Below are 288358 nucleotides of genomic sequence, written 5' to 3'. Positions count from 1 at the left end.
AAGAAAAGCAATGATTTCCATGGAATAAATCACACTGAAATAGATGTGTATCCATTAAAATTCAAAATATTCATCAGTGTATTTTGAAACAGGGCCATGCCTGCTGCATTTGAAAACACACACCCTGCCTCTTTCTGCATAACCCAGGGGGCTGGTCCTGAAACCCTCTGCCCAAGGTTCAGAATCCTCTGCACCTCACAGTCTGTATTCTCAGTTCTCCTCCACTCAGCCTCCTGCTCACAAATCATTCTGCTCTTTCATGGGACAGTTCTCATTAGGAGAAAGCCAGAAAGAAACCTTTTAAACACACACACACACACACTCACACACACACACACACACACACACACACACACACACACATCCCGCATGGGAAATTCGGGTGAGCCTATGAACACTTTAACTCCCCAGATGAAAGCAAAATCAGGATACAGGGGTAGGGAGAGAGACATTAATTGAAAATTTGAGGTTGTCAAGCCATACTGAGGAAAATCTCTCCGAGTTAAAGATCGGGGACATATTTAAAAAAATAAAAAAAAAAAAATATATATATATATATATATAAAGTGGCTTCTATCAAAGCTTGATTGGTTGGTCAAAATCTCTAGTCATCCCAAAAATAATTGCCTGGAAGAAAGCACTGAATGACCTGTCTGCTTGGAAAGGAGCAGCTCGCGCCAACAGTGGAAGGCGCCCCTCCAACCATCCTCCCCTTCTGCCCATTGGGGCCCCGGCCAGGATGCACTGAATCTGCTTAAGGAAGCATATTGCCTCATTATTTTCTGCTCCGACATGCATGCATATTTCTCATGGACGTTAACTCTCAACAACATAGAGGACGTGTTTGTGCTCTTTGTTTCTGCAGCTTTTTCATCTCAATGTCAGTGTTTTATAAATATTCAGCCTATACTCCTCTTGGTGCAGATGAGGAACAAGGAAGAGGGCCATGGGCCTGCTGAGGGCGAAGCTGCTGCAAACAGGCCTGTGCCTGGATGCTCCCCTCAGTCCCCAGAGAGTCTTCCTTTGCCTGCACCCACTCCCATCCCAACTCCTTCCTGGCACCACAGTGCCATCAAAAATGCAGATATGACCACAGCTCCTTTTGGAAGAAAAGTCTTCAACATTTTCTACCACCAATGTAAGAAAACTCATCTTCCTTGATGTGATGTGTGAGGCCTCTCACACCCTAGCCCTGGCCTCCCTCCTCTTCTCAAAAATCATTCCCGTATCAGCTAGAAGCACTTCCTGGTCCCTCAGACCTCTGGGCCTGCCCATGTTGTCCTTACAAGGCTGCCTCCAAGGCCCACTTACCTCCTCTCCTCACATCCTTTGTCCACCTTGGAAACTCCTTTACCTCCTGTAAGACTCTGCTCTGTGAAGCCTTCTCTCGCCAAACCCCTGCCCAAGTCAACTGACTCAAGGAAGAGAAATGCCCAGAGCCTTAGAGAAATGTCTCCTCATTAGGCTTCAGCCCTGTGTCCAAGACCGGCTCATACTCCATCAGTTCACACAGATCTCCAACTTCCCTGAGTTTTTATGTTATTTAAATCTGTGACACACATCTGACACTTCTTTTCCACCACAAATTTGAAATAACGCCAAAAATTCTGACCAAGTCATTCTCTTCCAGGAATCTGTCCTGAGGAAATAATCAAAAAGCTGATTAAAGATTTATGAACACAGACTCTCATTGCATCATTTTTTATAATTACAAAATAAAAAAAGGGAACAACCTAAGTGTGTAACAGTGGGAGATGGTTATATAAAATATATCCATACGGCCATTAAAAATATTTTGAAGAAGGAGTGCCTGGGTGGCTCAGTCGGTTAAGCATCCAATGTCAGCTCAGGTCATGATCTAATGATTTCTGAGTTCGAGCCACACAACAGGCTCTGTGCTGACAGTTCAAACTTGCATCCTGCTTTGGATTCTGTGTCTCCCTCTTTCTCTCTGCCCCTTTCCTTCTCATGTTCTCTCTCTCTCAAAAAATTTTTTTTTAATTTAAAAAAATGTTTTGAAGAATATATAAGGACATGGAAAAATGCCTATGAAACTTAAAAAGTAGAATCTAAAATTGCATGTAAAATATGATCCCAGGTGTGTATTTGTGTGTGTGTATATATATGTGTATGTGTATACACTTTTATTTATTTTACTTTTATTTTATTTATGCTTATATAAACATATATATATATACTTTTTAATACAGAGGTGGGATATCAAAATGATGAGTACATGGACTATGATATTGGCAACATTACTTAACCATTCTTTACTTTTCCTTATCCATAACATGAGATAATAATAGAAACTTTCATGTGGGGATATCATGATTAAATTAGTAAAGAGTTCCCCAGGAGAACACAACCCCTTAGTCTCTGGGCAAAAAGGTTGGCTATAGAATCTAGCTGCTAAGAATAAGAGCACTGGGGACCAAAGAGAAAATGGTACTGCATCACCTGAGCAAGTTGCAAACTTAATTCTCAGATTTAAGTCTCAGATTTCTTATCTGCAAAATGGGGAAAAATAATTCTTGCTTCATAAGGTAGCTGGAGAAGCACATAAAATTGAATAGGGCCTGGCACATACTAGGGACTCTGGAAATGTTAGCCATCATAGTCATGACCAAAACTCAGAATAGAGTTACCCAGTTGACACAAGTGTAGTGGAAGGAACAGATTTAGGGACAGACTAACTTGGGCCTGAATCAAGGTTTTAGTCCCTACTTGAATTGTGCGTTCAAGATCAAGATCAAAGTCAAGGTTTCTTTCACTCTGCACCCTTAAGTATGCTCTATATTAACACACTATTTGAACCCTTTGGAGCACTTACCACCATTATTTCCCACTGACTTATTCTTTGTTTAGTTATATTTTATCTGTGCTCCCAATTAGATTGCAAGCCCCATAAAGGCAGGGATCAAATGTATCACATTCAGCATACCATCCCCAGGACCTAGAACAATGCCTAGAACAGGACTGTACTCATTAAATAATTCTGTGGTAAAAGAATAAAGGGTCAAATGAATGAATCAACTTTGACAAGTTACTTTAGTTGCCTTTGCCACTATGACTACCACATAATAGAAGGCAAATGTGGTGCCTGACATATACTAGGTGCTCTTCCAATATAAATTTCTTCTTTCTGGGTATTCATAAGGTTAACTTTTATCGGACTCACACATTTTCTAAAATTACTTTGACTGTCTGGACAAATTCTGTTCAGATACATCTTAAACTATTATCCCTTGTGCCTGAACAATTGCTATCTGATAAAGGGAATTTTTTGCCACAGAACAGAGCAAAAGAAGCTTTGAAACTAGAATTTTTATAGTTCACACCCCATGCATGCCAGACGCAAAAATCACTTTGAGGTGCTAATTGGTGACGTAAAAAAATGAAAAATAAAAATGTAAAAATGCAACAGTGGGTTTTGGCAGCAAGGAGAAGAGGTTCTTTTCCATCTAAAAATGGTTGTCGCCTCAATTTTTACTGCCTTAATTCATTTCTTAAGCAGAGGGCAAAAAAAAAAATTGATGATTAAGATGTGTAATGGAAAATTTTCAGAGCAGAGTAAGGAGGTGACTAGAGACCATATGTTGCCCAAGAACAGAGCCTTCAGCAAACGCTGGAGAAGAACGAATGTGCTGATTTGCATACTATTAGCGATTATGTCCCGATGAAAGAATACATCCCATTAGTACTAATGGGCATTATATACACATACGATTAAAACACCATATAACCTTTCCTGAGACCAAAAGCAAAGGAAAAGCTGATAATACATTGCTAGGGGAAAAAAAAGAAAAACAAAATGAACTGCTGGATAAGAATATTTCACACATGTCAACGTTAGAAAAAACCAGTCTTAATGTTAGCAAAGCAATGAGTCTCCGAGAATCCTATGTGAAATCATCCCCCTCTCTCAAGAATACAGAATATGTTGTGGTGGTAGCAATGAACAAACCTACAAAATAAGGTATAATGGGTCTTGTCATTTACCTTGATTCATGAAGGTCAACTCAAACAGTAAAACTTACAGTTATCATGCAGTAAACATAAGCACAACACTCACTAGAGTATTTAGCTAACAATACTGGCACAAACTGCCAAGCAAAGTTCAATACAATTCACCCAAGAGTGGTTTGGGCAAAATCTTCCATATCAGAAATAAAACATGGCCCTATGCTTCCATCAACCAGTGGTATAGACTCAAAGAGTCCTGAACCATAAATTCCACTAAAGCCAATGTTCAAAGTCCTTGGCATTCAGAAGTTCAGAAGTCAAACCCAGAGTGGGTCAGGTCAAGGGTTATAGGGAGGGTACCAGTTATTGGAGCTTGCCATAAACTCCACATGGAGACTTTTAGCACCACACAGACTTAAATTTTCATACCACACAGATATTGGGTCTGTCAAGTCTTATGGTGCGAATGGCAGGAATATTTGCACTATAGACTAGATCTGCTACAGAACCCTTTCCTGCTGGTGGCCCACTCAAAGCTGGCTGCATTCTATGTCACATAGTAAAGACACTGAAGCAGTATTCCCAAGTGTGGAACGTGCTGCCCCAGAACCCAAACATGGCTCTTCTTAGTGGTGGGAGAAGACATAATTTGTTCTTTTCTTTAGAGGTGATGCCTTGGTGTGATCTAGACTATCTGACCTTGAAAAACATCACCAATTTAGTGTTTTGCCTTCATAAAGTTTATCTCTCATCCTCTGGAGCACATATAATTTATCCAAATCTCCACTTATTTGCTGCTTTTGCTTATCCGATCCAATAAATATGATGCCATCAATGTAAAGGACCAATAAGAAGTTCTATAGTACATACAGATAGTCCAGATCCCTTCATATTTTATGGTGACAGTGAGAAGGAGAAATAACAAAACCCTGGGGCAAAAATGTCCATTCTCCATAAATGTGAAACATTTCTAATCTTTCTTATTGATGGGGATGGAAAAAAATACATTCATCAGGCCAATGACCACAGACTGGTCTACACATCTGAGGCCATGCTAACCTGTACTAACAATGATATCATATACAGCATCACAACTGCAACTGAGACCACTACTTACTTGTGACCGTGTGGTCCACTCTTGACCACCAGAATCCATCCAGTTATTATTGGGCTCAGACTGGTAAATTAAGTGGGTGGGGATACACCAACAATCCTGTATCCTTTAGTTATTTAAGAGTAGCCCCTAATCTCTGTCATTCCTCCAGCATGCAATATTTTGAAGGGGAGTAGGAAGGCAGTTCCAAAGTCTTCCATTAGAACTTATGATCCTTAGATCACAATATCTCACAGACAAAAACCAAAAACCAAAAAAATAAAAAATAAAAACCCCAATGTGATGGTTCTGCCTACCACCAAGTATATCTGTTTCAATTATATATTTGAGGTCCAGGGAAATGACCACTGGGTGGAACTAGCGGACCCACTATGGGCAAGACAAAAATTCCATTTATTAACTGTGCCCTAAACTCAGGCTAATCCATGAAGCTACTCTTTTCTTTTGAGCCTAGATAAGAGACTTAGAATCTTTCTCAACAAAGTGTTCTGGGAAATCACTAGTAATTAATTAATGTTGATATTGAACATGAAACCTACAGACCACCTTTGGATTAAAAGTTCGCTTCTTGTGGCCACAAGCTATGATTGCTTGCTCAGGGCCATGTATGGAGAATCACAAGTCAACACAGCCCCAAAGACTCTTAGTTTAGACGTCCTAGAAGCACATGGCTAATGCCATGCACCTAATACAGGATGATAAGGGCAACTGCTGAGGCAGAAGTCACAGACCATGTCTCACTATTTCCAATGCCCTCCATCTTCTCTGCCTCTTGGTAGGGTTAGGGCTAGGGTCCCCTGCATAAACTTACGCTTTAGCCTCATTTATACCTAACCTGGCCCAGTAAGGAACTCTTCAGTAGAAGTGGCCCTAGGGCATGTCAAACAATCACACAGAATAAAGCTATCACGTAGAAAACCAATTTTAGCACGAGTCATCACTTCAGTGCAAATTAGCTCTGATCTTTACTTGTCCTTACTAGGCCTTTTGTTTTACTGGAATTAAACCTTTTATTTCCACAAGCAACGTAAAGACCAACCACCCCAACCTCTCTTACCCTCATAATTTCATGATCACTTTCCTCTCTTCCAAACAAACACATGCTACTAAGAAATCAACTGACCTATTAAGAGCAAGAGAAATAGTCCCCTTGCCCAGCCCATTTGAGCCCAGTCCCTCCAAGAGCTGTCTGCTCCTAACCCTTCCCCCCTCATACCATCACCTTCTGTCTTTAAGTGGTTCATTCTACATAATGAGAGTTTTGCAAGATAAACCCTGTGGTTCTTAAAATAATCCACTGTCCTCATTAGGGTCCATCTTTTAAGGCCCTTTAACTATTTTGAAATTCTTAACACTGTCCTTGTTCCCTGATTTGTCAGTAATGCTGCCAGATACAATGTATCATTCAATAAATCCAATTGCTTGTCAAAAATAGCAACTGAATTCCCCATATTGCCAACTCAAAGCTTGATCTCCTGAAGCCCAGATACAAAAATACATTAAGCTCCACTGGGTTCAAATTGCATTTGGAGATCTTTTGCTGATAGCTGCCAGCTCTCAGGACCCTAAGGCCTAAAATCAAGCATTAGGTGAAAAGTATGGCAGAATATAGAACGTCAGGGCTAGAGGGGACTTCAAAGATCATGTAGTCCAACCCCCTTGTTTTACAAACAGAGAAAATATGCCTAGGAAGGTTAAATGATTTACTCAGTGTCACCCAGCAACTAACTTAGTGACAAGGCAAGAATTGGAACCCTCGCCTAATGGGCACCCTACACACGTACACTTGCACATGCCCGTCAACTCTTGTTATTCCAGATATTAACAACTTATCATCTTTTGGGGGCCTAGGGAAGAAATGGAGACAAATTTCCAGTACTAACTCTCCTCTGGCAATGTTATAGGTTATATTTTAATATCCCACCCGATAGCCATTTCCACTCCACCTTATTTTCCCTTATCCTGAGAGAACAAGAAAATCCAGAGGGGTAAATTATTATTATTTTCTATATATAAGTATCAAGTTCCGTCAAGGTCATAAGCAGTGTAGAACTTACAAGAAGAAGGTAAAGGCGGCTGAATTAATGTGGCTCGGGGCACCTACTGAAAAGTCTCTTTGGCTCAAAATGCTTCCATTCGCTGCCTGTGGTCTAATGGGTGCTAAGAGAGGACCTCACTGACAAAGTGATAGTTGAACAGAGACGCAAAGGAGGTGAGGGAGCAAGTCAGGTGGGAATCTGGAGGAAGCATGTTTGTTCTTGACAGAAGGAACAAAAGGGAGTGGCAGGTAAGGAAGTGGGTGGGGTTGGGAAGTGTAGGGAGAAAATCACATAGGGCCTAAAAAACCATTGGAGGGAGTTTGGATTTTATTATGATTGGTGAGCCTTCAGGGTACTTAGAAAAGGGGGGGTGGTGGTGACACGATTTGACTTACAAGTCTAAGGAACATCTAAATAATGAGAGATAACTTCACACTCACTAGGATGGCTATCAGCAAAAAGTCAGATAAAAACAAATGTTGGCAAAGATGTGGAGGAATCGTAATCCTCATTCATCGCTGGTAGAAATGTGAAACAATGCAGTCACTTTAGAAAACAATCTGGCAGTTTCTCGAAAGGTTAAGCATGGAGTTATCATATGACCCAGCAATTCCACTGCTAGTTATATACCTAAGAAAGGTAAACATATGTCCATGAAAACACTTGTACATAAATATCCATAGCAGCGTTATTCATATTGGCCCAAAGTGGAAACAACAAAAATGTCCATTAACCAATAAACAGATGAATAAAATGTAATATATCTATATAATAGAATATTACTTGGTAATTTAAAAAATAAAATACTGGGGGCGCCTGGGTGGCTTAGTCGGTTAAGCGTGCGACTTTCGCTTGGGTCATGATCTCGCGGTTCGTGGGTTCGAGCCCCGCGTCGGTCTCTGTGCTGACTGCCAGCTCGGAGCCTGGAGCCTGTTTCAGTCTGTGACTCCCTCTCTCTCTGACCCTCCCCTGCTCACGCTGTGTGTGTCTCTCTCTCTCTCCTAGAAATAATTAAAAAATATTTAAAAAAATGTTTAAAAAATAAAATAAAATAAAATAAATAAAATACTGATACATGCTATAACATCGGTGAACCTCAAACACATTATGCTAAGTGAAGAAAGCCAGTCACAAAGGATTATATACTGTATGATTCTGTTTATATGAGATGTTTAAAATAGGCAAGTGTATAAGAACAGAGCTAGATTCATAGCTGCCTGAGGATGGGAGGTGCGGGGGTGGCAGGGGAGTTTAGAATGAAATAGGAATTGACTACTGAATGGGTATGGGATTTCTTTGGGGGGCAATGAAAATGTTTTAAAATTTATTGTGCCGACAGCAACACAACTCTGTAAATATACTAAAAACCATAAAATTGTACATTTTAATAGGTGAATTATATACAGTAGTGAACAATATCTCAATTAGGCTGTTATAAAAAGTCAAGTCAGTCTATGATCGGAGCTGCTGGGTAAAACAGAGTGTCAAGGGCAGAAGCACAGAAAACAATTAGGAAGCCATTGCCAAAACAAGGTATGAGATGCTGGTGGCTGGGACCAGGGTGAGAGGCAAAGGTGAGAGAAATAATACTTAGTGAAGTATTATATACCTTTTGAAAGATGAGTCAATATCCTTCATTCTGATCTATTAAATATGAAATAGGAGTTAGAGGTAAATGTCATTTTGGGGGGTCTAGGCACCTGTACTGTGTACTGTGAAGGTGCCACTGGTGGAGGAAAACCTGAAAAGGAGCTTATGTTGGACTATGTTTACCTTGAGATCTTATTGGACATCTAAGCGCAAGTGTTGAGTGGGCACCTGAATCTGGCATCCAGGGGAGAAGTAAAAAGTAAATAATAAAATAGGGACTATATTTTGAACCATGAGATGGAATATCACCTAGAAAATAGGATAGATACAGAAGATTCTAAGGACTGAGTCCTGGCATGTGCCAAAATTTAGAGGTTGGGAAATGAGGAGAAAGCATCTAAGGATGTGGAGAAGGAGTGACTATTGAGACAGAAGGAAAAAACAGGTAAATAAGGAGTTTTGGAGACCAAGAAAGAGAATATTTCAATGAGGAGGAATTGATTATTATGTCAAGTACTCTGATAAGTCAACAAAGTTGAGGACTGAGAACTGACTAATGAACGTAGTGGTAGAAGATCATTGGTGTGACCTTCACAGGATTATTTTGGTGGCATTAATCTGGAAGCCAAGGATGGAGTGGAATGACTTCAAAAGAGGGTGAAAGGGGAGAAATTGGAGAAAAGCAGAGACAATTTGTTCACCTAGTGTTTTTGTGGAGAAGTTCCGAGAAATGGAGTGGCAGCTGGAAGATGTGTGTGTCAGGAAAGGGTCTTTTTTTTAAATGTGAAAACTCACAGCGTGTGCATATGCTGATGGGAAGTGTCCAGTGGTTGAGTAAACAGGGAATGTTGGTAGTGCAGGAGAGAAATGGCAATGACATTGGCAATGACAAGGGAGAAGAGCTGATGTCTACACCCAGGAGCATGGGCAGCCCATTCACAGTGACAGCACAGATTCAGGTAGACGGGGAAATTGGAGCGTGTAGATATCTTCTTTTGATTGCTTCTCCTTGAAACAGGCAACAAGGTAATTAGTTGAGAGTGAAGAAGGAAGTGAGGAGGCAGGAATGCCACAATTTTGAGGAGGGAGATGAGATAAAATAATCCTCCATAAAGGTAGAGAATGACCAGACCAGGTAGTTCAGGAAAATGGGTATTAATTAAAGAGCTACTGTTCATTATGTGTGTTTTCTCCAGGCACATTTAGTATGGGTACAGGCAGATAGTGGAATTTAATCAAGGCTGAGGTTTTCCAGAAGAGAACAACGAAGAGAGAGCGGGTGTAGTAGCTGATGGAATGTAAAAAATGAATATAATGTTGGCCCAGGGAGTCTAAGTTGATAGAGTGAACTGAGGACATGGAGAAGAGTGAGGGACAGTGAAAGGGTGATGGGAAAAATGGAGCAAAAGGTCCCAGTGGGGAAGAAGAGATTTGGAAGCTCGAGGAAGGAGCACATTAAGCCAATATCAGATATCACCACCTCTGCTTGAATTCATTTACAGGCACTTGTTAAATTGAATTAAATTTTAATGCATTAATACCATCAGCAAAGTTATATGGTGTATGAGTTTCCTGGGGCTGCTGTAACTGGGTGGTGGAAACAACGGAAATTTATCGTCTCGCAGATCTGGAGGCTATAAGTTCTAAATCAAGGTGTTGTCAGAGTTGATTTTTTCTTAGGGTTGTAAGGGAGAATCTGTTCTGTGCGCTTCTTCTGGCTTCTGGTAGCCTCAGGCATTCTTTGACTTAGAGATGGTGTTCTCCCCATGTCTTCAATACTCTTCCCTTTGTGCACCTCTGTCTCTGTGTCCAAACATCCTCTTTGTATCAGTCTTATTGGATTAGAGCCCATCTTAATGACCTCATTTTAACCATAGGAGCTCTGTAAAGACCCCAACTCCAAATAAGATCACATTCTGAGATACATGGAAGTTAGGACTTCAATATATTTGTTTTTGAAGGACATAATTCAACCCATAATACAGGTATCCTAATAGTAATACACATGCCGAGGAAATACACAAACAGGCATACCTGCAGGATATTTTAATCTGAGAATGTCAAACTTGAATTCAAAAAAAGTATATCTTCAGTTGTTGGATGTTCATGTGGATAGGAACCAAGTCATCCATTAGCCTTTACTCTACTCGGGGCAATAGGAAGGTGGGGGGACAAAAGTGAGGAGTGAGGAGATGGGGAAGCCAGAAAAAGTACCTAGATGATGGTCCAAGCAGAGGCACTGGAGAAAAGTCACAAAGGGGCTTTCAGTCAGGCTGCCCCAGCTATGCATCCAGAAAAACATTTCTCCACCAGGATCTGAAGCTCCCTTTCCTTCCTCAGCACCATAACTATGTAATAGGTTGGCCATTCTGTGCTATTGGCCCATGAAAGGACTGATATTCTCCCAGCCTTAGGAAGTGTGGTGCTAACCTCTCGGTCAGGGCAAACCATGCAAGCTCTGGATGCAACACACTTCTCTCTCAGTACTCAAACATCTGGCCCAAGGAATACATTCTCAGAAGTGATCAATAGATCCCCAAAGACCTTTCTGAAACTATGTTACCCAGTGCCTGGGCCCTCAGTTGTGAGGTATTTGCCGCTAGTCTAACTAAATTAGGGCCTAATTAGAAAAAGTCAGGCAAGCTGGTTCCCCAGACTTCTAGAACAGTGACTAACAAACTAAGACCCACCCATTGATGAGCTGCCATCTCAATGGATGAAAACTGATCCCGATTTAACTCATAGACATGATGATTATTTACTACTCTGTGGGCAATTAGAGGTCACTAAAATTTAGTCTTCATAAATTAAAGGTAGCACATTTCAAGTTGATTAAGGATGCTAATTCATTGTTCTGCTAACAAGTCTGGCCACAATGCTTGGCAACGTTGTAAGCTCCAGTGTAAGCTCACGTGCACAGAGCTGGAATTCGTACAGGGTTCAGGAAGGATCCTTTGTTGTCAGTGTATTAACAGTTTTGTCCTGGGTTGGTTGGTTGTGGTTCTGAAATTACTGCCCTTCTTCTATTCTTTACTATTGATTACTGTGGTTTTATTATATTATTTTTTTTATTTTTTAAAAATATTTTTATTTATTTCTAGGAGAGAGAGAGAGAGAGAGTGTGAGCAGGGAAGGGTCAGAGAGAGAGGGAGATACAGACTCTGAAATAGGCTCCAGGCTCTGAGCTGAGAGTCAGCACAGAGCCCGACGCAGGGCTCGAACCCACGAACCGCGAGATCATGACTTAAGCGAAAGTCGGACGCTTAACCGACTAAGCCACCCAGGCGCCCCTATTATATTATTATTAATCGTGTTTGTTTTCAGTTGTTTGGTAAACCCTACTGTGTACAATGCTGCTTATTTGCACGAAGAATGTTTTGGGTCCGTAATTATATATGTGTTTGTGTGTGTGTGTGTGTATGTATGTAAATACATACACATATATACACATATATATAGCAGTTCAAATATGAATCATCCAGACCATTATTTCTAAGCAGATTTTATATATTACACTACATACTATATATTATATATAATATATTCATATATAAATATGTATATATGTGTGTGTACAAAATATGTAATTTTTATAAGCATACATATATAGTATTTTTATATATTAAATATTTCCCCCAAATTTGCTTGTGCAGTGGCATTTTGTTGGCACTAAGTATTTGTGCTTTTTATTTATATAACTTTCAGCTTACTATCAAGTTGGTAGTTTAATACAATTATTGGGTTATTTTTGTAGGTGTGGGGCATTATTTTATAATAAGAAATCATGTGTTTATGACTCCTATCTTCTCTTATATGATAAATAATGTCTTTTTTTTTTTTTTAGTTATAAGCAACAGATTAGGTATACTTTCTTACCGTGTTCCCCAGATAATGAGAGATCATGCCTTGCTTGTATAGGTTTGCCGCTAAAAGGATCCATACCCAAAGGATCTGAGATTCTGAAGCCTTGGCACTTGTGTGGGATGACAGCTTGACACAATTACTGGGATGGGGGGATGTACGATAAAGTGAAGCAATTGAAGAGCAAGGACCAGTTCAAATCCTGACCATACAGTCTAGTGACGTGACCACAAAAAATTTTTCCAGGGGCGCCTGGGTAGCTCAGTCAGTTAAGTGTCCAACTTTGACTCAGGTCTTGATCTCACATTCCATGGGTTCAAGCTCTGCATCCGGCTCTGTGCTGACAGCTCAGAGCCTGGAACCTGCTTCTAATTCTGTGTCTCCCTTTCTTTCTGTCCCTGCCCCACTTGCTCTCTCTCTCTCTCAAAATAATAATTAAATGCTAAAAAAATTGTTTTCAACCTGTTTGAGCTTCAACTTCCTCATCTGCAAACTGAGGAAATAATTGTTACCAAATTAAAAGAGATGGGTCATGAAAAATCCTTAGTACAGGGTATGTGCTCCCTCAAATGGCAATATTCTTATTGCTAAAGTTGTTATCATTACTAATTATCAACCAGGATGGCTAAATTATATGGCCCCAGCAAATAGCACCCAGATTAAAACTCGTTTGTTTATAGCAACAAAGATTTATCTCTTGAATTCACTGCATATCCATTGCAGGTTTGCGGCAGCTTTGCTCCAAGTCATCTGTGCTCGGGGACCCTAGCTGGAACATTACTAGCTATTGTGGCAGAGGAAAGAGAGAGAAAAACATTGCTGGCTCTTAAAGCTTTTGCCCAGGAGCCATGCATCACTTTGCCTCATATTTCATTGGCTAAAGCAAATCATATGGCCACTTGTACACTTAACAAGGTGGAAATGTGTAACTGCCCTGAAGAAAAGGTACCACAAGGAAAATGGAATATTTGGTGAGCAGAGATACCATCAACCATGCTATTACTAACTCAGAGACAAGGGGAGGCATTTAACTTACAAAATAATTCATCCAAGGTTTATTTTATTAAACAGAACCATAAGTGAAAAGGAATGACGTCGAGGCTTGCTTACTGAGGGTATGATCCTTAGCCACTCTGTCTTTAGACTGAGAGTTGACCCAGCTTACCTAATAGGGTCAAATCCCCTGCCAATGCAATGCAAGCTATATTTAAGAATAGTCTGAAAACAAATCTTACAATTATGACACCTATCCAAATTTCTCTCTTCTCTACAGATCAAAGTAGGAGACAGCTTCCGCTACCATTTCGCAAATGTTCAGGGCAGTGAGTTCAGGCTGTCCTCACTATGACTTCATTTGCAGCCAGATTCTCTCCGTGTCAGAGCTACTCCAACATCTTAACAAATGCAGAGTTCTCTGCAGTACGCACATTGTTCTTGCTCCCTCAGTTTCTTCCCTTGATTCCTGAAGTGGCAGGTCCTGCTGAACCATAAACGTCCCCAAGGAATAAGTAACTAAATTGTTTGTTTGGAAGAGGAGGGAGACATCTAAAAAGGTAATATGATTTTCTGAAAGCTGAACTTACATAAGCAATATAATGTCCACTCTCAGGGGCTTTGTTTCTACACCCATTATGGGCCTACCAACAAGCCAGACTGAGAGCTAGACTCTGGTCATGCTCACATCTCTGTCAGTTCACAATCTCAGAGTGAGTGGCCAGTAACTCAAAGGAAGAATTTTAGATGGGAGAGCCAGAGGATGCCGTACTGAGCCAGGAAACAAACCCATATCTAGCCCTAATCAAAATTTGAGCTTAAATCATTTTGCATTTTGCAAATGCAAAAACACACCCAACCATGATGGCCCCTTCTCCAAAGGCCACTCAGATGCAGACCCATATTTATAGACTGACACTTGGGGATCTGACAATTCCCAGACGTGGCTGAATGATGAGGATGAATAGATAAAGTTCCCCCAAATTTATAAGCAGTCTTGGCATGGATGGCAAACTGACTGAAGGGTTACCTGGACGCCATAAGAAGTCTAGTCTAGATCCTGGCTTCAGGCAGTCAAGATAGTATTGTTTACTCCTTTAAAGTATGAGGTTGAGGTCCATTGAGATAAAGATACAAAGGTAATGAATGAAGCTCTGGCCCCCTGCCTTTATGCAGGAACTTTCTAAAACTCTAACCATTCCTCTGCTACCCTTAGAAACCATGCCATAGCTATCTGCCACCTGCTGTATTACTTACTTAATTCTTTTAATGCTGAGTTATTATTTTTAAACTAAACTTAAACTTAACCTTTTCCTAAACAGTAGGTGCTGTGAACTCACAGCTTTGACGTGCTAATTATTTTGTCTGATATGCTTTAAAATAAATAACTATTAAAAAATTTTTTAAATGTGTTCATAAACCCCTAAAATCACTTGGGCCCCACTAATGATGCACACACTGAGGTTAGAAGATGAATGCTGCATCCTACTGAGTTGGGACAGCTCACACAGTCCAGCTTTCCTGAGTCTCCATCAGGATGGCCATTCCTCTGTTCTTTCTCCTACTCTTCCTTTACACATAATGCATACCCAAGCCAAGGACATTTTTTTCTTTACTCTGAAGTGTTTTGGGGAATGATTTGACAACTTTGCCCTCTCTGGTGGACTCCTGAATTTCTTTTTGAATGTTTGGCTCACCCGAACCCCAACATGTACTTTCGGAGATTCCTCATCTTGTTGAACCATCACACCAGAGCTGATACCAGACTCACCTTACCATGCTTCCTTGAAATAAGGACACAATTGGGGCGCCTGGGTGGCTTAGTCGGTTAAGCGTCCGACTTTCGCTTAGGTCATGATCTCACAGTTCGTGGGTTCGAGCCCCACGTCGGGCTCTGTGCTGACTGCCAGCTCAGAGCTTGGAGCCTGTTTCAGTCTGTGACTCCCTCTCTCTCTGACCCTCCCCTGCTCACGCTGTCTCTCTCTCTCCTAGAAATAAATAAAACATTAAAAAAATTAAAAAAAAAAAGAAATAAGGACACAATTATTTAGTTCAGACTCAGCCCATCTGGTAATCCCATGTGAGAATTTGAATTCAAAATTTGGTTATAAAAACAAGTGCCACCAAGAGCCCATCTACAGAAGGTAGCAGATATATCCATCCCTCTTCTCATCAAGTTCATGATCTAGTGTGTTTCAAATAGATGTTAACAGATAAGTGCAATATAATGAAATAACTATTCTAATTAGGGTATACACAAAACGTTCAATGTAGAGGTTCCAGGAAAAATCATCAGGGAGGTGATATTTGTGTTGGCTCATGAAGGATGGGTTTTCCCAAGAGGATAAGGAAAAAGGCAGCTCAATTAATCTTAACTATTATTATTATCATTCTTACCAGATTTGAGTCAGATAGGTGAATTCAAGTCCAAGCTCCACTTGGTAGGTCAATTTCCTCATCTGTAATCTTGCCCTATTTGGCTCTGCAAAGAATAAATAAGATGATTTAAGCAAGGCACAAAATAAAATACTTGACACAGAGTTAGTTTCTTCATAACTGATATTTCTCTTCTCAGCTCTAGGTTTGTTTTATTTTTTAATTAGAATGCCCTTCCCCTCTCTATTTCCATTCTAGAAAAAATATATATATACCTAGTATTCAAATTGTACTTGAAATACTGCCTCTTTTGTGAAGCTATTATTTACTCGAAAGACACAATCTTCACTCCTTTGAAAATCCATTGAAGTTCATCTTGACCTCCATAATGCATGGCTTGTAGCTGGTACATGTTTGCTGAAAAAAATTAAATTGCTCCCCCCACAATTCTGACTTCTGTTCATAGTCTTAATGTCTGCTTGCTGTTTCTTGTTGTTGTTGTTAATTCTTTCTATGTGTCTAGCTAGCGTTGTGACCATACCAAGGCACAGCTCTTATTTTTTTTTTAAAGGTTTGTCCAATGGTCAGGATAACTAAACTACAAAATGTCTTTGATCCCAAGGTTCTGCATGTTCCTCCACTCTTGGTCAGTCTTGTTCCAAACTTGTCTTCCTTTCTCCATGTGGTACATAGCTACTGAGCTCCTTCTATATACCAGACAGAGCCACAGGCTCTGGGATGTGTCAGTGAAAAACATAGACCTTGTTCCATGTCTGTTCTCTCAAGGAACTTATACTCCATTCTGGGTGGGTAGGTGGTCAGTAAGCAAACAATACAAACAATTACAATTACAATAATGCTACAATGGAAAAATACAGACAGACTTGTCCTAAGCCCAGTCTGCCACTTGTCTTGTTTCACCTATACTCTCTCCCCACCTTTTCTTCCTCTACACTCTCATCCCAGTGTCTGTAGGTCTGAAGTCTTATCTTCAAGGCCCAGTTCTAATGTTATTTTCTTCATGAACATAAAGAAAGAAGTATGCACCATGTAAGCATACAGATAGATATGTATGTGCAGCTTCTCGCCCATTAATAAGCTCCTGAAGGCTCCTTCACATACTAGATCTGGGTGCCAAGGGCTCCCAACAAAAAGCCAGGAAAGAAGCACTCAGTAGCTCTTTGCTCTGTGCAAAGGTTCCTCTCCCTTGTCCTGCCACATAGCACCTAAGGAACCCACATCCATGTTCTCCAGAGGAAATTCTGTTCTGTCACTGTCTCCATTCAGGATTGTATTCTTCACAAAAGGTAAATAAGTAATTTCAATCCAGAGATGCCAAGAACTTAGAACATTCTACATCATGATTTCCATGGTAACTGAGGTTGCACACGAACTCTGCCATGATAGTATCTTAATCCAGAAAGGCTGAGCATTTTTCAAATTGTTGATTCTGTTATTTTGGCCATAATAAATGGTTACCTGGATTGCAAAAAGCTGAATGATACGCTGCATTTCTAAGCCTACCATTCCACTGTACAGCTAACATGAATTTAAAGTACAATTTATTGACCAACAGAACATCTGAGATTGTTTATGGGAGCCCTGGATCAAGTCAACACTTACTACCATCAGTAAATAAGCAGAAACTTACAGAACATTAGGCTGGGTGTACACACACTATTCCTCTTTTCATACAGAGCTCGATACTTTCCACCATGTATTAGATTTTTATCTTAGGTGCCATACATAAACAAAGCCATGGGCGCTGCTGTGAGGGCTGGTGAATGTGCACGCCTCTGTTTATTTGGGGAATGTAAGAGCTGTGGGGTTTTAATTACCCTGAGCTGGTAGAGATCAATTTGAAAAACAAACATATTAGTTAAAATCCAAGCGCTCTTTTGCTGCCGGAGGATTATAACTTGAAATCATATCATCCTAGAGCTTTATGGCTAGAAGAAGCAGCAGAGATTAGAGGAGACAAGCCCCTCATTTTACAGATTGGAAAACTGAGCCCCCAAAGATGAAATAGCATGAAGTATGTTTAAGAGCTTGAGTTCTGCTGTGAGACAGATCATGCTCAAATCCCAGGTCCATGACTTACCAAATGACCTGGAAAGTCACTTGACTTTTCTGGGCCTCAGTGATCTCATCTGAAAAATGGGGACAGTGATCGAGTTGAGAGGATTAAATGGAGGAATGGATGTAAAGTTCTCAGCATGATACCTGACATAGTAAATAATCAGTCATATGAACTTTAATCATTATAATTATCATCACATCATTGTCTAAGGTAACATGGCTTATTAGTAACATTGCCTTTGCCTAAACTAATACCTCCTTACACATACCTGGGTTTGTGTCTATAGATAGTAAGAAATAAATATTTTTATGTCTTGTCTCATTACTCATACAGTCCAAATTAGTTTCCAAATCAAATTTTACAGTAATTCAGGGTTCTCCAGTGCTCATTGACTCTTCCAGTAATTGTACTTTCTACATTGTTGCAGTTCGGGAAATACAGTTCACTTAGCATGAAGATATTCTTGTCCTGAATGTGTAGCCATCAAGAACTAGTAATGATTTACCAAGATGTATTCCTTTGAAGCATACAGAAATCTCAGTATATTTGGCAAGAATTCTTTTACCCTTTCCAAAGGCCCCAGCTTAACAAAACACGATGCTCTTTGTGGCTTGATCTAAATGGATAATCTGTGACTCAGAAAAAGATGATTTCAGAGCATGACATGCAAATGCAGAATTCATGGTTGTTTGTTTAAAATCTGGGCCCTTTTCCCTGACTGTATTTACTATAATTAGAAGACCGGTCATTCTCACAAGGGGTCACAAACACATCATTGGCAATGTTATATGTGTAATGCCAGAAAAAAAGATTCATACTTTTTTCTTTTTCTTTTATTTAAAAGATTCATACTTTTATGCTGAAGCTGTCAGCCCCCAACACAACTTGTTATCTAAAACAACAGAGAGAGAGGGAGAGAGAGAGATTCCAGAGAAGGAAAACACTGGGAATTTGGATGACGATTCATAGCCAGCCGAGAGAAGAGAAGTTTCTACTAGATTCCCCGTGCGATGGTGGGAGATAAGATTGGAAGGACTGGACTATGTGATGATCCAGTCTGGAATAATAAGGTACCTTCAGTGGTATAAAGCTTCTATAATTGAGGAGAGCTTCTTTGAGTTAAAGAATGCAAAGTTGTAAATAAAAACTACTGGGACCTTTCCCAGAGTCTTACAAAGAACCCTGGCAAGTGGGGGTCCCTAAAACTTAAGCTTCATCAGCTTAATAATAAACTTGGTTTTGGTATTTTATACTTTATACCATTTTCACATAGGTCAGATTTACTAAATTGATTAAATACCTTAGAAGGTGGGGATGACGGTGTGACTCCTGGCTTGACCATTTATAGCTGTTTCTGTCAGCTTAGGCAAGTGTCTTTTTTTTTTTAATGTTTATTTATTTTTGAGAGAGAAAGAGAGAAAGAGTGTGAGTAAGAGAGGGGGAGAGAGAGAGGGAGACACAGAATCTGAATCAGGCTCCAGGCTCTGAGCTGTCAGCACAGAGCCCGATGCGAGACTCAAATTCATGAATCATGAGATCATGACCTGAGCTGAAGTCGGATGCTTAACCTACTGAGCCACACAGGTGTGTCATCATAGGCAAGTGCCTTAACTTCTCTGATCTTCATTTCCCCCAAATATGAAAGAGAAAAAGATAATATCAATTTTTATGGTTATGCAAGCTTTTATTTTTTAATGTTTATTTTTATTTATTTTGAGAGAGAGAGTGAAAACATGATCAGGAGAGGCGCACAGAGAGAGGTAAAGATAGAGAATCCCAAGTAGTCTCTGTGCTGTCAGCACAGAGCCCAATGCAGGGCTCAATCTCACAGACTGTGAGATCATAACCTGAACCAAAATCAAGAGTTAGACACCTAAGCCTAACTGACTGGGCCACTTAGGTGCCCATGGTTATGCAATACTTTTTACTCATGTAAAGCACTTAAATAAGCATCTAGTATCTAGAAAGAGTTGCATAAATAGTAGGTAGTATTATTTTTATTTCCTATACTTCTCATTCAGTTTGCATCCTAGTCCTCACAATATCATTTAGAAAATAAGGTTTCCCCCTTCAGAGTCAACCTTTGATATTTGGGAATCATGATTCTCTAAGTCCATATCTCCCACTTCTCTTTTCTGATGCCTACCTTGTCCTCTTGACTATTTTACCGAGAAAGGAGTATGGGGCAAGATGAGAAATGGAATCCAAATCAGCTACTTAATATCCCTGGAAAAAGAAAAAAGAAAAAGATACTAGTGTTGCAAGCATTTAATCCCTTTCACCCAGCCCAGCTGTTCTGTATCACATGTTGCCTCCCTGTAATGGCCACAGACATCAGGGAACGAGGATGGGAGGCAGGTACACACACTTGTTTTGGCATCTTGTTTGATTAAGAAGATGGGACATAATATTGAGGGTTTGCCCAACCTTATCCTTTCTCCTGAATATACAGATGATGCCTTTAAGTTTAGAAATAAGGGGGTGATATTTTCATCGAAAAGAACAGCCTGACTTCTGGGGAATGACGGTCTCACATTTCAGTCTCTGCAGGCAGGGACAAGCTTCAGCTCTGGGATCAGACACATGGTGTAGATTTGAAGTCAGGGTCCACTACTTACTGCTGGTCAAGCTCAGGCAAGTTGGTTTCAGGAGATGTAATAGTGGCACCCACCTCACTTTACAGGATTACCGTGAGGATTAGATAAAATATGTATGTAAAAGACATAGTATATTTCAGGGGCAGAGGGGGGTGGGGAGAGGAAGTGGTGGTTGGGGGCGTGGAGAGGAGGAGGAGAGAGAGAGAGAGGGGAAGAGAGGGAGAGGGGGAGAGAGAGAGAGAGAGAGAGAGAGAGAGAGAGAGAGAGAGAACAGGAAAAAGTCCAAAAGAAGCTCAAAGCACTTAGGCGTTTCTCACAGTTTGAAGAGCTGGGGCATGTCCCAAGGGTTAAAGGGACGTTAGAGGCAAAAAGACTTCATCCTTATGTGCCAAGACAAGCCCTGTACACTTAACATACTAAAATAAGAAGGATCTTGAGGCCACATCTGGGTATAGCTGTGATCTCTTAATAATGTCTGCCATAGACAGAGGACAGAGGGTGTTGTAACACACAGTACCACCCTGCTCTCTCTGCTTTCTCTTCTCCTGGGGATTCAGATAATTTCCCCAGGCTCTGCTACTGGATCAATATATAAAGTCACTATTTTAGGTACAACTTCAATCTTCAGAACTAAGAAAACCCATCATTTGTGTAAAATTAGTTATTCACAATAAATACACCACAAATTAGACTAAGCAAAATGGATTTCCTTTTTTTCTTCCTATTGCTTTATTATATATCTACTTGGACCCTCTAACTCCATTTAATCTCTGCCAGTGCTCAGCAAAGTCTGTTAATTCTCTGTTGAGACAGGGAAAAAAAAAACCTAAACACCTCCCGATTTACAGATTTCTAAACATTTCAAAACAGTGGGTATTGATTTTAGATCTGGACTATATATCTCAACTGACACTTTCTTTGGTATATAATAGGTGTTCAATAAATACTTTTAATGAATTAATAAGATTTCTTTTATGCCAGCTCCCTCATTACAGGCTTCCAAAAGACAGATATGATGTATTTCTCATTATTTACTCCCTTGCCTCCATTCCCTCAAGTGACTGACATAGTATCTAGTACATGGTAAGGGCTCTATAAATATTTGTTAAATGAATGAAGTATTAATGGCAGAACTGCCAACCTTCATAGCTCCAAATTTCTTCTGCTATCTGTTCAGGCCTCTTGCTACGTAAATCTTTCACATCAGCCCATTACAGTATTTGAGGATTTTCCATTTGAAGAGCTCACCAGAGAATATTCCCCATAAAGAGGAATAGGCCCCTATATTATCTTATTACTCACTAATTTCCTAAGAACTGCTGTTTGTTGTATTTCCCCAACCTTCTTCCTTTCTGTTCGTTATGTGCTCTTGCCACTATCTGCATGGCTCCTTGCTTCTGTGGGTGCCACCAGAGCCAACACCCCTTTTGGTCCCTCCTGTGGCAAACTACCTGAGCTTCCATGCTGCACCTTTGGACTAAAGGAATTTCCTATCTGGTAGGCACCTTTATAGATCAAGCAACTAACTTTTAACACTCAGTCAATACATGCTATGTTTCCATCATGTGTTGGGTAAATTTAGCACAAAGAGATTTCTTCACACTCTTATTCCATTTGGCTTCAGTTTCCAAGGCTATTTTTGTTTATGCAGAAACCAAATGTGCTTCCTGCAAGGAAGTGGATGCTGCTGTTTTATTCGACAGGTGTCTACCTACTACCTGCCTACCTATCTTTACATCTTTCATCTTATTTTTTCTCTCTGCAGAAACCTGTTTTTATTTCATTTAAATTTGTTTCATCTTATTTTATTGCATTTGTCGTTGTAAGCTACTTAAATCCCTTTGAAATAATGTAGTTTATATAACCTAGTGAATGTATATATATGAATGTACACACACATGCACACACACATAGACTCACTAGAGGAATAATGGAAGAGAGTCAGTGGCATACAGCAGCAAGTATGCAACAGGTTTCTTGAAGGTTAATTTGAAGGGACATTTGAAATCGTCACGCTGAGGTTCTGGGACTTGCCTGAAGTCACATGAGTATTTCACTAGAGTTGAAACAAGTTCTCAGATCTTCTAACACCACACCCTGTGCTTGTTCTAGGTCCTCAGTACCTTACCCAGTGTTTGGCGTTAAAGTAAATATATGTAGTAATCCATTTAGGCAGGTCATTCAGCAGATGTGAAATAATTTGTCATCATAGAGCAAACACTATATCATTTAAGAGTTATACAAGCAAATGTCTGCTCTTAGTCATAAAGTCTTTTCAATATTTTTTTAAGTCTAATGGAACTTAGGTTAATATTTGATTGGCTGAAAAACTCACTACTTGAATTCATAATCAATTCAATTTAAATTTATTTTTTTAAACACTCATTTCTCTTCAAGAAATATTCAAAGCAGCTTAGAGTAGGAAAAAGAAAATTAATAACATAGGAGCAAAATGGAATATTCAGCCTTGTAAAATGTTTGTTAGTAAGTGACACCAGTTGTTACTTTTGCACTTTTTTTAATTGGAAAGGTTTCCATTTTTTAAATGTTTTCTTTATTTCTGAGAGAGAGAGAGTGTGAGCAGGGGAGGGTCAGAGAGAGAGGGAGATACAGAATCTGAAACAGGCTCCAGGCTCTGAGCTAGCCATCAACACAGAGCCCAACATGGGACTCAAACCCACAAACCATGAGATCATGACCTGAGCAGAAGTCGGTCGCTTAACTGACTGAGCCACCCAGGCGCCCCTGTTTTTGCACTTTAAACATGGCTCTGAGCTTCCTGGAAGCCCAATCAAAAAGGGAAACAAAATCTCTTTAGTAGAAAGAAGCAGAATAATTTTCTCACAGGGAGCAATGTATAGGGGAATGAGGAATGTAATTAAGTGGTGTTTTCAGTAACAACTCTGAGCTGAATCAGGAGTGAAATCCATACAACTTTTCTGTAACAATTCCAGCAAAGAGACCAAGGTGATGCCTTAATTACATGAGAAAGATTCTGTGAGGAACCCAGCAGTCAACTTGATCAAAGGAAAAAATGTAGGTAATCTACAGAAAAGGGCAAATTACATGAACCTTAAATTATTTTTCCTCAGTTTTTCTCTCTTCCAGGCTCTGGACAGGTTTTAGATCTTGCACAATTTCAAGACCTCCCTCTCTAGCAGGAACACATAGTGAGGTTACCCCGAAGACTGCTAATTGAGGGCAAAGTTAAAAGTTTGAAAACATGTAAGCAGATGTTAAACTTGACATTGCCTCAGGCAAACTATCAAGCCCAGGCAATGTTCCTTTCCTGCCCAGTGGAAGACCTCCACCCAGAGAGTGGCTAAACTTCAGAGTCAGGAAGAAAGTTAACAACTCCATGTTGCCTTATTGAGGGTTTCCTCAGCTTCCTCAGCTGTAAAATGGGAATGAGTGGGCCAACTCACCAAACTGCCAGTGCAGAGTGACCGTAATAACATGGGAACATACTTGGCACCTAGTAGATTCCCAGTAAAATGCTACATGCATGAATAAGTAAGTTTCAATTGATACTATAGATTTCCACTGAATATGGAACATTCATCTTTCCAGAAGACATTCTCAAAATTAGCTTTAAGGGACATGTATGTTCTCTCTCCTTTTAACGTAAGGTTATATCACAACTCCAATTATCTAGAGCAGAAGTCAGCAAACTACAGCCCTTCAACCAAATCCAGCCTGCTGCTTGTTTTTATAAATACTCTTATTGAAGTACAGCCACACCCATTTGCTTACATATTGCCTATGGCTGCTTTTGAGCAGTTGAGTGGGTACAAAAAAGACCATTTGGCCCACAAAGCCCAACATATTTGTTACCTGGCCCTTTAAAAAACAACAACAATAACAATGTGCTGACATCTGAATAGAGCACACATCCTCAAGCACAAAACATTCCAAACTAAGATTTTCATCTGAGCATGCACATTCATGCACACAACGTGCACACGAGGCACCCATATTCCCGATTTGCCCTTCTCAACATTACTGTAGATTCTGGTTCCTGCCATTAATGCTCCCATCTTCTGAATCCAGTTGCTGAATCAAATCCTACTGTCTTCTTTTCCCTTTAAAAACTCTCATAGCCTTTCCATATCACTATCCCAGGTGCGATCAGCCCCTTGCCTCTTCTGACATACTCTGCAATTCATCCTCCACACACCTGCCCCAACCACTGGCCTAAAATGCCATTTTTACACTATTACAATCTAGCTCAAGAGTCTGCAGTGGCTCCCACCTGCCTTTTACAGAGTCTTACTTTACTCTGCTGGCTTTTAAAACAGTTTACAGCCTGGCTGCTCAGTATGTATAAAAGTCTAGGCCTCATTTCTACCTGGACCACACGGAGCGCTGCAATCTGGCCCATCTCCCTCAGTACCCACCTTGCGAAATCTCACCTCTGTTTTCATTCCCACCGTGGTCTCTGTTCTGGATTGAATTGAGTCATCCAAAAATTCAAATGTTGAAGTCTGGACCCCTTATACCTCAGAATATGACCTTATTTGGAAATAGGGTCATTGCAGATATAATTAGTTAATACTGGAATAGGGTGGGCCATATAAATGTTTTTATAGAAAAAACAAAGAAGAAATTGAGGACCAAAAACACAGGTAAAACACCATATGCATATAAAGGCATAGATCAGGGGGATGTATCTGTAAGCCAAGAAATGTCAGAGGTAGCCGGCAAGCCACCAGAAGCTAGGAGAGAGGCCTGGAACAGATTTTCCCTCCTGGCTCTCAAAAGGATCTGTGAACACCTTGCTTCTGGACTTCTGGCCTCCAGAAGCACGGGAAATAAATATCTACTCTTTAAGCACCCAGTCTCTGGTACTTTGTGAGGGCAGCCCTGGCAAGCTAAGACAGCCTACTACCTGCTCTAGGCTCAGACGCTTTCTGGAATAAGATGGCCCTGAGGGCCCTGTGAGATGTGGACATACAGAAGTGACAGGTAGAAACAGCTGGCAATAGCAAGAGAGCGCTTAGAGGACCCAGTCCTCCCTTCCAAAAGGAAGCCACCTTGCTTCCTTATAAGCTGGCAAGCTCTCTGTGACTTCACCCCATCCCTGCTGGGTCAGAAGGAAAGCAAGACTGAGAAAAGCCCAGACACCAAAATGCACTCCAGGGATCTGCCTTCCTTGTTTTGCTTCTAAATGTCTACCCCTCCCTTCCCTTCCTTCCCTCGCTGAGGACTTAAGCCACAACTTTTGTAAAAAGCAAGTTCTGAGCCAAGCAAATCCACTTTACGAGTCCAGTGCCCACTCTCCCCCTGCTTCTGTCCTGGAAGTCTGGACATCTATCTGGAGAGGCCACAGTCTTTGAACAAAGGCTCGCTGCGCAAGGCTGCCAAGGCTCGAGCATTGTCCAGGAACTTCAAGGAGCTAAATTGGGACCTATCAGATCATTAAGGAGACTTCTTGCAGGGAATGTAACCCCAGGGAATCTAGAAAGGCAGAGTGGAGCTCTGCGGCCCTGGTTTGTACTTATATGCAAGCCTGCATGACTCTGGCTGGTTGTCAGGGAGAAAACGAAACCCCCTCCAAGTCACTCGACGCCAGGAGGCCAAAGGCCAAACCAGCCCTTCAGCCACCAAGTCATCACAGACTGTGTCTGTAAGTATATGCCTCTTCCCCAGAGACATCTGGAGTTACCAGATGTCTTGGTAGACTTCTTACCTCAAATGATGTAGAATGAATAATCAGATTTTCTTTGTCCCAGAGAAGAGTGAAGTGAGGACATGGCTGATTCGGTGGCAGAAGAAGCAGGGCCAGCTTCATGTGTGTGCAGTGTGTGCACAAGGACCTTGCATGTAACCAGCTCTAGAGAGAAGTGTGTACATATGCACTTATGCACACACCTGTGTGCATATGTGTGTGTGTGTTTAGCCAAGGGGTGGAATTTGATGATGAGTGATGAGTAGAGAAAAAATGGCCCAGTTTCAACCTGAGAGTAAAGAAAAATGAGAAGCACAACCTTTTTTTTGGTATTTGTAGCACTTCGGTTCAATAAAGTTGCCACAAACAATTTATTTGTGAACGCTGAACCATTGCTCCTAGGGGGAAATACAGGGTTAGGTTCCTATGAGCCTCTGGTCCCAACATTTTCATCAGCTTATCAACACACAACCTACTTGTATATGTGTTTCTGTTTATTTATTTTAAGTTTGTTTGAAGTTTGTTTATTTACCTTGAGAGAGAGAGAGAAAGAGAGAGAATGAGCAGGACAGGGGAAGAGAGAGGGAGACAGAGAATCCTAAGCAGGCTCCACACTGTCAGCCCAAACCAAGAGCTGGACACTTAACTGACAAAGCCACCCAGTCGCCCCTATATTTGTTTCTGTTTAAAGACACCTTATTAAACATCAGTTGTTGATTCATTAACATCAAACTTATAGCCAACATCAGTATAGCTCAAGTGAGAACAAAGCTTATCTAACACATTTTCTCCATATAGCACATCACAGCCTTTTGCACTTTGGAACACCAGACAGCACGTCAGCACTATGCGTGGGGGCCATTTTAAACAGAGAAATCACCAGCAAAAAGCAAAAAATGTGAAAAACGTGACACTAAACACACCGTGAAAGGGACACATGTTTATAGTAGGAGAGAGGAAACAAGAAGGCAGATGTCACCTTGTTTGACCTCTGATGGAAATATGCTTGTCCAGTGACAGAATTCACCACTCTGTACAGGTCCACAAATAACGGCAAAAATGTCCCAAGTTTTGGTTCAGAGTTACAAATAACTCCCAAATATGGAATCCACAAATAAGGAGTACTGAAGGTATATTCACCTAGGATAAGGAGCCTACAATACAACACCCTGTTCCCATTCAAAACAACGTTCCCCAATCTCGCCTTCCCTTTGGTGCTGGTGAGTACTAATCTGCTTTTTGTCTCTATGAGTTTACCTCTTCTGGACATTTCATATAAATTAAATCATATAATATGTGGCCTTTGTGTGAGGCTTCTTTGACTTCATTTCAAAACATGATGTTTTGGGGTTCCATCCATGTTGTAACATATATCCGTACTTTATTCCTTTTTATGGCTGAATAATATTCCATTGTGTGGATATACCACATTTGTTTATTTCATTCATCAATTGATGGGTACTTAGGTTATTTCTACTTTTGGCTTTTTTGAAGAGTCCACCATATATTTTAATAACATGATTCACCATAGAACTGTTAGTGACAATTAATATTTTTGTTACACAAAGGACTGTCCGTTTACCAGTCCCCTGCTCCATCCCCACTAGACTATAAGATCCTAAGGGCAGGGATTTTATCCTGTTCTTTGTGGATTTCCTAGGGCCTTTACTAGTCTGGCACAGAGTACATGCCTTAATAAATCTGTTGTCTTATGAATGATTTCTGCTTAGAGGACAGACTGCCCTATCACAATAGATATGAGACATAGCAAAAGTCACACTCATAAAATCATAGAATACTGCACCTTGAAGAAGAAACCATCTGGTCCAAAACTCATTTAATATTCTTGGCACATCACTTTGTAGCTGTGTGACCTTGTGTAAGTTTTTAAATCTGTTATTCAGATTCCTTATTTATAAAATAGGGGTAATAATTTGATCTACCTCATAAAGCTGTTTTGATGATTCAGTGACTTAATACATATTCAATGCTGATTATTAGGAATGAGGAATGAAGATCCAAAAAGGGTAAGCAAATTACCCAAGATGATACTGCTAGTTAGAGGTGGATCTGGGACTAGACCACATATCTCTTAGCTTTCCCATCTTCTCTGTGGCTCTCTCAGGCTCCTACTTAGAGCCTGACCAGGAACAGAGCTTTTCCCTATAATGACATCAGTATTGCTGCCATAGTCACATTCTGGGACAAATGCCTCCCTCCTTGAGCAGGTAGCCTCCAAGTCCTGTTGGATTTTTTTGGTTTCTTTTATTTAGGGGGTTGGGTTTTGTTTTGTTTGCATCTCCACATTCCAAATCTAAGTATGTGAACCTCAGGAAAATAGGACATCTCTTGGAAAGGGATAATGCAAATGAGCACATAGAGGCTACTAAGATGTTCTAGATCCCTGCTCACCCAGCAGTTCCGGAGCATAAGGAAATATGAAATTTTTTCCCAGCAGAGAATCCTTGTCACCATACTTGGAATACCATGAAACAGTGTTTTGACAAACACTGGCCTCAGTTATTACCCTTGACATCCAATGAAAGGGTTTTGTCTAGTTTTTCACTGCTAGAACAGTACCTGGCAACAAATGATTATTTGTTGAAGAAATGAATACGTCCTTTTTTTAATGTTTATTTATTTTGAGAGAGAGAAAGCACACACAAGCGAGGAAGGGCTGGAGAGAGAAGAATAAACAGACTCTGTGCTGTCAACACAGAGCCCAACATGAGGCTCAATCTTATGAACCGTGGGATCATGACCTGAGCTGAAGTCAAGAGCCAGATACTTAACCAAATGAGCCGCCCAAGTACTCTGAAGAGATGAATAAATCTTAATGAAAATAGCTACTTGGAATTTGAGGTATCAACCACTGTTAGAGAAGAAGCCAACACATCAGTTGCTGGGTCTTCATTCTAATTGTCCCCAAGCAGATCTCCCCACTGAGTTGGCTTTCCCACAAGACGAAAGTTCCCATCCACCCAGTACTGGCTTCTTGCTTTCGAAGATAGAGAGCCCTTGTAAGAGTAGACCAAGAATGTAAATCCTAGTCCTGCTGTCTGATTCACTAGCCTACTCCTCTGACACACCAGTGTTTCCAGGAGTGCCTGTCTTCATGAATTCCACACAGAAATCAGGTTCCCTTACATGTCTGATATGAGTCAATGGGCTCTAACCTGAACACTCATCAAAGAATGAACTCCCTTCCTCTGGACCCTGCCAGTCCTTCTGGGCTTATCTAGGCATTAGCCAAGAACAGTAGGGAAAGGGAAGACTGCTTCAATTTTTCCTGGCAAAGTGGCCTTCCTTTTCAGAAACTTTAGCTCAGCTAAGTGGAGACACCTGGTGTTTGCTGTTGCAACTTCAAGACAATACCTCAAAGCCTCCAGGCAGAAAGTCAGGCTCCTTGTAAAAATTGCATCATCTCAAAGACAAAAAGAGGAAATGCAAATGGTAGGCCATCTCATGCCTAGGAGACTTTGTTTCCTCTTGTATTTTCGACTGCCTATACTTTTTCCATACTCTTGCCTTTAGAACATGGGGGAAAATACATGACAAAGCACCCAAAATTTGTGAGTAGCCAGGAAGAGTGAGAAATCCTCCTTCCTGATTGCTGCATTTTATCAGGTGTTCAGAGTACTAACTTCTGAGCTACAACATTTGGTAATACTTAATAAGTAGCTGGTGTACCATGGTCCACCCCCCCCCACCGCCCCAGCGCGCCCGCGCGCGCGCGCGCGCACATACACACACACACACGCACATTTTAAGTCTATACAAGGCCAAAGGAATATTAAAGTTTCACTGCAGAAGAAATATGGCCACTGCCAAGAACTGATTAGTCATAAAATCCACAGATTATCATCATCCATCATTGCCTTCCTTTTAATGACTGAATAAAAAGACAGACATCAAAGTTTTCAAAATAAGGTTATAAAAACTCTGTACGCAGATGAGGCCTCCAAATATTTTGATAGAACCTGAACAAAAAAAAATATAGAAAAATCATTGAAACAAATCACAAAACATATGTTGTTATGTTTTGCTCTAAAAACCATGAAGTTTATCCAGAACCCTATTATGGTAACTGCTTAGCTTTTCATGCATTCCTAAATTACCATGTAATCTAAAACCTTGTTTTCAGCTGCCCTATATTGGAAAGTCCCTTAAAATAATCAGGATGATTACAGGCTAGTACTCAGAAAGAAACTTGCTTGTATTATAGTAAATGAAAGTGTTATTTATCAGGCAGTCTCCTTTAAAAAAAAAAAAAAAAAAGCTACCTCAGAAACACAATGTATTCAGGAAATACCGAAACCAAGAATTGCATTTTGGGCTCTCTACATTTTCAAACACATGGATAGTTGGTGTAAAAATATGTTCTTTTCCTGCAGGGACTTGACTGTAATTAGTGTATGCCAAAACTCTCTCACAGAGATTTCATTGTCTTATCTACTTACATCATCTTAATGCGATTTTATTTTACTTTGTCAAAGTCATATTAATGTAAATGTGTTCTTGATAGCAAACAGAGTTCTTTTTTATGCAAAACAGGATTCAGCTGACTCTAATAAAACAGCTTGCAGTCTATTAGACTATAACAGTAATGTGCTTATTTTGTTTCTCAAATCAAGACTGTGTCAGAAAGCTATAGACAGAGATTTGTCTTGTTTTTCACAATAATTGCTAGGGTGGGGTTACATTATGATCTTTAAATGAATAGTATCGCTTTGAACAAACACTTCATATATCTTTTATCTTTGCCTGCATACAGTTCTGAGTTTTCTTTGAAAATGCTGCGCTACTTTTCCACATAAGTCATCAGAATGTTTCCAAAGAATTTTAACTGCCAGATTAATTATATCTTGCAAACAAAGATAGATTGCTTACATTCTTTATTCAGAATTCCTGCCAGTATGGAGCAACTGGCAACAAATTAATTTCTTTTGCAACCATGCAAAATGTTTTGCTATGAAAAGCTCTGGAAGGTAAATGGATCCTTTTTAAAAAAAAAAAAATCAGGTTGCTCATTCTGAAAGGCTAATCTGTAAGCAAAGAACAGAGGATTAAATGAACTTCATGCTCCTCCCCCCCATCCTTTTTTAGCATCTATGTTATAGCCTTCCGTTAATGTATTCAGTTAATTAAGTATTGCTGTGACCTGGTGGCAATTTTTGAAATCCGGGGAATTTTTCCCCCTCTAAATTCTGCCTCCCCCACAGAGCAGAATATAATCTGTTTCCAGTCAGTCTGTTTATGTCAGCTGTGCCTCTACTACAAGACTCTAAAATGTTTTAATAAATTTATCAACCAAAAAATATTACAAACATTTCATTTCCTTTGACTCAGCCACACACACACACACACACACACACACAGGCCTCTGCCTTCATTGCAAATTCTTGCTGGTATGAATCATTCTAAGTAATATTTGCTTTAACTTTCGTGTGGTTCTACAAACAACCTTTATATGGCTGGACTTCAAAGCGAGGAGAAATAAAGGTTAGAAATGTGATAGGAGTAATCTATTATTAGGCATGAAACATTAAACCACTTTTAGCTATAAGTCTTAAAACCTGAATAATCTAAGTTTTTAATGTAGTGCATATTTATTGTGCTTTCACTAACACAGGCATTTATCACAGAGAAGTGTTTGGAAGAGAAATATTTTCCATTGCACTCTGCGCCACAATTTGGTTTAATTTTTCCTAATATTTAATTTAGAAAAATGGTAATATTATAACAGGGTTCTCATGTTTCCTGGCCAAAATGCTTGGTGTTCCTCACAGAGTAAAATTAATCTGTTACCAGGCTGCTGACCTGTAAGTCAGGTTTCAGTAAAGTAGGCACGGGGTGGGGAGGGTAGGGGAAGGGAGTGAGTTAGGGTGGGTAGGGAGATAAGATCTCTTTCTTTGACTAGAAGGGGGAAAAAAGGCTTAGAGGAATGTCTCAACCCACCCATGCCATCAGATGACAGAAAATAAGCTGAACGCCTATTTGAGCTGAGGAGTGTTTGAAAACATTTATTAGCTCCATCCAGAACGACTTCCACTGCAGGAATGTTAATTGTTAAAATCTGTACTGAGTTATTTCTTTAAGCTGGGGGCTGCATTGGGTGGAAATTCGGCTCCTTGTTTCTCTTTCTTCTCCACATATATTTGCACTTAAAAAAAACAACAAAAAAAAAACTAATGTTATGAAATAAGTCAGATGTCAGATGGAGAGCTTCCTAGCACAGGGGAATGCAAAAACAGTGTTAAGGATATATGCATAAGCAGGAACAAAAAAACAACACTGGTAACATTTTGTTCTTGATTCAATTTGTGCTCCTAATACAGTAGATTAAAAATAAGTCCAACTGTTAAACACATTAGTGTTCAGCCACTGCCCATGTGCCAGGAAAGCAGCTATCACTCCAGACCTGGCCTGAATCTTTCTGTAGTCTTGAGGAGACAGAGGAAATCTAACCCCTGGGAAATCTGAGTCCCCCAAGTCCATCAATGACCCTACAGTTTGAAAAGTCCTCATTTTCATCTGCTGATTAAATCCCAGAATGTTCTTAATATCTTCTCACAGTGTCAAAAACTAGTGTCTCTCAACAAAGCTGAAAGAGAATATTGACTTGGAAAGATGGAGAAAAAAATTGCTAATGGCCAGCCACAAGCAAGACACACTTTGAAAAAAATTCAAGCAAAGCTGTAGTCTACTGGGCGATGATTTGTGAGACTGGGGTCCTTTAAGAAGATTGGTGTGAGCCCCACCTTCCACACTCCTGGAATTTTATGACTGGGGCTAAAGACAGGTTTGAATCCCCATATACCTGAACTGGAACACATTCCAGAGATCATAGCACTCTCTTATTCCACAGGCGATGCCCAGTGAGGTTATAGACAGTGTGTGGCCAGTGTCCCACCATGAAGCCTCCTCTCACTGGGCAGGAAACCCAAGCTTTGGTTCCCCTAACCCTGTCTGTTGTGTGATACCACACTGACCTTTTGGTTTGTGGAAAGAAAAAGAAAGGAGGGAAGGAAGGAAGGAAGGAAGGAAGGAAGGAAGGAAGGAAGGAAGGAAGGAAGGAAGGAAGGAAGGAAGGAAGGAAAGAAAAAAAGAAACAGATTAAACCCATGGGTAAGAAAAATAATATATTTCTTCAGGTAGTTATAGTAATGGCTCTTTACGTAATCTATGTGGGTTGTTTTTTGTTTTTTTTTTTAGAATATGTGTATTTTTTTAAACAAAAATACCAAGTCGTCAATTCTTACTCCCTCCTTCCCTCACACAAATCCTCCCAGCTTCCCCTGCTCCCTCTCCAGTGTACTTTTTTGTGGTCTTTGGTCAATCTGGTTTAATAGGTTACCTGTTGCTGACACTCTCACTTCACACAGAAGTGAAGCTCTCTGCTGTGACATGCTTTCTGGAAGCAGAAGGGCATGAGGTTGTGATATTTGTAAATCTAGGAAGTAATAGCTCCCCAAAAGCAAAGCAGGGAGCTGCAGATATTGCCAGGAAAGGAGAGCAGTTAATTGAAACTATTTGGGGCATGCAGTATTGAACAAGGAGATGGTTTCTGAGCAACACCTATCTAAACGTGGCTTGCCAAAGACCTGCACACTTTTAATTTACTCTACAAATTTGGTTAGCCCAATAAAGTGTAAATATCAAACACTGGTCATGGGGAGCATTAAACATTAACCAACTGAGACCTAAAAGACTTGAGTAGAACATTAAAATTCGAGGAGAAAGACCAGGCAACTCTGGGAAATTAGGTTAAAATTCCAGAAAAGAATGTTTGTTGGCTGAGTAAAAATAAAGTAAAAACTATTTTGAGATTGGTAACCATTTGTCTCTGTAGACAGGCCATTTCCCCCTCTGAGATTATATTTTTAAAATTAAGTAAACTTAACAAAGTCAATTTGATTTTCTGATTATTCTTCAATATGCAATGTCTTACCACCCAAAAAAACCCTGGAAAGGGACGTTTCAATTGCTGTTCCCAGCCCATAAACCCTTACCTAGAACTGTGCCTTTTATCCATTTTGTGTGTTTGTGTGTATTCTGCATTGCTTAGTCAGGGGTTCAAACCCCAAGAAGGTTCAATAAACTTCTGTTGCGCAGCTGTGTAAAAATGCCCTCTAAGGCACTTAGGATGGCTACCAGGTTCACTCATTCAGACTTATCCGATAAAACCCAGCACAAAAAACTGCTTGAGTCCAGGATGTACTACCTTCTCAAAGAGGGCAATAAGCACTTCCTTTGAAATAGTAGGATTCAGAAAAAGGAGAATAATACCACGTTCAAGTACATTGTTCTCTGAGTATCCTTTGCCCCAGCAGGCCTCATAAAGTAAATTCCTATAAGGTAAGAACAGTTTTGTCTCAGGAGAAAGTTTGGTACATTGTTTCTTTGATATCTACTAAGAGTCTAGATATAGAAGGTGAAGTAAAAATAAGTGAAATAAGACATGGAGAGGCTGAAGTAAAAATAAGTTAAATCACTACTAGACCAAGAATGAACTCTTAAGACAATTTAAATATGGCTGCTTATCTTCATAAGATTTAAAATATCTACCCATGATAGAACAAAAGAACCCTTAGAAGCCCTGCCTTAATTTGGGTGGCCTCAAAAGTAGACTCTGAGACAAGGATTTGAGTGAAGAAATTAATTTTAGAGGCAAAAGAAAAACCATTCAAGGAGAAGAAAAATGAAACTGGATAGGGAGGGCAGCCAGAATGAGACATACTGATATGCAGACTACTACTCTGGACAATGGGAGCTTCATCTTAGTGGAAAAACTCCAAGAGCCAGTGTAGAATACACACTTCAATGTTATCCCACAAGAGAGATGGGAGCTCGAGTATTTATATACCAGCTGCCATCAGTCTTCAGAAGATGTTATTCCTGAGAGGCATAATTCATTCTGGGGCACTTAGAGCTGGCCACACAGGCAGACAAAGCAGGTTTTGGTGACAAAAGGAAGCTCTCAAGCAAAGAAATCCTTGAGATTGCAAGGAGATGGCAATTATTAAGCAAGCCAGAATGTTCTAAAGCCACCAGGGTGAGAGACTATGGGCAGGGCCCAGCAGGCCCCTTTGGTGGAGTCTAAATATCAGCAGTAACTTCCAAGAAGTTCAAGAGCAATCCTTTGTTGTATCTAGTATAGTGGCTAACACATCGCAGGGGCCTAATCAATATTTGTCAAATAAAGGAAGGACAGAATAAAGTTATCAGTTAATGCTTTTTTTTTAATGCTTCACATATATGCTTTATTCTCTGTTCAACATTGAATAGTTTTTTTTCTTAGGTAGCTATATATTATGAGCCCAGGCTTAAACCTCATTTCCATCACTTTCTGGCCATGAGAACTTGAATAAACTACTTCCCTTCTCATAGTCTGGGTTATTCCATTTGTAAGATGCCTATTTCATAGTATTAAGTGATAAAAGACTGGAAAAGTAAGTGTAGGATTGGTATAGTAACCAACACATAAAAAATACTCAATGCTACTATAACAACCCAAGAGTCAGTTCTCTGACTTCAAATCCCACTTCTGCCACCAACTATCTGTATATCTTCAAGCAAGTCATTTAGCCTTCTGGTGCAAACTTCCCCATATCAAAAGTGGAGACAAAAGTTGCCTCCTACTCATTCCCCAGAGAGTGAGGCTCTAAGTGGATATCTTGAGAGGGATAAGTCACACTGATTAAGCACTTTACAGGTTACACAATCCTTACATATGTGTCATCTCATTCTTCCAATGTAGGGGAGTGTGTCTCCATTCCTCCAAATGCTCCCAAGGCTGATTTGTGCCTGAATTATGTTGCAGACCATGAAATGATCCAGAGATCTGTAAGAAATGCACATAGGAACCCTGAGGAAATGGGGTTTGACTCATCAGTGTTTGGTGGGGCAGTCAGGGTGGGCATGAGAATCAGTGTCCAGCAGGGGCATGCCCAAGTGGATCTTACCAGCTTATGTCAGGAAGGAGCGTTAGTAAAGATCCCAAATGAGCCAAGAATAGAATTGATACCAAAACCCATTGAATCAGTGAAGTCATGTAGCCAGGGATCTGAGCTGGCCTGTCTGAAAAGGGCAGGAAAAGTAGGCTTCATGCACACCAAACCAGGAAACAGAAGGTTAAAACTTAGCCCAAAGATTATTCCATCAGAAGGTCTGAGCACTGATTTTGTGTCAGACATGGTAAAGGACACAAAGATGAATCTCCTTTTACCATCCCTATTTCCCAGTTGATAAAACTGAGGCTTAGAAAAGAGAAGTTATTTCTCCAGGTTATGCAAAACTATAGCCCAGCTTGACCTCATGCTAAAGAGAGAGGGTTTTTTTTCTCTTAAGTTTATTTATTTTGAGGAGAGGGCAGAGAGAGACAGAGAGAGATTCCCAAACTGACAGCACAGAGCCTGATGTGGGGCTCAGTTACACAGTGAGATCATGACCTGAGCTGAAATCAAGAGTCAGACACTTAACCGACTCAGCCACCCAGATGATACCAAAGAAAGGGTTTTAAACCACTACACAACACTGGTTTTCTACAACGCCATAACATTTTGAAACCATTCAAAATGAAACTATAATAGACACACTCAAAATAAAGAAAATCTCATTGATAATGTATATATTTTTAACTCTCAACATCCTGAGGGAAAAGTATTTTACAACAAGGTATTGGCCCCCACTGTAATGAGCATTTGAATCATGAATAAACTCTGTAAGGGAAAGCAAAGTCTTGGCCACAGCTCTCCAAATGCCCTTATTCTAAGGTGTTGCTAAGCTTTTCACAAGAATTCAGCCAGGTTAACATGAATAAATTTAAGTAATTAGTCATGTTTGTGATCAGTTTCCTGAGCTCACTTTAATTTAAGGGATCGAAGAATCAAACAATAATGGCTAACTTACTCTTCATTTACTGAGCGCTTACTCCGTGTCAGGCACTAGCTCAATGCCCTACCTAGGTTGCCTCCTGTGATCCTCACCACATCCTTCTGGGTTAGGTGCCATGAGTTCCCCCTTTTATAGATGTGAAACTAAAGCTCAGAGAGATTAAAGAACTTCTCCAAGGTCCAGTTAAACCTAACAAATGGAAGAAACGAGATCCAAATCCTGACTCCCAGTTACAGGACTCATGCATTCATCCACAGTGCTTTGCTATCTCTGGAGCCTTGAGTCCCGGTGATGGAAAAGTACCCATTTTTATTTAGGCATTTTTTATTACATGGGACAAATGTGGGCTTTTAAGTATTATAAACAATTTTTTTTTCCAATGTACTTGAGCAAACTCAGTTCCTAGGAATTCTTGAGAACAGTGTTTAAGTTCCAAAACAAAACAAAGCTTCTAAAATCAGCCTGTTCATGACATAATTGCATAAAAAATAGAATATACAATTATATACAATATATGATCCTAATTTCATACACATTTTTAGATTCTTAATAAACATATGTTTATAAAAATATACCTTCAGAAAACACCATATTTTTTTTTATCTGCAAGTATATAATCCTGACACTCAGCTTTACTTTGAGTATACCATCTCCATAATATTCAGCATGGAAAAAGCTCTAGAAAGAAAAGTGAAAACATGATCTCCATTTTTTCTTATCTACAAGAACAAATGTTATATTATTATCAGGAAAAAAATGAACACTGATATTTTCTCATTCGCCAAATATTGATAAAGATGAGCTTTTTACATCTATTATCTCAACTAATATCCACAAGAATTTCAACTCTTTCTTATTCCAGGCTGAGAGTTCTTTCGTTTGTATAATACAGCCCAATATACAAATTATTTATGTTGACATCTGTACATGTTTCTGTGAGAAGATTATTTCCTGAGATATTAACTTATGGTATGTTCCTGACTTTACAGGAGACTGGAAGAAAATAGGCATTTTCCCCACCCTCAATGCAAACTGGAGTGACACATTCCCAAGATAGGAGAGATTCATAGGGCAGAGATGACCTACACGTGGAAAGGTATGGATGGGCGCTGGGTTTGCTGAAGATATGGATGGGGTTCTGGTTTCCCAGGAAGACTGCCCACGAGGCCACCAACCCAGGCATTTTGCCCAAAGATCCCTGTGCTTCAGCTTAGCACATGGTAAGTAAGGCTGCCCACCTTTGAAATAAGAAATCCTAGCATTGTTCAGAGTATAACTTGGAAACCTCCAACCTGAAGAATTCCATGAATGGAACTTTCTTCTTCTAAGTCAGGGCTCAGACTTAGTAGCAAGGAGGTTACTCCAACATAAGCACAAATCCCATTTTGCCAAGACTTCTGAGAGGTTGGGCCCATTGGCACCATGCCAGGGAATTCATCCTCGTTGGTAGGGACAGAACGAGCAGCAAAATGTGGTGGGCGTTCCAACAGCCCCGTGCTTGTGTTTCTTTCAAAAGCTTTTCCCTGGGCAATCTGGCTGTCCTTTGGAATGGCAAGAGTTGACTACCCACCACAGAGGAGCCGGATTCTAAGCAGCCTGCGGGCCACATTGGACATGCCCTCCCCTCTCCTAACAGAAGGCGTGTTTCAGCCCATCAGCCACTCCTCTAGTTGCAGCCTCTATCGTGGGCACCACCTCAATCATCAGCAATAAATAGAAAATGCATGAAAACTGCCCCCACCCCACGGAGTCTCCTTTTCATTTAAAACATTGAGATTTCATTGCTTGTGCTGTGGCTAATATCAGGCCACAAAGGGGCAAGGTAGTTCCCCAAGTTCGCTCTGCTTGCAGCCTCATTAGTTTGGAGTGGGGTTTGTCCGCTGTGCGTGCATGTGTTTTCAGGCTGTTTTACGACACATTGTCAGGAACTCAGGTGCTGGGCCTCCTTAACTCCAGCTTTCAGCAGCTGCCTTTGCACTTCCCTTTCACATAATTAAACACCCGATGGTACTTAACAGAGTAATAAGTAGCATATCAATAAAGCAATAAATAATTGTATTCAGGAAAACTCCAGAGCCATCATTCATTAACCAGCAGCTGTGAGCAATAGTTTTGATTAATCAATAAAGTTATATAATAGGAAAGCAAAAGTCAGTCGAGGCCCGGGGAAGAATCAGTCAGACTTCGCAGCCATGAAGGAGTCTTATCTCTGAGGTAACTTGCAGGCAGAATATCAATTGGAAGCACTAGCCCAGGGAGTAACTGCAGCAGCAGGAAGCCCCACCTCCAGAAACTAGTTAAAAATACTACTTAAAAACAAAGAAGCGGGACCATTCAGCTCTAAGGCAGGAGGGCTGCCTACTGAGAATATGGAGTGAGGGCCCCATAAAAGCAAAATGTTTCAACTTCAGAAACAAATAGCGGCAGCTGAGCTGAGAAACAAGGAGGAGGATCTTGACGAGCCTGCATCTCCATCAACGTGTCCACAGTGAACTTGCTCAGGTACATGTGAGAAGGTGATCAGCCTCCCGACAACAGGGAGATACTGTAGGCATGTTATTAGACCACGGCTCTATGAGCCAAGGCCAGGACACAGCTGACGAAGTCATTTGGATAACTGCTTCTGGCCCCCAGAATTACCCGTGGAGTTCTGTGTTACAACAGCTTGCCTGAGCCCCATGCCTAAACATGGTCTGAGTCTCTGCAGGCGGGGCCCAGGCAACTGTATTTTTAACACACTCCCAGGTGGTTCTGCTGCACAGTGGATGTGGAGCCCCTCCGGTTTAGAGACCTCCAAGGGCCTAGTGGGCTGGGTTGGCTTTGCTACAAGGGCCACAAGGCTGTCAAAGTCCTTCCCTTGCAAAGCAAAACAGATTTCTGACATTCCAGTTTTGTGGATGAGCCATTCTCTTATTTGTTTCACACCAATAGTCCAGGGCCCATGGTGCGCAAAGACCCAGCAGCTTGTGTCCAAGAGTCTGTGATGTAAGATGTTCTCCCAGTGATTCTGATGAAACTAGCCCAATATCACTCATGTTGGGAAGCATACATTGATTGCACAAAATATCGAAGACCGGCTACGTGCCAGGCACTGTTCTAAACACTGGGAATTCTTTGGGGATGAAAAGTAACCAGAACCCCTCTCTCGGAGAGCTTCGTTCTAGAGGTGCCCCAGAGCTTGTCCAAGTAGCTCAGTGCATGAGAGGGTGGGGACTGAGCCCCTGGAGCCTTGCACACCCCAAACTCCATTTTAGCAAGACAGCCATGCTTTCATTACAGAAATGTTACAGCACATGTAAAAGTAGATGGAGTGGTATAGGGAACCCCCATATACCTCCTACCTGTTTCCACAACTATTAGCTCATGGACAGTCTTCTTCCACACTCCCTGCCACCAGGTGTTTCTGAAGCAATCCCAGATAACATATCATTTCATCTCTAAATAATTGTCAGCATGTATCTCTAAGACACAGATAACCTTTTAAAAAATAATGACTTATTATCTTACCTAAAAAGTTAACATTAATTTTGTAACATCATTAAATTTACAGTCAGTATTACCATTCCCCCAACCATCTCATATTTTTTAAGTGTATATATACAAACCAGGATGAAAATTAGGTCCATGCTTGAAAATTAGTTGAAATGTCTCATAAGTCTCTTTTGCTCTAAAACATTCTTTTGTCTCTCTCCCTCTCTCTCCTCACTTCCTTGAAATTTCCTGAAGTAACCATGCCCTCTATTCTGTACAGTCTGGATTCTGCTGATTATATCCCATAGTCCTATTTTACATATTCCTCCCCTGTCTTGTGAATTTCCTATAAGTTAATGCAGCTAATATTCTTCTGAGCCTGACATTTTCACATCCTTGTCCAGTGGAGCGGACTTAGATTGGCTTCTGTCTCCTTGCTGTGTGACTCTTACCATTTTTGATAACTTCTTGTCTGTATGTCTACAGACCTTTCCTGCCTCAGGTCTGGAATTAGACATGTTTCCAAAGAGCCATTTTATTTTTAATAAGCAATGGTATTTATTTTTTAAATTTTTTTAACGTTGATTTATTTTTGAGGGAGAGTGAGTGACAGAGTGTGAGCGGGGGAGGGGCAGAGAGAGAGAGCGAGGGAGACACAGGCTCCCTGAAGCAGGCTCCAGGCTCTGAGCTGTCAGCACAGAGCCTGACTCGGGGCTGGAACCCACAAGCTGTGAGGTTATGACCTGAGATGAAGTTGGATGCTCAACCAACTGAGCCACTCAGGCACCCTAATGAGCAACGGTATTTAAAGACCATATGCTGCAGCCCCACTTTTGTCAATTGTATTTACTGAGCTTCGGCATGAGATCCCACAAGGTTTTGCTACTTATGCATTTCTTCTATGGTCACTTGTCTTGGGTGAAAAAATTAATAAAAAGGTTAATATGGAATATATCATGAGTTCCTAAAACTTAAAATACAAATAACTCAGTAGAAGTACAGGCAAAATATTTCAATAGGCAATTAAGAAAAAAGAAGATTCAGGGGTGCCTGGGTAGCTCAGTCAGTTGAGCGTCTGACTCTAGATTTTGGCTTAGGTAATGATCCAACAATTGTGAGATCTAGCCCTGCATTGGGCTCTATGCTGAGTGGGGAGATTCTCTCTCTCTCTGTTGCTCTCTCCCTTTGCCCCTCCCCCACTCATGTGCACATGTGCTCTCTCACCCTCTCTCAAGTTAAAAAAATATATACTTAAAGAAAAAGTAAAATATAAATGTAAACACAGAAAAATGTTCAAGCTTCTAGCTGTCAGGGAATTACAAACTAAATCACTAATGAGGCACTAGATTTCAACCTTCCATTTGGAAAAATTTAAGAGTTACACTTTAAGTAGAGCTAGAGGAAACAGACATAGACACTCTCATACACCAATGTTAGGAATATTAATTGACCCAACTTCTTCTGGAGAGTAAAATTTTTAATATGTATAGCCTTTGACCTTGTAATCAAGCCTACAGAAATGAAATCACACGTATAATATATGTGGATCTTGTTGCAGCATTGTTTGCAATAAAATTGAAAGAAAAAAATACATAAAAATCCACTAGGAGGGCAATGGTTGAAATTATGACATATGCTATAGGAAGTTATGCAGCTATTTTTTTAATGTTATACATTTATATTTATCCATATTTAAACATATCCACAATATATCAATAGTTCCAGAGTAATATGTATATAATGATCCTGTCTATGTATATTTGCATGTGTGTATATATATGTACACATATGTACATATCATAGATAGATGATAGATACAAAAACATAAAAATGACTCAGAAAAGGTGGTAAAAATGGCTCAGAAAAGATGCACAGTAAAATGTTGAGTGGTTACCTTTGGCAGGTAGAATGGGATGAGAATGTTATTTTTAATTTTTGATGCTTAATTTGATATTATTGTTAAAAATTGGTTGGCAATATTAGTAGTTTTAACTCTTTTTTTTTTTGGTTTTCAATATAACACCCCTAACAAAAAACAAACAAAACACCACACCATGTTAGCATCAGTTAAGATAATATCATTTATCAAAGAGCTCGACATGGACCAATCAAATTGCTTCTTCAGAAATCCATGACAGATACTTATGGAAAAGCATGGTGCTCAAGGGTAATCACTTCAACCTTCCTATTTGCATCACTATTTCTATGCCCTCAAAACTTCTGTGATCATGGTAAAATACGATGTTCTTCAAGGCACCCCTTTTTTTGTACTGAAGTAGCTTTCTGTGCTAGTGCTTCTTTCCGTTCAGGTGTTGGGGAAACTGTTTCCAATAAAACTGTTGCCTCTCACAACTGTGGGAGCTCCAAAGGGTGGGATGCTCTTGCTAAACTGAAAATCTATAAATCGTTACTGGTTACCTGGGACTCTCCCCACAACACATTGCCACTAATCCCCATGGACTAGTCCAATGAGGTTTTTACCAAGGTATTGCAGAAATTAAGAAGAATATAAAATGTAATCAAAAGCATTAAAAAGGCTAGTGGCTGGCATTAAGTTTAATGCTCTCCACTGGGTGCATGATAGCCTGTCCTGACTTCCTCCCTAAGTCCCTTAAATTTTCTGCAGGACAATGTGGATATGTAGCTCATCATCTTGCTTGAATGTTTACAGAGCCCTTGATCATCATATGTGAGGTTAATCTAACCCGACAGCCCAAGGACATAGACACGGCCACAATCTCAATATAGAAACCTAAACATTATATTGCAGGTTAATATATTGCAGGACTTCCTTGAGTCCCACAACATTCCCAAGTGTAGATACTCCTATCAATATTTGATCTCTTCTTGACATCTCCAGGTCAGCAAGTCCTTAGACACTTCTCTTTTGCCTTATCTTTAGGGTCATAATCCCATTACCAGTCACCTCTCTATGAGTTCCAACTCAAAGAGATTTACATTTACAAAAGACCATTTACAAATTGCCAACCACTTGCAAAACCAGACACCAGCCCAATGCCATTCCAATTCCTATTTCATAGGACACCACAAGTTGCCTCTAGCTCTTAAAGGGAAAGGCCATGAATTTATCCCTTTGAATTCCCACAGTGTTCCAGGTGTTATCTATGTCCAAGCTCCCTACTCATGAAGGATGTTGGGGCATTTTGGATATAGAAGGAAACTTGATTGCAAGATGTTCAGCCCCTTATTAAGTAGTTAGATAGCCATGACTTACAACCTATCATAAAGATCATATAGCAGTCAGGGCTAGCAACCCACAAAAATGTGGTTCTCCTGGCTTTGTCTAAGTGTGTATTTTCCTCCATGATGTAAATTCAATGGCTTCTCTAGCCTTTCCTTTCATTTAAATGCTTTCAGGTTTTCTCCATCCTTTGAATTCAGACTTAGCTCCAATATTTCCTTCCTTCCTACAAGCATTCTCAAAATCCAATTTTCTTCCCAGCAAAACCCTTTTTGGGTTCATCATTTCTCCTATGATGAGATGACTAGGATGTTTCTAAATAATACAAAAGTGACTTCTCAGGATGCCTTTCCTTTTTCATATCTGGAAAATAGCGAATTTCTATTTACCCTTCAATACCTTACCCAAGTAGTATGCTTCTTCTTAGCTTTCTCTGCCACATCCTTTATCCTTTGCTGGGAAGAAGTATTTTCCACCATTTGTGCTAGAGTGATTTACAACCTGTTGGTCTCTCTGCTAGACTATGAACTCCCTGAGCAAGTGACCACATTCCTTCAATACTCCTGGGGCCCAGTACAGCGTCTGGCACATGAAAATACTTGGTAAATGCTTGTAGAAACAAAATAAAAAGGATATCTACCATCTCTCCTAATGGTAGATAGGAGATGGAATTCTTCATTCCTTCCAAATATTTATTTTTTTAATCTATTTAATTTATAGGTCTCTATAGCCTATAGTTTCTTCTTTAATACTACATGCCACCTTAATGTTGTTGGGGTTGAAAACATTTATAATTATGCAATATTATCAAAGAATGGGGTGTTTCACCTATAAAACTTTTGGTCTTTTCAGGTTCAATATTTCCTTATTTTAATTAATTAATTAATGACAACCTCTGTGAAATTATTATAAACTTCTCTGCCTTCTTATACAGAGTGCAATGATTATAACATTGCTTTCCTGATGAGTCAAGCAAGTTTAGGTACACAAATTATTGTACTCTGATATCATGTAATGAAGCCCTTGGGGGCTATTAAAGAAAGTGAATTTGTTTTCCCCCACCCCAAAAGACCCTAAGGTTCTGTGTTATTAGTGCTTGAGTCTCATTTCAGGGCTTTATGTTTCCTTATTCAGAGTGTAATTGTCACTGCTAGCATCAAAAGTGAGACTTGCCTCTCCTTAGTCATATTGTGTTTTCAATAAGTCATTGTTGAATATGATGAATTGGTTAAAAAGCAAGGACTTTTTGACAGCTACTCAGTGCTTGTTCCTGCTCTTCAAGTAAGAGGGGCATTACTGATGTGAGAACAGCCAGTCAGCAGCAGAACTGGAAAAGTATTATGTAAGTATTGGGTACAGGGCTCATGCGATGAGAAGAATTAGGAACACATGAGAAAACAGCAGCATTCTTTAGAGTTCTAAGGGAAAAATAGGCAGAAATAGCAAATGAACTGCACAAATGTTTTCATTCACTGAATTCATATGCCCCCTCCTCCAGTTTCCCAATTCTTACACCATGGCAGACATCACTAAGTCACCTGTCTTTCTTTCCTATTGGAGAAGGCCTTACAATGTTTCTGAGCATTGGTCTCCAGAAAGCACTGGCAGTCAGTCTTCAACTCTAGAAGGGAACATTTTCTAAAAGTCAATCTAGTAAGTAATTCAAAAAGTGAAAGAACTACCATGTGCCAAGCAATGTCACAATCATTTTATACCTCATTTTAAGTCCACAATCCCTCTATGACATAAGCAACGTTATTTTCCCCCTTCACAGATAAGGTAACTAAGGCCCATAAAAGTTATACAAGTCCCAAAAAAAACACAGAGCTTGTAGGTAGTGGCACTGGGATTTGAACCTAGGTTCTGGCTTACCCAAAGTCCATGGTCTCAAACCTTATTCTATACCTCTTTTCCAGGGTGTATTTCCTATCACTGAAGATATTCAAATACATACTGGATGCCCATTTGGCAAGGATATTATAGAAGAGAATTAAGTATCATATGAGGTTAAACCAAATGACCATTTAAGTCCCTTCTAATTCTGACAGCCTTACATTCCCATTTATTCCTTGATAATAGAATTACTTACATGAGACAAGTCTCATAAATCCCAAATATCAGATAATTTCAAAGTTTTCTGTGTTTGCAGTTTTAAGATAATACATAGGAGGTCATTTATTAATGACATTTATCTCAGAGAAGCCCATATTTATTGGATTCTTTTACCAGTGAAATATGATGAGTTAAAATAGGTAATTAACTGAGAGCTAGAGGTGAATATTCTCTAAAGCTGGCTGGGTTGGAGTAGATTCATAGAAATGTAAGGTTGGTCTGCAAAAGACCTTAGAATCATTGAGTGGCTGACCAGCATCCTTTTCTCTCCTTTATGAGACAAATACTTATTCAATGCCTATTATGACTGGGCTCAGTGCTGGACCCTGGGTGGATAATAGAGGTTCAGAGAGCAGCAGTCAACTGGATGCGGCCTACTCTGTATCAAGACAGCTCAGGTAAGTTATGAGTCCTGGCCTCCCCTTTGAAGGAGCCCTAAGGATACTTCTGCTGTCTCGTCTGCGTGGTCCACATCATCTACTAGAAGTCATCTGTAATGTCTCCTTCAGGTCTTATTTTGGAGGACTAAACATTCTCAATGTGTCAATCATCTCTTATCCAATGTGGTTTCTGGCCTGCCTACCATCCAGAAGGCCTTGCTTTAGATCCATGTTAATAAATGGATTTATTACTATCATATTGCAATTGTGCTTTGATTAATAAAAAGGATGATAGGCTTGCCTTCTCCCCCATTAGTTATCCTATTTTTCTTATTGACCCAAGAAGAAAACAGTCAAGATAACCAGTAACATTCTAGTAATAAAAACTGCTGTCTGCTAAGTACCTATCATGTGCCAGGCACTATGTTAAGAATTATCCTTGCAATACTACATGGCAATGAGAAACAATGAAATCTGGCCATGTGTAGCAACATGGATGGACCCTGAGGGTGTTATGCTGAGCGAAATAAGTCAGGCAGAGAAGGACAAATATCATATGTTTGTACGTATAGGAGGATTAGGAGGAACTTGACGGAGGATCAAGGGGGAGAAGAAGGGCGGAAATGGTGGGGGAAAGGGAGAGAGGCAAACCATGAGAGACTCTTGAATGCTGACAAAAACTGAGGACTGATGAATGTGGGGGGGAGGGGGGGATGGGCATGGAGGAGGACACTTGTGGGGATGAGCACTGAGTGTTATGTGGAAACTAATTTGACAATAAACTATTTGTAAAAAAAAAGAATTATCCTTGCATTAACTCATTCATTCTCAATTAATTTTCCCCTTTAAACATGAAGAAACTGAGGTTCTGAGAGATTGTAACTTGTTCAAAGTTACATTGCTAGTAAATACTGAAACTGGGATTCAGAACAGAAAATCAAATTTGCTATCTACCAAGGTCAAGACCTTATTGTGTGCACCAAAGTCATCAATCAGAGATCACACCTTCTCTGTCCTGATATTTGGAAGGTGGAAAACTTCCGTGAATAACTGTTAAGGGGGTAGTGCCCCAAACTCTCTGCAATACACAGTTTCCTTTCCCAAACCTCCATTTACCCAAGCAGCAAATGGGCGCTTATTCTCTCACTAATTTATTTCCCAAATATTTACTGAGTGAATACTATGGAGCAGGTACCATTCTAAGTTCTGGGCCATCAAAGGATTAACAGGACAGGCTACATTCCTACTCTCAAGGACATACATACATACATACATGCATATATACACACATGATAAACATATAGTAAGGCTTTTGGGTAGTGATAAATATTCTAAAGAAAAGTAAAGCAAAGTAAGGAAATAAAGGACAAAGCTTGGTGTTTTAAAATATACTCAGGACTGTGGTTTTATTCAGATATGGCAAGGCCAACACTTCAAAAGACAGTTGCCATTGAAAATATAGTTACCCACAGTTCCCATTTGGAAGGGGCCCATGGTGCCCTGTAGGGCTACATAGGGAAGCACCAGGATCAGTCAGAAGGCACCAGGAAAAAGGGGAAAAGTGGGCAAAAGCCTCTGTTGTGGTTTTAGTGGAAGGAAATGGGAGAGGCAGAGGAAACAGTTGAGCCGTAGGGTCTGGGCTCCAGGGGTGGACCCTGGTACCTGGCCCTGGGTGATTTAGTGCAGGCAAACAGTGTCTGGGACTACAGGAGCTTGATAAATAGAGATGAGTGGGAGTGTGGCTCAGGATTGGTTGGTTCACATACCAAAGTCAGCCTTATACCCCAAATCAAATTGTTTGCTTTCTCTAGGAATTAGCCAACTCCTGAAGGGGCAACCTCTCCCCAGTCCTGAGTTGTCAAAGCCTCTTAAAGCATAGGGGAAAAAAAACCCATAATTAGTACACTGAGAGGTTGGGGAAAGACATCACTTTGTAGACAAGTCAGGGAAGGAGCTGGAGTGGAGGCAGAAGCCAACAGGAGGAGAGGTCTGGGGAGCAACCTCAGACAAAGAGCAGAGCAAACCCCAAAGCCCTAGGGAGAGCAGGGCTGGTACTTGAAGAGCAGCAAGAGGGCCAGTGTGAGGGGAGCGGAATGCAGTAGGAGATGATGGAAGGAGCCAGACCTCTCAGTGCTCTGGAGGCAATACTCCAGAACTATCTCCTGAGTGAGAAGTAAAGGGAAGACATTAGAAGGAATCTGGGGCTTGTTTGTTTACAAGTTGACTTAGAGAAAATTTCAAACCTTTACCAAACTAGAGAAAAATAGTATAACAAAACCCCATATTCTCATCACCCTGCCACAGTTGTCAATTTGGATGGCCTCATTCCATCTAAACCCACAATATTATATAGAAAGAGATGCTAGGCCTCAATGGCATTCTATTTTTTGGCATATATCTATAAAAATAACTGTTTTTTTTTAAAATCATGACCAAAATATCATAATCAGACCTAAAAAAATAACTAATAAAAATAATTCCTTGATATCATTAAACATTCAGTGTTGTTTCCCCACATGCATATAATTTTTAAGTAAGATCCAAATAAAGTCCAAATGTCTGTGTCTTAAGACCCTTTTCATATGTGGGATCCTCCTCCCTACCCACCCCCTGTGCCTTCCACCACTACTGAGAATGACCATAATCCAGGTCTTTGCCTGGGACTGAGGGGGTTTCCAGGATGCTGGACCTTCAGTACTGAAACCAAGAACCTACAAGTTGGTTCCCCTCTTTGCTCTACCCCCTTGATACTTATTTGTTGAAGTGGCTGTAGAGTTGGCTTTTAGGCAAGCAGACTTGAGCAATGGGATATAGAAAGGGCCCACAGTGACTCCCTGGCTGAACGCAGTCAGGCTCATCAGGCCACCCACTTCAAAATATCCTTAGACCCTAACTGACCAATGGGCTACTTACAACCAGGCACAGTTACCAAAAAAGGGGAAATTCCATATGTCACCATACCTCCTCATCTTCCCCCTTTAAAAACAGCCCCCACCCACCACCTCATTGCAGACAGCCTTCCCTCTGCTGTCCTGCCTGCTGCTCCCTTGAGATGTTTTCAATAAACTTCTACCTCCTTTGTTCTGCTTCAAGTGAATCCTTTCACCATGCAGGATACTAGCTTCCACCCTATTATCACCCCACGTTTGAAGGCCCCCATCAGATCGGGACAGACACCGCATTTAAACACCACACTGGCCAAGTTATTTGTCATGTAGCATTCCCTGCATTCTGGATTTTGTTAAGTGCATTCCCATTGTGTCATTTATTATATACATCTATCCCCTGTACTGCCTATAAGTTGACAATTAGATGTAGAAGCTAGGCCAGATTTGGGTTTAATATTTTAGCAAGAAAACTTTGTAGATGGTAGTATGTACATCCACACATTATGTCAGGTTCTCTGTCTCTCTGTTTCTCTCTCTCAGTCTAACCTTAGCAGCCATTACTGGTATCTGGGTACATTTTTTTTCACTAGAGAATTTTCAAATGGTATTTTTCTAATTCTAACATTGTTCCTTTATTTATTAGCAGAAAAATTTTTATAAAGAGAAATTTTTTGTCATCTATTCTTGGTTACCCTGAGATACAGTCACTGAAGGATTCTGAGAGGGTAATGGCAAACATCTCTGGATGTTTTCCTAAACATCATTATGCTGCTGTGTGAACAACAGATAGTGGGAGCTTAAGGAACGAATCAAGGAAACTCTATGGAGGCTAACCCAATGCTCTATGAAAAAGATGATAATGGTTTGAACTTGGGTAGATCCAGTGGAGATGAGAAGTGGTCAGATTTGGGTTAGAGACCCAGTGCTGGTGGATTGGAGATGAAGTGTAAAAGAAGATAAAGGAGACAAGAATGACTCCAAGGTTCTGAGTAACTGAGTAGGCAATGAGATATTTACTGAGAAGGAAAGAAGATTGGGGAGAAACAGATTTGAGCTTAGGGGAGATAAAAAATGGTACAGTGAAACAAAATCATGATGCTGAATTGCATGAAGAGATTTGAAACCGTTCCAAAAGATCTTAATAATATCACATTCAAGAGATTCCTAGTCCACTAAAAATGAGGCTTTTAAAAAAACTGTGGTTTCTGCATCAAATAAGTGTACTCTTCTAAATATTTATAAGTTACTCTATTTCCAGTCTAGCACTAAGGATATACCACCAATGCCATTTATCAGAGCTATTATGCCCATGTAACTCCATGAGAGTAAGACATGAAGTCCAAATTATTGCAAGCGTCACATTCACACATCTACATAAAGCAGCCAAAACTATTAGAACAAATCAACTTAGCCTAAAGTCTAAATATTTTATGAAAGCCAAGAGTAGCCACTTTTCTCCCGGCTGATGTAGCCTTCCTTTCCAGGGCCACTGTGGATGTTTACACAGGTACAACTCTAGGTAATGCCCTTTTCACTGCAATCTTTGTTCTTTCTTGATGAAATCTCACTTCCTCAGGAAAATCCTGAAAAGAAAGTGAAAGGCAACTCACGTTGGTGGAGATGGTGGCTGTGCTCTAGGTTGCCAGAGAAGACCTGAGCAACTACCCTTCCTACAGATCACTCTGCCTGCATCACCTACCTTTAGTCATGCCTTCAGGGCATGATTTTAAAAAGGAAATACCACCACTCATATATTAATACACTTTAAAAATGCCATTCACCCAGAGGTGTCACTCATTCAACATTTTGAACATCATGTGACATTTTGAATTTTATAATCTCTGGTGCATTAAACTCAATGTGAGGTATAATCCAGCAGATATCACTGGGGGAAAGGAGAAAAAGCAAACACACTTTTCTATGTCTCTCAGTAGGAATATGTGACACACAACCGATGGTGTAGGGAGTGAAGGAGGGATGTGAATGAATACATGCATAAATTTGTTAGTAATCATATTCACACTGAATAAGCCTTCAAGTTTCCCACCATGAGGTGGGAGGCCATCTTGGGGAGCGGAAGTGGCACTGAGCTATGAACCATTACAAGAGAAAGGTCATAATTTTATCCATAGGAAGCCCATTCACATCATCTCATGAATCCTGCATCAACATCATGAGTCAGGCAAGGCATGTAGGATTCACCCCATTCTAGAAATAAGAAAAATTAGGTCTTGGGGAGATAGGCAAATTGCCTATGATCTCATTGCTTATAAAACACAGGGCAAATCTTCACATTCACATTCTGACTTTAGGGCCTTTGGGTATGGGGTAGCCTCTGGCTTAACCAAGAGCAAGTAGGGGACTTGAAGCTTCAGTGAAGTAGATACTTCAAATATTAATCTTTCCCAGAGCTCCTCTTCAAAAGCCATGGCATGAAAGGACACTCTTACCCACTAATGCATTAGGCCAAAGTGGATACTCCTTCCCCAAGCTCTAGACTTACACCCCAAACCCAGTTGCCCTTCTTCACTGGAACCTTTTTCCTGGAAGGTCAACATCTATCAAAAATGGCCATTTTGGTTTCATTATGTATCATTTATTTTCTTCTAATTTTAAGCAGTACTACAAGTTCATTGTTTTTTAAAGTGGAAAAAAAAAGCTCCCTCACGACGGAGATAAAAGTAATTAACATTATGCTGTAAGTCAACTGGAATTATATAATACAGATGGTTCTCTGACTATATGCACTGAAGTCATAATGCTATTCTATTTTATAGCCTGATTTTTTTCTATTTCTATATCATGGGCATATTTCCAACCATTAAATATTTTACTAAAATATTATTCTTTATTTCTGCAGAGTAATTTAAAATTTTTTAATGTTTATTCATTTGACAGAGCATGAGTGGGATAGGGGCAGAGAGTGGGAGACACAGAATCTGAAGTAGGCTTCAGGCTCTGAGCTGTCAGCACAGAGCCCGACATGGGGCTGGAAATTAAGAACCACGAGATCATGACCTGAGCCAAAGTTGGACGCTTAACAGACTGAGACACTCAGACGCCCCATGCAGAGTAATTTTAGCCTACCCTATGAAAGTACCATTATGTATTCAACTATTTCTTTTTTTGGTGGACTTGTTTGTCCATTTCAGTTTTCTTGTCCTTTTACTTGTCATGCACTTGACTCCTCTCTATCCCTAATTTCATACATCTGACCAGTCCCTGGATCCTGCTGCCTTAACGCTTCTATTCTTTCCCTCTGTCTTTCCTCTTCCATGTTACTAATGGTGCTCCAGTCCAGGCCCTCCCACATCTCTCTCCTGGACTGGGCTCCCTAAAGTCCATCGGGGCCCACGCCTTTCCATTCACCCACTCCAGGCTGAAGAGTCTAAAATATCCAGCTGGACTATATTGGTCTCCTCTGATAAGCCATTCATTGGTCTCCCATAAGCTAAAGTCAATGCCCAGTGTCCATTACATGGAATATAGCACCCTTGATGGTCAGACCCTAGAAGGTGTTTTCAGTATTATCTGCCACTCTCAGCCTCCTACTCCCTACTCCAGATATAGCAAATGGTCCAGCAACCACTACTGCTCTCTCAGGAGTCACACTGTGTATTTTCTAGCTCTGCTATCTCTGCCCATGCCATTCTGCCACTCCTGAAAAACTTTCTCCCCATTCATTTCTTCACCTGGATAGCTCTTTTTAGTTGTTTATAACTCTGATCAGGAACTTTTCCTTAGAAAAGAAGTTCCCTCTTCATGTCTCTCCTCATCACTGCACCTCCCCTTATGTCTGTGCTAGGGGCCCCTCTCTGTAAGGGCTCCCACAGGCCCTGTGCACATATCCATCAAACACTGCACATTGTTTGAAATGACATGCACGCCTGTACCTCTTGCTAGACCATAAAATAATCCAGTGCTGAACCAACTCTTTTTTAAAATTTCAATACCTGTAGGCCTATACACAGCATTTGGCACAGTACAAATGCTGAAGAAATGTTTAGTGGATTCAATCAATTTATTCCAAATCAGTGAGGCTCCTTGTGTGCTTAATTTAAAACTCGTCCTACCTACTTTGCTTCTGAGTCTCATTTCTTGAGATTGACCTAATCCGATTGTCTACTTTTGGTCATTTACTGATTGTCTACATGCTGTGCATTTTCACATACATGACCTAAATTTAATCTAGCCACAAACTGGCCTAGGTAGACAGCTGGTATTTCTGCCTCCTTCTAGCGTTCACTTTTTTTCACCTTATAAACTTACTCCAAATTTTCTCAGCAGAACAATCCAGAAGCAAGTGATTTTGGTGGAGCGGGGGATGCTAACAGCACACAGCGGCAAATGGGCAGATGGCCAAGACTAAATAAAGCCAAATAGCACAGCATATTGTGCTGGCCATAGCAATTGTTTCAGGGATGAGCACATGACCAAATGAGCCAATGAGAGGCAAGAAATGCAGTTGGGCAGCTGAGACAAATATACATTCTCTTTCCCAGAAATGGTACCAGAACCGCTATGGCCATCTTGCCCCACCTGAGCCTCCAAATGACACTAACGAAGAGAAACGGACAGCCAAGAAAAGGGAGACATAGTTGTGATGCTTTTGGATAAGCCCTAGACTGAAGTGGGCTTAAAGCCACTCCTATGATCTGGACTTGTCACTTGCATGAGCAAATTAACTCCTCTTATCTATGTAAGTCAACTGGAATTAAATTTTCTATCATTTACAAACCAAGAGTCTTAATCCATATGCCTAAAAAGGAAGCATTATTGGATATAATTATTATAAATAAATTAAGACTCCAGAACATCACTATAGGCAAATTATAGCTAACAAACAGCACAGCTAAGATTTGAATCTGGGATTTTGTAACTCTGTACTTTGCTGTTCTTAATCATGTGATTAAAAACCTGGCACAATGTGGATAAGGGAAAGCACACACATATACTCACACACACACACAATCTCTATACCTCACCATGAGATTTTCAATGACCTCTGTGGGTCATTCTGCTTTTCTTTTCATTTAAGACATATTAGTACATGAAACATCTCTGAAGGTCGGCCTCACACAATACAGAAGAGTATTCCTAAAAATGTGAGTACACATGAATTTTTATTTGTCAAATTTTATTGTATAGAAATATCCTTTATTTAAAGGGATCTTATAAGGAGAGCCTAGGTGGCTCAGTCATTTAAGTGTCTGACTCTTGATCTCAGCTCAGATCATGATCTCACATCAGGTCATGTGATTAGTGAGTTGGAGCCCCTTGTCAGGCTCCCCATGTCAAGCAGAGCCCACCTGTGATTCTCTCTCTCCTTCTCCCTGCCCCTTCCCTGCTTGTTCACTCTCTTTCTCCTTCTCTCTCTCTCTCAAAATAAATAAACTTAAAAATTTTAAAACATAAAAGGGGTTTTATGAAATCCTTCCGCAAAGTGAAGTACCATAATGTTGAGAAGAAAGTGAGTACCTTAATTTAAATCTGGGCATCGATTAATTGGGGTTACTTAAAAAGAAGTCTGATTTACAATTTTGAAAAAAGGGAATCCTGACAGCAGGTAGGTCACATGTAAAAGACGGAGCATGTTCTACCCTCTGTTTCAAAAGTTTGAACAAAGAGATCATTCAAAATGTCCAAAATACTTCCAAAGATCTTCCAGGGTAAAGATCTTCAATTATGTAAGGAAACTTTGATAAAAACAAACAAAATCCCTCCTTTTTAAAAAAAAAATTTATTTATTTATTTTGAGAGAGAGAAAGAGAGCACATGCACACAAACAGAGGAGGGGAAGAGAGATAGGAAGAGAGAGAATCCTAAGCAGGCCCTATGCTGTCAGTGCAGAGCCTGACTTGGATCTCGAACACACAAACCATGAGATCATGACCTGAGCCAAAATCAAGAGTTGGACTTTTAACCGACTGAGCCACCCAGGCCCCTCACAAACAAAATCCTTCTATTGGAGCAGTTGGGTTATCTGGTAGACATAATTATTTAAAAAATATGTTTTGAGCACCTCCTAAATTCCAAGAACTGTGCTAGGTATCTGGGATATGATATTAAACAAAAACAAGAGAATCCGTTTTCTTGGAGGTTATAGTATAAAAAGTGCTTTCTGTGTGCTGTGCTAGAAACCAGGCATACAGAGGTAAATAAAAGTTGCATCAGCCCTACCCTCACAGAGCTTCATCAAGTACAATATCTCTAAACTATTTTGATTGTTTCACCCCATTTTTACAGACTCTTGAGCAAGCATCCCTCACAAATGTATACTTACTTGTTTATAAATGTTATCCTTGATCTACTTTTAAATATGTGTAGTATAATGTATACACATAGAAAACAACCAACAAACAGCAAAAAAGATGAGACCAAAATTTAATACAAATAGTCCTAATATTTCCTTCCCACACCCCTCATTGGAGACCATTGGGATAGTGGACTGGGCTTCCAATGGCCAAGCATTGCCCTAACTGAAGTACAGCCCCTTTCAGGCATAATCAATGATTGACTTCCATTCTGGGGATAGCACTGAGCTGAGTAGTTATTATTTTCTAGAAAGCCACCAGTCGATGCCTGGCCACTGTCAGTGATCCTGTCTGGGATTCGCTCTTGAAATCAGGGCAATCACAGTCAAATCGACTGAGCTGCCTTTGCCTTTGGCTTTGGGGAGACATGATGCTTGAATGAATATTCCTCACAAAATAGCTCACATACACACCAAAACAAGCTGGTTTATTGGCCAATGCTAGAAAACTCAAGAACTACAAAAATCTTCAGTGCATTCTCTCCAGAAAGACATTACCTGGACACAGCTGGCTGCACACTCCAGCCAGGCTTTTAGTTATGTAGTACCAGTATTCTTGGCATCCTCTATTTCTAAGGCCAAATTGTACAGCCCAGTGTTTCCTTACACCAATTTCTACTCATATTCCCGCAAATTAAATCAATCAGCATTTACGGAGTGCCTACCTTGAACAAGACACAACAAATAAAAACTTATTTTTGCCAAATGATTTGAGCTGACATAGATAGATGGGTTAAGAGACTCAGTTATATGCAGAGCTCCCACTTTAAGAAAATTATTTCTCAGAAAATGATTGCTAAGTAGAGTTTGCATGCCCATCCCCTGGCATCATTGTGAGCATACATTAGCAACCAACAGCATGCTTCCTTCCTGCATACGCTAATGAAAAATGATTGCTTGTCTTTCTAAAACCAAACCAATTATTCTTGTTTTTGTTGAATGGAAATTTAGCTTGTGTTTAGTGACAGAAATAACTAAATCAGTCTTATTTGGAACCCAAGCATCAACGTGGATCCTGTCACTTTGCTGACAGGAAATGTAACCCAGATAGCTTATTTGATAAAACAGGGCTATTTTGGCTTTGAAACAAAAAACTCCACTCTTTTGACTTCAGAATGAATGAACCATATGCCCTCACCTCCATCTCTTTCTTTCCCTGGCGCCTGTCCTCTCATAGCACATAACGAGGCAACACATTTTACATAACCAGAAATATCTGCTCCGAGCTGGTATACAAATACCTACCTGATTGAATATCACCATTTCAGAAGTGCTGCCTAATCACATTTTTTCAGGCTGTGTGAACAAAATAATGTTTCTTTAATTACGTGAACTCTTTATTTTTGATATTTTAATGACATTTTAGAAGATGGAACAGCCACTTCTCTTAGATCGGGTGGTATTAATCAGGTATGACAGCTAGTTATTTGATACATTTTTAAATCCCACTTGTATTTTCACACAAGTAATCTGGGACTTGATTTCTCAGTCTTGAGCCTGTAATGGCAACTTGTGTTTCTGCCCATAACGAGCAAAATAATTGAACCAAATTAGCACTATGTATAATTCAGTGGTAGCTTAGAGGCCTTACTTTGTTTTACTTTTTAAATGAAATTAAAAAGCATTCTTCTCCCCCAGGATAAATGTTAATAAATAAAGGTCTGTGAGATCTACACTCTTCACTGTGTCGGTCCAACATATGTTTTCCCCTAGGGCTCCACCCAGCCGCTGGCCAATCATCATGGCAGGCCCATTTCTTTGCTGAGCATGTTTTGTGCTAGCGAGATGCTCAGACACACGTAGGGGCTCCTTTACCTGGGTCAGGAGGCTGGGGACGATTTAGTGCATCCTAGATGCTATTTGGGGATCACAGAGTATTAGCATGAGGGACAACCTGGGCACATGCTTGTCCTAGTGCAGTAATTGTTAATTTGTTTGTCTCTCTGGTATACTGAATTGGGGGCCCCCAGAGGGTGGGCACGAGTTGCCTATTGGACTGTGTAGCCTCAGCACCCAGAACGGTGTTAGGAGCCCTTGCCTAAAGGCTATCCTCTTAGTAAGTGTTTTCGTAGAATGCAAAGTATAAATATTGCTTGGTCCTCTCATTTTACAGAGAAACATGATGAGGCCCAGAGTAGACTTGGTCAAAGTCACGAAGCTCATATACTTGAATTACATTCTCAAGTCCTAGGCCAGTCTCCCAATTACTCTACTGTCCTACTCCATAAAGCTGAGTGTCTAAATGTCCAATTAATAATAAAAGCAATGGAACAGTGTTTCTCAAATTCTAATGGGCACGTGAATCATCTAGGGAGCTTGGTACAATGAAGACTGATTTAGTAGGCCCAGGGCAGGACCTGAAGTTCTGCCTAACTGGGACCGCCGGTCTGTGGACCACACTTTGAGTAGTGAGGCCAGAGACTAGAGTGACAAATCCTCTGGTTCTGGAGTCAGACTGGCAGGTACTTTCTGCACGTTACTCTATGCCAAACACAATGCTGCTACTGTGTGCCAGACTCTCCACTGCAAGGTCTAAAGAAGCCAGATAAACAAAGAAGACAGTAGGGAGTGCAGGGGACTAAGGCAAACTGGAACATACGTGCTCTTTCTGAGGCAACAACTGGTGTGTACCTTGATTTGATTGTTACATCATGGGAACCAAGGTCCTTTGCTGCCAGATCTTCTGATTTTTAGAGAAAATCTGCATCATGGATTTCATACTTGAGGAAGAAAAAGATGAAGATAGATGATTGATAGATAGATAGATAGATAGGTAGGTAGATAGATAGATACTTCAGTGATGTCTCATAATTTCTAAAAGTTGGAAACTACTTAAAACATTTCAAAGCAACTTGCAAGCCACCCATGGGCTGGATCTTGCCTCTATCTTGTTACTTCTATACAAACAAACATGTTCTCATTTAATCTTCAAAACAACCCCACAAGGTAAACATTATTATGATTACCATTTTTCATAAAGGAAACTGGCCTAGAACCATTTGGAAGCTTCCTCCCTGTGTGCGGTTAGACAGAGGTGATGCTAGGGCTCAATCTGGGAATGAAGATTCCCAAGCCCGGTCACTACCCATCAGTGGGGATTGTCACCAAGTCCTGCCCACATCTGTGTTTCTCAAATGTCCCCTGGACCATGGCTGATGTGCTATGTTCTAGCAAAGGGAAAAAAACACCAATAACTATTAACAGGAATTTTCAGGTGTGCCTGGGTGGCTCCAGCTCTTGATTTCAGCTCAGGCCATAATCTAAATGGTTCATGAGCTTAAACCCCACATGGGGCTCTGGGCTGACAGTGCAGAGCTTGCTTGGGATTCTCTCTCACCCTCCCTCTGCCCCCCTCTCTCCCCTCTCTCAAAATGAGGAAAGAGGGGCACCTGGGTGGCTCAGTCAGTTAAGTGGCCAACTTTGGCTCAGGTCATGATCTCACAGTTCATGGGTTCAAGCCCCTCATCAGGCTCTGTGCTGACAGCCAGCTCAGAACCTGTTTCGAATTCTGTGTCTTCCTCTCTCTCTGACCCACCCCTGCTCACGCTTGCGCGCTCTCTCTCTCTTTCTCTCTCTCTCTCTCAGAAATAAATAAAAACATTAAAAAATTTTTTAAATGAGGAAATAAACATTAAAAAGAAAAAAAGGAGTTTGCAAATCCAATTGGCCCAAAATATCAAACTTGTGACAAAGGCCTCCTGAGCACTGTGCTGTCTCTTTCCCTCCACAGCCTCTATCGTACATTGGTTGAAGGTATCAGAACAAAATGACTAAAACACCACCCTGAGTCCTGGCACTGCAAGCTCCCTAATGCCTGTAAGCCTCGATTTGATATGATGCCCACCTCCCACGTTGGGCTAGTGGGAGAGTTAAGTGGGAGCTGTACTCATAAAGCATCTAAACCAGGCATGTAGTGGTGCTCAGTAAACAGCTACCACCCCTCCCCCCCCCGTGTACACAGTCCCTGCAATTTCCAGGGCATCCACCCCTAAACCTGATCAGGGAATCTGAATGTTCCTTGTATGTCAAGGGATCTGACTCATGATGTGCCTTTCTTGGGAGCTAATCAAGAGAAAATCTCATGCCACTTCAGCAGTGCTTGATGTCTCAGGGTAATGACTTCTAGTGTCCCTCTAATGTCTCCTCTACCTACCACAAGCACCACCACCCTACCACTGCAGCTAATCCACTGTAGGTAACAAAGCCTGCGCTCCGGAGACAGGACCACCTGGTCTGGAACCTATCGAGTCCTTGGCTGTGCCACCTTGGTTATATCACATGAGCTGATGGAGGCTCAATATCCCTAACTGAAAGTGAGAACAATAATCTCTGTCTCCTAAATTTTCTTTTTGTTTTTGTAGGAATTAGATGAGATGCTGTACATAAAATGCCCGATACATAGTAAGCATTTTGCACATGTTAAGTTCCTACATCACCTCTGGCCAACCTTGTCCCAGAATATCACTGGGTAAGGAATGAGTTTATACCAAACCTATACACATTCCTACACATCCACGCTGTGAAAAAAGCTTGTAAAGAAGGCAAAAATTATACCACATTGAGCCCTGGACTGGGAATGGAGAACTTAGATGTTTGTTTATAAACAAACATGAAAATGCAAACTGTCATTAACCCCATTTTAAAGATGGGAGACAGGGGTTTAGAGAGACTAGGTCATTCCCTCATGATTATTCTGCTATTGACAAGGACCCAGCGTCTCACTCCTCAGTAGGTACACACCAAGACAATCATTTTACTTCATTCATCAAATAAAGATCTCGGTAATACCCAACCATATAAGAAATTCATATTTTTGCCCTGGGTCTTGGTGGGGTGGGGGATCTTCCCCATGAAATTCTTTACTGAGACTAGACCAGGACGCAGCCACTGTTGGAAAGGAGCCTAAGGGCAGAGGCTCGCCCTTAAACACGCTGTTCTCAGGCCATAGTATTAAAGACAAGTCCTGTTTGGTCATCTGCCCCAGTCTCCTTTCAAGCTGGCCTGTGTGGACAGTTGGGTAGTCTCTCTCTTGGATCTAAACTATTTTCAAGTGGCTCAGATGTCCAGGATGGAAAAGATCCTTTTGATAAAGATCAAGTTCAGCTTTGATCATTAAACCATTCCCTACTTCCCTGTGAATTTTCACCAAAGCAGGAAACTGAGCCAATACATGCACATCAGCTCCAAGGGNCCTTCCAAGGGGGGGGGGGGGGGGGGGGGGGGGGGGGGGGGGGGGGGGAGGAGAGTGCTATGGATCAAGGCCAGAGAGAGGCAGGGGCACAACTGTCTCCTCTAAGCCACATGAAGACACTCCATTAGGACCAAAATCCAGGACAAAAAGAGGTACTTTAAATAGAAATCAAATACTGCTACCCTCTCTTTCTCCCTCTCTACTCCCTTGCAAATAAACACATAAGGTTTATGATTGGATAAAGATTTGGTTTCATTCCAAGCATAGAAATGGGTTTAGAAGACTTCAGTTTCCTGTCTCCTAACTTTCCTGACCACAAATATTTTTTATTGTAAGCCATTAAAGCAAAGGGTTATTTAATAAATTAACACTTCAAATGCCTTTGGTTCAACCCTCAGTTATTCCTAAACTCAATTATTGGCCTTCTATTCATTTAGCTCAGGCACTTAGTCTTGCCTCGCCTGTCTCTTAATTCCTTCACCTAGAAAGCTTTAGTTCCTATCCTTGCTAGATTTTACGGTTTTTATAATACTTTATTGAATTGCTATATTGTAATATTTCTGCCCTCCGCCCCCACCCCAAATAATCCTTTATGAGGAAGCATAGACACAGCCTGGAATGCTGTGAGGGAAGCACAGTGGTCTTTACAGCATTTCATAAATTTCTCTTGGCTTCAGAAATCACAAAATAATCACATTAAAAAAAAAAAACCTAGCCCTTTGCCTGCAGGACAATGCATGGTTTTTTATTAAAAGAGGAATTTAAATTCCTTCTGTGCACAGACTGTTTTAACTATAAAGACTTAGAAAATTAATTTTTGCCTATAATCTCTTATAGATAATGCTATAAAAATAGTTCCTCTTTAAGAAGCATATTTCATGCAAATATCAAAAAGCCTTTTATCTGTGTTCAAGATTTCTTGTTCTATTTCTGTCCCTTGTTTCCTTCTCTTCATAGAAGATCAGACTTCAGGGGCCCTGGAGCCCAGAACTGACTGCTGGGAGTCAAAGCCCGAGGGCAGGCCACAGGTTGGCCTGTTTGCTATCTCAGGGCCCAGAAACTAAGTATCCCTGCTGAGCTTCCTACCCTGTGCTGGGCACTGCTCCATGCACTGGGGCCGAGAAGGGGTGCATTCGAAGGGTGAGAGAGGCAGAGTCCCAGTCGTAAAGATCATGAAGGCCTGGTACTGCTGTAACAGACGGGGCAGCAGTGCAGAAAGAGAGGCAAGGGCAAGAAATAGCATCTTCCAAGCAGTGTTGCCCAAACCTCCCTTGCTCACAAACCACCTTCAAGATTTCTGCACATCCTAATACCACCTGTCTTATTATTGATATCATATGTTCTTGAGATGATTCAATTTTTTCCTTTAATTCAGCCTCACCCCCAAGCAAATGCTTTGGTGAAAGTCACTGTTTATTGAGCTGCTATACATTTGTTTCTAATATACACTAAAATAAGTGCATAATGATTAAAATAAAATGTTTATCTGGTGGCCCTAAAAATTATCTCAAGTGTACCACCAGGGATCCCCACAACCCACTTTAGGAAACCCTATCTGCTATGGACTGAATGTTTGTGTCGTCCCTCACCCGACCCGAAATCCATATGTTGAAATCCTACCCTCTAATGTGATGGTATTAGGAGGTGAGGGCTTTGGGAAATAATTAGTTATTGAGGATGGAATCCTTATGAATGAGATTAGTGTCTTTAATAAAAAGAGACACAAAATCTGGCTCTGAGTCTCTGCCCCCCACTCCACTATGTGATGGCACAGTGAGAAGGGGGCTGTCTGTGAACCAGGAATCAGGCCCTCACCAGGCCTGATTGAATCTTCTGGCAACTTGATCTTGGACTTCTTAGCTTCTAGAACTGTTTATATACATATCTTAAACCACCCAGTCCCCAGTCCATGGTATTTTTATTGTAATAGCCTGAACAAATGAAGACACCATTCTTAAGATATAGAAGACACCAGGAAAGGACAAGAATGAGAGAAAAAATAGCTATGACTCAGCATTTGCAGAAAAAGGGTTTCCAAACTATGTCAGGTGGTGGGGGTGGGGGACTCCCCATCTGTGTACATACTCCCCAAACGAAGCACTGAAGTTGAATGCTCAAGATGCCTTTAGCCCCATCTGATGTCCTTCTGTTCCAGAGCCCCAGGAGACATAAGTCCCCAACCCTGCAAACTCATGCTGTTTGATAGATAGTCGGACCTGGATAAATCTGCCAGAAGCTATCCTGATCACCAGAACGCCCAGTGAGGCTCACCTCCCAGCATGTGGTCCACACCACAAACTCTCATTGGGCAGAGACTGTGTTCATTCACCTGCCATCAACCCAGTACATTTATGGCCCAGAAAGGGTATGATACTTATCCATGCCCCAAGTGTTGGGCCTTGTGGTTTACTATGTCTCTGAAGGCTATGGGAGACTGGAAAGAGTGAGGTTATGGAATCAAGTCTTTCCTGGCATTTCTTCCTAGACATTGACCAGATGTGAAATCTTGGGTCAGTTACATAAATCCTGTGACTCCCAACCTCCACATCTCTAAAATGGAGATAATGATCCATACATGTAACAATTTTTTTTAAGCAGGGAGGTGAGGGTGGGGCTGGACAAAATGCCTAGCATATACTAAAAATGCCCTGAACATAATTTGAAAGCACATAGTAAATATATTTTTAATATGAACTATGCAGCCATTAGAAACAACCAAATCACAGGGGCTTCTGGGTGGCTCAGTTGAGAATCCAACTCTCGACTTCAGCTCAGGTCATATTCTTGAGGTCATGTAACTGAGCCCTACATCAGTCTCTCTGTACTGAGTGTGGAGCCGGTGTAAGATCTTCTCTCTCTCCCTCTGCCCCTTCCCCCCACTCTCTAGGTCTCAAAAAAAAAAAAAAAGATAAAAATCATAATAGTGAAGACTGTAAAGGTAATATCAAAAACTTTTAAGATAATTTTTTAAACATCCCAAATATTCCAATTTTAATATATTATAGTCTGTGTGTATTCACTCCAATTTTACATGGAAAAAACTGTGCATATTTATAGACAAAGACAAAAACACAGTAAAATAAATAAACACAAAATAATAAAACTTGTGCATGAGGACTGAGAGATAGTTGGCATAGCAGTGAAGTCCTGAGTCCACTAAACCAAGCTTTAATCCCAGTTAGGCCTCTTCCTGAATGTTATCTTCGCTAAATTACATAGTCTCCCTAAACCTTGGATTCCATTTCAGAAAAACAGGAATATTAATAATAATCTAGTTGGCTTAGCTGGTATTAGTAAATTCTGGTATCGAGTAAATTTACAATAAATAGTTCTGATATTCAGGTCATAGGATTATGGGTGATACTTTTACCTTTTAAGAAAAGATCTTCATTCGCTATAGAAAATATAAGTAGCCAAATTACAACTACAGTCACTGTGTTTCTATTGTTCAACCCCAAAGCTGTATGGTGGGAAAGAGCTAGAAGAACAAAGGCCCCACCAACACTAGGCTGCCTGATCAATGCTAAACCTCACCTGGGCAGTCTGTGACCAAACCAGAGGGGCAAAGGTTCACTTCCCACCTGGCACAGTCAAATAGGACGTAAAGACCCAAGTGCTTTTTTGTCACACACAACAAATGCATCTGAACTGCCCCTGGGTTGTGTGTCTACCACTGTCACTTCCAATTTTATTTCACAGCTCCATTGGAAAATTTTAAACCCTCTTCAATTTAAGCTGCTTTTATTTGTATTCAGACTAAGAGAGAGGGTGGGTGCCAGGGGATAACTTGACCGTTAAAAAAAATTCCATTTGACTATATATATTTTTATCAATTTGGGAAAGCTATCAAAGCAAGCATTTCCACTTAAAAGCTTGGAAATAAAGCTGATATTATCTAGCTGGGGGAGGGCTGGGGAAATCACTACAGAAAAAAAAAAAAGACCCTTTTGTGTATCCAATTTCACATTGCTGTTGTCATGTACAGGATGTATATTCAAATGTGTTTGCATATTTCTAAACTGATCATACATCAAAATTAGAGCCATATTGTTCCTTTTACAGTGAAACTGTTTATATAGGAAATATTGTACCAAACATTCCCTGCCTCCACCCTGGGTTGTGACTGATTGCAGGGTGAGATAAAAGCACTTATGCCCACAAACAGGAGAAAAGCCTATATGCATGCAAGAAATCAAAAGAAGGTGTGATTTTAACACAAACACTATTATCAACCAAGAAAAAAAAGATTACCGGAGTTTATGCAAATTCAGAGAAAGCAAAAAGCATATACTTACATACTGACAGTCTGAAAATTAGGGGTTGGGTTAGATTACGGAATTCAGTTTGGTGCAGTTCAAAATAGCTCCTGGATGTCACTTTATTTCCACGTGACCAACTGAATTAGAGTGATTTACAAGAGACAGATATGGCCCAGTAAGGGGAATCCATTTCCTACTACACTATGGGAAACAGTGACATAAAGCTGGCCACTTGACTCTTTAGCGTATCCTCCAGAAGAGCTGAGTTGGTATCAGTAAGTTCAGGTAAACTTCCCCTCCTCCACACTCAGCGATTTTTTCCTTCTTCTTGCTCAAAAGCTTGCTCCAACCACAAAGGGAAGTGGGAAGTTGGCAATTATCCTATAAATCCAGGTTACATTGTTTAGTCAACAGAATTACAGATTTGATGGAGCTTAAAGGAATTTTAGAAATTATCCTATCTTGCAGCTTTCAGACTTTAAATATTTTGTTAATGAAGTCATATATAGAATCCCAACATATAAATTAGATTTTAACAGTATTTCACCATAAATTTATTTAAAGAGCAAACAAGAAAAAGTCTTGATTTTAACATTTAACCTCTTTTTTTTTTTTAACGTTCATTTATTTATTTTGGGGAGGGGCCAAGAGAGAATCCCAAGCAGTCTCCATGCTCTTAGTGCAGAGCCTGTTAGAGATCATGACCTGAGCCAAAATCAAGAGTCAGATGCTGAAATGACTGAGCCACCCAGAGCTCCTTAATGTTTAGCCTCTTATACAATTGACAATTAAGATGATAAGACTGATTTGATAAATATAAAATATTGATATTTGGAATTATGAATGACAATAGTCTCACATTTGCCTCAGCATCTAGTTCATTGTTTTTGAGAACACTATCTCTCACACAAATAAGTAGTATAAAATAGTAACAGTTTTATATTTTAAAAACATAAACTGAAAACTTTATTTAAAGATTTTCAAATATCAGAGGACACTGTATTCCAAGGCCTCCACAAAAACAAGGCTATGTGGCTATACAAATAAAAGGATTGATAAGCTCTAATATGTAGAATTGAGGGGAATATTGTCTTGTTCTTATAATTCTTAAAATTGAATAGACATCTACTTTAAAATAAAATTCCAACTGGCTACAAAACTCCTAAATATGGTTTGAAAACTACTGATCTACTTCAATATCCAGGGAAGCCAAGACCCATGATTGAAACGGCTCGCTCCAGGATGCAGTGTAACGCAAGTGACAAAACTGCTTCAGTCACCCCTCTTCTTGCATCTCTCATTTCTATCTCTCTATAGATCACTCCCTGAGCACAAAGTATATTTTATTATCTCCCATTTAAAAACCAATGAAATAAAGAAACGAAAGTCTCAATGACCCAACACCCCAACATCTTCATCATCTTATCACCTGTCTTTCTACTCCCACTTTTTAAGTTCCTTGAAGAATAACTACCAAGGCCATCTGCTCTGCAGTCAGTTCCAAGGTGACCACCCCTCCTTCCCTCCCACCAATTCCCAGCGTCTACTATCTTTTTGCTAAACTTTATTGTCTGTCACCTACATCAGACCACAAACTTTACTATGACAGAAATTTTTGCATGTTTTGTTCATTGACACACCTGATTACCTAGTACAACACCTCACTCACAGTAGGTGCTTAATCAATATTTGTTGAATAAATCTGTAAGTCATGTTAGGGTCCCTATCATTTGTGGATAAAATTGTTATCAAAAATCTCTAAAGACAGAGTTCTATTTTAAAATAACACTTGATATGGGTGCCTGGTTAAGTGTCCAACTCTTGATCTGACTCAGGTCATGATCTCATAGTTCATGAGTTCGAGCCTTGAGTTGGGATATGCATGGACAGTGTGGAGCCTGATTGGAGTTCTCTCTCTCTCTTTCCCACTCCCTACCCAACTCGTGCTCTTTCTCTCTCTCAAAATAAATAAATAAACTTTGAAAATTTTTAATAAAATAAAGTAACACTTGATAAAGGATTAAAAAGGAAGCAATTGCCCAGGAAGAGTCATTACATTACAAATGGCTCTAGAAACACTTGTGTTGTTATAAGAGACCAAGTTTTTTCTTTCCTTTCTCAGAGAGAGAGTGCAAGCAGGGGAGGGACAGCGGGAGAGGGAGACGGAGAAGGAGAGGGAAAGAGACAATCCCAAGCAGGCTTCATGCCCAGTGGGGAGCCTGACTCAGGGCTCAGTCTCACAACTGTGAAATCATGACTTGAGCTGAAATCAAAAGTCAGATGCTTAACTGACTGAGCCACTCAGGCATGAGACCAAGTTTTAACTCCACTGTGACAATCAAAGGCTTTCTCAGTTTTGTGATTTATCAGACGTGTTTTATATTTATAACAAATGCTTCCATTTTCTTAAGGCCTGCAATTTTGAGCTTATATATGCCTTTTTAATTTTACCTGTCAATCTGCCAGTTCATTTTCAAGTTCATCCCAATGCAGCCAGCAGAACCAAAGCACACTAGTAATGTTCTGTTTCCCAAAGTCCTGCATTTCCAAGTAATTGCAAATGGCATTTCTTACCTCTGTATACTGTGTAACCTCACCTCCTATAACATGGGTTGCCACCTTTCCATTCTCCGGGAACAATTACTTGCTCACTACCTAGCCCCAAATAGCACATAGTCTGACTCTGCTTCAATAAGAAATGACCAATCAACAGCTTCTGATGATAAAGGTTTATTTCCCACTCATCTTTCACACCAGCTGTAGGACAGCTGCAGCTCTGCCCCACGAGTCTTCTTTATCCTAGGATCTATGCTCCGGGATCAGCCCCTCTTTGAGACATTTCATTCTCATAGTAGAAGAAAAGAAAGCAAAGGTTCCTAAAGCTTATGCTCAGACAGAGAATGTAACACACTTCTGCTCGTATTTCATTGGCCAAAGCAATTCACATGGCAAAGCCTAATGCCGATAGTTGGAATATATTCTTGCCATGGAGAGGAAGGACCTGTAGAGGAAGAAATCCTGTAAAGATGGGAGCAGTGAAATGGGTAATGAATACTTTGGGAAAGAAAAAGTAATAACACTGTCCTCTACAGTTACAGTTTGGGTATTGGGAATGAGAGAAAAACTCAAGTCTGAAGGGACTTCCCTATTTATACCTGGGGATTAGAGCAGATGATGATGCCATTCTTCCAAGTTTGGAAATATAGGTGGAAGAACAAGTGGTGAAGACAAAGATTATGGGTTACATTTTGAATGTGTCGAGATGTTGATGGCCATGCAATTCCTGAATAGAAACAGTGGTTTGACACCTGGTTACACTACACTAACTTGGATTTGAAACACAGTGACTGTGCCAAAATATGGTTCTAGAGTCATCCACATGTAGCTTGTGGATGGAGGCACATGAGTGAATGAGATCGGCCAGAGACTGTGAAAGATGGAAGAGGTGAAGACTGAGAAAAGTACATTCTTGGAACTCCAATTCAGTTGTCAGCAGTTCAATGAGAACCTACAAAAGAGACTAAGAAGAAGAAGAAAAGATCCACAAGAGGCCCAGAAATCAAGGGAAGGAAGATTTCAGGTACTTGTAGATAGCATCAAAATACTAAAAATGATAACTAGTGAATGCCTACTGGGTACCAATTGCCATTTTAAGCCCTTCACACATATTATCTCAGTGTCCACACACCCTAGGAAGTAGATTCTATTTTATAGATAGAGAAACTGAGATAGAGAGAAGCTAAATGATCTGCCCATGGTCACACAGTAAGTAAAGGAAGAATGATGTGGAACCAAATTGTATAGTTCCAGAAATCACTCTATACTTTAAAGTTGATGAAGGGAAGAAAAAGGGTGCGAGCTTGATCATCAAAAGCTGTTAAGTGAAGGAAGGTGAGGAATGGAGTAGTATGGGAATCCAAAAGAGGAAACAATTACCGGTGGCTGAGCTGGCCAGAAGAAACTTCATAATATTTTTACTAAAGGATAAACATAATTTGGACACTCTTTCTTCCCTCCCTTGTCTCCCCTCACCCTTCCTTGACAAACCTATAGTTCAGAATTGTTATCTTCTAAGAACTCCATCTAAAGGGCAGATACGCAGGAATATTTTCAACTTGAGTAGGTTGTCAATTTCCTGTAATGACCACCCTGCCAGTGGATATTGTGGCAGAGGATGTTGACAGGTCATCAGTGTTTCTTCTTTTCCTTGTAAACAGAACTACATTTCCCAGTGTCCTTTGCATCTTACATGGTCATGTAACTAAGTTCAAACAATTATATGTGGAAATTAATGCTGTGTTCCAGGCTTCGCCCATAAATAACACCTCCATGCAATCCCTCCCAGCCTTCTCTCTCCTTTGCCTGCTTCTTCTGATCCCCAACATGACCTGTGCTGAGAAGTCACATGTTGAGGATGGCAGAGACTCCATTCACCCTGATATCTGAATGACTGCAAGAAGCAAACACCTCAGTGTTACCAATGATGAACATCTGGATAAGACTGTTAAATGAGAAATTTTCATGGTGTTAAACCTCTAATATTTTAGAATTTGTTACAGCAGCTATTGTACCCCTGACCAATACAGATATCTTTATTTCAGGCACCTTGCATTTCCATTTCTTGAATGCCTTTATGTTTCCCTGGGCACTTTTTGTACATTTATAAGCTTTTTTAAAAAAGTTTGTTTATTTTGTGAGGGGAAGGGAGGGTAGAGAGAGAAAGAAAGAGTGAGAGAATACCAAGCAGGCTCTGCATTGTCAGCATGGAGCCCAATGCAGGGCTCAATCCCAGAAACCAAGAGGGAGAGGGAGAGAGACAAGTTCAAGCAGTCTTTATGCCCAGTTGGGAGCCTGACTCAGGGCTCAGTCTCATGACTGTGAAATCATGACCTGAGCCGAAACCAAGAGTCAGGCGCTTAACTGACTGAGCCACCCAGGTGTCCCCAGCTCTAACTTTAATACACCATAAATTGTATGGTCTCTGGAGAGCAGATAACAAGAAGATAAAATTCCAGTCTCTTTGGAGGACAAGATCATAAGTCCATATCAGTGTTTGACTTTAAACTCCCCTGGGCACTCTTGTTCTTTATAGACAAAGAAGAGCATGGAATAGACATGGCCTAAACCTGTTTGTAGAATAAAAAGTCTGTTCCTGTGATGTAGTGACAAGGGTGTCAGCAAGAACATACAGTGGTACAATGATAAGGTGTCAATGAGAACAGACACTGCTGTAATGGAAAGGTCACCAGATTCAGAGTCAGATAACCTTATTCCAGTTGTATGACCTTGGGCATATCACCTAATCTCTTAGTTCCCTCCTTTCTATAAAAGAGATAAAAATACCTACTCTGCAGACAATTTTGTTTATTCAACCAACATTGGTGAGGTTGCACTGCCATGTGAAATGAGCAGGTACACATATCTGGAGGTGCTTTGTAAGCATAAAGCACTCAACAACTGTTGATGACTATGTTTCCATACCTCTCTAATGAACTAGGTTCCTCTTAAAGTGTGTCTGTGCTCAAAACCAGTAAGAGAGATAAGCATATGCAATAGCATTATATCCAAAGGATTATAATCTGTCTTGGAGATTGCAAAAAAGGGTTTTATAAAATTGGCCCCCATGTCCCTCTGGCCACTTTGCTATTTCCTCAACTCAGAAACACAGGTTTAATTCCTGCTTTCTCTGTGTGTCCTAGCATCACCAACACTAGGTATCTTCTTCTTTTATGGACTCCACCAGTCCCTGTGTATATCTGATAGTCAAAAAACAGGATTTCAGCCAATCTTGAACAGGAGTAAAGCCCATCAGGCTACAGTGCCATGTCAATTCACCTTTGGGGTCAGTGCTTTACTGGCCACTGCAGCTCCACCAGCATCAGGCAGGCAGATCTCATTTCTAATTCCCACTAGATGTCAAGGTCCTTTAGGAATCTGAAACCAAAGAGACTTACTCTCTCATGACCACCTGCCATTGCTACCATGTTCATTGTCAAAGAAGGCTGCCTCAGATTAGGAATCCCTGACTATCAAGATAGGACAGGGGAGTGAGGTTGATAGACTATTCTCTGATTCTTTTCTCTTTTTTCTCTTCCAGAAAACATTTCAGATTCTGAAAGAGTATTGCAACTAAATAACTACCTAAAGGTTTGCAAACCAGTGAGGGAAATGTCATGAGGTGAGTGACTGACTCTTCAACCCTCAAGGTTCTCAACTGTAAAATCTGAGAAATAGCATGTGTTTTGTTACAAAAAAAGGATTTTTGTAAAGCACAAATGAAATCATTCCCACAGATGTAGGAGGTATTATTATTATTATGTATCACTATCTAACTGAAGACCAATACCAAGTCCTATGCCTCAAAATCATGTCACTGACAGGACATATTCTAGATCAACCATACTGGATATAAGACTACATTATTTCATATTCTACATAGGCAGGACCTCTCTGAGATTAAGGCCTTGAATAATAGTAAAGTTTCAGGAATCCAGACACTGCAAATTCAGAATGTATCACTCCACAGACACAGTTAAACTGAACGCGCTTTTGCACCAACTACAAAATATGGGCTTAATGTGTAGACAAGGCTTCAAGAGGAGTATTGACCCTACTCTTGAGTTGATCTTCAAAGCATTTTGCTCAGAACTTTAAGAAATATTTTCAAAGTGATGTCTTCCTATAAATAAGTAATACAGTAATTCAGAAATATTTTTACTTCTTTGTTATGGCAAGTCCCATAAGGGCCTACTCATGAAGATTCTGTTCACTAAGATTTCTTAATCAAAAATGTATTTGTTGAAAATATTCTATAATTTATACTTTATAACAAGAATAAAAATTACCTTTTATTATGTGCCCACTGAGGTATATTTAACCCTTAGGACAACGTGACAACTTCAAGATATATTGTAGAAGCCATTCTTTTCTTTGTACCAGCAGGAAAGCTTGGTTCGAAGAGTCTAAGTAACTCATCCAGTATTCTACAGCTAGAAAAAAATAAACCAGAGATACAAACCAAGGATTATAATGATTCTAAAGCCTTTTCTCTTAACCATTTTTCTATTTTGCCTCTTAATTAAGATTGTCTTTAATCCAGTTAAGCCAACTTAGTAGGGACTTTGCTGCAATGAAATATGCTAAAAGGGTCAGCATGTTTCTAGATAACGGTAGCCACACTTGATCAGATCTTGATTAAGTCCATTCAGCCAGGGTGAATGTCTTCATCTGTGGATGCCACAGGAGGCTTCACAATCATTGATCATGACTTCCAAGTTCCCCTCATTGTCGGGAACTGATAAGTTTAAGAAATGACCTATGTAAGGTCACAAAATTACCTAGCAAATGGGAAGTGGGCATCTCTGGCTAACTTAGGGGCTACCAGTCTTATCTACCTTCTTCTCTTTGACCAATGGCTGACATTGCTCCCTGCAGCAGCCCTGGCACTTAGAGGGAAGATGAAGGACAAGAAACATTAGTCTTTCCTGATCCCTCCCAAGAAAGAAAAGAGAACCAGCTGGAAAGGGCAGTGCAGTTATTTCACGGTAATGCAGGCTTTAGAGGGAGCTGGCCCCAACATAAGGAATGTGCAACTCTATCTGCTGCTGGTTTTCTCCCTGAAGAGAGACCCTGTGGAACATAAACCTCAACCAAGAATTGGATTTTTCTTACAATGTCAACAATTACTTTGTTATTAAAGAAAAAATCTGGGAGGGAGACAGCAGATGGGCACATCTGACAAGAGGCAGGGAGGAGGGAGGAGTGTTCCAGGTAGTGGAGAAATTGTTCAAGGACAATTTGTGTGTGAAAATATAACCCCTATAAATCTGCCAGAGCCAACAGGGCTGAAGACGAATCACTTACAGAAACGTGTCATCTCTACCCAGCAAAGCTGACCACGGGCTTAATTTAGGTGCACGCCCTGTTTGTACTGGGTTTCAGGTATTTTTTTTAAGTGAGGCATGGGCAACAAAGAAGTAAATTGATATCAGTACCCTTGCCTTGTCCCATTAATAGCATCTTTTGCATCCTGGTATTTTTAGAGCTTTGATTCAAAATATAAAAGTCTATGCCATAATCCAGACCAGAGAGCATCTCATTGCCTTGGCAAAAGAATATTGGCCTAAGAGCAAGAGAGCCAACTTTTTGTTCCCAATGCCATCATCAACTTTCTTGTTCTTGTCGGCATGACTAAAATGGATGGAAGAGCTGATCCATTATTTAGCCAATTGAAAATTGCCTAAGCAGTTCATTCAACCTATTAGGATATAAGTCACATTAGGGCAGGGATTCTTTTCTTTCCCTTGCTCATGTTGCATCCCCAGTGTCTGAACCATAACTAGTTCATAGCAAGAGGTCAGTCATTTGTCACATTAATAAATGAATCATCCATTCATTTATCCATCCTTAAAGACTAATGCAAAGTATGTATTGGTTTTCTTTCCATGGAATTGCAAATGACACTCATTATGTCACTCAACTTTCTGAGACAATGGGTAAACATATTTCCACATTACTTTAGCTGATAGAAACTCACCTCTGGGACTGTCTTGCACCAACAAATACTTCCACTTAATTTTCAAACCACCCCTACTAACTCTTCACTAGTGGCCTACTTTCTTAACTTCATTGTGTTCAACAGCTCGGATAAAATGGGTTATAGACAATTAAACAAAGAATGATACTCAGAATTATTGCTCTGTAGATTACCAGATTACTGTTTTATTTCATCATAATGTTTAAAATGATCTATCAGCTTGTCATAGGAGGGTTTAGAAGAAATACTTCTGATATGCCCTTGGCTAAGTCATTCTTTCTGGGCCTCTATCTTCTCATTTGGGTACAAACACATGGCCTAAATCAGATGCACCAAGATGACAATACTCAGAGTGGATGAAAACCATGGATACTTGCTATTTGACCCACACAGAAGTTTTGTTGTGTGTGTGTGTGTGTGTATGTGTGTAGCAGAGGTGAGGGTTGGGGGTAGGAGAAGAAGTAGGGGAGTTTAGTTGCTTAGTTGCCAAGAGATAAAGACATCTTCACATAAAAACCCAAAAGCCCAAAAGTCCAAATACCTGTCTTCTCTTTAGAAGTCAGATGTGGCAACATTGGGTCCAAAGTCTTGCATAGGAACAGTTAGGATGGATTTCCTTTCTAGTTTGATCCCATTGGTTCTCACGGTGCCCCCTGAGCCATATCACTCCTTAATGCTGACCCCTGAATTAGGTGATCTCTGAAATTCCTTCCATATTGAGCATTCACTTATTATAGAGTTGTACACAATGCTGTCAATTGGTAATAGGCATTTAATGAGAATCTGCAATGGGTAAAATTCTGTTGCTACCATATATGACTTATTTATTTTTTAAGAACATGTGGACACTTGATGCTCTGAATCTGTTTCCTCATCATTCATGAGGGGAACAACTGCTAAACAAAGAGCTTTGAGGCCCACATGTCCACCCATGGCCTCACTTTGAATGTAAAGCTAAAGGATTAAAATGCTACCTTATTGCTGCTTATCAAATATGCCCAGATATTAACTTTGAATGACTATAAACTAACAATTTGCTCATTGACTTTTTTCTTGTCAATGAGGCAGATAGTACATGTTGTAAGCCAGTACATTTTTCCTGGGGGACTCAATAAAGCTATATTTGTTTTGAATGTAAAATAAAAACAGCCCATAAATTGTGTTTATTTTTTTCATAGTAATCTCTTCCATGTCTTAAATTCTATGATTCTGTGTTGTGTGTGTGTGTGTGTGTGTGTGTGTGTGTGTATTTAATGTCTTTCTCCACCCAGAACAAAATACTCCAAAACCGGAGATATTCTACAAATACTATATTGGTAGAAAGAAATAAAATTGAAGTTGCCTAAATATGCTCTACATACTTTTTAATATGTTACCTTCTGGCCTCACAAGAGCCCTGTGAAGTGGATATTATCATCCTACTTTTACTGTGAGAGAGCAGTAAGAGCTAGAACTCAGTGTGGTCTGATTAGAAATCTCAAGCTTTTCCCACCATCCATAATGGCTCCTTAGAAAAGTTTGTCTTCCAAACTGTAGACAGTTACATGATTTTATTTATTTATTTATTTTTTTAATATTTTTTATTTATTTCTAGGAGAGAGAGAGAGACAGCGTGAGCAGGGGAGGGTCAGAGAGAGAGGGAGTCACAGACTCTGAAACAGGCTCCAGGCTCTGAGCTGGCAGTCAGCACAGAGCCCGACACGGGGCTCGAACCCACGAACTGCGAGATCATGACCTAAGCGAAAGTCAGAAGCCCAACCGACCAAGCCACCCAGGCGCCCCGACAGTTACATGATTTTAGATTGAACTAGGCTGAATATCCCTCCATTACTGACTATTAATAAATAGATACATTCTTCTCAATGAGGAACTTGCTTTAGAAAATTGTAAATCAGGTTTAGAGATAATTACATTTCATCACTGAGTTTTATTTTTAAAAATTTTAAACGTTTTCGTTTCCATTGTACTTATTTATTATCTATCTGTTTATTTAGTTTTGGTTATCTTCTATTTACCACTAGTGACACAGATTTTTCTTTGAGTCATAAAAAGTTGTAAAAGTGAGTCAGTACAAATAAATAGTAATGAAGGGGAAACAATACAGGTGGCAAATTGATAAAGCAAACATCAGAAAGAAAACATGTCAGTGTCTGAAACTGGAGAAAGACCAGTCTGAAGGAGGAGGTGACTTATTCTAGCTACAAGTTAATGAAAGTCCCTCCCCAGGGAGCACCAATCTTATTGGCTTAAGGTGGAAAAGGACCAGAAATAATGAAGGGGCAAAAAAGGAGAGATGTTAATCAAAGAAGAGATCTCTTTTTGTCTTCTTAGTGTTTCTTATTTCCTCCTCTGTACATCACTGTCCTGTCCCTTAACCCACGGCCTATTATTTTTCTATTAGGAAGTGCATAAATTTTTTAAAATATATAATTTATTGTCAAGTTAGCTAACATACAGTGTATACAGTGTGCACTTGGCTTCCAGGGTAGATTCCCATGATTCATCACTTACATACAACACCCAGTGCTCATCCCAACAAGTGTCCTCCTCAATTCCCATCACACATTTTCTCCACCACTCCCACCCCCATCAACCTTCAGTTTGTTCTCTGTATTTAAGAGTCGCTTATGGTTTCCCTCCCTCTCTGTTTAAGCTATCTTTTTCCCTTCCCTTCCCCTATCGTCTTCTATTAAGTGCATGCATTTTTAAAATCCCACTTAGCTGGTCATTGACAAATCTGACTCTTCTCTTGAATACTGAAGTTACTCAACTCAAGTAAAAATTTTCTTCTCTCCTCAGTAGAACAAATGGAAATTATCTGCATAAAGATAATAAAATGGATAAATAAAAATTCTTTCTGCAAGAAAGAACATTAACAAGAACACAAAGGAAAAAACTCCAAGTGTTTAGAAAGACATTAGCTTCATTTTGTTTAAGTACTCCACTGTTTGTAAAGAAAACTCTTAATAGTTTGCAAATCCAATTTTTCCACTACCAATTTTACCCTTGGCCACTTGGCAAACATTGGCTTTTTTTCTTTTCTGCTTCTGTTACCCCTGTGCAGAATTTGGAGATTTGGGTATGTGAGTCCTGAATTATGAACCATTGCAATGAAAATATCATCTCTGTGCTGGGAATACCATGAAGAAGCATCAGGACCTACACTGTTACAAATTACTGGGACTGCCCTATCCCTCCACTCTACTCCACAACAGAGATTCGGAACACACAGCGAATAGAGACATAAAGTCTCTAAGGGCAGTTGATCTATATTGAAACCCTTTTATAATTTAGGAGACACAATTGCATCTAACTTTTATATGAACCACATATTACTCATTGCGTAATTATTGCAGGATTGAAAATGTATGACAAATGTGCCATAATTCCCCCCACCCACACCATGGCAGACATTACTAATCAATCATGGGACTATTTCCTATTAGAATGGGGCTGATGAAGGAGGGCCAGAATGGGTGTGCCTGATTAACCCTTTCCTTCATAATAGAGTCCAGCTTTCCAAGGGCTAATACTCCCATGACTGCCAAAACGGAAGCCTCCCCTTTCTTAATGCTGGATAAACATCATTCAAATCTTCCTCTTTTGATTCTTGTTTCAGAAACCCCAAACAATTCACAAACACATTCTTTCTTCTGTCAGATCCTAAGGCAATGGGTTGAGTTTCAGCTTTAGCCAGGTTACTGCCCTGGAGAAAATTAAATCTCCTTGACTATGTTCCTCTTACTGAGTCATGTCTGCATTATAAAAGTTGTGGGTAAAAATCCTAACTCAAACTTAGTTGACTCATTTTTCTTCCTGAAAAATCCATTTCACAGATAAGACTTAGGCAGTTACTTTAGAGAAACTAGCCGGAGTACTATTTTTCAGCATATTAACATTCCCCCTTGGTTGGGTACGAGCTGCCCTCATCTCCCTATGACCGCTTCAGCCACTCGGGCTCTTCCTTAGTGGACGTCAGTTCCAGGTAGTTGGTCTCATTGATCATACTTTAATTCTAGGTATTGATCATCCATTCTTAAAACAGCAATCTCCTCTGACATAGGATTTAGCTTATGGTTTAAAATAATGCCCAATAATGCCTTGGCTAAAGCTCTTCCATATCTCTTATCTTACCTTGTTCTCACAATAGTTCTGTTAGGTATGACCTCTTCATGTCATTTGTCCCATTGGCAGATGAGGCAACTGAGGCTCCAGGAAGTAACTGAGAATATATCTTAGTAATGACCAAAGTCTATAACGTATCTCCGACCTCTCAGTCTTGAGCTAGAAGCAAATTAATTCCTTTCACAGAATAGGTTCTCAACACACTGGACTTTTAAAACATTTGAAGCCTCATGCATTGAAGGCTTAGTCTAGTAGATTGTGTCTAACTTTAAATCACAAGGTTTCTCTCTACTGAAATAAATAGGTTTGCAATACCTTAGTCATTGCTGTTATTTTCCCGTTGTTGTTATTTAGTAGAGTTCCTGTCTCTCAAGGGAAGAGCAATATAACTATACAACTTATTCAAAGAGTCACAGCCAAGGAAAGCAATACACACTGCCTATGGAGTTCCAGGAATGTTGAGATAATTCTCAGCTGATAGCATCAGAGAATTTTCCATAGAAAGGGGCCCTTGGGTTGGATTTCAATGAATGATAGGGAAGGGAATGATGAGTAGAGGCATTCCTCAGAATTATATTCCATGGAACATAAATGTCATGAACAAAACTACATGACAATCATGAAAGTTGTACTGTCTTTTCAAGATTCTGTTTCCCACTATTTGAGATAGAATATTAAGGATCATCAATGGCAATAGTGAAAATAATTCCTCTGTGTCTGAAGGCACCTTGAGGCTAGACAGAGACCCAAGGGCACGACGCACATTTACTTTGCAGCTGGTCGTTGATTCATTACTTGTCCTTAGGACTAAGTCACTTATCAGTGGCCCATTCTTTGATGTACACAATTAATGTTTTCTCATTCTCATGCTAAGTGCTATGCAAACACAACCTGAAAGAGTTCCAGGTCACCTCCTTCCAACAGTACTGCTACCCTTAGGGCCCTACTATTTAGAAGTTCTAAAGTTACTATAACATTTAGTACTTATGTATTTCCCAGCTGGTAGTTAGGTGGGAGAAACAGTAAGATATCAAAGGAGGAGACTCTTGAGGATGTAGAGGAGAACATCAGATGTTCATAGAGAGGAACTGGGAAAGAGGGATAGGTATTAAGTCAAGCAAAATCCCCATTTTACCAAAATGGTAATTGACTTGCTCTAGGCTCCTCCTCAGATCATATACCCTATGTATCACATCCAATTAAAAAAAAAAATTCTACCAGCAAACCACTTTCTATTTGGTGGAAAAGTTAACTATCCCATCAAAAAAATCACACAATATAGTTACTTACCGATCCTGGATTCCCTCAGGTCTCAATTTCTAATAATGGATGGTTTAATTTTTAACCAGATAAACTTATCTTCTTTTGGAAGTTAACTACCTAATGTCCCATTCCCCAGGAGATGATTCCTTAACACCAAAGGGTCAACTTTATTTTTTTTTATTTCTGAATCCTACAAATTATTCACATCTGCTTTAGAAGCTTCTTCCTTAGTGAATTTGAGCAAGTTATTTAATCTCTCCATGCTTCAGCTGTTAAAAAGGACTGCTGAGAGAGCTTCGTATCATACAATTTGTAAAGATTAAAGGAAATAATTCATTCAAAGTATTTAGTATAGCTCCTAGCCCATAATGAGTGCTCAATAAATGTTAGCTGTTAATTTCACTTTGAACCTTCTCTGGTTACAGTCACTGACTGTTTTGCACATCTGAGCAAGGTTTTCCAGTGGCAAGGAAGGTTGAGCACTTTCTAGTGTATATATATGAGATGTATAAAAATACATATATAAATATATATATTACATTGTAGAAATTTTAAAATCACCAAAAAATACAAAGAAACATAATTGCCTTAAAGCTTTTATTGACATAAACTTGTATGTTTTAAGTTAAAGAGATTTCCTTTTTAAAACAACAGTATTTTTAATATCTTCCCATGTCAATAAACATGTTTCTATTACATTTTTAATGCGTGCATATTTTTCCTTCCTGGGATTATGCCATGATTTTTATAGCCAATCTGCTATTTCAATTACTCATGCTGCTTCCAAATTTTTGTTATTTTAAATAATGTTCTGGTGTAAATTTTTTATTCTTTTTTGTGAACTTGTACAAACTTTTCTTTAGCATAAATTCATAGATGGGGAATTTCTGAGTTTGAGGGTAGGCTGTATCTAAAGGATGTATTATATACTGCCACATCGTCTTTCAGAAGGACTATACAAATTGGCACTCCCCTCTGTGAGGCAAATTCTGTTCTCTTACTTCCAACTGAACATTGGCTACTCGTTAAAATCTTTGCCAGGTTGATAGGTTGTAAATCTAATTTCATTTTATAATTTAATTTTTTATCAAAAGTAATGAATACAATTGTTTAATACATTCATCAAATATTTGCATTTTTTCTTCTATGACATCCCTGACAGTGTCATCAGAGAGATGGTAGAATGTGTATTAAGAGCTCAAACTCTGGACTGATTACCTGAGTTTGAGTCCATCCTCTGTGTCTTTCTAGCTGTTTGAAATTAGGCAAGTTATTTATCCTCATCAGGCATGTCAGTGCCTTCATCTAAAATGTGGATAATACCAGGGTGCCTGGATGGCTCAGTCAGTCGAACATCTGACTTTGGCTCAGGTCATGATCTCATGGTTCTTGGGTTCAAACCCTGCATCCAGCTCCATAATGACCGCTCAGAGCCTGGAGCCTGCTTCAGACTAGGTGTCTCCCTGCCTCTCTCTCTCTCTCTCTCTCTCTCTGCCCCTCCCCCACTTGTGTTTGCTCTCTTTCTCAAAAATAAATAAATAAACTTAAAAAAATAAAATGTGCATAATACTAGTACTTACTGAGTACACACACACATTTAGGATATTGTTTGCTGATTTTTCAATTGTTGTGTTGGACTTCTTTCAGTAGACTGACTAAAGAAGAAGACAGGTGAAGGAAATCCCAAACAAATAACAGCATAAACAATGCATAAAAGAATGTGAAGTGTCATACTAGCTCCTACATTTGAACTTTTCCAATATTTTCATATGATTTAAAGGATGAAAAACAAACATGTTTTCATGCATTGTTTTTTACTTCATGAAACCCAATGTAAACCAAATGTGGGGGGGGGGAAGCTTGACAAGTCATTAACATGAAATTTTCTTGGTCTATGCATGACACTGTCCCTCTGGGTCTAGCAGCTCTGTGCTGCCTTTTACCTATAATGGCCCTTGCTGAGCAGACGTGGTAAAGTAGGGCTACTCTTGCTTTAGAATTCTATGGGCCCCAGGCTCTGGGTATCAGAGTGGAAATTCTGGGACTCCCTTCCTTGTCCTTGTTGTGCAGCACAAAGGGGGATACTTAGAACTCAACTTTGTGTTTTAATATTGTCCTCATGTTTGGGTAACCCTACTTAGAAATGTAGTACCAAAAATTTCATGAAGGGTCAAAAGAAACCTCAGACTTTATCTGGTTCAACTTTTCATGCACAGTGAAGGTTCTAGACCACTATAGTCACAACAGACCTAAGAATGGGGGAGCAGAGAGCTTGGGGAACTTTCTAGTTTTTGGAGTTTAGGGGTATTCTATGTAATTTATCTAAAAATTGTGTTTCTTCTTTTTTTGTTTTTTGTTTTTGTTTTTGCATTCACAGAGTGTATTTTTATTATTTATTTATTTATTTATTTATCTAAAAATGTTTAAATTCAGGGGCTTCTCAGTGGCTCAGTCAGTTAATAGTCAGACTCTTGATTTTGGCTCAAGTCATGATCCCAGGGTCTTGAGATCAAGCCCTGTGTCAGGTTCCATGCTGGGTGTGGAGCCTGCCTAAGATTCTCTCTCTCCATCTTCCTCTGCCCTTCCTCCATGCGTGCTCCCCCTCTCCCTTCAAAAAAATATTTTAACCCAGCATCAATGTTGACAGGATCGGCTAAACATGGAAGGACCACAATTACCTCACTCCTTTCTGCCCAGACATCCCATCCCAGAAAGGCTTGAGGCATTTTATGAAGGTGGAATTCCACAACACATATTTGAGAACCATTTGTCTAATGTGCCAAACTTTCCTTTCCAGAGCATTGCCTTACAGAAGTCGTCCAACACCACTTAACATCTCTGGGTCTGTTTCCCTCACATGTAAAACAAGGGTTCAGTTCTAAAACGCCTTCCAGAACAAATATTTCATGATTCCATTTACAGGCCTCTATATTGGCTCAAAGAATAGACTTTCCCATGATTCAGTACTTTATGACAACAGAAAATCACCACCCTCAAAATTACTGTTATTGAAAAACAGCACAAGGGATCAGCATAAATTATCAGCCAGGCACAGGATAAATCTCAGAACTCCTCAATTTTAGACCATGAGAAGCCAGGTATACTCAAAATGGGTACTGGTTCCCCCATCCCCTCCCCCCAAAAAACTTAAGCAAGAAGACATTTTAAAGATCATCTTATTCAACTTCACAAACAGGACTTCTCAATACTTCCAAGGAAAAATTTCAAAGCTCCTTTTAATATCATCTTCTCCATGGTATTTTCTCAAGCTGCAGCCCCTGAGTTTTCTCTGCAAATCCACAGTCTGGGATTTGCACCTCTGGTTGCACATTAGAATTCCCTGCTTGGGGGAAAAGGGTAAAAAATCTCTATGAGTTGTGTACTTATGCTCAGAGATTCTGATTTAATTGACCTGGGGGTGAGACACCAGCATCATATCTTAAAAATCCTCCACATGACCCTCGTGTGCAGCCAAAGTGGACTGCCAACTAAATTTGACTATGCACCAAAGTAAGGTGCATAATTCATTAGCATGCTGAATGAAATTTTAGAATGTCTTTTTATATGTATTTTATCTCATTCCTTTAAATTTCTGTATAATTTAAATCTTTGGCTATGTTAGTATATTTTATTACATCTGTAACATATAGGGTAATGGCAAATATATCATTTATAAACAAATACACATTTATCTGGTGTGCATTCCAAAACAAAGGCTTTCTGATAAAAGTATGTCCTCTAAACGTTTGAATCTAAATAATTCATTGTGTAAGTAGCGATTTCTAGTAAGTGGGCATTTCTTTAATTATAGTTTCCAAAGTCTGTTTTTAGCTAACTTGTATATTGTTATTTGCCTTTCATTTGTGCATTATGTCTTGTCTCCCAAAGTAGATTGTAAATGCCCTTTAAGGCAGAGACTCTTTCTTGCTTTTTACTACCCTCCATATTTCTTGGCATAGTGGCACGTGGATGTTCAACTTTAGGCAAGCCTTAGTTTCCTCACTCAAAAAACATTGATAATAATAGTACCAACTTCACAGCATTTTTATGAGGATTAAATTTGAGACATGGTTCCTAACTTATATTGTGGACTTAATGAGTGGGAATGATTTTATGACTTGTTTGTTGAGTTGAACTCTTACAACCCATACATATGGACTACCAGGTATCATTCTAGAAAATGCATGAGACATGGTTCCCTTTTAAGGAACTCATAGTCTAACAACAACAACAGCAGCAACAACAACAACAACAACTCCAGACATCTAAACAAACATAAGGACACATAATAGATGCCCAGGTTGGCACATATATTAAGTGCTATGAGAATAGAGCTAAGGGAACAATTTTTCCTAGGGCCTTGAAGCAAAGAAGTTTTCCTACAGATGAAGAAAACATATGTGCTTGGAAAAATAGCATAAGGAAATATACAGAGCACTGGTTCTCAAAGTACCATGGGACACCCGCAGACCATTTTGGGTCATCCACAGGGTTAAGATAATGATCATAATAATACTAAGATATTATTTGCTTTACTTCACTCACATTCTTTCACAAAATAGGGTGGCATTTTCTGGAAGCTACATGACTTGAGATACTCAACAGATTGAATGTAGAAGCAACTATGAGAATCCAGCTGTCTTCCATTAAAGAGATTTGTAAAATGTAAAACAATGCTTCTCTTTTCTCTAAGTTTCTTTGTTTTGGGAAATATAGTTATTATTTATTAAAAAACGTGTTATGCCATGAGTTTATTATTTTTATTTTAAAATTAATATTTAATGAATATTTAGTTTTTTAACTATTTCAATTATAAGTTATAATATGATAAATATCAAGATGTATATTTTTTATTTATATATATCTACCATTAAAAAAAGCTTTTTGAGGTCCTCAACAATTTTTAAAAGTGAAAAGGATCCTGAGACCACTAGTATAAGGGCATAAAATTGCATGGTTTGTCCAAGGAATAAATGAATAAATGAATACATGCAGTTAGCTGCCTCCAGTTCTTTTTGGAAGTAGACAGAGTATAAATTATAAATATATACATCACACATTCATGCACAATGAATCTGATTATCATATCTTCCCAGCCCATGAATAACAGATAAAATATGCCAGAATGCTGAAAGAGTTAACCTGAATTTATTGGTGATTTTTGGAAAGGAGGGAGGAGCAGATTTAGTTAATCCAGTGAAAGTCATCGCATATAAATTTGCAAACTAAAATACTCCTTAGGCTGAGGTCATGTGTTTAATTTTAGCAAGCAGGGTGAATATGTTTGGGTAGGTATTTATACTAAGTGGTGGACTGAGCTGGAGATAGGTTTGGCAGTGGAAACAGTGATACAATCTTTATTATTTTCAATGCAAAAAAATGAACTATTAATGTGATGTTCTGGTTGAGAATTTAAACTCTCAAAAAATCTGGAAATTCAAAGTCATGGTACCCATAGCAACCATAACTCTGCCCCCTTGCATGCCCAGTGTGGAGTATTTTGTATTGCAGTACATGCTGTGAAATCTATGCCTAAATGTGCTATATAGCAGAGTTACAGTTGCTGTGGGAACTGTAACTTTGAATTGCCTGCCTTTCGTGTCATTAAACTTTCAGCTGAAGTATTGCATTAAAGGAATTTTTTTTTCCTCCACTGCGTTCCCTCATTTAAAAAAAAAAATTGATTGGGTATTTTTTTTTAAAAGGATGTAAATGATGTTAGACTCAAATGGAAGGATGATGCATTCTTGTTTCCCAGATATATGCACTGATATAGCATTAGTGAATTACCACATTTACATATTTCAACCTGCAATAACGAGTCATAAAATAATCCTCTATTTATATGGCACCTTTAATCCTGAAGGGTCCCATCACACACATAGAAACACAGTAACTGAACCACATTGGATGAGAAAATTCAATAAATATTTAACAGCACCCAACAAAATTATACAGTGCTTTAGGACAAGTGAAAAGGAAGAAAGGCACTGTCATCCAGTGGTTGGAACACAAGCCAACGAGTGGGAATCTCAGGCTTCAGTCTTAGTTTTGCGATGGCATTGGCTTTCTCCTTGAGGCAATGATTTGAACCCCTCACAATGCTGGGTGTTCCATTTTCCCTGTTTACTGAGGAAGGATTTCTAGGACCAATGGCAAGGAAAGACTTCAGAAGGTCATCTGGTTGTGTCTACTACTCCCAGCCAAGGAAGGTACCTACATATTCTAGAACAGACAACTTCTACTACAGAATTCTGCTACAAAGGCCAAAACAGTAAATATTTTAGGTTTTGAGAGCCATACGATCCCTGTCACAACCACTCAACTCCGCTATTTTAGCGTAGTAGAAGCCATAGACAATACATAAATGAATGAGCATGGCTGAGTTCCAATAAAACGTATTTATGGACACTGAAATTTGAATTTCATGTAATTTTTATATGTCACAAAATATTATTCTTCTGGTAATTTTTTCCCAACCATTTAAAAATGTAAAGCACATTCTTTGCTCGTGTACAAAACAGGTGGTAGGCTATAATTTGCCAATCCTTGCTCTAGAAGTTTGGGTTGCATGTCAGACTCAAGGCTACCTTTAGACAGAGATGTGCTTCTAAATATTTAACTAGCTTTACATGCTTTAAAAAAAAAGTATGTGTATGTCTGTTTATATCTAGATCTAGATGTATACATATGTATATATCTAGATTTGAATATATACAAATATGTGGGTGTATAAGTTCATTATACATTTTGCTGATATACAGGAAGTGTAGCACAAATAATCATAAAATATACAACACTTTTGGGGCGCCTGGGTGGCTTAGTCGGTTAAGCGTCCGACTTTCGCTTAGGTCATGATCTCGCGGTTCGTGGGTTCGAGCCCCGCATCGGGCTCTGTGTTGACTGCCAGCTCAGAGCCTGGAGCCTATTTCAGTCTGTGACTCCCTCTCTCTTTGACCCTCCCCTGCTCACGCTGTCTCTCTCTCTCTCCCTCCTAGACATAAAAATAAAACATTAAAAAAAAAAAATTTAAAAAAATATACAACACTTTTCACTGTCAATTCCATATAGCCAATCTATTTGCAAAGAATGATTTTGTTAATTATTTGCTGAACTCTTGTATCAATAGCTTACCTATAATTGCATTAACAAATGAGTATAGTTCCAACATGAATGTCGATTGATCTTTTCATTTATTTGAAGGAGTAAGACAGAAGTGAAAAAACAAAGATATATCTCAGAACTCCAATCTTTCATAAATGAAATTAGCAACTTCTTTGCTGAATCAGATAGTAACTTTCAAGTATTTCCTCAATTTTTTTTGCACTATTCAGAATATAAGTGGTACAGACTTGACACACTTCTAATTTGTGTATCAGTCAGGGTTCTCTAAAGAAGCAGAACCAATAGAATGTCTGTATGTATATTGGCTCATGTGGTTGGAGGCTTGGAAATCTCAAGATCTGCAGATGGCAACGTAGAAACCCAGGAGAGCTGATGTGAGAAACAGGAGAGCCAATGGCGAAAATTCCAGTCCAAAAGTCAACAGACTTGAGATCCATGAAGAGCCGGTGTTTCAGTCTGAGTTCACAAGCTGGAAAAGACCTATGTTCCATCTCCAGAAGCCAGGCAAGAGTCTCCTCTTACTCAGACTTTTTCTTTTATTCAGGCCTTCAACTGATTGGATAAAGCCCACCCACACTGAGGGAAGGGGGCAATCCCCTTTATTTAGTTCACTGATTCAAATGTTAATCTCATCCAAAAAAATCTTCACAGACACATTTGGAATAACATTTGACCAGGTATCTGAGCACCCCATGACCCAGACTGATATATAAACACAACTATCACAATCTGCAATATAAACATTCTCTCCATCATTTTCTTAAGTCTAAACAACCAACAAAACACTAAATCAAGCCCTGATTTGTCATGTTTGTTGAGTTCCATGGTTTAAATACTCCCACCACAACCAATTTCAAGCTACCAACATACCAATGGTCATGCACTGGGAAGAGATGTTCACTAGCACACCATCTTACAGTATTGCAACCATAAAAACACAAAAGGTAAAAATAGCCTCAAGAGTATAGATAACAGGAAAATCTAGGAAAATAATTAGAAAGTGATAAGTTTTGAGTATGTACTACTTTTGTTTTTAACACAATATTTAATTGTAAGTTTATATAATTTAATGTTTAATAATAGATACGTTTAATAGCTAGCTTGCAAAATTCCTGAAAATCATAACAATCAGATCTAGAGAGCCTGTAATAGTTGGTTTTAGCACACCTTGAGATTGGAATTGTGTAAGTCCTAAGCAAGGTTCGTCGGGCTCCCTACCTTCTTTGTGAAACGACTGAGCAGTTTCATTTTGGCCAAAGCTTCCTGAAGATGAGAACAAGAACAATCTCACTACTCTTCTTGGTATTATTTTTCCTTTGAAGTACTCAGATCTCTTTACACCCTTAGTAGGAATTACTACATTTACATATTTCAACCTGTAATAACAAGTCATAAAATTATCAGTCTGTGGCATGGCAAAATGTAGGTGGAGGCAGCCAAGGGACTTGGTGGCGCTTCCGCGGGTTTGGTTGATGGCCTAGCACAGAGGGCTGCAACTACATAGATGACCAGTCTGGATAATTCTGCCCTAATTATCCGAGAAATCCTGACAAAGCCAGAATTAGGGTTTGAGTCCTGCAGATAATTATAGCCATGGACAGGGAGACATAGAAAATCAGTGAAGAATGGTCTCCTTGACTTTCAGTGTAGTGATTTACCTACCATGCCCACTCTGCTTCTAAGTAATGACTTACTTAATGCCTGTCAAGTAATTTTAAGTCATAAATCACCAAATACAAGGCATCATTAACGTTCATTTGAAATGGCCCAGAGAAATTTTTAGTAGGCACTATATGAGTTCCCCAGTAGAGCAAAGGCTCCATGTTTGTACATTTTCCTGTCTTCTTCTTCTTTTTTTTTAAAGTCAAGTATGGCAAGATGTTTTAATGACCTCAGATGGCTGGGACCTCTGTTTTTAGAACAAGCTAAGACAGCTGTCCCCTGCAATACCAGGCTGAGGGGCGAGTTGATCAAATTCTTTATTAATATGTGGGTCACAAATGAGTCCGAAGAATAAAGAGCCTGTATGTTACCACCACCCATCCCCCCAGCAGTTTACCACCTGAGATGAAATGGTGTGTCATTCCAAGAGAGGAACAAGGTCACAATTTAGTCAAACGTCATTTGGGCACCACTGCAGTGTGTGCAATCTTAAAAAGAAGAAGAAATGAAGCTTATTTGCTTCTAAACTGAATAACCCATAAATATGGAGGCATTTGAAGGCAATGAGGGCATTGTTCAGATGAAGGGGGTTTGTGTGTATTTGTGATCTGGGGAGAGGAGTAGGACTTGGCTTTCTTTTACAAGCAAATCTTTAAAAACTGATTCGACATTGTTACTATAACTGGAAATGGCTTGGGCAAATTTCATCCAACTTCCCTGAGAATACCTAACCAATCTCAGACCTGGAAGGAAAATCAAGATAAGATAGGAAGTCGCCATCTGCACCAAGGGCAGAGGAACTTGGGGCCTCTGTGTCCACAAAGGGCATCACATGACCCCTCCCTGGGGGATCTTCTCAGAATTCCCTGCTTCTCTCTCGGCTTTGGTCCCAAGTGCAGGACAAATCGGTACCAAGCTACCAACCTTATTGCCTGACCGGAGTTGGCGACCCAGCCCAGGGGACAGGCGACAAACACGAGCCCCATATTTAAGATGTAGCTCAACCTTTGACCACTAGAGGTCTCCTGGAAAGCAATGACCCGTATAACCCGGTTTATCTTCCTTCAAACCAATAGACTTGTTGCACTAAGACTTGGCGAGCCTGCTCTGCTGGAGGCCGCCTTATTAATAACGCCGCCCACCCCCACCGCCGACTACGGCGCCAGGCTTGGAAGGGGGAGGAGACTAGGCTGTGGCTGACCCTCAGATAGTGCTAGTTTTTCAGTCCATGAATCAGTCTGCGGACTCCGGGGCTACCCCCTCGAACCCCACTTCCTAACCAAGCAAGACCGGAGAGAGCCCCTAACTCGAGGTCCCCAGGTGGCAGCGCGGAGTCCCATGGACTTCCAATCAGCGATGGACTAGCCAGCGGACCAGTGTGCAGAAACACCTAAGCATCAGGTCCACCAACAGGCCAGGATCCACCCTCCCCTGGCTTCGCCCCACTCCTTCCTCCCCGCCCCCCTTCGTCTCCTCCCCTTGCCTCCCGATAGCCAAAGTGGCCCGAGTTTAGCCTGTGGAAGGAGATTAGGGAACCATTCACCGTCCCTGTTCTGATCCATGCGGTATTTTATGCAAAAATTAGCGGCTTCTAGCTGGAAGAGGAAAGAAAAAAAAGGGGGGGAGGGCAGGGGGAGCAAGAAAGGAAACAGCCAGGTTGAATTCCTAGTCTTTATCAAGCAATTCGCTCACCAATGAAAGCAAGCTGCAGTGGCAGATTCGAGCCACATGCGGTAGTGTGTAGCAATTAGTAGATAAAATGCTGACTAAAGTGCTAAAACATGAAGTATTATTGTAGCCAAGGTCAAAAATGCTTCAGTTGTCTTTTGCAATTTGGGGGAGGGGGAGGCCCAGAGGTGCGCAGAGAGGTTTGCATTTTCGAAATGGTTGCCTTCTTTCTTCAAACTACTTTTTTTTTTTATGATCCTGTTTATTATAGCCCAAGCTGCCTAATTATGTCACTGCTGGTTTTTGCAACTAACTTAATCCTCCTGATCCTTTATGAAACGATTCACAGACACTGAAAAAATGTGTCTACTGCTCCCCACCCCCCTTGAGGGGTGGGAATGATTTTTTAAAAATATTTTACCGTTTAAATAAACCAAATAAAACAGGGAGTTGGATTTTGGGCTAGCAAAGCAGCAGGAATATACATGTGTGTGTTAGGTTTCCTGTGTTTCAGTGTAAGAAAGAGCCCAGAAATAGTGGGTCATATAAACATATACTGCTTTCTTTCCCACTTCTCTTTTATACACAGTGAGTCCCAGCCACAAGCTTTTTATAGATAAATAAAGCAGTTGCTTTCATGATTATAACTGTCCTGAATGGATTGTCTTCTTACAACATTCAATCTGTTTATGAGTATTTACTTTACATTAGCCCAAGGACCCTGCACTGCAGGAGTTTGCCTCTATTCCCCTGGGTGTCGGTGTCTCAAGTCTTACATCTGCTCTGTGATTGATGGAGCCTTGAATCCACGTTATTACTCTCTCACAAGCAGAAATCAAACAGGCTATTAACTACATTACTTCAAAGAACTGTTTCAATACAATCTCCTTATCTTAATTGAAACTTTCTTTGTATGGATATTTGCTACACAGATAATTTACAGGTGCCTATCAGCATTGTATTAAAGAGGTAAAATAGAGGATGTTTTTTTGTTTTTTGTTTTTGTTTTGATTTTTTTTTGTAAACACACACCATTGTGATCTGCGATTTTAAAAGCCATTTATAGGATTGGACCAAGGGCTTGATTTATTAGAGTCTATTATTTTCATGGGGGTGGTAGTGGGTGGTGCTGTAAAAAGAGAGGGAAGATACCCCTGTGATTCCGTTTTGAAATTTAGCATTCATCTGATTACGAGACTGCAGATATTCAAAAATATTCAGACCTAGATCCCTGCAATTGTTAACATCTGAAAAACCTTATCGGGAGTTTACGAGAAGAGAGATTACGCGGCATGCAGCCTAGTTCAGCGTCTACCTTGAAGAGACAAGGAAACAGGGTTTCTAATTAGATGAAGTCCCTTACAGACACTTAAAGACTTACAGCACCAAAACCAGCAGAAGTTACTCAGATGCTCTAAAGAGCTGTGTATTTTTTAAGAGAGAGATTTAATATACAATCCAGGGATACCCTCAGGCATTCTGTTGAGGTTTCCTGCATAAATGCTGCTGCATTGGTCATACAGGAAACTGACTCAGAGTCGATCTCAAACATGATCTTGTCAAAATACTGCAACTCAAGTTTTTAAATATAGGGTGTCTTGAACTAGATGTATATATTTACGCTAACAGGACAGAGACTAACTGAAGCCTTAGGCATCTCTCCTGTATTTAAAAAAAATACGTAAAATGCCCTTCAGTCAAGTCCATTCATATGTAAAAAAATGAACAAAATGGGTTATTCTAATCAAACGTCTGCAGTATGCATCATAAAGTTAAAAAGAGAGAAAACGTGAGAGAGCTGTAATTTCTCTTTGTAACCCATGTTTATAAAATAGAAAGATCAGATGAAATTTCAAGGAAGATAATTAAAGAGTGATGTACAAGTCATAATTTGGCTAATGCAAAGATGGGAGGCTAAGAATTGTTACATTGTCCTCCTTCATGGTGCAGAGTTGTGATATTACTTTAAATTATTAAAATAGTTTTCATCTTTAAGGATACCGGCTCTCTGGCATGGGCTTTTATTACTTATTGTAATTGGAGGATCTGCCATTTTCTTTCGTTTATCTCTGTGTGTATAGAAACGAGATAGATCTTGCCTTTTATTACTTCCCCATGTTCTGAATCAAAAATGTGGTTTAGATAATGTTAAGTGCCCTAATTCTTACTGCAGAGGACGCAGACGTTATGAAAAGGCATAAAAATACACACAGAGGGTCTTTCCACCTCAAGTCACTGAATATGAGGCATTTGTGTTCTGCCGGGTGTATTAACTTCAGCCATGTGAATATAATTTTCATTAAAGTAATCCTGTTTCAACTAGATGCTGTGACTAGAGGTGAAACGTTGCGAAAGCGTTAAAAATAGCTTACTAGTAATTTCAACATCCTGTAATTTTATCACAGATCAAGTTTCAACTGTCATACTATACAGACCTTATTCCCCATATAGTACATGTTTACTTTTTTAGCTTGCCAGACCCACTTTAGAAAGATTGGTGCCAATATAATAAAATCGGGGGGGGGGGGCTGGAGGCGCTGGAAGGAGTGGGAGGAGAGCGGGGAAGGGGGTGGGGAGCATGGGGGAAGCGAGTACACCATTTTACATCAACACTGCGAAAATGCAATCTAGCCTGGCGGAGGACGGGCAGCTGGGTCGGAGCGAGCGAGGGCTTTGCAGTCTCTGCCTGTTCCTTGTTCTGTCGCTCTTAAGTTTCTCTGTGTTTGCATAATAGCCGTGCATGCAAACCTCGCAATGCTCCAGGGCTCCAGAACAATAAATATACACATTTAAAACCTTTATTGTCTTACGGTTCATGCCCCCGGTTTTCAACAGCTTAATTTCTGGTTGTATTTAACTAGTTTGCAAATGGATTTTTTCAGTTTCAAACTATTATTGAGGAAGCTCCCCTCCCTTTTTGGCGGGGGAGGGGATGGGGGTGGGGTAGGAGTCGGTATATTATTCCTGTAGCGCTGGGTTATATAAACACATTATCATTTGAGAGCGCCCTTGGCGTCCATCAGCATTGTAAACACGTACTAGTGTATATACTTCAAAATTAAAGAATGCACACGCAGAACCGGGAGCCTGAATTCATATTCCGAGCAGACTCGCTGCTCGCGTTTATTGATTTATCATGCATCGTTTATTGTTCCAGTCCCTAAATGCAGTCGCTGTCCGTTCAATATTGTTTGCAAAATCCTGAGATGTGTATGCATTGCTCACTTGTCTTTCTGGTTTTTTTTTTCGCTGAGTATTTTTTTGCGAAGCGAACAAATGCATTAATATTTATATGTTTATATAATCGATAACCCACTTTTCCCTTCCATGTAAATAGGCATCAAAAGATAATTTAACAGATTAGTTCTCGAAAACATGGCAGTGAGGAAGCGTAATTTAACTATCAAACAAATCTACATGTCTAATAACAGCAAATCTGCTAAGGAGCATTAGAAAGAGGAGCAGCGCCCCGGAATCTCTGCAGGAAATGTTCTTTATATTAGACATATACAAGCAGGTCCTGTCAGATGCAAAGCGGAGCTCGCTAGCTCTCGTCTTCTCCAAAAATCTCATTAGACGACACCTCTAGACAAGGGAGATTGGGAAGAGGTAGATCTCATCTTCACACAGTTTTAGGGTGGATTTTATTTTTACAAACCTTCCTATATGCTTTTTGCCTTGATCCATCCGCTTCCCGCCGAGATCGGACAGAACCTTTCTTCCGATTATGAATTTGATCATACCACATTTGGAAGGAAACCTACACAGTTTTGACAGGAGCTGAAAATTGAGTCGTCAGAGAAATATTAGGACATATTTTCAATCATTTTGGTGCCGAAGGGGAGGCAAGAGCTCAGTTTTATATTGAGACATTACGCCAGCTGAAGGCAGAGAATGTTTTTCCCTGCCAGGACCTGATGCAATCCATTCAAGCCAACAAGTTTGGAGAGAATGTTGAGTTCAATCAATTCAGAACGTCGAGATGGAGCCCAACTCACTCCAGGTATTTCGCTCTCCTCCGCTCCTCCGATCCCGGCACCCCCCGGCACCCCCCAGCCCCCCAACTCACCCACACCTCTGCACCCACCCACACCCCCCACAAACTTTTCACCAAACTTTTACCCTCTGCATCCCCCCAAATCATTTTTATTGTTTAAAAAAATCCCTGCACTGATCATACATACATAATGTAATTTTACCGCCTCAGATGGAGAAGTAGGGAGAGGTGGCGGTGGGGGTGCCCGGAGTTTTTCTTTTTTTTTTTTTTTTAAGGGAGGCAGAAAATTTGTGGGCTCTATTATTTTTCCACCCAGCTTTATATCTGTTGGCTCTTCTGTATTAAGAGTGTGGATGTCTGTGTGTAAATGTGTCTGGGAATAGATGTTTGTGCTCTGATGGCTACGTTATTTATTTGGTGCTTTTTTTCCCCTGCAGTGGGTCGGCTCACCGTGTGGCTTGCACGGACCTTACATTTTCTACAAGGCTTTTCAATTCCACCTTGAAGGCAAACCAAGAATTTTGTCCCTTGGCGACTTTTTCTTTGTAAGATGTACGCCAAAGGATCCGATTTGCATAGCGGAGCTCCAGCTGTTGTGGGAAGAGAGGACCAGCCGGCAACTTTTATCCAGCTCTAAACTTTATTTCCTCCCAGAAGACACTCCCCAGGGCAGAAATAGCGACCATGGCGAGGTGGTAAACTTATATCTCCCTCTCTTCTTTCTTTATTATCCGCCCCCCCCCTCCCCTAGTATTGCTTATTACAGGGTAAGCTTGAAAATACTGTATTCACTTCTGCAGGCGAGCAGGATCGACTCCTTTTTTAAAGGGGTAGCGCCACTAGCTGGGGCTCGAGTATTTTGCCATTGTCAGAGTTTGGCTGTCAGCTTTACAAAGAGGATCCAACTGCTGATTTTAGTCAAGATCAAATAACTTGTTCGAGAAGGGTTTTGTTCAAGGGTGTGTGTGTGTGTGTGTGTGTGTGTGTGTGTGTGTGTGTGATCGTTCTCTCTCTTGCTACTGCCTCTTGAACATCACATGCTTTTTTTTATATTTTTTGCCTTTTGAAAAATTTACCTTCGCGTCTGGCTCGGTCGGGGCTGGGTGGATTTCTTTCGGTGGGTTTCGATATTGTTCACTTTTTTTTTTAAGTAAGTATTTGATATGTTTAAGAGGGCGGAAATTACGAAATGGAGGCAGAGTGAGATCAAAAGCTATTGAGTTGGCAAAGACGTGTTGAATAAAGTGATAAATGACAGGTACTGGAATAATACATTCAAATAACTTGCAGATCTGCCCGGGCGGATTTCAAAGCGGTCGTGTAACCGGCACAAACACGTTAAGCATTAACAACTATCTCTCGCCCCCACCCCCTCCCCCTCGGACAAGCCATTAGATGTTCTAGTTTTCAATTACTCCACGCAAAGGGGAGGTCGTTCAGCGCGATCTTTGGGGACGTGTGGGACCAGGACGGGGCAGGGAAGGGCCGAGGGGTGTGTGCTCGCCCCCCGGCCCCGCGAGTCCCGCGGCCTCCGTGCCCAGACGGCGCTCCCGGGAAGGGTGGGGAGGGACTGGGCTTCGCCGGCACGTTTCGGGGCGGCCGCGGGGGCGCTAGCCGCGCTCCCAGGAGGACGCCCGAGGTGAGCCGCTGTCACCGGGCGCCGGGGCGGCCGCCTCCCCTCGGCTCTGTCATCTCGTGTGTGACCGCAGTTCTGCGGGCTCCCCTCGTCAGCTGACCGACCTCAGCGCCGCGATACCCACCGGGGGAACTATTTTGGGGAGGCAGTGCCCTCGGTGCGGTGGGGAGGGAGGGTGAGCGGCCGCCTGGCAAGGCTTTTGTTCCCCAAGCGAGAGCAGGGTGATCAGACTGAGACTTTTGAGGGCAGCTAGCTCTGTGCCAGGCCCTCGAGCTTTCGAGGTAGGTGTAGGATCTTTTTGTTAAATGAATGGTTCCGCGCTTAACTCATCCCGGAGTGTGGAGCTGCCTGCCAGTCCTTCCAGAATCCCTTGGTCTGATGGAGTTGATTGTACTTTTGGCATCCCCAGTTCACTCCCTCTCCCAGGATCGAATTACCCATCAGTGGTCTATGCCGGTTAATTACTGGAGTTCGTCAAAACCTTCGCCCTCGGATCTGCCTCTTCGGAAATAAGCCCCGCCCTCCTCTCCGAATTGCACCCCACCCCCTCCACCGCCAGCTTTGGGTTTTAAATGTTCATACTTCCCGACGTCTGCCTGCAATTTTACAAAGCTGTTGTTTGGAAATACTGTGAAAAATCCTGCAGCCTACCAACAGGTTGAGCTCTTTCCCCCTCCCAAGGTCTAGCTCAGCCCCCTCCCCCGACCCAACTTTCCTGCGCAGCTGTCTTCCTCCCCTCCCCCTCCTGATTTCTTATTATTTGCTTTTCAAATTTATTACTTCAACATGGCCTGTGATCTGGAAAAGGGAAGGATTAAATATCCAGAAAAGAGCTGGTGCCTAATAGACTTCTGACTAAACCCAGAAGGAAATTATTCTGTGTTTTATGAGATATTTTGCGGTCACACACACTCTCTCTCTTTTTTTAATTGAAATTGAAATACTTTTAAAGACCCCAAGTTGACCCCTCTTGGTCCAGTTTTAATTTCTGTTGGTGTAATTAAATGGTGAATTCTGATTTAAGAATAAAAACAATAATAGCCCAAGGTTGCGTCTGTTAGAACTGCTGGTAATGAATAGATATACAGTGCTTTTAAATACACAATTTTTTAAAAATTGCTCATTGAAGGGAAATGAAAGCAAACTGTTGTAATGATCTGTACATTTCGTCACTGCTATATGAGCCATACCTAAGAAAATTAATCTTGCCATTTAAAAGTAAACTCTAGGGGGTTTGGGGGAGGGAGATGGCTCTATTTATAATCCTCAGCTGCTTATACATCGTCTAATATTATGCATGATTTGTTTTTTAATGCTAATACGGCTGGTAATTAGCTGTATGATTATACTTGTATATTTCATTAGGACTTTGGCTGATGTCATTGTGAATTATTCAGCCATATTAAAACAATTTTCAATTGAGATAATGACACGCCTCAAAATTATGCAAATGCAGGCTGCATTGTGCAAAATAATTATGACAAATGTAAAGCAGGTAGAAAGTTTCCCAATGCAGATCGGTTTTCCACCCTGGTGATGTCATTTCCCCCCTGGCCTAAGTTAGTCATTCATTAGCTGAATAGCAGCAGCCGGCTCCTCTGGAGGAGAGCCTACAGAAACCAGCATTTACTGCAGGCACCTAGAGGGGGCAACAGGGTCCTCTCATTAAGAAATTTGCTTTGTTTTCACTTACTCCATTAACTTGTTTATATACAGTGAAATGATTTTTGTTATTGATTTTAAATAGTTTTGAATGATGCATTTGCCATTTGCAAAGTGTAACTGAAAGAAAAAGGTTTCTTGGTGATGTGCACGGTTACTTGGAGAAAATGTTCAGCACATTTAATCAGCCAGTACAGTTTATTTTAAGTAACCAAATGGAGGTTAATAATTTCTTGATTGCGCTGACATCAGCATCCATTTCAAAAGGACAGCCAGGACTCAGTATGCTTTTTTGGTTTAAGAGAACCAGTCTGTCTATTTATGATTTCTTGAAATGTAAAGACGTCAGTTCTAAAAGCAGGAAAATTATCATTGTGCGAGATTAGAAATAGCGTCCCTGTGTGGTTTGCTGTGATCTGCAGAGGGCCTTTTTGGGGAATATTTTATTGATCCTTGCAATAATTGGAAGAGGCAGGACTTTGTATGCCATTTTACAGTTGGAGACAGAGGCTTAGAGAAATTACATGGTTTGTCAAAGGTCACCAGACTGGGACCTAGGCCTTCTTAAGTTTTAGGATTGGTTTATTTTCCCACTGAACCTCACCCCGGACACCAGAGTTTTAACGCATCATATTATATTCTAGAAGTATGCACTAGCGTGGGCAGGTGCTTGTTCATTTTAGAATCATGACTAGTCAATCAGTTTTGCCAAAGGTCAGTAGATTTTAGGTAGAAGAACCATTCTTATTTTATAAAGTTCAGCTAATTCTAGCTAGTGGTATCTAACAAGGACAGTTGCGTTTCAGTACCATTATTCATAACCATTGACAATTTATTGCTAGTTGTACTGATTATGATAATGACTTGCAAACTTATATGCACTGCTGCCTTCATTCACATACTTCCAGCGCTGGCCACTGGTGTTGAGGAAGGGCAGTCCGGAGTCACGTCTTGATTCTGCAGCTTATTATTTGTTTGACCTTGAGCCATCATAAACACTCTGAGCCTTAGTTTCTTCAGCAGTGAAATGGGAACAATAATAAGGCTCACTGTCTATGGATTGTTGTGAATATGTATGAGCAAAAGTACTTCATAACTGTATAGTCCTTATATAAATAGAAAAGAGTAATCATTGTGGTGGCCTTTATGCTAGATATTCATAATTTATAAACAATAAGCAGAATAACGTTTATGTCTGTGTGGAGGTTCCCAGGCCTAATCATGATACTGTCTTAAATTACCATGAAAGTGAATAGCAGGGCCATATACAAGGAGTTAAATGTCTTCAGTAATTATCCACAATTGCCACATTCAGCCAGTATCTCTTCAGAGGAGGAAAATGGCAAAGTAGGTGGGTAATTGGTTCTGTTACTGGGTAACTTCTGATTACATTCATTTTCAAAGTGCCAAGTGCTTAATCTATTGGCAATATACCCTCTTAAAATAGGTGGATGTGCAAGCATGGATTCCAGCCTGACCATGGGCTAGATTCTACAAGAAGCTTTACTGGTCACCTGCAACTGTGAGTGTGCATGAGTAAGCCAATTCTGTCAGGAAGTCAGGATCCAGCACATCTGGGCGTTACAGAGGCTAGCATGTAGGCAGGATTTCTAAAAGTGCTTATGTTGTTAAAAATTGTCAATATTTTATATTCTAAAACCCCTGTTGAAATTAATGCAGTTAGAATCTCTGGAATGGGGGTCCAGGATCCTGCATTTTAAACAGTCTTGCTTTAACTGTGGGATCTTGGGCAAGTTTTAAACTCTCTGTGCCTCAGTTTTCTCATCTATAAAATGGAAACATAGTGCCTACTTCTGAGGATTATTTTAGGGATTAAGCGAGTTATTACATGCAAAGTGCTTACAGTTGGCACTGAAGATTCTTCAATAATGGGTGACTCATTATTATTATCATTAATATTCATATTACTGTTCTCTTTGAAGTTTGAGATAACTACACTGGACCTTCCTAAAGAAAGGTTTTCTCTATGAGAAGACAGCTTGTAGGTTAGTTTACTAGGACAAAGAGCCAGCACAGGTCTCCTCACATCAGGTTGGCTTTCATCCATGTGATGGGTTTACCTGTGTCACCAAGATAAAAACCTCCTTGAAGATTTACATTTTAGTATTGAAGTATGCTGTCTGTCATCTGGATCAGCAGGATTTGTTTCGAAGATTGCCTGATTGTAGCATATCTCAGCTTGGTCAGACACATTCTGAAATCTCAGTCTCTGGTGTATATTCATGAGCTGGTTTTTAAAAATTTCTGACATCTCTTCAGTGACCTCACTGGCCTTGGACAATTTCTTTAACTTTTCTGAGCCTTAGTTTCTCCATCTGTAAAATGGACTTCATGATCTCTACTTTGCCAAGAGAATTAGAAATAATAATGAGAAAGGCCTGCAAACTAACATAGTACTTAATACACAAGAGCTCAGCAAAGGATAGATGCAGTTATATTAGTTATTATTATTTTTAGAAATGATCTTAAACTATGAGAAAGACTAACTTTACTCGACTGGCTGGCCCTTTAGAACTAGGGTGAGAACTAATGAATTATACGGAGAGAATTTATTGGACTGTGACAAGTATCAGCAAACTAAGGCTGGAGGGGAAATCTGGACCACTGTCTGGTTTTGTAAATAAAGTTTTATTGGAACATAGACTCATTTATTTAATGCATTGTTTATAGCTGCTCTCAGGTTACAGTGGAGGAGTCGACTAATTGTGACAGTGATCATATGGCCCTCACAGTGGAAATTATTTACTATTTGGCCCTTTACAAAAATGTCTGCTAATCTCTGGCCTGTGGAGTTGATGTGAAATAGGGAATGTGACTGTTTGCTTTTTTCTTCTTCTTACTTGGGTTGGAGCAAGATCCAGTAATATTCAGAAATACTTTAACACTAATATGTCAAAAATATTTACGTAAACAAATCTGTTTCAGCATTGAGTCTAATGTTAAAATTTGAGAATCAGCAGAATATATAGTGAATTATATTTTGTATGGTTAAGATCCTAATTCCAGCAAATGTTGGTATCATCTATCTTGAGCTCATCAAAAACTACTTGTTGAATGCTGGCCATGTACTTAGAGCTCAGCTAGGTACAGAGATGGATGCAAACAGTTTATGGTGTGACCCTGTTTCTCAAGAAGCTTATCAATCTTGATAGATGAGATCAACACATTTTTAAAAGGTAAAAACAGCACAAGACATTATGTAACAGGGCGAATTGTGCTGACAATAAATGCAACATGTAGTGAAGGGAAGGCTTGCTATCTACATGATTTTGGAACAAGAATCTATTCAGTTCCTCAAATGCTGATTGAAGGTTTACTATGTGCTGGACGACGGGATACAGAGATGAAGGAGAGTGGCCTCAGCCCTGAAAGAGCTCACAGTTTACCCTCACGGACAGACATGGGTCACAGAAAAGCTGTTAGAGTCTCTCTGTGCTCCTTAGTTAAAGTGGAGATTAACTAAAGTCACTATAGCCTTTCATGATCTTTCTCGAAACTAGAAAGTATTGTCTTTATCTTTGAAGTCTCATTCACTCAGTGCTTATTTATAGAGCACCTACTTGGTGCCAGAGCCTGTTCTAGGCCCTTGGGGATACAGCCGTGAACAAGACAGACGAGAATCCCTGCCCTCAGGGTTCTTACTGGGCTGTGGTTGGTTTGAGCCTCCTCTGTACTTTGCACATGTGCCTCTGTGATGCTTATCTGTGTTCTTTCCCTTTGCCTCTCACTCCCCCTCCTCTTCCCCACCCCAGGGCTGTTCTCAGGAACTGAGAGTTAGGCCTTATTCACCTCTGGGTCTCCACACAGTATTCAGCGCTATTTACTAAGTATTTATCGAATGACTGAATGACAGAAGTCATTTAAAATGTCCTTTCCCACAGCCTGCTTTCTTTAGGCTTGGCCTAGTGTCTTCTGGCAGAGGATCTACGATGATGGGCCATTCATATGTGGGCTAGCTGCAGCACCCCATCTCACACTTTTTCTTTCTCTTCTAAAGTCCATAGTTGGTTTGCACCGAGGGTGTGAAACAGCGTAAAGGATTTTCTTCAGGCTTACTCACTACAGAAATCTATCTGGGACTGGATGATGAGGCTAAGAGCCAGCATCTCCATCCATTTGAATACTTTTCCAATCTTCGGTCCTCAGCCCATAAAAAGTCAGGGCTGTAGGGAGACAATCTGAGCGCAAAGTGGACTTGAGGGAAACAGTCATTCCTCACCTGAGTGTGGTTTCCAGCTACTCTCAGCCAGCATGTTTTTCAGACTGATGGTCTTAACTAGGCCAGTGTTTGATAGTGAGTCAAAATTGTAAGCAATTAAAACCTCCCTTGACATTTAGAGTGTCAGGCACATACTAAGGAAATGTTATTTTTATGAAGTACACGAGTCCATACATGTAAATACTTGGTTATTAATTATTAATCAAGCATATCATTGTTCCTAGCGGCATCTAGTGATACGTAACACAAGCCCATTTATCAAAGTCTGGTTTTAACCGATATCCAGAATATAATTGCTCGAATCAAATGTATTTACGTGTCATTTTTTATAGCCAGGGTAGTTGGATATTTGCCATCTTCCACTCAGAATAATATTGTAGCCCGTGATTACCCTTTGGTTTGGCTTTTAAAGAAATTTCAAACAAATTTATTGGTTGTTGGCTGAAAGATTCATTGGCCTTTCAGAGATGCGATCATGGGTTTCCTGCATTTCTCAAAAAATTTGCTCTCGTGCTCCTTATCCAGGCACATACACTGATGGCTCTGTCCAGCCACATCGTGATCTTTGCCGGCTTGCTGGAGATTAGAACCCAGGCCTTGGCCTTCAGAGCACGGCTTGCATCCTGGCCTGTGAGCATCCGTATCCACAACACTGTCAAACATGCAGATGATGATTATTACTGAAAGGGTGCTTTAGAATCATGCTAATGGCATCAATCTCCAGCACACACTTGCGTAAATTAATTCTGCTTTTAAAATCAGATGCGCTGTTAGCAGCGTCAAAGATGGATATTTGACATTTATCACACAGACGAGGACGTGTGGTTTAATTACATGAATTTTCTATAGAATCTCTGTGGCTGTATAAAAAATGACACACAGCAGTGTATGTCCTTGCACATGTGACCATTGAGTTCACAGCCCTACCTCCATTCTTGTGCCGCAGTGAGGAAAACGGGGGAGAGGCCACACATTACTAGTCAAGCCCGTGGCCCCATGGACATCTTTCCGCCTCACCTTACCTTTCCTTTCTCGTGACTCCGAGCACACCCAGGCTGTGGAACACACCCCCTCCTCCCCAGCGTTGAGTTCCAAGCGTGATCAGTGGCACTAAACATTAAACTCTTGTCTTTGAGAATAATAGGCTTTGCTTTCTACACCCTCAAGCATGTTGAGCTACTGTGCAGGCTGGAAAATAAAAATGTTCTAATTGTGTCTTTTAAATAAGCATAGGAGTGAATTAATTAGACCATATTTTGTCTTTAGTTGCTTAGTTACACAATAGTATTCCTGAGCACGAGGAAGATAAATTGGCTCTTTTTGTGCTGCCTGTCCCTTAATCATAATTACTGTATTGCTTAGGAGAGTAAAGCATACATAGATTTTGAATTTTTTATTAATAGTCAAAAATATGCATATGATATATAAAGTATATGCTGTTCAACCTGTTTTATATGCTTTTATGTGGGAAGAAGTTTTATTGTGGTGGTAACATTTGCATTAGTTGCTCAAAGATGTAGTTCTGGGAAATACATAATTGAAATGTTTTTGAATTGCTTTTTCTGGCCTTTTCAATCTTATTCAAAATAATAGTGCCTCCAGTCTTGGAGCAGTCATTCTCATTTGATTTAACATCTTTCTTTACAACTGCATGTGCGGTGCCCAGCTTTAACCCTGCAGAGCCTACGTGAGGCTGTGATTCGTAGGCCTCAGACATCGTGCCTTACATTTTGGGCCTCACGCTGTCAGGGGTTGGAGGCAGTGGGGCAATGGAGCACCTGTATCCTGCAGCCATGAAATGCCCCTTGCCCTTGGCATGCTTCCACATTCCTCGCCAAAGGCCCCAGGGTTAGAGATCATAGGAGTTTGTTTTAGCTTGGGCTGGACAACGCTCTGTGCTTGCCTTCTGAGGTCTTGGAAAATGCGATGTTCCTACTGGAACTTGGCTTTGTGGCCCCCTACCCCCACCCTCCACCAAGGAAGCAGCAAGAGTTGGACAGCTTGATATAGTTATTGAACAATGGAAGAGTCTGGCTTAAGACCCAGGATGCATGCTGGGTAAATGTATGTGAAAATTGACCCCATTGTTCTGCTGTATTTGAAAAGCAAGTAAATTATTTACAGATATTTGCTAATTAAAGCACATGTTGTTTTACCAACACAAAAGAACACAGTATAACTGGAGACAAAGAACTAAGCGCAAATAATTTAAACTTGCTAATTCAGTGTATTCTTCTTAAGGGAGGAATATGTTTTAAAAATATGTATATATACATACACATTAAAGTGTTTGTGTATGTACATACAATATGGACGTGTGGTTTTTGTTTTGTTTTAACCCCCATACGGGAAGCCTTCCATGCTACAGAGATAACAGGCCAAGTTATCACCAATTACTTGTCTCCAGGCATGCCCCAAACTCCCTGTGGAACATGGGAGTTGGAAATCATTTTGACAGAATGCTGTTTTCTCTTTAGTCCAAGCTTTGCTTGCCGTCATCTGGTGTGAGCTCAGCTTAGGGTACCACTGGACAAAAACTATCCAGATAGTATACCTGAGAATAAAAATTGTTCTTCATTACCTTCTTGTCTGACTTTCCCCAATGACAGGCTCAGGTTTAGTTGTTTTTCCTCTGTGACTACCCAACTTTGGGGACATTCTGGATGGAAATTTGCATTGTGGAATGAAGGCCTCTGACATGGGGTGAAGGGTTCAAAGACAGAGAAGATTGCTAAGAACATTCTCAGATTCTCTTCTGGCTGCAATGTTGGTGGATCCATAGGCACAGCTGGTCTCTCTGGCTCTGTCCTCTGCACAGACATGTTTGGTTTTAGGCACATCTGGCTGGACGTCCCTTGTCTTTGTTGATAAAGAGGATCAAGAAGACTTGCCATGGTCATCTAAGAAAAAGGCTCACATCTGATTTGTCACGGACATCTTAATGGACTCACAGAATGTTCAAGAGAGCAAGTCTAGCCCCCTTTATTCAGTGGACACAGAAAGGCCCAGAAAAATCTTGGGCGCGTGCTCAGAGTTTGTGAGTGACCAGTAGAACTAGAAGCCCGTGCCCTTGGGTACAGTGGCTCTGCTGCTTTGAGGAAGTGCTGCTCTCTGAGGTTGTACTCTGAGAAAAGTAGGCAAATGTTCCCATGGGTGTATTCAGGGCAGGTCATTCCAGCAGCCTGTCTTCTACCAGGAGATGGTGCCTCTGTGGTATATCAGCCATAAAATCACTAATGATGGTATGGACTCTAATGCCAAGATACTTACTCAAGGGTTGATGATGACACAGAAATCAGGCTGGATATTCACACTCCACTCTGGACCTTACCTTCATTTCTGTATTCTTCCCTGAAGCTTGGAGGGCCCACTGATGGTAACATTTATAATGGCTTAATAAAAGCTTTGCCAAGATGGCACCCCTGGTGATAAATGGAATTGGTATTCCTGTTACATCTGATAGTCATGAATGGTTTCTTTCATTCAGAAATAGTTATTGCATGCCTACTATGTGTCATGTCTCTACAGTGGGGATATAAGAGTTGATTAATACACATATATAAATTTCTGTTCTCATAGAGCTTACTTATTCTCTCATAGGAAGAAGGGAAAAGCAACTTGACTAATTCATCCAAAATGGAGGGAACCATCTCCATCATCTTAGAACCCCATTCCAACATTTTAATTTTAGTTTTCTTTTCTGCACATTTCAGAGAAGATGCCTCAACTTCCTATTTTTCAAAACCATCTGCAAACATTTTACCCATGGTGTTTTCAATGAAGTGACACCACTTTCTGTTTATTGACTAGCTACTTTGTGTCAGGCATTGCATATATATTGGTATATATATTAAATGCCCATTTAATTATGAAATTCTCTAAGGTTGGTTGTATTGTGACATTTCTTACTTTATAGATGAGGCAACTGAGGCCAGGGAGGTGAAGTGGCTTGCCTAAGATCACATATAGTTAAGACTCAGAGCCAGGACTGAAACTTGGATTTCCTCAGGGTACCTGGGTGGCTCAGTCGGTTAAGCGTCCGACTTCAGCTCAGGTCATGATCTCACTATTCATGGGTTCGAGCCCCGCGTCAGGCTCTGTGCTGACAGCCAGCTCGGAGCCTGGAGCCTGTTTCAGATTCTGTGTCTCCCTCTCTCTCTGACCCTCCCCTGCTCATGCCCTCTCTCTCTCTCTCTCTCAGAAATAAATAAAATATTTTAAAAAATTAAAAAAGAAAAGAAAAAAAATTGGATTTCCTCGATTCTGCCAGGACTCTGACCTTCCTGTCCCCTGTCACTTAAGAATATACTGAGGGACTGATATTAGACTTTCATCATATACTGACCTATTCTCCAGTTGAGCCTTCATGAATATTGTTTATTTTAGTACTTCGTTTACTTGTTCAGCACAAGGCTCTTGAAAGCTTCTATCCTGCTCTCTAAGAAGTTGCAAATTGGTGGCTGACTGATACACAGATGACTTGTAATAATTCTGTGCACTTGAGGGGAATCCAGTAAACAAGTTAGAGACAGCCACTGATGCCACTGGAGGCACCTATTTTACTATTCTAGATATCACTGAGACACCTATATGGCATCTTCAAAGCTGATTTACACTGGTTGACTGTGCGGAGGTCAAAAACAGGGGTCTCTATACTAAGGCCTATAGGTCAAATCTGGCCAGCTGCCTGTTTTGTAAATAAAGTTTTATTGGCACAAAACCACACCCAGTTATTTACAAATCATCTTTGGCAGCTTTCACATTGTAGTGGCAGAATTGAGTAGTTGTGACAGAGACCATGTGATGCCCAGAGCCAAACATATTTACTATCTGGCCCTTTTGCAGAAAATGTTTGCCTGACCCCTGGTCTAAAATTATATATATATTTAATGTTTTTGTTTATTTTTGAAAGAGAGTGCAAGCAGGGGAGGAGGGAGAGAGGGGGACAGAGGATCCAAAGCAGGTTCTGTGCTGATAGCAGCAAGCCCAACATGGGGCTCGAACTCATAATCCATGAGATCATGACCTGAGACAAAGTCAGACTCTCAACGACAGGGCCACTCAAGTGCCGCTAAAATGATATTAGTAAAGGTAATAGTAAAACTGTATGCATACGACTCCATATGTGACCTTTTATTTATTCCTTGCAATGATAATATTATGAGGTAGGGTGTAATGTCATCTCTATTTTCCAGAAGGGCAAACTGAGACATTAGGTGACTTATGGAGGTTTCTAAATTCTTTCATCAGGTAAGTGACAGAGATTGAATGGGAACTTGAGGTGTCTTGATTCCAAAACACAGATGGCAAACAACGCACTGTGCTGCTGACAAGTGGAGGAACGGCATTGGAAGCTAACTACTAACACAGGCAGTCTTAGAAAAAGTGTGTAGAAGTCATTGAGGCATTCCTTAGTGAAGTAAAACTTCACAACAGTTGTATACGTCTTTCAAGGCCCTGTTCAAAAGCCACCTCCTCCATGATGTCTTCCACTGTGTAGGGGAGAAAGGGACCTAGACAGATGCACCTGTGTAAGTGCCCACAGGCCAGGCAGGTGAGATGAGGTGGAATGAGCCAGATCTGGAAGAAAATATGGGCTTGAGGGAATCAGAGAGCACGTGGCTCATTTGAATGGTGCTCTTCTCATCCTGCCGATCACTGCTGGACAGGAAAGTCATTTCATATTGCCAGGTTTTTTCGTTTTTCAAGAGAAGTGTCAGAAATCCAGATTTTTGTGTAAGTTTAGCTGGCAGTTTGGTCCAACTTTCAAAAACATTGTGGGCCAAACAAAACATATCTTCAGTCTAGACGTGTCCCCCGTGTTCCCCAGACTGCCACCTTGCATTCTCTAGAGCAAAGCTTCAGACTGTTACAGTTTTTGAACCTTTCTTATATTTGGACCATTTTCTATAAACAAAGCAAAAGGAACCTATTGGTCTTAAAGGCGCAGCAAAGAAAAGAGGAGGGGAAAGCCAGAAGACAAAGCCCTCACCATTCTCTCTAGCCAGAGTTCCAGGGTCTGGGGGGACGGAAGGACTGGCTGTCCCAGGACACCAGGGCTCTGTTTGGGGACCCACAGTGAGGCCTAAGGGCACAGGCTTTGACTGTGGAAAGAAGTGTGAGTGGGAACATGGCTGCCAGTAGCCATACTGAAGGTACTCTAGAGAAAGGAAGCTTGTGAGCAGGCTTGAAAGTAACTAAGGCTTTCATGGAAGGAGATTTTTGAGGAGTGGGAGGGTCAGAAAGGGACATCCCTGACAGAAGAAGCTGTAGGCAGATAGGAAGGGAGGACATAGTAATATCAGATGTGTCTGTGCTGGGCAAGAGGGCAGGGGTTTAGTGGAAAATAGACTGAGACCACACGTCAGGGGGTCTGGCAGGTCAGACTTGACTGGAATCTGAAGGCAGTGCTGATTAATAATTTCACAAGTGCATTTTATTTTTCTGGTTAGAATATAACCTCATAGTCTGGAAGCGTGAGAGAACCAAATGTGAATACTTACTTTGCCAGTTAGGAGCTGGGTGTCTTGTTGGCCTACTTAGTTAATCTCTCTGGATCTCTGTTTCTTTATCTGTAAACTGGGTTCAGCTTGCTGGCCTTTGAATCTTGAATGAAATTTATGTGGGCACAGAGCACCAAACCATGGCCTGGCTTCTCCTAGGGCCTTTAGCAGATGCTAGCTATCGACCCTGCCCTTTCTGGCCAAGGGCCAAATCCTAACATTTTTGTCTCAGTAAAGACTATCATGGCGCTAGACTGTTAATAGCTTATTAATAAGTAATTTATTGGTTGAGCTGTTGGACTACTAACTATTGTATGAAAAATGATCATTTAAAGAACCATAGATTTGAATAGAGTTAAACTTCCTGCCTTCCCATCTATTCTGAGACTTTTCTGTTCAGGTGCAGAGTTTTTGATCCATGTTTGAGGTTTCCAGTCAGGTCTCCATTCGGTTCTGTACCATTTAGGTCTTAAAGGACCTTGAGGGGGCATTTATTCCATGAGTCACAACAAAATAGAATGAGATGGGAGAATGATGGTGTCAAGAGACAAAGTCTGCATTCCAGATGTTCCATATTGGTATGCCAATGAAAGTTCAAACCTGCTGCTTCTCAGGTCCCCCACCCCCTTCACCATGCAACCTCCCAAAGACTAGTGTTGATCTGCTGAATGTGCACAACATTGAATTTATTTTTAAGTACTCTCACTTTCCCTCCATTAAAGTAAAAAGCCTCTCCTACTTCCTGTTCTTAACCACCTCCCTCCCAATTTAAAAATGTGTTTCACCCCCTAGACACCTCCTCTCCCTCCTCCTCTTGTGGTGGTGGTGATAGGGAGTGTATTCTCACACACATCTTTAAAATGTGCAAGGCCAGGCTCTGTGAAAAAACGAAAAAGCATGGGCAAAAGGACACGAAGGGAAGGGAAGAGGGTTCCAGCCAAAATGGCTGGGGAATCTCAGATGAAGGATCTTCAAAATAGAGACTGCCTGCTGGGCCATTAAATCCTTTTGCTTTGGGTTAATCCCACAGTGTATATCAGATTACTAGAATTCGGAGGGAACCCTGCTGTACTACTCTGTCTCCTCACCAAATTATTCCAAAATCGAGTGTACACGGGTTATAAATACAGAAAATAATTGAATTCTGTGTGTCTTAAGTGAAATAATCTGTTCCATTCTGTTTCTTGTGAATATTCTCCATAATAGTCTAATTGTGTTTTGTGCTCCTGGGAGCTGAATGTGTGTTCAGCAACAATGCGTTGGGTTGTAAAATACACATCCCCAACTATCTGAGCAGGCAAAAAGAAGGACTGAGTAAAAAGGCTGAAGATGTTTTTCCTAATGCAAATTGTCTGAATCACATAAATGGTAGTGTCTTTTAAAATTATCAACAGGCTCTGGGTTTTTTTTTTTTTCTTTACAGTTATAGATCCTGTTTCTCACTCTACATTTTTGATGTTATAGATCAGTAATTCAATAGACAGCCAAGCAGGTGTTCAAATCACTCCTGACCCCCCGAATTCCTTAAATGACCCCTCGAAGCAGCAGAGCGAAAACATTCTCAGCATGTCAGAATATTGAGATTCTCAGTTGCCTTAATTCTTTTTTTGGCCTTAATTTTTTCTGCCCTTTGTTTGTTTGTTTGTTTCTCTTTTTAAGCAAAGAGAAACCACGTCCTGGCCATGAGGAATGGAGGATTGTATGTCTACAAGACCTGCTGATTGTGTTTATCGGCAACAGAATTCTAACTGGTCAGCTATGTCAAGGGCCTTTAAAAGATGAATTTTGAAAAGGTGGGAGAAGGAAAAGAGAGACAAAGCTTGGGCTTCTTCTCTGGAAGCTAAGGATGTAATACAATACCGCTCTTGAAAAACAGTTCTATTTTTAAACGGAGGCCTTTTGACTGCAAATTTTTATTCGATTCAGTTCAACCAATATTTATTATTATACTCAGGGTACCATGGGGGTGCTAACAAGACAAGTAATATTGGCCCTTCTCCCTGTGGTTGCTTAGAGAAGATAAAACAAAGTGAGCCTTACTTAATAAGATTGTCTTTTGCTTTGCCCCTTCCATCCAGAAAGGTATGCTCATATTGTTAGTTAGTATTCTTAGAAATTTCTGTGGGTTCCCCCAAAAAGAAAAGATCTCTCGTATAGGCAATTGTTTCAAGATTTAGGTGGTTGCATGAAGTTTTCAGCAGAAGTTAGTTTAATTTTCAGGCATAGTAAAAATTGGTACTTAGCACTTTGTTTCAGACTGCATTTCATGATCACACAAAAATGAATAAATGTATCCCATATTAAAGATTAGGGTATTAATTATCCATTGCTGTATAACAAGTTACCCCAAATGTTGTGCCTTTGAACATCATTTGTTATTTAGCATTTCTGTGGATCAGGAGTCTGGGTGAGGCTCATTTGGGTGCCTCTGACTAGGGGGAGCGACAGAGGGGGTGGGGAGTTCTCAAAGCTGCAGTTGCAGATCCCGCTTGGGCTATGTTCATCTCGAGGCTCATTGGGGTAAGACCTACCTCTGAGCTCACTCATTTGCTTGTTGAGGCCACAGATCCTTGAGGGCTGCTGTCCTGAGGGCCTCATTCCTTGCTGACAGTTGGCTGGGCCCCCTTCATGTTCTTGCTGTGCCACAAGGGCTCCTCCATGGACCAGTTCCCAACATGGCAGCTGACCTTCCTCACAGCGGGTGAGTGAGACAGAGGCCACAGTCCTTTTGTAACCTAATCGCAGAAATGATATGCGTCACCTTTCCTTAATTCTGGTTGTCAGCTGATACGCAACCCACACTCAGAGGGGAAAGGATTACCCAAGGGCATAAATCTGGGAGGTGGGCATCATTGAGAGCCAAATTAGCCATCAACGATGGAACCAGTCACTTTAGCATGAGGCTAGCCTAATAAGGGTTGAAGGATATTCTTCTTACTCTGTCTAGTTCTTATTGTGTATTCTCCCTGGGTGGTTCCTTCCAAACACCTCTTCGCTCTTCTGGGCATTTAATTATAGAAGGCATATATGGTAGACAGCAGATTGCTTTAATCTTTCAAAGATTTGTAAGTCTTAGAGCATGTCAACAAGCCATATTGGGTCTTTCTTAAACCTAACATCTTGATCAGTGAATTTGGAGAGTTTTGCTGGAAAGGGCATTGTGTCTGGTGTGGTGATAAGTCTGCAGAGAGAAGGGGAAGGAGGCCCCTGTAGCTGGTGTCATTAAACAGGCTCCTTAATGCCTAAGAAAATAGGTGTGTTTCATGCACAGTGGCTGGGGGGGGGGGGGGGGCATTAAATTAGGTTGGTATATGTCCATGTAAACACCCAAATGAGAGGGATTGTTGTCCCAGTTTGTGCCTCTAACGTGTGTCATATGTCAGAGAGCAGCTGGATTTTCGTCTTGTAAATCCTGTGGAAATCAGATATTTCATGGGAAAACTTACCTATTTGTCTTTCATGGAGGATGCAACTTGGTTTTCAACAAAGTGTTCAAAACATATATGTAGGGGCTCCTGGATGGCTTAGTCGGTTAAGCATCCAACTCTTGATCTCAGCTCAGGTCTTGATCTCAGGATTATGAGTTCAAGCCCAGCATTGGGCTCCACACTGAGCGAGAAGCCTACTTAAAATAAAGCAATACAAAACAAAACAGGGGCACCTGGGTGGCTTAGTCAGTTGATCGTCAGACTCTTGATTTCTGCTCAGGTTATGATCTCACAGTGTGTGAGATTGAGCCCCAAGTCACGCTTTGCACTGATAGCCCAAAGCCTGCTTGGGATTCTCTCTCTCTCTCTCTCTCTCTCTCTCTCTCCCTCTCTCCCTCTGTCTCTGCCCTTTTCCCCACTCTCTGTCTCTCAAAATAAGTACATATTTTTTAAGAAACAAGAAAGCTCATACATATGTAGGCATTAAAGTTTTGAAAAGGTGGCATTAAGCAAATTTTGGTCCATTTTTAACAATGGAAATTGATTTATGAGGTAGCTTCCATGCTAAACCTACTGGAAACTTAGAGAAAAAGAGTCTGGATTCAAATTTAGAAACATGCATCAGCTATAAGACATATGTGTGCAACCATGCTGTGTGTGTGTGTGTGTGTGTGTGTGTTTAACCTTGAGTTTGACATTGTACCATGTTCCTCTCAGTGCCTGTGTATCCTGTTTTCTCTGCATGCAATGTCCTGTGTTCTCTCTCCTCCCGTCTCCTCCTAACCTTGCTAGCTCCTTCTATTCTTTAGGTCTCAGCAGAGAGATCTCCCTAACCACTCAATTTGAAATCATTCACACTTCCATCACTGTCTCCCATTATTGCCTCTTCTAGGTCTTTTTACCTCCAATTTTATTTTCTAGCTCTTCTCCCCACTCCTTTCTCCCCCTAACACACATGCGCGTGCACACACACACACACACACACCACGCACACACCACGCCATACACTACATACCATATTTAATGACTGTAGGCTCCAGAAAAGTGTGGGGGTTTGTTTTATTTTGGACTGTAATCCCAATGCCTGACACATAGTTGGTGCTCATTAAATATTTGTTGAATGAATGAAAACAAATGAAATAACTTATGACAATTTCTCAAATAAACACATTTAGTTGAGGGCTATAGTTTACTGTCCCTCCCCCCCCCCCCCCCGCTCTACCATCCACGAGTTAGAGGCTTCTGCCCCAGCTGTTTCTAGTACCCAGCACAGCTCAGCATAGATGCTCAGAACACCAAGAGTGAAAGAATACATGGACTTTCTGGCAAAAAAACTGAAAAGGGAGTAACCTTCATTTCTTAGACGAGAACAGGAGGCCCTGGGCACTGTGTGTTTCTGAAGGGCAGCACCAGTGTCTTCTTCATCGTCTTTCTGTGGCAGGTACTCAGCCCAGTGCTTGGTACAGAGCAGAGTCAATACAGGTTAATTGGATCAGATTGAGTTGAGTTAGGGAAAAGCTCAAACGAAATCTCTCCTAACAATAACAAAGGAAGCTCAGCTTGTGAATGCTCCCATGAAGGTGGCAAGGATGGTTCCTTCTGTATTGCCTTCTGCAACTGTTTTGTCAGAATGCCTAGAAGCATTCATCCATCCATCCATTCATTCATGCATTCATTCACTTACTCATTCTTTAAACTGTACTTGGGAGTGCGCTGGGTACTGGAAGTCATAGAGGCTATGCAGGTTTCAGAAAATTTACCTTGAAGAAAACTCAGGCTTTCTTCTCCAGTTTATACAACCTGCCTGACTTGGAATCAGGCCGTTGTAGTTGCTTGGCTCTGTCCTCTGTGCCGGCCTCCACACCACCGTCTTTGAACAGGAGTAGAAAGGTCACCCACTGTGGTTGCAAATTGGCTCTTGCATTAATCCTGGCTTATTCAAAAACACTCAATATTTTTCCAAACTGAGTTTAGAGCTTTTGATTGAAGCCTGAATCATTTACCACGGCAGAGCATATCACCAGTATAGGAAAAACTAGAACTTAAAAATACAAAGCCCCTTTAAGTAATCCAATATAGGATAATTACATTATTAAATAAAGCTGTAGGTCTCAAATTATTCCACTGCCATTGGACATGTAAGGATAATAATGTGAACTGCACTAAGTGAACAGAGAGAAAAAAATGTTTAACAAGAGGGAACATGCCTAAATCATATGTTTATGTTTAAATAGAGGCTACACAAAACAGGAAGATTTACTTGGTTTCTACATTAAAGCATTCTAAATAGGCATAAGGCTCTTGGTACTTCTCTGTGAAGACTGCTCTTCTCATTAGTGACAGCAGTATATCAAGACTCCATGCCAGATCACCAAAAACTCTGAATAATTCAGACAACTTTCGCTGTGGTTTTCATCTACCAACAGGGGCAAAGAGTTTTCTTCCTACTTTTAGGGTCTTTTTGGAATATAGGCCCTGCTGAACTGTCCACTTGGGCAGGAGATAATGTGCCTGTAAAACTAGGTGGAAAAAAAACAGGAGATGTCAAAGGGATGGTCTGGAGTCATTCGGTTTATTAGATCACCTGTGTTGGGTGGTGGTTGGGTTTGGGTTTTATTGCTATTGTTTTTTGCTTTTATAGAATATTCTTCTAGGTAACTTACCTGAACTTTAACACTGGAATTGGGCTCATTTATCTTCTTTTGCTTATGTTTTAATAAGGCCAGGACTAAGAATATTAGTACCAAGCTGGTTTTTATTATGGCACCCTGAAAGTAGTTAAAAAAGTAGACTGTGGAGTAAACACCCTAAACATTTGGCCAAAGGAAAGGTGGCAGGCTCCACCCCTGACTTCACACATCTTCGGTATATATCAGATACTTGCTTGTTTAGAGATGAAATATCTGGGACACTGGGATGCATCTTCATGCTGTCGTGTAAATGGTTTTTAATCATCGGGAGGAAAGAAAGGCACATATGTAGCAAATCCAAAAGGAAAGAAGTTGGAAACTAGGAATTAATGAGAGGATGTTTCTGGTGCTTTCTTTAGAGATGGGCTTCTGGTCAGGGGAGCAGGCTGCAGCCTAACAGGTTTTAGATTAGCGTGTATTAAAAATGTATTTAGGAACATAAAATATTTAGGATTTTTGAATTACTTGTTTGATACGCAAATGCCTTTGGCTATACCATGAAGGATGGTGGCATTATATCTGACAAATTACACCTCAGAGCAGTCTTCTGTTTGCTTACTCCCTCTAATTGTGCCAGGATGGATTCCCAAAGTTCATTGAGCCACAGGCTTTACCCAAATGTCTGGTGGGAGGGAGGGAGGAGGTTGGAAGAGAAGGGGCTGGCTTGGGAAATTGGAACCCAATACACTAATGAGCCTCCATGGCGAATCCATTTCATCATGTTTAGGGAGTCAAATGAAACCTTAGCACATACTTGAGAGGATATCTTCATCACTTGGACAACAGAAAATTCTTCACATTTTAAAATAACATATGAATGGCAATGTATGCCATCTTACTTTGGGGACAAAAACACAATACAAATCAAAAATTAAAATCCCTTTTGTTGCAAAATGACTTTAAATCCCACCCTTTGAACCCCCCAGGATGCTATTAGGGTGAGTTCCTTTGTCCCAGGGTAGGAGTAGCATGGATGGAGTGTTGCTACTGAAAGGGCTGTCGAGACCAATTTGCCAGGGAGACTGGAGTGCTCCCAAATCTAGTTTCTGGTTCCACATTAGCTTTCTCATCTCTGAAATGGGCCTGGGAACATCTACCTCAGAGTCCTTGCAGAGATTAGAAAGAGAGTATGTCTGCTAAATTTCATGGATTACTGTCTGGGTAAAGTAAAGCATTTGAGAATGTTCCATTTCTCCAGGACTGAGTAGAATGACTTAGAAGCCCAGACATTAGTAACTGCTTTTTACCCTAACTTCCCCTTGAAGGTAGCCAGCAGTAGCCACAGGGGTATCATTGTTCCCAAAGAAATAAGAAGAGTTAAGAACACACAGGTGACATCTGAATACTGCTCACTCTCACTCCCTCGTTTTTAGTTACAGTGACATGATGTAATAATAGTAATAGCCATTATTTCTTGGATGCCTACTCTGGGTGGACCATTGTACTGTGGTAACTTCAACATCCTTACTACCCAATGAGATGAGGGTTTTTTAAAAATCTTATTTTCCCCTCTTTTTTTGTTTTTTTAGTTTTTTCTTTTTTAAAGTAATTTCTATAACCAACATGGACTCAAACTCAACACCCTAGATCAAGGGTCACATGCTTCACTGACTGAGGCAGCCAGGCACCCCACCCAGTTTTTCAGATGAGACCTTGGCAAGATGATGTCATGTCTCAATGTGGACATTTAACTGAGTAGAACTGCTTTGGAATCTGGGTCAGTCGGACTCAGAAGCTTGTGCTTTCTAAGTATCCCTTAGTTCCTCCCAACATGGAACATCCAGAGATGGTTGCCATTAAAATTAGTATTTTTTGTCTGCTTTAAGCACAGCACAGTCTTTGGCTCCTTGGGAAGTACAAGAGAAGGAAAATTAAGCAAGGGTACCTGACACTAGTTTCTGCGATGCAGTTTACCATAGAGCATAGAATTCTGCAATTCAGCATCAAATACTGGTGCCTAATAAAGATTTAACATTATGTCCCAGGTAATAAGAGCAATAATTCCCACTTCAGAGACCAACTTAGTGTTGATATCATTTTATTTTGTCTACTCAGGACATTAAAAAACAACTACTACCACCTATTGCCATCCTCATTTCTGAGGAAAAATGGATATTCTAACACTGGATGAAAGGAGGAGGGATACGGTATTAAGTGGAAAGAGTGTGCAAGGGCGCCTCTAGATCAGCACTGTTTCCTTTTCTCTGATGTCTGCCCTGTGTGTTTCTCTGGTGTGACTCCATTAACAGGGCCCCTGGGCCCTCTGGCTTCCAGTGGGTTCAGCCTTAGAGGTGCCCCCCCCCCCCCAGGACAGGGACAGGAAGGAGACGGAAGACATGTATTTATTCCCTGTTCTTTCCTGTGAGCTTCCTCCAGGCTGTAGTTGTCCCTTTAAGGACAAGTCGCTGCCACTGGTAGAAGGATCTGCTCTGATTTTGGTAATCACTCACCCCCTCTTTGACCCTTTGGCCAAAATGTGATGATAACTGACCTGCCCTAAGCCCAAGTTCCTGTACAATCTCTCTCTTGCAGTTCCTTTACATCCCACCAACGCCTTTGTCATTAGTCCCTTCCTAAAATCTTCCTTGGATTGTCATTATACAAGTGTTCCATCGATTTCCCGCTGGGACCCTAACTAGTACAAAGATAGTTCTTGAAATCTAGCAAATTGAGCTTCATAAAACACTGGCTGCACTGTCTTCATTTTTCTCATTTCATGGCTGGCCAGTGAAAACTTCATCTTGTCGACCCACATTACCATTCTGTCCTGCCTGACTTTCTCGGACCTCTGACTGGCAACCATGTGCCTGTAGAGTGAAACCGTTTTACTCACCCTGTAGGTGTCCTGTTCATGGAGTGCACTAACGCCTAACTGGGAGAGTGATCAGCCAAATGAGTAGGTGCCTAGAATTGCAGTTATCTGAGCGGGGTTTGAAAGCATGAGAGTGACCAACCCAGCCAGGCCCAATGGTGGCACCTTCTGCCCCTTGCACATCATGGGCACGCAGGCCTAGCACAATGGTTAGAGCACAAGCTGAATGTGCTTGCACTAGTCTTTCTAAATGTTAACATTTAACAGTTTTTCTTCATTTTTAGTTTCTATCTAGATGAAAACATCCCACTCTTGGGGAACCAACTGGACAATTATTTTGGTTTCACAATTTATTTAGCTAACATCATCCATTGGTAGGCTTGCATTCCCAGTGTTTATCACATTTCAATTGCTACAATGAATATTTTAAAAATCTAGGATGTTTGGGGAAGAGTGAGTTGAATATGCCAGGTTTTCTTGTTCTCATTCCATCCTCCCCCTGCCAGCCCCTTTATATTACAGTTATGTGTTCATAATCCTTTGAGCTTTATTAACATAGCTGAATATAGTTCTCCTAAGCAATGATTGGTTATTGGTTACTTCATGGTGTTATAGGGAAGGTTGCATACATTTTCTTTCTTCTGAGGAATGACATACTCAAAGATAGAGGTTTATCTGTGCATAAGAGAGACCTAGAATTAGGTAAGTGGCTTAGATAAGTTGGGAGTTCAAATCTCTCTCATGTCACAGCCTACAAGTAAATGGCTCAGGGCTAGTATGGTAGCTGTGCTCCATGAGGTTGCCCAGAGACCCAACTCTGGGCAACTCCTGTCTTTTTCCCCTGAGAGATTTTTCTTCATGTGTATGGTCCAAAGGCATACCCATTCCCTTTTAAGGGGATGACCTGGAAGTTGCACACATCACTAATACTCAAATATTTTTGGTCAGAACTTGGTCATATGGCTGCTATAAGGGAAGCAGGGGAATGATGTCTTTATTATGTGCCTAGCAAATTAGCGGTTTATTACAAAAGAATAAAAGAAGAATAGATATTGGGGGAAGACTAGCCACAGTTGGGCGATGTTAAATTTCCCTTGTGTCAGCAAAGATCTTTTCTTACAATAAGCCAAGTGGGCTTTGGAGTTCCAATGAGCTTAAGTTGATTCTGAGATATCTAAATTGACAACACAGGACTGGAGTCTGGATGAATTTTTGAAACCAAACTGGAAAGTAGTCATAGGATTAAAGGGAAATATTGGACTTCCCATGGAGAATGATTTCCTCAAAGAACAATACGCAGAGAAAGAAGATCTGGACCCAGACGGCATCTAATGTTTCCTACATTTTCCCAGTAGGGAGATGGAAAAAGGAAGAAGAAAAATTGAACAAAGCAAAGAAATGTATAGATGGTAGGTGCTGGGTAGGTGTTCTTCATGGATCCAGTGAGTATTTGCACATCTCATGAGCAGAGCCACTGACTGTCCTTTCAAGGATGCTTATATAATGTATAGCCTTGGAAGACAGAGCTAGTGTCTTTCTCCAGAACAGAGAGCAGGCATAATTACTGCCCAGTATTAAAGATTTGGGAATCCCTGCAATCAGAATCCTACTCCTATAATGCACCCCACTGCCTGTGCAGGTATCATCTAGCCCTCTTTACATCTCATTTTGGGAATTAGGTGTGGAAGAAGCAACACAGACATAATACTTTCACTGCAGCTATTGCTGTGAGCAATAAACCATTCTTTGTCTCTGATCAGGAGTCTTGTGTCCTCTGCCAGCATCTATGGAACTGTATAAGGATAACTTGTAAGATTGAAAACAGAGTAAAATCTCAGACTCTTCACAGTTCTTAATAAGAGAATGAGTTTCATCAAAGGTAGGGCTGTTCATTATCAAATGCCACTAAGAGGTCAAAAAAACCAAAGAATAAGAAAAGGCCTTGGTTTTGTGATACAACCCAATGGTTCTCAGTTTTTGGACTCAAGACCCTTTGCACCCAAACTATTGAGGGCACTGAAGAGCTTTTGTTTATGTGGCTTATATCTATTGATATTTGCTGAATTATAAGTCTAAGAAATAACTTAAAATACTTGGCAATTCATTTAAAAATAATAATATGACCTCCATATGTAAAAACAACTGAATGTCAAACTGAATCTCAAACTTTATACAAGATTAAGTCAAAATGGATCATACTTCTACACAACTTTGGGAAGCAAACATAGAAGCTTTTTGTGAGCTGGGATTGGGCAAAGAGTTCATAGATGAAGCAGCAAAGCCACAATTCAAATAAAAAAGCTGATTTATTGGACTTGATCAAAATTTAAAACTTTTGTTTTGTTGAAGACACCACTAGAAGAATGGAAAGTCAGCTACCGAATAGGAGAAAATATTTTCAAAACACATATCAGACAAAAGATCTGTATTCAGTAGATACAAGAATTCTCAAAACTCAATGGTCAGAAGACAAACAACCCAATTTGAGAAATGAGCCTGAAGACCTCAACCCACACTTAACTGAAAAGGATATACGGATGAAAAATTAACACCTGAAAAGATGTTCAACATCATTAGTCATTAGGGAAATGAAAATTTAAAACATGATGAGAAGCCACTACATATATTAGAATAGCAATAATAAGTTAACTAACAAACACAGTATCAAGTGCTGGCAAGGATGAGAAGCAACTGGAAGTCTCATCCATTGGTGGTGGGAATGCAAAATGGTACAGCCACTCTGGAAAATGGTTTCTACAAAATTGGATATACACTTACCCAGCAGTCCCTTTCCTGAGTATGCTAGAGAATTGAAAATGTATGTTCACACACATGCGCGCGCGCACGCACACACACACACACACACACACACACAAACCTATCTAGTTATAGTGGCTCTATTTGTAATACACAAAGTTGAAAACAACCCAGTGTCTCTCAATGGGCGAATGGATAAACAATTTTGTGACACATCCATATCATGGGATACTACTCAGCAGTGAAAAGGAGCAAGCTATTGATACATATAGCAACATGGAAGGATCTCACAGGAATTATCCTGAGTGAAAGAAGTAGTCTCAAAAGATTTCAGATGGTATGATTCAATTTATATGACATTTGGAAAAGAGAAAAAAGATAGCAAGAACAGATCAGTGGTTGCCATGTGTTAAAAGTCATAGAACTATATACCAAAACAGGAAATTTTACTGTAAGCTAATTTCAAAAATAAGAACAGCAATATAAACCCGTTATATATTTGCCACATTTTAATGAAAATTAATCATATTTTCAAAAACAAAAAGTAAAAACAATGGCATTGCTTTACATTTTTGTAAGCTCTTTACTGTCTAGCTTAATAGAGACAGCTGGATTCTCATATCTTCTTCTGCATTTACTCTCTTGCCTTACCGTATGTCATATAGTCTCTGGAAAACCCCACTATACACTTGAAAGAGAATAAGACTGAAAAAAGCAAATAATGTCTTAGTATTATTATGATCTTTGTTTTGATTCTATGGACCACCTGAAGTAGTCTGGGGGATTCCCCAGGGTTCCTGGACTACACTTTGAGAACCACTGACATAATACACTGTCCCAAATTTAAGTAATTATCATAGCATCTTAACTCTTTTTTTTTTTTCCCATACCCACATGTCCTGGGTTTACTTAATGGTTTTGTTCAAATTGACCTATTTTTTAACTTAAATTTATTTAAAGAGGAAACTTTCTAAGTCTCCTATAAATGGAAAACCAGTACCACTTTCCCATAAATGGAAAGTAACCACAAAAATAAATAAGCAATGAGTAATATGTGTGTGTGTGTGTGTGTGTGAAGTTTACCCGTGAACCATCTAAACTCATCTCTGCATGTCACGCTTTGAAAAACACCAATGCAGAGGACACAGGACAATTAAAAATGGTAGCTGGCTCTGACATACCACTTCATTATGTTAGTTCATTTAATCCTCATATTTACCATAAGAGGTAGATGGTATTATCCTTTGTTTCTACATACATACAAAATATTGAAGCACGGGAGGTTAAAGAAGTTTCCCAGTGCTCCATGGTGAATAATTACAATCCTGGGATTTGAACCCAGGCAGAAGACTCCAGAGTCAGGAATGATTACTATGTGGGCAGATAGGAAACCCGGATTCTTGTCTAAGTTCTATTGGAAGTTGGTATGAGGATATGTAGTGACACTGAACCTTATTGTCCTCATCAATAAAATGAAGGAGGTGGAATATATCAGGGTGTGCAGGTTTAAATGTTGTTTGGCTGCCCGGGGTGGGGGTGGGGGCAGGCAGGTAAGGGAACAGGGAGGGATAGCGTCAATGGTCGATTGGAAATCTTGCATCTTATCTAAAGAAAGCGCCCACTTTCAACTGTTTTGGGGGGACGTTGTTTTTGTTTGTTTGTTGGCAGATATCTCTATTTTACTATTTCATTCCATCTCATTTTATGAAAACATGGAAGTCTGGATACCTTGTGCAAAGTTTTCCAATTTTTAGACCATGTCCAAAGACCAGCAATACACAGTCAGGCTAGCTTGTGACTTTATCACTAGATCCTTTCCTTCGACATAGAAGATTTCTATGATTGAAAAAGCTGTTTTTTATACAGTGGTAGACACAAAATCCAAATTACAGACACAGCCATTTAAAACAATGATGAAAGGGGATATGGGCTTCGATAGCATCTCAACACTACATAAATATTGATCAGGAACTGGGTTAATTGAAAAGCCAAGGTACATTAATAGAATAACAAAGTGTATTTCTTTGTGTTCCTTTTGTGTTGTATTAGAGTAAATCAGCAATATTTATCCAGTGCTAACTCTCGGTTTGCAGCGAGCTAATGTAATCATGAGATGAGCTTATTGAAATTCTTTTCTTAGACATAGAGGCTTGACTGAGAACGGTGAGTATTAGGAACTTCAGTCAAAGCTTGCTCAGAATAGTAAATATGAACATGTGATTTATGCCATTGTGTGTACAAAGCAATGTTTCCTGAGACATTTTCTATATATATGTTAGCTGTTTTGTTTTTTGGGTTGGTCTGCTGCTTCCCCCTCCTCCGCTTATCAGATTTCCTTCTAAATCCTGGCATTTGACAGTGTTGCAGGGCCAGTTTCTCTGTGAATCCACAGTAAAACATACTGGTGGTTTCACAATTAATCCAAACTTGGGTTTATGGCTTATGCGTGTTTATGTGAATTCCTGCATTTGTTTTTATATATGTGTGTATGTTCATAAAGTCTGTTTCTGAGAGAGAAAAAAGAAGGGAGAACAAAATCTATAGACTGAATCTTGAAAGATGGGTTTATTCTTCAGTGACATCATAAGGATTGTATTTTCTCTTGGTTAATAAACTGTTTGTTTGGCGGGCGTTGTAAGCCAGCCAGCACTAGTCATGCCATTTCTTGGAAAAGATCTGAAGCAACTGGTAATTGACATGATAATCATTTGATCATAGCGCTATTTGAAAATAACACTCATCTCCAAACTTGTCTCTTCTAAGGAACCATATTTGGTAACATTGTTGCCAAATTCCATCTTTGCTAATGTTGAGACTTCTATACCATGATACTTAATTATTTTCAGTATATTCTAAACTTGATTTCTGGTGTGTCCTGTGCAGAAGCTGTTCCCATATGCTTTGAAACAATACCCAGCCTGAATTTTCATTCTGACATTTAATAATCAGCATGTAATAGCTATAAAATGCGTGACAACTACAGATCTTTTATTTCAAGAAGATGGTGTAGTGAATCTGAGTGAAATCATCCATTGAAATGGTACTGTGTAATAGGCCCCATTGTTTGTAAAGTATTGAATTTTTTTTTCAGGAGCAGAGGATAAAAACAGTTTCCACTTTGGGTCCCATTCAGGGGAAGTTCATATTTAATCATGATAAGAGAAAGGACTCCATTACGAAAGTTTTACTTTTCATTTTTGATAGAGTATTTATTTTGCTGCTGCCTGACAAACTTTGTTCTCAGAAGCAGCTTGGAACTAGATGAGGAAAAGTGAAATTTTAGATCCTACCTTAAAACATTTTTAAAAATGAAATCCAGGATTTCTCATTGTGTGAAGCTTATCTTAATAAACCCTTTTTTGTTTGCTTTGGAGTAACGTGTGCAGTACTGTGTGTGTGTGTGTGTGTGTGTGTGTGTGTGTGTGTGTGTAGAGGTGGCAGAGGAGGAAAGAGTCATGTTTAACAGCAAAATTAGCCAAAATCACTTATGAATTCCTTTTGTTTAATAGCTTAGAGATATCTTCCTGTTGTTGTTTGTCAAAAATATTTTTAAGATTTTGTAAGCCTGGGGGTTTTCACAGCTAAGCTTTTCTTTAGAAATGTGAAGTAAAAGAAATGAAAGAAGTCGGTTCAAGTTGAAATGTCAAATGCTTCAAATAATTTAACTTAAAACCCAGTGAGATGATCTTCTTAAGCCTTTTCCAAAGAATCTTTGGGTAGGAGAGCCCCTCCTTTACTCCATGGATGGATATCTGTTAAATATCTTGCTCGATTAATTCTGAGTCAGAAAAGTTGGTTCTTTCCTGGAAGCAATTAGAAATACTTAAAATTCAAATTTATGATCCATAGGAGAAACTTAAGTTTCAGCTACTTTTCTTTAGATTCAAAGGCTTTCTCCTCACTCACCCTCTCTCCTCTTACCCCATATGTATTAAAAGAAAAAAAATCAGTTCATTTCTCAACTTACAAAGTTTTTAAGAAACATGAGAATGTGTAAGTTTCTTTCAGTGGGAAGCACATAACATTTATGAAGTATTTCTTTTGGGATTACATCACAGTTTTATTTAATTTTTAGGACAAAAGTTAAATTCAATATTTGTGTATAAGCCAAGGGAAAATGTACCATAAACATAGGAATTTGGGGGTGAGTCAGAGTTCCAAGAATCCCAGATTTACTTAGATCATTTATATAGAGGCAGGCTAACCATTAGTCACCTAGTTCTTGCTTTTTACATTTGCAATTAACTGCACCTAAAAATTAGCTTTCACCCAAGTGGTCCGATAGGCAGCATGGGCTTTGGCAACTGGCATTAAAAATGGCTATTAGAATTACTGCTCTAATCATATAACAAATATACCTTATAAATTATTTTTCAACTAGACAGCTAGCAGTGAAAAGCCACTGAAGTGAAGTGAGCTATTAGAGATGTTGTGTCACCAAAAAACATATTGTTTGCTCGCTTAAGGCTAAACCACTCAAATGATATTTCAGATGGGCTTTGTTGAGAATTTATCATTTGCCTCTCAACCACCAATAATATTTTTGTTCTTCCCTGACCACCTCTTGTAGGATGAAGTCATTGCTGTTTCCGAAAAGGTAATCGTGAAGCTTGAAGACCTGGTCAAGTGGGTACATTCCGATTTTTCCAAGTGGAGGTGTGGCCTCCAGGCTGGGTCGGTGAAAACCGAGGCGTTGGGAAGGAATGGACAGAAGGAAGCCCTGCTGAAGTACAGGCAGTCAACCCTCAACAGTGGGCTCAACTTCAAAGACGTTCTCAAGGAAAAGGCCGACCTTGGTAAATAGAATTTGTACTTCCAAATCTAACATGTGGGCGGATACAGTAACCTACTTTTTTTGTTCATAGACTTTTCTGGAAACCTGCCGTATATATAATTTTACATATACATAAGATTCCTTTAACCTCAAAGGGTCCTAGGAACACGTATGGACAGGTAGCCTGGGTGTGTAAGGGATGGATGTTACCTGCCGGATCGCAGGGCCTTCTCTTTGTGGAACCCTGTGCCAGAACCTGGGGAATAGCACACGTGACCTCAGGAAGCTTCCAGTTGGTGTGGAGGCATGAGACTTAATTAGGGCACCTGAAATTGAACTAATGAAGAGTTTAAATATTTGTTCTAAGTAGAAAATATGACATCTGTTAATACTGTGCCAGCATTTCATGTTTTTATGTTGGGTGGAAAGTGAAGTGAGGAAGAGAGGTGAGTTACTTTGTGTGGAGCAGGAGAGCAGTGTCAGTGTGGAGAAGCCACTGGTTAGCAACTCATGGCATAGATTTCCCTGGGCTTTTAGCACTTGGTGATCACCATGAATGTATTTTTTTTTCTTTCCTTCTTTCCCTTATTCCACTGTAAGTTTAAAGGAGACCTTAAGAGTTGTAGTAGTTTTTCTAATCAGTGTTTGGATCCTGACTCTCCTGCTTGTGAACTGTTTTCTGGGCAATTTGTTTAACCTCTTAGCCTCAGTTTCCCCATCTGAAAAATGTGGGAACTTTACAGGGTCACTGAAAAGTAAGATATGAAGGGTTTTGCACAGTGATGGTTGGTGTATAGGAGGGGCTCCATAATTAATTCTATTGCTTTTTCTTGACATTTTCTTCTCCAGTGCCTTTTTGTTTCCTTTTCTTTTTTTCCCCTTCCTTCTGGTTGTATGTTCCTGTGGCATTCAGTGACTTACTCTCCTAACATTGCTCAAGACCAAAGTTGTTGACCTCTGATTTAGACTAGTTATTTCCTCTTTAGGCAAAGAGGAACTTTACTTTTAACATATTAAGGCATCTTTTTCTTTCATTCTGGCACAATGCTGATTTTCATAGCCCTATTTTATGCTTTAATGTGACAACTTCCTGTTTTTTTAACCTAGGATTTAACTATTACGACAAACCTAGACAATTTATTTAATTGGCATAAAAAGACTACATAACACCAGTAACTGTCTTTCATGAGATTTTGATTTGTGATGAGCTGTACTGTGCTTTGGGAATCATATTAATATTTTCTTGCAGTTTGAGTCAATGACTAACAGTTTCCTGTCATCTTTTGGTAGATGTCAGGCGGTAGTATTTTGGACATGGCAGCCTGTCATGTGTACATTTAGAGAAAATTATTTAATCTGGTGGTTTTATTTTAAAGCCAATAAATTGATTTCTTACTTAAATTTCCTGTATATCCTAGCACACTTCCCAATTTTATGAACACAAATGACCAGTCTTCTGACCTTTGATAATGCTGAATAATATATCTGTTGTATTATTTTCCTAATGTATGATCTAAGTTTCATGGCTATTGTCTTATGTTTTCCTTAACATTAAAACATTTCTTTTGTTTGTTCGATTTTTTTTTTTTAGTTATGGAATATACTGTTACTAATAAAAACCTAAACAGGAAACCCACAGGGGACAAAAGGATGTGTAGATGGTTAAGCTTGATGTCGCACATATAAACAAGAGTATTTATAGCGGAGTTGTTTTCTGTTTAAAATTGATAGTTTATTAATGAATATGAAAAGAAACTCAATCTCTTAATCTTAGCAAAAGATTTAGAGGGTTTGATCTTACTGAATTCTAAAAAATGTCCATGATCTATTTGTTAATAACTGATTGCAGAAGAAATTGATTTATCGCGAATATTCAAACTACTCTGTGGTTTTCAACTTACTTGTTCATTAGACTCACCAGGGGAATTTGGAAAATAATACTGAGTGCTACGTCTAGCTTCCCCAAATTCTTCATTCACTGAGGTTGAGACAAGGCCAAGGAATGTGTACTGATAAAAGACTTTCTAGGTGATTCTAAGTTTTTTTTTTGTTTTTTTTTTTTTTTGGTCTCACTTGGGAAACAGCACTACAATTAGCGCTGAGGAAGGGAAAATAATCAACAGGAGATTTGATTGGGAGGCTCTCCTCTGGTGAACAAGAAACACCATGTACTTTTCCTTTTTTGTTTTTTAATGTAAAATACCCCTTTAAGGATAGAATTTGGGGCCTTGAAATTCTACTCAGTTGGTATGAACTGTGGGGAATTTGAGACAAATAGCTTTTGTAATTGGAATGCACACTGTGTTGTAATAATGTGGAAAGAGAAACAAAAACTTTCCTTAATGTAATGAGTTTCCATTATCTGCCTGATCTAAGGTTTACAAGTCTACATTGTTAGGATTTATATTGGGGAGATAGGGGGTGTCATTTGCTGTACGCATTCCTGTCCCAGCAACTTTCTCTTCAACCTCTTCCTTTCTCTGTCTGCAACATCAAAATATTTGTTGTCTGTACTTTTCTTTCTGCACAGTGGTTTTCTTATCTCTCTTTCTCTTGGCCACACTGAAACCACTTCCAATACCACATTGTTAATGGAAGTTCACACACTTATTAGGTTTTTCCTCCACTTCCAACTCCTCATTGTTCTTACCAAAGAAAGAAGATGAACTCTGAGATTACTTAAGACCCCCCCTTTTTTTTCTGGTGGAAGTAAGCAAAGAATGGAAAGATCTCACCTTTCTGTGGCTAAAATAAAACTCCCGTACGTTATTTTTTTAACTGAAGTATTTCATCACATTAAAACATCAATAACAACAAACTAATTAGGTTGACTCTTAAAGAAGGGATTCTAACTTCTAAAAGCTAATTAAGGAACTCTTCTTGCTCAACGTTTAGGTAGAATAAGCTCCCTTTAATCCCAGTTTGTGTCACTTCCTGTCCCTCTCTGAATAGTAAAAAAAACAAGAACGTTCTCACAAATGTGTGCCTGCCAACAAATTAATACTCTGCAAAGAGAAACTCTGCCCCAAATGGCAGCTTCCAATAACTGCTCTGATTCAAATCACAGCTCTTATTTTTTTATCCCCTTCCCCTTCAAGGACAATATTTGCGGATATCATGTTTGCTTTTTATAAAATCTCTGCAGTTTTCGTTTAAGATTCTAAATGACTGGTGATAACATGACACATCTAGGTAGTGGGAAAGCCAACAATCTTCAAAAACACTCCTGAGATGTGTTGGAGCGCCTTCATCCCCTTCCCTCCTCTTTGTCCTTTTCAAAGAAAGAAAGTTCAGTATGAAACCGATTCAAATTATGACTTTACTCAGTGAGATGTTTTACCTTCTGTCAGACAGTTTCATACTGAAGTTTATAGAAAAAGGAAAATAAGAAGAAAGAACTGTGTTAAAATAGAGGGGTTATGGAATGTATTATTCATAAGCATAACGAACACAGGAACCTGTTTTTCCAGAAGAATCGGGTTGATTAAATCATTCACTACACAAGCTTCTAGTTATTTATTTTTGTCTTTAGAATTACAGTACTTAGCTTTTGTAATAAAGTGGACTTGATATCCATATTTGGTATGGCAGTTGGAAGTAGTCAAATGAAGAATTATTTCATTTTATGAAATTTTTAGCAACTAAGGAATATAAACACTATCGGTTAAACATAGCAGACTTGCATTTTTTATTCCTTGGGCTATAGTTTGAAAAAAATCAAATTATTTTATATAACACTGCTTCTTACAGAGTTCCTTTAAGTGAAGTATGAAAGCTGCAGAGTAAGCTTTATTGGCCTATAAATATGTCATTATAGTTGGACTACATTTATATGCTTTGGATTGTTGTTTAAGCCAAGAAAATATGTCTCTACAGGTTGACTTTTTATTGAAACCCTTTGAGGCATACAACAGAATGTATTTTAGGCCAAGGTTATTAAAACAGCATTTTTATTTTTTTGCAGCAGACTCATTGTCAATTATGCTGCCACAAACTGTCTGTGGATGGGCAGTTATGAATGGTTTCATCTCCAAATGTGTCTCTAGAAAAAGAAAGAAAAGATAGAAGTGTCTGAGCTGAAATTGAGAAAAGAGACCAAAGGATGTGGGTGTGGGTACAGCTGAATTTAATGATGGGGGTTCCCTCAATTCAATTTCTGCTTCTAAAGGCCCATCAGACTGAGAAAGTGTGGCTTCCCCTGTCCCTTCTGGTGCTCGGATTTTACTGTACTTTGGGGAATAGACAGCATGAGGGTTGAAAGAGCAGTGGATGGGAGGGCAGGAGACTCTTGGTTCTACCTGCCTTGCAGATCTGTCACTCCCTGGAATAATCAGCAGGTGTTTGTACCTTCAGGTTGCTTGGATGTAAAATCAGTGTAATAGTGTGTACCTTGCTTTATCTCCCTGGATTTTTTAGAAGATCAACTGGGAAATAATTAGCTAGTGTCAATGGCAGCATTTGTGATACTGAAGTCCTAGTGTTTTCACCATGTTACTGAGAGAAGGAGTTTCTATATGATAGGGAGCTGTGTGGTATGATATTAGTTTATTTGTCCCTTTTGAACTTCCTGAGTCAAATGGTCTAGTTTAGGGCAGGGTTTATTCTGATTACTACCTGCCTCAATAGAAGATGGTTATTAAAATCCTTCTGTTTGTTTGTTTGTTTGTTTGTTTTTACAAATAGTTTATTGTCAAGTTGGTTTCCATACAACACCCAGTGCTCATCCCCACAAGTGCCCTCCTTCATGCCCATCACCCCAGTTCCCCCCCACACCCATCAGTCCTCAGTTTGTTCTCAGCATTCAAGAGTCTCTCATGGTTTGCCTCTCTCCCCCTCTCCCACTATTTCCCCCCTTCTTCTCCCCCGCGGTCCTCCATTAAGTTCCTCCTAATCCTCCTGTAAGTGAAAACACATGGTATCTGTCNTATTTCACTCAGCAGAACACCCTCAAGTTCCATCCATGTTGCTACACATGGCCAGATTTCCTTCTTTCTCATTGCCATGTAGTATTCCATTGTATAGATAAACCACATCTTCTTGATCCATTCATCCGTTGATGGACACTTAGGCTCTTTCCATGTTTTGGTTATTGTTGGTTTTTGCTTTAATATATCTATTACATATTGTGTGTATATATACATAAAATATATGCATATATTATATATTAAATATGTAACATATATTAAATATATTACAAATATGTATATATAAATTATGCATATAGAATATGCATATATAATATATCAAATATATATTCTATATGTGTATATGTTGTGTATATATAATGTGTATATATTATATAAAACATGGTATGTATTATATTTTAAAATATATTATAAATATATTATGTGTATATATTATATATACATGTATATATGCATATACATATATACAAATTATGTATATATTAAATATAAAATATATTTATGTTTTGTAAGTGTCTTTACATATAGATATTTTTTTATGTTGTATAACTTTTTTCCTCTTGAAAATTTTGTCAAAATAAACTGGGCTATAAGTGCCCAGTAGTGTAAATGACTTCTCAAGTATGTTTAGTCAGAAATTAACTATAATCTTTGCTTGGAAATCTTGGAGACCTTGTGTTTCAGATGGTTATTTCAGATCTCTTTTGAGTTTGATATGTCAAGCTGCTTTCTGGGGTGTGGATGGGGTCAGGGTTCTTGCTCTGCTTTGAAGAAAACAGTTTAAATGTCTCCATTATGAAGCATGCTAAGGTGCTGATGGTTTATCATAATGAGGAATTTTCACCTAACACATCTAATGAACTTACTAGGGTTGAAGACACGCTGATTATTATGACAGTCCTTTCCTTCCTGCCTCCTTCCTTCCTTCCTAGATGTAAACTTTGTATGTATACCAAGCAGTCTTATATTGTATTTGCTGTTTATATTTTGACTTCCATTGCTGGGTTAGCTGTGCTATTTTCCTTAAGGTAGAAACTTGTGAAGTTATATTGCTTGATATATTGCTGAATTATTCTAGTCATGAATATCATGAGGAATCCCTACAGATGGGCCCTTCACTGAAACAGATCTGGCCTTTACAGTATCCTTGAGTTCAAAATAGAAATCAATTACATATGGATTCTATCAGAAATTTGTAAAGGTACTCTCTAAAGGATTTTCTTGCAGGTCCCTCTGACAGTATTGTTGTGTGAACCACACATTCTTTAAAGAAGCCCATCATGGTACAGTTAACACTGGACAAGCATGCTGTCCAAGGGCCAACATGACTGTTTCCTCACAAGGTTGCTTCATGTCACTGTAAAGTGAAAGCCCAAAGGACCTTTGGCAGGAGTGAGTTCACACTTCCAAGAGTCTGTATCCAAGATATTCTAAAGATTTGAACAGGACATTTTCCTTCTCCTTAATGACAGATCCCTCACCATCCTGGTTACTCATCTTAGGATCCACTTTGAGTGTTCCTTTATACCTGCTTACCCATTTATATTTTATGAGCTCATCTGTGCTGAGAAACCTAGACCCAAACAAGACGTGGCTTCCAGTGGAAGAGAGACTGCGATACACATCCTTTGGGCTTGGCAAGCTACAGGTAGAACATAACACTGACTAAAGTATAAGACTCTCTGTCTAATACCAGCTGTATGGTCTGGACTTCTACTTCTCAGAGCAAGAAGGAGGGAAAATATGTTATTCAGCCACTACTCCTGAATTTTAGTCACCTGGGGTTTTTTTGGTTTTTTTTTAAACAATAGTGTTAAAGTAGACTTTAGTAGATATATATATCTATAGTAGATATATATATATATCAAACAGGAGGTGGCTTCCAGTGGATACACACACACACACACGTGTATCTCACCTTTAGTTTCTGGTTACATACCTGGGGACTACTAGAGAAAGTCTTTTAGGGAGCCTTGGCTTTTTGCAAACCCATTAATTTCTGGTATCATAGATGGATTGATGAACTTGGAGCAATAAATCTTTTTGCATTTGGGGATAGGAGTGCAACATTGACTCCGTGCCTCTAATATGCTTTAAAATGAGGTTCGATTCAACAGTTCCCCTTCCAACGGGAGATACATAATGCTTCCCTCCTCTTGTAACTCTAAAATGTTTCTGTTTGCTTTCCACCTCTCATCTCTTGAGCCGCTGCATGGTTACTGACTGCAGGCCGTTATTATAGCTGCTATCACGATGGCATCACCTCGGAGCACAAAGCACATACATCCTACATGTGATTTGATGTGACTTTTCCAGGGGGTTTTGTGAGCAGATATTTGATTGGGGCATTTAGGTTTAATTCTCTTTAGTGTTGACGCTGATTCTTCCAAACAGCTCGTTTATCTTTTAGAGTACTTCAAATGTGAGGTTTTATTGCAAAACATTAATTTTCCTAAATGTCAAAGATGCACGCCCCTTCTCTCCTCCAGCATTATGTGTTTAAGTCTGTAGTTTGTACAGGTCACTGCAGAGAAAAGCTGAGGTTTGGACTTTTACCCCGTTTTAATAAATATATTTATTTAGGACAGACTGGAATAATGGTGGGTTTCCAAAGCCTTTACGATGTGCTTCATGCACTGTAGGGGCTGAGCAAACAGTGCTGCCATTTTTGGGTTTCCTGATTGCCTCACCTTGTGTGTTTCCACCTAGTGTGCTGGGCTGAAGTGGCCTTACTTCTTTCTTCCCTGAAATCCCAGAGTCGTGCCTTGCCGCAAAATTTCTTCCTTTGTACCTCTCCACTTGCTTTCTAAATTTTCAGTAATTTCTAACATGTTTATACTTCTGACCCTTTTAAAATATTGGCTTTCAGCCTGTAGCCCTCCTTTCTTCAAAACCCTCATGCCTACTGGATCAAGTACAATGTGGTCGGCAAGCATCCAATGAACTGTTTACCCCAGTCTCCATTTCTTTACTTATTAAATAACTTTCATTGCTGTTGTTTTTATTATTCTCCATGCTATCCATGTTCATATTGAAAATGCAGGCATTGCAAACAAAAAGGAGACAAACGTAAGCTGCTTCTCTTCCTCGCACCCAGAAATAACTGCTGTTAGCACTTTGATATATCTGTATGCCAGTGTATATCATATATGCAGAGACAATTCATATGCATATACCTTTTCTCCATAAAAACAAAATCTAACGTTTTGCCTTCTTGATTTAAAGTCGTGCAGATGTATTGCAACAGTGTCTCCGTGTCCTAAAAGGTTCTACACTGTTTCATCTTGCCTGCATTATGTTTTATCATAGAGGTGTTTCTATGGTTGGACATTTTGGTTACTTCTGTTTTGCCAAAACTGTATGAAATTCTTGTTGCTCTGCACATACCCATGACTGTCTCCTTATATATTTGTAGAGGCAGAATTGCCAGCTCAAAGTGCACATGGACTGTTAAGACAGCCTATCTCACTCCCTTATCTCCTATCCTTTATGTAAACCTCCTGCCTTAGTCTAACTCGTCTAACTGCTTGGTCTTCTCTCTCTTTAACAGCAAGGATCTACCCTCCTGCCCCCCTCCCCCCCCCCTGCTCCGCCCCCAATCTCTGCAGTACACTTTGAGTGGCTCATGCCTTCACTCATTCTTGAAATGCCCCTTCCGGGACTCTTTCCTATAGAAATTCTCTCTTCTTTAAGACTCAGTGTAAGTCCCGGAAACCCTTGTTCGCCATCCAGCTCATAGGATTTTCCCTGCTTACAGAGCTCTTATCACACTGTGTCTCTACCACCTACTAAGCTCCTTACTCTGTAACTAGCAATAGAATGCAGTATCTTTTTCTTATCTTTCTCGTAACAGTCTTAGGTCTATTGTGTAGGCGCTCTAACTTCAAAGCTATGCCTCCTCCGTTGAGTAAACATGCGACTTTTATGATCAGTCTCTGAAATCTCTGGAGTTCTCTGCTCTGAGTTGAATTGGGATCCCTGTGTGGGTACAGTGGTCGCCTTGTTTTCCAGCACTTCCCAGGATGACATCCTCTAGAGGAGGGGCTGCCTCATTGGTACCTGGGAGGAGAAGCAATATGCTGGGGGAGGGTAGGTCGCTTTTAACTATTTTGGCTTAATTTGTAGTCCGCCATCTATAGACTTATTGTAGGACACTTATTAAGAGAGCTTTTGAACATGCTTGAAGCTAGCTGCTAGCCTGAGGATTTTTGGTGCGGTTGTAGAGATTTGTTGTGTGTAGACATTTTATGTATTAATGCTGGCACTTATTAATTCGTCTCTTCCTCAAGGGAATCTTTTACATGTTTCAGGATTATAGCAGTCACAAAAATATGTGGGAAAATAAACAGATCCAGACTGGACTTGCTCTGCCTTATCTTTTTATTTTATTTTATTTATTATCGGCTTGTTTGTAATCTGTCTTTTTTTTTTTTAGGTGACAAGTTATTAATAATGGAGATGGTTTTAGCATGGCATCTAATATTTTGTATTCTGGACAATTGCACTGCTTTAATTCTCATCTCCCTTAAAATGGTTACTTGCTAATCATGATGGAAGATATTCTTCACCTTCCAACTACCCATTAGACTTTTTTGGTTCACAAAGAAAGTACTCTATTATGCCCTACAAAAACAATGCTTCATGCTTGGTCTATTCACTCAATAAGAAATAAAACATTGTTTTCATAGCAGTGCTGATAATAAGGCAGATTTCAAAGCATGATGAAACATATACTTTTCCAGCAGAGAAAAACCTATAGTTACCTGGCTAATTACCTATCATGTGATGGTTGTGTGTAAATATAGGCTTCTCACATTTGCAGCCTCTGTATGGTGTCTTTTTTCTCATTCTTTCCTTTTTTTTTTAAATTGAGAACACTTACTTAGTTGACATTGTTTTGTATTAATGTTTTCAATCAAAAATTTAGAATGAGCAAACAGAAGCTGTCACATTAGGTTGGCTTCTTTTTGACCACTGTACTAAGCCATTGTAGAGTGGACTTTAAAATATGAAAGATCTAGATTCAAATTAAAATTTTTGCTCCAGAAGCTATATGACCTTAAAAATTGTAATTCTGCTTTGATTGCTTATCTGTGAAACAGAGTTAACAATACTTGTCTCACGGGACTGCGGGAGATTAGAGTAGATCACATATGAGGAATTACCAAGCATACAGTGGGAGCACTTGATCAAGAACATGGGTTTCCCTTTCTCTCCCCTTTAGAAGAATAAACCTTACAAAATGCTGTTTTCTCTCCCAGAAAGTAAAGTAGACAATTGCAACATAAAAGAATACCAAGATATGGATAATAGTAGTATGCGACTTCACTCCGGTTAACTCCTAAACGTTGGAGTATCTATTATAAGGCACAGAAGTTAATTCAGGGTTAAGTAAGTCATGATCCCAGTTTTCTAGGGATCCAAAAAACCTTGAGGGTTGTTTTGAAGTGCTTTTAAGGTGATCTTTTAAAATTTAATTCTTTTGGTCAGTATTTAACTAAGTGTGTATTGTGCCACAAACCATCTGCTTTTATTTTCTCTGATCATTCTTAGGTCATAATGAACAGCTGATTCTAGTTGGTTAGAAAATTTGACGCCAGGAATCCACATGTTCTTTGGGATCTCACAAGTGAAACATGTGAATAACTGGCTTCATCTGATGCTCCTCTGTCTGCGAACTGGCTGTTCTTGTGGTATATTGGGTTTGTATAGATATATGGTACTTGTGTGTTTGTGGAATGGTCAGACTGGAAATCTGTTTGTCCTTGAGGTACCTAATTATTCCAAAAGAAACCAAACCATGCTGTTAAGGCCATGGTTTTGTGTATTTCCTCTTGAAGGTCATAAGCAAGAATTTTCAGTATTCATCAGGACAGCCTTCATTATGCTACAGTAACAAACATCTCCCAAATATCAGTGACTTAACACAACAAATGTTTATTTCTTGTTTAAGCACAGTTCATTGTAGTGTACAGGACTCTACAAAACAAATTTTACCTCTTGTGATGGCTCCACACTGGTGTTTCATGCTTATAGGAAGGAGAACAGAGGGGTGTAGAACTATGCGCTATAGTTTAAATGTTCACGTAAACTCAGTAGTGACATGAAGTAACACACATCACCTCTACTCACATTTCACTATTTATTCAGATTGATTTCATGGTCATGTCTTACTTCAAGGAGGTGAGGATATATAACCCTACAGCATTCTTGGAAGGAAAGGAAAATTGGATGTTGGGTAAACATTTATAATATCTCATACCTGCTCTTGGGATAATGATCAATTTCAGAGAATAATAAAATCTCAGGGTTGATAATTTAGTTACAATATTCTACTTATGACATCTTTCCTGTACTTACTAGTTTAAATGTCTTCTGCTGAGATTTTGATTAGTTGACCTTTTACTGTTTTCAGTGGTTGGCAACTCATAACCTTATGAGGCAATTCCAGTCCATCTGTGATCATCTCTGTGTTAGAAATTATTACTTTTGATGACTTACGTTTGAAATATGTGGTTTATAGTACAAACTATTATATTAATGGTATACTGTTGTTACTAATTCTATTCTTGTAAAAACAGAGGACAAATCAAATTTTAGTTTCCTTGATAGTGTTTCCAATATTTGAAAAGAGCTGCCCCTGCCCCACTTTTTCATTCTACTGGTCCAACAGCAACAGCCTCAATCCCACATTCCTTATGTAGTATGGTATGGCTTCTAATTCTTTCCCCTTGCTGGTAGTCCTCATCTAAAGGAATCTCAGCTGTCCCTGCCACTCTCAGAGTGTAACTATATTTGTCGTTACTTAAAGAAAAGATGGGGGGCGCCTGGGTGGCTTAGTCGGTTAAGCGTCCGACTTTCGCTTAGGTCATGATCTCGCGGTTCGTGGGTTCGAGCCCCGCGTCAGGCTCTGTGCTGACTGCCAGCTCAGAGCCTGGAGCCTGTTTCAGTCTGTGACTCCCTCTCTCTCTGACCCTCCCCTGGTCATGCTGTCTCTCTCTCTCTCTCTTTCCTAGAAATAAATAAAAAAAAAAAATTAAAAAAAAAAAAAAAAGATGGGACTGCAACCCCTTAATTGTTTGTGTGTACTACATGTAAAAATTTAAATCATTTTCCCCATAATTTTACTATTTATATAATACATGTAAAAATTCAAAAGTAAGAGTCCTTCTTCACCTCCTTTCCCATTTTACTCCTTCTATTAGAATTCACATGTGACTAACAGTTGGTGCTTACTGCTCCAGTTATCATGTGTGTGTGCGTGTGTAAATTGTTTTGCTTTAAAAATAAGATCTTACTGTGGACGCTCACTATCTGGCAACTTGCTTTTATCAGCTACTTAAATAGCCTACAACTGTTCTGTCCAGTATGGTAGACACTAACTGCGCACGGCTATGGAGCACTTGAAACATGGCTCCTGTAAAAGAGAAACTGAGTTTTTAATTTTAATTATTTTTAATGAATTACGGTTTAAATGTAAAAATTGAAACAATTAAAATATTTTTGGTTAAACATAAAATAACTTTATTGTTTTGATAAGGCATCTTATCATTTCGCTGCATACTTAGCATGCAAATTACATGTACTGTAAGTGTAAAATACACATGATTTCAAAAACATAGCATAAATATATATCTTATTAATTTTGATATTAGTCACATGTTGAAATAATATTTTTGATATGTTAGGTTAATTAAAATATATTATTGCAATTGATATTACCTTTTCCTTTAAATTTTTTAATATGGCTACCGGAAAATTTTAAGTCATATACGTGGCTCACATTATATTTATATTGGACAGTGTTGATCCTGTGAGATTTGAATAGCTATGATGGTTAGCCAAAGTTCTTATTTTGAAGTAGGATCGCTGTTGTAAGCACTGAGTGCTTAAGAAGGCAAGGACACTAGATTTGCTGTGGAAGGAAGATGAAAATGAGAGTGGCCCAGTGTCAGGAACTCATAGTGTAGTGGGGCAGACAGATGCAGCTAGATTGTGACATAGAGTTTACCAGGGTGTGGAATAAGGTGTAAGCAAAGTGCACTGGAAACATGGAAGAAGTTGCCTAACTACATGTCTCCTCGTAATGTGAGTAAACATAAATGCTTAAAGAGCAAGGATTATGATTGTTGAATAAATGAGGAGATTCCCATCCCATGTGATTTCTCTGCCCCACCACGATATTACTGGCAGTGAAGAATCTTGTGATCAATCATGTCTGATGTAGATCTTCTTTCTGAATGGCCTACTCCTCTCACTGGGAATTTGGACTTTGTTCAAATTTGGCTTCCAGATAGAATCCCTGTGTTTGATGTTAAATGCCGACCTTTCATTGTCTCTGATAAACACATTGTGGTTTATACCAAGCTTGTCTAGTTAGCAGAAGAAATATATATATTATATATTCCTCATTGAAATTCCTAATATTTTGTCAAAGCTTTAGCACTTCTACCCAGAAAATATTATGAGATGTTGAAGGGAAGATAATTAAGCTGAAGGCTCCTTCTTGATTTATTTGAGCTTATAGATTTCCATTTGTCTCATAACTATGAAGACTTTTTAGGCCTACTAATGCATTCTCTGATGATAAAAGGATATTAGTTGAAACTCAGAATGTTGTCTTTATCCTCTCATTGAGTGGCCTTGATTCATCAAAGTAATATTTTCATATCGTATTCTCTGCTTGTATTACCTAGAAGCTAAGAAAAAAATTGGCAATTTTAGATTGCAAATGATAGAACTTTTGCATGAAAATGTCAACTTTCCGTCTGGTTACATTATTCATAGTTGCAAATAGGGCGAGTGTGGTTAATGAAATCAATTCACATAAAACAATTTCTCCAGAAGGCAGTGTTAGTGGTGGATCTCACAAAATCAGAGAATTTACCTTGGGCAGAGCTTTCTGACTGAATAAAACTTCTGTCAAACCTGTTCTAGGAGTGAAGATAGGGATGGTGTATAGATCTATACTACAGGTAGCAGGTTCAGGGTTTGGTAGGCAGTGCACTGATAATCATCATTTTTCTCCTACCTGACCCCACCCCCGCAAAAAAAACCTTTATAACTTAAGATAGGCTTTAAGTCAAGTGCCTGAATGTTCTGCTGAAGAATCATCTGAGTCATGGGTTCTTCATCAAGAACCAATGAAAAAATTTTGTGAGGATGCCTAACTGCCCACAACCAATGCCACATCTTCATGCCAAACTCTATATGTAAATACATATTTTCTTGGAGACCATTCAGAGCATTAATCTGATTCTGAAAGGAGTCTGTGATGATACAAACCTATGAAATCCTTTTTTATTGTCTGATTATTAGTAGCCCTACTCTCCAAAAAACACCCCTCTGGCATTCTGGCCAAATTTTATGTACTGCATTTTCCTGCTAGTCCATACATATGTGATCGGGAGGAAAGGTAGTTGGAGTCTCCTGGTCTGATGGTGCTTACCTTTTGTGGGGGTGCCAGAGATGGCTTTGAGAATCTAAAGAACACTCTGGACTCCCTACTCAGAAGACACTTACATACACAAAGTTGGAATGACATTTGAGCACATTTGTGGATTCTGTCCTGAAATTGGCTTTTGAACTCATGGTTCAAGACTGCTGATTGATTCCCTTTAAGAGTACAAAATTATCATGCTCTGAGGAAGAAAAACAAGGATGATGTGTGTCCACCCACAATGTTGGTGAGAATCCACTTTTTTAAAATGTTTTATTTATTTCTGAGAGAGAGAGAGAGAGAGAGAGAGAGAGAAAGACAGCGTGAGCAAGGGAGGGTCAGAGAGAGAGAAAGGGAGATATAGAATCCAAAGCAGGCTCCAGGCTCTGAGCAAGCTATCAGCACAGAGCCTGAAGCAGGGCTCGAACCCACGAACCATGAGATCATGACCTGAGCCGAAGCTGGACACTGAACCACCACCCAGGCGCCCCGAGAATCCGCTTTCAGATTTCTGGTTTTCAGGCATGTGTGGCTCTCTCATCTCATGTATTTTTCTTCTATATTTTTCAAATTAGAAATCTGACAACAAGAATAGACCATAGGCAGTTCTTATTTTCTACTGTCTGGATAATCTGGATATGCTGTGTGGACATTATATCTTTATTAGTTACTTCCTCCATAGGGTGCTGTAAAAAGCTTGTTACAGTGGGAAACCCTCCGCAGACTCCTTTTGATGAAGTTAGAGTGCCCTTTTGTGATGTAAATACAATTCCTATGGCTTAATTTTTATATATCAGATTTTCATAAAATTAGGCCTAAGGATTCTTTTGAAAGCCTTTTTGTCAAATCAACCCAGTGGCCACTTCTAACAGCAATCTATTTATTATGTGAATCAGTCTCATGTTCAATATTCTTAATATTTATAAAATAATGACTTTTGTCTTTTACTTAGGTAGGTCTGTATATTGTTCATGGGTCTAATTTTAGTCTGTTTCCTGGGAATAGGAGTTGAAACCCAAAATGAGAAACCTTTTTTTTTTTAAATTTTGATCAAGACTCTTATCTGCCATTTACTAAACAACTTACCCCCCCACCCCTCCCCCACCCCTACTTTTAATCTAAGATATTGTCCAGCTATGGAGTAGGTGTTCAAAACGTACATTGGATAAATGGTTGGATGACTAGGCTTCCGATCTTAAATCTGGAGACAGCATAATGTAATGGTAGAAATCTTACAGACTTGGACTTGAACCCTGGATCCCCAGTAAAAAAAATCTATAATAATTCCAACCTCACAAAGATATTGTAGGATTTAATAATATACTCAGTTTCAGACTTTTAAGACAATGTCTGGCATAATAAAGTATTTGGTAAATGGTAGCATTATTAGGGTGCCTGGGTGGCTCAGTTGGTTGAGCATCCGACTTTGGCTTGGGTTATGATCTCATGGTTCATGGGTTTGAGCCCCACATTGGGTTCTGTGCTGACAGCTCAGAATCTGGAGTCTGCTTCAGATTCTGTGTCTCCCTCTCTCTCTGCCCCTCCCCTGCTCATGCTCTGTCTCTCTCTGTCTCTGTCTCTGTCTCTCTCTCTCTCTCTCTGTCTCTCAAAAACAAATAAATATTTAAAGAATTTAAATGGTAGCATTAGTAAAGTCATAGGCTTTAAATTAAGATATCCTAGACTTTAGTTATTTATAAACCAGCATCACAATTTTTGTCATATTGAAACTCCCTATTTATTATTTACTTAATATTTTTCTTTAAATTAACTGCCTTTTTTTTTTGCCTAATTTGATTTAATAGAAATTTTTATTTCACTACTATAAATGGAAAACCTGTATCACTTGCTATAAATAACAGTGAAGATAAATACATAATTCTTAAAATAAAAAAATTTGTTTATTCACGTACCACCTAAAATTGACTTGGGTACCACTAGTGTATACCACACTTAAGTCATTTCCTTTGAGGCTTTTCTCTTGAGCAACAGCCCAGCCTAGCTTATTGATAGCAAAGAGACCTGCTCAGGCTGTGGCAAGCCTCGTGTCAACAGCAGGCTAGGAGGGGTTGGGACCAGTTACACTGAATTCATCTATAGGCTTAGAAGTGTAACTGCCACACAGATGTGAAGTCTGAAAATAACCCACCACGCACCTGCCCTTTTCGTGTGTCCGTTACAGAGTTAATTGAGCACCAATAGATCAGATGCTGTAGGAATGGTAGCATAAGAACATGAAGCTTACCTTTAAGATGCCTGGACTCTTGTGAATGGTTTAATCCTCAGCCCCTGGCTGGGGTTGCAGACTTAAGAATTTCAACTCTGGGCAGTTTCTACACACAGATCCCAGTGGGTGAGGGAAAGGATAATCGTTGTTACCCTCAACCTGGCCTCAAACAGTGATTGTGAAACCTTGTAAAACTGAGTCCTGGGTAAAATTAGTTTCTTTAGAAATTTGTCAAGACAAAGGTGATTTGCTGAGACTGTATCCTTCAAGGTGTCTAGATTAGAACAACTCCCTTGCCCAGATGTTGGGCTCAAGCTAAGCAGAAGAAAACAAACCCTGCTCTAAAAGGGAGTGTACTTAGTGGCCCATGTAAAACAAAGGTGAAGGCTCACATCTGTGTTGTGTTGCATAATTGATAAAAGCTGAAGAAGCACAGGCTCATCGCCCATATACTCTCCTAATCATTTAAATATGGACAGCACGTTTTAGGATGCAAGTTAATGACTCTGCAGGCACGTTAGTAGTCGGAGCATTGCATGTGGTTTGAGAAATGGGTCTGGATGTGTTTGCCAGACGATTTGATTCCAACAGTGTACTGAAGACCATCCTCAATTTGACTGTGCTCTACTCTGTTATGCTGTGAAAGAAAAAGATAATTCAGCCGAGCATTGCGCCGCTGACTAGAAACACCACAGTTCTGAATACAAATATTACTTAAGGTAAATGAATCATTAAAAGAAGAGTAGCATAAAATATCTGACAAATGAACTCCTGAAGTTTGGACCAGAATAAATTCTACCATCCATGAGTAGTACCTTAATTCATCAACCAAAATATTAGTTGTCCATTTAAGTCGCCAAAGAACATTTATAGTCTTAGAGTAAATGACTGGTAATTAGGACTTACAAGCTATAAATACATAGCAGGGATTTGGTGATATCATAATAAACCACGAGAGAAGCTAGAGTGGTTTCTAATGTTAGTAGGACCTTGAGAAATATTTAGATCCATGTTCTCAGCGCCACAGTTAGGTTTTTTATGAGGGGTGTGGGGTTTAATCTAAAAATGTGCACCTCTCTTCCATCAGAGGCAGTGAGAATATACTGACTGTCGGGAGGAGGTGAGGCCCTTGGTTTGTATAATGCATGAATTTTTAAATAAACAATATATACTTAAAGACAAACAAAATTATTCCCTCCTGCTTCCCTCACTTCAGAACGCTTTCCTTAAAATGAGTTTTGTATAAATGAAAAAAGACAACAATGGAAAGTTCCTGGGCCTCTCAGCTTCACGTCCCCAGTTTGGCTGGTTTATCCCGCGTTTCAGATTGTAAGAAGTAAAGCATTTATCATTCTGGCTCTGGACTTTGTTTCCCTACCTTTTTCCCTGCCGGTCTGCTAACACAGGAGACCCTGACCGGGTGCCGACCCACACCTGCCTCCTGGCTTCACTCAGAGAGCAGAAAGGTGGACTGTCGGTGGGAGGGCAAGAGCTAGGCCAGGTCCAGAAACAAAGTCTGGTGACATCAGGGCAGCGGCTCACTGGAAGATTCAGCCCAGCAGCTGATCTACAGGCCAGTGTTGCTGCCTACAGGACCAGCCCAGGAGAGCATCTTTTATTTGAGTAAGGAGCAAGACCATTCTTTGTAAAGTCCATTAGTCCCATAGGAAGCCCCAGGGAAAACGATGCAGGCCAAGTGTTGGGGTAGTGTAGACCATTGCTTGACACGTGAAAACTGCACTCTTCATTTCTGTGCCAGTAGCCCATTTCAGAAGATTCCAGTCATCCCCAGCAATGCATTTCTTGAGCTCCTTCTGTGTGCACTCACTATAATTGTATCCAGCACGTGCAAGGCACTGAGAAAGAAATGGGCTGTGCAGCCAACACACCTACATTGGGGTCATTAGCAATAGTTGCTTAACGGAGCTTACACGCAGGGACAGATGTGCCTGGTGTGAAAAACAGTGCCTGAATCTGCCCCCAGAGGCATTTGATTTTTGTACATATCTGTGGGCCTCAAATCCCTTTTGGATTTAGACACCTGTGTGGCTCAGACTGTTGAACATCCCACTCTCGGTTGTGGCTCAGGTCATGATCTCAGGGTCTTAGAATTGAGCCCCTTGTCGGCCTCTTCAGCATGGAGCCTGCTTAGGATTCTCTCTCTCTCTCTCTCTCTCTCTCTGCCACTCCCCCTGCTCCTCTAAAATAAAAGATTTGTACTTTTCTTAATTTTGAAGTCTGGAATCAAATCCAGAGTCCAGCTTACTGGATTGTCAGAGTCACAGGTGAAAATCAGCACAGAAACAACTATAGGGCACCAGTCAGCAACCGGGGGCCCCTGCTGTGGCCAAGGTTAACCCACAGTGCCTGGACTGAGGGGGGTGTCTTGGATCTCCTAAGGGAGGATCCAGGGATGTGGAGGAGAAGACAGGGCTGGGGACACTGGCTGTTCACTAACCTGCAAGAAGTCCTTGGGCCTTATAAACTGGTGAGGCCCCAGTGGTGCGTACCAGCAGAGGGACAGCCCTGTGTCCGTGTGTTAACACAGGGGTAAGAATCCATCTAGGTTCTGTTTGTAGCTTGCTGAAAGCCCACCCTACAATGCTTAACTGAATAGTGCTCTTCAAAATGCACTGACTAAAAATAGTTTCATCTGCAGTGTGAACATAGTTTCATATTTATACTAGCATCTGGCCTAAGGAATTGAATACTCCATTCTTTAAATAGCTTCACTCCAGCTCTTGAATACTCTGAGAAGAAAATCTATCCCAGTCAAACACCTTGTTTACACAGCCATGTTTAAATGCAAACAAGCTCCCTTTTTAAAATGCAGAAGAATATTAATTTGAGAGCGATGGTGCTTTGGGGTAGCCTTTCTGGGGTGAGGGGAGAAGGCTGATTGGAGAATGAATTTAAAAATCTGCCCATTTCATAAAAAATTGCTGAAACAGCTACTATGTTTACATTTTTGTATTTTTCTAAATTTGATTCACAAGCAGGTAAAGAGTATGTGTAAATTTGGGGTGCCTCCTTTACTGTCATCTATGAACCCGCCAGAATGAAGGTCTTGGGAAGACAAATTTATGCTTCTGCCAATGCCCAACAATAATAGAAATATAAGCCTAGATATACTTTAACTTTTTCTCCCAGCAAATGCTCTGGGGCCGGAAATCATTTGCCAGCAGGCAATGAATGTACTTTTGTTAGTCTTAGGGGGATACTAATGGTTAGTCCCCATGAAGAAAAATGTGAAAATAACACACTAAAAGTAAACATTACGAATGGATGGCTAATGATTAGCTGTTATAGTCCAAAGGGGCAGAGGTTTTTTTTTTTTTTATAGTTTTATGACCCTTGTCCAGCCTTTATTGAAAGAACAGTGTATATTCAGATTTATATATTTCAAACTGACACCTCCTTTGAACATCTCCTTCAAGATCATAGCACCTAGTCACTGCATTCATTTGTAGGGTATGGGGGGAGGAGGATTTTAAATGCATACTGTTTTTTTTTTTTTTTTTTTGTAGGATGGTTATTATGTTATACTTTTTGGCTTTGATAATTTTTTTTTTTTTTACAAATAGTTTATTGTCATATTAGTTTCCACATAACACCCAGTGCTCATCCCCACAAGTGTCCTCCTCCATGCCCATCCCCCCTCCCCCCTACATCCATCAGTTCTCAGTTTTTGTCAGCATTCAAGAGTCTCTCATGGTTTGCCTCTCTCCCTTTCCCCCACCATTTCCCCCCTTCTTCTCCCCCTTGGTCCTCTGTTAAGTTCCTCCTAATCCTCCTATACGTGCAAACATATGATATTTGTCCTCTGCCTGACTCATTTCGCTCAGCATTACACCCTCAAGGTCCATCCATGTTGCTACACATGGCCAAATTTCATTGTTTCTCATTGCCATGTAGTATTCCATGGTATAGATAAACCACATCTTCTTGATCCATTCGTCCGTTGATGGACACTTAGGCTCTTTCCATGTTTTGGCTGTTGTGGAGAGTGCTGCTATGAACATTGGGGTACATGTGCTCCTAAAATGCATACTGGTTTTAACATTATATTAAAGAAGAGAAAGTTATTTTTTTAAAAATTCAGTCCATGAACCCACAGAGTGGGATATAATAATAAGTTTTCACCGGTCCTGAAAATTAAGTGAGGGCAGTATAATGGCTCCGTTAGGTAGAAGAGTTAGTCCATGATCGCTACAGTATAATCAAGATCAATCACGTCCCAGGTGAAGGGTTTTTGTGGACATAGGCCAGTTCAGAGAAATAAAAATGTTAACAGGTTGCATTTTTTTCCCCTTATTTAAAACAAAAATCGCTTTTTTTGGAGTCCCTGGGGGCTCTAGTTTTACAACTTAGATTAACTACTTTAGTAAATAAAAGAATGTCGGTAGAATATTGCCCACTAAAATGTTAACATGTGGGTATTTGGAGAGTAGTAACATAAAGGCAACTTTTCAGTCATTGATGTTGAAATTAGATTTGAGGCCACAGGTCGTTCTTCACGGTCTATGAAAGAAAGTGCTCTGGCTGAATGAAAACTGTGTATACTCTTTTCTCTGGGAAACATTGAAATGTCATAACTTAAGCACCACTTTCATTTTTCACCAGTGGGACTTTTCTAGATAAAAATCTAATCTAATTCTAAATCATCCTTTTAAAATGTTTTTTCCCTCTTACAAATGTAATATGCTTTTTATTGCAGAAAGTAAAGATATGCAAGAAGAAAAAATAAAAATCATTCATAGTCCCACTCCCCAGAGGGTACTACCACTGTTAACAGTTTAATTCCTATATGCTATATTTCTTGGTCCTAAGATGCCACTGATTGTAAACATGCATCATTGATTTCACAACAGCTTTTGGGAAACAAGAAGCAATTTCATTCCAGTTTTAGATACATACTGAAAATTAGTAAGTTCTGAAGGGGGTCAGGGAGTACATTTTAGAATTGATCATAAAAGGGCCAGCTCTGGCCCTCCTTTCCCCGATAAGCTGTATTACTTCCAGGATTCCCAGCTCACAGTGAATCTTGCCGTAGTCTAAAACTCTTAGAATTGTAATGAACCTCAATAATTCGATCTAATCTCATTTTACATCCATAACAGTAATCCTTTGTTCTTTCAGTGATCCTGACTTTACTTCCCTTATACAACAATAGTGACTTTTTTTAAATTACATGCTCTGAATTTTAGAAAGTGCTTTCTTTTTATATTGGACCAAATGGTATGTCCCACTACGTTTTTCCATTGGGACTGGTTTCCTTAAGAAATCCCACAAGAGAAGGGCATAAATTCTTTTTCCACCTTAAAGTCCTTTTTCCACCTTTGGCTACTTTAAAGGCAGCTGTCTTGTTGCTTTCAAGAACTCCTGAAGTTTTACTGGTTCTTCTGACGTCTTCTGATTTCTAGGCTAAACATCCCTTTCAACCCAGAATAATTCTTTATTCTCCTTTTCTGTTGATGTGCCTTAGTTAATCAGTGTGTATTTAAAAATAGAATCTGCAAACTATATATGTTTTCTAACATATGTGGCATATAATAAGACCATTACATGCGATATTCTGGGTCTATATTTCCATGAATTCTGCCCATGGTTTATTGTTTCTTCCTAGCACTGTTTTCTTTTGACTCATAAAGAAATTATGTTTAGCTAAGAAAACTAGGTCTTTTTCATATGAAATGTTAAGATGGGCCACGACCATCCTGTTCTTCTACAGTAAATTTTTTTTATTTTTAAAAACTAAGTGCAAGACAGCATTCTCTCTTATTATATTCAGCATTATTTCATTTCAGCCAATTTTCAGCCCTTTAAGAGCTGAATATGTATTTGGATCACATCTTTGGATCTCATATATTTGGATCATATCTTCCCCACTGTGTCATCTGCAAGTTTGACAAATCTTCTGTATCTTTACTCAAGTAGTTGATTAAAACAAGCAACCAGCAAGTAAACACAGCCATCCTTATTGTTTAGATGTGACCATATTCCTAGTTGAATTTCTAAGATATATCTTCCTTAACTGACTCCAGTGTCTTACAGGAAGAAACTTGTTTTAGTGGTCAATATTTGGATCTTCCAGAGCTCCTAGCTCAGCATAAACTTTTGATGGATCTGTTACCTCTTATATGTGTTTGCCTCACCTTACCATCAGCCAGCACCACAATTCTTTGTATGTGAACAAAAGGGAAATTAAGTGGTGTGAGCCCACACAGTGGACCTAGGTAGAGATGGTTCATAGAGTGGCATGTATCCTAACACAAAAGAGCCCTTTTTTTCATCCATATGTTTTCTTATAGAATGATAAACAGAGCTGGTTGATGGATAAAGGCTCATCTTTCAGCTAGATGATTCATAGTGTATAGACAAACTGCCCGAACATTTAACTCAAGTTTTTCTTTTTCCAAGCAAATGTTTTGCTAGAATGTAGACACAGCTTCCACAGATACCTCTCTGGCCTGTGAATGTTAATGTCTCTGTTAATATAGGTGCCATTTACAACAGAAGAGTGATGCTGGCATTTTATTTTGACAAAGTGTTGACATAATAAAGGGAGCAGTCTGGTCCTGTGGAGTAGTTCATGTAATCTTCTGGTTTGGATACACTTCTGTATTCATGCAGATAAGCATTTGTTTGTACATTCTTATATTGACTTATTCATTAAACACTTAAGGGTCTATTGTGCTCACGCTCTATTAGACTTTAGCCTTTTGGAAATATTCTCAAAAATATTAATTTCCTCATTGTATAGCAGCAGTGGGAATTGATGATTTGATAAAAATTACTTAGGTTAGAATTTGTATGGATACAAATACACCTAATCTAATAATATTTGATAATATTAATAATAGTATAATAATAATAAATTTAACATGGTAAGCCAGTATACACACAAATATTTCTATTATATTTATATTAAATGAATGTATATGTGTGTATACATACATATATATGTGTTCAAATCTATATTTTCACCATACCCTACTTAACACTACTGCTAATGATGTAATCTAGCATTTTCTTTTGTGTTATAGTCCATTTCATTTTTTTAAATGATGGTTGCAGCCCACATACTAGGTTTTATAATCCTACTAATGGCTGCAAGCCTCAGTTTAAATCACACTGACCCAGAAGTAATCATTTTGCACGTCTCCTTTCTAGTTAAGACACTATTTCTGAACTGAACTGCTCATGGATCTGAGTTTGGCCAACTGTTATCCAGGTTCTCTCCCAACAGAACTGTGTTTTCTTCTCCACAGTCTAGAAATGAACCCTTTCAATGTATCCAACTTCTAGAGCACCATTACTGGTATAGTTCTGTGTTCTTACTGGTAATCTAATATACAATATTGCCATAAATAATTAAGCTGCCTATGTCTGTAATAAAAAGAAAATACTACATTGTAGTCTTTCATAACACAATGTCCTTGATTTTTCAAAACATATGGATAGGTTTGCTGTTCTTCACATATACAGTGTGTTTAGAGAATCTATCTTTTAGGCATTGTCTGAATTGGTATGTGACTCCTTGGTGGGGAAAAAGCAATAATTTCCTGCTTCTTTGCCTTGGACCTAGGAGAAACTGCTTTCAACATCCCAAAGACAAAGAAAAGCTTCTATTTATAGGCTTCATGTGGTTTCTAAAGTTTTAACCAAAGTGAATAGAACAATAATAAATTGCTTTCACATTTCTGTCCATAGAATTGTTTATTTAGCATTTTCTATAAAACAAGAGACCTTCCATCCTCATGAAAAGACTGTATTTTGATTGCCTGGGAGATTTGAAATGATTTCTAATCTTGCCACAACTGTCTTCTGCTGTATAAATGAAATGTTTCATTTTCAAAGAGACTGGCAGGATATTCTGAAGACAGTTCCTTTGCTACTCTGCATAGCACCCCCTGCCCCCCTCACTGCACCTCTCCTCCAGCCAAATAAAGTGCCTTGCTTTGGATTTTTTAAAAGAACAATAGCATTATCTCATATATTGGAAGATACGATTCTTTGCAGGTCCTAAAATGCTTATTTTCTGCCAGGTTTTTGTTATTGTTGTTTCATGAAATTGCTCATAAGATTCTCTTTTTTGATTCACTAACTACCAAGAGTTACCAGTTTTATGGGATGGTCAAACAGGATTGAACCTAAAGTAGCCTATGTGTGCAAACCATTATCCCTTTAGGCGGGGGGAGGATCAAGGCAATAAATATCTACAGCAAAACTCCTTTCCTTTGTTAAAATTGGCAGTCCTTTTCTTGATAGCTGGACAAACCATATCAAGGGACCGGCCATTTTATCAGGCTGTTGAAGAGGACTGAGCTGAGCTTATCAATCAGCCTTCCTGACCTTGAAGCTTAGCATATTCAAGTTATTTATATTCTTATATACCTTAGATTGCTGATCTCTAGACCTGCCCTGAGTGTGAAAGAGACTCAGTTTTGTAATGACACTTGACCCAACCAGTTTTCACTCCAGAATCATCATGTTCTATTTTCTCACCATCAGAATAAATTGACATATTCAATTTACTAAGTGCTTTAATTTTGTTTAGAAATAGCCCATGAGGCTATTCTTTTAAATTTTTTCTTTTGCCCTAATGTTCTTGATTTCCACGCTAAATTGTCTGACTGATACATTTAATAAGGGGAGTTTTTCACAATTACAGTTAAAGAACTGGAAAAAGCCAAGTTTAAAGCCTATGTTAGTAATGCCATTACCACTTTCTGGTAATGGCAAGCCTATGCCATTACCAGAAAAGTGACTAACATCTAAGTAAAGAAAAAATAGTTAGCCAGCCCACAATTATGCTAATATATAAACAGGTCTCCAAGCTGCACTTAATCAATACATTCTTCCTTGATTAGCCATATTGAAATACTTGAAACCTGAATTGTAATATGAAATTCAGATATACTTATAAATGGCAATAGCTTGTATTTACTTAGAGTCAACAGTTGATGAAAAAGCTCTTACTTAAATAAATTGACTTTGAGAACAGGGATACAAAGAGAAACATAATTCATTCATTTTATAATTGTTCCTTTCTGCTGTGGACATTAGCCTTTGGCATCTGGTCTTTAACTATAATCTATGGCTAGATATAGCCAGGGCACTGGAAGAATGCTAAGGTAAATTAAAATTGGATAATGCTGGAGAATTCCAGTTCAAACAAGTTGACTGAAATTTAAAACACACTGTAATATAGACAAAGGAATTGTTATTATAGATTAAATGTATGTCGAAGATACAGAAGGATTATTGTGTCTGTTTCAGATGTAATTTCATGCCTGAGAATTTACATTGAAGGAAAAATGGTCTGGATCCCATTAGCGAAAGGCCCTGTTTCGCTGTCAGTTTAATTAAATGGAAACCGCTGGCAAGAGTGTTCAGGAGGTTGATAGAAGCAATACTATTTTGTATGTTGGAACAGGAAACTGTTAGGTCTTCCAGTTTGAAAAGGATACAATAATAAAACCTGTGATTCATTTTTGTTTACAAACTCCCTCCTAGTTTACAATGACCTAAGTGATAAATTAACTACAATAAGTTATACATAGTGTGCAGGACAATGGCTTGATCCCAAGATATGAAATACTAATCTATGATGAAGAAGGTAGAACTTATTTTAATGTGACTTTCCCCTAAACAATGCATTCTTCAACAAAAGTAATTGTTTCCTTGGTTTATTTTTCTGTAAATAGATTGAGAAGGGAGGAGGCGTGTTCAGTTTGCTTTTAAAGTGTGTGTGTGTGTGTGTGTGTGTGTGTGTGTGTAGCAAAAGAGAGAAGAAAAACAAAAGAAGAAAGGGAGAAAGAGTAAAAAAGAGACCCTGGAACAGTGATTTATCTGTTAAGTGTGTTTGGCATCCTGCCTTTTGGCTGGAATTTTTGAGAGAAACATATTTGGTTTACTTTAATGGGCAAAAGCTCTGAACCTCATTTGTAGAAAAAAAGAGCATGTTTTCTTTTCCCTTTTTCAGTTCAGTTTATTATATCTTGACATTCTGTCTTGTAATTGAATAGTAATTCTGAATTTAGAGCTGGAGAAGAAGGAAATTTAAGTGGATCCTCCTCCTCCTCACCCCCTCCTCCTTCCATTTCAGAGAAAAGGACTTAGCTGATACCAAAGTTTTATCTCTTTTCACAGCCACCCTTAGAACTGGCACCAAAAATGATTAATTTCGCTGAGACTGTATAGCTGTCTTTGTACCTTGGACTGTGCTGAGTTGTTGACATGTTTGTGTCTATCTAATAATACCAAGTCAGTATATGTTATTAGAAGGAAATTTTCAATCTCATTAAAAAAAAAAAAAAAAAGATAGCCAGTGAACACATTCTATATGATACTGTCATGGTGGATACATAGCATTATGCATTTGGCCAAACTCTTGTACAATACACAGAATGAATCCTAATGTAATCTATGGATGTGATTAATAATAATGTATCAATATTGGTTCATCAGTTTTAACAAATATACCACACTAATGCAAGTTGTTTTAAAAATATGTTTTGCGTGAAGATACTAGCAGCAAAAAAAAAAAAAAAGTATGTAAGAAGTATGCCAACCAAAATCCAATTCTTCCCGCTTAGTAAGAGGGGGGAAGTATGTTGAGGGTAAGTTATCAGAGTTATAAACACATAAGTTGGGTATATTATTTCCAAAAGGTTTGAGCAAATGTTTGGACCTCCCAACACTGGAGAATTTGTGTGGGGCCACCTTCTCTCTCTATGCCCATATTTATTTCCCTCATCTCTTTTAATTGTGCTTATTTTCTTATAATAAAAGTAATGCATGCTTATCAACTTAAGATGATATAAAGAAATAGAAAGAAAAAAATGTAATTACCCATAATACCACCATGCAGAAATAACTACTGGAGATATTTGTTATCTATCATTTGAGCCTTTTTTTCTCTGTCCATATGTGAGTTTTAACCTTTTTAAATTTATACTGTATCTTCACTTTCATATCTCTTTTCTTATTTAATGTGATCATTTATACACAAAAGATATTCATCTGCAGTATCATTTTTAGTAACTGACTCCACTATTTTCCATTATCCGTAAGTATGGTAATTTATCTGTCTATTCTCCTATTGTTGGACTTTGGGATTTTTTCCTTGCTTTTCACTATTATAAACAGTGCTCTCAGGAACACTGTTATATCCTTGAAGTTATATCATTCTTTGTATTCTTAATTATTTCCTTCGCATAAATTCCTAGAAGTGGAGCTTGTGAGGTCAAAGTTTAAAGCAGAGGCTTTTACTTTTACTGGATATTGGTTAAACTGTAAAGAACATCTTCAGTAGAATTAGGATATCACGTATACTGAAAATCCCTCCCTCAATGCTTGGAATTGCTGAAGCCAATGTAAAGTGAAAAATATGTTACCAGGTTTCAAGAGAAGTTGGGCAAATTTAGATATAGCCAATCTTGGGCAAATTTGTACTTTGTGTGTAGAACATGTTTCTATACCCTAAATCCTATCTCTAGTTCTCACGCTGTGATTAGGAAAAATATCTCCTAACCACTCCTTTCTCCACCTACCAGAACTTCCTACAGGGTCCCTTTGGGAGCTTATATTTATGCCAAGCTTTCTAGTGGAAGGGACATACCCCCGCTATTTACAATATTCTAGCTCCATGCGGTGTGTGTGTGTGTGTTTAGGGAAGAAGTGTTCTTCCCCATTCTCTCTGTGCTCTCCTATTCACAGGTGAATATAGGGGGTTCACATTAGCGAACTAGCCAGTGATAGGCTGGGACATCTGTGAAAGGGTTAACCTGAGAGACTGTTAGAGCCAATGAGCATTTATCCTGATGATGTCACAATGGTGATATCAGAGGCTCCAGGGAGCTTATTATGAAATTACTCAGAACTGTAAACATTCATTCCGCTCTTAGTAGCTTTTCTGAGTGTGAAAAAAACCAGGATAAATTGAAGTTTTAATAAAACAGGGCTATGTGTGTTGCTCCAGGTTCATGAAGATCATTATTCTGAGTACAGTTAAATTAACACACAGGCACACACACGAAAAACTCTCTCTGTCTCTCTCTCTCTCTCTCTCTCTCTCTCACACACACACACACACACGCACACACCAGATGCCAGTGTAAAAAGGGGAGGGGGAAGCTTTTAATCTTTGTTATTGATTTTCTGTGTGTACAGTTTTATCTAAAGAGTATGGTTTACCAGCTATTGTGGGATTGGGCTTTGGTCCTTAGAAAATAAAATGAGATGTTCAGGCAGCTAGTTTATTTTCTTTTTTTTTTTTCCTCTTCTACTTCATGACAGTATTTCAAATAATTAGGTTGATGTATGATTACAGATAGTTTTAAGATGTAGGATGCTTTAACAATGCAGTGCCAGTTTATTGTATCTGGCTTTATCCAATTACAAAATTGAGTTTAGTCATGTAATGATTCCTTAACTAAAATATCAATCACAGTGCATGGACTTTTCCAATGTGTATACTGAGAGGCTATTTTGAGTTTCTCTCTTCAAGGCGCCCTCACATCTGAATATGCTTACTTGGCTTTACTCTTGAACATGTAACAACACATGAAACTTTGGCTACATTTAGCCTCCCGAGTCTAATGCACATGCGTGGTGACAGGAAAGGGGCGGTTTTGACGACGAGCAGAATATGATAGACTAGAGTAATTATTTCCACAAGAAAATGAGCATCCTACGTTATTTGTACAAATAACACGAAGTGATTATTTGGCTGTGCCATTGTAATGAAACAATAAAGATCATATTTAATTTAAAACAGTACCCTCCAGGGTCTTCTTTTTTATTCAGAGCATTTTTGGCTACTAAAACAAACACGATTTGCTGCTATGGTTAACAACAGCAATTTTAAAGGAGACGGGATGGGGGGGGGGTAGAAAAAGGAAGGGAGGGGAGGAGAGAGAGAGAGGCACATCTTTTCCTTTCTCTCCTTTAACTCTAACATTCCAGAAATCATGATAAGGGCATATGGAACAAGAATGTTGAAATAAGTCACTTATTGAAATAAGTCACTTATTGCACTATTCTTTCCATATTGTTCATATAACCATTTATTTACAATAATTTGAGTAATCTCAGAGTTCCTCCTAAAGGCTTTTTTTGGCCTGGATAAAAAGTGCAGCTTTAAGATATTTCTCCTAAAATAAATTTGAGACGGTCTCATTTATAGTCAGCAGTGCCTTGATTACTTGCAGACACACTGGAAATTTACATGCGCTTTTCTCCTTTATAAAACACTGATCTGTTCATATCATTAGTTCCCTCATGACTAGCGCTTGGCTGCTTGCCAAGCGGTCTAAATCTGTAGTTGTAAATCGTGAGTTGAAATAGCAGAAAGTGGATTTGTAACTTAAAAAGTGTAAACAGTTTGGAAAATGAAGTAATTTTGGAGTATGATTGATTGCCTTGTGATTGTACTTTAAATTAGCCTGGGGTCTTGGGGGCAGATATGTGCTCTAACTGCTTATTATACATTTTCAGATTTCGAAGGAATAATAGCATTGTTGGTAGGCTTTTAAACAATGTATGCATCTCCTGGAGTGACCTTTTAGGAAATGAATAGTTTTATTGTGTGTCCATTACTTTGCCTGAAACAACATTTTTGAGTTATTAATTTGACTTGTTCTATAAATAAAGAATTCAAAATGCAAAGCAGCTGTGTAACCCAGAGCACCGTATATCATGCTTGTGCTTCAGAACCACTGTTTGAGATTGATAATCCACAGAACAAATGGTTCCTTGGGTGATAAATTAATAATGCTTTCTGGAGCCTATGGTTACCAAAGATTGGCCCTTCGATATTGCAGAAGCCAAAAATTATTATTAAGGAAGACAGTCGATTAGTTGGCCTTCTGGAGCACTGGAAATGTAGGTCTGCCTTTGTGAAGGGATCTCAATTCAGTTAATGGCATAGATAGAACACCGGAATAGCCAAGTGGGTAAAAGAGAGCAGCTGTGATAGGCAGGAAGCCCTGGGAGTCAGGAAGTCTGAGCTTTCTGATAGACCAACTCTCTTACCCTGATAGACCAACTGAGTCATTAGGCAAGACAGTGAGTCCCCAATCCTCTGTTTTTCCCCACCAGTAAAATGGGTATAAGAATTTCAACCTCACAAAATCCTTGTAAGATGCAAATGAGGCAAGCTGTGAAAGGACTTTATAAATATTAGAATGCCTTGTATTTCACAAGTATCGTCATCACCAACATCGTCATTATTTTTACTGGTATCGTTTTAGTGTTCCGTAGGCTTTGATAACTTTGCCTGTCTGTTAACGTTGTGAATGGCTCATGGGTACAAATTTTGAGCAACAGTCTTGTTCACTCTCTGCTTCCATAGAGAGAGGTCTACGAATAATTGTTTTGTGCTAACACTGAAATTCTAGTTTTTGTTTATGTAAACAATTTTCCCAATATAGCCCTTTCCTTGTATTTTTTTTACTTCTTCCTCCCCCAACCCAACATTTCTTGGGGACCACATTGCCTTCCCGTGTTTAGAGATGAAGAATCCTGCTTCCCTAAACAATTATTAGAGCTTTTACTCCATGTCAGGGAGAGCCTGTGGTAGGCATCACAGACACAGAGGTGAAAGGAAGATACACTTTACCTTTGCAAGTGTGCACCAGCCTCAGGGAGCGCTTTCCAATAGAACTTTCTGTGGTGAAGGACCTGTTCTGTATGTGTGCCTTCCAGTAAGAGACTGCCTGTGACATGTGGCTGGTGACCACTTGAAATATGACCAGTGTGACTGAAAAATTTTTAATTTTATTTGATTTTAATTCATCCAACGTTAGCCACCTGTGGCTAGCAACTACTGTATTGGAGAGCCCAGCTCCAGAGTAAAGGTTTGCTAGTTTAGCTGCCTGTTTGGGAAGTAAAACTAAATATTCTGGAAGCACATGGAGACTAAATCACCCATGTCTCTATTCTTTTTAATGAGACCCAGTGCCTAACTCAAAACATTGGCATTTGGATAATGCCATTGGACAAAATGGATGAACGGCTTTTTAGTCTGTGTTGTCCAAACAGGAATTGGTATGTATGGACAGGGAGAGTGAACCAAATACTCAAACAGGGCCTAAACCCTGAACAGCTTTATGGGGTGTTGCTGAAGCAGGGTGCTGGCCAGAAAGAAGCCCCAGCCAAGCCAGGTAGGGGAGTTTGTTCGGCTGCCCTGGTGAGCTAAGGCTATTTGGGGGCATCCGTGCCTACCAGTCATTAGTGTAAGATTCATGACCATTGAACTACAGCATAGAACCCCCTGCACCACACAGAAAATACAGCACTTCACATCTTCATTTTAAATTCATTCATATCCATGGAGCAGAAACGTCCAAGGGTATTGGTTTGAAATGCAGCCGTCCAAGATGGGAACACACAAATCACTGGGGGAACATCCTGTGTGGCCAGAGCTGCAGGGGCCACTCCTGGGGGGTCCCAGCTTCCAGACCTCTGCAGCCCTGGACCGCGATGCATCTTTGCAAGTGATTTGGGTCCCTCAAAGTCCTTTCTTGGTTCCTACATTAGTGAGTTTCCTCTGGGAGAGGAAGCAGCTCTTGGCATTGTGAAGCAGTATGTAAATACTGCTGGTGAAAAATCTAATTAGAGTGGGAACAGGGGCGTCTGGGTGGCTCAGCTGGTTGAGCATCCGACTCTTGATCCCGGCTCAGGTCATGATCCCAGGATGGTGGGATGGAGCCCCATGGTGGGCTCCACACTGAGCATGGAGGCAGCTTGAGATTCTCTCTTTCCCTCTGCCCCTCTCCCCCACTTGTGCTTTCTCTCTCTCCCTCTCTCTCTCTCAAATTAGATAAATAAATTTTTAAAAAATAGAGTGGGAACGGAGAGACTTTAGACATCCTGGAATCCAATCTGATTTTGCTTTTATTTTTTGAACTCAGTGTTCCTGGTTGAGGAGTGGCCATCTTGCCCAGGAGTGCACAGGGGGCATGGCGGAGTGGCGGAGGGTTTGGCTTACATCCCGCATGCAGTCACAGCTCCAGCGTCCTTTCACCTGCCCCTGCTCCTCTCCTCCTGCCTCAGCCACCAGTGCCCTGAGGGGAGGTCTCCTCGCCACCCTTCTCCCACTAGAAATGTTTTTTGCTGAGCAACACTGCTCAGGCCCCGCGGCTCCAAACTTGCCTTCCCTCTCTAGGCCCTCAGAAAACAGGGGCTTGCCCTTTGTCCAGTCGGCCCAGCAGACATAGCGCCCGGGGCCCAGGGCGCCTTTCTAGTCAACCACAAAAGTCTCCAGAGGAGAATACAACTTTTCAGTCAAAGAAAATGTTTTAATGTGTAATATTTCTATATTTCCCTTTATACCAATGCAGTCCTACAATATAATTGTTAATATTTTCCTATGGAGGAAGAGGCCCAAGAAGGTAACTAAATGTGTCAAGGAGTCTTTGGAAGTCATAATGCGGTGCTACCTTCACCCAGTCCCACCTTCCTTAGAAGGCGTGACCTCATCATCATACAGGGAAGGCATCTGAAGTCCAGGGAAGGGTAGGACTTGCCGGAGATCCAAAGCCAGGGCTTGGTGCACCACTCCTTTCTGAAGCTGCTTCTTTATAGGACATCAAGGAGATTTCTTCTTAAAACGATTCATTCTGGGGCTGGTTTTTCCCAACCATAATCTAACTGTACTTTATTTGATAAAAAAAATTCCCTGTGGAACAACCGGGAGGGTAGGGAGGAGAGAAGCCAGGCAAAAGTGAACTGTTGTTTGTCTCTCACAAACCACGTTTCACGTTGAAGCAGCTGCAAATGAAATGAATTGTATTGTAACCATCTTAGTAAAATAGCTGCTGATCTCATAAATTCATCGAGCTTCCTGGTTCCTAAGGCCTCTCTTAAAATAATAATAAGTGTCGCACACTCAGTAAATACCTGCCTCCACTTAGCGGGCAGTGAAGGAATTGTAATTGGGAAACCAGAACAGGGCCGTCCCTCCTCCTCTGAGGTGGCAGCCTCTGTGCAGACCATGAACAGAAAAGGGAGGGAAGGATCATGGCTTCCTGGTACTGTCTCCTGTCCCTTGGATTATAAGCCGCCTGGATCCCAAATATCATTACTCAGCTAATAGTCCACTCCTCTGGGCATCTCTCTGGGCGGCACACGGCTCACGACTCTGTTCTCGGTGCTGTGTCATAGCTTTATCTGGGCATAGGCGTCTCTCTGAAGTCCTAAGTGGTGGTTGTGACCAGGGACTATGGAATCAGACAGACCTGGGTTCCACAGTGACCTTAACCAAGATGCTTAATCTCTCTAAGCCTCAATTTCCTCATCTATAAAATGGAAGCAGTAAACATATCCCTCAGGATTGCTGCGGTGATTAAATACACATTAAGGGCTTAGCGCTTGCCTGTCAATAGTGTATGTTCGACAAAAGGCAGCTGTACTCGAGCAGGACAGTGCTGGATAACTGAACATTCTGACAGGTAGCCCGAAGGTTTTTATTTGTGTTTTTCTTTTGTTTGGCATCCAGCTTTGTGATGACATCAGTATGGATAAACATCAGAAAGTGTGCTTGGCATTTTACAAACTGGACTGTATCTTACCTGTCCAGGTGTGTGAGATGTTTGCAGAAAATGGTTCCAAGTTAGTTGTACTTGAATGTTGCCAGAGATGAAGCCAGATCGTCAGGTTTAAGATCTTTTCAAAGCCTATGATATGCATTTCTCAATGCAGAACTCTTCACACCTTTCTGTTACCTTATGCTAGCCATCAGAGGATGTGTTCAGCAGAAAAGAAGCACCTGACTTGGGTGTAACTAAACTCCATTACCTCCTGTCAGACGTTCATGGCAGAAGAGATGACTTCAGTCCCCGCCAACTGAGTGTCTGAAGGGTTTCACTGTCTTTATAGAGTCTTCTTTGACACAAATGGCATGGCGTTTTAAAATTTTTTTTTGCAGGTCTAGAAATCTTATTTAAATCAATGTAATGAGACACTTTGAACAAAATGTAATCATTCTCACTTCTCAGGGGTTGGAAGAAGCGGTGTTACAGCTACAGAGCTGGGCTGAGCTGGTGGTGTTGACACAGGCTAGCGTCCATGCCATGTACTCTGAGTCATCACGGTGTATCATATAAGTAGGATTGTGCCTGTGTCTGATTCAGCCGATTGTACTCTAGAAGAATTAAGAGGGCTATTATTTCACTGTGATTTTTTAAAGAGTGGGAAACCTCAGACCCAAGCAAAATCTCTGGGCTAAACCTCTCTCTGTTTTAGGCCCCCTTCGTGTCTTAAGAAGACCAGTTCTCCAGTTTTCTAGAAGGCTCTACTGAAGTGGAGGCATAAGGTTTCCTTAAAGTTTGAGGGTTTGTGAAGTCAAAAGAGTCTTCACTTTATCTTTTACAAGAATATATTTATATATTAGTTCTTAAATTAAAAAATATTTTTTTGAGGACCCCTGGAATAAGCATCTGACTCTTGATCTCACAGTTTGTAAGTTTGAGTCTCAGGTCGAGCTCTGAGCTGTGTCAGTGTGGAGCCTGTTTGGAAGTCTCTCTCCCTCTCTCTCTGCCCCTATCCTCCCCACCCAAATAAGTAAATAAACTTAAAATTGTGTTTGTGTGTGTGTGTGTGTGTGTGTGTGTGTGTGTGTATTTAAGAATGCATGAGCAAAGATAAAAGAATTATCTCCTTTCTTCTGGCTGAAGAAGTCCTCTGTTTCCTCATGGTTACCTGTGAAGGAGCAATTCATTGATTGATACTTACAAAGAGCATTTTAACTCAAGATATCATCTGACGGGAAACTGTTGGAAGACTCTCTTCCACTAATCTATGCCCAAGAACATTTGTCACAGCTCTGAAGACCAGCTCTGTTAGCAAAAGGTGAGAGGAGATTCTGCCAGAAAGAAAATGGCGGAAACCCCTTGCGTTGGCTCTCCTTATTGTGCATGTGAAGATGCAATTCTCATTCTAGATTTCAAACCATGAGCATACTTATAACAAGAAGTACCACCCAAGGTGGAAAATTGTGTTGCTTTTTAATCTAGAAATAGGCATCCTAAACGAAAAGAACAGAGATGACTTTAAGTAACTGGCTTGATTTGAAGGCTAGGGGAAGGTAGAGGGATCTGATGGGTCTTAGGGCATCTTTTTTGGCTGCTTAAGACCTCCTTCAGTCACTGTTCATGTGTGCCTCTGACTAAATCCTTAGAATAACTGGTGCTGGAAGTCCTCTAAGCTTCAAGATTTGTTGCTGGAGCAAGGAAAGGGTGTTTGAGGTGTCCCACTCGACTTGAAGGACCTGAAAGCTTAACAGCCAATAAAAAGAATGTAGATGGAAGATGCATGCTAATTTCAGGCAAGGGCAGACTGTTTCCTCATGGAAGCTCTTCCCCTCCTACTTCCATTAAGCACTGAAGAGCTGCAATGGCTTTGTCTTAAGGTAGGATGAGAGAGAGGTGATTTTCTTAAGCCAGTGAAGGAGACAAACATGAGAGTTTTATAACATGTAATGTTTGCTAGTATTTAAGTATGCTTTGGTGGCATCTTGGCTGGTATTCAGAGATTTGAAATCATCTTGATTGTGAAGAGTCACTAAAAGGAGCTGTTAAATTGTGCTTCTTGAATTACATTTAGCTACAAAGCACTGGTTCTGTCTTGGCCTTGTAAATGATAACACCTATTATCTAGATGTTCTCTGTCCACATCCCACCTGAGAAAAACAATCGAATTGGGTTTGGATTTCAGTGAGGCAAAATATATTAATAATATGCTTCATTATCAGAAGAGATCTCAACCGCTTACTTGCATTGAATGTGAAGCACTTGCCCTGTTGAAGGTGTTGGCTATTTGTAAGCCAAGTGCTAGAAATAAAAATGAAAAAGGAAGCATTTAAATTATAGGTGACATAGTTGATGTATTCATTTTTCTTCTCCAGGAACCTGGTCATAATCCAAATTGCATTTTTAAACCCCCTTTTGTTCAAATTACTTCACTGGCCACGACTTTTGAAATTTTGAAATTTCAGACTTGAACAGGGTCACATAAGAAACATCATTGCCAGAGATGGGGCATAAATACCCCCAACATGTGGAACTCTGTGGTGTGCTCTGCATTTTACTTCTTCGTCCCTTGGGCTCTGACGTTCCATTTGGAGTCACAATTCCTCCTTCACCTGGGGCCTTACCTCCTGTCTTCTCCACTAGAACACAAGACTGGGAGCTCCAGAAGGGTGAGCCTTGTCATGTTCACCAGTGAAAACTCACTGATGAGCAGTGTCGGGCTCTGAGTAGGAACGAAATATGCACTTGTTGAATGAATGACTAAATCACAAGGCATTATTCTTGGATATCTAGTTGATCAAATATATGATACCTTCCTAGTATCTTGGCTTTGAACACTGGCCACCATGGCCTCTTTTTCCTTTAAAGAGACCCAGTCAGGACACTGAATGTTGTCTCCTCTGAGCCAGGGTCAGTGGGGCTTTGCTCTGGCTATGGGAGCAGATAGGAGGCTCTACTCAAGTCACCTGTGATGAAAGGAGGAAAATGAAAGGCAGGGTTCAGATTGGGTTTCCTTGAATGCATCGTCAGCTCTTACTTGAATGAATCAAGTACCATGCTTGAAAGGTACTTCCAGTGACTTCTGGATTTAATCTGAACCCTGTCACATGGCTCCTGAGGTCCTTTGCCTCCTCGTAGAGCACCAAGCCTGCACTTCAGCCATGGCAGTTTAATCCCATAATCTCCATGGGTCCAAACCTGTTAGAGCCTGAGGGACTGAACATGTGCCTCTTTCTTTCTGAGACGCCAACAGCAGGCAGCCCTCGGCTCTGAACTTAGGTCCTTTCTTCAAGCCTCCTTGGCATCATGACTTTGGCAAGTCACTTAATCTTTTTTATGTGTAAGTCTCCTCATCTGGAAATTGGGAATAATAACTTCCTATAAAGAAGGAGAGAGATGTGTTCATGGTTGACACAGAGAAGGGTCTCAGTGAGTGATGGTGTTTTTATCGGCCTTGGGGGTGTCTGTGTATCCTTCAAAACCCAGCTCAAGCTTTGACTTCCTGAAGACTTTCTTGCTGCTGTTTTGGTACTGGGGACCTGCCTCTGCTGTGACTTTGTGAGAACACTTATTTATTTGTTCACGTGCCCAGCACTTCTCCCAGGCTGTACTTCCCTGAGGAGGGGGACACCGGCTCTTTGATCTTTGTCCTCCTGACATCAGTGTTTGACCAAGTCAATGGATGGATGGTAATCTTGACATCAAATGCTATCTTTCTCGTGATGCAGAGGGTGTAGTTGTGTTAACTGTGTGCGTTGATGAAAGTTGGATGGTTTGTGGGTTTTGCCCTGTGATCCAAAGAGGGGGAGGTAATAGAAATAACACAATGGGCTTCACTGAGCCTAAAATTTGCTTCCTGAAGGGTTAAAAGTGGAGAAGTGTGCAGATGAAGGATGTTTTATACAATGGCAGTCTCTTTCTGAGATTATCTTCCAAATAAGGTAAAATCAAGTTTCACTTTAAGGATTGTTTTGACCATGAGACTGGAAGGGATACTTTAATAGCACAACCTGAAACAAGAAGTTTGCTTCTCTTTAGTTCATAAAATCACGAGGATTTTCAAGGCCACCGGCCCACTGGAGAGGCTCCGAGTGTCTCTCAGATTCTCATGAATCTGCCAGAGGCCCTCTCAGAAGTTAGGGGCCAAACAGAAGGCAGCTGGGTGAAATGGGGATAGTATGATATTTCGTGCCAGATGACCTGTCCCTGTCATTAGCTAGGTGACCCTGAGTAAGTCATTCACCTTGTTGAGCTTTTTATGTCCTCTTGTATAAAATGGGGGAAATTCATAATAGACTTGAAAGGTGATTCTGGGAAGATTACGTGGATCTAAGTATGTGAAAGGGCTTTATAAATTGTGAAGTGTTATACAGATGAGTGACTATACTATGCATAATAACCTATTTGTAATTTTACAGTGTTAAGCAGGGTATATATGCAGGGAGCTGGGGAGTACTATAATCAACATATGGGTGAGTAGGTGAGTAGTCCCCAAAATGTGATCAGAAATACTAACCTCTTAAGGTGAGCCATGAATGACCAAAAAAAAAAAAAAAAAAGAAAAGGTGTGGGGAGAAAAGAGGGGAGGAGGGTGAGAGAGGATCCCATGGTAAAATAAATTCAGGAAACACAGCATATTCCTTCCTGTAGATCGAAATGCTCGTTAGCATGTTGAAGGCTCCAGGGCAAGGAAATTGCCTGTATAACTTGGTTAAACTCAGTGCTTTCCTTACTGTGGTACCCTTTCCCACGTAACACTTGGGTGTATGCTCCTTTCTCTCCCCAAGAACTGGAGCATTTCCTTGGAATACTTTGGGAAACAACCTGCAAAGCAGAAATAAGATTGAATATGTTTAGTGTCTCCTATCCCCTACACTAGCCTCAGTACTTTTCATCTTTTAACTCATGTATGCTCCCAGGAAGGTGCTGTTTTTTATGTCCATTTTAGAGATGAGGATCCCGAAGTTCTGAGGTTGTCATTCCCCAGATCACGTGGTTAGTAGTTGGCAATCATGTGCCATGCGGCTCATTCACACATGCTACCTTGTTGAATCCTACAAGTGATTGAACAATAGGGCTCATGCCTCCCAGATTCTCAAAGCAATTGAACTTAATACTCACCACTATAATGGTGCTGACAATAGATAGACTACTGAAGCCAATATTGTGGGATATGTGATTTTTAAATGTGTAGCCTACTTTAAAGAGTATATCTGTATTACTAAGCGAAAAGAGTAATAATTTCCATTTTTAGCTACAGCGCCACCTGTGGTCTTGTGGTAGCGAGCACTGACCCCCTTTTTACTCTAGGATCTTTTGAACACTCTGCAGTACTTCAAACTGGTTTTCTGTTTCTTCTTTTCATCCTGCCCCCAAACCTGAATTTCACCGTCTGTTTCAATAGGTGCTTTAACACCTGGGATACTTGTTACCAAGCGTTAATCCGGAGACCCAGCTCAGACATTCTCATTTAGCCTAGCAGCAAGGTGGTCCAGGAAACTTTATTTAGACAAGCCCCTCAGCAGTTCTGCTATGACTGGTCCACAGAATGTATGTTATCTCTTGGTTTTCATTTAAGCTCTGAGTGTGAGGACATCCTACTGAGTTAGCACTTGCCAAATGAGAACCCTGGCCGAGTATCAATCATAGTTGAGGCAATAACAGACTTCTACTCAGTGAGTTCAACCGAAGAGATGTTAACAGAGGGAAGACTTACAGAGATGTGGTTAGGGTAAAGAGAATCCAGAAGGATGGTTGAGGCACCCAGAGTCTAGTAATAGCAGGAATCAAGGGGAAGAAATATTGCTACCTGGTGAAAGCTGGAGCCCTGGAGGAAGGGCAGTGGTGTAGGGGTGCAACCACAGGCAGAACTGTGGAACCAAAGCTGAGAGGGAGCAAGGAAGAAATACCCCAGCCTCTCTCTCTTTCCACCATCTGATATCCTGTTGGTGTCTTCCATTTGCTGAACTAAAAAAAGGCCAGAATGTGAGGAAGCACAGTAATAAAACCTTAGGGATCACACAGAAAGGCAGAGAGGCTAGATAATGAGTAGAGGACACCAAATAGTGAACAACCAGAAAAAGTTAATTTGAATTATTAATTGAACGTTAATTGAAATTAACATCACTTGAAAGCCTACCATGTGCTTCACTTGTATCTGCACTGTTGGGGATTCAGACATGGTAGAGACCCTTTTCCTGCCTTTCAGAGAACCCACAGTCTAGAAAGGGGGACCGAACATGAACAATAAACTTCAGGGAAGTACCACAGAGTAACTGCATCTTGGGAGTTAAATTGATTTCAGTGATCCAAAATAACATTTCTAGAAGGAATAATCTGTTCTCGAGGACAAGGCTCAGCAGACAGGGACCAAATAGATCAGATTTACTGATCCATAAGCCTCTGTCACAAGAACATGACTCTGGAACCATGCAACTCTGCTGCTGTAGCACAAAAGCAGCTGGTGTCGGGGCGCCTGGGTGGCTTAGTCGGTTAAGCGTCCGACTTTCGCTTAGGTCATGATCTCACGGTTCGTGGGTTCGAGCCCCGCGTTGGGCTCTGTGCTGACTGCCAGCTCAGAGCCTGGAACCTGTTTCAGCCTGTGACTCCCTCTCTCTCTGACCCTCCCCTGCTCACACTGTCTCTTTCTCCTAAAAATAAATAAAACATTTAAAAAAATTAAAAAAAAAATAATTATGCTTCCTCTACCCACAACACTTCATGAAGCATTAAAGTCAACCATTTTTCCAAGGTTTTTTTTTTCCCCTTTCAGACAAATTTTTGCAAAAGAAANGTGCTGACTGCCAGCTCAGAGCCTGGAGCCTGTTTCAGTCTGTGACTCCCTCTCTCTCTGACTCTCCCCTGCTCATGCTGTCTCTCTCTCTCTCTCTCTCTCTCCCCTATAAATAAATAAAAAATATTAAAAAAAAAAAAACAGCTGGTGTCAATGAATGGGCATGGCTGTGTTGTGATAAAACTTTATAAAAACAGGCTACAGGCTGGATTTGGCCCAGAGTTTGCCAATCCTTGCTTAACATAAGCCATCTCACAGAAATATCTAGAATGGGGATCTGTAGCACTGGTAACTTGTGATATGAAACCACAGAATTATAACTGGAATTAATATATTAGTCACCAGCAATTTGTTTATTGTGTCTTTCATGAGAAAAGGGAAGTAGGTGTGGGTATTAGAGATTGGGGAAAGGAGGAATTTTGCAGTGGAAATGATTTTCAGCAGAGGATAGGTATTATGGGAAATGTGAATAAACCAGATTCTTCCTCCTCTTGTCTTGCATCAGCTTACTCACCACTAACACTGTACAAAAGGAAGTAAGACAGAGCATATCCATATCATCAGCTTTCAATGATGTTCTTCCACGGTGCACTGTGAGAGCCCATTAGAAGGTGCCGGAGTTTTTATATGACTGCATTGCCGTGAGATTGAATAGCAGTTTCAGTTTCCAGTAGGTTTTATAAGTATCTCTTTCCTTCAGATGTTAAACTAATTTTCATATTGCACACACTAGAAAAAAAATAAAAGAAAGAAAAATACCCATTCTGAACAACTGATGTTCTCCTTGGCGCTGTGGTAGAAAACATAGTAGATGGTTTGTGGAAATGCACCTGGTGAACTTGTGGTTAGTTAGAGCAGGATAATAGAGCCTAGAGAGAGGGCTCTTCCCAGGTTTAATAGCTCAAGCTTTTTTGTTAAATTTAACTTAATCAATCAATTAATTAATTAACTTTTATTATTCACCAGAAACCAAGATGGCAAGCAAGGATCTCTGTTAAGATAACAGCACAGGATTGCTCGTTACCTTTTGGCCTTGCTTGAGGTTTTAGTTATCAGAACAGTGAAATAACAGCCACTCAAGGCTTTTCCTCTAGTTTTATTCTCTTTTTCCAGTTGTGTTTCTGAACCTCTGTTCTTAAGATTGTAGGGTCCTGGAGTCCAGGACAGAAAGGCATCATGGGGACTATGCTAAATACTCAGAACTGCCCCTCCCTTCCAGCTGCCTCTTCAGGGCCAGGCTACCCAACACAGTTTCTTTCCTGGTGGATTCTCCAAAGCTGTGCCATCCAATTTGGTAGACACCATGCACATGTGACTATGAAGCCCTTGAAATATGGCCTGTCCAAATTAAGAGATGCTGTAAATGTAAATCATGTACCAGATTTCAAAAACTCAATATGGAAAAAAAAATGTGAAATATCTCATTAGTAATTCTTTACATTGCCCATGTGTTGAAATAATATGGGTATATTGGGTCAAGATAAAATAGCTTTTTTTAAAAAAAGGGGTACACCCTAGAGAAATACTTGTACTTATCCCAAGAAGTAGGACAAAATATTTTCTTAGTTTACACATATATCAAATCACTGTGTTGTGCACCTGAAATTAATAGTGTTATATGTCATTTATATTTCAATAAAACTGGAGGGATAAAGACAAAATTGAATTTTGCTTGTAATAATAAAAATTAGAGCTAACATAGATAAATGGGTCATTAAAGTTATTTCATAGTTTTTTGGGTTTTGTTTATTTTTTAATTTTTAGATTTTATTTACATATTTGGCTCCTATTATGTTTCCATGGAATAGTGCTGCTTTAGATTTCTGAAACACTGTATGTGGGCCTTTGCCCAGTTTTCAGAGGACATCTAAATTTTTTTATCATCGGCTTAACTGAAATTTTTTGTTAGTAGGAGGTAGAAAAAATTAAACATGATGTATATGGTACTTGGCTATAATTAAGAAGAGCACATATGATTTGATAAAATCTTAAGTTTTAAAATCTGTATTTATTAAAGTAAGACAGTTCTGAATAAATTATGTGAAATGTTTATTCTTAAGTTTTATCTAATTTACTTCAAAAGATCTGGTGGCCATGTAGAGCACTCCACCTATCTTTAAAGGGATCAGCATCATTAACCTTTATTGCTCTGATTTTTCTGAATTCAGAGCATCTTAACACAGGCAAAAGTACTCTATTTCTATTGTCAAGCTTCTCCTTTAACAGAAATATGTGGAAGAAGGGAAAGATCAGAAACCTATGGTTTAAAGTGCCTTGACAGAGAAATAAAGGAAGTTTCTTCAGAACCAGTATTTTGACCAGTCTCTTTCATGATCCTAAAACCAGGGATGGGTGATGGCTAAAGAAGGAGATTGGCCATATTGAATGCGGCCTCATGGATAGAAGAGGGAGTGATGCAGATTTGAGGATCTGTCCCATTGCTATGTAGGTGGGTTCTTCTTGGAAAGTTCTCTTATTCCCATTGGGTGGGAGTTTACCTCTTTGAAGTCCACTGATTTAAGATGAGTCACTGATACAAGATAGAGGCCTTTGCCCTCTTTTCCTTGGTAAACCACTCCAGAAGGCCTATGATAATAAGAAAGATAACAATGCAATCTATACAACTCTTCTCACCTCAGAATGTGAGCTCTCAGAGGACAGTGCAGGAGTTTGGAGGTGGTCCAGCACTTTGAGGGTAGTTCACACACTCCTCAAGTGGTGAGATTATTCCCAAAATAAGTCCCCCTAAACTCATGACCCTTCATCTAAAAGGACTGTCAGCCAGTGACTGCCGCGCTGTTTGCTCAACAACTTTCTCTAGATTCTTTCAGCCTTTTAGGAAGAGCTGCTGGCCCAGAGCCTCTGGTGAACTAATGGCCCAACTGCTCTCACTGCTGGATGGAAGGTTTGGGTGCTTAGTGCAGTACCGTCTGCAGGCAACTACACTTGTGAGCACACTTGCAGGGTTCTCTGGGGGTGGTGGGGTAACCAGAAATGAGGACAGCAATTCTGTGACCTCCAGGAGTTCATAGATAGTTGCTGACTGGAGAGACACCTCTTCTCCCAAGAACAACTAAGAGCGCCTTCAGAGAGCATAACCCCTGCCCCACATTCTCCTCTTGTTTTCCTGTGTAAAATATACATAACATTTATCATTCAATTATGTTTTAATGTACAGCAGCATTAAATACATTCACAATATTGTATAACCATCCTCACTATCTATTTCCTGAACCTTGTCATCATCCCAGACAGAAATTCTGTACCGGTTAAGCAACAACTCCCCATTCCCTGTCCCCTCCCCCCACGACCAGCCCCTGGCAACTTCGATTCTACTCTGTCTGTAAGAATTTGCCTGTTCTGGAAGCCACATAGGAATAGAATCACACAGTATTTGTCCTTTGGTGTCTGGCTTATTTCATCTAGCATAATGTTTTCAAAGTTGATCCACATTATAGCACGTGTGAGAACATTCCTTTTTATGGCTGAATAATATTCCATTGTTTGACCATACCACATTTTCTTAATCTGTTCATCTATTGGGTTGTTTCCACTTTCTGACTATTATGAATAATTCTGCTGTCAACATTGATGTGCAAGTATCAGTTTGAGTCCTTGTTTTCAATTCTTTGGGGTATATACCTAAAAGTGGAAGTATTGGGTCATGTAGTAATTCTATATATAACATTGAAAGAACTTCCAGACTGTTTTCCACCACACCTGCACCATCTTACATTCTCATCAGCAGTGAATGAAGGTTTCAATTTCTCCACATCCTCACTAACACTTGGGAGGCTTTTTTTTGGTTTTGTATTTGTTTTTTAAATAATAGCCATCTTAGTGTGTGTGACATTGTTATCTCATTGTAGTATTGATTTGCATTTCCCTGATGATTAATAATGTTGAGCCTTTTTTCATATGTCATTTGTATAACTTTCTTGGAGAAATATCTGTTGAAGTCCTTTTCCTATTTTAAAATTGGATTGTTAGTCTTCTTGTTGTTGTAGATGCTCTTTATATATTCAGGATGTTACTCCCTTGTCAGATATATGATTTGGAAATGTTTTCTCCCATTTTATGGATTGTCTTTTTACTTTTTTGACAGTGTCCTTTGATGCACAAAAATTTTTAATTTTGATGTTATCCATTTTACCTAATTTTTAATTCTTGTTGCCTGTGTTTTTGGTACCATTGTGAAATCCAAAGTCATAAAGATTTTCCACTATGTTTCATAGCTTTGAGTTTTTAATCCATTTTAAGTTAGTTTTTGTATATGGTGTGAGATAAAGGTCCAGTTCATTATTTCTCTATGAATATCTAGTTTCCCCACCTCATTGGTTGGAAAGACTGTCCATTCTCCATTGAATGGTCTTGGCTTCCTTGTCAAAAATCAGTTGGCCATATATATGAAAGTTAATTTCTAGATTCTTTATTCTGTTCAATCACATTTTATCCATGTGCCAGTACCATATTGTTTTTGTTACTATTGCTTTGTAGTAACTTTTTAAATAAGGAACTGTAAGCCCTCCAACTTTGTTTTTTTTTTTCAAGATTGTTTTGACCCTTTGAGATCCCTTGAAATTTCATATAAATTTTCCAGATTTTCCCATCTTTTAAAAGACTACACAATTAAAATGCAGGCAAACTAAGGAGAAAATAATCATAGGTAATCTCACAACGTAGAAGCATCTACTATTAACAATTTTTAAGCATGTATTTACAAAATAACATGGGTGGGATACCACTTCACATCCTCTAGGATGGCTGTCAAAAGACAAATAGTAGCGAATGATGGAGAAGATGTGGAGATACCAGAACCCTCACACACTGTTGAAGAAAATGTAAAATGGCACAGCCACTTGCAAGAATAGTCTGACAGTTCCCAAAAAGGGTAAACGTAGAGTTACCATATGACCCAGCACTTCCATTACTAGGTATAAGCACAAGAGAAATAAAAGCATATGTCTACATAAAAACTTTTACACAAATGTTGATAGCAGTATTATTCATTATAGCCAAAAGGTATAAACAATAATTTCTCATTTATGGAATGGATAAATAAAATGTAATATATCTGTACAATGGAATATTATTAAGTAATAAAAAGAAAAGAAATACTGATACCCTCTACAACATACCTGAGCCTTGAAAACATTTTGCGAAGTGAAAGAAGCCAGTGACAAAGAACTACATAATGTACGATTCCATTTATATTAAATGTTCAGAATAAGCAAATATGTAGAACCAGAGCCAGAAAGTAGATTAAGCTGTTGCTTACCACTGGTTAGGGGAAGGGAGAGGTAGGTGCAAGAGGGTTCAGAGTTTCTTTTGGGAGAATGAAAATGTTCCAAATTTGATCGTAGTGATGGATGCATGTGAATATACTAAAAGGTTGTATACTTTAAATGATTGATACGTGACTTATATCTCAGTAATGCTATTAAACAAGAGACATAGGTTTGAATATATTGTTTCATACCTTACTTTTTTTTAAACTTAATGTAACAGAATCTTTGCATGACCTGAAAGTTATTTAATTTTGTTATGTTTAATGGACACAGAATTTTAATGAAAATAGATGTACCATTCAATAGACATGTGTGTGTCAATATTACTCAGTCCTACACTTGTGGTGTTTAATTCTCTTTACACATGTTGGGTTTTCCTCCCTAATATAAACACTTTGGAATTTATGAGATTGAGCCTGACCAGTGTTGATTAGTTGTGAAATAATCATGTCCATGAAAGTCATGACAAACAGTGATTAGTCATTTTGTTAAGACACACACTTGGATCCTACCCGCTGAGAAGACTGATGTGTGGAACTTAATTATTTTGCTATTGATCTGTCTGGGATGACACCTTAATTAGGTTTATTCGTGAGTGGGGGGAGGGGTTCAGGAGGGTCTCCCAAATATGAAGGGTTTATACAGTTACTGCAGTAATGGCATTGTGGTTCTCACAATGTTGGCAAGTGTAAGGCACAACTTGGAAATAAAAAGCCATATAGATTTATAAGGGGAAAGATGGCAGCATTAATTATAATTATGACTTTTAAAGCCAATTGGGCTAATGAAGTCAGGTTTGCTTCTCTTCTAACAACTTTGTCGTAGTAGTTGTAGTTCCTTGTAAACCAAGAAAGGGTTGAGTTTAACTCCATTCAAAGCCAATCTAATAGCCTCGCCTGGGCTGCTAGTAAATAAACAAATGTATAAATTCATCTCTGAGAAAACTTTTGGCACAGTTTTTAGAGGAGGAGAAATTTTGTCTAAGCCTTGGCTTCCTGGTGTCCTCGTGGGTTCTTTATACCTTCTTCTTCAGATAGTGAAATTCATTTACGCTAGAGGAGAATGACTACCCATAGCTTAACAGTCTGTGAAGTGGAGGCAGGTGAAGGTAGGCTAGGGCTCTTAGAACCACACTCCAAATGTGGTCACTGCCTCACCTATGTGTCAGTCTGGCCACGTGGTCTTAGCAGTGCATGTGCTTATTGCCTAACCACGGTCATGTGGAACTTCCATTTGGCTGAGATGAGCCATGTGGAAAGAAGGTGCAGAATTCTCAGAGTGAAATCTAGAGTGGCTCCTGATTGTGGCTTAGAATTCAGTGACCATTTGGGACAACCTTGGAGGTGGGGCTGGCTTGCTTCCCAGTGGGTTCCTTTGTTACTCAGAGTCATGGCAGCGTTCGGTTTTAGTTGAGCCTGGTATTGTTTTCTTTTTGGAGTGAGGAAGTAACAGTCAGGGCAAAAGCCAATATTACTGTATTAATACGTGTCTTTATGTTTGTGTGCCCATGTACTTGAAGTGGCTTGATTTGGGAAACAGCCAGTTAAAAACCCTGGATTTTGCATTTGAAATATTCTTTGTTCTGTTTACAACCATGCACTGAGATATTTTCCCACATTTTCTTCTTTATAAGTTCCCCAGTGATGTTTTCGTGGCCTATCCTGGGAAGATCTGTCTTTCCATTTATCAAAACAAATGGCAAGCTGGGGACCATTTAAAGTAGTTTTTTTAGTTAATAAAGCCAATCTTCTTGTTCTGTTATGTTAAAAGTACATTATCTTTTTTATTGCCGGTTCTCTATGGCTAGGTCTGTTTTCTGTCTTAGCAACCTCAGGACTGCCCCACTTGCTTACTGTGTAGAGAATTACAAAATCATCAAGGGTGGGGCAGCACCAGCTGACTTACAGTACAAACCATTTCTCAAAATAACCACAACAGTGCAATACTGATGTGTAATTTACGTCACAGTATGTTTTTATGAAATAGTTTGTGGCATTTTCATTTCTATTCCGGATGGAATCTTGTTCTCTCTCCCTTTTAATCAGGCATTTAATTTATTTTTATTATTAATATTTTCCACTCCTTGTCTTGGCATGCCTCCAATTTAACAGCTTTGATGAGGAGGGAAAAAAAGCAACCAACAACTGATCCTCCCCCGACCCCAGCTCCTCCCCAACATCAGTTTAACTGCAAATGTATTTTCCCCTTTGATGTGTGCTTACTCTGGGTTCTGAGTTTACTGCCTTGGGAGAGCTTGAGAAATATGGTGGGACACATTACACATTTACACGGAGTTGTAATCAGGAATTGATAAAGTTGATGTACAACTTTGGAATTTTAAACACTTTCAACCAAGTCAAGCTATTTAGTCTCCTGCTTTGCTGCATTTTGCTTTTACGGATGTCTTTCTGTATAATGTCCTGTAATTAGAACAGGAAATCATTGAGTAACTGTAAGATGAATAAGAGCACTTAGACTGGAAGGAAAATTACCTTCCGAGAAATTATATTCTCTCTTTTTTTTCCTGCATGTTACAATGTTGGTAATGATAGTAACAGCTGTAGCTACTCTTATCTGTAGAATTTTCATGCTTAGGTTTTCTGAAGTAAAAAAAGAAAATTCATTTTCAGTAATAATCAGAAATGAATGGACAGAAAATAGGAAATGCCTAATTATGACAAATATTCAGTGTCACAACAGAGCAGCAATTAAATGGAAACTTCAATATAATTGTCAATAGCAGTAAGAATTGGAACAGTGCCAGGTATATAAAGTTGATGCTTTGCCGGCGGTTGCTAGGAGCACAGTGAAAAGTATAAAGCTTTGAGAAAGGAATGTCTAAAGTAATAAAGTAACAGAAAGAAGCATAAATCATTGTAAGAGCCTCTCATATTGACATTATTTTACTTAAATTGTCTCAAAAATAGACATCAAGTTTTATAACAGGAGCAAATTCATATTTGCTGGGGGGGAAGAAAAGAACACTGTATGTTCTCTTTGAAGGACTGGGGACTTTGTGTCTCAAACGTAGCCTTCATACATATTTGGAATCTTTTAAGTGAAAATCTTTAAATGTTTGTTTCTATTGGCATCCAAATGCATTTGCCCTAATGCGATTAGAGAACTAAAGGGCAAAATACTTGGCAGATTTTTCAGTTGAGGTAATTAGGTGCAGGAAGGAACATGCATACTTTTTCCACCAGGCTCTATAAAATCCTGGTGCAAAGATTTTTTTTAAGTTTTTTTTTTAAGCTTACTGATGTTAGAAGTAGATTATAGTGGTTTTCAGTAAGCATAATAGTGTGATGTTTCCGAAACAAGCCTTCCCCTTCTCCCCCCGGAATGAAAAAGAAAGTTACATTTCTAAATGTTGTGTAAGAGATAAAAGCAAATTTCTCCTCCGGAATTTATGTTTTCAGCCTTCTGTGCATTTGGCCACCATTATCTGTTTAAAAAAATAGCATTATGGATATTTGAAAGTCAATGCTCCATTAATTCATTGTGTTTGCTATTTCATGCATCTCTCTTTGTATAAAGACAACTTGAGCAACGTGCTATTCAGAATGAATGCCTGCTCTTACCCTCTCCCCCCACCCCTTCCCCATTCCCAGCCCAACTCTGAGGATTAAAGTAATGGTATACAGTTACTGTTTGAAAAGCTTGGGTGGAGTCTCACATTATAATTACAGTTTCTCTGTGGAATTCAGTTTTGGACTTTGAAAATATATAAATAAGTGAAAAATTGACATTGAGAGAGGTTAACAAAACGTGTAATTATGATATAAGCACAGGATTAGAGTAATTTTGGTTGAGCATTACAAGCAGTGTACTTTAGGTATTAACTTTTAATAGGCAAAATTTTTTTCACTGAAGTTGAAATGAGGTTTAGTAATTTTGGGTCTTTTATTCCTTTGAATATTTCATTTAAAAATAGACATACTCACTTTTTTTTGGTGGATGGGGAAATTGAGGAATGGGATGGATGACGTTTTAATAGAATATCATAATATGGCTTAAAGTTTCAGTCTTTGGTACCAACAATTTATTGCTGATCATTTTCTGTTGACAGAAATCAAGTAATGCATATATAACCCAACCAACTATAGCTGACTAGAATGTGTTAGAATAGGATTCCTTGGGGTAACACTTTGATTTCTTTTCCTATGTGGGTGTGGTTGAAAGAAAATCTTTGTTCCAGGAACACTCTGTCTTTTGCTAAACAAATGTGCAATTTATCCATTCTTTATTCGTTCTTAGATTTATCTGCTAGACCTATTATGAATTGGAAAGGGGAAAATATCCTATGCAGCATTTATTGGCAGCCTCTGTTTCAGGGGTAACTGCCTAGGAGTGTTTGTTTATATGTACATGAAATGTATAAGGAGGAAAGTAGTAGCTGAGGAATTTAAATAAGAGTTTTTGAAAGGGTTGTTTGGCTTTATTTGTTTCTTAGTGTACTAAGGCAAAATAAAATATGACAGCTGTTAAACAATTTAATAGTTTTGTAGCTGTATGAGGAAGAAGTTAATTTAATGCAAAGGCTTAGGGAGAAGTTATAGGATCATAGAATTTTAGATCTGGAAAGCTCTTCCAAACTCATAATTTTACTCTTTGTTATACATACTGTTCCTGTGAAGGTGACTATACTTTGGAGAAAAAATTCTTCTCCAGTTGACTAAGCATGTCTACCTAAATTCTTCTCGGGCAAGGTTTCTCTGAGGTATCTTCACTTAGAGAAACTTTAGCCTAGATGAGTGGCTGATTCTTTCAGATCACACCTTCACTGTGGATCTTCTCTTTACTCTCACCTAGAAGGCTTTCTTAACTTTCATAGGAATCCTGAGGGTCTTGTGAGCTTTGTCTGTTCTTGTTGTTGTTGTTTGTTTGTTTGTTAGGGTTTCTTTAAAAAATATATATTAAAGACAATTCCTCTGGGGATGTCTAATTTTAAGGTTGAAAATTTGCCTCTGTCCAAACAATGCCAAAATTCTGGTCCAATTGGATGATTCTTTTCATAACGAGCAAAAGTATCATAATTTTTTGTTTTGGTATTATTAAGTAGCACTGGCACATCAAACCAGGTCCCAGCTGGACACCTAGCCCCTAGGTGTGGAAGAGATTAATGAGACACAGGGGTTCTGGGCTTGCACAACCTTAAGTTGGCTTTCATTCCTATCATATGGGTAGAAAGTAGAAAGCTGATATACACAGTCCCCCCCCCCATCCATGGGGGATACAGTCCAAGACCCCCAGTGGATGCCTGAAACTGCAGATAACACCAAACCCTATATATGCTGTTTTTTCCTGTACTTACACACCTGTGAAAAAGTTTAATTTATCAATTAGGCACAGAAGGAGAATAACAACAATAACTAATAATAAAAGTGAACAGTAATAACAATATACTGTAAGAAAAGTTGTATGAAAGTAGTCTCTCTCAAAATACCTTGTTACACTGTACTCACTCTTGTTCTGTGATAATGTGAGATAATATAATGTCCAAGTGATGAGAACAAGTGAGGTGGATGATGTAGGCATTGTGACGTAGCATTAGGCTACCACTGACCTTCTGATGATATGTCAGAAGGCAGATCATCTGCTTTAAGACCAACGTTGACCGCTAACCGCAGAAAACAAAACCGCAGAAATTGAGACCACTGTACATGAAAGATGTGTCAATGCTGCTAAATCATTACAATGCGAATTGCAGTGTTCCCAAATAATAGCAAGCTAACTGAACCGGAGTAGAATCCTGGCTTGTAACTGGCTGAATTCTACAGTTCTTGATGAAACAGAGGTTTGTATTTTACATGACCAAAAGCCATCATCCTCATCCCTAATACTGTAAATTGCTTAAATCTCTGGTAATAATAAGATGTCAAATAAACAAAGATTTTCTTTCAGATGCAGCCACATAGGAAAAGAAATCAAAGTATTACCTTAGTGGTAGTAATTTTGCTTTTATTAGTATTTGTGACATTTTGTCATAATGATAAGCCCATCAAACTTGAATTGAAAGACCAGGTGACATTCTCACCTCTGTCACTTTCTGCTTCCTTGAGATCCCAAACTAGTCTCTTGGGTGTCTGAACCTGTTATCCCACCTCTGAATTGGGGGATGTTAACAAACAGTAAATCCTACTAATGGGGTTGTTGTGAGGAACAGAAGAGATGTTTTGTGAAAGACCTTTATAAATTTTTGCGTTCTATTATCAGTACTGCAAATTGTAGTATTTCTAAACAAACAGTCCCTCTGTCCCTCATATTTTTGGTTAAGAGAAATTCTTTCATTTGGGATCTTCTGTGATACCTACAACAATCCTGGGAAGGTGGAAAGGAGAAGGAAATTTGGTCCCATATTCTTATCTGGATACAGTGGGGGTTTGGATAGAAGCATATACCTGAAAACAAGTTACAAATACATATAATTTGGAACCCCAACTTATGATGTTTCAACTTAACAATATTTTGACTTTACAATGGTATAAAAGCAATATGCATTCAGTAGAAACTGTACTTTGAGTTCGAATGTGGATTTTTCCCCAGGCCAGGCTGGCCATACAGGCATGATACTGTTTGGTGCCTGGCATTAGCTACCAGCCACAACTCAGTCAGTCACACAGTCATGAGGGTGAGCATCCAACACACAACCATTCTGTACCCATGAGCCATTCTGTTTTTCACTTTCAGTAAAATACTCAATAAATTACATGAGATATTCAATACTTTATTATAAAATAGGCTTTGTGTTAGATGATTTTGCCCAATGTAAGTGTTCTGAGCATGTTTAAAGTAGGCAAGGCTAAGCTATGGCATTTGGTAGGTTGGGTGTATTCAATGTATTTTCAATTGAGGGTATTTTCAATTTACAGCCGGTTATTGGGACATAATCCCATTGGAAGTGGAGGAAGATCTGTGTGTGTGTGTGTGTGTGTGTACACACACATACATACAGAGAGAGAAATCAAAACCCAAACTGGATAAATTATTATACATCTGTGCAAAAGCTAAACTCAGACTCCAATGTAGTGGTTTCAAAGTTTAAAGTGCATGAGCTACTTGGGAGCTTGTTAAAAATGTAAATTCTGAGTTAGTGGTTCTTGATAGGCCCCTAGGGCCTGCCTTTTTTACAGTTACCCTATGTGATTCTGATGTGGGCAGTCCTGGGAGCACTGTTAGAGGTACTGTCTCCAAAATGAATGGATATCACAGGACATGTTTCCATGACTTGGACCAGAGGGACCTTGCTGGTTTTTCTTCCAACAGAAAGAGGATTCATGGCTTGACTTGTGTTTCGGGAACTACATGAAGAAAGGATAATTGTTTGGAGCTAGGATGAGGTGAAGAGAAAAAACAAACAAACAAATAAACAAGGTCATTTCTAAGCACCAAAGATAGCCAGGAAGCAGATTCCAGAAAATTAGGAAGAGGTTAGAGATGGTATTATCATGAAAAATGATCAGAGATAAACAGAAAGAATGAAGGGATAAGAAGGAAGTGAAATGGTCCCACGAATCCAGGTGACATCTTCTGCTATAAAAGTAACCCTGAAACATCCATTCTTCTGCTGTCATTCAACTTGAAAAGCATGATGTCCTCCATTTCATTTCAAGACCACTTGGCTAAATGAGTGCAACCATTGCCCCAGTACAGAAGGCCAACAGCACAATCAAGGTAGAATTTTGGAAGCTGTGTATAGATTCGCATAGTATTTACTCTTTATAGACATAGTATTACGCGCTGAGCATGCTGAAATAAGTCCTCAGGGCCCATGGGGTACACCCCCTCTCTCATCCACAATGCCTTAGACAAATAGAGTATAATAATACAGTTGACATGTTGGGGGATGCATCTTCAAATAGAACTTTGGTGCTCTAGAGTTTTGATGATGTTTGGTGAATATTTCCTGTAAAACTCTTTGTGCTTGAACTCTATAGAAAGCACAGATTTGAACCCAAAGTGTGAACGAGGGTCTTGGTCTGCCATAAAAATCTCAAATTGAAATGCCTTGGGACATATATCAGCATCTTAAAACCTGTATCTCATTTGGGGACTTGCCTTTAATGTAAACACACTTCCTTTTAATTTGGTATGGCAGCTGACAAAGTGGCTACCCACAACCAGGCAGGAGTCTAAGAAATGTAAACTGTTAAAAGATGTCATCTTGAAAGCAGCTAACATCTCCATTCTCGAGGAAGCCTCCAGCCTGGGGAACTAAGTGAACATAATTAGAGATACATCTGGGTATTGGCCTCCTATCTGAAAAGGTCACATGCACACCTTCCACTGGTACTGGTTATAGTCTATCATTTGTTCTGTCCTTACTCATTTGTCTCCCACTGGTTACCAGATGGCCACAATAATGTTGGTATCCTTAACAACTGTCTTTTGCAATTCCCTGCAGCATGGTAAGGACTCAAAATATTGAGTGTTTTCCCTTTGGATAAGCCAGTGACATATCTGGGAATTGCTTACAAATGCCCTGATGGGGTGGTTTATAAAGAGTGATGGCAGACTGGGTCATGGAGCCTAAATTCAGCTTGACATTGTGCAGGTGGCATGCTACCAAAGGGGAGTTTTTGCTGTTTCTCAGGCTTAAGCTGAAGACAGGATTCCTCCATGAAGAATCTGGTTTTTATAAATAATCACTTAATATAGCGAGGTGTAGATAAGGATTAAGATCATTGTAAAAGGGAGTTTCATTAAAGTTGCTGAAATGTTCTGAGCTAAGTTGGTTCTGATGGAGCTGTCACAAGGATGGTTGGGGAGTCCTCTCAGCATGGTTCTCTGAAATGTGCCAAGTTACCAGATGGATTTGAGGAACATTAGAAGGTAGGGGGTATGAGAAGGGGGGAGGGCAAAGAAGGTGGATGTATCAATCAAGTTGGGATACATCTTGCTGCAAAAACAAATAACCCCCCAAATCACAGCCTCGCTTATAGCAACAAAGGTCCCTTTTGTGCTTGTGTGCTGTGTCCATTTAGGATCGAGGGGATTCACACTTCTCTGTGTGATTCCTACTCCTGACTGGCAGATCAGCCACTATCTCAATCATTACAGATGCCCCAGACAAAGGGAAAGAGAGTGTTATCAGTCAAACACTGGCCCTTAAAGTAGCCACTCACTTCTGTCACATTTTAATGGCCAAAATAAGTCACATGGTCACTTGACACCAGTGGGCCAGGAAGCACGGTCTTTCTGCAAGACCATAAAGAGAACCAGAAATATTTGTTGGACGGCACTAACCACCACCAGATTTGATGATGATGCTATTTGAACTTATGGACATCTCTCTGGGGCCAGATGACCTTTTCAGAGACTTCCAGCACTGAAAGATTATACAATCCAAAAAAGGAGCAATACCAAACTCTGGAAGTATGTATAAAGAAGCTCAGAAAAATTCTGATATTTCCTGTGATCATGACTTTAAAGCTTAAAATATATATCAGACTCTTTCAAAACAGTTTTTTGGTTCTGCTGTTTGCTGGTGACCTAAACATTGCTTAATCTGTCTATGAGATCACCCCATCTCTTTCTTTTCTCCACTTTTTCTTTCCCTGCCAGAAACCCGAGGCATTTTAGTGGAATTGGGTTGGTGAGGTGGAGCCAGGAAAATGCCCACATCAACCAGACAGTAATAAACGTGACCTGGTAGAAGAGACTCACTGAAGACACATTTTAATACAAAACCAGAGTTTGTATTAATACAAAAATCATTGAAATTACGCCATGGCCCAGACAGTTCTTTGTTGGAGGGAAGGGAGTAATGGACGTGTTTTCTTGTTTGTCTAGGGGAGGACGAGGAAGAAACCAACGTGATAGTTCTCAGCTACCCTCAGTACTGCCGGTACCGATCGATGCTGAAACGCATCCAGGATAAGCCGTCTTCCATTCTAACAGACCAGTTTGCATTAGCCCTGGGGGGCATTGCGGTGGTCAGCAAGAACCCTCAGATCCTGTACTGTCGAGACACCTTTGACCACCCAACTCTCATTGAAAATGAGAGTATATGCGATGAGTTTGGTGAGTCTTTTTTTTTTTTTCCTACATGAAACTTGCGCGTGTGTGTTTAGTTGTTTTCAGTTCTTGTGAAGAGCGGTGATGGGGAACAAGGCTTATTTTCACCAGTTCGTGTGCCACCCCTCCCCTCCCCTCCACTCCCCCCAAATTATTGTAGCATGAAGTGTCATTGCCTCCTTGGCAGCCTGTTTACCAGGATAAAAGGTAATTATTTAGAATTTGTTGCTCAGTATAGGGTCTGAAGTTGCTTGGTTGACCTTGAAATTGGACTTTCAGACCGGAAGCTTTCATGTTAGTTCTTTCTTCAAAGACTTTGGCTATTTGGATACTGAGTTTTTTTCATTGATCACACCCTTTTCAGTGTTACAAGGAACTGTAAAAATGCACCAATTGTAACAACTTCAGTACTATAAAGGTGAACAGATAGACTGTTGATAGATAGATCTCCATGCCCCATAATTTTTTCATACATATGTATATATACACATATATATCCATCTTTGGTGGGCACCGTGTATAAAAATATAAAGATATTTATTTACATATCTATATTCAGATATCTGTATATATATTTTTATACACTATGCCCACCAAACTTGGATATATGCACACATATCTTTATCTACATCTCTGCCTAGCCGGTCGGTCATGTGTCTCTATAGATAGAAGTGAAGGAGGAGAAGAGATATCATATGTTTGGGAGACCTTGCATGATGCAGTGAATGACTGGAGGCAAGCCAGGGTCACATCTCTCACATCTTCGTTTTCTCATCTGTTTGTTGAAGAGATTGAATCATGTCAGTGGTTCTCAACAGGTTTGGCAGGGATATCAGAATACCCTGGGGGTGCTTTATCAAGCTATCCATGTTCCTGGAAATTCCTGTGCTTACAGAAGCATGAAACTCCCCCATCTACCACTTCTTTGGGAATTGCCACCATGGAGTAACCAGTGTGATGACTGACCCACACTGAATCTCTCATGGGTACTTGGTTGGAGAAGAGGCTGAGACCACTGGCCCAGAGAGAGCACTGATGGGGTCCCCTTGAGTTGGAATACTCCTTGATGCTGCCAGCTAATGCTTTCCCAAGGATCCTTAGTTTATGGATTATTCAGATTATTCTGCTAAATAATCTCAGGCTTAGCATGGTTCAAGAAATCCACTGTAGCCTCTCCGCTCTGATTATTCATGACCCCAGCAGAACTCTACCTGCTGCAAGGGGGTGTTATACATAGGAATGAGGATGAAGGGATGAAATATGATGATCCAGAAGGGAAGGAAGGGAAGAAGGGGATCTAGGTTCATTGGACCTTGCTTTTTTTTTTTCTTACAAACTTTTTTTTGGATGCCTTTCACAGCTCTGGCTTACCGAATGACTGTCATTCTATAAGAGAATTGTAGTGTTTATATAAGTTATTTTCTCATTTTTCCAAGAAGAATTGTCATATTTTTAATACTCCAATAACCTTTTTATTCTAGTAGATGAGTGTATCCAATACATTTTTAAAATACCTTCTCTTGGGGTGCCTGGGTGGCTCAGTCGGTTGAGCACCCAACTTCAGCTCAGGTCATCATCTCACAGTTCATGGGATCGAGCCCCGCGTCGGACTCTGTGCTGACAGCTAGCTCAGAGCCTGCTTCAGATTCTATATCTCCCTCTCTCTCTGACCCTCCCCTACTCACACTGCCTCTCTCTCTCTCAGAAATAAATAAAACATTTTTAAAAAATACCTTCTCTTTTCAGATCAGCATCTACAAATCTTCCATTTTTAGCACTTCTGTTTTGAGGGTTTTTCCCCCCATATCCCTGATTTCCAAACCTCTCTGCCCTGCTTGCTGCACAAGAGGTCTGTAAATTTCTGACACAAAATAAAACTGAAAGAACGCTTTCCCTCACTTAAGAGTATTCAAAGTTAGAGTATCACAATGTAACATAATGAAAAATGTTTTAACCTTTTTGGCTAATTTAAGAGTTATTAGTCATTGAGCTTCAAAGCTGTTGCGTCTGGAATTGGTGATAGAAAGAAGTTCCAATTTAACAGTGATCACAATGGTTGTTAAGAGTTACTAAATTAGTTTTAAAATGTTCTCACAAACACAAGCATCTGACTTTTGAATGTCTTCCTGAACTTTCTTTTGGTAAAGCTAATTTTAATGCTATTTTTCTTCTCCAGCCTCTTAAAGTGGAAGCTTTGTTTTGGAATAAAGGTACATTTAAAGAGCTTTTAGATGGATAGCTTAATAATTAGAATATTAGATTTTTCTTTAATCTTTAATGTAGTTGAGTTTGTACTTCTATAGTATTTCAGTTTCCTAAGTGGACACACTTTCCCCTACCGCCCCCCCCCCCCCAGAAAAGCTTATTTTGACCTTATTTGCATACCTTCGCCGACATCCCTCCCCCACCTTCCACTTTGGGTCACACATCTAAATTTCCAGAAATCACCTTTTTAAACCTCCAACTGGTCGTATTTGAAAGCAACGTGGGTTAAAGAGTTTGTTAAAATGTGGGGTTGGGTTTCTCCAACCCACTAACAGTTGGTAGGAGAACATAAATTTCATTAGCATTAAACAAATGTTCCTAATATTAAACACTGCCAGATGACTGAAGCACGTCTGTCAGATTACCGCTAGAGACAGGGGGCCCACAGATGAATTTTCTACACAGTATATATTCTGTACCACACGTTTGGTGACTTCGGTAATTGGTCAAATGTAATTTAGGTAACAGTATGCCTAGGCTGTAAAAATCAAATTTTATTAGCCATATCACCAGGTGGGTGAATGGTGGAGCTGATGGCAAAGGGTTTATAGCATTTAGCAGCTACACCTTTGACACATGAAATTCATAAATTGCCATAATGTACCTGTAAGGCCCTTCTCAAAAGGACAGTGTCTGCTTTCCTAGATTAAATAATGTTTATTTTATTAACTAATATATTTTTTGCTTTCTTCTCTTAAATGGGATTATGGAGTGGGGGTGAGAGAGGGCATTCAGAAGATAAATAAAACACAGTTCTTGCTTGCTTGGAGGATTTAAAAATCTAATTGGAGAAGACAGGATTAATGCACCTGAAAGGTTAACTAATGTTACAAGAAAGTCAATGATTAAGTATTTGGTGAGTGTTGCAGAAAGCAAGCACAGGAGGAATTTAGCAGTGGGCTGGGGGGACTGGAGGTGATCATGGGAGGGGGTCAAGGGAAAACCTCATGAAAAAGGCAGAACTGGGTCTGGTTTTAAAGGACAGGGAGAGGGGCGCCTGGGTGGCTTAGTCGGTTAAGCGTCCGACTTTCGCTTAGGTCATGATCTCGCGGTTCGTGGGTTCGAGCCCCGTGTCGGGCTCTGTGCTGACTGCCAGCTCAGAGCCTGGAGCCTGTTTCAGTCTGTGACTCCCTCTCTCTCTGACCCTCCCCAGCTCACGCTGTCTCTCTCTCTCTCCTAGAAATAAATTAAAAAAAAAAAAAAAAAACATTAAAAAAAAAAAAAAGGGAGACGGTCACCAGGGTGGCTCAGTCAGTGAAAGCATCTGACTTCTGCTCAGATCATGATCTCACAGCTCGTGGGTTGGAGCCCCGCGTCGGGTTCCACACTGACAGCACAGAGCCTGCTTGGGATTCTGTCTCTCCCACTCTCTCTGTTCCTCCCCCACTCGTGCTTTCTCTCTTGAAAGTAAATAAATAATAAAAAATTAAAAAAAGAAAAGATAGGGAGAAAGGCTAATAGAAAAGTTTGGGAAATCTCTAGATCACTGACAATTCATGTCCTGACTCTCCATGTTAAGAATGGCTGCCTTCATTGTGGGTGAACTGTTGGCTTTCCCTAGGTTAGTTTGCCATAATTAATGGACTGGTACCCTCTCTCTACAAGGGGGACAGGGACAGGAATATGAGTCTGTGGACCCAGACTCAGGCAGTGGCTTTAGCCAGAACTAGGCTTTCTTGGGCAGGGATGACCCCCACCCTCTGTGTGTGTGACAGCCTTTCCCGACTGCTCAGACACCATCCCCTCTCCCCACTGTTTCAATGTTGTCCATTGAATAACAGGTTTAATTGAACAATAAAAGTAAGGCTTTTAAATCTACAATGAATCTCTATAAATAAATTCTCTGTGGAATTTTATGAAGCTGTTTAATGAAAAGTTTGATTAGAAACTATTAAAGAAAAATAGAATAGATGAAATTTCATCATTTAATCCCACATTACAGTGGTGTCATTTTGATTTTTATTTACATTGAGATATTCGGAATAGAGTAAATATATCCTGGTTTTAATTAACTATCCTCCTTACTTGGGAAAGGTTATTTTAGGCTTGAAGGGTTTTGATAGCATACCATCTGCTTTCTTCCCTGTATTTTATTCAAGTCCCTTCCCTGCTTACAGCACTGTGTGATATCTAAACCTATGACATAAGCATAAATTGAATCATATTAATGGCAGGTGATTGAAAAGCTTCAGCCTCAACATCCTGCCTGAATCCTTCCGTCTTGTCAGTTACAATGCTCTTAAAGGCAATGTGCTCTTTTCTCAGCGCAAGAGAATTGCCTATTTTTAAAACTAAAGCAACGGACTCCCCACTAAAGCATTACGAAAACTGGTTGTATTGCACATGTAATTAGGAAATGAGATTATAATAATAATGAGAGGAAAGTGACATTATGAATGACAATTTTTCTCATAAAAATCTCTCCCCTATGCATAATTCCTGCCCCCACTGTCCTGTTAGACTCTCCTAACACGAGGCATTCTTCAGCCTTCCCCCATCTTGCTGTTTCCTCTTTTTATAATTTGATTCTTCTTTTGTAAAACACATACCGTCATTTATATCATATTATTGTCTGAACTGTAGGAAAAACATACATGTGCACACATTTTGCCTGTTTTCCCTGTTAGAACAATAAAATGCCCACCACTTTGTCATGCATGATGTTTACATTACTATCACACAGATTGATTTTACATGTGTGAGGTGTTGACAGCTAAATCCAAACAGAGGCATGCACAGAACAGTAGATACATGGGTAACTGTAAGGTACCAGCTTTTATCAGATGTAAGATGGACTAAATATATATAAATGAGTTGAAATCAGTTCATAAATATGGGCAGAACTAAATGGATTAAGATATGGTTAATTAGGGGCGCCTGGGTGGCTCAGTCGGTTAAGTGTCCTACTTGGCTCAGGTCATGATCTCGTGGTTCGTGAGTTCAAGCTCTGCGTCGGGCTCTGTGCTGACAGCTCAGAGCCTAGAGCCTGTTTCAGATTCTGTGTCTCCCTCTCTCTGTGACCCTCCCCTGCTCATGTTCTGTCTCTCTCTGTCTCAAAAATAAACCACCAAAAAAAATTTTTAAAAGATATGGTTAATTAAAAATATAATAAAAGATATGGTTTATTTTAGTCTGAGTTTTGAATTACAAAGAGACATAAGACATGCATCTAAGTTCTTTGGAGTCGGGGTGTGTATGAGTGAGTGTGTGCGTGTGTGTGTGTATGTGTGTGTGTTCCTTGACCAAGGAATGGAATGGGGTTAAAGGATTGATGTAGTAATTCACCTGAAAAGAACAGAGATGAGATGGACTACTATCATGCATTTGGTTCATGTGTAGGAAACCATGAGGTCTGCCCCTCAGGGAGAAGGTGGCGACATCAGCATTAAAACATACCCTTTGCTGAAGTGCAGGGAGGATGGCGTCCTTTAGGGGAAAGAAGTGCAAGGCTTACAAATAGGCACAGTATTAATCAAGGCTCACCTATTTGATTTGCTATTCCTCTGGGCAAGAGATGTAAGGCCCCTCACTTGTCCGATCTTTAAAACCAGGTAGTAATAGCTCATCACCAGACTCAGACTAAATCTGTATCTGCTTGACTAAAAAGAAATCCTCATGATGAATGAAGATTCTCTTCTGTTTCTATTAGAACCTTGGGACTTGGACAGCTTAGAGTCATCTACACTGATCTTGCTCTGTAAATAATAAAGGAACCATTTCTCTAAGACCCTGGGACTCTTCCTAGAACTTAATGGAAAAGAAAACTTTCCTACTTTTTACAATATGTTTTAAAGAAGCTTTTCCGACTCTGCACTGAACTTTCCATTTCTGTTTTCCTGTTGGGTGAAATAATGACATTATAGACAGAGGAAGAAAAAGCCAAGGGAGGGAGGAAAATGGAAGAGGGGATGAAGCTTTGACTTCTTATGAAAGAAAATTCAGGAGGCATAAATTTATTTTGAAGCAGAGGACAAGCTGGACTGTGCCTCTTCCCCTCTAAACATCACATGTTTTGCTGGAAATGAAAGGAAAGGCAGTTGTTTTGTTAAGGATCATGGGAATTTGTAAGTGAGTAAACATTTTTTTCCTTGCCAAAGTAGGTTTCATGGTCACAGTGGATTTCGATGATCAAATGGCCTTTCTCCTGGCCCCTGTCCACATTCAGGCTTTTGCTGCCTGCCTGCCTGCAGTGCCCACCGATCTCCCAGATGATAACAAGGCAGATGCTTCTCTTTATTTGAAGCTGAGTGGAAAAGGAGCCATGCTTCTTGTATATTGCTATTTATGCAAAAGCCCTTAACCTTCAGAGATCTCTCTCAGAGGACTGTTTTGTCTTGGAAATTTTCTAGATGTTCTGTTTGTCATTAGAGAATGCCCTAACCAGGACCATGCTTGGTATCTTCTGTTTATTGCATATGCTGCCCAAGTAGGGACAGAGGAATGTTTAAGCCCATCATACAACATAGTAAATGTTGTGGTATATTGGATATACTCAATAGTACATGTAATGATTAACATATGGCCTTGGCTTCCGGGACACTGAGACACAAAGAGGGCCAGAGAGCAGGCCTCCTGGGGCAGAGGTGTTGGAAGCTAGGGTACCATCTCTGTGGAGGGTTAATGAACAGAATTTTTATGTTGTTACTGTAAGTTAACTTTCAGAGTCAGGATATATGGAATGGGTAGGATTCACAGATTTCTTTTCTAGTTTTGGAACTTGAAGGGATATTTTAAAATAACTCTGGACTCCTTTTGTAGCTGAGGGGACTCAATGGGTTATTAAAAACTATTTGGACTCATGGGTACAATAAACTCTTGTTCACTCCAGAAGAAAGGATTTGTGTCTATATTGGCTAATATTTCACCTAGCATTTCATTTAGTAAAGCAAGAAAGTTATATCCCATTACATTAGCAAGATCAACATATTCCTCTCTAGGGTGAAACAGATATTTTTATCAGTTAAAACACACACACACACACACACACCCCACAGGAAAGAACCAGGTCATTGAAAAATCATAGGCAAAAGTGCTAGTTAAGGGTAGGGATGGTAGAATGAGGTTCAGAATAAGTCTGTATTCACTTGATTTGTAAACTTCTCTTGATAGCGAAAGATACCCTTTAAACCCCTTCATTCTGCTCAAGGGATTTGGACTGATTAAAGTTCCTTGGACTGTAGGCAAGGCTGTCTGGGGATGCAGAGAGCCCACCACAGTGCCTGACACACAGTACATTCTTGTCTATTTATGCACTGCACCAATATCAATTACACACCTACCATGTGCCAGGTGTTGTTCTGGTCCCTGTGCACACAGTTGTGAATAAAACAGAACAATTTGCACTCCTAATGATCTTACAGTGTGGTATATGGGGAGAAGATTGGGAAAATATGGGATAGCCATGGGCCAAATGTCATGGATATACACCATACCTCACAGAGCTGTGAGGATTAAGACACTTAGATGGTCCATGGCAAGTACTACTTAAGTACTCATCGTTAATTAAATCTTCTTGTACCTCTTGCACCACCCCACACAGCTTTAACCACATGTCAAGTCCATAGTGGTTCCTCAAAAAACATTTACAGAACTATTTCATACTTATACAGACTACTGGGGAAATGAGTATCATTCGCTACTAAAGATCATTCAACATCCACTCATTCCAGAAATACTTGTTTGTCCTGCATGCAGTGTGTTTCCCCAGGTATCATGGGTCTGGCTTCTTCTCATCCTTGCAGCCTCAGCTCAGATGTCTGCTCCCCAGAGAAGTCTTCTCTGACCTTCCCCTTTTCACATGTTCAGCTCCATCCCATCACCCAATGTATACTTATCTTCTTTTAATTTATCTCTATCTGAAATTAACTTTCATATGTGTTTCATTATATGTTTGTCATCTGTCTCCCTCATCCCCACTTGTGTCATAATGTAAGCTCTTTAAGAGTGGGTTCACATGGGGCACCTAGGTGGCTTAGTCAGTTAAGTGTCTGAGTCTTGATTTTGGCTCAGGTCATGACCTCACAGTTTGAGAGTTTGAGCCCTACATGCCTGCTCAGGAGTCTCTCTCTCTGCCTCTCCCCTGCTCATGCTCTCTCTCTCTCTCTGTCTCTCTCTGTCTCTCTCTCTCAAAAGAAAAAACGTTTTAAAAAAATCAGGTTCACACCTGTATCCAGGGACCAGAACAATACTGGGAACACAGTAGGTGTATAATAAATATTGAGTTAAATAAGTGAGTGGATGCATGAATATCCTGTGTCAGTATCATTGCTGTCCCCCATTTGTGAGGTAAGGACATTAACCTATCAAGTGGCAGGACCGGGGTTTGAACCTAGACAGTCTGGCTCAGCATCTGTGCTCTTAAAAATGACACTAGACTGCCTTTCAGCTTGGACCTGGCTCAGAAAGGTCTTTCCAGCTTCCTGAGATCCAGTTGCCTGGAAACAGATAACTGATCACCAGTTCTCTGGATAATGAATATACAATGGGTTCTATAGGATTTAGAGAGACTGGTGTGTGTTGGAGTGGTTAGGAAAGCAATGATCGTGAAGATTCAAAATCTGATCAAGAAACTTTGATGCTGGTCGCCATCCTCACTTGTCTGTATTCTACCAGCCTCCCTGATTCAGCCATCCCTGCCCTGTGGTTGCTTCTACACACCAGCCAGAGTGATGTTTCCCATCTCATCACAGAGGCAGAGATAAATATAGAGTTCTGTGAGAGCTAGAGGTTGAAAAGGGCAGATAGTAAACTGCCCTGTGTTTCTATGGAGTCTTTTTAAGGCACAGGGTTGCAATGCTGACCGGACTTTGATTATACACCTCTCTGTAATTTTCTGCTTAGGAACGCATTGGCTTTCCCAACTTGGCATCCTCCCTTAATGAAAAAATTATAGGTCTAATTTCAAAAAATGAAATGTATGCAAGCTTTCCTGCTTCTGTCACTTCTTTATTCCTGTAGCACATAAATCATTTCCCTTTTTAAAATTAAATTTCGCTTGCCATGATCTGGTAATGGGTTTTCAAAGGAGGCAGATTAGCCAAGCTCTTGGCACCGGAGCAGGCGGCGATGCCTGCTCAGGAAATCTTCTCATCGCTGGCTGGTGTGGGCCTCAACTCCATCATCTGGGCTTTATGCTCCCTTTGGAAGTTACCTAGAAATTCTCTCCCTTAGAGTCCCTTCTCTGAACCCCCTTTTGGCTCTCCAGTTGCCATCGTGGAAGACTGAAGAACAGATGGGATTTAGGCAGAAAAAGACTGGTACATTCTAAGGCTTCTGGGCACTTCCATTCATGCATTGAGCACTGGCTCTGTTGAAGGCAGAGCCCCAGGCATTGTTGGGATATGGGTCTCTGCTCTCAAGACACTTAAAAATCAGGACATAAGACATAGAATAATGGACCACCATAGATATTATTGTGATCTTAACAATTCTGCATTTTACCATGAGCAGCCTTGTAGCATAGTTACTTCAGAGTCAGATCCAGCATGTTGCCCAAGTGAGAGTTTGCACCCGAACCCCAGTCCGCTGACACCAGGGGGCAGACTTCCATCTCCAAGTGACAGAAGCATGGGGATAAGATTCAGGACTTATTTTGATGTTCAGAGGGGATAATATCTGTCAAGCTTTGTAAATGAGACAACTTTGCCATATTATGGACACTGCAAGGCAGTCCACTAAGGGCTAAGTAGAGGAGGTCAAATTGTAGGTCTCCCTGGAGTTAAAAGATGTAAAAGAGGGCCCAGATGTCAGGAGAGGGCTCTGAGAGGAAGTGGATCTTCAATTGAACCTTGAGGGATTAAAAAAAAAAAAAAAAGGAAGTTATTTCAGGTGAGGAGATGGAAAATACTCCAGACTTTGAAGCTCAAAGAGATTGTTTCCTCTGCCATTTTTAGCTTTCGGCATAGACGTTAAAACGCACACGCACGCGCACGCACACACACACACACACAAGAGAACAAAACAACAGAAAAACAGCCTCTGCTAGGAAAACTTTTTTTCTTCCTAGAAGATGTCACCTTCCCCTGAGGGAGTGGGTGCTCCTGAGTCCTTCTCTCAGAGGCCCCATTGTGGTTAGGACCCAGGGGAAGCCACTTGGAGGAAAAGTCAACTTGTCTCTTATTAAATTGGAAATTTCCCCTTGGGCCTATAAGAAGGAGAAGGAGAGATGGCATCAGCAGGGGGTAAAGGACTGAGGTGTCTGCTTGGTTTCCTGGCTGTTTAGGGGCTGCTTCTAGGTTGAAACTGTAGATTCAGAGAAATCTTCTAGAACATTTAACTCCGTGTCCTTCTGTTCCTCAGTACTTTTGTAAAGTTGCGATTTTCTTCTGCTTGGTATTAAAGTTAATGGATTCTATTGCATTTCTTTCCCCTAGATTCTAAGCTCCTAGAGGGGGTAAGAATCATGCCTTACTCACCTCTGTATCAACTTATGTTTGTGGAAATAGTATAAAAATCCTGCCAAATTCCAAAAGGCTTAAAATTATCATTTTATCTTCTTCCTTAGAGTCAAGTTTTCTTGACCTCAATCTTTAGGTTTTAGCTCATTGCCAATTGATTGAATTCTCAAGGAAAAGTATCTAGCTCAAAGGAAATTTCCCTCCCCCCTCAACATTTACTCACCTTTTCAAACCAGGGGGATGTTCTTCATAAATTGGTGAAGATCTTTGGCTGACGATTGTTCATTTGTTATGATGTTTAATAGATCCTGGGGTCTGCACAACCTAGAAGGGTGTTCTCTGAGGAAGTCAAGGAGCATCCATAAGTTAAAGCAAATAGTAACCTGTACACAGAAGTCACCACACTGATCCCTCCAGCCTCTAGCCCACAGATCTCAAAATTCAGTGTGAAAATCAAGGAACAGTGGCAGGGTCATTAGCGTCTAGGACATTGACAAGTTCCAATGAAATGTGGGTTATCTGGATCTGGAACATAATACAGATCACAGTTCACGCTGGGATCAGATCAGAAAGTGTTGGAAGAGAAAAACCTTAGCCAATTTAATATTCATTACGAGGAAGATTACTTGGCTGATGGCACCTACACCCTGAGCATACTTTGTGGAGCATTGACTTGCATCGTGTTCCTTATGGATGAGGACGAGGCCTTGTCTCTCAGGAGAGCTTCAGGGAGGGGAGTTCCATCGTTGAATGAGGCAAGTTCACAACACACAAGCCACACTTTCTTCCTCACCGTTCCAGACATGAACATTAGGTCTTTAAAATAGGAGATAGAGGTGCCTGGGTGCTTCAGCCAGTTAAGTGTCCAACTCTTGGTTTCGTCTCACAATCCATGGGTTTGAGCCCTGCATCAGGCTCTACACTGTCAGTGCAGAGTCTGCTTGGGATTCTCTCTCTCTCTCCTCTCTCTGTCCCTTCCCCACTCCCTTGTTCTCTCTCAAATAAACTTAAAAAATAAATAAATAAAATAATAAAATAAGAGATCAAATATTTTAACAAAGATATCACGCACAGTGCCAGAAGCTATACTCTGTCAGGATACTGACCACTGCCCCACCCCCAGCATAGACACCTTCAGAAAGAGAAAGGATGTTGGTGAAAGTGGATTATTTTGCTGTTTGTCTTTATCATAGGCCAGATGATAGGTCCCATGCTATAAAGAATGCATTCTATCCCATCGTTCTTCAAGAAAGGGAAGTTGAAATGTGTCAGAACTAGAACAAAAGGAGCTATTGGGAGCCCTATTAAATTGTCTTGCTGACCTTGCTGGAGCTGAGGTGAGGAGTTAGCCTCAGAGAGCAGAGAGACTGTGGCCTGACCACTTCCCACCCAGGCAGATGCTCATCCCACCCTCACACTGGCATTCACAACTCAGAAGAGGAATGTCCTTCACATGGAGGAGTGTTGGTCAAACGTTTCAAGTGGACTTCACCCTGTCTTCAATGTCTTGCCTCTGAACAACTTTGTATAACCTCAAGGACTGGATTCCATGACCCCATTGGGCAATTAAAGAACTGATCAGGAAATTCAGTGGCTAAACATGAGTACAGTCGTGGTAAGCCCTCAATGGGACTCGGGCATCAGTTTCTCGATCTAGGCTCTTGAGGCCATCCCCTCAAATGTGGCCCAGTCCTGAAGGGCATAGCATCACAGCTGCAGGATCCTATGCAGCAAACTCTAGTCAGCCAGGATCTTCAGTCAACCAGATGCTCCCCATCCAGAATATCCTTTGTATAATGTTTCAAGGAGGGAAAAAAAATAGTAAAAAACAGCTCGTATGTTTTTCAAAATATTTTTCTCATTATGAAATTATTTCCATTATGGAAAGGACAAGTATAATAATAATAATAATTGCCACTCTTCTGTGAGCATGCACCATATGTCAGGCCTTATGCTAACTCCTTTACATATATGATCTCACTCCTTGGAGGCCCCTGTAAGGAATCCCATATTAGCCGTTCCTTCACTTGGGAGGAAGCAGAGGCTAAGAAAGGTCACATCGGCCCAAAGTCACATGGCTAGTAAGTGGTCAGGCTGGATTCCAGTTCAGGTCTGTCTGGCTTCAAAGCTGGTATGCTTATCCACTCTTTGATATTGCCTCCCTAAGTATCATTGGTAATCTCATCAGGGTTTATCTATTTCCTTCCAGACTTTTTCCATAGCATTTTTATTTACTTGAGAACATTTTATATATGCAATTGTTATACCTTAAAATTTTAGCCCTTATAAAATAAACATTTCCTCATATTCTTAGGAACAGTTTTATTAGCCCCACTTTAATAGTTGCATAATACTGAATCAAATGACTTTATCAGAGTTTACATAATCCCTTTCTATTAGTACTTGCTTTGTTTCTTCCAGGGTTTTGTTTGGTTTTCTTGCTTTAATGTGTAATGTATAATTAACACTGTAATGAACATCTTTATTTATAGAAGCATCAGCATTTTGATGGTTTCTTTCGGATAAATTCCAAGAATCTCTTATTGCCAAAATTATTTTCCTTCTAAGCAATAGCAGAGATATCAGATAATCAGAGCCAGCTCAGTGCTTAGTTACAATCACCCCTATCTACTGAACCTTCTACAGCTATGGTTGAGGACACTGAGAACCCAGTGTTCAGAATGAAGATCCACAGTTTCTGCATGGCTCTAAGGCATGACAGGAAAAAATTTCTTCAATGAATACTAGGGGGCTTAGGCAAGAAAGTGAACTGAGGCAAAGGTCTTTGGTCTCCTGAAGAACTCACTAAAATTGTGATTTTTAGTTTCAGACCTCCTGAATTTGAATGGGCAATGTCCTGTCACCAATATTTTAATCTTACTTTATACTCACTTAAGACTGAGACTCGGTGCTGTAGGAATGCCCAAAGTTGTAGTGGTGGCCATGATGTTGGGGAGTGGAAGTTGACAAGGTAATGATTACCGCCAGCTCCTCCTTACTTAATTGTTTCCATTCAGGTGTGATGGTAGAACCCTTGAGCTGCAATGGTGCTGATGTGCTAGAGTGAGGTGACAAGTGGCAGCAGAAGGTAGGGTATGTTCCCTGGGTAGTCACAGGCTCCTGCAAAAGGCCTTCCTTAAGCAAAAGTGCAGGACTTTGGAGGGATACACTCTAGTGGTATTAATTACTCAGAATAGGAGAATGCACAAGGTACCAGAAAGGGCCCTTAACTGTGAGTCAAGAGAACTGAGTTCAGCATCGGACTCTCTTACCAAATATGGAGCTTCAGCAATTCAGATAATCCTAGGTTTCCAGTATTACCTATGAAATGGAGGGTTGGACTGGATTTTTTAGCTTTTTTGGATATCAGCCCCATTGGAGGATCTGAAGAAAGCTATGAATCTTCTCATGAAAGTGTGCATGCAAACATCATCATTGTCATCATTATCATCATGGCTTTGAACAATGTTAGCAAAAATTAACCTATCAAGCAGATATAGGAAATCTGCATATATTTTTCAGGATTTGTCCACTATGTGAAATCTTAGATTATGAATCCCTAAACCAGGTGATCTTTCAGATCTCTCTCTGTCCTCACATATTTGCATTCTTTCTGTGAAACAAATAATGATTTGGCATGATTCTCTGTAAACTTTACATTTCACTAACTAGGGAAGCTCATTTACTGAGAATTCTGGGTAATTAAAAAATAACAGTAACTTGGGGTGCCTGGGTGGCTTAGTCAGTTAAGCGTCCGACTTTCGCTTAGGTCATGATCTTGCGGTTCGTGGGTTCGGGCCCCGCGTTGGGCTCTGTGCTGACTGCCAGCTCAGAGCCTGGAGCCTGTTTCAGTCTGTGACTCCCTCTCTCTCTGACCCTCCCCTGCTCATACTGTCTTTCTCTCCTAGAAATAAATAAAAATATTTTAAAAAAAATAACAGTAACTCATAACTTTTACTGAGAGTGTACTATGTGTAAGGCACTGTATTAGGTGTCTAAATATAGTCTGTGTCCCTAGATGATATCTATTTAATAAATTACATATATTTTATATGATTAATTACTTTAGTTAAAGATTTAGGAAAGGTTTAAGGTTTAATGTGTATGAGCACTTAATATATACATCACCTCCTTAAATTCTCACAATACTTTGAGGTAGGTAGTGTCCTTGTTTTGCAGACGAAAAAATTGAGGTTAGAACTATTTAAGAGGAAGTCATCCAGCAGCTAGTCAAATGGTGGAGCTGGGATTCAAAACCAGCTTGGTTTTCTACAGCCAGTGCCCCTGTGGGGTGTGCTGCATTGCTGTCCTTGGTAAACTGTTAACTACTCTTATTCACGTGAAGAATAATTACAAGAATCCAACGTGTGTTCAAAATTTTTGACAAAAGGGACCCCAAAAATGTCCCCATAGAAGTTCTTCACATTCATCTGCACAGTCTTTGTTTCTGGCCCCTGGACAATATCCATTTACTGAGGCACGTGACCCTAAGCACAATCGGTCGCCTTAGCCTCGCCTGACATACCCTGGGCACCTGCTGAAGGCAAGGTGTCACACTGGCAAGACCAGGGAGTGAGACAGGTGTGTGCCACCAGGGGGCACTGCGTCAGGCCTAATGTTCCCTCAGTGTGTACCACTGGATCCATTCTCACAGTATGTTAAATAGGGCAGATTTATGACCCACGGACCATACCTGATCCATTGCTGCCTTACACAGGTTTTTGGGGTTTTTGTTGTTTTGTTTTATTTTGTTTTGAGAGAGAGAGAGAGAGAGAGCACAAGTGGGGGAGGGGCAGAGAGAGAGGGAGAGAGAGAATCCCAAGCAGGCTCTGCACTGTCAGTACAGAGCCCAATGAGAGGCTTGATCTCATGAACTCGTGAGATCATGAGCTGAGACAAAACTAAGAGTTGGATACTTAACCAACTGAGCCACCCAGGTGCCCAGTGTCCTACAGAGTTTTACCGAACACTGCCACACCACACTCGTGTGCCTCTGTCCTCTCCACGACTGTTTTTGTGCTGCAACAGTCAAGTTGAGTAGAGTATGCCCAGAAGGCTGAAACACTCCTACCCTTTACAGAAAAATTTGCTGACCCCTGATACAGACCAAACAACTAGGCACTATATTGCATCCAGTCTAAGACAACATCATTTCTAATACACATCATTTTCATACATACCGCCAAGAAATAAAAAGCATTATCATTGTAAGATGCTGTCCATTGGGAAACCACCAGTTCCAGAGACAGTGAAATGTGATAAGAATCGTGTGCCTTACAGTTGAAATTTCGTTCTTTATAGAGAGATATTTTAGAGACATTTTTTAAAAATGTAAATATGAATTGTCATAAAGACTATTTTCCCTTGCCCATAAATCAACCAGGCTGTTGACTCTCCATGAAACCTATAATAACAGACCATGTGATGGGACCCAGTGAATTAGAAAAGTGCTGGCTTTTTGGCATCTGTCTTGCCAAAGACTGTTGCTATTAATGAGTAGAAGAAATATTTTGGCATTGTTCTCTGATACTATTTTCAACTCCTGTTAGTATAAATATTTAGGGTGTTGCAGCACAGTGGCTTGTGTGGCAGTAAAATTGTTAGTTCTTTTATCTTAGGGCTGGAATATTTGAACAGTATGCTTGCTCTTAAAATGTGTCAGGTTGCGTATGAAAGGCTTTGTAGTAGTTTGGAATGGGAAGCTTCTCAGATGCTGCTTATGGTCAGATTCTTACCAGTCTGAAAAATATGCTAATTACATACAGGGCTCTGAGCAAAGAGTGAACTCAATATTACAATTTTAAACTTCCTCAAAACAAAAACAGGACACCACTTAAGGCAAGATGGCGATTAATGCATAAACAGTACAGTATGTCCCCGGTATATGTACACAAATTGATTGTTGTGTGTCACACACATTTGCGTATTCATGTAAACTGCCCAAAGAGCTTCCATATTTGCAAATATAAGTCGTGGTTTTATGTTTTGTTTTTCCTTCAAAAATAGAAATTTAGGAATTCTGAGTCAGGCCACTTATGCTTTGGCTAATTCAGCTGTGGAGTAAGTTATTAATGACCCCCAGATGTTGTTTATAGTGATTGGATATTTTCAGTTGTGAAGTAATATTTTCTTTTTTTGTGTGCAAGTGATATTTCTTAATATGCTCTATGGCATCTGAATAAAAGTTTGATGGTAGAACAGTTTGCATGTCCAATGTAATTGCTTCTAAGTGAGCTCTTCATTCTTCACATTTTTAGCTCTAATTGCTTTTTTTCCCATATGTCTAAAAATAAATATTTGCAAGTTTTGCGTTCTGCTACTCATTTTAATACGTAAAATATTTGTACACTGAGCAAAATTCACTGATAATGTTCGCAATGGGCTATTTAGAGAGAGTAAGGTTTGTGTGGTAAGAGGAGATAAAATATGCTTTTATTAGTGTAAATGCCAAAGAAAGCCATTTGTCATACTTTGAAAGAATATTTTTAAAGGAGTGGCCAGATATTTGACCTCTGGGACTATTTAAATAGATTCAGTTGGACAAAGAGATCCTGAGTCAAAAATAGTCTGTTTTGCTATATAATGGATATTATAAGTGATCTTTGGAAGGTGGCAATTAACTTTTGATTATCAGGGACAAGGGCCCCACTATGTAGATGATCCAGGCCCCTCACTCCCTCAGCAGGCCCCCTTTGCCTTCTCTGCCTTCATTTGAGTTTATTCCAGCTCATTAGCACCTCCACCCGAAGGCTGGCAGAGAAAAAGGGAAGAAGCAAAAATGAAATCATTTGTGCTGCTCTTAATGGCCTTTGGAAAGAATGGATCATGAATGAAATAGAAACTAGTGGGAAAAATAAGCTATTGGATTTTCAGCGTTTTCTTTTATCCTGGCCTTCCTTCGTTGACACGAATAATCAATACTTGGCTTAAAGACTTTTAAATGAACTGTACATTGGAAGGCTTTGCAGCTATAATAGCAATATTATTCCCTTTACACTCCCAAAGACTGGGTGAATTCCAGAGAGGTAAATATTGCCCAGTCTCCGCGTTGGCATGTTTCTGAGCTTGCTGCCTTTTTTTCTTTTTCTTTTTTGGGTAAAAACAAAACAAAACAAAAAACAAAACAAGAAAATCCCCACCTCTCCCAGTTTTTATGCGCAGAATTCCCCTTCCCCGTCCCCATATAAATATAACAATTTGTGTGTGTTCAGATATCTGCTTGGCCGCCATATACTGTGATCATGTCCATGAGACTGACCTGGCGATACTTTGCATTAATGAAAGTTGGCAGGTTTGGTCCTTTCTCATCATATTTGTTTCTTAATGTGTTGCTGTATTTACAGTTCACCCAGAACAATGTGTTACAAAGGTTTGCTTTTATCATAACAGCTGCTGGATTCATGCCACATCTCAAGGTTCTATTAGACGTGACAATAAAGCAGTTCTTCTGTGTTTGCATCACTTAGCCATCTTTTTTGATATATATTCTTTAAGTTATCCTGGCTATGCGTATCTCAAATTTCAGTCCCTCTTTTGGACCACCATGCAGCCTAGAGCTTTTGAGCTTTGTCTTGGAAGCTCCTTCCATCAATCAGAATACCAAATTTACATTGTTAGGTTCCCGGGAGGTGTTAGAGCCCTGGATTCAGCAATTATTGTGAATAAGAACCTTGCAGCCAGGGTGAGTGCCAACATTCCAAGTGCTAGCACAATGGAAAAGAGAAGTGGTTTATGTTAGAATATGGTCACATTCTTCTGATTAAACCCACTCAAAAAAGACAACATTGTAATATTTTCCAATGACTGTTTATCATGAATTACGTCAGCCTTCGTTTAAATTGCTATTATTTCTCCTTAATGCTTCTTGGTGCCTGCATAATTTACGACACTGGCAGCCTGGGGGACTATGAAATAACCTTTCACAACCAACACACAATAGTAAAGAACATGGCGTTTTTGTTGTTAATTATTATAGGACTCCTTTAACTTTTACAAAGTGACATAAAATATTGTTGAGGTATTTATGGTTCAAGCTACTTTTACGTGGATCTATTTTGCTTCTGGCTAGTTCTTAACTAAAGCAATCATTTGTGGTTATTAGGCTGCCGGAGATATTATGTCAGAACTGGTTTAAGAGTATTATTATGTATCACATGTCTTACACTACATGTCAGCACTTGAGACCGTCTTTCAATAAAAACAAATGTAATTTTAGTTTGTGCTCTTTTAGGGATCCGTGATTTGTAAGCTAACCTGAGTTCATTTGAATGTGTCCCAACCATTCGGGAGGGAGCTTGTCTCAGCCTTCCATCATACCCTGTTAGTCGCTTTCCTGTGGATTTAAGGCCTTTCCAAAACAAACTTTGGCAAAGGTTTAATTCAGAGTGAAGATTTGCTTCTGGGGAGCAACAGAATTAGCAAGGACTAGTTAATTGCCCATGGCTGAGCTTGTTTTGATTCCCCCATTTTGTGGTTATTCTTAAAGATTTCACAAGCACTGGGTCTTCCAGCTATGGCCTTCTGAAGAAAGGGGGAAGAGTCCCAGCCCTTAGGAGACCCTACCTCACACATGCAAAGGGGCTACCCCAACATTCTGGAGCTAAGTCTGGGGCAAAGTCTGGTAGAAACAAAAGGATGGGAACAAGGCTGAGTTTCCACAAAGCTACACTTCCAAGCAAACTTTGAATTAGTATGTCACTCCCCTGGGTTCCAAATACTGTGCATATTTTCCAGTCCTTGCTTATTTAAAGCAAGAAAGGAAGGGCGTGCCAGAAAGTTTTACAAAGAATGAAAACACATTAGTGACTCATGTGAACAATTACTGATTTTCTTAACATATAATTTCTTAATTACTGTCAACCAAAATAATTTGCATGATAATATTTTCCCCTCCCCACCCCCATCTGTGTTTAAAGAGCCATAAAATAGTGATCAAAGAGCCTGTTTGATCAATAGTAGGGAAACTTAACTCCTTAATTCTTAGGGATTGATGGGATGCTGACATTGGATATTCTTTAGAATAATCACCTCCAACACAATAGGCAAAATGAGCTTTCCAGTAAAACAAACAGCTTTGAAAAGAGCTCGAGGGCATTTTCTTTAGCTTGAATTCAAGGAGGAAATTGTGACTTTTATGAAACTTGCATAAATTTACATGTATCCTGTCAGAGTTTTAAAATTAGACAACATGCCTGAATGCCCTGGAAATGAGTCTGCCATCCAGATTTAGAGTGCTTTTAGCTTTTTTAATTAAAGACATTTCACCAGCCAACCCCAGAGAAGAAGAGAATTAAGCATTACATAAGAATGTAGCAAAGTTTGAGATTTAATGAGTGAATATTACAAATTTATAAAGGAGATAAAAGGTGTGAAAGGAGCAGTTATTGGGAGTTTTCTGCATTTTTTTTTTAAATACAAAAAATGGAAGAAGTGAAAAGGCCAGGCTGCCATTTGCTGTAGCCCTCGTTCTGGAACTGGTTCAAAGCTCGCAGAACTGACTGTGGGCTGTGAGGCTTGTTAATGAGCACTTGTGGCAGTGAACTGGGATCATGGGCTTGTCACATGAATATATATACTCACATATATATAACTCAGAAGATAGAAGACAAGAATTGTTTCTGCCGTGTGGTTGTGAGAAACTCAAAACAATTAAAATTATCCTCGAAACTGCATTTATCAGAACTCCAGTGCAGAACCCTACAAATGCTCATTTTGAATTCTTTAATAACCGCTCATGGTGAAATATAGTTATTGAAAATTGTTTTTAGCTACATATGTTATACCATTTAAAAAACTTAGACTAAATACTGTCAGACCATGTTTGCTTTCCTAGCATGTTATTCATTTATTGAGAAATTCAGAATGTAAAACATCTGGGAATAAGCTGCTGTGTGCAAAGTCATCTTTAAAATGTGTATATTTCAGAACTTCTTTTGTGTATTTATTTAGAAATATGGGAGAATTCTGTAAACATGTTCTGGAATATATGTAGCATTTGAATATGAAAGAGAAAGTTGGCATAACTGAAAACCCAAATTTCATTTTCTATAAATATTACTCTGTTAGAGGAATGGGTTTCTGAAATTAGAAAATTCAGATTATGGTTAGCGATATTTACAGGGAAGTAGCTCTCTTTGCCCTGGACTGAATGTGTGAACCAGAAATGTCCATTCTGGCTCCTTCTGGGGTGTGATGTGATGTTTATGTCTAAATAAAGGAGTTAATTTATTTCAGCATTTCAAGGCCCACATTGGAGCTCTACAAACCCGTGGTGTAGATGTAATAGAGTCCGACCAGAAGGGCTGCACTGCTGGGGTGTTAATAGCTCCCTGGTTTTGTTTGACAATTAGTCCATATATTTTATAGCTGGGCCTTTAAGAAACTGGTGCCATCAGCACAATCACGGTAATTGGAAGATGACACAACATAGAGAGGAATCAGGAAGGGAAGTTATTAATGATTTGTAATTTTCTCCTTTCGGAAAAAGTAGAAATGAGACCCAATATCACAGAGCTCTGTTCAATTCTTGTAAAGTTCACATTCTGTAACCATTCTGGTAGCTCTGAAGCCCCAGGGCAATTCCCTCTGCCCTAGGCTCTTTAATCCTCTTTTTTTTTTTTCTTCCATAAATGGAATTTATTCTTTGTGATATGAGCAGAGTTTATATAATTAAGTTTGTGGGTATTGTCCAGTGGACTGGGCTAGATGAGCTCTAACCTCCTCCAAACACCACTTTCCTGAGTTTCTAAAACCCATTCTGTGAATGAGACACTCTAGGCAGCATATGGGTCTCCAGCTAAGGGGCGCTGTCACTTTATTTTAATCCACGAGGGCCTGAGGTCCTTCGAAAACCTTTCTGTTTTCCCTGTGCCTCTCAGCTAATACAGTCCCTCATTTGTGGCTTTGGCTCTGAACTTGAGATGATTTGAGGGCCATTATCAAAGAAATATTAAAATCAATGTGTTTTCCCAGGACAACAATTCCCTGGGTCTTATAAAGAACTGAAATGACAGAAAGGAACTGGGAGCATACTTTCTGGCAAGGAAATTGACTAAAACTTTAAACTAAAAATAAACAAACAAAACCCCTCAGTGTGAACAATCCACAGAGATCTCCTGTAACTGGAGTACAAGGTTAAATTTGTTCATTGACCAGAGCAGGAAAACTCATTGAGCCACTGTCAAGAACAAACCATCTATTCTATTAAGAGTTTAGATGAGGTCTCTAGATCAAGGAAATACTGGGAATAAGCCAAAGAGACGTGCCTCTGTGTTTATCGCTGTCTTCTGCCTGGACTTTCGATACACTGGGGCAAGTCTCCAAATCCTTCCCCAGCACCTGGTAGGTGTCGCAGAACCATGTGGTCTTGGATGATTTAGAGAAGACTAGTTTTGAAGATTTTAGCCCCTTGCTATGGATGACATCTGTTAATTAAAGTGAATATGCTTTGTTCATTGGACACACTTCACTAGAAGATAGTCAAATGTTTGAAAGTAACAAAATACTTATTAGAATATTCATCAGCTAAGACTATTCATGGGTTTGCTCCTTAAATTTCAGTGAGGGACCTCTTCCCCCAATGCCTTCTTTGCCATCATTCACAGTATACAGTTGACCACACTGAAATGAGTATTGCTGCCTTCAGAATTCCACTCTGCTCACACCAACTTGACCAAATGGCTTATTTATACACATGTGGGCAAGTCATTGCCATATTTTGAGGCATATTCTTATACCAGAAGAATGAAATACTGAAGTGCTAAAGGGATTGGTCAGTTTAAGTTTGCTCTAGGGGTAGAGGCTAGACCATCAAGTCAGAAAGAGCAGACTCTTATTCAGAAAGATGAAAAGAAAACAAAGGAGGATATGATACCTGTGACTCTAAAAATAGAGGCAGATAGTGAGACATCACAGTAGTCAAGTGAAGGGAAGCCTATAAAATTAATAAGAAATGTTTTCTGGGCAAAGTCGAGAGGGAATATTTCTGATCTGCCAGTCAAGCCACAAATATTTGAGTGGTAGCTGTTCTGCCTTGAACTCTGCCCTTGGCACATTGGAGAGTGCAACCTATTTAGGAGAGTTAGTAAATACTCTTGAACTGATTTATAAAACAAACTGTGAATAGAAGAATAAGGAGCTAGCTGTGTTATGAAGACTATATGCAGTTGAAAAAAAAGTTAATGATGATGGCCAGGGTGGTCAGGACAGCTTCCTGGATGGTTCTTAACTGAGAGAAGGTCCACACTGCTTGACACACTTGTGCTGTTTGAACCCGATGAGACTTTATGTCCCACCTCTAAGGGATAGCATTCCAGAGCAGCTCATTTTGCAGCCGACTGGATTAGATGGAGTTATGGGTGAAATAGCCTACAGAACACAAAGCCATAATCTACAGAGATGCAGCCTTTAGTTGGAGATTATGGAGTTTTTACGGGTAATTATTCACACTAGTGCCCCATCTCCCTTTCAAATCATCGCAGTAGTATTTAGCTGATAAATATGATCTTCCTCCAAGAGTCCCTTGAGTGGATGGAAGAAAATGATATGAGCCTATTCTGGGCTCATGAAGAAACTGTTATTGGGACTCATGGCATAAATGTGTTACTGGTAGAGTCTGGAATAAACTTGGTTCAGCTACTGTTGCTACTCTCATGTTCCAGTGATAGGATGCTGAGCTAGAGGCTCCCTGTGGCCCTGAGAAGTGGAGCAATTGCTTCAACATCACTATTATCTACTCGCCTCTGGATAATAGATAATAAGTATTTAGGAAGTGTACCCCCCAATTTTCATAATGCTTCGTCTGCTTTTTTGTTTGTTCTGTTGTTGTAATTTTGTTGTTGAGTTAACTTTACTGAGCTTTCTTATCTCATATAGAAGAATGACAATGCCTATTTCCCATGGTTCACTTAAGGATGGGCCAAGATCATATATGAGAAATGTTTAGCATTGTGCTTCTGCTGTGATAGTCTTAAAACAGTAACAATAATAGTTATGATCAAGGTCACATAGAGATTGAGCTTGTGGTATGCCTTCTTCTGCTTCACCCATTTTGTGTCTTCCATAAAGGTAAGAGACAACATCCTCAGCAACATCCACTCAAATATATGGCAGATGTTGATTTAAGTGCCTGCGTCCTCTACATAAGCAGCTTCACATTCAAGCCTCAGTCTTCTTAGCTTTGAGGCACCTCAGTGGCTCAGTTGGTTAAGAGTCTGACTTCAGCTCAGGTCATGATCTCATGGTTCGTGAGTTCAAGTCCTACGTCAGGCTCTCTGCTATCATCACAGAGCCCACTTCAGATCTTCTGTCTCCCTCTCTCTCTCTGCCCTTCCCCCACTATCTTTCATACACATGCTTTCCCTCTCAAAAATAAATAAACTTTAAAAAATAATAATAAATAAAATGAGCAAGACAAACCCCTCAACACAGAGGTCCTTATTCATTCATCTGTCTATTCTTCTTTCTGTTGAGGCTGCCATTCATCAATTCAATAAATATGTTTAGGGAGAACTTATTATGTGCCAGACATTGCATTAGGCCCTGAGTCAACCTTAGTGAATGAAACAGATGTAAGTAGCTGGTTTTCATGAAGTGTGGATTCTAGGGATGTGAATAACAAGCAAGGAAATTACATATTATATATATAATATGTATATATACATATATGTATATGTATATAATATATATATACACATAGAGAATTACAGGCCATGATAAGAGCAGCAAACCCAAAAAGATTGCTGCCTAGGTTAAATGAAATACTGTATGTAAATATGCGTCATGAGCTGTAAAATGCAGACCTTGAGAGACTTAATTTTGACTAATGTGACACCTGCTCTCTTTGTGGCAGTCGATGGCTACTGCACATGCTCAGTGCCTGAGATTTAATGGTGACACCACCAGCCCTTTTTCTTTGAGGCTTATTTTGGAAAGAAGAGTAGATGGGAACCTTTCTGTTGAGTTTATAATAGCAATTACAAGCTGATAAGAACAGATCATTCATCAAACGATCATACCTCCGGACTTTATCTCTTTGGGTCAAATGTTTCCTGATTGATATTGACTACCATATCTTAAGCAGCTTTGAACAGATAAGAAGCTAAAAAAGAAATTCCTTTGAAGGAGATTTGACAAAATTATGTTTTCTGATTTTTTCCTTTAAGAAGAGAGATTAACTTCTCATTGTTCTTCTAAAAGAGTACAAAAGCTACCAAACCGTTGAATTGAAGAGAATCTAGAAAAGTTTTCATGGGTGGATATTGACTGCATCCCCCCGAATAGAAATTATCATCTGCATTGATATTCTTTCCTGGTTCTGAAATTGGAAAGAACTTTCAAAGTATTAAGAATGGTCTTGTACCACAGACACTCAGGAGTAGACAATTATCCCAAGAAAAGGTATCCCCTTGATTGCTACATATAAATGGCTTCCTAGAGACAGAGCTGTAAGCACAAGTCTTATAGGTTCAGTATAATTCATTTTCAAAGAACATTATTTGTAGAAGCAACATTTTAAATGTGGGGAGGGGAGGTTTCTGACCATGGGCCTCATATCCAGCTTTTAATTGAAATGACCATAAACATTGTAATTAATCAACTATGTACTCAATTATAAAGTATATAATTACATTCTGAACAGTAAAAAGCTTCCTAAAGTGTATATAAATCAATTAAACAGGGCAATACAGTAACCGATCACATAAAATTATATTTAATGAGATGTGTCATCTATCACAGTGTTTTCCACACAGTTCTTACTGTACATCTTTGTGATTCATTTGTGCCTTACTTTTTGCTGCAACAGAACTCACAGTAAAGGAACCTCTTTATCTTGGCCATAGAATTTAGTCACATTATTTTAAGCAGACATACACGGGTATCTTTATAGAGCGTTTGGGGGCAGGAGGAAGATTGGAGGTCATTTTTAATGGCTTTTGGGAAGAGTGACCTGAAGTTGTCTGTCCACCTTTACTGGTTATATATTTCCCTGAAACAAGTGTGGGCATTTGTGCTTGTGGTCTTGCTCCCAAATCCACAACTGGCATCCATCGCCTTGAAATTAGCTAGATGACCTGTGTTTGTACGTGTGCTTCTGCAAGAACTGCCAGACAGGACAACAGAGGTGTAATTAGAAAAGCATGTGAAATGCAAATCCTCCTGATCAAGTCTCTGCATGTGGAAAAGTATAGGGATAATCTGAGACCAAATCGTGCTGCCTATATGAATATCAGTCCTTCAGGTTCTATATGTGTAATCAAGCAGGTCATTCCAAGCAGGCTGACCCAGGGCCAGTGGAACTTCTAGAAGCAAAGGAAAAGCACATTTGTATTCTTAACTTTGGCAAATTGGAAAGACTTCTAACAAAATGTGATAAGTATAATCTAAGATGAGTTTCAGTCAGTGGATCCTCAAGAGATGTTTGTATCTGGGGAAGAGACACCAAAGCCCCTGGTTGTGTACATTCTGACCTGTGCCTCAGAATGGATAATGAAGAAATAGCTGAGTAACTGCTAAAGGCCTGGCTTTCTAATATGGTGGTTACCTCACTCATGCATCTACTTCTCACTCATTTCACAGCCCACATGGCTTTTCCATAAGCAAAGTCATTCTCATGCTGAGTAACTATACCCAATCCTTGTTGAAACAGAACCATACAGAACAACTGGCCAGGGCAAGACTACCAAATGGGGGGATGAAAGGCCTTCTCCTCTGTCTCTTGGGGAGCACATGTGATTGTTTTGATCCCCACTTTCCTGCATTACTTGCTGGCAGATACTTGGGGTGTGAACAGTTTGTTCATTAATTCGTGTGTTCAACCAACATGCTTTGACAACCGACTATGTAATTGTATGTTGCCTTGTGTGAGGATACAGGGTTAATACAATAAAAAACACAATAGAGCTAACCTCTGAGGCACTCACATGCTAGTGGGGGCACCCTAGAATTAAATCGACACTTAGTATTTATGTACTATATTAAAGTATTTAAACAGTATTTCAGTACCATAACAGAGCTAAGTGAATTCTTCTTCTCAGATTCAATATACAGAGAAGGTACTTACTTTTTAAAATTTTGATTATTCCCTTGAATTTTTTACTGGAACTAATGTAATTGAGGGACTGGCAAGTTTTACAAGTGACTAATATATTAATCCCACTCTTCCCTGTCGCCTTGTGGGATTGTCAGCTGAGTCAGGGCTTAAAAATGGAACTTGATGAGATTTGCTCTAAAGATGTTGACTAATACCAATTAAACCCCTAAACATCACACACAGATTGATTATGTCATTTTCACTTTTTTTAAAGACCCAAAGATGCACCTAGTTAATAATTTACTCCATGTCCTTCGTAAAGAGCAGGCTAATTAAAAATTGTTTGCTAGCTGAAAATGAATAAATTAAGAATCACATATTAAAACAGTCATCCTCAGCCTACAGTAGGAGGTGAACATAGGCGGGCTAGTGTGGAAAGAAAGGGGTAGTTGTGAGTCCTTTTATCACCAAGCATGACATGTAAAATGCAGAGCCATGTCATGGAGACAGGGCGCTGGGGTGGGAAGGTTCTCGACAGGGCAGGCTGCCAGGTTAGTCTCCCCGGTGTTCCTGACACAGAATGAAAGAGCAGGGAACAAAATGAAGTGTGTTTCCCCTCGTCCCTCCTCCAATTCTCCTAATCCCGCCTATCCATCAGGCTATCCTGCCACACATCCCAAACCCACCTCCTTGAAACCCACCTCTGTGTGTTTCTCCAGAGCCTGCAGCATAGGAGGTCTTCACCATAGTGATGCATGTGTCCCATCATGTATGGTCAGAGGGTAGCAGTCCCCACTCTGTGCTCTGTAGCTGTCAGCTTGAGACTTTCTCAGTTCTTTGAACTTGTTTTCCTCTCCCTGGAATATGTCTCTCTCGGTATATGTCTTTCCTAGAAAAGAAACCTCATCACCATCATCACCATCTCACACCCCTCACACTGGCCAGCTTCTTCCATCCTGCTGACCTCAGATTAAGCATCACTTCCTCAGAGAGGTCTTCTCTGGTGTTTCCAGTAGTTCAGCACCCCGTGATGCTCTCAACACTCCTACTTTTGATTTTTAGAGCACCCACCCATCTGCTCTCCGACAACTTCAGTTTTGTGAGATGAAGGCCAAGGGAAGTCTTGGAAACCCCTATGTCCCCAGTACATACACTGCATATCCTAGGTGAATGGTTAATGTTGAAGGAATAAGCCAGTTCTGACTCCCAGCAAACAAACTCTGTTCTAACTTCCCTAGAAAGCGAGAATCCGGTCTCACGTTTCTTTGGTGACCCTCATGAGGCCCGCTGGTGCTCAAGAAGTATTTGTTGAAAACAATTCTTAGTTGTGGTATTATATTTACCTTAGCTAGGAATGAGAGGAGTTTCCTTTAATGATGTGTGGGACAGGGAGGAGAATGAACGAGCTTGGGCTTGTTTCTTTCTTAGTTTGAAGGAGTTACATAAGCACAAAAGGGCCAGTTTACAGTCCTAAGGGAGCAAGCGTGTGGAAAGTGAGTGCCAGTCTCCTGTGCAGTTGCTTTAGTGGCTTCTGCGCCTGGGCCTCCCGTCGAAGGGAGTCTGTTCCCCAAGAGGGGGCTTTGAACAGGCTGCTGTACGGATGCTGGTAGCACGGCGCCAGGAAGTTGAATTCTGACACCTGGACTGGCTGACGACACACGCACTGCTACCTACCCCCTTGTGCTCCTGGCCAATTCCTTTACCTCTCTATGCTTCAGTTTTCTCATCTTTCAGTTGGTGTTAATATTACCCACCTCAGAGGGATATCATATGAGGATTAAGTGAAATGCTGCACGTAAAACTTTTAGCACAGTGCCGAGCATGAAACACTTACTAGAGATTGACCATGTATACCACGGCTCACCTAAGTCGAGGGAGATGGGATCTCCAGAACTGCTTGTGGGACAGTCTGAGATGGCAGCAGGGACACAGAGAGGCCTAGGATTGATCTGTCTAGAATATTCCAGAGTAATGATGTTCTTGCATCTATTTTCCTTCTCTTCCTGCCCTCCCATCCACCCTAACACTTGCACACACAGTGTAGACTGAACTCAGTTCCACCACGCCCTCTCTTTGTGTCTTTCCAAAAGTCGACTCAAAGGTTTAGTATCATATTTTTTTTCTTTTTAAATATTTTTTATTTATTTCTAGGAGAGAGAGAGAGACAGCGTGAGCAGGGCAGGGTCAGAGAGAGAGGGAGACACGGATTCTGAAACAGGCTCCAGGCTCTGAGCTGGCAGTCAGCACAGAGCCCGACGCGGGGCTCGAACCCACGAACTGCGAGATCATGACCTAAGTGAAAGTCGGACGCTTAACCGACTAAGCCCCTAGCATCATATTTTTTAATTTAATATAATCTTATCTCTGATAACAACCTCTGTTTTTTTCTCTAGGTTTAAGTCTATTATCCTCAATATTTTTCAAAATTGATTTCATAGGAAAGATGTAATCCTTTTTCTAAGTTTATTTATTTATTTATTTTGAGAGAGAGAGAGAGAGAGAGTGCACGCCCATGCATGTGCAAGGCAAGGAGGGGAAGAGAGAGAGGGAGAGAATCCCAAACTGACCTCATGCTGTCAGCCCAGAGCCTGACATGGGACTTGATCTCACGAACTGTGAGATCATGACATGAGCCAAAATCCGGAGAAATCAGGAGTTGGACACTCAACTGACTGAGCCACCCAGAAACCCTGGAAAGACATAATCTTGGATTAGAATTAACCAAGATGACAATACATGGCCAAGAAATGGTGGGAAGACAAATATAAGACCCAGACATAATCATAGTAGTAGTAGTAGTAGTAGTACTGATGTTGATGCTGCTTATGTGCCATTCACTATGTGCCAGACATTATTCTGAGCCCTGAATCATTTTCTCCATTTTACAGATGATGAAACTAAGTTACCCATGTGAACCATGTAGTGGAAAGAGTATGCAGTTAGCCTAGTTTGTCATTAGGACTCTGATGGAAAATTATTTTTCTTCACTTAATATCCAACAAAAGAGGGAGATCACATTGCCACAAGTTCTACCTTTGTTTAGTTTAGACGTTTGACTCAATTTATGGAAGTCTATGTCTTTGTAGCTTGATCATGGCTTTGGAATGTCAAAAAAAAAAAGTGCAGGGAAAACACACTATAAAATGAAGTCTGCGTTTACTGGTAAGAAGCACAGAGCATTTGGCATCAGCAGAAATCTTAGTCTTTGATGTGGAAAATAGAAGAGTTCTTGCTGTTTCCATTTGGGTCAGAGAAAGAGACGATCACTATATGATAAGTTTAGTGGGTTCTAAAGCTAGATGTAATAAGTGACGAGCCACAAGCTGTCCTGCCCTGAGGATATGCAAGTATGAAATACACGTGTCAGGGAAAATGTGGTCAGTGAGGAACCACACAACAGGAAAGCAGAGAATATCTAATAAGACAAGTCCTGGTTATTCTGGGAGAGCGACTTGAAGAGAAGTCAATTTACATATTTGAGTGGGGGGCTGAAGAGGGATGGTGGAAGAGAGAGAGAGAAGGGGAGTAGTTTATGGTGAATCATCTTACCCCTGACAGACAGAAGCCAGGACAGCTGCCTAAGGAGGAAATATTTTATTTTAGGTATGGCAGCATCCTCAATTTTAAACAATTTTCCCCCTGTTTTTTTAAAGTGTTCACACAATTAATGCCTCTTGCATGTATTCAACAATAGTTGCCTAGCAACCATCAAGAAGCATTTTTGGAGCGCAAAGGGTCTAAAAATGAATGAAGAGCAAATACAGTTCGAGTTGTGGCTGAGATGACTGGATTTCAAAGTAGATCCCCCAGGAATCAGGCCATACATCTTTAAGAGTAATGAGATCTGGTCTGGCATCCTTGGAGACCCACTGAAATGTCCTATTCTTCTTGGTCACATGAAAAGGGGGATGTGTAAAATATAAGAGAAACCTCTAAGTGAAGTTTGCTAGCCTTTCTGCCTTCAGGCAGTACTGCTTTCTCCCTAATCCCAAATGCATGTGGAGGTAATGAAGTTTTGGAAAACTCTTAAGAAGAAGGATTATAACACCTCCTCTGGTAACCCCATTTTTGGATCTTGTAATGTTTGGCCTGAGACCACTAGGTAAAGAACATGGATTAATCAGGACCTACGTCTTCTCTGCAGGTTACTGATTTCTACCATTGGCTGGCTCTCACAATCATACCTTATTTGAAATGAAAATCTAAGTTAGCTTCCAGATCAGAGGGCACAAACTCGGGTCCCAGAGGTATCAGCAGGGAGCTCAGAGGCAGAAGGTCAGGTGAGGCCTGTAAGATATCAGGAAGCAGTGGATCCCCATGCTCTGTGGAAAGGAGGCCAGTGTTGTCAGATCTCTCAACTATCTAAGAAAATCCAGACATACTGATTTTTATGTGAAAATCTCATGAGTTTAGATTGATGATAATGATTTAAAAAAAACACAAAAAACCTCTACAAGCTAAATAAACTATGGCACCAGGCAGATTTGGCCCATGCACCAGTCCTGTCTAACAAACCCCTAGTGTTATAGATGAGGAAACAGGCCTGGTGAGCGAGTATACTTATACAAATTCAATGAAAATGTGAACTTCTTAAAGCCAAGAACTGTGTTACCTTCTCTGTTTTATCCCTAGCTGGACTAGCACAGGGTCAGGCATATGCTGGCAATGCAACAGATATTTATTGAGTCAACAAATAGTAGATGTCAGAAGCAAAACCAGGACTTGGTTTGGCCAGTAAGAAATCAGGATCTTAAATGCTGCTTCTTAGGTGACTCTTGTTTCCCCCTTAAGTGGCCTTCCCATGACTTTCATTATGGATGGAATCTGCTCTTCCCTTTGGCCACATAATGGCCTCATTTAAAGTGAGGTTTGATTCAGAGAAATGTTCTTATAGAAACTCCAAAAGAAAAACCTTGCACCTTACTTGGGTTTCAACCTTCCCATAGATTCGTCCATACTGGGACAGCCATAAACAATAGATTGCTTTTCTTCTTGGCCTGCCATATGCAATTCCATTCCATTTTGTGTCTATTTCTTGAGTTCCTACAATAAGCAGAGCCCTCTGTATGGTGATTCCAAGATATCGGGGATCCTGCTGAACCTGGGGGCCTCAGAAATGTTCAACAACTAATGCAGAGAATGAAGGCACTTACCATAGTCTTCTTTTTATTTTCATTTCAATGTTTTTTGATCCTACTTAGGCACTACTTTACTGTGTGGTAATTTCCTGACTTGACTTTTTCTTTGGAGATCTAAAGTGGTCTAAAACATAGAATCCGTTATTACCAAGACATGTTCTCCTCTTTTAACAACCTACTTATTGCCTCTATGATGAAAGGTTCTTCCAGAGTAGACAAGAGCCTGCCTCCAGTGAGGTATACCAGGTGCTTGTGTCAAATGATCTTCTAGCTTTCGTTGTATTTATTCTTTCTTCCTGGGTTCTACAAGATGCTTATCTCTGTGCGGAAGGTTCAGGTATATCCAGAGTGTCAATAACTCTCCCACTGGAGAACCACTGGCCTCTTGAAAAGCTTGAGGTGATGTCCAATTTCCTTGTGTCTGTGCATATAATAGTGTGTATGCAGTAACAGTAATAATACTGGCATCCACCACTTCCTAGTGCCTTCTAATAATGTGCCAGACATGTTGTTTCATTTTATCTCATTCATAGTCTTTCTCTGCAATTCCTAATCTGTAAGATAGAGATACAGTCCCTTTTTGATAAATGGGCATCTTCAACCCCTGAGAGAGCTGATGACTTGCCTAGGGTCATATGACTGCCTGGTCTGTGAAGTAAATGCACAGCTATCTGCTTTCAAAGGACCCTCTTTAGTTCCTTGTGAAACTTGGTGATCCAGCAGCAATTTTACCAACTTCACCAGTGTTTTGGAGATGAAAGGAACAGCACTGTATCGCTTTTTCAGAAGTGAACTCTAAGGGACATTTTAAACAAATTGGATGATTTTGCATGAGACTGTGTTTAATTTCAGAACAGTGTCCTTTGCTGGCGAAGATAATCAGATGTAATGTCATCTGCAACCTCTCTGCGTGCGTGATTTCATAAAACTGGTGTAGCAGTTTATTATTATAAAATTAGTATAGCATAGAACAAACCCGGGATGCAAGCCAGACGAAATAGACAATGAATAGTTATATAAGGTTTTGGAAAGCGCATGTAGTAGAACACAAGCTCACTGTATTTTCTTCTCAATTGTCTGCTGTTTGTTCATGTTTCCTTTTCAACATGATTGCATCTCAGTTTAATAGCACTTGCCATCTCAGGCTTTATGGTGCCAGGACTGACATAGTTACATCCCCTCTGTGCTAAAAATATTGCATGTATATATTCAACCGCAGCCCGACATGTTTAGCTAATGGGTTACTCGGAGCTATGCGCTTATATAATTAAGTGATGTATGTAATTTTGTGTTAACACATTTGCAATGTGTGTTTTCCTGGTGATTGCAATGCTTTATTCTGTGTAAAGTGTGACATTTTAATTCCCACTGAACAATTTCCTACCTTGATTCGCCTTGTTTTTGTGGCAGGGGATTATTTTGCAATCAAGATAAAAGCATTATTTATGAAATTTCTAGACTATCCCATTACTGGAAACTTTTAACTGAAGATCAATCTCCTATTCTATTGATCCCTTTGTTAAACATCTTTATTGGAATTTAAATTTAATCTCTACATTATAGATTTGCCCAGACTTTTGTCTGCAGGCACATTTTTTTAGGCAGCTTTGTAGGGATGGGGTTCCTTAAAAAGTAATTCTCGCTAGGCAGGCTGCCATCTTATCTTCCCCAGGGAACTTAATTTCTCTTAGGTGTCACTGACTTTTTCCCTGTTAAGGGTTCTCCAGGAAAGCCAGCATCTCTATGGGTTGGAGAGTTTAGCAAAGGAGGTCAAATCTATAGATTCACAGACAGGGCCTATTTCTGTTAAGCATTTAAGTGATTGACAATAGCTGGGTCTCAGAGTTACATAATGTGGGGATATATGCTATCTCTTTATTAATTGTGATTGTGACCAGTGGAAGGTGCTACAGACAGGAAGGTGAGCCACCAAGGACAACCCAGCCACCTTGCCCTCTTCAGAGGTTGTTTCTTTTCCCCAGTGGGATCAGGAGTTAGTGAGGCTTAATAAACATTTATTAGACTCTTGCCAGGCAAGAGTCAAGTACCAGGCAGGGCTTTCAGAATACAGTACAGGGAGAGTTACTTGTTCAGTAAACATCTATTGAGCACCTACAATAATGATGTTACAGTGACCAAGACAGAGTCTGGTAAGGGAGAGAGACCTACGAATTCAATATGGGATGATAGGAGCTGGAGTGGAAGCATGCTTGATGACACAGCTACTGACAAAGCGCTCCTCTCCCAGCTCGAGGTGAGGAGACTAAGGAAGCTTTTTAGTGGGTGTGATGCCCAGTGCGGGTCTAGGAGCAAAAGTAAGAGTCAGGGCAAGAAGGACAAGGGTGAAGAGGGGAGGGTGTGGTCAGAGGAAGCTTGTGAACATGGGCATGCAGGGGTGAAGCCATGAGAGGTGCTTGCAGTCTCTAAGGCATATGTTAATTGTTGGAAGAGAGTGAGGTCACTCCAAAGCGAGGTCTGCTGTGGTCCAGTCCCCTGAACCCCGGAAGTCCTAAATTCCCAAGGCCTTTCCTCAACCAAGGAGGCCCCCTTCGTTCTTCAGCACAGCCCGACAGAAGCAAGCAGGTGGCAGGCACTGGCGCCAGATGCTGGAGTATTGCCCCAATAGCTTCCCGCATGCTTGCCTCTTAGTCCCTCCGGTTTGGGTCTGAGCACACTTTCTGTGTGGTACACAGAAGTTTTGCTAGGAGGACCCACAGCCTGTGCACTGCAAGTGAGCTTTCTCAGTTGTAGGCTTTGGCATTTGAACACAGTGGGAATGTCCTTGTCAGCTCCCATTTGACTTTATTAATTGCAGTTCCCTGGAAAGTGTGTTTTAGTAATGTGCTCTTGGGATGACAGAGCTCGCCCTGCAGAGACCCAAGAGGAGGTAATCAGGACCCATTGAAAAGCCATCTGCGGAGAGGCACTGCTACTGATCCCATGCAGCCAACAGACATCAGTGTTTCTCACAGCTCCGCCACTAGCTGTGTGACTTCAGACAAAATTGCAGTCTCTCTGGGCCTCCTTTTTCTGATGTGTAAAATAAGACTTTGGACTAGTGGTAGCTAAGGTTCTTCTTAAAGTTGGGAATTCCAGGGGTGCCTGGGTGGCTCAGCTGGTTAAACGTCCGACTTTTCAGCTCAGGTCATGATCTCGCAGTTTGTGGTCATGATCTGACAGCCAGCTCAGCGCCTGGAGCCTGTTTCAGAAACTGTGTCTCCCTCTCTCTCTGACCCTCCCCTGCTCATGCTGTCTCTCTCTCTCAGAAATAAATAAAAAAACATTAAAAATTTTTTTAAACTTGGGAATTCCAACACTTTATAAGTTACTCAAATGAAGAATTCTACAGTCGTAACATTTATCAATTCACCAACTCCTAGCAATGATCTTTGATTCCAAATTCATGTGAAAAGCCAACAACCAGTTTCTATACTTCATGCCTTTTTTTTTTTTTTTTTTAAGTTTTTTTTAGACAGGAGAAGAGTGTGCGCAAGCAGGGCAGGGGCAGAGAGACAGGGAGAGAGAATCTCAAGCAGGATCCACACTATCAGTTCAGAGCCTGACATGGGACCAGATTCCATGAACCGTGAGATCATGACCTGAGCCAAAATCAAGAGTCAGAAGCTCAACCTACTGAGCCACCCCGGCGCCGCTATACTTAATGTCTTGTTATGATTCTCTGGCTCTGCATTTTAGGAGGTCGTCTACACTAGCACTCAAATCTAGATTTTTCAAGATGCAAAGGGAATCATTAAGCCTCTGAACATTCCTAGAATATATGGCAGTATGGATCAAGTAAGCCATTTTATTAGTCATGTTGCAAGAGGCTGTCACCTAGGAGCCCTGCATTGTTTCCAGGCCCTGCCCCCCACCCCCACTTCCCTGAGCCCTGAGGCTGTGGTTAATAATGTCAAAAGAATGTTTTAAAATTGCTCTTCTGTTGACTCCAAAGAGTCAGAGCCCTCACGTGGTTAGAGTCCTGGGCTAGGAGTCAAATTCTAAATTTAATTCCAGCCTCTATGAATGTCTTCATTTCTCGCCTCCTTACCATTTCTCGAGGTTTCAATGTTCTCATCTGCAAAATAGGCATAAGATGCCTTGCTCCACAGGAATATTTGCAAACAGCTTCGTTTTGCACAAGGATTAGCTTTATATCGGAGCAGAATATAATTTTCCATTCCATAATAGGAATGAAACAAAAGCCCTTTTGAGTGTGCACCTTGTGTAAATGCCCTGTGCTTAAATTCTGATGGATTTCAGAGGTCAGCAAATCCCACCCCCTTCTTTTAATATTATTTTTTTAAGCTAAACAAGGCTAACTAGGGAATTCGTTTTGGAATAAAAAGACATGAAAGAAAGGGTATTTGAGCTTGCACAATAGTACAAAGAAGAACGGGAATCATCATGTTTGCTAAAGAACTCACAGCTGTTTAATTTTATAGTAAAATTACTTTAAGAACTTTGCTAATTCAAAGACAGACCCAAACAACTGTTGTTGCAAAACTGAATTTCCACGTGTGAGTAGAAAAGCCAAGTTAAGATTAATCTGCCCCTAAACTTGTATTAAACCCATATTAAAAATACAGAGCATTTTTGTTAATGCAGATTGGAGGAGTGGCTTTTCTCTAAAGAGAAGACACATAAAAAGGGAAACGGTACATTTGCTAGTAATATGATGAAAAATAGTTTATGTTCTTATGTACTTTGCCCCCAGCTTTTTCTTAAGCTGCTCAGTCTGTTTTAATACCAGGTTTGTTTGCTTTGTGGGGATGGGCCTGTTAGGCAGGAAATTGTCGAAAGGCATACAGCAGAAATTTTAAATACTGTTTTTAAAAATGGAAATTAAATGCCAAATTGAGTAACCATTTATTCAATTTGGAGTTCAGATTTTTCTAAAATTTTATCTTTAGAGGATACGAATGAATTATGTCTCTACACTTGGTTCTATAAATTCCAAGTTTCCATATGTTGCCTATTGTCAAAAACAAATAAACTTTTCCTTATTTTTTTTTAAAGTGATTTGCTTCCATATTAGGGAATTATTCAGACTTCTTTCCTTGGTTCCTATAATTCCAAACCAGTTGGAACATCAGTCTATTTTTGGTTATGAAGGAACTTTTAAAATGTGAGTATGATTTTTTTGAAGTTTCTAAATCTCATAAAGATCAATTTGCCACATATATGAGAGTTATGGTAGTAAACATAGTGAAGTCATTGTATACCAGAAAGACAAAGTTCTAATTTCCATATTACGAGTACCCCTGAATCCCTGGTCACCCACCCCTATCCCTCTCTGCATGGGAGGGCTGCTAAATGTAAATTCTAAAACATATACTGCAACATAAGGTTGTGATTTGTGACTGTTTCTGTCAAGGATGAATGTTCTTACCTGTAGTTGATTAAACTCTGCTCGTTTCTGGATTTTTATGGTCTTCCCACCACATCACATAGATTCACCACAAGAGGGCAACCAAGAGTTTACTTTCAAGCGAACAAAGCTAGAAATGGTTTTAATATCAGCTAAGTGTTTTAACTTGCTAAGGATTTATTTCCCCGCCTTCCGATTGCCACACATGCAGCCCCTGAGTTTCCACGAACAGCGAATAATAATCCAAATAAAGTTCTTCTGAGGGGAAATATAGACAGACTGGTGCAGACAAGAGCTTTTGCCCAAATAAGGATCCTTTTTTGGAGACCCCATGTGTTAGATAACCATCAACTGACAGTTGGTCATGAGTTAATAATGTTGGATGCTGAAATATGCATACCATGTGCTATAAAAAAGTTTGGAGGACAAAGACAAATACTGCTAAAGTTAGATATTAGAAACATACCAGAGGTGTGCAGACTGCTTTACTGGATGTAGGTGGAACCTGTCAGATAACTTCATTTAAAAAATGTTATAGGTACTACACGGGAGAAGGTATAATATTCACTGCACAATTTGTTGGTGTTGCAGGGATTTGGTCTTAATCTCTCTGCATGTTACTGCCTTAAATGCTATAGCAACTCTTGCCTTCTAAGAAAAGAAAATATTTCCTAAGCTTATTTCCATTACTACCATTGCTGTTCTTTTATTTTTACAATGGGAACCCTACAAGGTGAGGGGGGCAGGGTTCCATAAAAGAATCCAGGTGGATGTGTAGCCCTTTGATTGGCCTGTTGTATTTGGAGAGCTGTTAACGGCCAGTTCTGTTTCTGTGTTGTTGCAGCAACAGGAATCCAAAGGTGAGGGGTGGAGCGAATAGGCTTTGATTTCAGCTACTGTGACCAGTTATTTGAGAGGCTGGGACATGGAGCCAGGTGGCCACTGAGCAGCTGCTGTCTCCTTAGAGTGACAACCCACAGGCTCCTGGTGCTAAGAATGAAGGGGGAAAGAATGTGTCTCCTCTTCTGCCCCCAGAGTTCAAACTTTTTTGTTCTGTCAACTTTTCTGGGTTTATTGGAGTGCTTGTCTTTGATGAATAATCTCACTTTTTGTTGTATAAAACCATGGGAGTTGAAGCACCTTGGGAAAGCCATGAAGGCCATGCCCTTGGGTGACTTGAGGACTGACTGTATCTGATCTCTTTTCTTACTTGCAAATGAAATCTTCAAAAAGGAAACCATGGCCAAACCATGAATTTATTCAACAGTTTGTGGCTAAGAAGAGTCTACCTTCCAACTAGCTAAAATCACCGAAGGTCTATCTTCTCTTACTCAGTTTGCAAATGGCTTACATTATACCCAACCCACATTGTTAGTTGGAGAGAACAGTTAGTAAAATTAATAATTATACAGACTCTTCTTCTCTGTCTCTTCACTATTCCCCCCAAGTGTCCTGTCAAGGCTTAACATTTGCTTTCACATATTAGTTAAGGAAGTTAATGAAATGATATCTTCACTGGGGCTATTGAGTAACCTTGAGTCAATGATTACCAAGATTTGAATTTTACTAAGGAAACACCTCAGCTTGGGCAAAATTTGCAGATACTAACATCTACATATGACTCCCCTGCATATAATAAATAGTAAATAAAACCCCCAATTTCACTGAAACTTTGAATCAACACTCTTGCGGATTACTGTAGCTTCAGATGTTAATCTTGTTCTGTCTCCTCTTTAACACATTTCCAAGGACATAACTATAATCATGACATTGAATTCTTGACTGAACCAGCATCCTCCAAAAGAAACATAATGCAAGCCACATGTAACTTAAAATTTTCTAGTTAACCACATTTCAAAGGTAAAAGGAAACAGGTAGAATTGACTTTAATGTGTTTTGTTTAATCCAGTATATTGAGCATATCATTTCAAAATGTCATCAATATAGAATGTCATTAATGGGATATTTTACATTTTATATATTGTCCCAGAGATCCAGTGTGTATTTTATGCTTATGGCAAATCTTAGTTTTGTACTGGACATATTTCCGGTGCTCCATAGCCCCACGTGGCTAGAGATGACCATGTTAGAGCAGCTCTAAGCAGTTATAGAAACGTTTTTTCTTACACTGAAAAAAATGGAAGCAGTTCTGACCTCTTCTGTGTACTCTCCTTGTTCATCACTAGATTTACGTTAGGGTTTCTGATGGTTATCTGTCCATCTTTCTCCAGAATGTGACCCACACTCACACCCACTGATGGAGCACTCTTTCGCTTGCCCTGACTACACACACAACCCAGAGCCTTGCTCTCTTCATTCTGGACCCTCACTCCCCTCTGCTCCAATACACACCCTCTTCTCTGCCATGTGTCTGGGAGTTCCTTGGTATCTATCGCAGGAGAGTTTGTGAAATTGTTTTCTGGTATTGCAGCTTGAGTCATATGTATCCACAAACAAATGAAGCTCAAAGATGCCACTGGTAGCTCGGAAAGGAAAAGGGGATGGGAGGGTTTTACCTGAGCAAAGAAAAAAATGTCTAAGAGTCTCAGACAAACTACACTAGTCATCATTTTTACTTTTTAAGTAAGAGACTATCCTACTTTTTCAATCATTCTTTCTGAAAGGTAGAAAAACAGAGAAAGTGAAAAATCCCTCTTAAGTACAAATTCCTTTTGGGATCTTTTAAAAAAGAGATTGGAAGCTTATTACTTGATGACCTTTTACTTTTTCTTATGTGTATGTGTTTGAAAAACTGAAATGTCTCTCATAATATATTAGTACAAGTCTGACAAAATTAAATACCTCTATGCTAAACCACACACACACACACAACACACACACACACACACACACACACACACACACTCAATGTCTCTTTTACTTATTTCCAAGTAGGGAATGTTTTCTTGAGAGATGTAGCAAATCAATTATCCTCAATGTTGAAAATGGAATATCTCATTTCCAAACCTGGAGAAATGGCTGACCAAGAATGTTCTGTTTATATGAGTTTAAAAACTGCTCTGATATTTGCTGCCCCTTGCAAGACTGTTCAGCACAAAAAAAAAAGTAACTTTCACTTCTGTGCTGTCATGTTCAATAGTAACACCACAGAACATATCAATCATGTACTAGAATGAGTGGGTCTATTGATGGTAACAAGAAGAATAAAGGGAGAGACAGACAAAAAGTCTCTGATGTTCAAGAGGTCCTATCTTTATACATTTCATAAATTATAGAAATCAAAATGTCCTTAAAAAGTATTTTCAGACTGGATCCTTAAAATAGCCTAAAACTTAAAAAAAAAAAACAAGTATCTTAAATTAATATTCTATTCTTATTATAAACAATCATACTAAGAAAGACTAAATCTGTTCATGAAAATGGAAATGTAAGTTATTTCAAAATCTTAAGAAAAAGTACATAGTAAGCATTGAAACAATGCACTTCATCTAATTATTAATAGCTTTCATGCAAGTTTTTCCTCAACAGTCAACATTGTCTTCTCTATGAAGAGAGGAAGCTGGGACCCAAGGCCTAGAAAGGGACCATGGGCACCAGGCATCCAGGGAGAAGAGCAGGAGAAATGAGTTGCCGGGTAGATGTGAAAGTAGAAGTTTGAGCCGCTGTAGCATTTTTAGAGGCATTTTTGGCTTTGCTGGGTTTGTGACTTCATGACAAGACCTCATGGCTAGGGAAGAAAATCAGACCCTTTGTGCACAGTATTAACAACTGGACCACACTTCCACCTGTACTCCATACCAAGCTAAGTCCTTGGACATCCACTCTGCCCTGATGCTGCTGCTGCTGCTGCTGCTGCTGCTGCTTCTTATTCTTCTTCTTCTGCTTCTTTTTAAGTTTATGTATTCACCCTGAGAGAGACACAGACAGCACGAGTGGGGCAGGGACAGAGAGGGAGGAGAGAGAATCCCAAGCAGGCTCCATGCTGTTGGCACAGAGCTCGATGTAGGGCTCGAACCCACAAAACCGCGAGATCATGACCTGAGCCCAAACCAAGAGTCAGACACTTAAGTGACGGAGTCACCAAGGCGCCCCTGCCTTGATGTTTCTTTACCTAATTGTAAAATTTGGACTTTTAAGGCAACAGAGTCTCCCATTGGCTCTTGACACCCTGGTGCGTAGACCTCATTACCTCGGAGACAAACATTTGTGAGACAGCTGGGAGCCACCCCCTCTGCCCCTTCAGCAGGTCCTGAAGGGGACCTTTCACCGAAAATGGTTACCATGAAGCATGCTGGACCTGGCCAGAACAAACCAAAGGGAAGGTCAGGCTTGAAAAGGTCAGGCATAGATTTCAATCTTCATCCCTATTTTCAGAATTCTCTCCTTAGAGAGTCCATCTTCTGAAAACCCAGAATCTCTATTCACCCTACACCTAGATTTAGCTCCCAGATTTTCCCCTCATTCTGCAATTGGTAGTGAAAAGTGTCTGTAATTTCTTTCTTCTTTGCCAGGCCCTTGTAGACAAGCCTATTATACACTTCTAGAACATTTCTGCATTCCTTTGGAATTCACTACATTGTTTCAGAATAATATAGAGATAACATTTGGACATTTAAATTTCTCTCCCTCCTCAAGACAGAGAGGGGAAATAAAGATAGAAATCTGCCTGTCACTGCTGGTAAAACCTGACTAAAAAAGAGGTTTGCTTGTGTTTTAATGGCAAGAATGTGTGGAGTCACATGCTTTCAAACCAATTAGCAATACAGATGAGCTAGCAAATCGAGTTCCATTTATAGGGTGGGGGAAGGGAAGAAGTCAAATAATCTGTGTTTTTAAGTGTTTCTGAGAAATGAGGACCTCCAGGGCAGAGAGAAGGCGGATCAGGAAATAGCTATGCAAATCACATGCCTACGAAATTACTAAAACTTTGATCAGGGCATTAACAATTGCTCCAGCATTCACAAGTATGAAACAAAGAGTGAGTAAGACTGGGCATGTTTTGGAAGGGATTACAAGTGTGTTTACTTACATGGTTTGTTGAGCAGTCAGTGGAGTCCATGGCTGTTTTGGACTTAAGCCGCCAAAGCAGTCCAGGTATGACAAACGCACTAATACATTCCACTCTCATTAGTGACTCGTGGGGCTCTCAGTGATTCTGACCAAGAGCCAAAGTGGTTGGACCTCAGGTAAAGCCTGCTTCATTTCTCCCCCCACCCTCTTTCTAACAACTTAACTGCTCACCCTTCACAGGAGGTAGAAGTGGACCTGGGTTCTGAGAGAGTGAAGTGCATTGGAAATGCTAAATTGTTGTTCTAGGCACTGTGGTCCAAACAATGCCGGATCTAAAAGCACACGTGGAAACTCAAGGCGTCCATGACATCCAGAGTGGCAGTGTGGTCATCCCCCTGGGGCAGGTGCACCTGTCACTGTTCAGGGCTGGGTGCTCTTGGGGGCATTTGAGAGTGAGGGCATCTGTGGCTGGTTCTAGCCTTGGTTGATGCCTCTAAACTATTATTTTTCATGGCTTTATTTAAGAAAAATAATTACTCTTGAAAAGGGAACTGTTGGAACAGTTATAGAAAATGATAACATTCTTGCAGTGTTTTGGTTTGTTTTTTCTTTACCTTGCCTGTTGCTTAAAAGTCATCATTTAAGTTAGAATGTCCCACAAGATAGAGTTTTGCTGGTCAGTGTTTCTGTGTGCTCATTTCTCAGATAACATAGTTGCTTCTCAAACATTCCTGTTAGGTGTAGAAAATTGTTTATAGGAAAACAGAATAAACTTGAAAATTTTTAAATCTATACGTAAGTAATGCTTTGTGAATTCACAGAAAGATCAACTAATTAACAGACGTTAAGTACCAGCATCCACAGTTCCTGGCACCGCTCTGTTAGGTGTGGGGTAGTGAGTATATGGAATATGCTGTGGATTTGAAATAAACATTTAAAGGTATCATATATGAATTTTCAAAATAAAAATGTTGCCTTTAAGTTAAAGCCAAAATGAGGGCTGAGAGCTTCTGTTTTTCTTTTCTTTTTTTTTCCAAGTATTTGAAAACTGAAATTCTGTAAGAGATTATCTGTGAAATTTCAGGAGTGGCTCTGATCAAGCTTTCTGCCATTCTTGGTTTCTAAATCTTTTACTCATATATTAATAACTTTAAAAACATTCATCCTATTTTTGTTGTAGTGAAAGAGGAAGTTTCTAAATAGTCAAAAGGGAAACATTGAAAATAGAACACAGTAAATGATAACTAAATTAGGGTATTTTTTTCCAGCAAGAGCAATGCTCCGTGCTGAAACTTGCCAGAGTATTTTAAGATTATTGTCTATAAAGAAAATGTAGCAGAGAATTGAGATCCTCAGAGGAAAGGCATTACAGAAATGCAAAGTATTATCAGTAATGTGCACTAAACACGGAGCGATGTTTCTCAGTCCCTAATACATCAGTCAGTGGACCTCAGTTTTCTGGCTTGTGTTTAGTGTTTAAAACACACACACACACACACACACACTCACACACCCATGTGTAGACAGGCACGCACAACTTGCAAATCAAGTGAGTTAACGCTCTGCCAACTTCTTCTAGATATTGACCCTAGGGGGTCAAACTTTTAGAAAAATGATGCCTGGTTTTCCACCCTCCTCATTGCAGTTCCCCACCAGCAAGAAAGTCCCATCTCTAAGTGGCAGCTCACAAAGAATTTCTCGAGAGAATATGGAGCTGCATTGGCAACAAAATCCTCTCTGCAAAATGAGAAGAAAGAGTTGTTAAGTGATGAGTCAATCCAGCTTTTATAGCAGTTTATCTTCGTGGTATTTCCAAGAGCATAAATGTTATAAAAAAAGAGAGACGGTCATGACAGGAAGAACACAGTAGAAAAAAACAGGGACGTTCAAGCCAAAAGCAATTTACTTTGCCAGTAACTGGTTACATTTCCTTTGTTTTATTATTATTATTTCAAGGGTTGGGGTTGAGCTGAAAGTTTCCCACACCTGCACTGTCCTGACACATAACTTGTCAGAACCCATAGAGAAGTGAATACATAAGTGAGTGCCTGGAAACTCTAAACTTTAGATGCTTTAAGAAAACAAACAAAAACATTATTCTGCTGTATTGTCTTTAAAAAGGTTATCTTTTAGTAATATTTGACTGAGTTTTTAAAAAAGGAGAAAACAAAACACGTGGGTGAGATGTCAAAGTAGCCCTCAGCAGTGGCGGTCGCTGACTCCCGGGATTAACGCCTATAGAAATAGCAGTGACTTCACAAAGGTGAATACTTGTTAATTTCATGGCACTGAGTAAGAGGAACAGATGGGCAGTCAGAGAGGAAAGATTTTTTTTTTTAAACCACAGAAATCTTTCACTGTTCAGGCAGAAGAGTCGGTGGCCCACTGCAAAGGGGTAATGTGGATGGCACGCTAAGTTTTATTGGAACTCTGTGGCTTTAGGGGAAGTCTTTCACCTACTGCTAAGTCAGGATTGGGGACCCTGCCCCACGTCGAGTCTGTAGGATGCTGTTTGCTGCCTGCGATGGGCTCTTAGTACCCTCGTACTGTGTGGTGCTATTTGAGTGTTTTCATTTAGGGAAAGCTCCCTGGTGACTGCCAGCCCAAGTTAATAATATAAATATCTCATTATGAGACAGACTGAGTGTGTATGTCTGTTAGAAGTTACTTAAAGCAGGGACGTTGGATAAAGTCCAGTTGCCTGGTTTGGATCTCGTTACCAGTAACCAGTTGCATGACCTAAAACAACTAATTTCATCACTGACTCAGTTTTCTGGTCTGGAAAATGGGGACAATAATCGTGCCTTCCTGTTGGTTTGCTGTGGGTTTTAAATGGGTTATTGTATACTAAGTGCCGACTGGCACAGAGATAGTGCCCAGTAAATACAAGCTATTATTATTATTCATGTGTAATATTGCAAACATTCAGGTAAAGAGCATTGACTGAACTCTGTGAATGAATGGGCCCAGGGCCAGTTAATGGATATATACATGTGGAAAAGTAACCGAGCATTTATTGCTTCACACTATTTTCTTTTGTGGTGTATCTGACTATAGCCAGTTATGCTATCAGTAAGTGTACTGCTGGCCTCCCGCACTCCCGAACACCACCACACCATAAAGCATTTGTTTTCACTCACTTGCCTTGCAAATGATTTGTTTTCTTGATTCCGTAAGAAGAAGAAGAAGAAGAAGAAGAAGAAGAAGAAGAAGAAGAAAGTAGCCCAAGGACCAGACTTTTTACTCCCCTCAAAAGCCAGCCCTCAGTCCCAGAGCTTTGCCTAGGGTTTTATGGATCCAAAAGGTTTCAGATCAAATGATGGGGGCTCCCACCCAGTTCTGCGTGTGCTCTGTTCTCCCTGGGACTCTGAACATCCGCTCCCCAGGGCACTGGTTGCACTGGGGACAATATCACAGCCCTTCTGAGATGCCAGACACGAAGGCTTAGCGGTCATCAGGAACCAAAGGCCTTAGGTTTTCTGTCTTAATTCCCAGAGCAGACTTTCTGGTCACTGGGTTATGTTCCCGGCGCTCAAGTGTAAATAGTAAAGGCGAGCACAGGTTTACAGGTGCCCAACGTGACAGGTATGCACAAGGCCAAGTTTGTGAGTCTGGCTCGTGAAGACTTGAAGGAGGTACATGTGGGCATCTTTATTTCCATTAGTCACTTATTCATTCAACAGATTTACGTTATGTAATGCCATCTCCTTGGGTGTGTGCTGGGCAGGTGAGAGATGAGTCTGACTGGTCCTGCCCTTAAGGACTCTCCAATTTAGGATAATAATAACCCATAAAACACAACCAAAGTACAAAGAATACAGTGATACCTTCCATAAGAGAAAGTCAGAAAAAGGAGGGCAGAAGGGAAAGGAGAAGAGATATTTGAGTTTGAGGCTTGAGCCATCGGTGGGATTTGTCTACCCTACCTGAAATGTCAGCGACTTGCCTCATTATGAACAAAAGGCTTTTTCTCTTGATCAAATCCCATTTAGAGTTTAAGTTTGTGTGACCAGAATATTAGGTGCTAGCCTGTTCTAAATTTATAATTCTCAGAATCTGCTGGGGAAGGGCATGTGCTTCTCTGGTTCTGAAAACAGCTCAAAGAATGGAGAAAATAGACCCGATTTGGGGATGACTTATGGTCGGTTCCCGGAACCTTTGCCTTTATTTAAAACAGCCTGTTCAGTACAAGTTCTATCTAAAAGGCCTTTGGGATTTGAAAGCTTCTCTGGAAATAAATGCTTTTAGGTTTAAATGTTTTGGGTTTTTTTGTTTTGTTTTGTTTTGTTTTGTTTTTTTGCCAAAATGTTAGGAAAGAGAGACCATGGTTAACAAATCTGAGAATGGAGGCGATAATTGTTTTGGTTCTTTTAATGAAATGTCTCAGACCTCCCCTAAGTTCTGTTTGTCTCTCTGTCAGCTCTCTGCTCGCTCGGCTATTATTTTGATAAGGGACATGAAAGTACATCATTCCCTCACAGTCATTAAAGTCTTAGCATTTGAGTCGGCTGTGGAAACACTTCTGTGCTACACCAAGTCTTCAAACCAAAACAGTCCACGCCCTGGCTCGGGGCTGAGGAGCGGGGCAGTTCATGGAAGGTGGCATTAGTCTGTGACGGAGAGCAGGAGGTCAGGATCCCCAACCCAGGCCCGATGAAATCACCGAGGCGGAGCAGGGAGGGGGAGAGAGCCGAGCCCTCCCTGCCAGTCTGGCAACTCGGCAAAGTCCTCAGAGCTCATCCCACACACTCCGTGCTAGTCACTGCTGTGTGTTTACATGAGTAATGGAGCTGCCGGGGGAGGGGAGTCGTAAGCACAGTGCTGAGCCTGGCAGCTTGCACTTGCATTCCCGTTGGGAGGGAAGCTGACATCCACACCAAGTCAAGACTTCCAGGGACGTGGCCGGGAAGCAGTCACATGCTGTAGCTTTCATGAGCACAGACATCCTCAGGCAGATGTTTGTCGACTGGAATGGGTAATCGCTACTTTCTCTTTGCTTGATTTTTGTCTGTGAGTTTGTTTCCCTGTGATAATTCCAGGCTGGCTTTCTGGGGTGGACTTCTGGACATCCGTCTAGGGGGAGAAGGGAAGGGAGTGGGTTTGGGAGGGGGAGCCTGAGCCCCACTTTTTAAACTTTTGCCCGACTAGAAATGCAGCTGTGCTTTCCTGAGCTTTACCACCAGCAGATCTGTTATCCACGGTAGAAAAGCTAGTGCACGGGACTCCTGTTGAGGAGCACGGTGCAAAATGTCCTAAAACCACTGGTTAAATGTGTGATGTAAGTAAGATGAACAACAATTAAAAGCGTTCGAGTGGTTCAGATTTGGCACTGGGGCAATCCTATCTTCAAGCAATAAATAAAAGTGTGGGTACCTCGAAAGGGCTGGGAAAAATTGCTTGGGGTACAATTCATTAGTTTGGAATTGTTCAAGGGCTGCTTGGTTAGCGGTTTGTTTTAATTTTGCTTGACTTAGGTGACTGATGAAGCTAAATATGAAAGCTGATGCCGGACAGTCCGAGCACTAGATAAACAGCAGTCTTTCTACCCCCTGCTTTCTGTGTGGATCTTAAAGGGATTCAAGTCCAACATCAGGGCTGAAATAGAACTTTGCTTTGCATCTTGTCTGTGGCTTTAAGAAAGTATATTCCTCACAGAATTAGGCTAACCCCAGTGTGTGATCTTTGGAAGTTATTTTAAATAACCCTGGAGATCTTACTACGTTGAGAAGGAAAAAGACAGCATGCTGATTTAAATGTATCTGCCAGATTTGTTGAGATTTGAAACACGCTGATAGCAATACTATTAGTAAATACTTGTAAGAATATCTTTCATATTTTTAACCGTGAATGTTCTTTGTATAGTTCTCTCTATTCATTTGTAATCATATCCACTTATTTGTACCATAATTTAAGAAAATGCTCATGTCTCCCCTGCTGAAGAGAGGTTTTCAAATGCCACATTACTATGATACCATAATGGGCTGGCATTTCACCTAGGTTTCTGAAAAACAGATACAAAACAAAAACAAAGACTAATCTCTAAGCCTGGCTTCGGGTTGTCTTTCAGCTCAACATGTTTCTTTTCTAAGAGTAGGAAGTACCTTTTCCCTACTATTGTCCTTGAGAGCTGAGAGCTTCATTTTATTTATACTAATTAGACATGTTAAAGTGTAGTAGATTCACTTGGGGAAGCATGTACAGAACTGTACAGTCTACCAAGATGCGGCCCGTCAGAGAGGAGAGCATAAAATGAGATGCGTACGTTTCTCTGAACAGTTTAGTGGGCACCACTGTATTAACACCCTTGGTCTTTCATAAGGAAACCTATGCACATGAAAATGTACATCAATCGCTCTTCATTTGTTTTCAGCGCCAAACCTTAAAGGCAGACCACGCAAAAAGAAGCCGTGCCCACAGAGAAGAGATTCATTCAGTGGTGTTAAAGATTCTAACAACAATTCTGACGGCAAAGCTGTTGCCAAGGTATGGTCATTTGCTCCCTGGTTTCCATTTGGCTGCATCTTCTTATTTCTCCTTTTTCTCTTTATCTCTCTGCTCTTGTGTCTTGGTGGCAGTTTTCAGTGGAGGATCTGACTTTGGTATTCACAGCCCTCTGTGTCTGTTCCCGCCACCTCCCCTCCCCTGTGTGGCTGGGGGAGGGGAGAGCGTAGGCATTTTGATTAGTCAACAGAAAGATTTCCCACCTCCCAGGCTGGCCTGTTGGGTAAAGGACAGATGATTAAGCGCCCACGTCATTGAAGCTGAGATTTCATAGTAGGTGACACAATGACATAGTTTACTCTGCTGTGTCAAAAATAGACCAAGCTGAACCATCCTCTTTCTGAACGTGTTCATCTAAATATGTTTCAGAGATTAACAGAGGATGAAATTAGAAATGGCTAGAATTAAGCTTCTTAGTGATTTTTTTTTTCAGTCATCTCTAATTTACCTTACATTAAAACCGGTTACCTTCATAGCAGAATAGTTACATGTACACATGTAGCCGTATATTCATTGATATATTTTTTAAAGATCTCCAGTAACACAGAAGGAAAATACAAATTCAAAACTATTTTTCTGGGCCCAGGCCCATTTTGCCCAAGAGTTCCGTGGAATCTGGAAAGTGCACACCGGAGGGACTGAGCTTCATGAAGAGTGAACTGTCACTTCTTATTTTTAGACTTACCTTTGTGACTTTTGGGGGTGGGGGGTGGTCAGATTTGCACAGGTCTGTTTACTGGGTGTTTGTGCTTAGGTGTTGATTCTGTGCCAAAGACAGCAATAACCCCTTTAGGACTCGAGCTGAAGACCAGATTTCAACTGATATTGTTTCCAGATCCAAGGACTAAGTTTATGAAAATGGGACCATTTTGACTCGTGGTGAATTTGGAAGATTCTGCTGTAGAAAAATATGAATTCAGTTCTGGGTTGACAGTCTACTGTTTTTCTGCTGCATGTGCCATGGCTCTCCCCTATGCAATGGAAGCAAATCTGAGACATTCACAGTTTATAAATCTTATTTTTAGCAGGTGATTGTTATATCAGGAAGTTCTGAGGACTTTTTGGTTAGATTTCTTCATGCTCCCAAGAATGCAAAGGGTTAGAAAGAGATCAACCAGTAGAAATGTCTATTTTCTGGCTAAGAACAGATCTGTCTCTCCCTAAAGTTATTTTTTTTCTGCTCGTTTAACCTTCTGCAAATGAGTGCACGTGGGTACCAAGAATGACACTCTCTAGTAGTTTAGACATCTCAGTCCTAGAACTGCCTATCAGCCTCCGTAGTCTTGAAGAATGTCAGCAGGGACAGTTTATTCCCTGTGATGTGGTTTGCAAGATACTGTAGAATGGAGCGAGACAGTTTTAGGATCTTCGTGGTGGGCAGAATTTGCGCTGCCGGTGTCTCATGTTGGCACTCTGCCCCATACTTCTAAGGTGACATCATGTGTTTACTCCAGTACGTTCTGTACCTGAGCCCAGCAGGATGAAGCTCCTTCCCGTGTCATTTGGAGCTACTAATGAAGTATGCCTCTGGGAATTTTACAAAACTCCTACAAATTGATCTGAAAGAACAGCACCTCCAATATTTCTTACCATGGAAGGCAGCTCAGGACTCACAAAAGGATCCACAAAACTGAAGAGTACACAAGGCTGCTTGTATTTGATGTTCACTGACTTCTTAGGAGGGGTAGTAGTCAAACCTGGGTTTTCTAAGTGACCTTTTCTGCCCCCTCCCACCAGTGCTTCCATTCCGTATCTTTACAAGGAGGTGGGTCACTTTCCCATTGGTGGTTTCAATGATGAGTACGTGGGTGGCGTGCTGCGGTCAGCTCCTGGGGACTGGTCTAAACACCCAGCTCTACTCAGACTCTTGGATTACAGTTTTGCCTTGGCTGCTTCCAATGGCCCTGGCAAGATCACATCTACTAGAAGAAAGAGACTAGTAGGGATGAAGTATGGCAGGCTTGACCGTTGGCACTAACAGACAGATGTAAAGTCTCTACAGAAGGAACAAGGCACGTCTGGGCCCAGAACAACCACAAGAGAGGCATTTATGTCTTACAGGGGCCTTTGCTCATGAATCACTGTAATAGAGACCATAGCCTATGACCATCTGATCACTTGCTGAACTGGAAGCAGTGTTTCAAGTGACAGTTTGGCTTTATGACCAAGACCTATGTGACTGGGTTTTGCAAAAGTGTCTCAAACATACCATTTCTTACTATGGATAAATTTCAGCTTCGTGCAGCTACACACAGCTAAGCTCTCTACAGAGAGAACCTCCTGCATCTGTTGTGTGCACGGCTGGGAGAACACTTTCAGTCATTTGCCTGTCACCATCAAAAAGTTGCACCCTCTCCATGAGAACAGAAAAGCCAGCTTTGCAAGACTGTTTCCTAAGGGACAGAGAATTTCATGGCTTTCCAAAGACAGCAAAAGTCACATGGGGAAGAGGCTACCAGTTCTCTGAAGATGTCTTGAGGGTGTCCAGCCAAATCCTGCTGCTTCCCTAGACTCATACTGTGGCAGCAGAGATGGGCCCAAGCCCATTCATACGGTAATCTGTGCAAGATCCTTCTCAGTCCAGGCCTCTAGTGCAAAGCCTCCACCGATAGGAGGCAAATGACTCTTCACATTCTGTAAGCCCCTTCGAAAGGCCAGAAGTACATAACAGGTGGTTAGAGTCTAAAAGGAACAAAAGAAGGGAAGCCATGGTGTGCCATATGTTTTTACATTTAAATTGTGAACATCCCCTTGATATTTCACAAATGTGACACTTTTATTATTTTCAATATTTTTCATCCAGTTTGGTCCTCAGAGCGACCCCCAGGGATTATCCTTCCTGCTTCACTGGGGAAGAACATGAGAGTCTCCTAGCAAGTCAATGACCAAATCCAATTTAGACTGTGGCTTCTTTCTTGCTGGTTCATCATATCTTGCTACCCCAGTTGAAGGCTGGATTAGTTATAACTCAGGCCAGAGAAAGGATGTGGTTAATATCAAATAAGTGGTGGTTCATTGAAAACATTAAATGTGGATTCTTTAATTAGCACTTCCTAAATCACTTTAGAAACCCCAAAGCTCTTAGTGAACTCAACAAGTGTAAGGTGTTCAGGTTGGAAAAATAGCTTGAGTAATTAACTGTCCCCATCAAAAGGTGGGGCATTCTCAAGGTCAACATGAAGACTAGCTCCTTTTTAAAACTGCAGCAGATTAAAATGTTAAGTTAAAATGAGAATATTTGGGGTAAATGTGAAAAAAAAACGTAGAAAGTAACTTGGCCAGGTCCTACGCAGAAACGGGGTAATAGCTGAAAAGGTTCTTCTGTTAACTGAAGAAATGTGTGGAGCAAGTCTGAGAAAGGAAACCACTGTTCACTTCTTTCAAAGCCTGTGTGTGCCCCTCCCTCACCCCTGCAAGGAGACACCTGCTGGGACCCCCATGGAGGTTCAGGATGGAGTTCAGGAGGTGGCAGCCTGGCTTTCCCAGGAGCCTTTTCTACAAAGCAGGGAGTCTGAATGACTCTGGGCATGGTTTGTGTACCTCCGCCATGCTTTCCCTCTGTTTCTGGGTGTTTCTGCACGGTTGAGGCAGAAGGTTAGGCAGCCATCTAGACACAGAGGGAAACCTCATACTCCCTTATAGTGGTGCTTCTGACCTAACAATATATATAATTGGCCCATTATTGCTGCACACTTAAGACTCAACCTGGTTTATATGCAAATCTTATGTCTACTCCTGTTTGGTATTTGGAGTTAAGCAGACCTGAGTTCACACCCAGAGTTCTGCCCGCCGTGCGCCAAATAACAAAATACCTCACCTCATAGAGCTCCGTTGTCCTCAACTGTAAAATGGAACTAATTTATGAGTGTTATCTATGATAGCTATGAGTGAACCAGGAGACTGTGGGGGGCCCACAGCACCATATCCAGCTCACTGTCAGCTCAGTGGGTACTGGTTTCCTCCCCTTTGCTCGATATACAGTAGAAGGAATGGAGCCCTTTAATACTTTGGAAACCATCTAGTTTTATCTTTTGTTCCTCATTTGATAGATCACATTTCTAAGCTGTAGGTTTTGTAACGCCCAGTAATAAGATATGCTTTTAATTGGAAGTGCGTTGTGACTATCAATTTAATTTTTTCATGAGTGTCAGTAAATTATAGTGTTTGGTACCATAGGCCCTTAGAGTTCAATCCCAAGCTCACCACCTCCCAACTTGGACATGATCTTGTACCTGTTACTCATCCCCTCTGTACCTCAGTCCCTTCATCTCTAATGAGAGAATAATAATGTGCCTCATTAGAGTGATGGGCATAAAATGAGGTAACACCTCAAAAGGGCTTAGAATGGAGCCTGGCTACATAGTACACACTTGCAAAAGACCAGGGGAAACCCAGATAAAAACTGGAATGATTTTATGATTTCAAAAAGCCATTAAATTATAGATTTCATCAGAACTTGAGACTCCGTCGAAAATTTGGCAGTGAAAACTGATGACAACATAATTTTCACAGGATGCTCGCCTTAATATAATGTGACAAAGTACTAAAGTTTGAAAATACTGTAAGTAAAAATTCTATGTGGAAAAATATTTTAATCCCATTTCCACCAGCCCCTTAAAAATTATAATCTTATCTAGGGGCCCAGTTGAATGGGTTGTACAGGAAGTTTTATTTTTTCCAGAACCAGTCTAAAGATATTAACCTCATATATTCGCTTAAGAGAACAAACTTAAGAAAACCCTTGTGCACAGGAGGATACCATTCCCTTTTATAAATAAGCATGGCCTTTTATATTCTTAATGCCTGGGAAGGAGACTCTGAAGGGAAAGAAAAAGAGGGCTTAAAAATCTGAAATGGAAAACAATGTTGAATATGTGGGACATTTTTGTTCATAACATTTCCCCAGCCTTCTCTCCGATGTGAGATCTGGAGATGTAAAGAATATCGGAATGTACACATTCCCCATGGGCACACTTGAACTCAAAGTCTGACCCTTTGTACTTCCCTCTTTTACAATTAAAATAGCTCAGCAACTTAACGTTATATTTAACAACCATCAAAGCCCTCTTGTAGAACATGGCAGTGGGGAGGGAACATTAGGTTAGCCACTCAGTTTGCCGAGTTCCATATTCGCCTAGAGTGTGGAAGCAAGAACATCTGGCACATTCACCGCCATTTATTTTTCAATTATGGCTCTTTCCACTTACTCTTCTTCGGTTTTTAGCTGACCTCTACTCTTGCCTTTGTGCCAAGTTAGCATCTCCTGTTACATTCTCAGAGCTGACTGAGAAGCAAGAAGCCCTCATTAAAGAGTGGGACCTTTTGTTACTTACTGAAGGTGCATCTGGCAACACTCTCAGGTGACAGACAGTGGAGACCTTGCTGGTATTCTTGATGCCAACATCCACTGGCGTGGATGGCTTTTTTCAGGTTACTGGAAACAGTAGCAACAAGATAAGTTTACTATGAAGAAGTAACCTTTCTTCACACTGATACAAAGTGTGAAATATGGGACTATAGACTAAGAAGATAGGGTTTTGTTCAATGACATTAACAGCCGATACCCCTTGGGAAAATAAAGTGTATAAAGAGGCAAAAGAATGGTCCAGCCAGATGCAAACAGTGTTTCTGGATACGTATCAACATTCTTGTGAGGACTGTCACAGAGGTTGGCACAGTTGGGCAGACCATGGCCTCCTTAACACCTGTTTCTATAAATAAAGTTTTATTGGAACACAGCCATACCCATTCACTTAGATGTCTGTGACTGCTTTTGTGCTAGAGTTGAGTAGTTCCAACAGAGACTCTCTGGCCCAAAAGCTGCACTATTTTCTACCTGGCCCTTTACAGAAATTTACTACCCCGTGGTCTGAGACCATTCATATGCAGTGTTGCCTTTAAAAAGCTATTTCGGGACAAGGCTAATTTACTGGATCACCCTTCCCACACAGTGAAAGCTGTCACTGGCTGTGTCGTTGTAAGCATCCCGAGGCTGTACTTGATTTGATGTGGCATATTTTCCCTCCTTTTCCAGGTGAAATGTGAGGCCAGGTCAGCCTTGTCCAAGCCGAAGAATAACCATAATAACTGTAAAAAAGTATCAAATGAAGAAAAACCAAAGGTTGCCATTGGTGAAGAGTGCAGGGCAGATGAACAGGCTTTCTTGGTGGCACTTTATAAATACATGAAAGAAAGGAAGACGCCAATAGAGCGAATACCCTATTTAGGTTTTAAACAGAGTAAGTATGCTTGTTTTCATTTCTGAAATATCAACACTGCTCATATTCTTTAAACTGGAAAACAATTTTGACTCAGGATTATGTTGAAATCCTAATCTGGGGATGATGCTCTCTGTGTTTATACTAAATCTACAAATCATCCAGGCCAGGAATTTTTCTCCCTGCCTCTTTCCGCTACATTGTTCCCTTCTGGGACAGTTGCAGTGAGATATTTATAGGCTTGAATCCACTGATTATGACTGGAAATAGACATGTTGAAAGTTTCTCATTTTCTGTTTTGTCAATCTTGAGTGTCTGTCACGCCTTTCTTCTGAGATAATAATATGACGTCGCTTTATCAGGCACAGATGTTGCCTGTGAAAAGACAGCTTTTAAGAGGAGGACATTTAAAGGTGGACAAAACAACCAGAAAGAGAAAACATATTTCCTAAGCCCCAAATTTGTTAAGAGATAACAAAAACCTGACTTCAGAGGAAACACGAAAGACACAAATTTGAACTGAAAGCCCGATTTTGAACTACTTTGACATGCACATTTTAAGCATCGTAATAAATTTTTAAGTAGAAAAGGAAACGCATAGCTGAGCAGAATTCCATAGAAAAAAAGAAGAAACCCAGATCCGGCCCTGATTTCACAACTGAATATATATTTTGCCTCTGTCTGGATTTTGTGGCACACAAAGCAATGAGCCCCTGGCTTGAAATCGTATTTTCTCCAAACGTATCTTCCTAGATTAAAACCATGTGTCATTTTGATGAAGAATGTCAAACCTGTATGTTTTACATAACAATTTACATACCTAATAGCAATTGGCACTGATTGCAAGAGAGCACTCGCAGCCATTATAAACTTATATAACTACGAATGATTACAATGTTTGTCTGAAAACTGGTTGCTTGAAATAGAAGTAAAATTAATGTACTATGAACAGCTTTGTTGCATTATGCATTGGTTCAGATTAAATCAAGGCCGAGGCAGGGCTCTTGATAGCTTTGAAATAGTGCAAGGTTCAGTGAGGCTTTTCCAACGTGTTGTGTCAAAGAGCCTTTTCTTTTTTTCAATTTTAATTTTATTCTTCATTTCCCTTACCAAGGAATTACTTGAAATTCAATTTTCCCTCTTGTAAAAGAGTCACATCCGTAGCAGTCCCATTCAATGATGTCCGGGACAAAAGGGCAGGATTGCCGGCAATTTGGCATAGTTGTTTAGCTGCGTAAACGTATGCAAACCTGCAAAGAGAAATCTGTTTTTCAAAAGTATATATTTATAACGTCACACAGACAAGTTAGGGGACTAGCACTGAGGACTCCATTCTTCTGTGAATGAGTATCTTTCCTTCCCTTTGATGTGTTACATCACTGCTACTTTCCAGGGTGAAATATTTGTTTTCCTACTCGTTTACAAGGCACCGCATGTTAGTGAAATACGGTATAAGTTCTTAATATAGTGCTGCCATCAGACATTCTATTAAGAAAATAATCATGTATGAAAGTGGCTGTTATTTCTTGATTATGCAAAGGTCTTATCTGAAGGGAGCATTATATATTACCGTTTAACCAATGGCTTCCTTCTAAGGGTTGAACTAGACCAACCCTGATTTTGAAATCCCACCCTTTTCCCAGGGACACCGTAACTTAGCTTCCTTGGTCGGCTGATGGCCACAGGACTAATACTGTGTTCTCCGTTATCCTCAAAGTAGAACCACTTCTGTATTCGTGACTGTTTCTTAGGAAACATTTTAAGTGGTAATAATATATCCTGGTGTTGAATGCCCTTTGGCAAATTGTTGCCTAAGAACTTAGCTCTCTGGGGTACTAGTATTTTTTTTCTCTTTCTCATTGAAATCAAAACAAGACAAAATGTTTTAATTGACATTTCTTGGAAATATGTTAATGCAATGCTTATCTAAATACTTATTGTCCCTCTAACAGTTAACCTTTGGACTATGTTTCAAGCTGCTCAAAAACTGGGAGGATATGAAACAGTAAGTGTTTAAGCAACTTAAATGAAATAATTTTGCAATCTAACTCCCCCCCACCCCTCCTTTGACCAAGATGGAGAAAATGCAAGAGCAAACCGTCATTGACTGCCTTTTCAAATGGCTCCACACTTTTGGGGGCTTATGGGCCGCTTTTGGAAATGATCCCAATTAGTTCCAGGTTTGGCAAAATTGTAAACTTGTCGTAAAAACTACAAGTGGAAAACATATGTAACTCTCCCCTGTCAGGGAAATTAGTTGGGTCTGTAATTTTTTCCCATGTTGAGAAAGGGCTATTATTGTACAACAAGCCAAGATTGCATAAAAGAAATTTCCCTTGGCAACATACCTGACATCTGTTCATGTCTAATATGGGAAATGTATTAAAGGCTTTCAAAAGTAATCAGTATTGGCCATTAAGGAATAGGATACAGCAGAATCTCCTCTTATTCTAGGGCAAAGAAGCTTTATTAGACAAGGGTCAGTGCCGCATAAACAGGAAGTTATCAAACTTATTCAGAACAGGCTCTGACACTCTTTATCAGCTAATTCTAACCGACGGGAACAGGTTATTTTTAGCCCACAGGAAAATTTGATGGCCATGGATTTTACAGCATGTATTTTGAACCAATAAAATGTGAGTGCAACAAACTAAGATTTAAATCTTGAAAGAAGAAAAGAGCTGTATTAATAGAGCACGCAGAGACGATATCTGTAATAAAATCAATTGACATAGGAAGATGTCGTCATTGGAAATATTTTCTCCTCCACACAATGATCAGATTAAGTTGTGTAGTTTCTTCTGCAACTGAATAAGAAATTATTTTTTTCTCGCCTTACGAGGTAACCTGGGATATCTCTGTATCTTAGTAAAATGACAGTAAGAGACACAAAGTCAAGAAAATGAAATTCATTTTAGCCCCACCATAATAACTAGTGTGCCTTGCCAGATAGAGCATATTGCTCCACAAACTAATATAATGGTTTGATGTCAGGGGGTTGGAACGAGAAAAGATGGCAGGCCTGATGTGATTCAGATAATCTGGTATTTACTGTAGAGATCCCTGCTGTGAATTCTGACTAAAAACTCTTAAGATGTGAGTCAATGTGTGTGTAAAATATTCATTTACTACATGGGAAATACTAGTACCAGTTTATAAAGAAAGAAAATGCTCATACAAAGGACGTATAAAATGTGCATTTCATAGATGTGAATTTACTTACAATATTTGCTTCATCAAGCACCTGCTGTACAAATAAACAGTGAAATTTTTCATTAGGTTGGGTCTGTTGATAGGACAAACGGGTTGACTCCTTGCCACTGTGGCTCATCGTTTTGCAAAATCTCAAGCTAATTATAGCTTTTGTTCATGTGAAAAAAAAATAATAACTCAGACCTACTCTCATGAATTTAGGAGTCAGCCCCATAACCTAGATTTTTAAACTGAACTCTTGATGTTAAGAATAGGAACACACATTTTTATGAACTGTAGATAAGTTACATGATACTGCACAATATTATGAAATGTCTTTTTAAATCCAGAAAATTTTTTTGTTGCTTATTGATAGGGAGAATGCCAACAAATTTCACAGAATCCGTTTTTCCTGCTTTTGTATCTTCTGAATCTTCACAAGGGTCTATTTTTTGCCATGCAACAGCAAGTTAGTATCGAATACACACACAAAAAAACTTCAGATTAGTTTCAGGGCATTTTCAGTGTATCGAACACACAGTATTTTCTCTTTTGTTGAATGAGTGAAATAATGAATGACCATGCAATCAGCACATCACTTGAACACATACTTATTAAGTCTTACATATTGGAGGCATTGTGTTAGACACTCTAAAAGATGCAAAAATATTTACCCCAGTGTTTCTAGTTGCTTACCGTCCAGGAAAGGCAGTAATTGTAATGAAAAGACAAGGTGGAAAAAGATCCATTCCCTGTTCAGGTAGAGGACTACTTCATTTAGAAACGAGGGAAGCAAGGTTTGTGGCTCTCATGTCATTCGAGCAGAATTTTGGAGAATAGGTGGAATTCAGACGTGAATGATCATGACCTCTCAGGAACAGAAAGCCAAAGGGGGTATAAAGTGTGGAGGTAGAATAATGTTGGACGTGGAGAGTCTGAGTTACTTAAAGTAGAATGACCAGGTGGCTGGGACAAGTGACCTTGAAGGGAGTCCAGAGTGGATGCAGTCCAGTGAGAAGAGGCTTTGGGATGGTAGGCTCTGGGATTATTCTATCAGCTGGGGGCAAGGGGAGGGGTGGAAGGCAACACAGAGAGAATTGATAACAAGCCAAACATTCCTTTTTGCCACTCACTCGGCCTTCACTGCGTGTAGGTGGAGTGCAGAAGAGAGAGGCTGTGATGGGGGCACATGGGAGACCAGATCAGCATCTGCTTTCCATCTGGTGATGAGCTTCGAGCCTCTTCCGCCAAGCCACAGAGAGGACTAGCAACCTCTGGAATTGCTTCTTTCCTCTTTCGCTCTCTATTTACCCATCAAGTCCTTCATTGTTCATTGGGCCCCTGCCATTCCTCACCCCCAATTCTTTCATTGCATCTGAGACAGTGAATCTACTTAGCCCTCTTACTCTAAAATCTGCATACATGATCATCGACTGGCTGAAGCCAGTTTGGTAGGATTTGTCCTTCCTGTCTCCCTTCCCTCCTTCCTTCCTTATTTCCTTCCTTTTCTTTTTAGTCTTTTAATGCCTCATGCTGCCTTGTTTCCCTGTAGGCATGAAGGTTGCCACTCCCTTGCTCCACTGAGTACTGTCCTACTCTCCTAAGTACAGAATACACTTTTCCATTGGTAGAATTGGGCCAATAAGCGAAACGAGATGTTCAGTGAGGGATTCGGTTTTGAAATCAGTCCAGCAGATATATGAGTAAGATCCAGTCTGAGGACTTAAATTGTCATCACTGTGTTACTGAAAGACATTTATCTGTGGTAGTATCTGATATCAGAAGCAAGTGTAGACTTGTCATTAGAACTCAAAAGAGATCTTGGAATCTTCTAGATCTGTGGTTCCCAAAGGCTACTCAAGAACTGAGGCTCAAATTTTCAAAGGGGAACTTTAAAGTATGCATAGCTGTGTAGATCTCCACACTAAGATATTAATTCTGTGGTGGGCCCTGGGCCTAAGAACCTGAGAATCCTTTTTTATAAGCTGTCCAGGGGATGTTAATTCAAAGCTAATAGTAACAGATTATTCCCACTTAGCCTAATGGCCCTCATGACTCCCAGCTTCAAAATGTGGCCCCATCTAAGTCAAGTATCGAAGATTAGAAAGTTGTCTTCACACCATTACTAAAGAAGCATGCCAGAATATTAACACTTATTTGGCTCCCAAGCAGCACTAAGTTTCCAGCGAAGGTTTTTCCATTTGGGAAAGTGGTAAGCTAACTACACTGGGACTCGATAAGCCATTTTCATTTTGAATGTAGGAAAGCCTAGCATCAGAGCATTTTTATTTTTTGCAAATTGGCCTTTGTGCAGAGAAAGATACTGCCCTGCTCCAGCGCATATCATCATTTTAAAAATAAGGAAATTGAGAGACGGTGAAGCGAAATGAGTTGCATGGGGTCATTATGGACTTCTTCAAATTCTGACTTGGTGAGAATTTTGTGCACAATTGTCTCAACTTCCATAGCAACTGATAGGAAAGACCATTCTTTATATATAAATGACCAGTCTTTATATCTTCCATCCTCAGCAGTCTCTTATGTATATCTACCATGCTTTCTCCATATTTTGGGTGATATTTTGGGAAACGCATCTAATAACGTACCTTCACTGCTAGCATCTTTCAGTGAGCTCTTTGTAACTAATGTGAGCCTTACCAGACAACTAACTATTAGCTGAGATTTTATCTGAGTCTTGAAAAAATGTGTGAACTTAGGAGATAGGTCAAGAAATCTGCATGATGTAAACATTCGGTAATAGAAAAAAAAAAAACCTGCAAGTTTAAAACTTATAGATGTATCTCTTCTGCTGTTAACTTGTGAGTGGATAAAGACATCTCTCTGGAATTCCTTCTGGTTATAAAAAGAGGCCATCTTAATTGGCTTGTTTTTGTTTGTGGTTATAAACTATTCCAAACCTTCTGGTTTGAATTGTGGATTATGGATTATTTCATTTCAGTCCTTCATAACCCTCATATTGAATTAAAAAAAAAAAAAGGAGCAAAGGTTTTATTTTAAGCCTACGCATTCGACTTATGGCTATATTCAGTTCTCTTGGCCTCCTCTTCTTTTCTGGAAAAGAATTTTGTGTCTGTGTCTCCTTAAGTCTAGAGATCATAAATGTATTGAATGGATTTGATTCCCTAAAAAACAATATCCTGGCATTTTGATCGGTTGGCAGTGAGGATCTTTCCTTTTATAATCATCCATCCTTCCAAACATTTTAGAATATGGGTCACCTACAGTTGAGGAGGCAGAACTGGATAGAGCCACACTGAGGAGCCAAACTAAAGAGGTCTTCACTTCAGTGTCTGGTGAAGCAATTACAGCTTGAGGAGTAGCTTGGGGTATTACCAGGATGCGGTGTGTTGAGGGTAGTTTGCTAAAGTGATTTCCAATTGGCTAACCATTTGAAGGTGAGCCAGAGGCAATATTTGGAGAGAAGGTAGAGTAGGGAAATGGGTCTTGAGAAAATCTCATTCTAGAGGCAGACGACCACGCAAGCAGTGCCTTCTAAGAATGTCAGTTAGCAGCTCCATCCTCCCCACGGGTGAGACAGGACCATTATTTTTCATCTGGAAGAAGAAGCCACATTTCTTCTTGCTGGAAGGATTAGACTTTTATACCAGATTTGGCTTTGACATCATTTCAAGACACCCTCTGAATCTAACCCTAGTGCTCTGAACGGACAAAGCCTCTTGCTTAATTCAAAATTCTCGAGGCCAAAGATGATGTCATTGTAGTTTTGAAAGGCTCCAGTTCCTGGAGTACTACCAGGAAAAAAAAGTCATCTTCCTTGAATTCAGTCCGCCCTCAAGGTGTCCCAAGAAAGAGGCTGTTTCTCAGAGCCGCCTGGGCAACACTGCACGCAGGCCAGTGTGCCTTCTGAGTTCACATCTCACAGTTCTTAAGCCCTGGACACACTCAAGTCCTTCAAGATTTCTGATTGCTGTTTCCTAACCAGGCCACAAAAACTCCAAGATTATTTCATCCCTGCAACCTCAAAAGTTAGAGAAACCAAAGCCCCAAGACTGTGCCTTGGGTTAAAATACTTTCCCAGTTTTGTTTTGTTTGTAAGTGACAGGATATTTTCCTGTGTCCATCCAGGAAACTAGAGAGGGGGAAGATTCCTTTCCCATTCTCTGGACCTGTTTTCTTGGCAGAGGTGAGCATTGTAGAAACCCAGTTTCAGGCCACGTCTAACACAGTTTGGCTTCAAAAGAGCGGTTTGAAAACGACGATAATTTAGAAGAATGAAACTTAATGAACATAATAGGTATACCGCTTTTCACAGTTTCTTGGGTCATCCCCACACCAGGGAAAGAAGTAACTGTCAAGTGTCTTCAAAGTGAGATTAAGTCCCCCATGTACCTAGATTGATTTGTTTTACTTGGGTGTGGTCTGTTCGGTTTTTCATCTTGTTTTATGGTTAATTGTACGGGGCTATGCTTCCTGCTAAATCTTGAACCCTTGATAGCAGCAACTTCTCTTTGTTTTCCTGGTATCTCCCCACCCTCAAGCCTCCCTCTGTCACCTTCTACCTTCATGCTTTTCTGCACCTGGAACAGGGCCCTAAAATGGTGAGCAGTAGTTGATGGCTTGATGTTATGAATCCCTAACATTTACATAAGGATCTTGAAGGAGATCACAGAGGAAGTACAGTCTAAAAGATATCATTGCTTGAGCGAATTTGGCCATTTTCTTGAGGAAACAAAGAGCCAGAAGTCCTCTGTATCCTTAAAAACCTAAAATAATACAAGCTCAGGTTGAAACATATACATGGCCAGGAGGCCTTGGCTTAAAGAAAGAGTTAGTCAGACTCACCCCATGGCCATATCAAACTTTCCAGCTGAGTGGGGCTGGGGACTACTAGGTGGACCTTGGTTTTGCCCAAATGGGAATTTAAAACTAGCACACATTCTGGACAAAGAATAAAAACCCTAAGCAAATGCACTCATTGGCACGATGAAAGCAGCCTCTCACAGGAGGCGGGTTTGTACAGGCGGGAGCCCAATGCCCAGTGGCCGGGCCAGGCAGGGCTCTCATGTCATTTCCTCCCTCCTTGTAGGGTGTTGGGACCCACTGCGGGTTTGGACAATGGGAAGGCTTAGACATTTCTTGCTTTAAAGCCCATGGGCAGCGTTTGAATTAGAAGCGCATCTGGACGCAAAAAAATGGAGATGTGTACCCAGGAGCACTGTGTACTTAAAAGCATAAAGTCATTTAGCAGTTGGAAAGAGCACATTTTATGACTTTCCTGTGGAAAGAAAATATCTCAAAACGGTCTGATTCATCCAGGCCAGCCCATGGAAGCTCAGTAAACAGGGACCACTTCCTGGAAGGCCCAGCCCTTGTCTTAGCTCCAGATGAACTTTCACTTGTAAAAACTGTATTTAAACACCACCACCTGCTACAGCAGGGGCTCACACAGACCCCTGGCCAGCCACGTGTTTATCGTGCCAAATGGGACTTGATGCTGGCCTCCTGCGGCCACAGTTTCAATCCTAGTGTGAGGAAGATTGTTTTTTTTCCTTTAGATAATTCGTCATTTATTCTTAAAGAAGTCAGTTATTTCTGTGATAGACAGGTGTTGAACAGGGTACTATTGCCTAGTCTAGGTGATAGGTTGTGGGAGGGAGGCATGGTCAGTTTCCACACATTAAATATCCCATGATCATGGTCTCCTGTTCATTACATTTTTCACAACCTGTATTATTTTGCTTACTATTCAGTCCATTGTTTATTTTTGGTATCCCTCCCACCCCCCAAAGTACACAGACACTAAGGATGTAGTCATATTGGGTGTTGGGTCTGGTTTTCATTTGTTGTGTCCAAGCTGCTATTACAGTACCCAGCCAATGGGATACGTTCAAGAAATGTCTGGCGAATGGGTGAGTGAGTGGATGGATTCCAAAATAATTGAGAGTTATGTGTGATTCAGTGGTGAACAAACAGAACCTCTGTTCTAACTAAGACACAGGTGGGCAGGGTAAAGGAACCATAGTTTTACTTGCTGAGAGGAAAATCTCAGAGCACTGTTAACTTAGCCCACCCCCTTAGATCCTTCCTGACCTCTTTCCTGTACTACCTCCCCACTAGTAAGAGACCCACGGCTCGAAGTCGACAACTTGTAGCGGAAGCTGTGATTTCCATAGTCCTTTGCCTCACTTGAAGCAAAAGGTCCCCAGAGTTCTGTACTATCACCCTGCTTCACACATGGGCTATTCACCAGCTCAATCTGATGTGGACGCTGTTTTGATGTAGTGACAGAGTCTGCTCTTGGGATCATAAGATATTAGGATGAGCTCTGGCATTGCCAGTCTACCACTGTGTGTCCTTAGCCAAGTCGCGCAGCCTCTCTGCATCTTGCTTCCTTCATCTGTGATGAGATTCCTATAATCTACCTCACAGGCTGTTGGGAGGAGGAAGTGAAAACTCCTTATAAGATATGAAGTAGAGAGGCACCTGAATGACTGAGTCGGTTGGGCTTCTGACTCTTGATTTCGGCTCAGGTCATGATCTCCTGGTTCGGGGGACTGAGCCCTGCAGGGGGCTCTGAGCTGACAGCGCAGAGTCTGCTTCGGATTCTCTCTCTTCCTCTCTCTTTGTTCCTGCCCCACTTGTGCTCACGTGCTCGCTCTCTCTCAAAATAAATAAATACACTTTCAAAATACGTGAAATAGAGTGCACAGAAGAGATAAAGGGTGACAAGAGCGATGGTGTCCTCTGAAGTGATTGCAGGGACTTACGCAGGCTGTCTTCTGGCCTTGCTGAGCTCCCCACCTCATCTGAGGGAGGGGAATACGGAGGTGTGTCTCGAGGGGCCTCAGTATCTTAAGAGCTTTGAGGAATAACAGGGACACGTGGGAGGGGATCCTATTTCACTTCTTCCTTCACACAGGTCTCAAATAGACCAGCCTGAGATGGTACTGTTAAAAACTTTGGAGGGAGATTGTAATTAAATATAAAATAATTACTACAACACATATTTTGAGTGTTTTGAAAGGGGCTTGAAACCATTTATTATAATCTAAAGCAAGCTATAAGTAAAGGAAGATTTTATTTTTAGTCAGACCTGCTAGTAGATGTAGGGGGTGGTTCTGTCTACAGGGGACGATAGACACAAATTGGCTCAAGCACGCTTCGTGGGAAACTGAACAATGCAAACCTCCCATGGTCTCGAGGCCCTACCTGGGCCCGTTGAGCAGGGCTTGTGGAAATAAAGGGGTCTTTACTTGAAATGGAAAAGGTGCCATTTGCCCTGTAATATTTGACCACCCCTCCTCCTTCCGTTACAATTACGAGCCCCTGTTTGCGAGTTGAGATATTTTTTTCCCCCTCGGATTGCTGCCTTCAGCCCCTAAGTGAACTCCGCTGGCAACATTGCGGGTATTTTCCAAGAGAAGCCTCCTGTTCTGATTGTCTCCGGTGCTGCTGGCACCTGTGCGGCGCCCTGCCCCCTACACATTCCAAAAACAGCGTTTTCCTGTAACTCTGTTTGGAAATGTCCACAGGACCTCAGAATGCGCTCTGTCTCCTGGTTGCAAGGAAATACTAGACTTGCTTGGATGTTAGTAAATGACGTGGTTTCCCCAAATTAATCATTTGCCAGATCATGCATCTGTTATTTTGTAAAGTCTTAATTTATGTACAAAAATAAAATTAAGGAAAAAAGGAAACAGGGCCATAGCATGCCATTCTGTATATGGCAAGCTGTTTGGTTTTATTCACCCAACTCAACAGTAGACCCAGCTTGCGTTTTAGCTTTGGAATTTGTTCCTTTTCGTAGGATTTGATGGATATCCCGTTCTCCTGACCTAAGTGAATAAAAACAAACAGCTGGCAACACACACAGTTGCAGATTTGGGTTTTGTTTTGGTGGTGGGAGGAGCTGGCATAACCACCTAATCTCAGATGACTGCAAATTCCACAACCAGTTGGGTCGATTTAATTAATTTGCAGAGCAACTTTATTTAGTTTTTGAAGTAGTCAACATATCACACAGTTCAGTAATCAGAAGATACAAAAGCACGTTGAGTGAAAACTCTCCCTCTTTTCCTATGTCCTTGGCCACCCATTCCCCTGCTGCTTAAGCAACCAGTGTTGATTCTGATTCTCTTAAACTGATATTTTAGCTGAAATCTCAGTTTATTTGGATGCTTTCTCACACTGACATAAAGGAACAGAGTATGAGTTTGGGACCTTGCGGGGAATGAGCTTCATAAATGTCTAGGGAGATGCCTTAGGGTGACAAAACATAGAGCCCAAAGCAGAATTCCGTTTTTATTATAAAGAAACATGCTAAAGGAGAGATCTCACTGTAAAACCTGAGTCTCCCCATACACTCATTTGGACTTCTCTGTCTCTGGGTTTCCAGAACAGGCTGTTCTCTTCTGCCTGTTGCATATGTGTTGAATCCTGGAACTGTGAATCTCTTATGATGCAAGATTGAATTTCCCATTGCCATTTTTCCAGATAACAGCCCGGCGTCAATGGAAACATATTTATGATGAATTAGGTGGTAATCCTGGCAGCACCAGCGCCGCCACTTGCACCCGCAGACATTATGAAAGGTAAGAAGCCCTTTCTCGGGGGCGCCTGCGTGGCTCAGTCCGTTGAGCGTCTGACTTTGACTCAGGTCACGATCTCACGATTCGTGAGTTCGAGCCCCACGTCAGGCTCTGCGCTGACAGCTCAGAGCCTGGAGCCCCCTGCTTTGGATTCTGTGTCTCCCTCTCTTTCTGCCCCTTCCCTGTTCACGCTCTGTCAATCTCTCTCTCTCTCTCTCTCTCTCTGTCTCTCTCCCTGAAAATTAAACATTAAAAAAATAAAAAGTGGGATATAATTCACATACCATGAATTTTACTCTTAAAAAAAATAAAAGAAGAAGCCCTTTCTTGGAAAGCCCTTGCTTAATTAAAAGTATGTTAATTAGAAGCAGCTTCTGGTGAAGGATAAGATAAGGAGAAGTCCAAAGGACCTTTTTGGAAATAGAAAATATCCTCTGGCATTTACCTTGCATACCGCCTTGGGATTTTTTAGGGTACGTGGTGCTCTCTCCGGTTACAAGGGCTAAAATTAGATGTTCTTTTAGTTTGGTTTTGTCCTCTGACCACCTATTTGACAATACCTTCCCCCTCCCCCCGAAAGCCTAGATTACTCGGTATGTTTTCTGTAGGTTCATTTATTGTGAGAACCTTCTGCTTCTGGAAATCCTAAGTCTGCAGTGTTGCTTATGAGGTTGCCATGTAAATGTATTAACGTTGAAATGTATTAACGTTGAATGTGTTAATATTGAAAAGTAAGCGTTTCTTTAATAAGAAAATTGGCCTCAGATAAGATCCATTGTTTTTTCCCATCTTGGTATTTTTCTTCTACAGCTATGCTTTTCACCAAAAAAATCCTTTCTTGCCAAGCCGTGTATGGCTCAGTTTTCTAACACGTTTAGCTTCTCTCAGAAGGTGATGATCATGCAAACAAGAAGTAATGCCAAATTACCCTACTATGAAGGTTGTAGCCACAGGAGTGTTTCCTCTTTGCATTAGGACTATTGTTGTCCACAGCATTGCAGAACTGTTAGCGAATTCATGCATTACCCTTGCTCTGCACTGCCAGTCTATACTTAAGGTGTAAAGTCACACCAACTTCTTTGTCTTTGGCATTTCCCTGCTGAAATGTTGACTGACTCAGCAACCTGGTTTGAAGTTAAGATCCAAGTAGAGGTGTGTGTGTGTGTGTGTGTGTGTGTGTGTGTGTGTGTGTGTTAATAACAGTCATGGATGGAATGAAGTAAAGACACAGCTGAACAAACCGGCCAGTTAGCTTGCTCGTTTGAAAGGTAAGACATAACTGCTAATGTGATGGTTGCCTTTTACATGTCAGTTACCATTCCAGCTTCATCCCAGATGCTCAACACCTGCCTTTGGATCATACAAATGCATCTTCAGATAATGTCATCTGGCACATCAACGCTTAGTCATGTTTTTTGAGTTCAATTAAATTTTTATCTGTGTTGCATTTAGCATAGAGCCCCTTTTAGTATAGCCGTTCCACTAAACTTAGAATGTTTCGATAGGTATAACCTAGTAAACTAGGTTGGGTTTAGTACCCCATGGAAAAATCCCCATGAAGTATTCCCAAGGGATTGCCTTACAGGATGGTGTTAGAGTTCACAAGGATTTTTTAAAAATTGGTAACAGGAATTCAAATTATTACTCTTCCTAGCCCTTTTAAAAATATATTATATCAGTTTTTTAAAATGTGTTCTTTCTCTCATTATTTAATACAAGAGCCTACATTCTCACTGTACGTAACAGGTACACCACTGAAATACTAATATAAAACAGCACAGATATCTCAGGTGAGTGTTGTGTAAAGAGCACTTAAGGTAACATATTCAACTTGCTTTTGACATACGAGTCAAGGCTTTAATCAGAACATTTTCGTTAAAAGTACTGTCTGTATTTTCAAAGAGCTTCGGGGCCTCTATTCTGATAGTGAACCCCATACCTCCATGTGCAAATGTTCCCAACACCTGAACCATCAAATGTAAAGGACCAGACAGCAGTTAAAAATCTGCAGAAAGAGTGTATCTCAGCTGTTTATCTAGCTCACTCAGTTAAAGGATGAAAATTAAACATATTACAAAGCATCACATGATCAAAAAACAGATTGGGTTTTATGGAAAAAAAGATTAGATCTAATAATACAATGAGTGTGTGTGTGTGTGTGTATGTGTGTGTGTGTGTGTGTGTGTGTGTGTAATTAACTCAAGTACCTTTGTAGATAAAAATAGCTTCAATCTTCAATGAGATGCCAAGATCTGTTCTCTTGAAGACTGGGTACTTAGTTGCGTGATATACCTCATCTGCGGCAGTAGAATCACAATTGCCTTCAGTCAGTCAAATTGGAAAATTCTAGGAGAGATACTTGACACTATAGCAACTATGCAACATTATTTAACACTCTTAAAAAGTTCTCTTCTTTCCTCATTCTTGGGAATAAAAGGGGTAGTTCACGAAGGTTTGGTCTCCCACTGGATTAAATATTTTTGAGGCGCTAGGTCACTCACTGTTCTAAATGGAGAATTGTTTAATCAATGTGTATTAGTCAGGATCCAGTAAGGACAATAAAAACTACACTAGGTATTCAACAAAGAGAATTGACTGTAGAGACTTGCTTAAACCACTGTTGTTGTGAAGCTGTATGTTAACACAGAGGTAATAACCACAGGTTCCGCCTAGAGGATAGGGTGTTGCCACCCACAAGTTTAGAGAGTATGCCTCACATTGCTGGGGTTAAGATACCTCCTCCTGGGGAGGCTCCCAACCAGTTCTGGTGGTTATTGAGCTCAGAGGTGGAGCACCATGGACCTAGGCTCAGACCTGAGGAAGGAGTGCTTCCTTGCTGGTGCAGGGCCCCAGAGCAAATGCAGGGTGACCGTTCTGGGGTTGTTAAAAGAAGCTAGAGGCTGGAGCAGCTGCTGCTGCTAGATTACTGTTGGTTTGGCCCCGAAATGAGCAGTGAGCAAATCAGAAAGGAAGAAGGGCCTTCCTCCCCTCCCCTGGCCTGCTAGGGCCCCATCTACAGAACCCCAGAAGGAAGACAGCTGATAAAAGAGACATGTAATGGGTGGAACCCTGGTCCCAGAACACAGAGGAATAGGTTTGGAGCTGACAGTAGTCAGCTGCCAAGTGGTACCCCCAACATGGAAAGCCCTGCACAGAGCCAGCAATCCTGTCCCAGGGTAATTAACAAGGTCCTTCATCCTTCCTTGGATATCCTCTCACTATCTAAGCCCCTGTCACATTGTCGTGATCAGATACAAGGGGCGTCTTGAGTGATTAATAATTAATAATAGTGAAGCTCTAATCATGATCCTGAAAGGAATCACCCATGCTCCTGTGTGTTGTGGTGGGCAGAAGAGTCTCAGGCAACTGCTCCAGATGTCTCACATCTTTATTCTCTTTCGTGGTTCTATAGGAGAAGGGCAGAGGACACTCTTCTGTCCGGGGACTAAAAACAGCTCTGCTTGGGTCAAAGAAGAGCCTGAAGCTCTCAGCCACAGCTGTGCTTAGGGACTTGGCAGATTTCATTCCTTTTTGCTAATTACAGGCCATGCTAACACAGAACAGAGAGGTCTAGATTGGGGAAGGGACACTGTTTTCAAGAAGGTTCAAGAAGTTGAAAAAGATCAAGGTGTTGTGGGCAAATATCTAGTCAGGAGATGCCTGAGGATATCTGTCAAACCTTCCCAATCAGGTCAGAATGATCGAATTCCTCCTGTGCGTTCAGTCTCACTCTTTTCACTCCAGTGTAGAGACTGGGTGTAGGTCCTTTTCCTAATTCCCCTACCACCAGCTTTGCTTTCCCAGAAGATGAAGAAATGAGTGATCTAGTAGGCATTATCCACTGATTTATTTTTCATGTGGTGTGGTTCATGTTTCCCGTAAATGTTTTCATTTTCCAACAAGAAAAAAGTAGCCAGTTCCTCAGTAAATATTACTTGTATGTTAGTTGGGCACTCTTGGTTTATTAATGAGTGTAATAATGAAAGTGTGGGTTGTTGAAAAGAATCAATGAGTGTTTTTATTTAAGGCACAGCAGAAATGGTACAATGCCTGTGAATGCATCATTGTTGCTGAAGGCCTGACTCGTCCAAACTTGCCTCTGATTGGTTTAAATCAAATAGGTCCAAGCACTTCATAAAAATGTCTTTGTCAGCCTGGTTTTGCTTCCAAACCTATTCATCTCTGTCAGTTTTTAATATTAGTACCAGGCTCCTGGCCATAGTCCATTAGTACTGTACTTAATTGCTCATGTTACAGCTGATCACCAATATAAAAAGCATTAATGTTCCCCCATCGTGAGACTGTTGCTATGTAGACGTCTCAAACTCAGCAAAGCTCATGAAGTGTGGTTTTTCTGGACATTCCTTGCCCCGGATTTATTGATAAAATTCCTATAGGTTATAATGCAAAGAAAAATCCCCAGCTCCTCCTGGGCTTCTAAGTAGAACATTTTCTTCCTGATCTGACTCTCTGTTGAAGACGTGCAAGTCACCTTTATCAGGACAGGAGCAAAAAAGGGAAATAGTTCTTTATAAAGCATTCTCTTAGCTCAGTTTTCTGGAAGAGCAATTTGTTTTAAAGACTCTGTTTTCACATGTCATTTTGTTTTCTTTCTTAGAAAAGTGGGGGTTTTTTTAAAGCACATACAAGAGGGAAAAAATCTTCACATAGAATACCAGATCACGGGTTTGAATTTTCTTGAACACATTGCATGGTCTGTGTCTGAGGAACACATGAAGTTATTATTAGGGATGGAAAAAGGAGCAGTGAGGCAAAAGGACTTTATGATGTGCTTTCCTGAGTATTAAGAAAATCAAAATCAGGGGTGCTTGGGTGGCTCAGTCAGTTGGGCGTCCAGCTTCAGCTCAGGTCATGATCTCATGGTTCGTGAGTTGAAGCACCGCGTCAGGCTCTGTGCTGTGCTGCTTCAGATTCTGTGTCTCCCTCTCTCTGCCACTAATGCTTTGTCTCTCTGTCTCTCAAAAATGAATAAACCATTAAAAACATTTAAAAAAGAAAAGAAAAATCATAAACAAATGTGTTTACAGGGGAAATGAGCAACTACAGGTCATCTTCTAACATATGTTAATGCCCAATTTCAAATTCTAACCTTTCGTCTTACCTGGAAGTATTCCCTTGGCAAGACTGTCCTGCTGCAGGGCAGGGGTGGTCTCCTTTGCAGTGACCTGGGGTGAGTCATACCCAAGCCATGTGCATCTGGGCAGAACCCTAGTGACAGCTGGACCTCAGCCTCTCTTCTCTGAAGAAAGGGAGGTTCATGTTTTGAGTAAGATAAATATGTGCTTGAAGGTAAAGACCAAAAATATATCAAGTTCTAAGGAACTCAGCTAATCATGTTGTGAGGAAAAAGCCAAGGGAGAATAAAGTAAGGTGACTTCCAGTTCTGTTTGTGTCCCGGACATGATTTGCTGTATTCTTGGTCATGTTGATACCCTTGAAGTTGATCAGTACACGATTCAGAAAGACACAGGCAAGATGTCAGAGTACTTTAGATTGGAGAGTTCCCTTAGTCGTCCTCTAGGTCCGTGCTTCTCAAGTGAGACTTTCTGGCCTGTCTGTGCTCTGTGAACAGAATAATTATGAATAAGCATTGTTAACTACATAGCAATTTGCCAGAATCATTTCATCTGTTGAAACTAATAAAAAATTGGGCTTTGTATTTTATGTGCCTTTCTTAAATTTCTTTTTCTACAAATTCATTTTTATGAGTTATGAATTTTACACAAGCGTCAGTCAACAACAGACAGGAAACTCAGAAAACTAGTCCTTCATGTCAGGTCACTGAAGAAGCACTCCTCTATATCCCAGGCAGAGACTCAGATGTTTATGGGGGAGGTAACATAGGTGAGTGCAGTGGCCAGGTAGGGAAGTAGGAAGCTAGCACACACAGGCAGGCCAGAGAGGCCTAGCAGGATCGACCAACACCGTTGCCTTGGGCAGATACAACCTCCATACTGTCAGACCTTGAATGGTTTCATGATAACTTTTACATGAAGTCACCTGACTTACAAATATTGGAGCGAGCCAGTATTCTGAAAATATTTTACGTCAGTTAAATAAAACATACCCTTGGGAAAAATGTAGCCTACGGGCTGCCAAGTTCTGTGGGGACTGAACTATCTTTGGCACTGGCTAATCCAGTCCCAATGCCTTGCAGTTGGGAGACAAGAAAGAAGAGCCACTGTTGGAGGTCCTCTTCATCTAAACACTCTGCTACACACTGAAGGAGACACCTGGCCACCTGCCGTGGCTTCCCACTGGCCCTACCTCACCTTCTGGGTCTGACTTCTTTTCTGCAGGCCATTTCCTTGGTGATGGGTCTCCACATGCTCGGCAAAGTTACCCTCCCACTCCAAGGCCTCCTATTCCATTCAACCAAGCCTCAGAGCATGATTTATGGGTTTTCGCCAGCTTGGCCTGCTTTCATGTAGATGCCTCCAATTTGTGTCGCTCAGAATACCCAAAGCGATTCCAGATGTGGCGTATAGTACTCCTTGGGATGTAGCAGTATCAGTTCTATCAACAGAGCCTAAGATTACATTTGAAATTGGTAAGAAGCCCCTTCCTAGTGGCCAGTTTCTTTTTCTGGGATAGAAGTGATTCGCCATTTGAGTGACTATCTTTTTCCTTTGCTGCTGTCCTCAAGAGCCATTGGGTATTTTTTGAACATCTATGATGTACAAAGCATTCTCTGGGATTATGAAAACGTATGAACCAATGAGTTTGGAGCAGGGTTGGCAAACAGTGAGGAGGTGACCACTCTACCACATTCATGGAAGAGATCACTAAGGTAACATGATACTACTTTCCATGAGGCCAAGCTCAGCATCAGAATTCTTCTCAGTGTGGCACCCCCAGGCCAGTACTACCAACTCTATAGAACTGGGAGGTGCTGTGATCCTTGGTTTATCTAACGTATCTGACTCTTAATCCATACACACATGAAAGAGAGTTGAATATTTAAGGCTATAAAAACCTTAAGTAAGTAAGTAATAGATACAAATAAGAAGTTCAACAGGGATCAAAGAAAGAAGAGAGAATTTTCAACTGGGATGAACAAAGTCTTCCAGTAGGATCTAGAATTTGAACTGCACCTTGAAAGAGTTAAGTTAGAACTTGAGAGATCATCATACATTATACATACAGAGATCAACATACAGCTAAAATATTCAGCTGAAGAATTCAAGAACAGTAAAGATATTATTTTTGAAAGCAAGGATCATGTGGTATTGCTTTCCTTTAGTCTCCCCAGTGCACCCAGTACAGCATCATGAACATATCTTGGAACTCAGGAATTAGAGGTTGAATGAATTAATTTCAATCCAAACAAAACGGACAGTTTCTCCTACAAAATGTGTGCAAAGAGGTAGGGAACAGGGTGGTAGAAGAGGCTGTCAGGTGAGTACGATGGCTGAATTTCCAAATTTGGATACACCATAGGCAGGTATTGCAGTATATCTTCTCAGTGCCTATTAACTCTCTTGCCCTGAGGTCCAGTGGGTAGACCACGCCCCATCCTCACCCATGGGTGCCCATAGTGGGGTTGACCAATCTCTGGACTTGCAGCTCCTTTCTAAACTTAACTCGTTGGTAATGGGGGCTCTAGCCAGTGGCAGTGTCCCTCTAACACTGCCACACAGGCTTTCTCATCTCCCTTTTTCCCCAAATCTGCAGAAGGCCTCCTGGCTCTTATCAACAGCCAGGAGCCTGGGAAATCTAACAAAGTGCTGAGATTCAGGCTGAGGCATTTCTGCCACTCTTCCTTCTACACTCCACCAAGCTTGTTCTGGGGGACCTACAGAATTTCTCCCCAAAGGACAGTCAGATAATTTCCTAAGCAAGAGCTTCCCTCTGTATCACTCAGCATGCCTAAAATGCTCTGATAACTTTCCAATGCCTGGATATTTCAAGAAACTTTTAAAAAGGAAAACAAAAACCTCGCCAGGCCCTGGAATAGAAAAACTGGTTTCTGCTTTTAAAGAAAATAAACAACAGCCTTTGAAAAAAATCTCTATTTAAAAATTCTAAAATTTGCCTCTAAATGCAAGTTGTAATTAATAGAAGTTTGAGTTTACACTATCGAGTGTAAAAACACCCTCAGGCACAAACTAATCAAGTGTGTATGTCATGCTGTAAACTACAGCAAGTTCTTTGTTTGACCCAAAAAAAAAGCTTGCCAAACAGCAGTTTTTCTTTGTCAAGCTCCTTTATTGTCTCATTTTTGTTTTTACCCTGCCTCCCCACTTCCTCACCCTTCTGAACCTGGGTACAGTATTTAAAAAACTTTGCAGGTCCTATGTTTTATTGATAGTTTTCATCAAGCATGAATTTAAATTTGAGAATAGATTAGGTGTCTTAGCCCCTCTTCTTTTTGATAAATAACAAGAGGTTTCTACTTATGATTTTCTGTCCTCGGGGCTTTATCATTAAGATTAAATAACTGTACTCTCAAGCATGCCACTGCACAAACATCTTTTCAATTACGTGAGTAACAGATGCCTTCACAAAGGAACTATTGAAAATTCAGAGAGCATGTTTCCAAAAAAGAAAGAAAAAAGTATCAGATGACAGAAGAATGTAATTGTTTACCATTAAAATATATCCTTAACTCTTCCACCGAAAACCTCTCAGAACATTTTGTTTTTATACAAGTTATTACGAAGTTTGATCAAAATTATAAATGTTTGGGGGAATTGTTGAACATTTAAGAAGCTCTGTAATCCATGGTGTCTCATGTAAATGAGACCTAAAAGCGATAGTTGTTTGCCTGTCTTTACATAATGGACACTGTCTGCCTTCATTTGTGGTGTGCTCATTCTGTTGAAACACTGTAGTTATATTTGTCTGTTATTCTTGAAATAATGTTCATCTGCCCTTGAAATGGATCCACGCAACTTGATTCTGAGTTAGTCATTGTTTTTTCTTGGAGGAGAATGATTGCTGCCATCTTTGCTGTCTGACATTGTGAAGGGCTGGGTGCTGTTTACGGTCTATGCCCTCTGTTGTGAGCATGTATTTTAATCCCTGGGCATAAAGTCAGCCTTAAATCCATTCCAACTTTCTTCAGTGTGAAAGACATGGGGCTAACATCAGTCTAGAGCCTCTTAGAAGAGGCAAGGAGACATCACAGAAGCAAAGCCCTTGAGGGGCTTTCATTCTAGCTAGGGAGTCCATGAGAACCTCACCTGGTAAGATTAAGTGCTACAGGCTGGAATTCATGGAGGGATATGATTCCTCAGTTTCTCTTACTATCCAACATCAAGTAGGGCCTCGTCCAACTAGGGTTACCACCTTTTCCAGAGTCATGGCATTTTGGAAAAAGGAGTACTGTTTCCAGCGCCCAAGCCATAGGGCTGTTCTGTTATAATGGGTTGACTCCTTGTGGAATGACCATGGGTGTATTTTATAGGTCTGTTGCCTCTGAGAAAAAGAGAATACTCACCCTGATTTTTTAGTGCCTTAAGTGCTTAGAATTCTCCTAACCCAGGGGTGATCAGTTCAAAATCTCCTGAGTGTCGGTGCTTCTTAGACAAGGCATAAAGTTGCACAGTTTACCCTGATGATATGAGGGCAGCTCAGAGAGGTGGACAAATGTATTTTTGAACTCAAATTTTAGCTGCATGCCTTTCACTAGTCATTTAATTATTTCACTGTGAACTTCAATTTCCTCATCTATAAAATTGAGGATAAAATAATGTACCTGTATATACTTCTTTTTGTAATTGTTGAACTTAAGGTATCCAAAATGCCTCGTATTAACAGGTATTTAATACATGGTGCCAGCTATTATTGTAATGCCTAACCAATATATAGAACAACCGGAAGTTTCTCTCCCCGTCCTCCCACCTCAGGCCCCATAGACCAGTGTAACTGCCATTCAGGGAGCCTGTCATCCCCGAACACCCTCTGTCACACTGATGATCCTTTATAGGAATCAAGCCACCCTCGTGCTTGGCCCAAGCTTCATGTACTTTGTTTTTCTTTCTCTACTTAGTTAGGGTTACAGGCACTCCAGGACCATAGAGGAAGGTGTCAGAGTCATTCACAGGCCTAAGAAACAACTCTTCCACCACTTCCAGGGGCAAATGGACAATATTAATGCCTTCAAAAAAAGTTTCTTATTCTTCTGTTGCCTCTAGAGTAGGTAATGAAACCCTGTTGGGCAGGTAATTTTTCCAAGGAAGAGCTTTTCTGAAGACAAGTGGCCATATTATAGTTGCTGATATAATGGGCCACATGGCTTTCGGGTATCTTACATAGAATACAAACCCACTTCCTTATTAAAGTACTCGATACAGTTTACCCTTGGTGACCTCACGAGAAAGCTAAGTCTTTTATGTAGAACCCATGCTGCATTCTCCTGTCATTTTCTTAGCTCCCATGAGTCTTGCCGTTGGCCATTTTCCATGGCCTACAGGTCAGCATGGCCTCTCCCTCCATGGTTCAAGGCTCAAAGCCTTCCGTTCACCTCCTCATGTGTTGGAGGAAGGTGCTGGAGACCTCTTTCTCAGCAATCCTGGTTACTGGCATTTTGCTCCTCAAACTCTGCACGCTATTTTTTCTGCTTTATAGAAACTCACACTATAAAATAGAGGCGATCGTTACCCAGGGCCCAGATCTTTCTCAGATGGAGCTTGGAGAGAACAGGGACAGAGTTTCTGTTGTACTCAGTGAGTGTTGTGCCCACTGAGGAAACATCCCACTTCTTTGTACACTGACAAAGCACATTTGTGTCTTTGAGTTTTGCTTGCTACCTCTCATCCGAATGCTCTTCTGCCATTTTTATGGTTGTGGTCTGGAACCCGGAGAAGTGGACAGTATGTGAGATTAGAAACTTTCTCTTCTTCTTGGAACCTTAACAAGGGTGCATACATCATCTTCAAAAAAGAAAAATATACCTTCTATTGGCCCCATATTTGGTGAAAGATTGCTTCCCACACTTCACAGTGAAGTTATATTTTCAATTTCTGGCTGAGAAGGGAAATGTCTGGCCAAGCCTTAGAATTTATCAACCCTGGAATCAACTTAGAGGTATAATGACTTCATTTGAGATCAGATCAGGTCCGAAGCCCCAGTGGAACCAATATGTCATTTCTTTTCTACTGCCATGAAAAAACTTAATACTATAAGTATAGTAGTAGCATTTTTGCCCTTATATGCACACCAGCTTTATTTCCCCATGACCCTAAAGTGTTCTGTTCCAAGGGCACCAGCAGATCTTTGGGCCTAGAGTTTTTCACAAGTTTGATACCCTAACAGTGTCTATAAAGTAACGAGGGGGAGTTTGTGGATCAATTACAACCCTATAAATTACCTACTCCTTTCCCCTACTCCAAACTGAATCAGTTCTAGACAGTATTATGCTATCATTTTGCAGGGGTCTATAAATAGATGGATTCTCATTTCTCCTCTTAAGCACTGTTTGCTCAATGTTTTTGGCTCCAAAATTCAGTCATTCCATGCAAGCATTAATCAATACAGAAGATTATTAGTGGTTAGTCGTTCAGATGAGATTTGACATTATTTTCCATCTGAGTACGGGGATGGGAGGGAGACAGCTCTGCCTAATAAAGATGAAGAGTCTTTTCTTCTTTTGTATGAAATGCAAATGATGAGGACATGTGGCGATATACATTTCTTGAATGTGAGGCTGCTGGTTTTTGTTGAGAAAGAGAGGCAAGACCCTGGAGGATTTCAGAATTTGTAAATACAAAATTATCTGCCTTGGTGTTTAAAAAAAATAATAAAAGGGAGAAAGAGTTGGCAGGTTGCCAGATTACTTACATTACAGTAATAGATTTGCTGACCCCTGACTTCTGCTGTAGAGAAATGTATTGAATTTTTCATAATATCAGATGAGGCAGATCTAAAAACCTAGTATACTGAGCACCATTATTTAACTTGAGATTTAACAAAGCCGAAATCTTTTCAAACCAGCAATTTCTTGTATGATGATAATTTAGTGGCTCAGATGCTAATAAATCAAGGTTATAATGCTATTGATTTGTTAATTTTAACTTGGGTTGATTTTAAGTCGTCTTTACTTAAAAAAAAAAAAAGGAAAAAGAAGGAGGAGGAAAAAAATCTTGCTTTCACAGTGACTGAATTTAATAAGAATCTTGGTGATAGCAAAAGGCTCCCCTACTGTTTCTGCTCTGGGGTGGAAAATGTTATTCTTGTATTATTCCTGGGGAAAAATAAAATCTCATGCTGCTACAAATCTTATGCCTATGGAAAGATGTTATTTTTTAATACATGATGGCTTACCTATTTCAGATCCATTAATGGCATCGTAAATAAGCATTTTGCTAATCTGAAATGTGAAATCTGGATAATAATAAAGGCCCATTTATCTGCCAAGCTTTCAATTCCCAGAGTAGATGTAGATCAGGGGTAAAAATCTCTCTGGATTTTCTAATGAATATATTGCTTCTCTTCCCCATTACTTCCACCTACCTAAAACCCAACCCACATTCTTAGAGTTGCAGCCCATCAAAGATGGGCTGTGTAATGAGTTCTTGGGGGCTGGGGTGCATTTTTGCTTTTATCTGTAAGGTTTAGAGACTGATTAAATCTTCGCTGTACTACAAATATTTGAGGAATAGTCATCCGCAAGGCACAGGCATGTTGCATTATACTAGATTCTTTATACAGTACGAGCCTACTCAGCTTCCTGCATTGGGCAATGTTGACCTTAATATTGGCTAACCTGTTTTTAATGGTATTGCATGTACCCTAAACGTTTAAAATGTTCTGAAGCCTATAATAGCTTTCGTCCTTTTGTACTGTAAAAACTTCTAATAATCAGATGATAAGATCATATCCTGTGGGGTAATTGTGTTGTACCATGACAGGATAACTGAAAAAACATTCAGTGAAAATTGCACCAAACGGAAATCACTATATGAACAGCGATTGTTTGTGTGCTGTGCAAGACCGTGCCCTGTTCTTCAGGGCTTAGCTGGCCATATTTCTACTTGTTTCCTTTTAGCTGCTACCTTTCTTATTGTATTTTGGGAACCTTTTTTCCCTGAGCCACTATAGTTATCTTTCAGTGATTTAGAAAAGGGGAAAAAAAAAACCCCACTCAATTGACCTTTACACACAAACACACACTCACTCTCTCTCTCACTCACATATTCTCTCCTTCTGGAAGCCTTGAACAAGCAAAGCTTGTGTTTGGATTCAGTTTTACCTTAGTCATGCCTCTTTCCAGATACAAGAAACATTTAATTCCAGATTTCCTGCTTCTGGCTTTAGGCCTTTGACCAGCAAAGTGAAATGTATTTTTTACTGCTGTCGGCCAGCCAGCTGCCGAGTTGAGTGAAGAAGAAAAAAAAATATATGAAAGAAAGGCGGGGGGGTGGGGGGGGAAGAAAGAAAAAGAATGAAATGGAAATGTTGCCCTGCTTCTTGAATCTGCAAAATTGTCTAAGGGAATTAAAGTCTCCTAAAGGCACCAGCTAGAGGGCCTGGGTGGCCCTGGACCTGTGAGAGCCTGAGGGGAGGGGTCCACGTTGGGTGTGCCTCCAACCCAGTTCTCTGCTTTCTCTCACCCTCTCCCCACAGTCAGAGGTGACACTGTCATCCTTCCCAGTGAAGAGGGTTCTTCACCGTGTCACCATCGTGATTACAGAATGAAGTTGAGGGCAGGGGTGGTCCCAACAAACAGCAACCACTGGAATACCCAGACTTCAATGCTACTTGGGTTCCCATGGCAACCAAACAAAAGTAAAACAAACCTATCCATCCCAACAATAAAAATATGTTTTCATTAAAGTCTATTTAAAATGGTCTTTTCCCCAGTTTAAAATATTCAATGCGTTTCGCTCCCAGACAAAAATCCCCAACCTGCTGATGTTAAAGGGGGATCAAGTCCCTGGCAGAACCGAGCAGATTAAAGGAATCGGGGTAATGTTGGGGACTTTACAGATGAGACGGGATAAAGTCAAGTATGAACAAGATTGCTTTTTTCTCTCTTCTGCTTAGTTATGCTTTTTATTATATAAACATTAACTGTAATATTACAGTGGGAGTCAGGTATTTGGCAACCATATATTATTTTAGTAAGTCTGCATCGAGAGAACAGTTTCCAGTTTTAGCAGCTGTAACATGTTTAAACTCAGTTTGTAATGGGATCTGAAGATAACTATTCCCCATGGGCTGTGTTGATCTTCATGGCTGGCCCACTGCCAGATGGAGGGCTCGAAACTATTATTCACGCCTCCTTGCACATACCTTGTCTGAGCATGCTCAGTAAATGAATTTTGTTTCTAATATGCTGTAAATCGGGATTTCATTTTCCCATAGTTTCCTTGGTATTTTATTAAACACTGAAGTGTTATCACAAAAGCCCCCACGTCTGTACTCACAAACAGTTGTGCGTGTTTAGGTAGCTGAGATCCAAATTGCCTAGTTAGAAGCTGATTTTAGGATAGCTAACAAATATCCAAACCAAAGAAGTTTTTGCCTGGAAGTCTTAGTTTAAAAATAATTAGGGTTCCCAATATTTGAACAGATTTATGTTGTTTATAAGCCAAGTACATTTTCTTCATTGAGTCAACTTGTCTTATTTAAAACAAATTATGTTTGCCATATTAAAGTTCATATTTTTAAGGCTGAGTCTTGTATTAATCCCACAGTGAGTCATTAATCATACCAAATGCATTATAAAAACTTTAATCACTGCAGTTGAAACTGAGATTGTAATGCAATCCATCCCTTTTAATTACATCAGCTATTTTTCCCTTTCAGATCAAGAGCTCTGTCGCAAAGGGAAAACAGATTAAAACTAGAGCTGTTTGATGTTTCTCTTTTTAGAACAATTTTATGTACTTTGTTTAAAAAGTTATATAATTAAAATGCTTGAATTTTTCAGCCCTCTAATTTTTGTGGCTTGAGTGGTCTGTCCGCCCTTCTTCTCACTGGGGCTGTCTTTTGTTTGGCACCCCAGTACGGGTGGGAGTCACCCACCCACCTCAGAGCTCCCACCCACCTCAGAGCTTGGGATAAGACAGCTGTCTCTCAGCCACATTGTGCTTGCCTCCCATTAACCTCTTTATCTTAAGTGTCTGGTCTATATTTTAACATGAATGAAAATATAAACTTTGGAGACAGGCAGAACTAGGTTCAAATTCCATCTCTAACAAATGGTATGATGCTTTAAGCAAATTGACCTTTCTGGGGCCTCCCTTGCCTCATCTCTCAAAAAAGGGATAGTAATAATGGTCATAATAATATTATAATAATAACAATTAAGTAACACTCCATAAAGATATTGTGGAGATTACATGAAATAATGTATATAACGCATCTAGAACATTACCCAGCATGTACTAGTACATACTTAGAATATCATCTTCATGAGGTCAGGGGCTTTGAATGTTTTGTTCACTGTTGTATCTCAGTGCTTTGAACACTAAGCACACAGTAAGTGCTCAAGAAATAATTGTTGGCAGAACAATAAATGAATGGCAGCTGTCATTAGTGTTGCTATTATTGCTGTGATAATATTGTTGGCACTTAGCCAGGCTCCATGAGCTGTGATAATGATGTTGATTTTGGACACTTCCATCGGTATCTTTGGTATACAGATTCATAAAACCAGAAAGATGTCTTGCAAGGAAGTATGTAAGTTACCAGGGGCTGGTTTTGACCTAGGAAGTAGATCCTGGAAGTGTGGAGTAAGTTTCTAGAAATGCACTGGTGCCAATGGAGATGAAGTCATTCACTAAATTGCTTGTATTTGGAAAAGAAACTAAACCCCAATAGCATCAATGCTACCTGGAATTGCCTCCCATGATTGATCATCTCTTCTGATATCCTTCCAGATTAATCCTACCATATGAAAGGTTTATAAAAGGAGAGGAAGATAAGCCCTTGCCTCCAATCAAACCTCGGAAACAGGAAAATAGCTCACAGGAAAATGAGAATAAAACAAAAGTATCAGGAACCAAACGCATCAAACATGAAATCTCTAAGAGCAAGAAAGAAAAAGAGAATGCCCCAAAGCCCCAGGAATCATCAGAGGTGAGTTGCTATTCTCCATAGAAATATCTGGGTGAGACATATACTGTCCTGTGTCTTCTGGAACCCTACATCCAGAGCCCTGTCCCTGCCTACTCACTGCCCTAGATGAAGAAATCACATCATCTCAGCTCCACGGGTCCCTGTAGAGTGGATCTGTCGGTTTGCTCAGGAGCTGGAAGGCAGGGCGTGGTATTAAATGGATGGGCCAATAACAGGACCTAGAAAGATGGGAACATCCTGTAGAAAACTGATAGCAAATGCTGACTTTGAGATAGAAGGAGTCAGGGCTTTAGCTCTGGGAAGCCAAGGGACTCCTGTGTGAAAGATGTGGCTTCTTTGTCATTTCACAGCCAGTCTGAGGAGCTGGCGTGACTCTAAAGCACACTTTGTGGGTTCTAACATATCTAGGGATGTTGAAATGATGTGCCATGTTTCCACAGGACTGCCCTAAAACTTCAGAGATTTGTTTGCCTCCCATAACTGACCTCTGTGCAAGAGCCTTGGGTCAGGACCAGTTTAGAAACATCTTAAGTATATGCTATTTATAGGAAAATTTTGAAATTGTTCCTCTGAAACCATTATTATCTCTCATGTTAAAAGGTAGTTTCTGAACCTTTTAAAACAAGCCCTAGCTACCCACAGCCCCCAACAGCCCTTTGGTAGAAGCCATTACTGTCAGTGTACAGCCAGTCATGGAGGCTGATCTGGGCTCTGTTTCAACATGAATAATAAAAAACCCTGCTGCCCATAAAAAAAAAAAAAAAAAAAAAATAGCAGCCACATTTGGAGACAGCATGTTCTAGGATTCAACCCCAGAGGGAATTTTGGTGCTGATATTAAACACCCCCTAAAAATCAGGTTTATAATGAACACACAAGAGACTCCCTAATTAAACACTGGCTTAAAACACACACACACACCACCACCACCACCATCACCACCACCAACAACAACCTTCTAACTAGAAATTAACCTACCCAACTGACTCCTGTGTAAGAAAAGATTATTAATACCAAGAAAAGGGCTTATTTTTTTTTATTTTTGTTTCGTAATTATTCTAAGCTTCAGTAATTAAAAGAATGGGGGGAAAAATGATGCAGAGATTTCTAAACATCTGCAAGCTTGCAACATAAATGGCCAAAAGCAAGGAAATTCCAAGTTAAGGCTGACATTCCATTCTTCCTTTATCCTGTTGGCCTGGTGATTTATTATAAGGTTTTGGATCAGCGAGTTCTATTAGATACCATATGTACAGCATTGCCAAAGCACCAGAGGACAAACTGAGGCCAAGGGGCCAGCTGACCTTTGAGTGGCTCCACGTTGGGGATGAAATTCGAAATGGTTGTTTTGTGAGATTGGGGAGGAGTCCTCAGCCCGCTGAAGCCCCTCAGCTTGGGGAATGACTGTTGCCAAGAGTAGAGCCTGACTCCCCCCAGATCACAAAAATCCTTCAGGCCTTCAGGCTCCCTGTTTCTCCTAGGCCTCAATGCCTCAGGGCACTGTAAGGTCTGGAGTATCAAAGGTTATCATGATCAGGTGATCTCAACTACCTAGACTTTCACACCCTCTCCAAGGCTGACCTTAGAGTAAGAATTGCTGCCCACCTCCAACACAGACCCACCCACGTGTTTGACCAGGTGTATTTCTCCTCGCTGTGTGTTTGGGGTTTGGATTTTATTGTTGTTTTTCTTGATGTTTTCAATATGAAGCAGTGAATTCAATGGAGATTGGAAGACTTATAAAGTCCTTCCAGTCAAACCCACTATCTTCAGGTAATTGGATTGCAAGTTGCATGGTGGGAAGGTACCATTTAACACATCAAGGCAGACATAAAATGCCATCCCAGAAAAACGGTCCTTTACTTTTTTCTTGCCTAGCTTTCAGAGACCATAAAACTCTATGTAACTGAAAACCTAGATCCCAGAAACTTCAGTGAGATTGAGTATCCCCTATAGCTTTACTTCAAACCACAGCCCCATCAGAAACTAACATTTAAATGCAATTTGCCTTTTTCCCTTGCTGTATTCATTTTTCTGTATTTTCGTGTAATGTATAAGCTCAGGGGACCAATGATGATTGTTAATGTAGAACAAGTAATGATATTTGTACTGGAAAAGGCAACTATTAGTACAAGAAAAAAAAAGAAAGAAAGAAAGAAAAGAGAAGCAAAAGCTCTTAGATTTTACACATCCCTAAAACACAGGGTTATCTACAAGTAGATTTAAGCAGAAATATCTCTGAAAGGGTTTGAGTCCTCAAAATTTTTGTTTCTGTGCACCCCTACACCAGCACCCTCAGTCTCACCCAAAGATGTTAATGTGGTTTACACTTCTTTTCTTAACAAAGAACAACGTCAAGGGATGAGATGGGGCGGGGGGTTGGAGGGGGTAGAAAAACGACCAGCTCAATACAACTGTTTTGTGACTGTTCTCCTCTTAGACATGTCAGGGCAGAGTGACAGTTTTGAAAGGGCTTGTCAGCCAGCTGGGTCACAGATGGAGAGTTAAAATGACCTCCTAAGGTCAAACTTTGCACAGCTACATAATACAATGAATGGGTCAAATTGTGTCCACAACTTCTGTCAATAGGGACACATAAAGAGCATCTATCTCATTGACCACAATGTATTTCAGTGAACAGAAAAGCTGTATTTGTGGTGGTGCTCATTGCCTGAATTTTGGTAACTTCATTTTCAGCTTTAATAGAAATGTAGTTTGCTGCCACCTAGAAGGACTTCGAGTCCTTCTGTCCCTCAGGTATACAGGCTGGCATTGCATCTGCATAATTTTTTAATATTTTAGCATTATCTGCATGTCATATGGCACCGAAGAGAAATTAACACTTAAGCATTGCTACTTTTATGCATCTTTTTTTTTTTTTTTATTTCCGAGAGAGAGAGAGAGAGAGAGAGAGAGAGAACATGAACAGGGGAGAGTCAGAGAGAGAGGGAGACACAGAATCTGAAACAGGCTCCAGGCTCTGAGCTAGCTGTCGGGCACAGAGCCCGACACAGGGCTCAAACCCACGAACTGTGAGATCATGAGCTGAGCTGAAGTCAGATGCTTAACCAACTGAGCCACCCAAGAGCCCCTACTTTTTTGCATCATATTGAACACATTAGGGTGGGATTTGCTCTCTCAACGAAAGACAAGGAGTTCAGGGAAGTTTGTTGGCTGTTTATGATATGGGGTTGGTTGGTTTTTGAAAGAGAGATGTTTTCAAAGAAAAAAAAATCTTTCTCCAAAGTGTCATAAAGCACAACATGTAATTTTAAAACCCATTTGGATAATTGACTGATTTGACAAGAAAACAACCTCAGAATTAACCTATATATTAGAATCAAGGAGTGATAAGATTGTGTACACTTTGCTATTTTGATAGGTATCTCACAAGGGACTAGAGCACACACCTCCCCTCATGTTTCTATAATTTAGATTTCTTTGTTTAGAGCTGTGATTGGGGGGTAATAAAGCTTTATAGAAACTCCCTGAGCTGATTGACAAGCCTGTTTTCAAGAAAAACTGCTGCGTGTAATATTTTGTTTCATAGCAAAATGTGTCAACGCATTTGGCTTCCTTCTGACTGTCTTTTGAAATATTTTATCAGGTCTCATCAGAGCCAGAGAAGGAACAAGAGACTTTAAATCAGAAGAGCATCACGGAGCCTCTCCCAGCAGCAGACGTGAAGAAAAAAATAGAAGGGTACCAGGATCTTGCAGTGAGGCCCCTGGGGTCTAGGGCAGACCCAGAAAAGGACAATGACACAGATCAAGGTGCCGACAGTGAGAAGGTGGCGGAGGAGGTGGGAGAGAAGGGGCCTGCTCCTCCACTCCTGAGTGCCCCTCCGGCCCCTGAAAGGGGTCCAGCCCCCATCCCCGGGGCCAGCAAACAGCCACTCACCTCTCCCAGCACTCTTGTGGACTCGAAACAAGAACCCCAGCCCTGCTGTTTTACAGAGAGCTCTGACAGTGACCTCCAAGAAGCGCCCTTCACTGGCTTCCCCACCTCACAGCCACCCCTGGCAAACCAGAATGAGATGGAGGATGACAAGCTGCCCGCAATGGCAGATTACATCGCTAACTGCACCGTGAAGGTGGACCAGCTGGGCAGCGATGACATCCACAATGCCCTAAAGCAGACCCCAAAGGTCCTCGTGGTTCAGTCATTTGACATGTTCAAAGACAAAGACCTGACTGGGCCCATGAATGAGAACCACGGACTCAATTACACCCCTCTGCTCTACTCAAGGGGCAACCCAGGCATCATGTCCCCCCTGGCCAAGAAAAAACTTTTGTCCCAAGTCAGTGGGGCCAGCCTCTCCAGCAGCTACCCTTACGGCTCCCCACCTCCTTTAATCAGCAAAAAGAAACTCATTGCAAGGGATGACCTGTGCTCGGGTTTGTCCCAGGCCCACCACGGCCAGAGCACGGACCACATGGCGGTCAGCCGGCCGTCGGTGATTCAGCACGTCCAGAGTTTTAGAAGCAAGCCGTCGGAGGAGAGAAAGAGCATCAGTGACATCTTTAAGCATGACAAGCTGGGTCGATCAGATCCCTACCGCTGCAGTCTCTCTAAGCATCACCTTAGCCCTCTTGCTGACTCCTATGTCCTGAAGCAAGAAATTCAGGAGGGCAAGGAGAAGCTCCTGGAAAAAAGGGCGCTCCCTCACTCCCACATGCCTAGCTTCCTGGCTGACTTCTACTCCTCTCCTCACCTCCACAGCCTCTACAGACACACTGAGCACCACCTTCACAACGAACAGACAGCCAAGTACCCTTGCAGGGACATGTACAGGGAATCAGAAAACAGTTCTTTCCCTTCCCACAAACACCAAGACAAGGTCCACGGGAATTATCTCGCATCGCTACATCTGCAAGACAAAAAATCAGCCACGGCCGAAGCGCCCACAGATGATCAGCCGACGGACCTGAGCCTTCCCAAGAACCTGCACAAGCCCACGGGCAAGGTCCTGGGCCTGGCGCACTCGGCCCCAGGACCCCAGGAGAGCAAGGGCGCCCCCCACTTCCAGGTCCTCAACAGCCAGGGTCGAGACTGTCACCCCAAAGCCTGCCGGGTATCGCCCATGACCATGTCGGCCCCTAAAAAGTACCCCGAATCGCTCTCCAGGTCGGGAAAACCTCACCACGTGAGGCTGGAGAACTTCAGGAAGATCGAAGGCATGGTCCACCCCGTCCTGCACCGGAAATCGAGCCCCCAGAACATTGGTGCAGCGCGCCCCATAAAGCGCAGCCTGGAGGATTTGGACCTTGTGATTGCCGGGAAGAAGGCGCGGGCGGTGTCCCCCCTGGACTCATCCAAGGAGGCCTGTGCGAAGGAGAAGGCCTCGGAGCCAGAGAGCGAAGGTGGCAAGGCGGCGCACAGTGCGCACTCGGGGGGCCAGTCAGAGGGCCACAAGCTTCCTCTCTCCTCCCCCATCTTCCCAGGTTTGTATTCTGGGAGCCTGTGTGGCTCGGGCCTCAACTCCAGGCTCCCGGCCGGCTATTCCCATTCTCTGCAGTACTTGAAAAACCAGACCGTGCTTTCTCCACTCATGCAGCCCCTGGCTTTCCACTCGCTTGTGATGCAGAGAGGAATCTTCACGTCGCCGACAAATTCTCAGCAGCTTTACAGACACTTGGCTGCGGCCACACCTGTAGGAAGTTCGTATGGGGACCTTTTGCACAACAGCATTTACCCTTTAGCTGCTATAAATCCTCAAGCTGCCTTTCCATCTTCTCAGCTGTCGTCTGTACACCCCAGTACAAAACTGTAAGCCCAGAGCTGCACTCCTTACCCTGGGGGTAATGGCTTGTAGAATTAGAAGTCAGTATTCCTTCTAATCCGGGGGTAAGATCAGTCCCAGCCAAAGGGGCCGAGAAGAGAGGTGAACATACCTGATTTTTCCTGGGAAGACTCCAGCCATGGCTGGTTAGTCTTGCACCCCTTCCAACACAGATGCCCTGGTACCTAGATGGTTCCCTTTGCACGTGGGTCTTGAGAAGGGATTTTTGTGTATCCAGGAAGAATTTAGAGGACCCCGTCTTGAGGATGGTCAGGAACAATCTGGGCAAAAAAAGGGGGGGGGGCAGGCTTTTCAAAGGAAGGGGCGAGGAAGACTGGCAAATGTTTGCCAAGGGATGCCCCTCTTCCCATAAAACTCTCCAAGGTTCAATCAATGCAATGTATAGAGAAACTTCAGTAGATCTTTCATTTTGACACTATTAAACAATCCAGAGAAGTGAACACTGTTAAAATGACTGTATATATTTGCTTCTTAAAACTACCTGTATCACTGTTTGCTGACCTAATTTATATACAGGTAGTTCCATTTTCTCCCAGTTCCTTCTTGTCTTTTTTTTTTTTTTTTTTTAATTAAACAGTATCACTTTTGTTTGCAGGTCTTTTTGTTTTATTTTGTTTTGCTTTGTTTTGTTTTAAAGGCTGACTGACTGTCCTAGTTGTTGATGTGTGTTTGTAATTTTTCCACATCTTATCATTTTGAGCAGCTTTGGGTGGTAAAGTTATTGTTTACAAATTGAAGCAACTGATTCTAGTGGAACAAATGAAAAAGAAACAGTTGAGCACACAATAGTGCAAAGAATGTTCCTTTGCAGATCCACAACTTAAGGATTTTGTTCCTCATAAATGGCATAGTCGAAAGAGCTTATACACTGCTTACCCGGCCAAATGCTTTGCTTTGAAGTATTGGGTTATGTGAAAATATCGAGCATTGTCCTTACCTTATCTAGGCTGTGAAACTGTCCTACATACCAGAGGAATCATAAAAACAAAAACCTCACTGGCAGCAAGCTGCTGAATAACAAGAGTCTAGAGGACATATTTGTGGGCTGCTCAGATATTTTAGGAATTTCAGAAATTAGAACAGAAGCCAAAATGATTTACATTGGTGTTGGCACTGATCCCTTTAAACAGTGTGGGAAAGGGGGTTGGGGAAGAAGATGGAGCTCAACTATCCAGAAGAAAAGGAGCAGCTGGAGGCCCAGGCACCTGATACCTTCCCTGGGCCGCACCCGATCTTTGAGTAATAGGTAGTCACATGGCCTTCACCAAGTTGGTTTCTTGTTGTTCTCAAGAAGAACCTCCCAGCCCACATCTCTGGGGATTATTGGCATCCTGGATTACCCATTTCAAAAGAAGTCCTCTTCTTTGGGTTTATGGGGCGTTAGTTTTGTGTGTGTGCACGCACATTTTGTGGTTCATGTCGTGTTTTTAACCACCTGGCAAGACAGCCCACGTTACGATTTCTTTTATTGTTGGAAGAAATGGTCAAGTTGTTCAAGCAGTCAAAAGATGTGGAGAATGTGTATGGTCATTCTCGCCACTTTATTCCATTCGCTGCTGGGATGTAACATCGAGGTGGATGAATTTTCTAAGTGTGTTAAGAGTCAATCGATACAGAGCGGATTTTCTTTCCAAGTCCCATCCCTGCTGATTAAGACTGCTTTGATGAACTCCCCAGCTAACCCTCCCCTCCCCCAACACTACCAGTAGACATTAGAACCACAGTTAACCAGTCTTTTACCTCTGAGATATTTAATTCTATGAAAATTGATGACAATTTTCAACTTCTAAATAGGTAACTCGACTGCAAAATAATCACAACTGGTAAACAATGACACTGCGGCTCTTAAAGCCATGCATGCCATGCATTTGTATTGAAGTGTCTCCATGACATGAAGCCAAATATTCAATGTAACATACTTAATATCCAAAGGTGGAAACAAAAGAATGTAGAGACCTAGTGTTAAGAGTTCCATTTGCTTCAATTAATTATTTACCTTCCTGTGGAATTTTACGTATATATATATATATATATATATGCACACACACACACACACATATATATATATATATAATAGAACCATAGATAGACTAGTAGAATATAGATTATAAATGTGTGAGTGCAGATTATCCTGCTATTGCACAAGATGGAGGGGGGAAATAAATCTCAATTCCAGCTGGCAAAATGCTAGCCAGGACACATGTAAGAAAGTTGCACTAGATTGAATGGTCACAGGATCAGAGGACATGGAAGAAAAAGGAAACTCCAGTGTTTCTGCAGCAGAACATGGGCTAGACCCTGCCTGGTTTCTAGGAGTCTGTTTCCCAAAGGAGTGGGGTCCGTCTGTCCCTGGTGGGGCTCACCTATCAGTTTGGAATATGGGGCATTTGTTTTCCCCGCTACAATGATTTCAGTCTGGTTTCATCATGTTGGAATTCGATCACACCATTTTCAAACAATGTTAACATAGTCCAGCTTTTGTTTTTCTCCTCTCTTCCCGAGAGGAGACTCGCTGTTTCTGTCTGAGGAAGCTCATACCCTCGGCAAAACATCAGGACAAATAAAGAGAAATGGGGGTATACATTCCCAACAGAAGCAGCATGTTATTTGTTTTAAAACTCTGAACAGAGATCTTGGAAATCTTTCAAAAAGACCATTGAATTCTTCATTGGCTGAGAACTACATTTTAAAAAGTCTTAAATAGGGCTTTGTTTGCATTGTTTGAGTTCAAGGGGCCTTATTATTGAATGGAATTGCCCAAGTCTTTCTTTGTGCAATCAAACCATTGTTATTGGTAGTTTAGTAAAGGAAACTGTGGAATCTAATTGGCAATGGAGTCATAAATCTATTTACTGAGTGTGGCTTCCAAGAAATGTTGCAATTCAAAATAGCACTAAGTCCATGATTTACTGGAGATTTGGAGATTCTAAATAATATCTTAAAAAAAGAAAGAAAGAAAAAAAAAGCCTTTCCATGCAACTTCTGGTTTAACGTTTGGCAACTTAAAAAAACAAAAAAGCAAAAAAATGAAAAAAATGAAAAAACAAAACAAAAAAAAAATGCCCCGGCCCAACTGAGTTTCAGAATTAAGTATTCTTCTAGTAAGTGATTGGAACTTGTAATATTTGCCACAGGACTGACTTATTTATTTACTAGCTAGAAGCTCTTAAGTTCACTTGTTTATCAGGGCATATACAGAAGGGTTTGTTAAAACTCAGTGTTGACTTTACAACTTTCTGACCTGGTGCATGAATTCTCAAGTACTGTATTTCACTGTGTTGGTGTGTCTGATGGAAATTTTGAGGTGATCCCACAAAAATATTTTATGTAGTGTGCCTTCAAAGAGAACCATTTCTTTCTCTTCACTTGTTGTCCCACAAAGTCACATTTGGTGGTGGTCAGCCAAGTCCCATCCGGTCCAGTTTTACTCTTGTCCCAGATTTAAAGAGAAATGGGAACAAGTTTGCCCTGGTGAGACCCACACCATTGCAATGAGTATCTTGAGCACTTAAATTCCAGTGTTGGCTGTTGATGTATTTGATATTCTGCTTGTCTCCCCATGGTTGAAATATGTCTGAAAAATAGCAGCATAATCTCTTGGCTGTTTATACTTTTTTAAACTTTCCTGTGTTGTAAATATTGTATACTTTTGGTGATTCCAGCTATGTAACCTCTATGCTCTGTAAGGTGATTATTTGTATATAGCAACATGGCCCAGTGATATTACATAGTTTCCCAATGGAGAGGTTATTGAGTAACCTTTGCATTAGTTTAAACACTACCAGAAGAATGCTGAGCCAAAACTATAAACACTCAATTTTGTATGTTTTCCAAATTGTACTTATTACTGCTTTTGATACTGTATTACGTGCCAATAGTTTCCCAATCACATAGCAGGCAAGAGATATTTTGTACTTTTTGATCCACTGTAATATTTAATAAAAAATGTTACTATCTGTTTCCTTTTGGGTGTGTGCAATCTGTTACTTCTTCCTGAGGAGTCCTGTGGCCTCACCAGCCTTTTTTGCATCCTGTTGCTTCCAAATTGGATAATAGAGGTTATGATGACAATGATGATGATGGTGGTGGTGGTGGTGGTGGTGGTGATGGTGATAGTGGTGTCTACTTTGTTGAGAATCTGCTGGGTGCCCAAGTGACATACAGTATCTTTAGTCTTTACACCCCCTTGTGAATACAGGTATGCCCATTTTACTGAGAAAACTAAAGCTTAGAGAAATCAGTCAACTTGCCTAAGGTCACCTGACTAACAAATTAACAGAGTCAGGATTTGAACCCAGAGTTCTTAAGTCTATGACTTCCTTTTCATCCTATGCTTCTCTCCTGGCAAATAACAAAAGTCACTGTCTATTTACTTGGTCAACAAAGATTTACTCATGCCTCACTGCCAGGCTTAGTGTTAGGGAGCTAAAAATACAATGGGGAGTAAAAGATAAATACTGTCCCTGGAGCTTAGAAACCTTATGAGAGTTAATCAAGTAGTCACCCACATAAATACAAAACCCCCACCTGATCTAGTTCCAAGGGAGAGGAGTGTGGTAACCAAAATGATACATGAAGAGGAAGTAGTGACTCAACTGGCGTGTGAAGGAGGAATGTGAGTTGACCAGGTGAGAAGGAATTGGGAAAAGAGGAGTCCAAACACAGGAGTGCCATGTGCATGTGCGAAGGCCCCACAGCAGGGACAAGGTTGGTTTATCATAGGAATAAAATTAAAAAAAAAAAAAAAAAAAAAAGGAGCTTGTGTGACAGAAGCATAATTGACAAGGTCCAGGGAATGAGGTTGAGGTGAGGTGAGAGAGTTAGCAGGACCAGCTAGGTAGGACATAACAGACCAGGCTGAGCATTTTGGTCTTTTTTCTAAGCAAGAAGAGGTTTAAGCAGGGAGATAATGTGCTCAGATTTCTTTTGTTGTCACTTGCTGGCTGCCATGTGAAGGCAGACTATGAGCAATCCAACACCAAGATGGTGGTCATTTCAGTTGGAGTGGTGGAATGGTAGAGTGGGCACAGTTCAGTGGTACTTAGAAAGAAGGGTGAAGAGACAGCAATGGATTAAATGGTATAATTGATGGATATTCAGGAAGGGGTGAAAAGCTAGGCAAACAGCATATTCTGACTGATGATGATGATGATGATGATGGACAAAGATTTCTGATCTTTTATCCCCTTAATCCTCTGCCTTCAAGCTTCCCCCTGGTTTTTCTCAGCTTATTATTAGTTGAAATGAGGCATTTACAAATTAATACCATGTGCTCCCTTTTAAATGGGTTCTAGAGATTAGGGCAGGAGAAGGGGTAGACAGACCTTAGTGAAGCTCTTGCTTTCCAACCCACAACATCTGGTCAGGATGGACTTAAAATAGACAGGAGAGAGTAAGCTGCTAGCAAGCATGTGGCCACAACTCTGAGCAAGATGGGGTGGGGAAACATGTATATTTTGATAAAAGACACTAGACCCTTTTTCTTATCATGGAAAGGACCTTGCTTACCCTCTCAGACCAGTAGGAATTGCAGCAACATGTTCTGGGCTTCTCTCTTTTCTTGCTGGCTATCATACCTTTGTGAATCCAAACACTTCACACACAGGTAGACCCCCTAGCCTGATGGCTTCCTTGCCTTCACTCTGATTCATGTGCATTTCATATCATGTGAACCACTCTGAGTACATCAAAAAAAATGTTCTTCCATCTATGATACATTCAGCATTTATAGATCTGATACTTGAATCATACACAACAGGAAACATCATGATAAGTTATCTATTTTTACCAGACCTGGCTGGCAAATACTGTTGGGAAGGAGGGTGCTTTTGCTAAAGATGTCACTCATAGTGCAAAAAGCAATGAAAATGCCCAATGATTTATTCTAGGAAAGTGGCCAAAGTTGACAAATGTTTGAGGGCTGATAGTGACCAGGAAATGGGTGATCGTTTACATCAACAAGTATATAAGTGGCAGGAGGTGGGATTGGGGTGACGGGTGACCTCTGGCCAGGAATAATGTGAAAGAAAGCATAGTCTTCAAGCTTGGCCTAGGAAGTATAGTAAATCACATTAATTTAGGTTTTGCCAATTCAGAATTCCTGAATTTTGGAATCTGCAGGCTAAGTCCTAGGATAAAAAACATTCCAAAGTATTTGTTTAACCTGCTCAAAAGAACAAACTATTTTTAATCGTGTTAGCTCTAACCCTAGGCATTCAGCCAACCGAGGAAGGACAAGGTGATCTGTTCCCTGAGGCATCCATACAAGAACTACTACTATTTTAATTATTGTTGAAACTCCTTCTAGAACAGAACTGTCCAGTGGAACTTCCTGGGGTGGTGGCAATATTTTGTAATTGAAAGTTTCCCAAACTGTAGCTACTCACCAGTGTGGCTACTGAGCCCTTGAAATGTTCCCGAGTGTGATGAAGGAACTGACTCTTTAATTGGATTTCATTTTTATTCATTTAAATTTAAATAGACCCCTGTGGCTAATGGTTCCTACATTGAACAGCACAGCTCCAGAAGGTGTAAATGGTTAGTGTTCACATGCAGATAGACTCTCTTACAGACAGGTCAATATCTGCATATAAACATTAACATAAAGAGTAAAGCAGTCAACATTGAGTCTCTTTTTGGCAAAACGTCATTAATCAGTTGGGGCTATAGATTTGACACTATTTTTCACTCAGGACTAATACATCACAGGCATTTAAATACTTAACTGAATGAACTAATAAATCATTGAGAGAACATTAAGAAAAAAGTCTGCAATTTTGGCATTTTGTAATCAAGTCCTGCTTTGTATGTTAAATCTGATTGTGTAAGGCTAGAACACAACTTCCAGAAAGTCTCTGCAGTGTTCGTGTGACCATGTTCAAACCACACTGCTTCACTCCTTGGGAATTGGATATTTAACTCTGGACACTGGGAGAGTATTCAGCATGAAGGAGATTATCAAGGGAAGAGAGGGGCCCAGGGACCAAGTGTGAAGCAATCCATGACAAAATATTTTCAGTGTCCCGGTCTTTGTACTTCAAACCTAGGTATGTCCCTTTATTTCTCCTTTACACATAATGAAAACAGCAAACACTCAATGGTGTAGAGTGAGAACCCCATATGTGCCAGACACTTTCCAATGTGTTGTTTTGTTGGCTTGTTGGTTGGTTAGTTGGTTGGTATTGATTCATTTCATCCTCAAGCATCCCATGATGTAGATACTATATTTATTCCTATGTTATACTTTTGGGAAACAAAATCATCACTGAGCTTTTTGATGACCAGTCAAAATGGGCAGGTTTTGGGGCACCTGGATGGCTCATATGAATCCTGAGTAAAATATCTGAGCACCATCCAACTTCAGCTCAGGTCATGATCTCACAGTTTGTGAGTTTGACCCCCGTGCCAGGCTCTATTCTGATAGCTCACAGCGTGGAGCTTGATTCAGATTCTGTGTCTCCTTCTGTCTCATTCCCACTCATGCTCTCTCTCTCTCTCTCTCTCTCTCAAAAATAAATAAAACATTTTTAAGAAATAAAAACAAAGACAGATTTTTCTTACTGTGTGTAACTCTTCTCCTTTTGTTTCCTGCCTCCCTGATGCAGGAATTTAAGTGATCACCCAAAAATGTCACATAACACCTTAGAGTTGTTTGTCAATTAACGAGGCAAAAAAGAGAGAAGACACCAAGAAATAGTATTATGAAAGAAAATAAAGGACAGATTTTTTTTTTTAATTATTAGAGGAAAGCATTAACTTTAAGCCTATACATTGGAAAAGTTAGATGAAAGGAGCCATTTTCTACAAAGCTAGAAATGAACAACAATTTCCCAAGAAATACAAAACTCAAATAACAACTAAAGATTTGATAAGGTGTCACATCGTTCTCTACAGAGAAGCACCAAGCCCAAATGGTTTTAAAAATTGCTTCAGAGAATTGAAAAAGAGGAAAAACTGCTCAATTCTTTTGTGGGTTTATTCTGACCTCATTAACTGAACTCAAGAGAGGATGACAGTGAAAGAAAAAAAAAAATACAGATCAATCTCACTTCTAAACCAGAAGCAGGAGTCCTGAGTAAAATAGCAGAAAAATATATAAGTTTCTGTTTACAAATGTACATTCATATTCACACACATAAATATGTATTCTACATATATGTGCATGCACAATATATTAAAGTGGCATACATATTTGAAATATATTAAAAACAATATTATACCATGTTCAAGAAGAGTTTATCCTAGAGATATAAAGTTGGTAAAACATTAAAAATTCTTTTACTATAATAACATGTGAAAGCTACCTGGAAAATAATTAAGGAGGGTTCAAACCTGGAACAATACACAACAATACACAGATGAATTTCAAAGAAGAAAACATGAGAAAATTGTTCTATACTCCTGGAGTGGGGAAAGCCCCATTCTAACTATGATTCCAAATTCAGAAACTATAAAAGAGGACTCTTTATCTATGTAAAAATTGAATTTCTATATGCAAAAGATAAGCAAATTCAAAATGCAAATTTTATGGTGCCAATAGATACTGCACTTCATAACCGAAAGGGCTAATCTGTCTAATCTATAAAGAGCTCCTAGAAATCAGGAAGGAAATGGGCAAATGGCAGTAAAATGTACAAATCTTAAGTATACACTTCAATGAAATTTGATACATGTGCACAGCCATATGAACATGACCAAGAACAAAATACAGTAAACCTCTATTTTGGCAGAAAATTTTCTCATGACACTTTCCAGTCAGTTGACCTACTCTGACCCAGGAGGTAATCACTGTCCTGATTTCTATCATCAGATTTTTATTTTTACTTGTTTTTCACCCTCTTAAAAATTCAGAACACAGAGACATGTACCATCATGTCACTGCTTTTATTTAACAGTACTGTAGATCCTTTGCACTGTGGTATGACAAAGAAAGGAAATAAAAAGGGGTAACATTTAGAAAGAAAGAAAATTGAAAAATTTCATAATTTTCATAACAATATGATTATTTATGCAGAAAATCCAATATAATTTGCAGATAAACTATTAAAGAATGAGGGAGCTCAGTACATTTGCTGGATGTAAGGTGAAAACACCCAAGTCCATAATATATTTTATCTGCCAGCAACAATGGAAATGATATTTTAAAAAAAAATTCCCTTCCAGAGTAGCAATAAAGCTAAAAGTTACCTAAGAATAAATTTAACGAAATGACTTGGAAAGAAATTTGGCAAAATCCAGTAAAGGTATCAATGTCCTTACTGTAAACTCAGCAAGAACACTTCTAGATGTATGCCAAGAACCCTCACAACTTGTATTAAAAGGGGCTTATTGCAACGTGATTCCCATCACACACACAGGGACACAGAGACACAAAACAGAATAAAATTCCATTAATGAAGAATGGATAAGTCAGTATATGCAAAAATATATATACAGGAGTTACAATGAATATTTTTTAAATTTTTTAAATGTTTATTTTTGAGAGAGAGAGAGAGGGTGCACACACACATAAGCTGGGGAGGGGCAGAGAAAGAGGGAAACACAGAATCAGAAGCAGGACCGAGGCTCTGAGCTGTCAGTACAGAGCCCAACATAGGGCTTGACCTCACAAGCCATGAGATCATGACCTGAGCGCAAGTCGGACACCTAACCAGGTGCCCCTACGATGAATATTTTAAATGTCTATATATCGGTGTAAAGAAGTGATCAAAACCTTAATGTTGAGTAGAAAATATTACAAGAAAGTTCACGTAGTATGATAAGAATTAAAAACAAACTAATAGGGTAATACTGTAATGAATATATTTAATAAATGTATAGAGACACAAACAGCAGCACCTCAACATCAGATTATTTACAGGAAAAGAATCTGATGGGGTAGAAGAAGGCCTTTCACTGCCTGTAAAATCCAGTATTTTTGACATCTGGGCAAGATTACAAAAGGTTACCATTGACTGAATTTGAGTGGAAACAAAGTAGGGATGTACTATGACACATTTTGTGTATTTGAAACAACTCCTACTTCATAAAATAAATTAATTGACAACACTGTGCATGGAGTAAAGACATGTGAGTTTGTAGCCTCCAAGCCTCAGTTAACTCATCTGTAAACTGGGGATGAAAAAGCCCCGCCTGGTCTCCCATCAGTGATGTTGTTGCTGTATGAAAATGCTTCCCAGCAGCGAAGCTCCACATACTAACATCACTACTGATGTTGACATGTGGGATCGCTGCGCACCCAACTCCAAGGTCCACCCTTCTCGAAGAAAGTAGCATATCCCTTCCATATGGGTTCCACACAGCAGCCCCTTGCCCAGAGCCTCAAATGCCTTCAGCCCATGTACCCCCAATAACACCCTGAAGAGACAAACAGATGCAGGCATACAAAGAGTAAGTGCGTGACCCAAGTCTCCTGGGGAAGTGAGTAGAAGACACAGTTTGAACCAGGCTCAGCTCATTCCAACACCTCAGCTCCACATCACTGGGTGGCTCCTTCTCAGCTCAGGCCAGTCGGTGTTTGCACAGATACCTCCCAACACTCACTCGTGTTATCAACACTCCTACCTACTTCCTCTCTTCCTTCCCAGCCCACTTACCTTCAGGGCAAGGTGGAATTTTTTCCTGGTTGCCTAATACAGAGAAGGATGAGGGCCTGGAATCTCCTTAGTAGGACTCAGATGCCCCATAGAGCACATCTTTCTGTCTCTAAGCCCTGCCTTTCTGTTCTCCTCTGCTAGGGCCTCTACAGGCGGCCCTTCGCCTCAGACTTGGGTGGGGTCTACCAGCACTTACTACAATGGTGCCCATGGGTTGAACAAGAGCACTACATTTTTTGCAGATTTCAAGAACATGATGGGACTGATTTCCAGCTTCGGCTTTCTGATCTCTGTGTGGGTGGGATATTGCTTTGTATGGAACAGCAAACAGGCTTGCCCAGAGTAAGAGGGTCAGGATCCCGTGGGTGTGGGTATCTACACTTTCTCCTGAGAAACTGAGGCTGCAAAGCAATGGGACTAGTTTCCATGAGCCAGGAGGATGCATTTACAATTCCTCCTCCTCCTTTCCTCCTCCATGTATGTGTGTTTACGTACCTCAGGTACTGTGCTAAGTGCTCCCACATATATAATCTTCTCATAGCAGTCCTCTGGGGTTATGTTATTATTCCTTCTTTACAGATGTGGAAACTAAAGCTGAGAGAAGTTAAACAATGTGCCAAAATTCATCTAGAGCATTTACAGCAAGACTACAATTCAGTCCCAGACCTTCTGGCTCTAAGAGCATGTCTAAGACCATCATCTCTTCCCATAGAGGCCCAAATGGTAAGATGTTTCACTGTATAGTAAGAAAATATCCTACTGACTCCTTTAATCCTTGAGGTCCTGACCATGTTCCCTCACTTTTGACATGTCTGATACCTGAAAGATGGCCACTCTATCCGTGTGTTTAAACCAAGTCATATCCAGGAAGTAAGCGTCCATTATTTTGGGGAATCCCCCTATAAGGGAACTAAGGAGCAAGGTCTTCACCAGGTTTAGCATCTTCTTAAGTAAGCGGCTTAGATCTGGGGATGTCAATGTCGGTGGATGGAAAATGGACTTTTTGCATGGTCTGAGTTAGTGACCTTGTGAGAGTAATGTCTGTTGATCCTTGTTGCAATGCAAACAAGCCACTGAGTTCTTCATACACATTGTCTCATTTTTCCATTAAAACTCCTTATAGATGAAGAAACTGGAGCTCAGTAAAAGTAATTTTCCCACAGTCACCCACCTACAGTGAGCGCTGTGCTTGTGAACACAACGAATGGCTGTTGTGTCTGAGCTCCCAGACTCTGCCCTGAACTGACCCAGCAGGAATTCACCTCAGGATTTCCACCTTCACCACCAGGCTCTTGACGGGAGTAAATATGAGGCCTGCATCCGGGCACCTTGGGCTCTCCGTCTTGTCTCTTGGTGACTGCTCATTCCCAGGTTCTTTAGATCTATCACCCAAACTTTGGGAAGTACATCTTTGCGAAGTTCATTTATTTATTGCTTGTATATCTGGGCCCTGAGGCCACACCCACAGTTTGCGGCACCTTTGTACTGGGCCGTTTCCTCTGCTGGCCTTTAATCCACCCACACGTCAGCAACTTTTCATCAGAACTTGGACTTCTGTGTCCTGTCTCTTGTGGATGACACGGGGGAGCCCACAGAAAAGTGTAATGGATAAGGCTCCTCCATCCGTTTCAAACTAAGAGACGCTGATCCCCACAGATAATATTTTAGGGGAAAAAAATCCTCATCCATAAAATGACATCATTGGGAAGCTAAACCATTATTAATCTTTTAAGTCAAAGATGGAGAGTTTAAATCTCTTGCAGCGCACAAAGGCATGGAAAGACCATGGCCATCTCCTGTTGTCCTAATTTATTCCAGCATTAAAAAGCAACATTATTTTTATGCTGAAAATCACATAGGTGTATTATGTAATCAAAGGTAGAATTCTTCTGAGTTCTATAATTAAAACCAAAGACATCAAAAATACCAAATTTGCAGCAGGCTGCTTTTGGCTGCTATCCACCAACTCAACTCAGTAGTGCTATCCACTACTCACTGAGTGGCCCCCACGGGCCAGGCAAAGTGATGAACTCCCAGTTAGAGCGCTGACTAAGGCGCCCTTCTCTGTTTCCTCTGGAGCTTGAAATTTTGCAAGGGAAACAGAGGTGAAAGCAGTATTTCTAAGTGTGCCGAGTGTTACAAGAGACAATAGTCAAAGATCTGTGAGAGCATAGGCGAAGGGGAATGGTAACTTCAATTAGGATTAAGGGAAGGCTTCTTGGAGGAAGTGACTTTTAAGCAGGAAGAGATGAATAGGGAAATAAGATACATGAAATCTCATAAACAAGACAGCATGGAGTATTCTAGAAACTGAGAAAGGGCAGAGTGGTCCATGGTTGGGGTGGGGAAGCAACACTTTTGAGGTAAGTGCTTTAATAAGCAAGTATAAAAAGCACTGACTTAGTGCGACCATTAGCACAACCTCCCATATGATAAGAACATCAAATATTAGTCAAATAAATGACAATATCCCCGTTGGGGATAATTTACATTCTAAAAGACAATGCCAGGCCCAGACAACCTGAGAAATCTACTGGAAAACAACATGAAACAATAAGAGAATTCAGATATGAGTTGCAAAGTAGATACATAAAACCAGTAGCATTTCCTAAACCATACTTGTTAGAAATAGTGGTAAAAGAAAAGATCTCATTTAAAATAGGAACCATAAAGAATCTTAGACATGAATGTAACATGTAATTTGCAAAGCTTTTATTTAAAAACACTTTCATAATCTATTGACAGACCCAAAGATGGCTTAAGACATTGATAGACAAACTATTGTCTTTAATGGGAAGATACCAATTCTTCCTAAATTACTTTATTAATTGAATGAAATCTCAATTTAGATAGCATTTTTTTTTTTAGAGAGACAGCACACGCAAGTGAGGGCAGAGGGAGAGGGAGAGAGGGAATCTTAAGCAGGCTCCATGCCCAGCACAGAGACCAACGCAGGGCTTGATCTCACAACGGTGAGATCATGATCTGACTCATAATCAAGAGTTGGACACTGCACTGACTGAGAAACCCAGGCACCCCAAAATGTATCAATGTTTAAGTTAACAAAATTATGTTAAAATTTTGTGTGTGTGAAACAAATGTTTAAGATTAATCAGAAAACTTCTCAACCAAAGATAAGAACTAGCTCTGTCTGATGCCAAAATTATTTTAAAGCTACAATAATGAAAATAGTGTGTTATTAGGTAAAAAGAGGCCAATGAATAAGGATGAAATGTCCACAAATGAAACCAAATTCATATGAAATCTTGATGTACAAAATGGTTAAGTTTTGAAATATTAAGTAGAAGGTGATTAGTCCATAAATGGTGTTGGAGAAATGGGCTGATTGGAAAGATAAATAAAGCTGAGTCTCTACTTGATTTTTAACACTAATATCAGTTCCAGACAGATCAAAGATTCAAATGTAAAATGGATTTTTTTGGAGTAAAAATATACCATACACTGAGAGAAAAGAAAAATGACAAGTTGGGAAAATATTTAACTCATGTGATAGGAAAAGGACTAATTTCTTTCATTTTTGAAAGCTCATGCAAATAAAATAGAGAAATGACAAGCAGTGCCCATCAGCAACTACCAAAAAGTGAAATAGAATGTAGACAGTAAATATGAAAATATGCTCAACATTACTCATAAGTAAAGACATGCAAATTAAACAGCAACAAGAGATTTTCTTAAACTCAGATTGTGAGAAGCTAAAGTGAGGAGACCCCATTCTTTTCTTTTTAATGTTTATATAATTTTTAAGAGAGATAGAGAGAGACAGAGAGAAGGAGAGAACGTGTATGCACAAGTGGGGTAGGGGCAGAGAGAGGGGGAGACCCAGAGTCTGAAGCAGGCTCCAGGCTTTGAGCTGTCAGCACAAACAGCTGACAACATGGGGCTTGAACTCACAAACCTCGAGATCATGATCTGAGCTGAAGTTGGACACTTAACAAACTGAGCCACCCAGGTACCCTGGGGACACCCCATTCTGAGAAGGCTATGGAGAGGTAAGAACTGGCAGACATTGACTGCGACGAGGGGTGGTGCACTAGTACACTTCTGGAAGGAAACTTGGCAAAATCAATCTAATTTTAAAGGTACTACTCTAGGGGCACCAGGGTGGCTCAGTTGGGTAAGCATCTGACTCTTGATTTTGGCTCAGGTCATGATTTCAGTTTGTTGGTTGGAACCCCACATCCAGCTCTGCACTGACAGCACTTGGGACTCTGTCTCCATCTCTCTGCCCTTTCCCTGCTTTTATGCATGCACACACATGGACACACACACACACACACACACACTCTCTCTCTCATAAATAAATAAACATTTTTCTAACAAGGTACTACTATAGACTGAACGTTTGTGTCCTCCCCAAATTCACATGCTCAATCCTAACCCCCAATGTGATGGTGTTTGGAAGCAGGGTGATTTGAGAGTGATTAGGTCATGAGGGTGGAGCACTCATGAATGGGATTAGTGCCCTTATAGAAAAGACCCCAGAGAGTTCCCTCACTCCTCCTGCCATGTGAGGACACAGTGAAATGAAAGTCCTCTATGAGCCTCGAAGAGGTTCTCACCCAGACACTAAATCTGTTGGTCCCCTAACTTTGGACTTCTCAGCTTCCATAGCTGTAAGAAATAAATTTCTGTTATTTATAAGCACTCCAATCTATGGTATTGTGTTATAACAGCCTGAGTGAACTAAAATAGATATGTATCATTTAACTCAGCAACTATTCTGCTAGGAATTTACTTATAGAAATATACCTACAGATGTTGTTCAAGAAATATGTATAAGAAATATATTCCTTTTTTAAAAGTTTATTTATTTGTTTTGGGAGAGAGACAGAGAGACGGCAAGCAAGAGAAGGACAGAGAGAGAAAGACAGAGTCCCAAGCAAGCTCCATGCTGTCAGTGCAGAGCCTAACACGGGACTCAAACTCACAAATGGTGAGATCATGAGCCAGACACTTAACCAACTGAGTCACCCAGGCATCCCAAGAAATATATTCCTAATTATTTAAACACCTCTTGCAGGAAGAAGGAATCACTGAATGGTTATGGACTTCCATGTGATGGATTCTTATGTAGCTGTGGAAAAGAATAAACTAGTTCTGTGTGCACAGAGACAAGGAAAAAACGTGTTATGGGAAGCACCCTTTTGTGTCATGGGAAGAGGTAGATATAAATAGATGATGATAGGTAGATAGACATGCATGCACACTGGTATGGACATAAACAACTTTTCTGAAAGCAATCAGAAATCATTTATTTTGGCTATCTTTGGACAGAGACACAGGCTTGAAGGATCAAGCTTTTACCTTTTATACTTTGCTCTACTATTGAAAGTTTTTGAATATATAGACTAACTACTTTCATTTATTAAAATATGAACATGGATTACCTGGATGGTGGGATAAGGGACTTTTTTTCTTCTTTGAATGTCCATGGTCTTAAGAGAGTACGAGTGGTGGGGGGCAGCATTGAAGAAAAAGTACTAGGTGAAGTCTTGACCCAAAAGAATGAACCTCAAACGGTGGTCTCTGCAGCTGCTAGAGCTGCAGGAAGAGGTATTTTCAGAGGAGGGGAATTTCTAACAGCTCACAGACTTTCCCACTCGCCTCGAATAATGATGGTCCCCTCATATATAACCTTCAGGGAACTTGGCTTTGGCGTTAACAGAGTTAAAAGGAAATCAGGCTTTAAAAGAATGTCGTTACTATTTGTGCATTTCCTCTCTATAGATAGAAATGAGCTAGATGACAAAAACAGGTCCAACTCAAGCCTTCTCCTCCCCTCCATTTAGCTGGGCAGACTACGATGGCTCACACCCACTCTACCTTCTTCTGGGGCCTGCAAGCCTCTATGACCCAAACATGCAGCGGGCTTTGGCTGGATTCCAGGATCCCAGGAATGTGTTCTTTGACCTTGGCTGTGTCTTCTCTACATCACCCATTTCTGAGACTCTTCTCCCACATCCTTCCAATCAATCTGTACGGAGACCTTTCCGTATGTAGCACCATGCAGGGTATAAGAGATGGTAAAATATGGCCTGTACACTCAAAAAGCTGCCAGATGTTTCTGAGAAACCTCAGAAAAAATTAGGCAGCCATGTGAAAGTAAGTATCTAAAGAAAGAATTTCAGCCATAAGTTTGAGATGGAGATGTGTTGGCTGACTGACCCAACCTCCAGTTGATCTTCTCTTCATACAGCAAAGGTCAGCCCTTTCAGGCAAAGAGATATAAACAAAAATTTTGGAGTGAAAAAAGAAAAGATTTGTGAAAATGACAGACCTAGTCAACATTCTTTTGGCCTTTTGGCCCTTACTCCTTTTCTTTAATTGGGTATGTGGCCATAAAGCTGTAGGTGAAGTAACCATCTTACAACCAAGGGCATCATGCATGAAGTTGAAGACAATCTGTTTAGGAGAGCAGGATGTAACAAAAAGAACTGAGACTCCACTGGCATCATTGGGCCACTGCACCAGCCCTTATTCCTGGCCTCCTGATTTTCTGCTCTGTGAAAAAAAAATAAGCTTCTCATTTGTTAAGCTGCTAGTAATTGGATATTCTGTTATTTTTAGTTAAATCCAAGTATATTAACTGATATACTTGGTAGTAAGAGAAAATAGCTCCAATATAGTGGAATATGGATTGGCCTCAGAATTAGGATCTGGCTTCAAACTCCAGGATTGTGGTTTAGTAGGATACATTATTCCTTAATTTTTCTGGGTCTTTGTCTCCATAAGTATTACATGGATACATGTAATACAGCTACTCAGGAATTTGAAGACTTCACAGAAAGGAGGTGCAAAAGTCACTGCATATAATAGGTCCAAGACTTTTGTTGTTAGCAATACTGAAGGACATGAAGGAGGTGAGGTTTACCTGGAACACAAGTAGAACAAGATGAGTTGGAATTTAATCCAGAAGTAGATAAGGGAAAACCTTAGAAATGTGAACAGAATGGTGCAGGGGGCAAATCATCTTGCCCCTTGAAACAGACCTGAAATCTGGTTTCCTTTTGAAACCTTAGGGCAAATGGAATCAATGTGGCTGAGGAGAATGCTTCCTTCCTTCTTCTCTCTGCTTCAAGGTTAAAACTATTTCAAAACCATGTAGAGCAGACATGATTTGTTCTGATGCATAGTGGGAAGATGATGAAGCTGGTTCTTCAATCTTCTAATCTATTGAATCACGAAGAAGATTTCTGCCTTCCTCCATTTCTTCCCAAAGGGACAAAGCACCATGGTGTGGTCACTGTGTGTCAAATAGTTGGGAGCCTTCTGTCTTGCCCTGCATGCATTCTTCATAGATGCATTCTTCATTCTTGCCCTCCATTCATGCATGGATCTCCTCCTAACCTCTCTGAGCTTCAATTTCCTCTTCTATAAAATAAGGGTGTGGGACAAGAGGGAGAAGAGAGGAGAGGAGTTGCTTAGAGAAGCTCTCGGGTTCATTCTCTTATTTATGGTTTTGTACAGTTCCTGGGGGCATTGGAGGGTTCATTCCATCACTCATTTATTCCATTAATATCTGTTGAGCACCTACCTTGTACCAGGCATGGGTTAACCACTGGAAATATAGTGAATGAAATAAACAAATCCCATATCCTGATGAAGGGGGTAGATAATAAAGGAGCAGACAAATGAAGAAATTAGATAACTTCAGAAAGGGATAGGAGCTGTGGACAAAATATCATAGTGAGGGGGCTACTTGAACAGGTGGGCTCAGGAAGGCCCTTCTGAAGTATGAGTCTGTGCTAAGCCAAAGTGAGGAGCTAGCCACTCTCTGACTCTGTGACCAGGGATGCACATTTGACTTCACTGAGAGCATGTTTCCAAGATGGCACACCTCAAGTGTATCATGGCATCCTAACGGGCCCAGATTGTAAGTCTTCATGGCCCATCGTGACCATCAAGGTGAGTGCAGACAAGCCCAGTAATGTCTGAAGGAGAGGATGAGGAGGCCAATGGCTGTGCAAACCAATTGAGGAAGGCAGATAAAAAATGATGCCTTCTATTTTACCTATTTTTATCTCATCTTTTTCAGTTTTTCTGGGGAGATATTCTTCATAATGAATATGATATATTGTTGTGATGGGATGCATGAGTGACTTAGTTGGTTAAGCATCTGACCCATGATCTCAGCTCAGGTCTTGATCTCAGAGTCATGAGTTTAAGCCCCGCATTGGGCCCCATGCTGGGCATGAAGCCTATTTAAAAAAAAGAAGGAAGGAAGGGAGGAAGGAAGGAAGGAAGGAAGGAAGGAAGGAAGGAAGGAAGGAAGGAAGGAAGGAAGGAAAAAGATATATTATTGTGATTATAATAGCAAACATTTAATAGTGCTTACCATGTGTTTAGACATTGTTTTCACTGAATCTACACAACTCCATAAGGTATGTACTGATATTCTCTCCATTTTACAGATGAAGAAGCAAAGGCATAGTGAGTGAAGTGACTTTCCCAGCTCATGAGTGGCAGAGCAGGACTTGGAGCCAAGCAAGCCAGCCCCATAGTCAGTTCTTTTAACATATGCATTAAATATGGATGAAATTTGTATATTTGTTTCTAAGCATATTTATACATGGTTTTACTGGAAGCTCAAGTTTAAATTTTTTAGAAATCTTCTGTCAAAAGGTTAGAAACCATAGCATTGGCTATGAAATCAAGGAGAACTAGGTTTTAAATCTCTATTAAAGAAAAATACTATTCATGACACTTGTTAAAGACGGTGAGGCAGACTGTATTCAAGGAGGGCTACTTACTTAGCAGTGCAGGAGTGAGGTTGGGCTCAGCTCTGAGTACCTCAAAGACAAGTGGAGATTCATAGCCAACAAATAGAGTAGGAATTACCAGATGGAGGTAACACGGGGAAAGGAGAATTCTGGAGTTTTGACAGGATTTTTGCCAAAAGCAAGCCAGAGTAGAAGAAAATTTTGCATTATTTGGTTTTGTCTTATTATGCTTTGCTTTTCCATTTCATTATTTTTACTTTTTCATCTTGGTAAGTGTTCTCTTTAGTCCTCATCCCTTATTTCCCCTGTCTCCCCATCCTCTCCCTCTGGTAACCATCAGTTTGTTTGTTCTCTACAGTTAAGAGTTTATTTCTTGGTTTGCCTCTCTCTCTCTCTCTTTTTTCCTTTGCTAATTTGTTTT

At 40.3% G+C, this 288358-nt stretch overlaps 1 protein-coding gene across 3 annotated transcripts; it reads left to right on the top strand.

Moving 5' to 3' along the window:
- Positions 1 to 93347: 93347 nt before the first annotated feature.
- Positions 93348 to 270675, top strand: ARID5B (AT-rich interaction domain 5B). 3 transcript variants are annotated; one of them, XM_039255364.1, is made up of 10 exons: positions 93348 to 93378; positions 93810 to 94064; positions 123671 to 123896; positions 179876 to 180106; positions 228639 to 228751; positions 234804 to 235008; positions 236940 to 236992; positions 246655 to 246752; positions 262601 to 262799; positions 266406 to 270675. In XM_039255364.1, exons 1-10 carry the CDS (start codon positions 93358 to 93360, stop codon positions 268569 to 268571), a joined length of 3567 nt encoding a protein of 1188 aa, XP_039111295.1. In that variant the 5' UTR covers positions 93348 to 93357; the 3' UTR covers positions 268572 to 270675. The 3 variants fall into 3 exon arrangements, with proteins under 3 accessions (XP_039111295.1, XP_039111297.1, XP_039111298.1); XM_039255366.1 differs by lacking the exons at positions 234804 to 235008; positions 236940 to 236992; XM_039255367.1 differs by lacking the exons at positions 93348 to 93378; positions 93810 to 94064; positions 123671 to 123896; positions 179876 to 180106 and adding an exon at positions 227037 to 227243.
- Positions 270676 to 288358: the final 17683 nt, after the last annotated feature.

Source organism: Hyaena hyaena, unplaced genomic scaffold (genome assembly GCF_003009895.1).
Source record: "Hyaena hyaena isolate Hyena2069 unplaced genomic scaffold, ASM300989v1 scaffold_522, whole genome shotgun sequence".
Lineage (NCBI taxonomy): Eukaryota > Metazoa > Chordata > Mammalia > Carnivora > Hyaenidae > Hyaena > Hyaena hyaena.
Note: the sequence above shows the minus strand (reverse complement) of the source record. Positions and strands in the feature narration are given on the sequence as shown.

What these genes read in the sequence shown, in the direction of transcription:
- ARID5B (XM_039255364.1), top strand. Translation starts at nt 93,358, where the DNA reads ATGGAGCCCAACTCACTCCAG. An exon ending in GAAATAGCGACCATGGCGAG is followed by an intron (nt 94,065 to 123,670) that starts GTGGTAAACTTA and finishes CACCTCTTGTAG; the next exon opens with GATGAAGTCATTGCTGTTTC. An exon ending in CAAGGAAAAGGCCGACCTTG is followed by an intron (nt 123,897 to 179,875) that starts GTAAATAGAATT and finishes TTGTTTGTCTAG; the next exon opens with GGGAGGACGAGGAAGAAACC.